This window comes from Meleagris gallopavo, chromosome Z (genome assembly GCF_905368555.1).
Source record: "Meleagris gallopavo chromosome Z, MGAL_WU_HG_1.1, whole genome shotgun sequence".
Lineage (NCBI taxonomy): Eukaryota > Metazoa > Chordata > Aves > Galliformes > Phasianidae > Meleagris > Meleagris gallopavo.
Window position 1 is genome coordinate 16422634 of NC_139435.1, and position 255172 is coordinate 16677805.

At 37.4% G+C, this 255172-nt stretch overlaps 1 protein-coding gene across 4 annotated transcripts; it reads right to left on the reverse strand.

Annotated features, from left to right (window-relative positions):
* Positions 1 to 8146: 8146 nt before the first annotated feature.
* ARL15 (ARF like GTPase 15) lies at positions 8147 to 232030 on the reverse strand. 4 transcript variants are annotated; one of them, XR_014880321.1, is made up of 8 exons: positions 231669 to 232029; positions 218132 to 218222; positions 217452 to 217508; positions 149221 to 149365; positions 147112 to 147171; positions 140358 to 140566; positions 45819 to 45893; positions 11988 to 12113 (listed from the first exon to the last, which is right to left on the reverse strand). XR_014880321.1 is itself a non-coding variant. In XM_085212800.1 (7 exons), the coding sequence occupies exons 3-7, from the start codon at positions 217503 to 217505 to the stop codon at positions 11961 to 11963; spliced, it is 621 nt and encodes a 206-aa protein (XP_085068926.1). In that variant the 5' UTR covers positions 217506 to 217508; positions 218132 to 218222; positions 231669 to 232021; the 3' UTR covers positions 8147 to 11960. The 4 variants fall into 4 exon arrangements, 3 of the variants coding, with proteins under 3 accessions (XP_085068926.1, XP_085068927.1, XP_085068929.1); XM_085212800.1 differs by lacking the exon at positions 45819 to 45893 and having other exon boundaries at positions 8147 to 12113; positions 231669 to 232021; XM_085212803.1 differs by lacking the exons at positions 11988 to 12113; positions 45819 to 45893 and adding an exon at positions 17776 to 17853 and having other exon boundaries at positions 231669 to 232030.
* Between the last annotated feature and the right edge of the window lie 23142 nt (positions 232031 to 255172).

The following is a 255172-nucleotide window of genomic DNA, read 5'->3' on the forward strand; positions in this document are numbered from 1 at the left end:
ACAGCAGAAAATACTTTCTGAACAAGTTCATACAGTTGCAGTCCAAAAATTAGCATCTTTGCTATTTATAGGAGTGATCTATAAAAAAAATCCTCATGTGAGTAAAATTAGCAATGAATATAGTAAGTAAAACATTTTGAATTATTGATTAAAAAAGAGAAAAACATTTCTGCATGCTCAATAGATTCTATATTATATAATGGAAAATACATTCACCAACATTACTGAATTTCCAAAGTCTGACCTACTTTCTCAATTATTAGGTCACTGACCCACAGAGTGGTCAGAAGTAAAGGTTTGTTTGTTTGTTTTAAAAACTCAGCAAAAATATGACATTTGAGAAATTTGATTACTTGGATTGTTACTGAGATCAGTTGGTGAACCCTCCAGATCTTAATATCTCTAGTTTAGTAAGAATGAGAACTGAATGGATCTTTGTAAATCATTGAGCCCACCAGGAATTCTAGAGCACGATGTTTTACCAGCCAAGTGGTTTCTCTTTATTGCTTGGAAGAGGAAAGTTAGCTTTCCTCCCTCACTATCCTTTCTGTTGTTTTCTTAAATTTGAATAGCACAGAGCAAATGAGAACTTAATTTATTTGTTTGTTTGTTTTTCTGCAGCTACAATGGAATATACCTTAGTAAAAAGCCAGTTTCCACTTATTAAAAATCCTGTATTTGAATGAACAACCAGTAATTTTTGTACTAGCTGTTCAACTTCAGCTATGGAAATAAATTAGCACTTGTGTTTCTGTCCTGAATCACAACTGAAAGGCAAAATAGTACTGATTAAGGAGCAGATACTCAGCAACACTCAATACTCTTAGGTCACATTCAACCAGCTACTCTTATACTTCGAAGACAGATCTGATAGTGAAACAGAGATAACTTTTTGAAATATGTAAGGAGATGAACTGACAACATATGCATGTAGAATATCTGCTACACTTGTTACTGTTAAAGACTTTTTAAAAAGTAGTATGTACCTTCAATCAGGCCTCTGCAAGTTAAATTTTAATGCAATATACTTTTACAGGTTTTGATATTCTAGAGTTGTAAAAATTAAACAAGGAAAGCAACTTGTTTCTTGCACTAAGACAGCTTAAAAGTTGACCAAAAATACACCATTCTAGACAATTCTTCCACTAAAAAAAAAAAAAAAAAAAAAGAAGCTGTGATTTTTCACATCTACAGGAATTCAAAACATCTCATTCAGCATCAAATGACACTGCTTTATTTAAAGCACAGTAGCATCCTTTGTCATTCAAACAGCAAGGTACAGAGCAGTGCTGGTGTGAGCAACTTAGTGATCCAGAGGTTTATTTGAAAGCTTTCTAAATACATTATTCCACTAGTGATATTGGAAAGTTAATTTACAGATCTGTTAGTCACCAGCAGGCTTGCTGGACTGAACCTAGTCAAAATCTAAAAAGGAGTTCCATTTTCAACATTTAAATTAGATCATAAACCTTTCCAAATCTGATAGTTTGAAGTAGCAAAATTTTCAGTTTCACTATTACCCCACTATTTCTTTTGTAACTGAGCAGCTGTGGAATATTCAAAGTGCATACAAACTTCTCCATCTATGGGTGGAAGGTGTCCAGCCAAAAGGTTATATTCTATGCCATCCCTGCATACTAGTAAAGACATATGCCTTGTAGCCATCAGCAAATACCATTCTGCTCTATTTCAGCATTTCACAAAAGTAAATGCACTTCAAAAGCCTCACATCTATACTCAAAGCAACAGCAACTCAGTATCGTAACTGTGGAGAGGCTTGGAGAGTGTAGAAAGCAAGGACTGGAGAAAGGAGTAATATTTAAGAACTACTATTCACAACCATATTTTCCTTCCTTATGAACACCTGCTTCTGAAGTCAAATGACTTCTTGCTTTAGGGTGCAGCAACAGAAAGGCCACAGGTGACGATAAGCATGGCATGACTCTGAGCCCGCCAACTTGCTGCCATGGCCATGCTCTCATACTGCATTTGCTCCACTGATTTTAATGACAGCATACTTTGTACAGCAGTCATTTGAGGCATAAAACTCAGTCCCAGGAAAAAATCAGACTATTTCTGTTTTTGTTTAGCATTTGGGTAAGCTAGAAGCACCCTCTTCCTCCCCCTGGACAGCAAGAGCAGGTTAACATAAGGTTACACAGCAGGAAATCTGGATACTGCAAATGGCTTCCCATGCCTGAAAGACAGTTAATTTCCATTTAAAACAGTTCTGAAACCTATCACCTGCATCACTTCTGAACTACAAACATCCGCAGAGTGAATCTGATGCCCTTCCTGACAAAATTCCCAGGAGGTGATGTCTGGTGAAGGCTGGCACTGCAGGCTGCGGTCAGGCTTCATGACACAAAAGGGAGCGCTGCTTGCTCAAAAACAGCCAGTATCACTGGGATGACCACGTACTCCCCAAAACACAGAGGGAGTTATGTTCTAGTTACACCATTACATGGCCCCACTTCTCTGGCAGAGGCAGCACTGAGAACAGGCCTCGCCCATGGGGCAGGCGGAACCACGTGTCCCAATGTGCTCCAGTTGAGGAGGAGGCTTTGATCAGTGCTGGCTGACAGCGCTCCAAAATGCCTCTCTGTCAAATGAATCTGCCAGACAATTGGAGACATTCCTCAAAGGGTCATCAGCAAAGGGCCAGAGAGGAGGGTGTCTGCAAATGCTGCTCCTCTGTAACATCTCGCCGCCTTGCCTGTCTGCTGAGCAGACCTGCTGTGAGTTCCCCACACATCAAGGTTCAATTTGTATGCAAATCCTCCCTCATTTGTTCTTGCTCCCTTCAGAAAGGACAAATTTAGTATAATAACTGTAATTGCTCTAATAACATGAAAAAAAACGACACCTTTATGGGACCAACAATCAAAGACTGAAATTGTAACGCAGCCTGACAGGTGTGGAGGCATGCCACCGTTACTGCTTTTCCCAGTTCAGTATTTTTTTTGTCGTCTTGAAAAGTGCTTGTCTTAAGGACCTGGCATGGCTGGCTTGTGGCTCATGAACCCAACGTAGATCTAACAAGCGATGTGTGCTCCTGCAGCAGTGCTGCACTGCTGCTGGTCTTTTGAGCCCCCTGTGGAGAAAGAAGTGGTCAGTCCAGCCTAGTGAGATGGAACTGCTGCCAGCAGCTCCTCAAACCATCCTCTCCCTTCATCGCTGTTATTTCTGTGCTGAATACCTAATAGTCAAGAGACCATAGGCTCAGACTTCCAATCCCTGAGACGGAGATGTTACACCACAGTGGTGACCAGCGTCTTTAATTATACTAGGCTAACATTTTGCGCATCTCTTGATGAACTGATTTATTTGTGATGGTCATCTCTACAGAAAAATGAAATGAATGACCAAGTCGGTTTTTTTTTGTTACAACTACGTTTTTTCTACCAGCTGTAGCCATTTTTTTTCTTGTTTAATTCCAAGATTAGTAAATGAGAATCCATTTTCAGTGTCAGCCAGATGGATCAGGACATATCTGCTCATGTTAGTTATACTCCAATCCAATAAGTCTTTCAATCACATGTTTTACATGTTTTAATCACAAAACCAAACATCACAGCTGGCCCTGCTCCTCTTTTAAGATAAACCGACCGTTCAGAGATCAGCAATTGCATGATGCACAGTTCTTCACTGGGCTAACGTAGACAGATTCAAACTAAATTTATAAATACATGAATAAAGATGGTGAGAAATGGGTCTTCATGCACTTCCAGATAGAGAGAGGCCACAATACTGTGGCTCATCTGGAGATAACTGATCCTTTAGAGTTCCCTATGCTTAATCAACCACTCTGAAGGCATGCTTGCATCATGCAGGTGGGAATTGTGTAAACAGGCGTGAGCACAAAGGGTGTGTTTTTTAACCATTTTATACAGGAAGGTATTCAAGGATCAAACCAGTAACTGGAAATATTGATTAGCACCAGTATTAACCACCTCCATTGGGCCTTAATCAGGCCAGACATGAAGTGGCTCCCACATATGATCTGTCTGAGAATGTGCAAATCACCAGTATCCATGTACTATAAAATGCCAAGCTGGAAAGAGAAAAGAGTTTTTCTTCTGTTTGTTTTGACTCAAACCTGAAGGCAAGACTGCAGAATCTCTCAGAAGTAATCAGAGCAGCAAGATTCACCATTCTGAAGCAATTTTATGGAAGATTTTTCAACACTCAGAAAAGAAAATGCTAATATGGGATATCTTCTGTACAAAAATGGTTTGCATTTTCTTACATGTCTAAATCACCAATGTATCAACATATAAAAACATCACACGGCATTTGACATTGATACTAAAATTCTTTGGGGATCAAAAGCACGTGCTAGAACTAGGCAAGATATCTATATAGCCCATTGCAGTAGATTCATATATTACTGGCACCTCTCTGTGGAGAAAGGACTGAAACAAAATCTCAGGTCCACTCATCAGAACAAGGAAAGAAATAAAAGATAAGGTTCTGTCTCAGGTCTCAGGGCCTGGGCTACCAGGAATGCTCCTGGTTCTGCTAAAGACTTTGATGTTTGAATGTTATCCTTATTCTATAGGAATAAAAAGTGGGAAACAAAAACCACAACATTTTTTATTCTGAAAGTGAACACTAAAATCATCTTGCCATGTAAATGAAATGAAAACTGCAGGGAACAAAATCTCAGCAACATACTGCTATCTTTGGGTAAACATTTGTTTGCAGTATCTCTTTAAAATAATACTGTCAACTTCAGTGATTGACGATTACACCCCATTTATCACTGACAACCAGAATTATTTTTTCAGCTGTGGATCATGTTAATTGTGGAAGCTAATAGAGAGGAATGTGAAGTAAATGGTCTCAATACCTTTACTATATGTGATTACTTTACCAGATTTGCAGTACTGTATTTACTGTAACCAAAAGGTCATGATCTAAATTTTAAAGGTAAACAATGAACTTTTCTCCATCAGTCACAGTCCTGCAAATCATGCATAAAAATATTTTTAGAAGAGGCAACTAGCATCTTCTGTTCATCTGTTTTGCTTGTTTTTAATCATAGTTTCATAAACTTAAAGGAATTCTTTCAGCTTTAACTAACATACAGGTACACCAAGGAGGACCTAAACTATCTTGACAGCAAGAAAGCAATTTAGTAAAGCTAGACTAAAGCTTTTATAATTTGCATTTTTGACAATGAGTGCACATTTCTCTTCTGTGGAGAAATAAATACTGAGGCAGTGATGAGACTGCATCGTTCCCTTCACTGTTAAACAGAAAATTTCCCAGATACTGCAATTTAATGATTGTTAATTCTAAATACTACAATCCAATTCACATCTTGAATCTGAACATCTTACAACGACACCACAAGCGATTGCTACAATAAAATAATTCTGACATAGTTCTGCTAATAGATGTCTATGTTACAAGCATTAAAAACTCAGGATTTTAATACTGGCAGCAACAACAGTCATTGAATGTAATATTGAATGCAATCCTAGCGCATAGGTTAAAAAAGATTGACTCTATTTCTAATCATAATCTTCTCTAAGACTATGCCATCCCACATGGTAGCCCACAAAGTTTTCTATGAAATGTTGAGAATCTTTTGTTTAAAAAAAAAAAACAAGATGTATTATCAGTGGAAAATGAGTATGCAAAGTGGAAATGAGATGGGGTGCCACTGCAAAGGAAATGCTGCTGTTTTAACATGTGCTAGCAGAATGTATACAACAAGGATTTTTAAAGCGCCAGCCTTAACACACAGGAATTGTTGCTTTAAAGGGACTGCAGCAAAGTTCACAAGCCCAAAATGTAACCTGCTGTAAAATTAAGCTTTTTGCAAAATGCTCTTTTGATCCTGAAAAAATGACCAAGCTTCCAAATCCAAGACTGTCACATTGTTAAAATAGCAAATACTTTGCTGTGCTTTGTCATTAAATTTGGTTCAGTTTTGCAATGTGTACAGGTATGTAATGATTTTACTCTCTCTTCCACACTATCTTTGGAACTATGCAAGATATTCACAACATCCAGTATTGGATCTTTTGTTTGGGATTTAAATGATTGAGCATTTCAGCTAGCAGTAATTTACATCAGAGCAATAATATGAGACTTCTATACTCCAACGGCAAATGTCTCCTTAGAAAGAGGGCATTTCTTTATACATGTAAGTTGCCAAACCACAAAATAATTAATTTTTATCTTGTTTTACTTAATACATGCAAAATACTTCCCAGGGCACACTGAACTGCAATAAATCATAGCTACATGGCATAGTAATCAAAACGAACAACAGCATTTCACAACTTAAAGGTGGCAGATAAAATAGATCTCTGCTGTATTTTGTTTTTCTTAGTTTTAGCTTACAATCTAAAAGTGAGAGCTAAGGAAATTAACTATGACTTGCTTTCTTCATATTGCACAGAAGCATAATAGAAAGCTATAGTGCATGCTTGTATACATGCCTGTGCTAGCATAGGGGCATATAAACAGAATTTTCATACAAGAAGAAATGTTGCTGTATTTAGAAATCAACTGTATAAAAGCTTTTCTTTACAAATATTCTCCCAACCAAAAATCAAGAAACTGCTAGGCAGTAAGTCCTCCATTCCCACAATAGTGGAATGGTTGAGCATGGATTATTCATCATCTCCACCCTCCACACTTTCCACTCCGAATTCATTTTTTGTGATTATCCCAAATCAGTACAGGACATTTTGCTGTGCACGGTTGTTGGGATTACTGTAAACAAGACAAACAGATTAACATTTGCCCCTTGTGTTCTTTCCAGCTAACTGCCACAGAAAATTGGAGCTGTACAGACTACAATTAACCTCAATATTCACATTGGAACATATACCCTTTTGTAGACAGTTTCAGTTATTCAATGATGAAGGCATATTTAAGCCATCATAAACAGAAGCGTTCAGCATATTTGATGCATAAACACAGAAGTGAGTCTGTCCTGAATATATTCCATTAAAACCAACCAAAATAACATGTACTACATTTTCCTATGAAATTTGGTGAATGAACAAGCAGTATAGACAACATATCTTGAGTTTCTATAAATATAGCTGTGATAAAAGCTGAAATATATTAAAAGCAGCTAGCATTAAGCATAAATGTCTCATTACTTGTTCAATTAGACTTGATCTTCAGTTCAACCCACACAATAACATTAGTCAGTTCACCCATGAGGGCTGAGCAGGCTAATGATCTTTCCTTGTATCTTCATCTAACAGAAATCAGCAATCCTACTTCCTTACAGGGTGATTTCAGAGCTCCTTTTCAGCTGCAGATACTGAAAAAGGAATGGTTTCTCCTTTCAGATAGGATATCTCTCTCATCCTTGTGTTAACCTAGGCCCTGGATGACTAACCCTACAGCTGACGCAAACAGATGTTTTTATTTGTTTGAACTATTAGGTCAAAGGGCTAATGAGCTAATGAAAATTCTTTAAAGAGCTATCAAATGAGGGATGATCAGCAGATTTTCAGTTCCTATTTATGTGACATATAAGAATGAAGAAAATATTCTGAGTTTACAAATCCTTTGCTTCCATCTCAGTTGATGCAGATTTAAAAATAATGAAATTCTGAAAAAGCATAATTCAGGAGATGAATCAGAAACCTACCGACCAGCTCCTGGTGCTGTAATTCCATCAGCTGTGAGTGTCTTTCTGCTCAAATGTTTTATAGCATAGCACCAAGAAGCTTTTCTTTTTCCCATAGTATTTTAATTTGTTCAAATTCTGGAGCATTTTCTGTGTAAGTATTATGTCATGTCAATATGTGTATTATACCATGTCGAAGATTTCTAGTCATGTAAACAAGTCCCTCAGTTTAATATTATAGAATAAATGCATAAAAATTACACCAGCTTCTGTTCCAGCAAGTCTGCAATATCTCTCAGGTATATTTCTCAAGTAGCAACATTTTACTTTGGAAATAAGTCAGCTAACTTTTGGAAATTTTAGTTTTTCACATATATCTAAGTGTGTAGATTTGTATAATTTTGCAGTGATGATGCTCCAATCATTTTTTATTTATTTTTTAATCTAAGAGTAAATAAACTGTTTTCATGTTTCCCTACTGAAGTAAATACGCCAGGTCCCTAGACTTGGTTACTACTCAAAAAATCCAAACTTAGCAGCTCAATTCTACACAGTGTTTATTTTCTTTTTGTCTTTTTGATAGTGGAAATCATGTATAAATCACAAACAGTACAAGTTCCTCATGTCTAGTAGTTGTCCACCTGAATGGATCAACTTTTGCGTAGAGACACTGTATTTTTAGTATAAAGTCAAGATAATATGGCAGTTAACTAATACTCTCAACTACAGTAAAGATACAAACTTTTGTAATATAAATTAATTGCCATTACAAAAAGGCAACTGTATTAACTAATACGGTACAAAAATCTGCAACTTCTATAAATATAATGAAATGCAAGAAATTAAATGAAATAATACATCACAGATTTTTGTATAGCGCATTTTGAAGAGGCAAGCTAAGATACATGTGGAATATTGTACAGCAAGAAATAATGTCAAAATGCACTGAGATTTAACTTTTTTCCATACAAATGCTAGAAGTACAAGTACAGGACACAACATGGAAGCAGTAAAATTATCAGCTCAAAGTGAGTAGACAAAAAAAGTTGCACTGACAAGTTGTAAAGCATTAAGCAGCAGACAGAAGCTTGTCAAAACCAGCTGTTGTTGGATACTGATTGATAATGTTTTCATTCTGACGGCTGAGACACTGCAGACAACTACGGCTCTGAGAAGAAGCCTGATGTGGGCACATACACATACACGCACTCACACATACACACAAAGTAATTTAACAGATGTCTAAAGAACATTAAAGCACAGTATCTTTTTTAAAAAGACAGTGTTCTCTCCTTAATGAACTTGCATGGAAAGTAGAGCCCAAGTTTATTTCATCTAAATGATGAGCATGTGTGAAAAGATTAAAAAAAAAACCACACACACACAAACCAAACAAAACCAAGAAAATGCCATTGAGACTAGTCATCCAAATAAAATCTGCATTGTGCTCACAGTGCTTACATATTCTGCCATAGCCAAAGTATTCAAAACACTTTAGACAACGAAGTGTGATGTGTACTGCTATAAGTATTTTTAATACTTTCACAAAAAGATGAAGTTGTTCACAGACAGTAAAAGGGTACATATCCATTAAGTCCATCCACAACACAAAGCCACAGAACTACATTCAAAGTAAAGTTAAGCGTTGGTCTTAGCCTTAAGCATTTATGAGGTATTGTTTCAACCTGCGGTGAGGAATGATCACTATATTAGTAAGAAAAAGCATATTTAAAGTTATTTTGAAAAATAAATCACTGCTACTGTGCAGTTGGTATCCCCATAAAGAAAAAGTATTTACCATCAAAAGGTCCAGTCTAGCTGCACACTGGCACGTGCCAAAGCTGTATTCTCATTGACTAGTTAGGTGGGCCTTTTGGATGTTAGTCATGTAGCACCTTCCAACAGTGCATAGTTGGGAAATCATGACTAAAATACAAAACTCAGGAACTATGAAGTCATAGAATCCTAGAGTCATAGAATTATTTGAGTTGGAAGGAACCCTTAAAGGTTATCTAGTCCAACTCCCCTGCAATGAACAGGGAATCTACCACTAGTTCAGGTTGCTCAATTTCACCGGACCAGAAACACTAATAGTACAAATAAGTGTAGTTCCAATACTGTGATACAGTTGGGATTCCTTCAATTTTTTGTACTTTTGGTCCATAATTTCAAAATGGGAAGGAAAGAGGAAAAAATTGGAAAGAATTAATTTTTTGTCTCCTAACTAATGTTCCATGGCAAAGCAGTAAAAGCTCTGAATCCACCTCTTTGCCTTCCTTTTTGTCAAATTGCCTTCCTTCTCTGGGAGACAAGCCTCTTTCTCCTCCCCACCATTTTCTACTTGTCATTTTCCCTAATCAGGGAAGAAAATCTTGGGATGCTGTAATCTCTAAACTCATGTAAGCTAAGGCTGCACATCAGATCTATCTCCTCTGCAAATTGAAGTAAAGGAGACTCCTTAACCCACAGGATAGAAACTGATGAGCAACCAAGTTGCTTCTACAGCCGAAGAGGCTTGAACTATCATAGAGAGCTTGTCTGTGTGCTTTAAAATGAGTAATTCCAGTTTTTGGATATTTCCAAGAGTAGAAGCAATGGGGTGATTGGCCTGGCAGTAAAAAGAAAAAAAAAAACGAAGCAAGAAGAGATGCCCTTCATGCTTATGAGCAAAACTTTCTGCCTTTCTGTCACAAAGTCAAACAATGAGCTTAACAGGTTTTCCAGCTTTGTTCTGATAGTAGGAACTGAGTTAAAACAGTAACTATCAGGCCATGCATTTGGGCAAGAAATAGTTCTGAGGGAGCAATACAAGAAATCCAAGGATATGGAAAAGTAACCAAAAACCTATAAAAACATTTTGTTTAACAAGGAGCATAATTGCAAGAAATAGAGAAATGGCTTTTCCTTTAAAAGCTAATGCTTACTATTTTCTTATTCTCAAATAAACTAATAAGAAACTATAATAAACTTTAAACTTAAAAAATAAATGCTTGGAGTGGAAAGATATGTTGCCTAAAGCCTTGCAACAGGAGTTACAAGTTTCAAAACATAAGCAGGATCCATGAGGAACCACTGACACGTCACTACAGCTTGTGTACAAAGACATCCATGCACAAGGCACAACATTCAAGGTGTGCACCCGCCTGGTGATCAATCTGCACATACCCTGTTGTGATTGACTTCATGGTGAACCATGGCATATTTCTTTAAAGAATAAAATCAGTCAATAAGGTTTTAAAAGTAAAGTCATTAAAAAAAACCTGAAAATCTACAATGGGGAAAATTTGGAAAGAGGAAGTATGCACTGTGTTACTGGGACTAAATGGGATTTTTCCAAACATATTACAAATGTTGTTTCCAATGAATACTTTTTTGTCTTCTAAGTAACATGTAGCCCAGAGGAAGTTTGAAAGAACAAGTTATAATCCCTTGAAAGGAGAAGCTTATGATACAAACACTGGAAGGCCCTTCATTATGGTACCTTGGCACCATTAAAGTAACAATAGCATACTATAAATGAGTGATAAAGAAGGCAATCTTTACTTAAAATCAGTCACACTTATATCTAGTAATAAAGCCTCCACAGATGAATTAACAGAAATTTGCTTTGCTTCTCTGATAAAAAACTGCTAGTTTAGAGAACTGCTAGTTTAGCCAACTTCTGTATATTTTCTAAAAACATTGTTTCTTCTTACCACCTTTTTATGCCACCTATTCTTCAGCAATACTGTTACCTGCACACATCTGTGTACAAATTTCCCTTTAAGGGAACTTCCAGCAAAATAATGGTTCTGCCTTTGACAAGGTTATGCAGTGGCTTAAGGAGAGGAATCATGTAATACATCCACTGTGTTTTCATTTAGTAAAATTTCAGACGAATCTGTGCACTGACATAAAACAACTTAACTTTCAAGGTATCAGCAATGTTAAGGTTCTCAGTGGCTGTGCTTTCCATACTGTGGGGTCAGTAAACAAGCTAACAGACAGATTAGTCTCACAAATCTTTAAGACATGAGTTATTTTTGAAAAACAAGGTAGCAAGTAGAATGCCACCTTTACAGACTATGTTATTCTTGTGCGTGCAGAATTTCCTACCAAGGATGATGGCAAGAAAGCAACATGCAGTGTGTGCAGAACTAGTGGTAAACAAACAGGAACTCCCTATTTCAGTAGTGTAGACGACTTTACTGGAAATAGTCATGTACCTGATTCACAGAGTATTTATTTTAACAAAAGGACATTCTGCACTGTGTATGAACATCACATCACAGTCTTGATACCACACCATAAGTAATCTGTGAGCAGAATGAACAGGTACAGTGATGCCTGGAGAATCACTCTTCCCTCTTGTGTTTCACATTCTTGAAGGTTCGAAGTCTCTCTCCTCCAGCAAGTTTATTAGAAGGGAGAAGCTGTCTTTTACTGCCTCCATATCATCCAAGGAGCAGGGTTTAAGAATCCAGCGCTTTCCACGTGCAAGTGGCTCAAGTTCGAAGTATTTTTTGATCTATTAAGGAAAAACAAAAGAGATCGATGTATTAGTACTACAACCACCACACACACTCTTTCACATCTTAAAAAAATAAGAAAAAAAAACAACACACAAATTGACAAAAACAATACAGAAAAGATCAGGAGCCTCATTTTTAGCATCTTATCCACAGCTGTTCTTATAATATAGGTTATATGTTGTGACCTGAAAGTGTTTTCTTTAGGGGTGAGTGACCTGTTTGCAAGCTACCATTCTACCCATACGTTTAACAGCATGGGAGGTCTGGGGAAGAATTATATCTACTTAAGGCAAAGAGCAAAGCACACAAAGCAAGTTTTCAAAAGCATAGCCTAAATAGCAAATGTAATAAAGAAATTCTAGGTTGCATTTGAACTTTAATGTTAGAGCTGCATGTTTCATAGCAAAATTCTTCCAAAATCAGTTAGTTTTTAAAATTCAGCACAGAATATTAGCACACCAATGTGATTAGAACAATAAAAAATATGTGGGACATGATGGTTTTCATTCAAAATCTTGCATGTTCCATCAGCTTTTAGCTGCTCTCTAACAATATGTAATAATGCCTATAAAGAAGGCTTTTAATTAAACTAGTAAAAAATAAAACAAGTTTTATTTCTGCAGCAAATATGCAACAAGGAGGCAAGCATTATAATGCAGTATAGAATTGCAAGTTTTGGAATGATTATATGCCTTGACAAAATACACTACAGGTGATATAAATGCCTATTAGAAAAAGAGTTTACAGGCCATTTTGGTCAGTAGATTACCTTAAGCTGTTTTCATCAGATTTTCAGCCTTTGATAGTATTTGATCCAAAAGCCTACTCATGGCTGACTAAAACAACACAAAAATAGACTAGCACAAAATAGACATTCAGTTTTTAAACCCAAAATTATACCAATATGTGCTATTGTCAGCACGCTAACAGAAATATTTAGTTCTCGCTTAAATTGCATATTCTTGTTCTGTATAATTCTTGCCAAATATCCTTAATTTTCTTCTACTGCAGACCAAGCCACAAGCATGCACATGAGCAGGAACAGGAACAGTTGCTCATAGTGTGGTAGGCAGTAGACTCCCTAGATAGTCAACTGGAGCCACACAGCATGAAGGCTCCGTGTGCAGTGGAGAAAAAACGAACTGCAGCATATCTATACAGTTCTGTCTAGTGTCTACACAACATGTCTATTTATTGAATAATGGATTATAATAGAAGAAACTATGGTTGCATCAACTCACACAAATCAGAATTCAACCGTGGCAATGTGGAAGAAGGTTTGTCATTTTTTAGTAAAGATTTCGGAGTAGAGCTTCTATTAACAAATATTAGAAAAAGTGATTTGGTTTTGAGAACTGAACTTCTGCTTCCCCTAATGAAGATATAGATGGAAACTTTTCAAATGTATTTCTAACAAAGCATAAAACTATCAGTAGTAGTCTGAAAAAAAATGTAGAAAATGAAGAGCAGTACCTGGCACTCACTGCACATCAAACAAATCAGAAAAAAATGGAGTCTGCAACAACTGTTATTTTAATATCAACTTTTTAGCATTGCTGACACAGTATCATATTAATAACTAATATCATGACATGATTGTACGTGATGAGAATATAAACAATAATCTCTACCAGTAATACATGATAATATTTCTTGCAGCTGAAGTGACACCAAATTGAATTTACTCCCATTAATATTTTAAATAGTGGCACTGATCACAGAATTCAACAAGCCAGGAAAGAAAGTTCTCTTGCCTCTCTCAGTAACAGCCTCCCTGACTGCAAAACAAGAGGAGGAAGTAAAAGGGGCACAGGAACATAACAAAGTAAGGTGTCAGCACAGCTAGTTGATGGAGCAGCCTGTTGGTGTTAAGCTGACAAATATGGTTGAGTAACTTGAGATGTTTCGGACCCAAAACCCCAAGGATGTCTACCACACCCCCTCTACTGGAAAACAATTGCTATCAGCTCCTTGAGCTCGATGAACTCTGTCTGCAATGTTATTTACATATGCTTTTTAACTTAGGCTGTGCCATACGAGGAAATGATTAGGAAAAGGTTATTATGTTTAATGAGATTACTTGGATTTAAAAGCATTAAATATGTAGGAACACATACAAAAGGAAATGATGGCAGTAAGTAGGCTTGCCCTGAGTCTTGTGCATTTGTGAGCAAATTCAACATTGCTCCCCAAGGCAGTCTTTAGCCAAGAAAAACACAAGGACTTCAAGTCATATTTCAGTGCCTGCAGACTTCAAGATCTAATTTCTATTTCAGTACTCAAACAGTATCAATTGATTTAATAAGACAAATTTTCCAGAAACATTTTTATTTGGATGCCCAAAGATGACTAAGATATATTTTTTAATATTTCTTGGTGTGTAATCAAGGTGTAACAAAATCATCAATGTGCTGTCATCGTTTTACACAGCTAAGGAACAGTTCACAGTCTCTGCATTAGTAAGTCTGAATGAATACTGAAATTAAAATACTCATTAAGTGGAGGTTTGAAAACAGCATAAAAACACAACTCCTTGCAATCAGAAAAATATCAACCATTTTCTTCACATCTACAGAGAAAAATCTAATGCAAAATCAGAAAAAATAACAAGTAATAACTAACTAAACCAGAATTAGCACAGAAGTGATCTTCTACAAGCTAAGAGACACTTTGTAGTATGTTACTCTATTTCATCACTTGCAGGCTTCTACTATTTTGAAAGTCCCAGAAATAAGTTTGCAGGCACAAATATTTTCACCTGCAATGTACTACAATTTCTCCCATCAATCAGTTCTAATAACAAGTTGTTTTCAGACTTGAGTCCTTTGTTACATATAAGAGATAAAACAACACAAAAATAGACTGGCATAATCAGATGCCTGCTGCTGTTTATGCAGTTGAGTTCTGAGAGCACTAGCATGCTCTCAGCATTCCATCCACTTTCTTTTCACTGCTCTGTAGCTGCTTTTGGCCTGGCCATCATATATACTTGTCCTCTGCCAGATTTCCTATGAGGAGGTACATTAATCATTAAAGTATCTAAAGGAAGTTGAAATCCTCTGACTACATACCTTGGTAGCCCCTTCCTAACAAGGTAAGCACCAGTAAACTATTTTACAGCTCCTAGAAGTGCACAAGTATGAAGGAGGGCAGCTATTAAGAGGAGCTCTTTTGTCTTGCTCTCTTGCATAACTGATGAAAAGAGTTCTGCCTACTCATGGATGCTGAAGCAAAATATTAAGACTCAAAAATGCTTCAGATGTCTGACACATCAGACATACATTTACATACTCACTTTGCATTTGTGTTTACTGAGACTGCTGAATTTTTAAGACATAACCTTAGAAGAAAATATAATCAATTAAATCCACATCATTTCAAGACTTCTTTACTACTATTTAACAGGATTTCACTGTATGTCTTGACTCCATATGAGGGCCTTGTTTTATAGAGAAGCTAACATTGCATTTATGCCACATTCTGAAGTAAAAAAAAATCTAACAATACACTTTTGCAATTATTCCTACTCCTCCCACACCCCACTTTCTGAAGTCCTGTTCTGTTGGCACAGTACATTAAGCATATGGTTATCAAATGTTGCTTAACCTATATGCTGCAAAAGTCAAGACATAATAAAAGAATTGATGCCCAGAACCTCAGCTGGGGTAAATTAGCACAGCAGCATGGAACTGATGTTACCAAGTTGATCTACGTAAACTGATTTACCAGTCCTGGCTGAAAGCTTTTATATATGGTACTACTGAACCTCATCTAGCTGGTTTGCAGCACAAGAGATTCAGGAAAACTTACATACTGTAAGAACACGTGAATATAGAGTCATTTCTGTCTTTCAAGATGAAAAAAAGCTGCTTCAATACATTGTTTTTCATCTGAATTAAAAAATTTAATATCAAAGTTCGTCAACACAAAAAGACTTCAATACACTCTAATTTGCTGAAAAGAAGTTCAAGATGCCAGCAATTGTTTACTTTACCAGGCTGTATTTGGATAATTTAAGAATAAAATATTTTTCATCCACTATGCTACAAATTGTAGTAACAATCACACATTAAATCTAATCAAAAGCTGCACAGTCATGTCAGTTTCCTTACTAGTCTGATTTTTTTCTAAGTCTTTGACAGGATTAGGCAAGTATTTCTGCTTTGTTGAAGGTATAAATTAAACTAAAATTACCTAACCTGCTGAATCCATATATTAACTACAAGGAATGTTTCATTCATTTATCCCAAATCCCCACAGATAAGAAATGCAACAATAATGGGAGATGGGACCTTCCCATATTGACACTGCAAATGTTTCACTGGCCAGCGATGCTCAGATTACATTCACAAACATCACAAAAATCTGCTTTTTGGGGCAACTGTTTAGAAAACCCACAAGAGAGAGGTAATTTTGAGCACTGAGCCCATGAACAACAGAAGAGCTGCTTGTAACAGTGACCAAAGCAGGCTCAAATTCAGTATCTTTGGAGAAGAGAAAAAGCCATAAAAGTCCATCACATAGCATTAAGTTTTAAAAAGGGAAACTACATAAAATGAATAACTTAAAGAAAATCAACTGTGCAGCTAAAAAGGTAAAATGTTTGCAGGTGGCACAGAAAAAAAACATCCATAATTAGAGGCTCAGAGTATATTTATAATGCTACAGAAGACTTTGAAAGAAACAAAAAAAGCTTTCAACAGTTGCAATAAGGAAAAGGATAGTATTAGAGGTAAAAGAAGTTATGTCTAAAGAAGGAAAATAGAAAACAAAAGAAAGGAAATTCTTGCAAATTAAATAGAAACCACAAATGTTGACCTACTAACCATAGAGTGCAACCCATGGCTTAAATCACCACTGATGCTAAAAAGTGTATTGAAATCTACTCTAGTTTATGTTACTGTGCTGGACTGCAAGCTGCAGTCTCTTCTGCTGCTACACATGCTTTTCTACTGATCATGTTCTCAATATGCAGTGATTTATAAGAGTGAGTGGAAGGATATTTAGCCACTTTATCTTAAATCAACTAGTTCAATCCACTGCTGAACAAGTGAACAGTTGCATGCCTTTCCCTAAAAATCTGCTGGTTACTTCTTTATCACTTCTTTATCTGACACCTCACTTGGTGAAAAAAAAGCCTCCTGTCTGACCAGAACAGCTGGTCAAGCCTGCACAACTGTTAGAAGTTTCATACGTTTATTCTTCTTATTGAGACATTCCATATCCTCCTATAATGATACTTCATGCGTGACTATTTGTATGCTTCTTCAGAAAAGTGATCTCATCCATGTCTAAAGGGATCCTTGTAATGCACCCGTGTCTCATACTCCTCCTAAAACACCCATACCTCATCTTTATTGACTCCACATGGTACTTCTTACCCAGCAGGGACAAGAAGAAAAGTTCCTCAGCTGATGGGAAGAGATGGGGATGCTGCTGGGGACAGCAGGACCAGGAACAGCCCTGGTCAGCAACTCATGCATGGAACTATTTCCAGAAAGGCCAATTTGAGGTTAAAAACACTACCAACCATCAAAACGTTCTTAAAACCCTAGTTCCTTGAAGTTACATATTTTATTGCCAGCTGAGCTGTGCCACTGAACACGAGGTCTCTAAGTGCAACATCAAACATTTGCAATAAATCAATTAAATGCATACCATGATGACCAGAACCATGCCACTGAACCTCTTTTACTGATAGATTGATTGATTGATTGATGTCTGCTGAAGTATGACCTGCTGAAGCAAAAGCAAAACACAAGTCTAGTTTCTCCAGCATGTCTCTGGCAGCAGGATAAGCAGATTATCCAGACAAGATTTCAACAGAAGCACAAGACTTTTTGTTCAGCTCCTCACAGGTAATGGTAGATGCTTTAGAAATCAGCATTTCTGAATTGTACAGCTTTCCAAACTTTTTAATTCTGATTCTTGCAAAAGATTATCTGAAACACTTCCAACTGTGCTTTGTACTTAGTTTTATAATATACGTGGTGGATATTTTGTCTCATGAGTCTTTACAAAGAGGAATAGTTTCTTACACAGATATTTCACAAAATAATTTACACTGTGGCTTGTGGAACAGGTGCCCTTTTTCATTCTTGTAATACTGAGTGGCCACAAGACATCACCCTTTTTAGATTATAAGTAACAGCTTAAAGAAATGTGTTTCAGAGAAGATTCCTAACTGTTCTGAATGAAGAAATAGGCTCTCTGGCAAGTCAGCACAGACATGCTGTTCCAAACAGAGAGCAAGCAGTCCTGGCAAATATAAGTGTGAGACAGAGGAAAGGAGAGCAAGTTAGAGAGCTGGAAGAAACATACAGTGGGGTGCTTACTGTAAAATACAAAATATTGTGTAATTTATCAGGATGGAGAGAGTGGAGGACTTTAAACATGTAAGTGTTTGGGTTTTTTTGTACAGGTACATATAGTTATGTTAGGATAGATCTATGACTATAAGACAGATAATGACAGAAAACTGCTGGATGTTCAACGGCACTACCGAGGCTTGCATAAGGCACTGTATTTAGATGAAAGCAAAGATAGGCTTTGAGTGGCTGCTAGCACCTATCTGCTCTTTTTCATGCAATTCTTTACCATGCAAAAGGATACACCTGTACTTTGTCTTCCATGTTTTATTCACCCAACATATTCTTTTTATCTAATAATGTATTTTTCATATACCTGGAAAACATACAGACAACATGAGGATGGTAGTAGTAGTACACCTATGCAGAGAAAACCAGACTTCCAGATGAAGATTCATACAAACAGTACGGGGCTGGACAACAAATATCCAATCCCAAAGCGAGCAACACAGAAGCCATTCCTAAGTGATGAGTGAAACCACAAGAACAGAGGAAGTGGTTTTAAAAAAAAAAAAAAAAAAAGTGCAAAGAAAGCACAGAAGAATAAGAATTAAGTGCCCACACCTTTAAGTCTTAAATTTAGTACAAAGAAATAAAGTGAAGCAGAAATCAAAAATCAGATTCTCATATATAATATTAAACTGCAATTTTTCTGTATTGGACTGCACATTTTTACCTCATCACTAATCCTGCAGGTCACTGCTCCTACTCATTCCTCAGCTATCTGTTCTTATCCAAACTAATTTGGGTTGCAGCAGATAGTGGCAGATGCATGCTTGTACAATGCCTTGCTTTAGTGGAGATGCAGCATCAGTTCTTTTTACCAAGAAATCTCACTTAGAGTGTTAGAATACAAAATCTTTAAGAATAAAGCTGAAAATTATCATTGATTAAAGTGCAGGACATCTAAATATCACATTTTCCCTGCATATTACAAAGAGACAGAAATGTTCATTTTCTGTAAGTTAGAACAAATTTGTATACAAGTATATTCTTAGCATATCCAAACATATTCTTAAGATATTCTAGAATAACTGATTGAATTTAGATCATTTTCAACTTAGAATAATTTGTTTAAATTTTAATCAGTGCCCAAATCAGTTCAAAAAATAGGGCATATACAAAAATAATTTTATAATAAACCTATTAAAACCTTTTACTACGTATTACCATTTCTTTACCCTCTAACTTTACAGCTTTTTAAATTACATTTTGGTTAAATTACTTAAAAAACACAAATAGCTAGTGAAGATTCCACACATAGGACCTTTTGAGCAGATATCCATGAGTCTTTCACAGTTTTATCTCTTTTATTGTTTGTTTTAAAGACTGTAAATATTCACTGTTTACTTCAGACTATAATATTAAGAACACAGTATTCTGATTTCAGCTGCAAAATATGTTATCTTTAAATACAGATTGTGGCTTTGCTACTAACAAACCCTGAGCCACAGTACACCTGGTTTTAGCAAAAATGAAAACAAAAATATCTTTTATCTGTGGTGCTGAATGTCAAAATAACCTTTAGAATAATCAAAAGTCCAAGTATTAATTCTTATAAAGACATTCCTTCTGCAAATAGCATGTTTTCTGTTCAGATAACAGTTAAACAGTATTTTCTGCAGAAGTGCATATGTGATGATTCATTTGTGTGTGCCTGAACATGTACATACATCTCGTACTTGAATAAATAACATCTGTATTCTGTGCCCACGTTTGCAAAGCTTCACAACACTGTATGGACACGTATTCTTGTGTCAATAGTGAGGGGCAGTTTCCAAGGGCTTTGTGGTTGGTTCCTCACATTTACACTGCTGAGAGCATTCCAAGCCAACAGGCAGTGAGAACACAAAGAAAAGCCATTTATTCAGCAGTAGCTGTGGTTCTACAGTATGGGCTAACGCACCTAAGATTAGTGGTCGTGCCTATCACACTCATTCTGTGGGTACAGAGCAGAGTGAATAAAAGTGGATGGTTTCACCCTCCCTTCAGGTCCTCTGCGGGGAGATTTTGTTATGCAGTCTGTATGGCAACCACCTGGCTGCAATTAACTATTTCTAATCCAAATCAGAAACAGCAAAATAAATAAATTTTGGAAGCAAGCCACCGCTCTAAGCGAGGTATTCCAGCTACTCCAGATTTATCTCCATTTCTTGATAAAAAATAACTTTCCACCTAGAAATGTGGCAGAACACCTTCAAGCCCTAAACAGGACATTGCCTAAGTGAAGCCTTTCACAGCTTTCAGATTCTCTCATAAAGTACATGGATACAAAATGTCAGGGATATATATAGAGAACAGACGTGTGCAAAACAATTCACCACCACCTCTAAAGTGTTAGTAAATGCACAAAGAATCATAAAGAGGGCAAAAAGGGAGTTCATTGCACTGAGAGAAGATGTTTTTTAACCAGATAATGGAGGTTTTTCCAGTGCTGGGGGGCAACAGCAAACAACTGCAGAGATGACTACTGGAAAAGCTGGGGGTGACTGGAAGGATTTTGAGAAGATGGTGAACACAGTGAGATGCTGTAGAACTTTACGGGTTTCCAGCTTCCTTCTGGCTTTCAAAATTTCAGGTAACAGGTTAGAATCAATCTTTTTGGAGCCTTAGTCCTTCCACTGCCGTAGATTGTAGTAGATAGCTCTGTTTGAGAAGTCTTACAGTAAAAAGGTTCCATGGGAAGGGACAAACAAAAGATTAATATAAATAAATATTCCTCACCAACTGCATCAAGATATCACTTGCCCTACCTTATCCTGAGCCACACTTTGAGAAAAAAGATGAAATAGTAGGCTGTAGACTGAGAGTTTCACAAACATAAAAGAAAGTTACACTGAAACCACACTGCTCTCCAACAAATGTGCAAATTTTAGGACAGACGAACAGCATCCATAAAACTTACGGTCCCTCTGAACAAGGTCTACTGATAATAATACTGATGATGCTCAAATAAGAATCTATTGTGATGAAGTGAATTACATATAGACATAGATATAAAACAAACTTTTAAGGAGACAAAGAGATTAAAAAAGATTAACACAAGTTGATTAAAATATCTTCACACATGAGATTTTTCTAAGAACTTTTTCTTTCATTCCCCTGACAAAATAACTTACCTATTCAAAATTGTGATCTAATTAATGTACAATCATTTCTTTAGACTTTGGGTTGTTGATGCTCCCTATGCAAAAATCTCAAACCTGCACATTTACAATTGCTATTTGAATTTTCTTTACACTAGAAATCACCATGTGATAAGTTTGCTGACCACTTGTGGCAATGTAAAAGCTTGTAGTGTATTCTTGAAATTGGCACTATTTATCCAGTATTACTTAATAAAGAACAATTAAATAATACAGCTAAAAAAAAACGTAACTAAGCACTTCATACAAACCAAGAAAGGTTCTGTACATTGAAGTTAATGAGTTTAAATCCCAAATTCACATATATGAAACAACCAATTATCCTGTCTGAAACACAGGCTTGTAAAACTCTCAGTTACTTGTAAAACGGTCTGCTACACACGAGTAAGATGTTGTTTAAATGACTTGTTTGACTAGACGCATTCACCATGAAATTGATTCTTTTAAAGCATTATTTTTTAAACTTCATAGAAGTTAACTGCATAAACTGAAAAAAAATCTGGCATTATAAAGCATTGTTTTCAGTATTCAGTATTGGGTTAGTACTTTATGAGGTTGAGGGTTTCTTGAATGAGAAACTAATGAAGAATAAATAGTCATTTGTAGGGAGGTAATTGAAAGGTTTAATATGATTGAACTATTCTGCCATTTCTGTTCTAAAATATATGGTATAGGACCTAGCGTTATTCCACCACAGCCTGTGCAGTTCCAAAGTAGCACAACAGGTAGAACACCTTTCAGCTACAAGCACCAAAAATAATTTTTCTGAGACTAGCACTATATTGTGGCTTTACACCTGACACTTCAAGCTAATTACATATTTTTTTAATGTCATTTAGGCAGTGGGTGGCATGAAAAGGGGGTAACTTGCAACAGACGACTGAATATTCCTCCATCTCCAGCTCAGGAAGTCAGTTGCTCAACTTTACTGGGATCTAGATTTCAAAGAAAAATAAGTATCTATTGCAGTGAACTCTTGGAATTGAATATATAGAAAATCACTGCTAAAAATACATTCTTTGGTAGCACTTTAGATTTGAATGTTTAGCATGATCATATAAATACAGACAGACATAACTGAGCCATAATAACTGAACAGAATAGAATTTTTTAAGTAACACCTTATGTTTGCTCCCATCCTCCCAAAATTTTACTATTGACTTATAGTGAATTAATATACTAGTGATATGTTTCTAATAGTTCACAGATGCTTAAGTAACTTAAAACTAAAAAGCAAAGTCTATTTGGTACTAGTTGAAATTTAGTATCTTGCTAATGGAATATTTTCAATTGTTCTCTCAAAAAAAAGTGGCCTCATTACGAGATAAAGCAGTAAGAACAGCTTAAAAAAAAATCAGTGTAACAAATAAAGTGTTTTGTACATCAGCCCAGAAAAGCTGGAAAAGATACTATGCTGCCCATTGAAAAGCAGTTTTGGAGAAGAATCAAATCCTCAGACTTTGAATGAGCTGCACATTGTATAGCAGTTTACTCAACATCCACTGAAGGCTGCCACCAGCCATGCTGTTTTATAAGCCAAGTTGTAGACAGATTAATAGAAAGGACAGTGTCATCAACACGTCAGTCAGACCACAGGCAGTGTAGAAGGAATTGGAGAGGGAAAGTAAAGAGAGGTGTGAAGACACTGACTACATAACATGACTTAGATGACATACAAATGATGAAACATACTGCTTCTGAGGATGTCTGATCCATCACAGTAAAAAATATTTTTTCCTTTCAAAAATATTGAAAGGAAAAAAAATCAAGTCCAGCTTCAACATCAGTTTCATGCTTGCCAACTAGTAAGTATGAATCTGCAGGTGGACAGTATTCACAAAGTCACAGTGAAACAGTGACAATTTTCACACAAAACAAAAATGGTTCATTTGTTCCCTTGGTAGGAGTTAAAATGCATTAACAGCAGCTAGTAGAAAATATATAAATGAAGTCAACCGAGTTTAGATTAAAAACAAGTGTGGGACAAAAAACTGCAGCTGAATGCTGTCAAAAACTCTAGAGGCTGATGGGCTGATTGGATCTATAACTTTGGATCTGTTCTTGGAGGAGGTGAGACAGCAGTTCTGATTATTTTATATAAAACACATACAATAGCATAATAAATCTAGTAGGATTTATATAATCCGTTTATATTAAAGATAACATGTAAACTTCATAAATTTTACCAGAAGTATCAGTTAAAACATGAAGATCCTTTCACTCTAGCCTTGTCTATGTTTACAGATACCCTATATAAAGATAAAAAGCCAAAGTAATTATTTCCTAAGATATATTGCTCTGCTAGTATAGCCTGTACACTTACAACTCACATATTGAACAGTCCCATTTCTGTGAACACATTCAACCATTCACTTTGCACAAGGAATTTTCTAACCTAATGTGTAAACATAACCAGTTCAGTTAAGTTATTTGATTTTCCTTTTTCTCCAGATAATGTTTTGAAACATGACAGTTAGAGGAAGGTAACTGAGTAACCACCCCACTGGTGTTTGTACACAAATACTGTGGAGGACATTCAACTTGTTAATTTCTATTTTCCTTTCATTACTACAGAGATGGCAGTAAGATTAATTGCAACTATGTATTTTATGAATGCTTGATACTACAGCATAATAAAGATGTAGGATTGCACTTAATCCATACTGCATACATCTAACTACCCATGTTAGTCCTCAGACAAGAACATCTCAATTTCTATTATATATAAAGGAAAAGTGACATCATTATTGAAATGGCTGCACAAAAAAATGTCTATCTGAAGCAAGAGGAGAAATGTAGGGAAGCATCTTGCTAATATCATATCCAACAATATTTACTCTCATTAAGACTCAAAACCTTGATGTGTTATAGAGAAGTAAAAGCACTTGTTCAAGTAATTCTCTTTCACAAAAAGTTTATCTATCTATCACAAATCCCAACTGGTAGGATATGCATGCATCCACTCCAACAAAAACCCATTTTATAAATATCTGTGTTCTTATACTTTGATGTTTGCACATACTTGTGCACAGTAGCCTCAAATTCATTTGCAATCACACATTTGTGGAAATCGAATGGTAAGTACAAGTGAGAAATTGCATGGATAAGTGAGGAGAAGGAAAACAGGGTGAAACAGGAAATGATTATTCCCAGTCTGCTGAAAATAATAAAATTGGAATGTGCACAATTCAAAAAGCTTTCAGATTCCTTCATATAAGTATTCTTTGTGAATGAATAGTACTATTTAATTTAATCACTAATTGCCCATTCAAACATATCTTAAGTCTATTTTTCTTTTACTGGTAGAAACAGCTACTGTTCAGACCTTTCCACAGTGCACTGGGCTTGGCCGCATGCTACTAACCTCACAACAGGCACTCTTCCAAAACCAGAGAGGAGAGAAGAGACAACACTGCATCTCCCAGCCAACAGTGATTTATGGAATTGATTTTATTTTTTAAACACTACAGACTGCAAGACACTGAAATACCACAGTGCTATAGGTTGTGCTTGTATCTGATACAGATAAAGCTGGAATACTTTGAAATCTGGTTTCTACTTCAGACTGGAATATTTTGAACCAGGAAATTGTGGGGAGAAAAATTAGTACAGAAGAAGAAAAAAAAGAAAACACTTTCTGCACAATTGCTAGCATTAATATATTTTAAGAGCATGATCTAGGCCACTTTCCTGCAGAAGGAAGTTTGTGCAAAGAAGTGGAGGTCAAGCCTAGAGTGATACGGTTCACTGAATGACCAAATAGAGGTTTACATATTTCCTTTATGGCTGCTGGCACTGGTTTCGGCCTAGAAGCCTCTAATGAACAAAGAGAGCTCTGATCCCTTCTGGAACCATTCATATGTGATTAAGATCCAACAATACAGCACTTTGATCCACTGGGCTACAGAAGGATTGGATGTTTCCTGAAGGAGTCATTTCGGGTTAAAGTGGAGAAGAAGAAAAGACGATGGGAATTTTCCTGATCAGGTCAGTCTGAGACCGCGCTTTTCTCACATCTAATGCACATTGTACTCTTCTGAAGCTTTGGAAAGATGACAGGTGACTGAGGTAGGAAAAGAAGGGAGAACTGTGGAGACAATGTCTTAAATTTAAATATCAACAAATACAAATAATAAATTTGCTTTTCGAAGATGGCTTGAGATCTACTTTCAAGAGAAGTAAACTGAGTTAGTTGCTGCAAACTATACTTCAACAAGTGAGAATTATCATTGTAGGAAGTTGGATACCATCTTCCACAGGTATGTTTGAAAAGGTTGCAGCATCATAGTCACAAATATACACTCTTCCTTACTCTGATATAGCTGAAAACAGCCGGAGAGGTAGGGGCAGGTCTATTAAAAAATCTGAAAGAATGAACACCTGGTTCCTTGAAAGTAATCTTTCTATCTTGACACCAATGTACTTCACATAACCCAAGAGAATTAAAGACCTGTTTGAAGTTAGAAGAGCATGTACATGACACACCATTTGCAGGAGTATTTACTTTTTTCATCAGGCGTCAGTATTAAGCACAGGTGATGGATTCAGATCCACAGGAATAAACAGAGGCTGGAATGTCTAGACTACCAGGAAAGCATAACACAGGTGTGACAGCTCTCCCCAGCTATCGCATTCCAACATTTTCAGTATAAACTAAGTAACTTCCATCATCTGTTGATATAAAAGCAGAAGAGGGAAAACATATTTGGCTTTGTCTACTACAAATGTCTGCTCTTAACAATTTATTTTGGAAGCTAACTCTTCTTTTCATATTTGGGTTGGATGCTTCCAACTCCACCTGGGGATGGTTCAGCTCTCTGGCTATCCAGCAAAACTGTGTTCATTTCAGAAAGCATATTAAACCTCTGTTAATGTTTTAGCCAGGCTGGTCATATTTTAATGCTTTCTATATGACTGTCCTACCAGACAGCAGGTGATTTTCTTCTCAGAAGAAAACAGTATTGGTCATATAGACTTTAATATCTTGGACTCCTTGCCAGAGTGTTCATACTATGATTTCTCACATCCAAATGAAGAAAAAATTGCTATCTTTCCTCAGCTGATTCTAAATCAGCAACACTGAATCAGCCTGGCAGCCAATTACCAACAAAAGTCAGCATGAAAGCGCAGGGAATCTACATGGTGGCAACGCCAAAACTAAAATCCCATCAGCATTTGTCATAACAGGGAGCTTGGTACAATAAAGTACAATAAAGAGCACACACTGTACACTACTCAATTTTATAGAGGTCCAATTTCAAATGTATATTAAACAAATCTTGGACTATTGCATTTCTGTATGCAAACAAAGCAATTAAAACGTTCCTTAAAATTTCTTGAGGCAGGACCACAGTTACAACACATGAAACAAGCATTTTGCGTTAGTATGTTAATTTAGCATTGATAAGCAGGTTTCCACCAATTCTGAAAAAAACACAGTTTAAGAGAAAGATGAGACTTGCTTTGGAAAACTTAACTGCAGCTTTATGCTTAAACTGTTTCTCTGAGTACTGCTTCCAACTATGGTAACTATATGAGTTAAAATCAGTTTCAAAACAGCATAACTATTCCAGCTCTTGAATATCTTTCACACTGTAGATGATTTATAAGACAACAATATCAGAATCATCTACTAAATTTCAGTGTCAGCAGCACGATAGCGTGCCTTCTGAAATGTCATTGCTTTTTTATTTTTTGTTTTTCACCACAGTCATAACAGCTTTGTCATTCTGTATGATTAAACTGTGGTTTTGCTGAAAGTTGGAGCCTAGTCACACTTTATTACTTCCAACAATTACTTCATCAGCATAATCCACCATTTAGAAAAATAATTTTAAATTAATGGTTTTGAAAACAAAGCAAAAAGCACAAGAAATTCAGCACATACCTGTGCTTCACAAGCCACTTCCCAAAAATCTGTTTATTCCAACATGTACTACAGTTTTATTCAAATAAATAAAAAGATATTTTGTGTTGATTTATTTTAAAATATACTTATGCCAGAAATGTAAAGCATATTTCTTAGACTGAATTTTTGGCTATGTAAAATCACTGATATTTCTACAGCAGAAGTATTAACATAATCAAAAGATTATATGGAAGTGATATAAATACACTTTACCTAATTTGCAATTAAGTTACAAAAAGTTTTATTACCTCATCACACATCTATAGTATCATCATCAGTGGAAAGCTTCTCAGTAAAATCTTCCTCAGTAACTAATGTATTAATATTGCTACTGTGATTTCACCTGTTTAGCAAAATATAGTAAATCTCAAATTGATCATTTAATTTTCATTAACTGATCAAAAATTTATTACAACACTTCTGCTATTAAAAATCCATGTAACAGAGACAATTTAACAAATCCATTAGACCAGCACAAATACAATGTTTTTTGAAACTGTGGAATCATAGACAAGAAATTATTCCCTCTGGACTAACTAACAATGGGTTGTTCTCTAGGACTGATTTGCAAGTACACAGATGGGAAAGAGTCTGGACGGCAGCACTCTCCCATGACATTTATGATGTTGCAGTTCATTAAGTACTCTATGGTACTACTGCTAAGAGCACAACACGCTCTGGCAAAGCCAATCTCCTCAGTGGACTCTAGTGCTCAGCTGATCAGATAAAGCCCTGCTGTTATTGACCCTGTTTACAATTAACAACAAAGTCACAGATTTTAAAGGCAGGTCAGCAGTTGGGCCAGCTGCTAGCTACTTGCAACCTGCAAGAGGAACCTGGCACCTAAGTGACACCTGTGCTTTTGGCACTCATTCTACCTCCACGCACATGCTTGATAGAGTGCTAGGGTGTGGCTCTACATCAGCACATCTAGGAGGACTCCATTTTTTTCAGAACTGTCTGTACTGTAAAAACACTCTGCAATCAATCAATTTAAAATAAAGCCATTATATTCTCAGTTTTGGAGAGTCTGTTTTGTTCTGTCCCAGTGACCAAGAAAACAATCTTTCATTATTAGCTTTCAAAGAAAAAGATGAACTTAAGATTTTGTGGCCGCATATCATGATGCTGTATTGCATCTGTACAGTTACACCTGGTTTCTTGATCAGGTTTTCCCAGAAAGCCTTGCTGCTTCCCTCCTGACTTACGTTCAAAGTCAGTGGTGAAGGATCACCCTCTTTGCTTTCACCAGCCAGGTGGAGAAAAAGGGGCAAATTTTCTCTGTATTTGTTGGCCAGGAGATGTCAGCTCCATTTGCTATTAAAACTTTACTGCACCATTAAAATCATCCACAAAGGTAAATATTACAGGGTTGAGCCATCACAATGCATGGTGACTGGACATCCAGTTGTAGGTACGCTTTGAAAAGAAGACAGGTTCATGCACAGGAAATGTAAGGGAAAAGAACTAAAGGGACTACATTGTGTTTGTTTGTTTTTCATTTTTCTCTCTTCACAATACTCAGCTTAAAATAGAGGCCAAAGATGGCAGGAACAGGAGAAATAAATGGTGAAGAATGGTGGAAATAGGCAGTAATATATATATATATATATATATTATATATAATGTATATGTCCATTAGGAACATACTAAGACAGAGGGAAAGACACAGAACTCAAAGCAGAAAACATCTGGATCATGATTAGTTTTCTTTACTGTTATTTGCAAAAGACTGATAACAGGTGGTGTTACAAATGAACTGCATCTTCCTTTAAAACTATTCTTGCACCTCCACTCCTTTCTGGTGGTTTCAGGAGCCACTTGAAAGGCCTCATTCCATAATATCTATGTTTTGAGACACAATCCAGATGTGCAAAAAATTTTTTTCTGCAGATTGTACTGAAGTGTTAATACAATGCCATACTACTCTATGTCTTTCAGACCCACCTTAATCTGAAAAAGCTTCAAAGTGAACACAGATATTATTCATTCTAGTCAAGAATATTGCTACCAATTGCATGTCACTATATTATTCATTCTAGTTCAACAATACCACTACCAATTACAAATCAACATCATGACAACCCCTGAGAACATGGTTAACAAAGCCATATGGTAACATTTACCATTGTCATACCCTTTTATAAGATCTACTAGTCAGCTAACAACGTGTCTAGAATCATACACCATAGTCTAAAAGAAGATAAAATATTCAAAGTATGGCTTCAGTAAGATTAAATTTCAGACCCAGGAATTTTTTACTTTTTTATTTTTTTTTTAAACACAACCACTGAGCATTATAAATTCAGCAAATCTGGTTTATTTACTTCCTGAAGTATTTAAGGGCATACTTTCATTTTATATTTCAGATTCACTTAAACCAGAATAAATCATTTCCAGAATGATACAAATTAAGGTTTAATTAAGACACAAGCAGAAATGTTGGATTTTATAAAGCTTTCACAAGAATCCCATTTGATATTAGAGAGCAACAAAGGAAATGTCATATATACATGTGAGCTAAAAAGTTCATGCCCAGTTTAACAGATGAAGGGCACAAAGTATACGTTAAAATCCTCCGATTGGCAAGCTGCTTCAAGAGTTTGATATAATTATTTGTGAGCAGACCCATTCAGGTGAGTAAATATTTCACTTTTGACTTCTAGGTAGTTTTTTCCAATTCTTCCCTCCCACCCCCATTCCAAGCTTCTTGGAATAATCTAGGTAATGGCTAGCCATAAGGAAAACAAAACTTCTTTTTTGGAACTAACACCAGCTCAGACTTGTTCTTTTCTAAGTCTATGCCTTGGAGAAGCTCAGGAAATGTGTTACTTCTACACAGAAACTATCTGCTCCATAAAGATCCTAAAATAGTTTCAGTTATGAATGGGCTCTGGCAGCACCTGGATCAGCCACGTTTTGTGATCCCAGAAAGGGAATGAGACAGCTGAGTTGCTAAAGAGCTGTGACTATTTTTTGGCTTTCCTTATACCCCTTTCTTTTTGAAAACATGGGAATTATTAGTGCTTATTCTCTAGTTATTCACTAAATTACATGTAAAGGAGTGAATAAATCCAGGCTCTCATTAACTTGCCAGAAGTTAAGACTTCCAAGGCAAGTAAGAATAGAAAAAGGTGCAGAGAGCTGGCTTGCTCCTAAGAGAAAGACAACCTGTCCTTCTTCAGATCAAATATTGGGATGCAGTAAATTACAGTAATATGGAATTATGAAAAATTTACATTTTCTGAGTCTCTTCTCCAGTATATACTGGAATATGTTAGCACTCTTTCTTATCGATGACTCTACTTTTTCATTTCTTTGTGATATGACTACAAAAGGTGCTAATTTTCTTTTTCAGATCAGTTTGAATGTTTAAATTTTGGGGGTTTAGAGTAGAGTAAGATGAAATTTTGTTGACAAATACATTCCTCATACTTCTGAGTAGGTTAATGTATAAAGAACCGCAACATGATGAACAAATTTTGTCCTATTACAGCACATTTACAGCTGTATTGGTAGTCAGAGTGCTATGTATTTGCCACATGCGTAGCTGTTCAAAGCATAACTGAGACTTCTCTTTGGCACAAAGCCATGAAGACAAGATACAAAACCTATTAACAGTGCATCATGACTGTGAATTAAAGAATCCTGTCGAACCATAAACCGTCTAGAAAGAAAATTAGAAAAATAATAAAATTTGATCAGAGAGTTAATATATTTTTATTAGTGCCTGGCAGCACACTAGTAATAGACCATTTAAATGTGCACAGCAATATAACAGACTTGTGTCAGATGCACAGTCGTGAAAAAGTCTGCAGACACTTGAGTATTTATAGCTAATAAAAAAAAAAAAAAAAGAACCTGACTAGACTTAGCATAGATTTTCTCTGTATTTCTCAAGTTGATATTCTCTGAAACCTGGAGATTATCAAAATGAATTAAAACATTACAGAATGCTTCCAGGGTATCAGTGATGATAATTAAAGAGCATGAGCTGCTAGGAAACTAGAATTCCACTTTTAAACCCCAAACTACCTATAAAGCTCAAAACAGAACCCCCTGATCCTCCTCAGACTCTGTATAAACAAGATAAAAATAGCTGTTCCTTGCACAGAAGATTTACCCTATCCAGGAGGTGAATGCAGTAAGCTTGTGCTATGACTCTGCCAGTGGCTGCAAAAAGTAATATTTCTAAGTATGTCTGGCCCATTAGTCAAGAACATTATAGCAAGTCTCGGGAATAAAATTACTGCCTTTTCTTATAATGTACTACAAAATGAGTGTAAAGAATTTTGTAAAGTGGCCTTTAAACTTCCTCAAGCACTTCAGTCCTGAGAAGTCAGATTTTTATGGATGTAGAAAGTCCTACATTAAAATACAGAAAAAAAAAAAAATCAAAGGTTTTAAGTAGTTCCAGGCTCCTTTTCTGTCATTCCAATTTATCTTCTGTGGTAATACAAAGCTAATACTAATTCATTTTAGATACTGATGCATTTGGGAGGAATGGGGACAAAGTGTTTATGAACTTGAAAATTCTCCGCATAAATACAAAAAACCATCAGAACATTACCTGACTATTGGAAACATTAATGGTACATTTTTGTTGTTCTCCTTCCCCACTAAAATGGTCTTACTATATAATAGTTAAGATATTTATATACACATATAGAATTTGAAGATAGAAAAGAAAAATACCAAAGAAAAAGGAGAAAGTACACATGGCCCATTTATACGTCTCCATTCCTACCCTTCTTCTCAGCTGAGCACATGTCCTGCACTTACCTTGCTCCGATCTTTCAAATCCACCCAACTGGACAAAACCATTTGCTTCAGCACCACAACCCACAAGAACAGGAATAGCATGGAGAACCACAGCATCACTGAGCCCACAGGCTGTTTTCTCATGACTGCTGAAAACATGTCTAAGAGCCAGGTCGTACTGCCTTCTGTCTCCCACAGAACAGATTGTAGTGACTCAGGATCTTGCTGGGTCAAAAGAATTCAGCCAGGCCAACCTGCCTCTTTCATACACGGAATGAATTCATTCCTCTTACGGTCACTCTGCAAATCCTATTTTCAAAGCATTTAAATATGCTCTGACGTGCTTTATGGCAGACAAAATCAAAACTTCAGGACATTCCATGGGATCAGACATGCATGATTTTTAAGGACCTCTTCAACCCAAGGCATTCTACAGTTCTATGAGATTATTCCAGGACAATTGGGAAAAGAGGATGATTTTTGTTAATGTGTTTGCTCCTAACAATGCTTCATTAATCTATACAAAAAAAACTAAATGTATCACAAACACATTTTCTTTGCTTAGAAAACCTGGAGTCCTAACACTTTGCTGCATTAAAAAAAAAAAAATCTAGATCAGAAAATTATGTGCACATTTATGTGAGTCAATTTCTTGAGGAGATTGTAAGAGTGATACAGAGAACAGAGATGGCTATTGCTGAAGACAGAATATCTTTAAGTAATAAAAGTGCGTAAAGTCCAAAGCAGAAAAACTTAAATGAAATTACACTGTATGCTTCCTTTTCGTTCTTCTTCCTGTGTAATAGAAACTATTCTGACACTTACAGGAAAAAAGATCTTGATATACTGAACTTTCCTTGTTTTTTTCTCATTCTCGCCCTAAATATACATACACAAAAAATTAGCAGAACAGTAAAAAAGCTCAAACAACTTCCCAGGCATTTTAAAAACCATTGAAAAAGGACTAGGTACCAGCTGAAGTTGATGGAGGGACATTGCTACTGCTGTTAAACATAGATGGAATTTAGACATGAAATCTTCACACAGAAAGACAGCTATTAGTACATAAGCAATATATTAAAGATAATATGTTGACTTAAAAAAACCCAAAAGATTAAGATATGAAGCACCACTAGCTGACCTGAACATACATATCAGGAAATAGTGTAAAGGTCTTCATCTCAGACAAGTGCAAAGCACTGTGGAGGTTGTATATCAGAGAACAAAGTTCTTGCTCCAGTGCAGAGATCTGTGTTCTACAAGGTACCCAGCCGTTGGACTTCTATAGTTTTCTGCTTTTAAAGGCAAAAATGACAATGTGCTAATGACAATAGAAGCTTAATATTGCATTTACCAACCAAATAAACAGCATGAGACACAGAATTACAAACTTTCAGGTTATAGGTTGCAAGTGGGAAGTTAATATTATTAGTCTTATTGCCGCAGCTGGAGACTCATTCTCTTCTACTGCTGGAGGATCAGGATGTGGAACCAATCCACCTCAGGACTACCGTGGAGTATAGTAAGAGGAATTGTGACATAACTGGAAGACTGAAACCAGACAGCTACTGTGCTGCTCAAGCAATTATTTCTGGATATTAGTCTTTTATGACCTTCTGCAGTCACATATCTCAAGCTCAGAGGAGGTTTTTTCCCATTTTAAGGGCCCTCATGTTTCAAAGCATAGACTCTGAAAAGGAGTACTGAGTCTCAGCATTTATCACAAACTGTTGTGATGACGAGGAGGAACTGAGGAAGAATTCATAGAGACTGTGTCCTCCCTGGCTCCTGTTGAGGGCAACAAGAAGATCAACTGCAGCCATTCAAGGTGGATTTACAAACTGCTCACGGAACGGCAGTACAGCTGAGGGCAAAGGCTTCCAGCTGAGGAAAAAGCTTTTAGATAGAAAGAAAGAAATGTCAACCTGAAGAAACTGGGATTTTCTGATGGGAATATCCTCACAGAAATGCTAACAATCTAGTATGCGAGACATCTTTTTTTTATTAAGAGTTCACTAGACTCATTTAAATTTTTTTGCATGAAAAAGAAATGGATAAACATACACAGAAAATACACAAAAAGAATACCACCTGTGAAATGAACAAAGCAACTATGTTAAAAAACCTAACTACAGACATGAAAGCCAAAATTTTCTACATATTTTAAGCTCCAGGCACTGATATGTTGAAGTTGTTAGCATTTCATGGAAATTTCCAGTTTCTAACAAAGTGCCTAGTGAGTTTTTGATGGATAATGTTTAACACAAAAAAGTTCTTCAAATGCCAGGCCCCATCTTGCTTCACTGTTCCCCAGCTACTCGCCTCCCATCTGCACCTCAGTCCAGTATTACTCGATTCCAGGTGCAGCACTGGCATTTTTCTTGGTTGAACTCATGATGTCAATGACTGCCCAATGCTCAGTGTCTCTAGATCTAGAAGCAAGGCTTCCCAACCCTGCAAACAATCAGCAGCACCTGCCAGTTTAATGATAGCAGCAAATTTGCTGAGGATTCACCCAGATCCAGGTCCTGCACCCAGATCATTGATTAAAATATTTCCCTAGAACTGAGCCCTGGGGAATACCACCAGTGACTGCCTGCCAGCCAGATGTAATGCCATTTATTACAGCACTCTGAGATGCACTGTTCAGCTAGTTCATCAGTCAGCAATGTGTGAACCTGTTTATCTCATTATTGAATAATCTGTCCAGAAGAATGCCACAAGGCATCAAAGGCCTTACTAAACTCCAGAAAGATTTAATCCACCACCTTCCCTTCATTCACCTTATTAGAGAAGTAAACAAAATTACTGTTAACTCGGAGTAACTATAAACATGCTGAAGAACGTAAAGAGGTGGGACCTTTGTGGGACCTTTTAGCATTTCTATAAAACTTTTGCTGAATCAAGGCTTACTAAGAAACACTACTATCACCCCACAAAAGAATCCTTGCTGAATCTTCCTCTCTTTCCTTATCCCAGAAGTATTTGCATGCCCTTCAGCCTTCCTAATGACCCATTTTTTGCCCTTGACATTTGGCACTAAGCTCCATGAAGAACATATTTCACAGAGACACTGCAGAAGAAGCTGCAGGAGGAGGTTGATTTCATGGAATGTCAAGGGCACAGTATGAAGTTCCACCAACTTGCAACATCAAAAGTAATCAGTGATGAATTTAGACCAGACTTTTCAAATGAGAAGGCTACAGTTTGATTCCTAACCCAGATCACAGAATCACAGAATCATAGGGGTTGGAAGGGACCTCCAGAGATCATCGAGTCCAACCCCCCTGCCAAAGCAGGTTCCCTACACCAGGTCGCACAGGTAGGCGTCCAGGCGAGACTTGAATATCTCCAGAGAAGGAGACTCCACAACCTCCCTGGGCAGCCTGTTCCAGTGCTCCGTCACCCTCACCGTGAAGAAGTTCTTACGCACAGTTGTGCGAAACTTCCTGTGCTGCAGCTTATGTCCATTTCCCTTCGTCCTGTCTCCACGTACCACTGAAAAGAGGCTGGCCTCACCGCTATGGCCGCCACACCTCAGATATTTATAAACCTGGATCAGGTCCCCTCTCAGTTGTCTTTTCTTAAGGCTAAACAGATCCAGTTCACTCAGCCTTTCTTCACAGGGGAGATGCTCCAGGCCCTTCACCATCTTTGTGGCCATAAGATGCTTGAGCAGTTTTCAGAGCTGACGAGAACTTGCAAAATTTAGTGTTTTGGGACTCAAAAATCATTGAAACGTAAAGCCATTTTGAAGAGCCTAAATATAAATTACTTAACTAAACTTCAGAATGGTCCAACAAATCCCTTGTTTTAATATTTTTATGATGAGAAAACTGAAATTAAAGATTATTTTATTCCAAGTAAATGACCAAGATATTCCAAAACTACGTAGTGACCTTTTATAGCAGTGTACTGCCCCAACACTGTACCTATCTGAAACCAAATTTCAGGTATCTAGAAAGCTATGTTCAAAAGTGTTCTGTTGTTCTTGGAAACAGGTGGTTTCCAGCATGGAACACAGAAAAAAACCCACTGATATTCCTTTATATACACAGTTTTGAATCATTTTTTCTCTCTCAATTGAGATTTTTGTGGGAATATGATTGTAAATCATTCAGGGAAAAAAACAAAAACAAACACACACACACACAAAACACCAACATCTCCATAGATGGTCAAATCACCCTACAGCTGAAATAAATCCACACAAAGCCTAAAAATAAAACAGGAATTATGCATCCAACTAACATGAGTGTTATCTATTACAAAGAGAAAAAGAATGCAGCTTAGAGTGAATGCAAATCATAGCTTAAAAGGGAGACCACACCATCCTGCACGATACAAACTGATAATGTATGAGCAACAGCTACAACTACAAAATATGAACATGTAGAGCCCCTCTAGATACAGTTCCACATAAAACTTCACTCTAACTGGTCACATTTGCTGTTGGTGCAAAAGATTAGCAGGGAAACAGAACATGACTGACAGAAGTTTGCTGGAAGCATAAGCCCCCTCTCCCACATACTACCCAGATCCTATCCAGCCTACTTCTTGAAGCCATGTACACAGGGCAGAACCTCAGTACAGTTTCCAAAAAGCAAATTAGCTATTTCTCAAAAAAGATCCAAAGCTGAAGAATGAATTCCTGTGGAACAGAAAGGCACTTCTTAATGTGGCAATACAATATTGACCAGCAAAAATAATCTGTCAAGAATCATCTGTTTCTGACATGGTATCAAGATGAATCTGTAATCAGATTATGCAGCAGAAGAATGATAGGCATATAAGTTGAGAAAAATTGCCTCTTAAAAACAATATTAATGGACTTAAAGTATGCATGTTCCCACATGATTTTATAAACATTTATCTACATATTCAAAGAATGAATTATTACTTTAGGTTAGAGAATGGGAGATTTTTTCTCCTTCATACAGGAATCCACATCTATCTAAATTAAAAAGCTTCTCACAGATCTAAGATGGAAAATGCTCTCCTTCCTACAATTTAAACTTTGTATTTTAAATAATACCAATTTACATACATCTATAGATAAGTAAAATACATCATATGCCATATAACAGAAGGCACCTGGAATATTTTTAAAATTTCTAACAAATTGCCAACTTAGGATAGTCCACATACATTTGCTTCACTTTCATCTGCCAAAAAATGTGATACAATGAGTATATGGTGCCTACTATTATTTCTTTATTCTTATTTGCAACAGGAATTATCAAACATTTTCTTAGGGAAAATGTTTAAAACGTAAGTTTTGGAGAGAAGCAACTTGTTCAGTGTTTTTCACCACATCTGTTTCCTCTTACATAAACAGTACACAGTATGTCACAAATGACTGAAGTTCAATGAAGAAAAATTAGACATCTGAAAACAAATACAGACGCATCAGACTGATCTAGTTAAACAAGACTGCATGTTGTAATGTTTCGTTGTTTTTTTTTTCCCTAGCTAAGTTTCTTAGACTCTGTGTTTTACTTGGTGAAATTATCTACCTGTTCATGATTACAGGTTACACAGAATCACTGAACTGCACAGGTTGGAAGGGACCTCAGGAGATCACTGAGTCCAACCCCTGCCAAAGGCTCCCTACAAAAGGTCACGCAGGTAGGCGTCCAGTCGGGTCTTGAATGTCTCCATGGAAACTCCACAACTCTCTGGGCAAGCTGTTCCAGTGCTCCATCACCCTTACGGTAAAGAAGTTCTTCTGTATGTTTGTGTGGAACTTCCTATGTTCAAGTTTTATGTCATTGCTCCTTGTCCTATTGCTACACACCAACAAGAAGAGCCTGGCCTCATCCATTTGCCTCCCATCTCCCTTTAAATATTTATTAATATTAATCAGTCCCCATCTCAGACTTCTTTTCCCAGGCTGAACAGACCCAGGTTACTCAGCCTTTCCTCATATGGGAGATACTCTAGGTCCTTTATCATCTTTGTCGCCCTCTACTGGACTCCTTCTAGTAAATCCCTGTCCTTTCTGAAGTGAAGAGCCCAGAACTGGACAGCATATTCTAAATGTGGCCTCATCAGGGCAAAGTAGAGGAGAATAATCAACTCCTTTGACCTACTGGCCACAGTCTTTTTAATGCAGAATATCACTGACCAGGATGCCATTTTAACTTGTGCATCATACGTACTGATTTTATGCAGTAGCTGAAAAGTAATGATAATCATCAAACAGGTAGTGAAGCCACTATTCAGACAAGTGCAGGTACCTCATTGTCACTCTGTGTACTCATGTTTCACTACTAGCAACTCCATGAGATATTTCTCATGTATCGACTGAACCTATACTAATCCAGTGAAGAATACAAATACAATTTTGAAGAAATTAAACACAGATTAATGAAGACTGACTAGGAATAATGTTACAAAATTAAACAAGTTGCTCTAAATTTTGGTCAATAAACAAGACATGAAATAGACCTCCTATTAAGAGTAGAATATATTATCCTGTTTTGCATATCAAAATACCCACATTGTACTACTGTTCATAAAATACGATGTTAATCATCTTCCAAAGCAATGTCTTCAGAACTATTTTGTAATTGTGTATAGTAATCAGAAGCCATCTTTGCCACAGTGCAAGTCCATAGTGAGACATCTCCAAAAATCTCTCACTTTCTCTAAACACAGGAAGCAACGCTGAAATATCTGAGAAGATCACAGGAAGAAGGATGCTCATGGCAACACAGGAGAAGTCTCAATCAGAGAACAGAGCACCCTAGAATACGGGCAACTCCAATGACAGAAATGCATGATGCATCATCTCCCATTAAAAAAAAAAAAAGTTGAATTTCTTATGTAGTACCTGACTATAAATATATAAATTTATATAAAAATATATATTAAAAGCAAACCTTATAAAATCAGGTTTATAAATCCAATCATTTATGAACCGCAAGATTACAGTAAATGACAGAAGTTTTCATTAACTAATTAATTTAGTCAAAAGTGCAATCAAACCAAGAACACTGACAAGCACACCTTGGGACTCTACTCCTGTCACACACAAAGGACAAACTGGTTCCATGAAACAAAGTGAGGAATCAGAACTTTGGTTTTCAACATTTTAAAGGGAAAAATAAGATATAACCTGAAAGAACAGAAGGACATTAAAGGTTTGTCTTCTTTTTAAGCAAGGAAACAAACCAACCACATGATACTAAGAAATAAAAATAAGAGTGAAGAACATTAGGGTAAGTATTGGTCTGAAGAAGCCAATTTCAGATTTCTACCAATACAAATTTTAAAAATTACAGCAGGACAGGCAGGCCAAAAGCATCAAGAGCTGTACATCCCTGAGCTTCATGGGAAGACTGATTTGAGATAAAATAATTGATACTGTGATGCGGCGCAGCTCAGGCTGTTAGGCATGAATATTTTTGCAAGGAAGAAACATTCCTCAGATACAGAACACCAGTAATCAGACTGTTACACGATGAGCACATCAGCTTCTAGGTTTCTATCATACACCATTCTGCCTTGTATTATTGTTACACTGCTCAAAAACAATAGTAGCATATGCTTTAACCTTGTACTCCAGACAGGGAGCTGTTAGATTTGACTTTCAGAGGATTACTAAGTGCAGGATAGTCAGAATAGTGTAAGCAGCCATAAATAATTCAAACATCACTCAGAGATACCAAAATATATCCACAGCCGAGCTATAAACTGAAGTGGAGGAACTCCACTACACAAAACACTCTTTGTAGAACGCAAACCTCAGATCTCCCAAACTTCCTGGTTGTTCTTCCCCTCATTTAAGGTGTAAGAAGAAAAATGAAAAAAAAAAAAGCAAAATGTTTTAAATTTACAGACTGTTACTTAGCAGTCAGCTCTGGGTTATTTATGGGGAGATTATTTTCATATGATGGATAACAGAAGTAAACTGAGTTTATGTAAAGCAGTATGTATGAAGTGACATTTACATTTTCACCAACAACAGACTTGGGAATCAATGAGATTAGAAACATTAAGGTATAAAAGAAGCCCATGTGATCTTAGTATCTCTGTAAGCAGCAGGTGTGGGCCAAAAGGATTGCTCTGCTGGAGGTATCATCGCCAGACCATAGCATGGATTTGCTTATGGCATTCTTTAGCTGTACGTCTCCCACATTTTGATTTCTTTCTAGTTTTGGCTGATGCACAGGCAGAAAAACTTAAGAAGACTGAAAATCCATGGCTGACAGAGATGTTCAGGGACAATAATGGTCTCAAAATAGTGTTAAGAGTCCAACTATCTTCCCTCATGTATTTTCCTGCTGTTCAACCTGTTCCTCTAATTCCCATATTGATTTTTCAGCACAGTTTCACATCATAGGTTTTGTGATTTACAACGTTTTTTTCCCTGCAGAACTTTTTTTTTTTTTTTCTTCCCAAAATGCGTCATGAAAAGATACCTATGCAATCCATAATTTTGATTTTTAAAAGTTCACCAGGGGATCATTAGAAATGACTACCTTGATTTTTCAGGAGCACCCCTGAGAGTACAGGATCAGTAAGCACTCTGTTTTAAAATACTGTTTATTAGCTTTGTCAAGCTAACTCTTGTTGTGCTATTGTGAATTGTTTTGGATGAATTCATTTTGCTTGGTTATCCAATTCCCAGCAAAGGGGAATGGATATTTTGTTTCCCTGGCTGTAGTGTAACAGACCATACTTATTTTGACCCATATTTCTGAAATATCATTTCTTAAATCATCAGAAGCCTGGAAAATTCAGTGCATTCTGAACAAACTTATTAAAACTTTTGAAAAAATACACCTTTGCTGAAACTGGTGTGGTATAATAAATAACTACCGAATGTTTAGTCTTCAGCTAAACAGAATAGCTTCTCATGTACTAGGAAGAGACAGTGGCATGTTTCAGCAATGCTCTTTCTAAAGCCTTTGTATCACCATGAAGCATTTGGCTAAGTATCAATGCAATGAGATCAGACTGAAGTTCATTGAGTTACAGAGTGATCTCATTTATCGTTGTTTTTGGAAGACAAGGTTAGGTAGGCTATATTTTCATACTAACATCTGCAGAGCATTCCAAAATCCTGGCATAGCCAATGACATGTAAGTTCCCAGTCTTGTGATTTATCCTCCTCCAGTACACATAAATTAGTGTGCGTAGATGGAATCCTGTCACTTCAACTAAAGTATATAATGTAAAATAATTTTAGCTGACAGATTTTTTTCTTCACCTGTTTTTTAAAAATTAATTTACAAGTCATTATGATTTTATTCAGCATTAAATCCGTAGACATTCTCCACTCATCTATTTGGCAGAAATTAAGACTGGAAAAAGCTCAGTAGGAACTACAGAGCATTCTCTTATTAAATCTGCGTTCAGCAAGCAGAGCTATACATGATATATACTGAATAAGAATTGAACGAGATCATCTTTGACCATAAAGCACTGGGGTTTTACTGAAGCTTACAGTTAGGTGCTCCTTCTATATAAGGGTAGATTCTGCCCTTCCTTCAGATTGGTCAGCACTATTCAAGTCGGTCTGTTCAAACAATTTGACTACAGCCCTTTCATGAGAAGCATTAGAAGTTTTCATGAGTGTACATCACTTGCAATGCTTTTAGCTCAATTATATTCTTCATGGGAAGAATATTCAAATTGGGACGAATAAATTTGGAACAAATACATCTGTCAAAAAACAAAATTTACCATGGTGTCCCGCGCAATCCGGGGAAATAAGAAACAGAATATTCTTCCACCATACTTCCCAGCAGAGCTGAACATCAAAATATCTTCCCCTGCAGTTTATACAAAGGCCAGACAGAGGCAAATGCTCAAAGTATGACATTAGCCATGCTGGAGCTATTAATGGAATAAATGCAGCAGTCAAAGACCCTCTCAACATAAAAGCATCACTCTCTCCCATCTCTGGAACTTTGCCCAAATCACAGTCATATTTTCATATTTGTCAGGTTCTTTTTCCCCTGAAATCAAAGGCCTTTTTTCATAAGAGTAAATAAAAATTAAGTGTTCTTTCTGTGCTTCAAAGTAAAATGCTTTCAGTAATGATGCACACAGAACAGTGTGCATCTTTCTAAGGAAGGATTTACTGCTTCAGTTTCAATTTAAAAGTTTGTGTTGCTTCAGAATTAAAAACACTAGGAAATGTAATTACAGAGAAATTAATTTCTTACTAGAGAATTGGGTGTTTTTTTCCATTATCTAGCTCTAGTTTGAAAAGCGACATATTTAGTACTTAATAATTACATATTAGTACATAATTAGTATTCAGAGAGAGCCTTTATAATGTAAACATACGTGAAGTGTTTACAAATCTCTAACAGTCTTGCCCAGAAACCCAGGAAGCCAACCGTATCCTGGGCTGCATCAAAAGCAGTGTGAGGGAGGTGATCCTGCTCTTCTACTCTGCACTCAGAGTAGTGTGTGCCTCACCTGCCTCACCTGGAGTACTGCATCCAGATGTGGAGTCGTCAGTACAGAAGAGATGCAGACGTGCTGGAATGTGTCCAGAGGAGGGTCACAAAAATGATCCAAGGGATGGAACACTTCTCCTATGAGGACAAGCTGAGAATGCTAGGGATGTTCAGCCTGGAGAAGAAAAGGCTGTGGGGAGATCTGAGAGCAGCCTTTCATTATCTAAAGGAGGACTGTAGGAAAGAAGGGGACAGACTCTTTAGCACAGTCTGTTGTGAAGGACAAGGGGAAATGGTTTCAAACTAAGTAAGGGAAGATTTAGTTGGGATGTAAAGAAGTTTTTTACCATATAGGTGGTGAGGCACTGGAACAGGTCGCCCTAAGAGACAGCGGAAGCCCCATTTCTGGAGACATTCAGTGTCAGGCTGGATTAGGCTCTGAGCAACCTGGTGGAGCTGTCCTTGTTCAATGCAGGGGAGTTGGACTAGATGAGCTTAGAAGGTTTGCTCTGACTCAAACAATTCTATGATTCTATGAAAATGAAGTTAAACACTAGGAATGCTAACTATACTTGGCATTAAAATCCACTCTGCAGGAAAAGTTACTGAACTAGAAAGGAAAGTTATGTCAATCAATGCTTTGACAAACTCAGTTGTTACATACAAACCACTGATTTTCTGCACAAATCTCAGTTTTTATTGAACTAGTACCAAACTTCAAGCAAGTTATCTCATCTAGTTTCGAAAACTGCAGAAGCTTCAACATGGGAACAAGTTACTATGGAGCAAAGAGTTACTATGCATCAGAGTATCATGCCGACAATTCATGCAGTTATCCTGGCCCATGACAAATTCAAGATAGTTTACATCCTCTGAGAACTAAGCTCATTCAAATTACTTTGTGTTTCCTGAAGGCTAAGTGGGCATGGACTACCAGCATGAATGAGCTAACATGTAGTAAGTTCCTATTCCATCGCAACTTGATATTTTCCCAAGCCCTAACTGTAGCATGGGAAATTATTTCTGTCATTAACACCCTCACCATCACTTGAAGATTCCTTTTCTATTCAAAATCTTCCATGTACATACTTACTGATGACAGTACAGTCACTTCTCAGTGTTTTATTCGACTAAGAAAGAGACAGCTTCTTATCTTACCTAATGTCAAGGGATTTTACTGTATCTCAAATTTACTCTAACACTTGACTCTAAAAAGCTGGATCAAGATCTCTTAGAAATGGGGACAAAAATCTCTAGAAAGTATATGGGCCTATGAAAACAATGCTTTCTTCAGCTCAGTTATGAATGGCAGTGACAAGCTTTGGTGTTCAAAGTAAACTCTGCTGTCATCATGCCCAAGTAAATCTGTTGTCCTAAGGCAAACATAAAGCATCAGAGAGAAGATAGAAATGCCAAAGTTACAAACCGTACCTCACTTTCCCTGTGCCATGTTTCATCTTACCAGGATTATCTATCAAGTGAAATTATAAGCTGCAGATATATTCTTCATTTTCTAACTAATCTCTCTGTTAAAGGAAAAAGAAATGTGTTGCTGGCATACAGTAGGCCTCCAAATTCATTTCAGATTCCTTTTCCACATACTGCTACAGTGAGCTATTTTCCGTCCTCCCACTCTCACCCAGAAGCTATGTCTGCTTGTCACTTAGCTGCTCAGGAGAGAGATAAGTAGTAACAAGTTGTTGATCTCAATATTGAATTTATTGCCAAGTTGAAGCAATAAGCAAAATTCTATTTGACTATGAGCATTTGGCAAATTAAACACCACCATTAACAATCCAGTACCCTTCAAATGTAACTTAACCACACCTTACAGCTCTTTTGCTTTATGCCGCAAGCCTTTACATAATGAATGTCTAATGAAGCTGCAATTTCTCTACACCGGCCTAGATATGCAGATCACTTGACATAATACAGTTGAACTGTTTCTTGTTTGCTAAATCTTCAATTCTTCTTTATTACTAGCAAATTTGTAGTACACTTGGTGACATACTATCACTGAGGCTGAGCAGTTTAGCTTTTCTTATGCACATATCTTTTTGTAGCCTAAAGTGAGTACTTTCCGTTGACACAGGGGCAAAATAATGTTCTGTAACTCAAAGACTTCCAGAACATACCCCAGTGTGTGATACAAGACTTGGGCAACACATACTACGGGTTTTGTAAGGATTTATCAACTGTTACACACCTCTTTCAGTCCCAGATCTTCTATGAGGGAAGTGCAATGTCAACTGTCCTTAAAAACTGGGACTATTTACAGATACAGGTCCTTATTTTTTGATAATTTCCTTCAAAGTCATAGATGTGTTTCAGCTCTAGCAGAGCAAAAGACTACATTTTTAAATGATTACTTTTTCATCCTTTCTGAAAGATATATCAGTTAATGGACATTAGTTTTGGTTTGAACTAAAGAATGATATTTACATGAGAGTTCAAATGCTTATTGTTAGGTGAGTTTCCAATACTAATTTTACATTTTAATAATAAGATTGAAGCTGCAGTTCAATTCATAGAGTTCTCAGCAGGTCACAAAATTGCAGTACAGACTGTTTTTACTGCTTCCTGGACTAAAGCTAAGCTCATTCATATTTGCAAAATAAATTTATAACAGAACATGAATATCTATTAATACTTTCAACATGTAGAAATTTTCACCAGATCTGATATGAAGGCAAACTTGGTATTGTTAATAGTGTACACTTCTCAGTTTGACTGCAGAAAAATCAAAGCTGAGGTCCAGTTCATCTCTGCTAGTTTTTCTCATTCCATTCATGAAGATAAAAATAGGGACAATGAGAAAATTGAAGTGCAACATTGATGGAACACTGCCAGTAGCTACTCTCCTTTAAGTTGAGATCTTTTGTTCAAGCTCTCCTGTTGCTCACTGCTAGAGCTAACTGCCTAGACAAGTTCCAAGCCTTGAGGTATTCTCCAGGCCAAAGACAATATTTTAAATACCACTGCAAAAACACCAACAGCTTTATTAACTTATGATTACACCTAGAATCTCAGGATATTTGTTGATTTATTTTTTTTTTCACACCTCAGTTTCCAGAGTCATGCAATATCAAGAAAAACTCACCTGCTGAATTAAATGAAAAGCGTTGTTGGAGATGTGGCCAGTTATATAGTCAGGCTACCTCATGTTCCTTACCAGCTGCGGTTATAAAAGGGATTAAAATTCAGATCAGTACAATGTATAATTCAAATATCTAACTACAAGCAGACAAAAGAGGTTCGCACTAAACAGTGCTCAGCACTCAGTCTCCTACAAAAATACAGATGGAAAAATGTTTTTTTGGCCATTGCTGCTAGTTGATCATTGCCAACATTTAGGAATCTAGCAAAATTCTTAGCTCATGAATACTTCACCAAATTTTCTGGTCGTTTTCCTTAAACTAGAACCACTATTTTCTTTCTTTTCTTTTGACTGAGCTTCTGCCAGACAACTTACTTTTGTGCATCAACCAGCCCTCAAAAATACAGTGACAGACTGCTCAGACCATCTCAAAAGAAAAAAGCTCATGTTGATAGGATTCTGACAGCAACAAGCCTGTAGCTCTCTATTCCTGATGGATTTCAAGTGCCAGGAGAGTTCCCCTAAGAGAAAAGAACTTCTTCAAACTCCCTGGGGGAGTGTTTTGCAGGAAAGGAACAGCTGAAATCAGATTTGTCCACTGAACCAAAAGTACTAAAAGGCTGTTCGAACACTGTAACAAACACATGAAGTACGGCACAGCCAAGTAACTTTACTTTATAAATCATATCGTTTTCATTTCCTGAATTCATAAGCACAGTGATGCAATAATGGAAACTTTTGTATGTTTATAAGTTAGATGACCCATAATCGTTCCCTACAGTAAGCACTAGTAATTTCTGACTATTAAAATAATTGTTATATTCTATTGCTATGATTTGCTTAGCACTTCAAGCCAGTTTTTTGGGGGAGTTTTTTAGTGTTTTTTTTTTTTTTTTTTTTTTCACAAACTGTATTACATTGGCAACAAAATTTCTTACCTTAGCCAACCGTATTGGATGTGATTAATTTCTAACATTCTTTTTGGAAGTCAAAATAAACAACTACTCATTTTTCTTTGTTTGTTATCTTGCCATCCTAAGCAGGCTGACCTTCACACAAATTCACGTTGGTTGTCCCTAATTAACTTTTTCTTTTAAAATGTTTGAATTACATCCAGTTAGATTCTTAAAATTCCCTTTTATCTAACATTAATCCCCAACTGTTATATTTCATTTAAATGACAATACCACATTATATTGTAAATTAAACTTACAATTAGAATAGACTGTTCAGACTTACAATAAAAGTCCTTGATGTGGAAATAAAAACTCCAGGAAAATTGAAGGTATCCTTTACAATCCTGTCTATACAAAGTATTGTATGATAGGATGAGATCTTAAGATGCTGCCACATCTGATCAAGAACACTAATATGTAACTTTCTAGAATATTTAAAGAGATTGCTTTGGGATATTATTTTGTGATCCCTTGCTTCTTCTTAAGTTACTCTAGTCTCGATATCCTTGTTCTGGTTAGATGTAGAACTTAATCCGTTCTCTCAACCTGTGCTGAGATGCCACACCTATGCAATTAGCAAAACTGCTGAAAAGATATCTTGCAGATTTTCTCAAAGAGAGTTCCTTGGAAGGAAAACAAACCTGTGCATTTCTAGAGTAGTACACAAACTAGCTGTGCAAGGTTGGATTCTATTCTGCACACTGCTAACCAATATTTACACATCCGCTTCACACCTTCAATGTAGTAGCTGCTTTCCAGACACTTGAGAAGGGCAGCCTGTATCTGTCAGATGACAGATCAAACAAGATGTGTCATTTAAGCAAAAAAAACACAGAATGGCTTGCTGGAAGTAACAACCATGTTACAAGGCTCGACGAATGAGACGCAATGAATTTCTGTCTATACAATCTGCTTCATCCATTTCTTTTCATAATTAACTGTAATCTTTGCATCCTATGTCTCATACTTAATTTGTTTAATTGGCTGACGTCTAGGATGGCCTCCAGCTGTCTAGACCATTGAACTAAGAATGCAATCCTGCATTAGCTCAAAGTATGCTGCCCAAATTTTTGCTCCTGGAGCTTTACATGAGCAGTTATTCACATTGCTTTCTAGATTGTCTTTGTAAGGTATTTCCTGTTCTACTTGTTTTAATTGCCTTTTATTCCATCCAAGAATTACCTGACTGCCATACTTACTATAAGCATACATCTGTTTTGCCAACAATTAAGGGTTTTTTTTATTGTTGGTTTTTTTCACATCTTTCACTTCACTTACAAGGCATATTTTATGTCTTTCCATAATGTTAATTATATCACCGTGACAATGAAATATGCACTTCTTCCTTCCTCTCTTCCTCCCCTGCATCATATTTTTTGTTTATTATGTGTGCATGACCCCATGATACAAGAGTAGAAAATATTTGCATGTTTCCTCTTTATTTTTCAATGCACAATCATAACTGGCAATTTTACAATGTGCATGTTTGTTTTCTAGAGTGATTTGTCTGTTGCCTGAACATAAATGGCCATTTAACCTTGATGGCTAAGAACTTAGTGGTTGTATAACACGCAGTATCATACATTTTTCCCTTCTCAGCCAAAACATACCTTCTTACCATAGGCCTTAAAAAACTTCACTTATTTTTCCATTTCCTAACACAGAAAACACACTGGTTGTATACTGGTGGCTTGAGGTGTACGATCCGACATTCTCACGGCTTCATTTCACAATTTACATCAACCAATAGTTACTTTGAAATGCCAGTCCCTTAACACTTAAAAAAGATTCTGTGATAAGATCTAAGGCAAATTAGTTGTCTCCATCTCTCTCCTACAGAAAAGAGACTTGATCTGTCTGACTCTCTCCTCCTAGTAATTTGGCAGAGGAGTCATACTTCCAATACATTAAACTTCCACGTTTTATGAAAATGAAAGTGTGCAGAGGACTGTAATCCCACTAATGGACGCACTCTCTAAAAGAATGCAGTCCAGATTCAGTCCTCATTAGAAACTGGAGAACCTACAGAGGGATGTAATAGTGGTCACACTTTAGCTAAGGAAAAGCCTCAGATAATCCTCAGATCAACTGTAAGACTCAAGCCCATTAGAATTCTGTACCTTCTGGAACACTTCCTTTGAGAATCTGTCTCATCTTCTCACTGTTCATGCAGCATCTGAGCACTGCTCATCTCATTTGTTTCTATCCTTTTCCCTAGCTATACTTTTGAACAGTTAGAAAGGTTAGTTTCTACAATTTGTGAATCTATGAAGCCAGATACTCTTCTGCAAGTCTCTCCTTTCATTACTAAGCAGTAAAACATCAATCAAGTTTATAATCAGTTTTCCTTCTGCTTGTTTTATCCTTTTGATGATATCTGCCAGATCTCTTTCTGTGCTTTTCCTCTCAGCTCCCCACAGGTTAGGACTTCTTTTTCATCTACATTTTCATTCTTCCCAATTACATTTACCAGATTTAAAATCTATCTTTACATGTCCCAGAGAGCCCATCATTTTTTTCTTCCAGATTATTCTTTCTATTTGATCCTTCCCACTCTTCCGTTATCTCCTCATATTGTCAACATCTCTTGGACAGCCTGTAAAGGGATTACTCACTTTCATGACATTGTTATTTCTACTTACTTAAAAGTACAAGCTTACCACATGTTAATTGCGCAATCCTCCCTCCTTCAGTTTTAGTCATCTCTTTCTTCTTTCTTGGGCCTCCGCATTGAGTTATTTCCTCTTTACATTACACATGTTCTACTTATTAACTTCTTCAGCTAAAAATTCAGACCCTACCAGCAAATAAAACTTAACAAGACACATCCCATGTCTGTTAAGAAAAAATGTTCAACTTCAGTCCAATACTGTATCCAAGATATAAATTATTCTAGTGAGGCAAACAGGGTGGAGAGAATATTTTTAAAAATATTCTGCAAAAATCCTGGCTCAATAATAAAGGCAAAGGTGTAAATCTGAGCACGTTTCTGAACAAGATCAACTGAAATGCATAAGAAAACTTAAATCATTTACACTTAATCAATAAATAGTAACATCTAAGCATGTATATGTAGGAAAAGGAGCTCTCAAGTTTTATTCTCAATTATCTTTATAATTATCCTAAAATTTCCAGAAGTTCACCTCTTTCTTTTACAGGGTCAGTCTTTGTGTACAGTCAGCTTAAAGAATAAATTAAACAAAAACACTTAGACTCACACATAATGAACAAACAAAACCAAAAGGCTTCCAATGAACATAAAGACAGGAGACAAAGTAGTAGCATGCAAAAATCTAATTTTCAATTCTATATGAAAGCATCACACAATCCAATTTTAGAAAAGTGCAAAGGTATCTTGTAAAGAATTTGATGAGAAGAAAGACTAGAAAAAGTTTGAGGTCTGACTACAGCAGTACAGATAAACTAGTCAACAAAATATGGACTACAAAACTCAATGTGAATTGTTAATATATTTTTGTGATAATTAGGAACATAGAAGCAGAGCTGCAAGTAGCAGGCAGACCCAACATTTATCTCAAACTATAATGAATAATCATTTAAATTGAAACATTGTTAGAAAAAACAGATATAACTATCATACTGGAAAACAAACCTATGTCCAATAGTTCAGTTCACTAAGTATATATGTAATTGCACATCCCCTTCTAAGAGTAGGAGCTTCCAAAAGGAGAGTGTGACTTTCAAATGCAAAGCTGTGAAGTGAAACTTTAACAGTACTCCTAACTCCTCTCTAAAAGTTAAGTCATGTAATACATGAAAAATATGAAATTTGCTGCCTGGTTCTAGACAGAGAAAAAAAAAAAAAAAGAAAAGAAAAAAAGCAGGATCAATTTATTTATTATAATCTCAATTTAGGAGATTACCTAAGTGATCAAGAAGTATAAAACCTAATATATCTTGTCTCCAATCCTATGACAGTAGTTTAGCAAGGATGAAGCAAGGAGCCCTGTTTGTTAAGAACTCAGATGGCAATGAGATGTCAAGTTTCCAAAGGAACTAGCTGGAAATAAAGCAAAAGAAGGAAGCTGCAAGTACAGAAGTATCAATGCATACTTAGATATTGAAAGAACTTGCCTGTCTTTAATATCAAATCAAAAGCAGTTTCAGGTCATAAAACATTGCAAGTCCTTGTAGATCTGAATATTAATACCACACTTCGAATTTCTTTTGAATTACAGGGCGACTCCCAGTGGCTGCTTTTCGAGATTCAAAACTTTATTTACTTTAGATTATTTTCATATATTTTTAAGGCATCTGAACTCATCTGATGAAAAATTGCCAAGTGTACTTGTAAGTTTATCACTTGGGCTCTCTACCATATGGAAATAAAGATAGAACCAAAATGGATAACTGCTTTTCTCCAGATGCTTTTGGCATTACTCCTAAATGATAACTAACTATTCCTGATTATGATGGTGAATATAATAGAAGCCAGAAGGAGCAAAAAATTATATCATCAAGCCTAGCAGTGATAGAAAACACAAATAGTTCAGAATAGAGCACATTTTTAGCAGCCACAGACTACAACATACTATGATTTTCATCATCTAATGGTATTTTCCAACTTAACAACTTGGAAATTACTTTAAACCTTTGTAGGTTTTTCTGTATAGTTTAGATACAATACAGTACACTTTCTCCTCAAGCCAATTTCTCCACAAAGCAACAGTGTAAACAAGAAAACAGTTTCCTAACATTTAACTGGAAGAAAATGGTCTGTAGTAATTATTATTAGCATTACTCTTGTTCTTCTCAAGAAAACTAATTGCTATCAGTTTTGGTTATTTCTGAAGAGCTGAAATAGCTGGAAAAACAGTATGATGCATTTGTAAGAAAAAAAGAACATAATCATCACTCTTCATCTTCACAGGGAACTGTTTTGGTAAGCGTCTTTCTGAGGCTCTAAAGTGGACATGAGAAGTAGAAAATGCCACTTCATTTACTAAGACTGTATCTTGCTTGAAAAATATCACATCACAATAACTCAAGGTGGTGAGTGTCGATTTTTCTCTACAGACAGATAAAGTCTATATGGACATAATGGGAAGCTGGCATTTAAATGTAAATCCTAAATTCTATGACATATGTTTTTATTTGAGTTTTTTCCCTTTCCTGATTCAAAGCACTGGCAACAGAAACTGTATCAACAGATTTCTGGCATAGCCATGACAGATCCCACATTACAATGAAAAAAAATCTCCCCAAAACCATGTGTGACATTTTCATTTTAAGACCAGTGAAAGTCCAGTATGTCAAAGACTTTCATGTCAGACTTTCTTCATTACTGAATAGAATACTTAAAAAAAACCTAGTTGATGTATTTAGTAAGACTGCAGACAAGAGACAAGATTCAGAGAGATCATCATGTCATCTGATTTGACAATCTGCACAACACATCTGCAAATGGTAGACCACATCCTCCTAGGATTCAGAAAACTGCTGCTGTAAGATATGTGCAACACTTCTGTTTCTTAGATGTACAATCAGATAATATTCAAAAGTGCTAAGCATGGGAAGGCTGGAAGGTAAGTGACAGGGAAGATGCAAGTGAAGTAATTTAACATACTTTTGCTAATGCTAGCATCTCATGCCAGCATATAGTACAAAACACATACACAGCCATATTTTAAGTTGCCATGGTGACAGGTACCAGATTAAGACATTTTCACCAGATTTAGTTTTTTGTTTAAAAAAAAAAAAAAATCATGTCCTCAATTCCCTGGTATATTCTCTACATCACATAAACTGAAAGCCAGGTCAGAAAACATATTTAAAGTTTGGTCTGCCTATATGAATAATTCATTTCTTTATACCAACGTTCTTTGCCTGATCCTTAACAATTGCTGTTCAGTTTCACAAACAGCTACTGTTTCAGAAGTGCAGAAAAGAAAGAAATGAGCATGTAGGGGTTTCTTTCAGTACACCAACATCACCCAGGAAACCTTCCCAGACATAAAACAGGACAAAAAATGTTCTCGTAAAAGTGTTTCACGTGTATATGGTTCCCCTCCATGAACCAAAGTGATGGCTCCTATCAATTGTTAACTATAAGAACATAACTAAAATAAAAAAAGTAAGGGTGCCACGATAACATCCTGTACTAGGCATACAACTGCTTCACTGCAGTGCTCCTCAGCGTCATGAAAGCAAGGCTTATCTGATCACACCAGCACTTGAGGTGCTGAGGTGTACATAAGGCACAACTTCTCAGATCACAACTTTAGAAGTTGTAAGATGCAGAGAGCAATGTTTGTCATGCCACCCCAACTTTCATACGTTCACTGCCAAGAGAAAAACTGTTATTTTATATACTTTTTACCTTTTTTTTACCATATCATAAAACAACTTTGAGCCATTTTTAACACCCTTTAGGCAAATTTGAGCCTTTTTCTGATCCCATCAAGAGTTGTGTCATCCAGGAGTGTGTTTCAACTGCACTAGACAACGTATCAGTGCCTAGAGAATATAACACTGTCCAAAAGTTTTCCTAGTGAAAAGATATCCAAAACAAATACTTCCAGTTCACCTATCTTTGCTTTATTTACTCATTTCAAATAACTCAAAACTACTGGTTTTCCTAGCTGAAAATAATAATGGTACTTATTTTTATGTAATATATATTATATTACAAAATAATTGGTACTTATGAATTATTATAACATCAAGTATTAAAGTAAGCACTTGTCAAAATATCATGTCCAGTAAGAAATTCTTCACTCCTTTGTCTTTTTTTTTTTTTTTTTTTAACTTAATCAAAGATAGTTCTGGACATCACTTTATGCTATTTCATGTACTTTAAAAGGGAAACATTGTGAGGTAAGGACAGTTAAAAGAGAGACAAGTTGCAATAGAAACAAAGGTATACTGGAAGGCAGACAATCACATTTACAAATAGCGTTGATAATTAGATTTTAAGAGCACTGACTACATAGCTCGATACCTTCCATTTATTTGCATGTTTCAGTGCTACTTTACATCTAGTATATAATGGTAATAAACTTAAGTAGGCACACAGACAGGTTAAATGGATTCACAAATGAATATCCATGCAATGGCAAGATCAATTTAGGAGTGTAAGAAGTGATCAAACACACCCGTATTTCCAGCATGCCTAAGGAAGTGTCTGTCATGATAAATGATAAAAAAAAAAAAAACAAAAAAACAAAAAACCTGAAAAAATTAATTCAGAAAAATGTAATTAGTAATTAAAAAATCTTCCAAACAACATTAAATGCTGAGACTGAAGACTTAGACTGAAGACTTACACTGACTATAAAGCAATTAAAAAACCCAGCCAATAACCATGCATGTAATTTAAGCAAGACCCCTACACATTGTACTTCAAAGTATTTTCTTGCTGTACGTGGTAATTCTACAAGTAGTTGAGAGGGTCCTTGTCCCTACACCATGCCATCTAGATCTAATTTATTCCATTTTCAACCATGGTCCAAAATTGAAATAATTAATTCTCTGTGCTATATCATGAAAAAATGAAGCTAAAACATTGGTCTGACTATTACCAACAAAGGAAGTGGGACTAATTCAATTCAAAAAGGTAGAAAAGCAGACATGAAATCTAAGGGTGGAATTTGAGAATCCAACTGAGGGTGGAATTTGAGAACTTTAGCATGATCTTTTCTTTCTGTCCATTTGTCAGAGAAATTGCTTAATATCAAAAGACCCACCGTAAACTGTCAGGTGACTGACTTTAATAGTACAAATGTCAAAATGCAAGCTAGGTTTCTGTTGATCCTGTAGATTTAACAGGAAAAGCAATCAAAGAAAAGCTACATATTTTATAATGAGGGTAAGCAGATGCAACACTGAGTACATACAAGGAATACATCTGTTGAGTAAGGTGACATTTTTACATAGTCACTTTTCAAAGTAGAATTACATTTTAAGGGCTTTTGCATATGTTACCTAGAGACCTCTGTGATGAAGTGCCAATATCAACTTCCCTTTCTCTTTAGTTGCCAGTTTCATTTGATTTCTTTCTTCAGATATGTGCCAACCAGTTTCAACTTGTTTAACAACATTTTTTTAAAATCAGCTGCCTTGCTGGAATGTTGAACTGATGCATGTGTGGGTGTGTTTTAATACATGCAAAAAATACATTAAAGCAATATAAAGGGCCTAGTTTAAGTCTATAAAAGCAAAGAAATTAAGCAGAAAGGTAAAATACTGATGCAGACACCTCTTTACATAACATAATACCTCAGAAATACAACTATCTACCTTCACAGAAAAGCAAAAAGCTGGAAAGATACTTCCAGGAGTGAAGCCCTTCTCTTATATCTGTTACTTCACAGACAATAGCTTAAGGCCCACTTCAGAATCATACCATATCCAGAACTGGAAGGGAACCATAAGGATCACAGAGTCCTACTCCTGTCTCTATGCAGAAGTTACTGTCAGGTTCACCCTAAGCTTATGGGACCTGCTCAAGCTGTAGCTCAAATACACTGCACTTCAAGGCACACTTACAACACATTTTCCTACTTGTAACCAACTGTGTCTTTACTTTAGCTCTGGTATTGTATAATCGGTCATTATCTTGATTACTGCTGCAGGATAAAGTTTGTCATAGCCAATGGAAACAGATGGCTCCTGAAATTGCAGACAAAGCTTTCAGTGCTATTTCTCAATTCATTGAAGACACACAGGTTATATGCTCAAACTGTAAAATTAATAGAATATCACAATCCATATTATTCTTTAATGGAAGAAATTTGTCTAATGTAACTAATCCTCAAATATCATTATATGCAATGAAATAATGTAATGCAATGTATTTGATGATTGCTATTCTGTGTAGTGAAGTTCTCTCCAATTACATCATTTAGTAATATGTTAATAACATGATGTAATTGAGCAAAAAAGTAAGAGCAGGATGTCAGATTTGGACATGCTAGGAAAGGAAGCAAAGCAGCATCGTGATATGGGGAAGCTTTATGATCTCACATTTCCTAACAAAGTCAGCTTCAGAAACAAAAGCTTGCTTGTTTTAAGGCTAGGTCTCTAAGTTGCCATGACAAGCAATTAGACATCCCTTAGGAACTATCAGTTGTGTTACCTGACCTTGTATTATAACGTATCCCTAAAAAAAAAAAAAAAAGAAAGAAAATGGGATGGGAATAGCGTGCATCCTTACATAAATGTGTGCAGGCACTGTTCTGCAAGTGCAGATCCTCTAACCTAACACGGGCATTCACACCAATTTTAAAATCCTGTACTTAGTTCAGCTTCTAAAATTCTAGGAATTCCTGAACTGCGGAGCTCTCAGCTCAACTACTGTTTTATAGCTATTTTGTAGCTCCCACAGCAATAAACCATGGCGTTTGACATAACATTAAACAACAAATTCTACAATGCTGCTACTCAAACTCTACTGGTTTCCAAGCAGCTAGTTACCAAGCAGACCTTTCTTGGTTATTTCCACTTCTTTTTGATAACTTATCAGGAAAGAATGAGAGAGGAATTAATAGGGCTTTCGGGAAAAATCTTCTAAGGTCTCACAGCTATAACACAGCCACTATAGGATAACTGGATAATCAACTTCACTTCCTGGAAAAAGACAGCTATTTGTCTAGTTCTATCATTTGTTTGGGTGTGACTTTTAATCCACCAGCACAATAACGAACTGTTTTGAAAACAGAAGTGCAACTACGCTGAGGATTTAACTCCTCCTGGAAGAGATAATTATTCAGAAGAAATCTCTGCTCTTCAAGGTCTGTTTGTGCCACAGCTGTCAATATTTTCGCTCTGAAATACAGTGAGATGTTTTTGACTTCCTCTGACAACTTTGATTTCTACATTTTTTTCCAATGTTTTACACAGCAACTGTTGGAAAGAATCAGTGCAAATTCTTTTGTTGCTTGAAGTGATTTGCCCCAGTTTCCACAGAAAAAGTAAGCAAAAAAACTACCCACAGCACCTGCCTGGTCTTGACTTTTGGACAATCACTACTGACTACACCTGGCTAATCTATGTAATGACTTTTTGAGAGAAGAGAGGGAGCGTTCTGCTCATTTAAATCATTTTTCCATAATGTGAAAGGAATTAATTTTTTAAACTAAACTCTTTCAGTAAGTAAAGGGTAAGTTGCAGCACGCATGGTTTAACAGTCTTCCAACTCAGTAATTCTTCTTACCCCTGGTTGCCTTGCTAAGAAAGAGAATTGAGAGCAAGTAAATGATGTTTCAGCTTGTCTAAACCTAATTGAAGACACATGGACAAAAGAAAATGGTAGTCTGTGGAGTGTTGGGTTGTTATTGGGTTTTGGGTTTTTTTTGTTTGCTTTGTTTTGTTTTTTACTTTTCTCTTCTTGGCATTGTTTGCCTTTTCCTGTCAGTCACTCAGCAGTGTATCCAGAAAGTAGTAACTTGAGATTTTACTCATGCAGTGTTTCAGCAGAAGTTTCTGCCACACAAAGTCAACAGGAAGGTCTCATGGGACGCAGACTAATCAGTGATTGGCCTAGACTAGCCAGCCGTGTTTACATACCTTCCTTTCTGTAAGAAATAGGAAGTTCTCTCAAGCAGTTCTTAGTGATCGTAGACACTGACCTAGCAAGCTAGAAAAGATAACATGCCAACAACTGAAGTGGTAAAAAGCTGGCCATGTTGGTCTGTTATGAGTAGTAAAGCATTCTTGACTGCTAATCGTAAACATCTGAACAATCAAAAGCTTACAGTACAGCTTAACAATAAGGAATTCCTGTGATATTACACATCCATTCAAATTCCATCTATTTTCAGTTGCTGCTTAATGATCTGGGGTTCATTTTTTGCAGGCCAGTTTATATATTTTTGGCAAACTGCAGTATTTGGTGAATGTGGATACACATTGCACTTCTCTAGTGTAGTAGGGTGACTGTGGTAATACAGCAGTGGGGTTATTTGGTTCTTGTAAAGCTCGCCGGCCCACCATGTACCAGCATTCTCCAAAAGAGGATTTTTAGGCGTCCGTTACCCCCTGAAAAGATACGAGATCACCAAGTTCAGATTTTTAAACTGATAATAGCTAAGTCTTGCACTGAACTTTTGTATGTTATTTGAAAAATTTCCTGCCATTCTGGCCACCTGAATCTCAACTACTTGAGCACAATGCTTTCTGAATGATTCCGTGTATGTGGACACACACATACATATCCGACCTAAAAGCATTCAAACTAAGCATTTTGGCATCACAGTTAAAGCCTGATTGCAATCAGTTAGAAAGCCTCACAGAGAAATCTACTCTAATAAAGAGAGCATGCAAAAATGCTTTTAGCTCTGGTGAATACATTCCCACAGGTACTAAAAAACACTGCAATTTCATGCAAAGATCATCCTTTATGGTAGCATATTGCAATTTTATACGACTTCTTCACCATCCTAATTTAAAATTATTTCTCTGATAATTATGTTCCTTTGACCAGTCACTCATCAGTAATTGAGTGTTAAGAACAACTGAAGTCATGCTTGACTCTTTGCTGCTGAAATACAACGTCACATGTAATTTGCTATTTGTGTCTCATGGAAGCAATATCTAATCATGATTCAAATAAATACATTTATTTATTACTAGTTTACTAACAGTATTGTAGAAGATACAGTTATGACAAAATAAGAGACCTCAGATGCAAGAAAGAAAAATCACATTTGATAAAACGTAGAAGAATTTTTAGATGCATTCAATTTCCGATTATGTCAGAACTGGGTCCCTTCCAACCCGGGCCATTCTGTGATTCTGTTATTCTGTAAAGATGTTTGCATAAGCAACTTTTGGTGTGTTTTGTTGTTGTTGTTGTTGTTGTTGTTTTGTGTGTTGTTTTTCTTTTTTGTCTTAATGCAATTAATTATAATTAATTAATTGACACTGAAATGGTCAACTAATTTTTTCTTAACTACAGATTACTTCTAATATTTACATTTTTTGTATACAATAGTGTGAATTACTTTGATAGTTTATGCTTCATAATACAATGCATAAAAGTATAGTTATTTTATATGGCAGAATGCAAAAAGGGGAATAAAAACCTCATGTAATTCTGCCATGCAGATCATTTACTCTTTCTATATGTATTTCTGCCTTCGAAATGAACAAAATTTAAAATTAAAGTTAAATAAACAAAGCTGGATGACTAAAGACCCGATTTTACAACTATTTTTGTAGATATAAAAAATAAGTTTAGGTATGAGCAAATTGCTTCTTATTAATGAATACAAGATAGTTCCCCATCTGCCTCCATGGACTCTTGTAAACTGTTGTTGTAATTCTTGAAAATAAATATTTACAGTTTCAGCAGAAGTATTAGGCATAAATTTATTTCTATTGGTCGGGTCTCTAAAGCAGTGTACTTATTTTTTAAAATTCTAGATCATTCCTATGCAAACTATTTTTATTTATTTATTTATTTATTTAGAATCATAGAATTACTCAGGTTGGACAGGACCTCAAGGATCATCAAGTCTAACTGCAGCCTAACCATAGTACCCTAACTCTAACAACCCTCTGCTAAATCAGATCTTTGAGCACCACATCCAAACTGCTCTTGAACACATCCAGGGATGGTGACTCAACCACCTCCCTGGAGAGCCTATTCCAATGTTTAACCATCCTTTTTGTAAGTAAGTGTTTCCTAACGTCCAACCTAAACTTACCTTGGTGTAACTTGAGGCCATTTCCCCTCGTCTTGTCACCTGTCACCAGTGAGAAGAGACCAGCCCCACTCTCACTATAAGCACCTTTCAGGTAGTGAAAGAGAGTAATAAGGTCTCCCCTCAGCCACCTCTTTCCCAGACTAAACAGACCCAATTCCCTCAGCCTCTCCTCATAGGGCTGATTTTCCAAGCCCTTCACAAGCCTTGTTGCCCTTCTCTGGACCTGCTCCAGTACCTCCGTGTCCTTTCTGTACTGAGGTGCCCAAAACTGAACACAGTACTCAAGGTGAGGCCTCACCAATGCCAAGTACAGGGGCAGGATGACTTCCCTGGTCCTGCTCACCACACCATTCCTGATAAAAGCCAGGATGCTATTGGACTTCTTGGTCACCAGGGCACTCTGCTGGCTCATGTTCAGCCGATTGTCCATCAGAACACCAAGGTCCCTTTCCATCAGGCAACTTTCCAACCACACCTCCCCAAGCCTGTACGGTTGCCTGGGGTTGTTGTGACCAAAATGCAGGACCTGACACTTGGCCCTATTGAAACTCATGCCGTTAACCTTGGCCCATTGATCCAGCCTGTCCAGGTCCCTCTACAGTGCCCTTCTTCCCTCAGGCAGATCAACACTCCCTCTCAACTTGGTGTCATCTGCAAACTTACTGAGGGTGCACTCAATCCCTTCATCAAGATCATCAAAGAAGATGTTAAACAGAAGCGGCCCCAATACTGAGCCTTGTGGGACACCGCTTGTGACCGGCGGCCAACTAGATCCAACTCCATTGACCACAACTCTTTGGGCCCGGCCATCCAGCCAGTGCTTCACCCAGCAGAGTGTACCCCCATTCAGACCATGGGCAGCCATCTTCTCCACGAGAATGTTATGGGGGACAGTGTCAAAGGCATTACTGAAGTCCAGGTAGACCACATTGACAGCTTGACCCTCATCCACTAAGCAGGTCACCTTGTCATAGAATGCAATCAGGTTTGTCAGACAGGATCTACCATTCGTAAACCTGTGCTGACTGGGCCTGATCCCCTGGTTGACCTTCAACTGATCCATGGTGGCTCCTGAGATTATCCGTTCCATAACCTTCCCAGGCACCGAGGTCAGACTGATAGGCCTGTAGCTACCAGGATTATCTTTCCATCCCTTTTTGAAGATGGGCGTCACATATGCTAGTTTCCAATCCACCGGGACATCTCCGGTTAGCCAGGACTGCCGAAAAATGATGGACAGTGGCTTGGCAATCACAGCTGCCAACTCCCTCAGCACTCTAGGGTGCAATCCATCTAGTCCCACGGACTTGTAAGCATCCAGCTTTCGCAGCAGGTCCAAAACTATCTCGTCATGGATCATGAAGGGCTTATTCTGTTCCCCATCCCTATCTACTATTATAGACTTTATAAGACTATTATAGTCTTACTATTACAGACTGAGGCAAAGAAGGCATTAAGTACCTCTGCCTTATCCCTATCCTTGGTGACCAGGTTGCCCTCGGCATCCAACAAGGGATGGAGATTCTCCCTAGCCTTCCTTTTGCTATTGATGTGTTTATAAAAGCATTTACTGTTTTCCTTTACTTTAGTGGCCAAGCTCACTAAGGTAACTTCTAACTGCGCTTTGGCTTTTCTAATTTTCTCCCTCACAGCTTCACTACATACCTGTACCAGGGTCACACACAAAAAAAAAGAGCAGCAGGATGGGTTTGCTAAAAAAGGAAATATTTGGAAGGGGTGAAGGAAAGCACCTCCAAAAAGAATGGGAGTGAACAACAGATGGGAGATAAAGAAGGAAACAATCCATAATACCTCTCTGCATAAATAAAATAAAACATACTTTTCCATGCAGGAGCTTGTAGCACTCTTCCTACTAGACAAAACATTGGCACTGCAGCTGTGGCAGAAATATTAACAGAACTAAACAAAACAGAACAAGTCTGAGATCAAGGTCCTCAGCACAGACTTGACAAAGTCTCAACTGTAGGAGGGCCAGCATTTAAAATAAATAGCATACCTGCCTCTGAACAACATCATCTCCAAATCACTTCCTCAAAATCATAGTTAGATGGGAACATTTTAATAGAAAGCATTTACCCTCCTCCTTAAGACAGAAACTGGTAACTCAAAAAGTTGAGGAAATGTTAGCATCAAGAAATTCCAAATGGAATAAACAGAAACAAAACCAGGAGTACCTGATAAGCCCTTTGCACTACTTCACCTGTAAGTAGTACAAAAGGAATGTTACTTCTCATAGATAATTCTAATTTCCATGTTATGCCACTTCAAAAAAAAGGGGGATTGAACTACTAATTGATAATGTGCAGAATGGAAGTTTCACAACATTACCAGATGTGGTTCAAAAGTCCCATTGTATTAACAGATAACAGCAGTGCGTAACATTTAAAAACAATGCATGTTTTAATTAATTAATTAAATCTATCTATCTATCTATCTATCTATATATATATCTTTTTTTTCTTTCAGAAACAGACAACTAATTTTAGGGAAGACTAGAAAACCAACTCCAAACAATCGTTTGTTTTTATTTTAGGTAGTGGATTAAAATAGTGTCCACATAATGACATGAGTGATTTTAAGGAAAGTCCAGTGGCTGCACAAAAAAAAAACAAAACAGAAGACAAAATATAGGTTATAAAAGCACAAAGGGGAGAAGCAGTGCCCTCAGGCCAGAGGCAGCATGCTGGGCTCCCCTTCTACAAACCTGCTGTACACAGCCTTTCTGGGCAGGCAAAGGTACATGGAAAACATTACCCTTATGTAGATGGAAGAATAGAATGTCTGGGGTAAAATCGTTACAAAAAGGAGACAAAAACAGTAAGTAGCAATTATGTAGAATAACCAGAGAGCGGCAGAGCTCCCTTAGCTTCCACAGAATCAATGTGGGTGGTATACTGGATACAAAAGGGGAAGGTAAAGGTGATTGAAAGGAGAAATGTAAGTCTCCTCTGCTAGTTTTCAGTTAAAACTCTGAGGCAGATACGGATGAATAATAGGACTTACGAGGATGTAAATATCAACAGTTACTGCATCATAATGAACAAAACACAGGATCATGCTCAAGATATCAACGTCTTAAAACTGGTAACTGAAAATCTAAAATATCTTTTTAAAATTGAAAGACCAAAGAACAGGTGATACAGTCATGAATTTCAGGCAAGCATCCACACTTTCGAGCAGCATCATACGGGAAAACTGGGTATGTTAATAATACAAATTCTATATATAAGGAGCCAGATCTCTTGGCTTGCACACCTGCATGAGAATTCTATCAGTCATCTTACAACTCAACATCTTAATAATCCAGCCTGGACCGAGACAAAGTCATACAAGAAGTGGTTTTGAAAACAATAACTTTTCCCAACTTGGAAAAGAAATAAATTAAATCCATATGCTTTGGAAGAAACAAGTGGGTTCATAAGCAGCCGAGAACTTGGTTTTCTGTAAAATGTACCCTACATTGATTTGTTGGTATCTAGCATGGAGTAAGCTTCCTCATAAGCCAGTCAAGGCATTATCAGGGTCCTTGCTAAATTTAGAGAACTTGTAGTAGGTGTCACATTTTTCAGGAGAGCAATCAGAAATGTGGAAAGTGGGCAATATTTAGAAGCTATTGCGAGTAGGAAATACCAGTAGGCATATGTGTAAAAAAGCATGGCAACATGAGCTTTGTTTTCTTAGGAAACTATTTTTAAAAATGAAGAATATTTATTTTAAAACATAATGATAATAATAAAGGAATAATGATTCCTTCCATACTTTTTAAATCAAGAGTTCCCCACCATGTTTCTGCAACAAAATTTGAAGAAAAAGCAAAGCAACAAATCTTTCTGTGATTTTCTAGACCCTGAAGAATTTCATTTGGGGAACAGAGAAATCATTAAAATTCATAACTGTTTTAGTGCCCTAGAACCACAATCCCTTAAAATATCTAAATCTCAACTTCCTCTCTGCACAAACTATAAAGGATTACACAGGGAAAAACAAAGTTTTAAACAATTTTTTTTTTTTTTTTTGCCTTCTACTCATCAACTGATTAAAATAAGCTTCGATACACAATCTGATAACTCCATTAAGAAGCTTCCTGTAATTATATCTTCAGTCACGTGGGCTCATCTTTCGGTTCAAAAAGACAGCAAAATTATAACAATCATTGAATATATTTTTATGATAATCATTATGTCTTATTTAGCATACAACTGTAGAAATACAAAAAAGCTCAATATACTAAATCAAGTTCTAGAACTATTTCAGTCTTCTTTCCATTATTTGGAAATTTAATAAAATTTACTTCAAGAATTTAGATTGTAGTAGTCTCTGACACAAAATTTCCATTCCCAATTGGTTTGGAAGAAAAAAAAAAAAAAAAAAAAGCTAGTTTTGCTTTCAAAGTGTAGCATTTCAGTTAGTACATGAATAATTTTATTTCATTTTTAATATTGTCTTACTACAGGGAACACTAGAGCAATCTTTGCAATACAAATTAAAATAGCAATCTTTTAAGTAGTTGCACGATTCAAACTTGCAGGTTTACATAAATTGTATCATTTTTAACAAAAGTTTTGTTTTGTCTAATTTTTAAACTGACAGGTGTTCCAACTGTTTGGGTGAAGGGCAGCAGGGATACCTGCTGCATGAGCAGTGAGCAGTGGAGAATCAGCTCAGTACTGTGGCAGAACTCAAGGAGGAAGTGGAGAGATTAAGGAGTATTAGAGTGTGAGCAGGAGATAGATCTGTGGAGTAACTCTCTACTGAACACGTGAGAAAGGCACTAGGGTGATATCCCCCAAATGGTGGTGAATCCCCTGCTGAGTCATTGATGGACAGAAGGAGGGGACCTAAGAGATGGAAGGAATGAAAACAGGTCTCAGCTTGGTGTTGCAGGCAGACGCTCTCCAGTCTCTGTCTACCTTGCTTCCCCAGGGTGAGACAGCAGTTGACTCCACTCCTCAAAACCACCTCTGCCAAGAAGGAAACAAGGGTGATTGCAGCAGGTGATTCTCTTCTGAAAGGAAAGGAAGGCCAAGTATGTCAGCTGGACCATACCTGTAGAGAAGTGTGTTGCCTCCCTAAGGCCCAAGTCAGGAATATTACTAAAAAATTTCCTGGTCTGGTTCAATCCCCTGATTATTACCCATTACTGCTAGTTAAGACTGACAGCAACGAAGCTGGTGAGGAAAACTTGAGAGCTATCAAAAGGGACTTTGGGGCACTGGGGCAGTTACTTGATGGAGCAGCAGCGCAGATAGAATTTTTCTCTATAATTTCAGTAGCAGCAAGGGATATTGAGAGGATCAAGAAAATCCATCTCTTAAATATGTGGAGGCTGGTGCAATCACAGGAATTTTGCTGGGTTTTTTTTGACTATGGAGTGGTTTACTCAGCACCTGACCTGATAGCTGCTGATGGGTCTCACCTGTCTCAAAGGGGGAAATGGATCCTAGCCCAGCAGCTGTCAGAGCTCACTGGAAGGGCTTGAAACTCAGTATGATTTGGGAAGGAGATAAAACCAGCTCATCCCAGTAGAGATGAGCCTGGGGAATTGATGATGTGGGTGTGAGGCAGACGGTTCAGGAGAAGTACATCTATACCAATGCGTGCAGTATAGGCAACAAACAGGAGGAAGTGGAAGCCATCACGTAGCAAGCAAGCTATGACTTAGTTGCCATTACTAAAACATGGTGGAATCACTCCCACAGCTGGAGAGCTGCAATGGAGGGCTCTAAGCTCTTCCGAAGGAAAAGCATGGCTCTCTATGTTAGAGAGTGTTTTGATGTTGTTGAGGTTGGGGCTGGGAATGATAAGGTTAAGCCTCTATGGGTAAGGATCAAGAAGGCAGACATTGTGGTGGGGAACTGTTATATACCACGTAACCAGGATGAAGAGGCAGACAGGGTGTTCTGTGAGCAGCTGGCAGAAGTTGCACAATCAGCAACCCTTGTTCTCAAGGGGTCTTCAGCTTCCCTGATACATGCTGGACATATAACACAACACAGAAGCAGCAGTCTAGGAGATTACTAGAGTGCACAGAAGATAACTTCCTTACACAGCTGGAAAGAGAGTCTACCAGCAGAAATGCCCCGCTAGACTTGCTGTTCACAAACAGAGAAAGACAGGTGGGACATGTGGAGGTTGGGACCTCTCTTGGGAAGAATGCCATGTAGTAGCAGAATTCTCAATTCTTGATGTAGTTGGAGGGGGCGGGGGTAGACAAAACCGCTGCTTTGGCCTTCCAGAGGGCAGACTTTGAACTACTTAGGACTACTTAGGTAGGGAGGGGCCCTTTTGATTCAGTCCCGAAGTATAAAGTGGTCCAGCAAGATGGATGCTTCTCTAGAAGGACATCTCAAAGGCACAGGAGATGGCTATCCCCCAGTGTTGCAAAATGAGCCAAAGGGAAGGAAGACCAGTATCGATGAACAGTGAACTTTTTCTGAGGCTTCAGGAGAAAAAGACCTTACTGCAGTAACAGGAAACTTGAAACATAAGGTACTACTCAGTAGTCACAATCTCAAGCTTATGAGGGGGAGGGGAAAAAAAAAAAAACACAAAAAGAAAAAGGAGAGAAATATACTAATTCCTGGACAGCATCACCATCCTCCTAATAGGAAAAAGGGTGTCACTAATTCATGTGAACTAGAGCAACACAAATAATTTTGTTAGAGATTAGACTGCGTAGCCTCAGTTTTAATTTTTCTTGTGACAAGTGCAGTTAGATATATCCTTTTCTTTCAGAACATGTCTTACAAACATAATTTGAAAAACTAATTCACACAGAGCAAAAATGTGAGAATTTGCATTTCTTATAAGATGTCACAAGATATGTGCCATCTGAAATGTTTAGTATCTTAATGCTTACCTAGTATTATTGTTCTTTTGCACAAGACACAAGATTCAACTAAACATTAAGTAAAATTTATGAGCCAATTCTCTAAAGCAAGCAGTTTGCAACTTCAGACACTAAGCTTAGAAATGTATACTCAAAAAAAAAAGGCCTTAGTAAAAGTCAAAGATTCAGATAAATTCTGCACTTTTGGCGTAAGAATTAGCAGTATTCAAATGCATTCAAAAGGACTTCAGTCACTCACGTTCAAGTAAGCTCAATTTATAGTATTAAACACATGTATTCTGGTATCTCTAGTAACTATGTTTACATAACAAGCATGCTCTGTCTGTCACAGAATATTATAAAACTACTATTACTTATTCAAGGATTTGAATTCCCTAGGAAATTATATGGGGCCAAACAGTATTATACAGTTTTTCATAAGCGTTTATGGCAGAACTTCAACTACTTTCCTGTTAATGAAATGTCCAGAGTTTTTTCTTTCCATGTTTATCTTAAAAAGCTTGATTTTCAGAAATTAGAATCATGCGACGATAATGATTTCTGCGCACTGACAGAAGCTAAATGCAGTCTTTATAATAAGAAAAATTAATATTAACTTCTGTCAAACTAAATCAGCTAGATTAACAAAACTAGAAAGTTTCTGCGATCACAGTTGCAAACACTAGAGCGTTTATCAAATAGCCAGTCACAGTCGAAAGAGCCAAAGAATACCTATTCTGTAAAGCATCTAACACAGTATTTTTTTCCACATTGAAGTCTGATCAAATAGCAAGCACTCACTTTCTTACTAACAGGTCAATACTACAACCTCCTAGCTTAACCAAAACATCTCCTGACTGCAGGGCTTGGGGCCCTGAGGATTTTTATATTTCTTTGACACACCACCAAGGTGAGGCTACGTTTAAAGAATACCATAAGTAACAGTGAAGGCTTAACTCCCACATGAATAGCACTAAAATTTTATTGGGCCTCTGAAATTCACAGTATAGTCACTGGCATAATTTAGGGGGTCTAGATTGACAAGGAGGTTAAAATTTTTATTGCATGGAAAACCCACTGTATATTACATTTTAGAAACGCACACCCAGTATATCAGATCCACACTTCATTCTACCAACACTCACACACTGTCATGAGGATTTTTGCACGTGACATTTTAGAAGAGGGGAAGTATTAACATATACATGTGAAATGCACTCAGGCCTTCTGACTGTGCTCATCTCAGCCTCACCAGCAGTGCAAAAAGCTCTCCCCAGAACAGCTTTTCTTCCAGAAACTGACCTTTTGTGTGTGTCCCTCTCATTGTCCACAAGGTCCAATGTACAACACATTTAAGATGAGGTGCATGAGCTATCTTGCAGAAGCTGGACAGTACATAGAGCCTTCCAGATGATTCTTAAACTTACAGATTTTGCTGAGTCACCTACGGGTGATGAAGAAGCAACTCCGATTACATTGCAGATGAGTGAGGTGATGGAAACAATGCACCAACTGCCAGATTTTTTCTACAGAATATTTTGTTCTTTTCTTTTTTTTTTTTTTAAAGCAGAGAGCACACAGGTGCCAACTTACTACACATCACTGGAAGACAGGAGCCCAGGACAGGAAGCCAATGGACTTGAAAGAGTGACAAGCAGCAATGGAGCACAGCGGAGCAGGGCCACAGGCTGAGCTGGCCTGCATCCTTCCAGCTGGCATGGCTGGGTGGCTGCAGGATGGCAGGTGGCTCCACAGGATGATGGGACTCCTTTGCCCTGCTGTCATTGCCGCCTGTCAGCTCCTTCCCCTCCATGCAGGAGGTTTCCTCTCCCCACAGTCCGTTGGCATAACTGCTCATGGAATTGTTTGCTTACTGAGTGCAGTTAGAATGATCTGGGCTACCTCCAACATCGGTAGGATACTTTTATTAATTATTATTTTTATTATTTTTAAGCCCACAGACTGAATCAGGACTGGGGTTGATCACACAGCTTAGCATGGTGGTGACATGCAGCAGGGAGCTGGGGTGCTCCTCTGGTGTTTGGGAGCTGGCAGCCAGAGATGGGAAAGAGGAGGAGGGAAGGGGGAAGCTGAAGCCCCCTGGCATGTACCCCCAGAACCACTACGGTATTTTACTCTGGGCCAGGCACTTGGATTCTCAACAGGCCTGCCTGTGGAGCAGCACGGCATCCCGCCAGCTCCCAAACGCCAGAGGAGCTTGCAGCTGACTGTGTCAAAGAGCCTTCATGGCACGCCTCCCCACCTCCAGCAGCAAGCACAAAGCCACGCAATCCACACCTCCGCTGAACCTGGATAACTCAAGTGACAAACACTTCCCTGATCACTGGCTATATTTTGTAGAGCACTTTATTTTAAAGGCATGATCTAATATATTCTGAGATGGGGACGTCGTGTTACTATGGTTATAACCTCCTCTGCTTTGTTCCCCTTGCAAGCAACAAATGAAAAATAGAGGAGATCATACTGCTTGTGGATATTAACGGGTCCAATGCTAGATTCTCTTAACATAACACTCTTTCCCCATAGTCAGCACAGGTTTATTAAAGGTTAGAAGAAAATAAATGGTTCTGTGTAGAAAGCCTAGAGATAAGCTTATTTTTACTAATTGAGATGGAAAACTTTTGAGGCTCAATTCCCACCTTAGGCTGCTTACTAGGTAACTTGCCAATCTTTAAAGCTGCTACAACTCGATTTATACTACCTTGCCAGACAAAATACACAAGGAATTAACTGGAATGATTGCAAATGCATTCCTTTAAAAAATAATAAAAACTAAAAATGTAACCTACCCAGTTGCCAGGACTATATTTAAAATAAGAACATCAACCAAGATCTTTATATGGCCCCCACAGTTGTTGTGCATCTATCTGAAACCAATCAAAACAACTAGAAGTCTATTTAGGAATATGGTTGGAAGATACATTAATCCATAAATAATATAGAAAACTCTCTAGGGAGAATTTTAAAAAGGTTTTGTCGATATGGGTAAGAAATTTTGTGCTAGTGAGTAGAAATAGTTGAAAACAATGCAATCTTCTTTGGATAATAGATCATTTTATTGTCCAGTGTAAGTATTTTAAAGAAAACTAAAGAGACTCAAATTATTGGCTCAGTTTAGAAATTATAACACTGGACAAATCAAAGTCAAAAAATAAAAGCCCAAAACAATACTGGGAGATGAGAGGTCTGGTCAGGTTTTAGATGGACTATCCAAACAGCTGGAAAAGATGTTGATTCTCTGAGGGAACTTTGTAATGTATTTGACTCATGTTTTTGTGGAGCTGAGGATTATCCTGAGGGGTTTGAAAGAAGGAACATATGCCAAGAAGTTAAGAACATTATCTGGAATATGATAGTACTTTACTAGTTTTCCAAGACTGCCAACAATAGAATCTTAGGTTAAAAAAAAAAAGAAAAAAAGAAAAAGAAGAAGAAGAAGAAAAAGTAAACAATAATTAATGGGGTGGTCAAAAAGAGAGCTTATCTGTTGATGAAGGGGATTCTCTTGCTTTGTTTTTATGAAATACAAGTAAGACCTGTGCTTTCAGAAACCATGTTTTCATTTCAAAAAATGTTTTCTAAATCAGATCAAATTTAAAGATTATCCATTCCTTCCTAATTTTCAGAATTGAATCACTTACGTCCATTAAGATGATTGAAGAGAAATAAAATTCATCATTAATACAGCTCGGGCTGACTTGTTTTTTTCAAGCCACATATGCGCTACACGTTAAAGTGTAGTCTGCCACTTGCAACATGTGTAATACTGTCTTCACAAGTAAATCTGTTTTATAATGATTATGACTTTACAAACTATTTATTTTTAGAGATTTGCAATATGCTCTCTCTCACTATTTTCAAGTGCTTCAGGAAACCAGTAATTACGGAGATACTTCATTTCTTTCTGCAATTTCATGTTGTTATCTTAGACGCCAGCTTTACGTAATTCTAGATATGGCTAGAATGGCTCACTAAATCACTTTTCCATATTGATGTTATCATCTTCTTTGAAAACAGGTGATTGAAATTCATGAGGTGTCAAACTAGGACACGTCTTATGTGTCTGGAACATTATGAATAAAGGTAAACATGAAAACTACTCCAAGCTACTGCTTCTTGTTGCAGAGATAATGTTTAGGGTTTTTATTTCTATTTGAGTGGCTTAATATTTAATGTTTGGATAGAGGGGAACATACCAGGTGCTCCTGTCAGGAACACTTGATTGACAGAGCCAGTGACAGACAGGGTGAAATCCACCAGGGGTACAGATGGCCCTGGTTTGGGACAGCGTGCCTCAGCACTGTCCCCAGACACAGGGCCTGGTGTCACACAGAACCTCTGCCCAAACTGCACTGATATCACAGCCCTGCACGCCAACACAGCTGACAGGGAAATTAAGCCACTGACCGAACAACCACTTTCAGTCTGATGGGAGCTATAGCAAACAAGGGAGGCTGTGATGCTGTGATGGCAAGCTCCATCAAGATCAGATGCGCTAGGAGTAATTAACTGTGCTAGAATGTGGGCAAAATGGTGGACATACTGGCCATTTGTCCTTGGGGCCAAAGCAACAGTGCTAACACACCGGTCATACCAATTCTGAGAAAATTTAGGCAAGATGAGTACACTGGACAAGGCTGTCAGAGCCCAGTTCTATTCCCAGGAAAATTTAAAAGTGTTCTTGCTGTTAATTTTGTTTGGAGCAGGACACAACTCTGCAGAAGAGCAATCAAGTTCAAATTGTTTGCAAGCTTAACAGTTTTAAGGCTGAATGATGAACACATCCAAATCTTCAGGGAAAAATTCTGCTTGCTTTTTTAGTCCAAATATGACAATTAGAGTTTAAGCGGCACAGTCGAGCAGATCCAAACACCAGTTAAAAATTCAGTCCAGAATTCAGAACATAGCAGCCAAAAGAGAAGTATCTGGGGACATCCAGATCAGTCCAAAGAATTTATAACACAAAAACAGCATCTACTTAATAACCATAATAAATGTACAAAAGCATGTTAATATAAAGGCCAAAAAACTCACTGTATTTACCAAGATACAGAAATATGACCAAATTCTGCAGCACACCAGTTAAATGGGAGAAAGCATGAAACTGAGTTTTTACTACACCTCGAGAAACTACCAGTTGAACAGCAGTATTTTAATTCTGAGCAGAAATTCAGTATCAAAGGAACGTGTAGCTAGAATACTTCAAGTAGAGTGGAAGACTCAGATTTATTTGAAAGTCATTATTGTTCCTTTTTTCCCAGCACCAAAACAAAGGCACTCTGATCCACAACCAAAATCTTTGTAATTAAAACAGAAACATTTTTCCTATGTTCTCAATTTAAACCATACCCCTGTTCTGGATCTACTACAGAAAAGACAGCAGTTGTTCTAAGAAGAACTCAAATACTTATGCACAAGTATTTCTCCATGTCAGATCTAAGATGGGTCTGCTTTAAGGCAATCAGACGTGACAGGTAGCACATTTGTGGGAGATCAGTGAGTCCCTTGGTTACTTGGCAAGATGCAGGTCTAAAGGCAGTTGTGACATCAACCAGCCGAGAAGTGCAGGAGTCCCCTGGGACTAGCTGTCATGTCTCATCGTCGTTATGAAAGAAGAATGGTAAACAAGGAAGCCAGTCTGCAATTATGGATTTATGGATGTTTGTTAATGAGCATCTAAGACATAGTCGGACAGCTCCTTTTGGAGTAGTTTTCAAATTTCACAGGCTATTTCAGAGTAGTTCATCAAAGCTGATTAAAAATGCCACCACCATTGGATAACATGAGAAGAAACACATTAATGTGTAAATACAAGATGTACACAAACACATGCTGAAAACCTAGGGAACAACACAAATCCCCTGTAAATTTCAGACATCAGCTCTTTCCAGTGGACAAACAATAATTCAGAGATAACAAAAAAAAAAAAAAAAAAAAAAGAAGGGAGAAAGGGATTTAATTCATAAAGGCACTAAAAAGAATGACCCAAGAGGACTCTAAGGACCAAATTTAATATATTTCTGGTTTAAGCCACACAGACTAAAATGAGGTATCAGAAATCATACATTGTGATTTATGCTAAAGGAATCCTTTAGAAAAATCCCCAGACGATCACATAAAAAAAGATAATGAGGATAAGATGATACAATTTAAATGCAGATCACCCAGACAGACACCCTCTCGGTCATTTAGTAAGTCCAGACAGATGGTTCTTGCAGCACTTCCCTTACCCTGGCTATGCTTAAAATCAGGGTAATCACTTGGACGAAGCATAACCTAAAGGCAAAACCTAGGAATGTGTGTGTGTTTTTTTTTAAATCTTTTTTTCTTAATGTTAATTTAAGGAATATAAAAATAGAATGCAACTGGAGCAGGAAGATACTAAGAGAAAGAAATAGTGATGATTTATAACGAGTGCCGGTACCAGATAGGGGAGTAGGGGTTGGGATGGCAGTGGATAAGCAGTTCATTAAAGTGTCTTGGGCTACAGGTCATATACAATATAACACAATATCTTTTTTATGGGAGAGATTTAGTTGCATGTCTGTTTAATCCTCTGCTGCATGCCTGGGTATACATGCTATCTTTAAAAGATACAGGACAGCCTTGTTTCATATATGGTATTCAAAAACTAGCCTGCAGTTGGGATTTTATAACTGACGAGCATATATTCCCCTAAATAAAAGTTTTTCTTTTTTTCATGAATTTTTGATAAACAAAAGCAAATAAAGAAAGTAATACAGAAAAGCAGGTCACAAGAATACTGCTTATTGCAGTAAGCTAATATCTAACTACATAAACATAAACTTTGCCTGAAACTGCATTTCATGTCAGCTATGGGGGTGAAAAAAAACCCAAACAAACAAAACATTACTAATTGTACGTTTGAAGTGCAGTTGAAGTTTGCCTCCTTAATTAATCCAGGAGCTGCTTACTGCATGACTCAACACTATTTGCAAGCAGCGTGTCAGTGAGCATGCATACTCAAAGACTTTCTGGTCATAGGCCCCATTTCTTTTCCTCTGTTCAGTATTCCACTTTGAAAAGTTGTAGGAGGGAAGGAGAATATGACATTGCAGCTGCAATGTATTTCCAATTATTGGTGAATCCCCTCCCATCCCCTCAATGTTTTCTCTGCAGACTCTCAGCCTAGAAGGCTCCCCAGCAGTGCAAACACATCCACAAGCTGGGCAGTGCTACTTGGAGGGCTCTTTTCCTGGCTCAAGCATTCAATGCAACTCTGACAGAGCCAAAGAAGCGATGAGTAAAAACACAGACTGAGCTTCAGCACTGCAGATCTCCGCTATATTGTACACGTTTAGGTCACCAGAGCCACCATCACTCCAGCTCAGCACATTGCAAAGTCATCCAGTGAGGAGACTATGCTGCCTATAAGGTTCAAAGATATGGGGCACAGTTTTGTTCCACACTTATTCTCATTTACATATTTCTAAGAAAAAGCATGAAAACCACCCTATCCAAATATAAACATTCAATGCAGTACTTATGAACTCATGACCCAAACAGGAGACAGTCTCAAAAATTCTTTTAAGTTGAATAATTAGAGAAAACACACAGTGCACAAGCAAGAAAAGAAGTATTTATAAGTATTTCAGTTGTATAGGTAGAGTATATTAACAGAGTATTTTATACCACTATCATTAAAACGTACGAAAGAATTCAAACGTACTGAAAATTCTAATACTCTTTTTAGAATTAAAAAATAAATTATTACAAATAATTCAAAACAGGATGCTGCATTTGTAAAAGTGATTTGATTTTCCACAAAGCAAAACATCACAGCAAGATTAAGCAGTATGCAGTGCAAGATACACTGCATCCAAGTTGCATTTGAAGGAAGTAATATTATAATACTGGAAAGTGGCATATCCCAACACTTTGTTGGCATATGATGTAGGAACAAGTATTTTCCTTTCCCAAATGTCAGATACAAATGAGATCCCTGGGTAAAGAGGTATCCCCTTGTTTAACAGCTGTAGCAGTATACGAAGTTACTGCTCCGCAGATGTTTCTATTGTCATTCCCACTCTCCTCCCTCCCACACACACTTCAGCAAGATAAATTTGTTAATAGTGAAAACTCCAGTACATTTAAGCTCAAAGAAGAGGTTAGTTTAAAACATCCCACTAACACAACGTACTTTGCTCTAGAAACTACTGAGGAAAGCTCACACTGCTGGTTAGGCCACTTCCTTCTAGGGCTGTGATAGATGTTTTTCAGGGCAACTTCTGAAACAGCTTGTGTCTGTTCCATAGAAAATCTGATTTGGCTCCCTTATCCTTCTGGTTGTTGCAATTATATAGACAGCTGTAGGCAGTAAGAAAGACAGCTCATTTTTGCTACAACTAACCCACTATCTTCTTGATAACAGCAAACAGAGCTATGAGCTGCTACTGTCAGAAATTCAGTCTTTTACAGGGAAATTAACAGCACCACTCCCAAAGAAAGTTCTAATCAGCACCTATATCAAGAATCCTCAGAGTCTGTGATTTTAGAAAAATGCAGTTGATTGTTAGTAGATTAAGTCTAGCAAGTAAATAGAAAACTCTTATCATAATGCATCAGTATTTCTCCACTTTCTCCCATATTTGATATAAAACTGCGTTTTCTTGAACTGCTGGTATTCACTTTTATCAACAGCTTCCAGAGATACCTGCCAAGAATCATTCAGATGGTGTGGTGGTTTGGCTTTGTTTTTAATAGTCATCGTAAATCAGGCCCTACAATAGTAAATGCACGCATAGTAGACACAGTTAAATTCTATCAGCTCGAGGAATAATAGAGTTTCCAGTACTGGCACTTCTCCCTTCAGAAGAGACAAAATTATTGCAGAATAGCAGGAACTGTGCACTGTCTGATCTTCTTATTTAAATCAAAGCCTCTATTCCTGACTTCACGAATGATGAACAACTTGCCAAATGCATATGACTAAGGACTCAAGACAAACCTTATAGGGAAAAACTGCCTCTACAGTTTTTGATCACTTCAACTTAATCAAGCCATAGAGAATGTTCTTGTCAGAGATCAGCGTGGTCTTTGCAGACACCGAGTATCATAAGAAACAAAAGAAGAGTTACAGAATGGAAACTGTCTAGACAGTCAGCAGAAACTTGAGCATTAGCAGGAGGCATCAGCATGCCTCTGAGCCATGACAAGAGAGGATTTTGCCCTTTCCCTAGAGAGACTCCTCTGTTGAGCAGAGTTCCCACCTATGAACAAAACGCATAATCACTCCACAAACTCCTAAGCTCTCCTGTCAGGTCTTACCTACTGTGTGAGCTCGGGCTCTTTGAGCCACTGAATAACTATTTCAAAGGCACAGTCGCAGCATTTAACTACTCATAGGCTGGCTGCTGTTAGAGCAGCAGGAGTACAAGGGAGGGAATAGTATCCCAATAAGTCAAGCATCAGACTTCTTCCACTCTATTTGTCATTTTTGTTTTATAACAAAACCTGCAAGATAATAGCTGAGTACCTGCATGGAAAATAAATCGAGAAGAATACTGGTCTTTAAAATCTTTGAGTAAATAAGTATGATTTTATTCTGTTATTATTTTCGTTTATCTTACCTTTTATAAAAGGTCCGTTTGGTTCCCGTAACTATAATTCTTTCTCTTTTGCAAAAAATGATTCTGCAAAATGCTTACAATTTTGGAAAAGTAAAGTAGTGTTAGAGGCTTGGGAAAAACCATCATAGACTCTATACACCAACTGCATCTCAGAAACATTTTCATACTGGCTCTTCATCAGCTGTGAACTACAGGAGCCCTACATTGCATTGGCTGTTTTCTGCTGGTACTTAAGGTTAAACATTCGTGCACAGAATGACTAACCTGACAGACAGCTGAGTCTATAAGAATTGGTTTGGGATACATTGCCCTGGTTACAGGAACTTCATTCAATATAGTTGTGTTTATGTACATTAGCATAATATTTAAATGTATTCAAGCTGGTTTTCTTTTAATCTGAAAAACTCAGCAGCTCATTACCACTGGCAGCTGAAATGATCCTAGACTCAGTGGCAGCATGCCTAACTTTAAAATCATTGAGGTTCATTGCAGTAAGCGAGTCTCTAAATCTCCACAGTGTCCAGTGGGGACAATCAGAATTGTGCTGATGGAGAGGCAACTACAACAAGCATACAAACGAGTCACCACACCTAAACAAACACTGCGGCTGAAGTCAATTTCAAACTTCCTACATTTTGCAAACTACTAGGATTTAATTTCTTTTTTCTATTTTTTTTTTGGGGGGGGGGGAGAAGGGAGGGAAGGAGGGGAAATGAAAGGGGGAAAGCAAAATGAGATTCGATTTTTTCATCTACTTTTCTTAAATCATTTGGTTTTCCAGTATTTATTCTGTATGCTCTGCCAAACAATATTATAATTTACAGAAGTTTTTGCTGATGTAAAAAAAAAAACCTGGAAGCCCTCTCCAATGCCAAGCGACAGCAGTTTACAGAGTTTAACTGGTGAGTAATGCACTGATGCAATACCGCAATGCAAATTTTTTTCAAAATATTTAGGACTTAGAGATTACTGGCGGAAATGGTTATGTTTCCTAACAAATCAAGTGCTTCAAGAACAGACCACCCAAAAGTATTACCATAAAAAGATGTCAGTTACTTAATTACATGACAGTGCAACGCATTTCTACTTCTCTCCTTTTCCTTTCTTTCTTTCTTTTTTTTTTCCTCCAACAAAATATATTCTCTCTAGAGGGCAAAAGGTTTACAGCAGGAGGTGAGCAGAATTAACTCTGCTAGTAACCAACTTCCTCATGTTCCAATTATTTTGGAATAGTTTAACTTGAACCAAGATAATGTACATATAACACAAGGGAATGAAAACACTGCCTCTTTTCTGCATCTGAAATGGCTTTGCTGAGACCACCTACAGTGACTTAAATTGTATGTACTCCCAGCTAAATTTAAAAATACTTGTATTCTTTCAACTGCCATTTTATATTATTTCAACTTTTCCATGCAGCTTGGTAAGAATTACCAACCTGTGGTAAAAATGAGATATTTCTTCTGATATTCTGAAGATGTTACAACGTACTAGCTCAGATTCAAAACTAGTCCTGCTTTGAGAAAATAAACAGCATGGCATTAATCACATTGGACAATGTAAGCTAGAAATAAATTCCATAAAAATTAAACTGCTTCATCATGTTCTATCCTTTATTTACACCAGTCAACTTGTTCTCAGGCATTTCAGGCATACAGATCAGTCTCCTACCTTTTTGTGCAATGAACTAAAGATCTTGTTGAGACTTTACAAAGCCTTTACAAATGACTAATTCAGACTAAACGTTTCTCCCATATTTTAATTCTTTCTAAAAATGCATAAGAATAACTCACTAAATTGCGCACAGCAGTAATGTATCCTGAATGTTTAGCAAGGTAACATTCCTTAAACACCAGGATATCCCAGTGAATATTAAACAGACACAGACCTTATTTTTCTATTCAAGAGCAAAGTGCTGAAACAAATACTTTGTACTTCCCTACCTACAAGCCAGTATTGTGTGTTCATTGCCATTTCACAGAATAGTAGTGTCTACTAAAGGGACTATCAGCATCTGATGAGAAAGCAATATGTCCTGGCAATGCATTAGAAAAGGGTAACAAAAGGACAAACTATTTAAACTTAAAATTCTTCAAAGAATTTTGCAGCAGATAACTTCAGTGGGTGCCATAAAATGTGCTATATCTGTAAAAACATGAACATTCTGAAGGGGAACACGGAATAAAACTGTATCAGAGGTGCTCTGGCAGAGAAAGCAGGGAAAGAATAGGGATTTTGTAGAGGAATTCAGCCCTGGTCCTCCTTCTTTTCTTTGTGATTACCTTACATTTCCTTCTGGTGCTGTGACAAGATTTTTTTTTTTTTTTCTTTTTCTTTGCTATAGGCCTACCATTTATTTTCACATATTCAACAGATGACTATGCACATTTCATGGGTGGCTGTCCCATTGGTGTACTTTTTATGTGATCCTGAATTTGAGGGGATCCTATACCTCATCTGAAACTAATCTACTGTGTAAAGAAACTTCTATTTATCTCCTTTCTGCACTAAAACTGTTTAAACCAGATGTGTCAAAGTTATTCTGCAAAAAGGGGCTGAATTCCATTTTTAATTATGCCCAATGGAACAGGTCATAAACCTTGTGCTATCACTGACTGTTTTTGATCTCTCTTGAAGAGAAGCTGCTTTTGGCCCAATGACTAACTACAGAAAAAGCAGACTTACAAAATGAGTAAGAAAAGAAAAGAAAAGCTTTACTCTCCTGCTTTGTAAACACAGATAAAATAAACAGGTGAAAAAAAATGGTATTAGATGTCAATGTAACACTGACTGGCAAACAGCTGGGTAGTACAGTGGCACAGAAAAAATTCTGCAGTCTGGGAACAGCACTAACTAAAATTTTCACTTCTCAGGAGTCATCCAATTTGCCAGTCTCTGCAACAGTAAGTGGAAGCAGTTTCCAGCCTTCCTGTGTGACAATGCTATGTGGATGCACTGTAAAAAGGGACCACAGCGGCACCACAGAACAAACAACTCAAGAGAGAAGGGCACATCAAAGGGTGCTTTAAACAGAACCACTGAAAATTCAGCAAAAATAAGATAAATTAAAATCAAGCTGTCTTGTTAAATCCAGTGCGTAACTGAAACTTTCTTTGTCAAGCTTTTCAAATCATGAATCACTTAAATTGTTGGAGATTTTTTCATGCCTTGCTATACTACATATCTCCCAGTTGATTAGTGCTGCCTCATACCTTATTTTCTGTTGACAGTCTTCCGTAAAATGTACTTATTACTAAATTATTGGCTGATTAAAAAAAAAAAACAAACAACAAATATCCATCTCAGTGACTTCACTAACAGTGAATATCACCATTCCTGTTATCAGTGCTGTAACACCACGTGAACATATGAAAAAAAGACAGTCAATAACACTGAATAAATTGCACAAATTTAATGAATCTAAGACACAGATTTTAGTAAGCCAATGACAGCCCATTCTGATCTGGAAGTCTTCTTGTAATAGATGTAATAATACCATTCTAGTGATAATGAAGATGTAAAATTTACATATTCATATATCATTAGCTCTAACAACATGCATACTTGGAATGCTAGTCTCTAAAGGTAGAAACTTAAAGAACTAAAGCTAAGAGGAATAAAGATCATTGTCCAAATACTATGAATAGAAAGGCATGTATTTTGAAGTATCTTTGCAAGAACTAGTTTGTATTACAGAACAGACTGAGCCCAAGATCACAGTGTGAATCATTTTTTGACATATTACTTGAGAGAACAGTATCATTAACGCTAGCAGTAGTGATGATCTGCAAAACCATGGAAGTCAACATATTCCTTTTGCTACTTACCACAACAAAGTATTTGACTTGGCATTGTATAATTTAAACATCTTGTATTTTGAAAGCTTTTGATAGAACTTTCAGGGAAAAAGCTGGCAATCTACATCCTTATTAGGCGCCTAAACAAAAACACTTTGCTTTTCGCCAAATTCAGGCACAGGCATGCCACCCCACTTCCTCTCTAGCTTCAATATTTTATCCACGGACTATTCTCTGAGATACTCTGCTAACAGCAGAAAAATATATGTCACAACACCAAAACAGAAAAGAATAGGTAAAAATGATCATATTATGGGATAAGGTGAATTGTCATGCCAGAGAGAGAGAGCACAAAAAATCTTAGGAACAGCTGCTCAGCTGAAGGAATAGAGAAAGCACAGAGCACTGTGGAACATTAACCTAAGACTTCCTGCAAGTACTGCTGCCTGATATACACCCACATCACAGAATCCTTCACCAGGCTGAGGAGTGTCTTCAGCCTGGATGTGACAGCTTCAGCTAGGCTCCCCTCAGGCAGCATAAACTTCTTCTACACTAAAGTGAGGCACGATTCTCAGTTTAAGTGATCCATAGATTGAAAAGGTTGAGGCAGAAGTTACAATTACATACTTGCTTTTCATCAAGTTTGAAAACTCTGGACTGATTGAGCTCCAGCCTTTAGCCTCTAATTCACTGGAGGAATCACAGATCCCACAGAGATTGTAATGACATGCGGAGAACTCCAGTGAGGACAAACAGGACCTTTGGAGTTTTCAAAGCCGAAGTTCCTTGCCTGAAGTTACTCTAACACTACCAAACAGGCAGGCCAGCTACCACCACCACCACCCGGAAGGCCACCTGTGGCTTTCTGCAAGTTGTGAAAACATCTAAAGACAGAGCCCCCACCACACCTCCCTTTCATCCTCCTAGTACTTTCTTCCTGATGTCCAATCTGAACCACCCAGCCCACAGCCTCTGGCCACTACTCCTTACATTTCATCATCTGGCCCTAACAAGAAGAGTTTAACGGCACTTCAAGCAAACCATTATGTTGACTGCATTCTATCCTTTTCCTCACCAGACCAGAGAAGTGCAGCTCCCTCCCTTACTTCTCTTGATTAAACAAGTGACTACAGGCCTTTGGCTCACTACTGGATTGCTCCTTCTTTCTCTACATTTCTGCTGACCTGGGGATCACTAGGTTGGGCCACAGAATCCACAAAACAAAATGAAGGGCACACCAACTTGAATGTGGCTCTGCAGATCTGCTGCTAACACCCAGAACCAAATTTGGACAACCAGATCATGGTGCTAATCATTCATGTGCAATCTGTGCAATGAAAATGTAACCAGAAAGAGAGAGATCCAGATGGTAGTGGCTAGAACTGAAATGTAATTAGTTCAGTCAATACAGTAGTGTATTTTTAGATCTTCCACTAGTCAAAACAAGAGATGTTTCTCAAGCAAATTTAACATTGCTTAAAAAAAAAAATTAAAAAAAAATTGCAAAAACTGTATGCATGTTAATTCTATAGAGACATTTTTTTGACAACTTAGGCAAAAGCTGGAAAGCATATTTTAATTCATACAATGACTAAAAGTAAAAGCAGTGCCAGAAAATATGATTTGGAACAATTCTTGGAATACAGAGGTTCATCTGTTTTGCAAAAGAAAGAATCAGAAGCACACAAGTATAAGCAGTTATTTTAAACTTGCCTATTAAGCAAGGACACCAATAGCTAACAGATGCAGTTATTTGCAAATGATTTCAGCAAAACACACATATTACATGTGACAAGATATTTTTACCCCTTAAGCCCTGACTGAAACCTGTGTCCTGGTAGAGACACAAACTTGCCTGTAAAACTCAGCATTTGTCTGAGGAGTATAACACTGTACATTTAATTAGTTTTGTGGTAATAGTACCTTTCATGTGATTTTGCAGCAAACTGGGAATATATATACAAAAATAATCTAGATTGTTATTTCCCAGAACTATTTCAACCACTCAAGAGAAGACTCGCATTTGTTGGAATTTTTCAGCCTGGAGTAAGAAACAACATTAAGATTCAGAGGACCTCTTTTCTAAGAAGAGACCTAGTTGTTCCTAAACACATCTTGGAATACTAAGGAAACCTAAACCCTTCTAAAGTGGCTTAAGCACCCTGGCTTTGATTATCATTGACACACAACACCCATTACATTGTTTGGGTCTGTTCCGATAAGTGCTACACAAACATATTAGGAGTGAAAACACAAGAGGAAAACACCTCCTCTGAAAAGAAAAGAGAGGAAATAGACACCAGCCAAGTAACAAATGGCTACTTTATGTCTCCATACCCGGGGCTGGCGAATTTCAGGAATCAACAGACAAGGAGCAGGGGATAAACTTCCAAGGGAAGACAGCTGAAGTGAAGATCTCTCAACAAGAGGCTATGGTAAGGCAAAGGAAATGTATGTAAAGGCATTGAGCCTCATTTGTGAGAGCAAGCAAGCAGACTGAAAACACAGGTGAGTGTTTCCTAATTAGCAATCAAGATGTACAAGTCTTAATTTCTAAATACACATCTTCATCTTTCAAGTTAATAAAAACCTTTTTTGTTGTTGGTTGTGGGTTTCTTTTAGTTTAGGTGTGGTTTTTTTTGTTGTTTTGTTTTGCTTTTTGTTTGTTTGTTTTATTTTACTGTATTTAGGATGCCATAGGAAAAACATCATGAGATAGAACAATCAAACAAAAAACACTCACAGCCCTAAAAATTCAGACAAGGTAGTAAGGACCTGGGCTCTACTTTTTGAGAAATGGCTATGGTACACTACTTTATGTCTGGTTAGACTTTCTGTTGTTCTGCATTTTAATGACTAGAGCACTTCATCAGATCAACAAAGAGTCCCACTGGCTCAGCAAAGTACAGTGGTAATACTACTTTAAAGTGTCCAGTACACTGCGAGAGTTGTTTGTCAACATCAAAAGATATGGGAAACTGACCCGTAAAGTCACTCATTCAAAACACATTTGACAGTTTTCATGGGGTCATGCTAAAGATGACGGATTTTAAAAAAATTATTTTTTACAGCATTTTTTAGCAATCACACTCTTTTATATGTCAGCTGCACATATGATTGTTTTCTAGATAATAGCAATTATGGTTGAGCTTTTGTTGTTTTTCATCTTTTCCTCTCTATTTTCACCTAAACAGTTTTATTAAACATTCCTAACTTCTTCCACCTTCCACCCACATTGAGCAATCTAAGATTTTAAATCAGGGTAGAGTTATCGAGTTGAACACAGCTTATTCTCCACTCCCCTAATCCTGCAGAATCTCCTCCGCCTCACATCTGCAGGACTGGAGAGCTGCCAGTGGCAGGTCTGCTCTTCACAGCACCATTCCTTCAATGCCTGTAGGGATTTCACTGCAGAAGATAATTCTGACCATATCTTACTAAAAGTTGATGCCATTGGTGATAGCTTGAGAGCCTGTTCAAATTTAATTTTGAGGGTCTTTCTTTATTTCTGGAATAGCTGGTATTCTAAGAAATAAAGAAGGAAAATCTGATGCACTCCACTGCGATCAGCAACAATTTTCACAGCCACGGTACAGACCCAAGACAGAAGTAGCACAGGAATAAAAACAGTTTTCCCTCCTGCAAATTGTCCTTTGAAGTCCTGGCTTTAACACACCAGGCAGCCAACAGAACTGAACACTGCTTGTACCGAACAACTTCTGGGCATATACATGAGACAGTTTTTAGGACTAACTATCATGTACTCCCCACAGCTTCCAAACTAAGTTTAAAATAATATTTGCATCAACTGAAACTATAGGGATAAACAGAGCTAAATTTATACTGGAATGGTTGGAATATTGTACCTGAACTTGCTCAGAAAGTATACACCTTCCTTTAACACTAAATTAACTCTGGGTGTGACTTATTTGTATTTCAGCAGAACCTACAAACTATTTATTTTTGCTAGTACATAAATGTAACAACAACAAATGTTCTCCACACTCATTAAGTTTAATTTTAGGAGCCAGAGGCTCCTAAAAACCTAGGTGAGACAACAGCCAGCTCTCATCTTCCTCCTACCACAAATGGAAAGGTGGAAACTCCTAACACGGGAAGGACCCTGATCTCGTTACTCCTGCTCCTCTGCATCTCTTTTCTCCTTCTTCTAGTCCATGCCAACCACTTTGAATTCAATTACATTCACTCTGGAGCATTAATGCCCCCCTCCTTGTTGCTGCAAGAAATCTTCAGCATCAGGAAGCTTCCTCCACTATAGCTACTGTCTGAGGGCTGTTTCAGATTACCAATTTTTTGTTTGTTTGTTTTTGCTCTCTGGCAGAACTATATAAAGAAGAAAGCCTATATTTTTAAGCTTAAATTCACTTGTAAATACTGTTCATGATTACTCATTTCTTCCACAGATTTATCATAGTGCAGGCTTTAGCTGCTGCTCCATTTCTACCAGATGCTGCAAGTCAGCAGGGAATAGTCTGATTAATAACTTTTTTCATATGAATAAGAGAATTTTTTTTTTAAATAATCAGTTCCTATCTTTGCATTTCATTTTTTTTTTTTTAATTAAATTTTGAGTTCTTTTCTCAATTTGAACATTCATGGTTCTACAGGTATTAAAACAAGATTTTTGACTGAACTAATTGCTAAATAGGTGGGCTTCTACATATATATATATGCAGATTCTTATGTCTGTGCATGTATATGCATACATGCACACACATATCCATGCATACATATATATAATCACATGCACAAAAGGTCAAATCCCTGAGACTAAATTATTTTTTCAAGAAGAGTCTCTTTATAATTTTAATCACGATAGAATTTACAAACCCCAGTAGAGACAGGGGCCCCACTGTATGATAAGTTGTACAGACAACTGTTAAAAACTCAGCTCCATTGCAAGAGAGTTTATGAATCTCTGCTTCACCTATGATGCACACAAGCACAGAGTGACTATACACTTCTTCAGAACTAGTCCTGATAACACCTCTGATACCAAACAGACCATCAAGCAATAGCTATACATTTGAATCTGACTATCTATGTATTTATTTAAAAGACTAGATAGCACTTTACCTTAAAAAAATTTAGAGGAGCACTGTATTAAAACATGAACATGAAATGGAGTTTGACACATCATAAAACCAAGCCCTACTGAAAAATCAAGATGCTGAATAGGAGGAGTCAGAATACAGTGCTTTTGTAATGGCAAACTTTTTTCCATGTGGGAAGAAGCAAATGTTTTAGTCTAGCTTTAAACCAAAGAAATAAAACTGGCCTCTCATATTATTCAGTGCACTGCCAAATAAAGTAACTCAATAGGTCTTTTCTGTTTCACTCATTCCACAATATTTCTCAGTGCTGCTCAGTCACAATGGCAGTGGTTTGTCTGACAAACACTCGTCCGTTATTTTCTTTTACTGCACTGCCCCATGGGCAGCTGTTGACTTGTACCCACTGCCTATACAAAACAGCCCAGCCCCAGAGCTTACAATGCTCCTGCAGAAACACAAACACCAGATGGATGCAGATAATGCTGGACAAGGAGATAAAGCTGGTCAGAGTATTCTAGCACACTGGCAGATGACTATACATATATATATATGTACATATAAACATCTATACATACGTATGTGACAAGTTTCTTTTAAGTCTAGAGGCATACACTGAGGACAAAAATGTTCGTTATTAGGTGAGTATTAGGGAAGCAATGGAATTTAGCATCACAAACTGAATTAGGTAAATACTGCATTTCACAAAGTCCTGCTAGTGCTCTTATTTAAATACTTTATCAGAAACTGATGGTTTCAGGAATAAATATCTCTCTCTCTAGAATGCAATTTGATTCTGCCAGCAACTCCAAGTAATCATTCCTCTTTTTTTCCAAAGGGTAAGAAAAATTGCAAAAGCAATGCATCAACAGAGCTTATGAACTAGATGGGTGCCTTGCTTTTCTAAATACAGCAATGGCAGTGATATGAATACAAAAGTAATTTTAGAAAAAATTACTAGTAATTAGGAAAAAATTACACTACTATTCTTTTGTGAATGTAGTTCATGCTTGAAGCTATTGACAAGTTCCCTTTGACCTGATTTCAGAATTGTTCTGATGAACAGCTGAGCAGGTAACCTCTAAGTACAAATTCTTACAGGGAATTAGGAGTAGTATCTCAGATAGATATGAAACCACTGTTCTCAAAGCCACCTGAGCTTCTTTTAACATTTCCCGACCAGAAGGGGTACATCCCATTAAGCTACTGACAAAGGGCTACGGTCCAAAATTAAGTTCATGACATCAAGAATATTACAACAGTGTCTACCACCAAAGAACATAAATATTTAAGTGATTCAGTGAGAGGATTGAGACCACTGGGATTGGAAATGTCTGCCACTTTGCTTTTCCATCTGTCTAGTTCCCCCTCCTTTCTCTTTGCGACTCATCTCACTCCTCCTCTTCCACCATCTCTCCACAACTCCAGCAGATCAAAGAGCCCACCACCCATTGTAAATCAAGCCAGAGCTGGAAGGCCTGAGCACACAGCTGCCGCACCACACCAGAAAGCTGACACTGCTGCGGTTGCAGCAGCAGCAGAGGTTAATCATTTCTAAAGGGTAGAAGTCACACATTCATTGGCTTCACAATTATAAGAATGAAGTCCATGGTTTAGTAGCCAATAAGAACAAGGTTAAAACATATCACAGTGTTCGATTTTCTTCTTTTTTTTTTCTTTTTTTTTTTTTTCTGCGTAACTCAGAAGCCTTTTTGATTGTTCTAGGAAATTACTATTTTTTTTTAAACTCATTAATGGCTTTTTTTCCAAATGCTTAAATTTATATTCAGCATGGCTCAGTCTAATTTCTATTAACATGTCTGCAAGTGTAACAATATCCTTATCCTTTTCAAGCTGTCTGAATGTGCGTTTTTTTTAAAGCGTTTTCTTTAAAAGTTTAGCTGGCTGTTTTATAATTTGTCACCTTTTGTCTTCTTTCAGCAGTACGTCATTAAGTCTTTAATTTGGCGTTTCCTGTTGTCTGCAGTGAGATATATGCTGTTTTAAATCCAAAGGATTGCAGACATAGATGGTGGGTAAAATCTGTGAACCATAAGTAAATTCTTATAAGGAACATACAAAAAAGATTGTTCTTCAGTCAGACTTAAGCCATTACTTTCTTCAAAAGAAGAAAAGACACAAGTTAAGAAAAAGGCACCGCCAAAGACCTTCTGCCCAAATGTGCATCTCCATGAAGTTTCCTGCTGAGTGCATATGAATGCACTGCGATCTGGGAAAAGGATCCAAATAGGATTTCAAACATCCAAAAATTTTAACTCAAACATTTAGGTATTTCACCATGCTGCTATTCATTCATTCACTGATTTTTTTTGTCTTAGTTTAAAGAGATGCTAAACAAAAGGAGAAGAGCTCTACATGTATTTACATTCCAAAACTAAGCTCCCCTTACCACCCCCCTAGTCTGTCATCCCTTCATAGCTAAACAAACCGTAAAGTCTAGCCCTATGTTCTTGAAGCAAAGTAACAAACACACTAAGAGAAGAGTTTGGTCTTTCAAGAAGAAAAGGAGGAGAAGCAGTTTTAATCTATTATAGCTGCCCATGTTGTTTTGACTATGAACGACGTTACATTCAGATAATATGCACAGACTAAACTGGGATCAATTTCTTTATTATTTTGGCTCTACTAAGCTTTGTTCTTTGACAATTTCCTTGTCGTTAACAGCCATTTGTATCCTACTGCTAAGACTGTTATACACAAGTGATACATTTCACAGAATTATTTTGCAAACAAAGACGAAGGATAAATATTTTACCACGTAAAAGAACAAGAGGAACTGTACAGCAGAGGGGTTTTCATGGGACAAAAGCCTGACAGACCACGCAGCCCTGTTGTCTTGCACTCAGCCCTTTGCAGAGCCTGCTGCTATGGGCAGAAAGATCCTGTAGCTGCTAACACCAAAATCGTTCAGTTTTCAACCAGTGGCCCAGGTTGGACGCTGCAGATGCTGTTAGTGTGAAGTGCTTTTGCACCAAACGTTTCGGAATTTGCCAGCATAAGGATAACAGCCAGTAGTTATTCAGGTTTCAAAGCTTCTTCCCTTAATGTGTCCCATCTGTACGTTAAAGGGCATCTCCATCATTACTGAGACTCTGACACCAAGATTTTTCACATAGATCATGACACAGGGGCTTGGGTATCTTCGCCAAGCAACTTTGTATGTAAATAAAATTGAAAAGGCATATCATTCCACTGGGAAGCTCCAAACTACTTTCTGTTTGTGCTGAGCACTTAATCAAGAGTTCTCTTCTGCTGAATAGGTAGAAACAAATTTGAAGGACAGTACAGGAATGTGCTACTGGAATAGGAAGTAAGTTTCTTTGTGTTCAGAAGAACATACTTAACTGCCTTTTAGAAAAGGACTCATTAAAAAAAATGCTATCATGTTTATGAATAATATTTTGAACTTTAATACAATACATACAGTTGACAGGTTTTGAACATGGGATTTTTACCACAAAGCAAATTAATCTTATTGAGAAAATGCAGAAGTGGTAATTTTAGGAGCATATGAATAAAAATGATTTACCACAATCCTATTTTATAGTTTATTCATTCTGATCCAATCTCAGAGCCATATTGATAAACTAAGTTTGTGGAAGTGAGATTCTGAACCTCTAACCACATCATTTCCTGCTTTGAAACAGTGAGTCTGTTCTGATTGCAAAGAAAACAAAAGAAAAACCTAAAAGTTAGAAAATTTCCTTTTTTATTTGGGTGGAAAATGTTTCTTGTATGGAGGAAGGATAATAGGAGAAACCTTCAGAATAGGAGAGAGGAACATAAGAACAATCCAGCTAACAAGGCCTCTTTGATAAAAGCAGTGATAAAAACATTATTTTTTATGCACTTAAAAAATTATTATTTTTAATAACAGAAGAATCTGTTGAGACTGCAAGTACAATGATGATAAACTGAGTTGTACCCAGCCCATAATTTCAGCTCTTGTGAGATGCTGTTGTTCAACCATCTTTCTTCTTTACCATTCATAGAATCACAGAATCACCAAGGTTGGAAAAGATCTACAAGATCACAGAATCACAGAATTGTAGGGGCTGGGAGAGACCTACAGAAATCATTGAGTCCAACCCCCTGCAAAGCAGGCTTCCTACAGCCAGCTGCACAGGTAGGCATCCACATGAGTCTTGAATATCTCCAGAGAAGGAGATTCCACAGCCCCCCTGGGCAGCCTGTTCCAGTGCTTTGTCACCCTTGCTGTGAAGAAGTTCTTTCACACATTTGTGCGGAAATTCCTGTGCCTCAGTTTGTGGCCATTTCCCCTTGTCCTATCACCATGCACTGCTGAAAAAAGTTTGGCCTCATCCCTTTGCCTCCTGCACCCTAGGTATTTGTAGACATTGATCAGATCCCATCTGAGTCTTCTTTTCTCAAGACTGAACAGACCCAGGTCACTCAGCATTTCACCCAGTCCAACTGTCTGCCAATCACCAGTAGTTCTCACTAAACCATGTCCCTCACCACATCGTCTATACATTCCTTGAACACCTGCAAGCATGAGGCTACTCCTCATGAACGTATGGTACATATTTTGCTTTGTTACTTTGATTCAGCCTGAAAAAGTTCAGTAACTGACTTTTGACCTGTCTTGCATTGGTAAAGGTTTTGGCTTCCTCCTGTGCCAAGGATACAGCGGCTCCATGAACATATGAAAAATAGTTCAGGTTGAAAGAAGTCCAGTGTATTCTGCTGTTAGATATTAGGTAGAAAATTAGAATCGGTGTTCATATGGCATACTTAACAACTCACAACCAACATTAAGTTACATTCTTTTTATCTCAGAGAGTTTTCGTTTGTCTTTTAATTACTTCATCAACGCTGCTGAAAGACTCTTGGAAGCTGTATGCTGTCACAAATGGAAAAGGAAAATTCTTATAAGTAATAAAATGTCAAGTTTGGCCTAACTGTACCAAATAAGCACAAAATGGAAATGTTCAAAACTCCTCCAAAGACTTGTCTAGGTGGGGAAGTGATTGTGAAAATATCATAGGTATTCCATTCTAAGTCCCCTGCAGACAATCCTTCTCAAAGCCTTTCTGTGATCTAGCTTAATCCACTTTCAAAGCTCTTAACATCTTTTCAGAGAACTACTGTAGAAGAGTAGTTTGAGAGCTATTTTGGGTTATTCTTCCATACAGACAAACCTTAAGTGATACCTTTACTGGTGTAGTTCCCAAAGTTACATCATCTACTATAATGTTCCATCTTTTAAGAACAACACTGTGGTAGATCCAAGTATTTTGCATTCCAAAGTTCTACATTCTTAATTTATAAAATATCTGGTATACACAAGCATGTTTCTTTTAAGCATTTTTACAGGAAATGTGAAATCTGAACATTCCTTTGTTCTGTTCTGAAGGTTTCCCTTATGTAAATTTTGTACCCAAATTAAAAAAGAAATTTCCCAGCTTTTAGAGTATTTTGTTTTAAACAACAACCAGACAAAACTCACTGCTTTCAATATAGGAAATGTTGTGCTTAGAATTTCAGAGTCACTTGCATAAACGTAGGCCTTAACTTGAAACTGTTCCTTTTCCTCATCTCTATCACAGGAAATACTGATTCTTCGGGGTAGTTCTAATCCAAAACTTATTGCTGTTCATCTGTTCTATCTATGATGACACAAAATGCACAATGGTATAGACATATCCATCAGAAGAAAGGTATCCAGCAATCCTGAGAACAGCTAATTCTAGACTCATAAGGAACTAAAAAACTCACCACAAAGTGCAATTATGTACTTTATCAAATGAAGAGCTGGAGAACTGGTAAGCATAAGAAATTCTGCCAGGCAGCCAACTCCAGCCAAAGCAACAGAGGATATCACTAAATAACTTCATTTGTCACAGTACTCTGTATCTTATCTGCCATTATCAACATTACACAAAAATGAGCTTATTTCACTTTTCATAAAATGTTTCACTTTCACATAAGTTTGAAACTTATTAATATGGAATTGCATTGTTTACTTCTGTTTCAGATATACCATGAAATATTTTAAAAAAGGAACACAATCTATGTTTCCCTTTCTTTCTAAACAACTTCAAGAGAGGTCGGCACACAGTTGTTATTTTGGCACATGCTAAGTTTGAGCACACAAAAAGCAGGTCTGCTAGAAATGAACTATTCACTCCCAAAGGATGGTAAGGCCAAAATACAGAAACTATTTATTAGAAAAAGATTCCTAACACAACAAATAATGGGGCATTACAGAAAACAAAAGAAGTGTTCTGAACATTATTGCAAAGCTCTTCATGATCTGGTTAAAGACAATGCTCAAAACACAGTACATGGGAATTTTTGAGAAAACAAACAAACAAAATATAAAATAAAATAAAAATCCACAGAGATTCATATTCAACGACAAAGTGATTATTTTCCTGGCCTGCACCAGTCTACATGATTTCCATCTGCTATTTATTCATTCTCTTTACCTTCATCCTCTCACCTACATTTCTCAAGAAACAGATATATTTCATGCCTAGCTGTGTTACACTCTAGCTTCAGTCTCTTGCTTCCCGCATTTTTTGCTGTATTCTTAAAAGGCTTCTGATTTTTAATAATGGCTGTTCTGCAAGACACAGCCTGATTGCTAAAATGGAAAGACAACCAGAAGCAGTCCTAACTCCCGAGCTTGATTATTGAAGCTTTGTCTTCTAAAGTAGGCATGCCAAGCATCCAGCTTGTTGGCCACATCTCTCCCACTGAATTACTTCATCTGCACTGTAGGATTTCTACGAATTTGTAGGCGTAAGAAAAAAGAAAGCACAAGGCAAAAACGCATACGTAAACTGGCATATGATACATGAATGAATACAATATGTTGAAATCAGAAATGACATTGCCAGGTTCACTTTTTCTCTAGCCCAACAGACCTTTCCAAGAGCCCTTCACTGCATCTGGGTTCAGGCCAGCTTTAACATTGTACTTTTGTCATCCATATTTTAATAAAAACTACTGAATGTGGATCAAATCAGCTGCCAGAATCTACCTTCTCATCATCTGAAACAAATTTAAAGCTCTCTGAAATAAAGTCTGCAAGAACAAGCAGTTAATCCCTCCACAAATTAACCTGACGACTCTGTAGCAGTTATCGTCTTCTGAAATTTTACTGCGGTTGTAAAGCAAGCACTCAAAACCAAAGGAAATGACAGCTGCTTATGCAATCTGTGTTTTGCTCTCTTAATTGCCAATAAGATAGTAAAATAATTACATGCATCATACGCTATTTTCTGTAAAGATGTGTCCTTGAAGCTAGACAACTGGACAGCCTCTGAGAATGAATTCTCCATCTATACACATGGACTAGACCAAATTAAGAAAGCATGATCATGTAATTTGCCTGACACTGTGTGGCTAACCAGTGGAGATCTTTTCTGTCATTCAGTTAGAAAGTCTAATGCTCTCAATGTTAATTTAATCGTTCTACACTGAAATGCACAATTATCAAAAGACATATAACTTTAGTAGGAAGAATGCATGGTGCTCTGCAAAAAACATCCTTTGGGTTTTACTCCCAGTTTAAGGTCTAGGTTTCAAAAGGTGTTCAGGTACCTTCTGAGGAGGAAGGGCAGAATTTACAGCAAGGAGAGCAGAACAGCCTCAGGTAGGTCAGAATTCCTTCCTCAGTAACAAGTGATTATGCAAGCACAGATTATTAACATCAGTCAGCAAACATGACACTTGATCTCATGCTTTTCTGATTACCTGCCCCAGGACACCTTTGTCTGGGCCAAAGGGTAGTTAGAGAGAGGAAAGCAGCTGCAGCCGTAGCCACCACTATTTTATCTGCATTCTGTCTGGAGTTTAAATTTTGTGTGTCATACTGACGCAAGGCACTAAGATGGTTCAAGTGTTGTGCTAATAATGCTTAGTGTTTTTGGCAGCAAGCCAGGTACACACTGTACAAAGAAAAAGCTAGACAGACCATGACAATTTTCAAGTGCTTATAGCTTGTTGAAATCTCAAAAAATTTTCAAGGGGCCAGAAAAAGGCTCCCTCCTACTTTCTACCTTTCTTTTGGTGGAAAGGAAGTAAATAGAAGGAACTGTAAGTAAGCAAGGTCTTTTCAAAGCAGAAAGCATTACTATTTACAGAACTACCAGAAGTACTGCAAATCTACCTCTCCCCTGAAAAATTCAGAAGACATCTCCATGATAAAACAACAGCAAACCCCAACTTGTAATAAGTCAGTTATCTCAGAGATCTTCATCTAGTTAAATCCTAATTCTAGGGTTCTGATGATACATTTGTAAAAATGCCAAAAGTAGTTCAAACATAAAGGACTTTGAATACAAATGTGCTTTAGTGGTAATAAATCTATCTATTAAGATAACAACTTTGAACAACTAATTGTATAGATCTGTTCATAACTATGGAATATCATGTAGACATAAACAAGGCTTACTTTAATCTTCAGCAGACTATCATTATCTGACTTTATACAATAGAGTTATTAATTATATTAACTTTCATTACTTGCCACTTTCTACTTCAGATGCTGAAAAAAAATCCATTTAGCTTCAGAAGCAATCAGCTTGATGAAAGGCAATTCATAATTGCATGACAGACTAGAACTATTGGCCAAGCCAGCAGAAAACTAAGACTTTAAAAAAAAAAAAAATGCTTTCTCTCTATAAGCCTTGATTTGACCTAGTTAGAACCTTAAACAGATCTGGAATCCTTCCGTAAACTTTTAAAGGTCTTGCCCACAGGAATACATTTGCACAACTGATATCATCATTCCAGAGTTGTGTCTAGTCCAAGCTATAAAAAAATTGACAAACATTGAGAGTAAGTATTCCCAGAAAAGATACTTGTTTAGAAACTTCCAACCCAGGTAGCTGGATGCCCAGTGAGTGAGCTTAAGCAGATTCAGAACTAAATTCTCTACAAAAACAAAACAAAACAAAACAAAACAAACAAACAAAAAAAACTGTTACAAAGATAAAAGTTTTCTATATTGGGCAAAAAGGGGTTTTGAGAAAGGAAGAGTCAAGAGTTCAAACTTTGGATGGATGTCCAACAGAGTCCAATAGATTGATCTACTTGTAAGCTTTTCAAATTTAAAGCAGACTCTCTATAGTGTAAAGCAAAAAAAAAGCAGCACATAAGATTAGTAACAAACACTACAGAATTTGTGTCAAGCATTTTGTTTCAGACAAGATGAAAATTTCCTCTTATGTTTCTAAATTGGCATGAGATTAAGCACAGACAATATTCTTAACAACTGTCATACATTACTGTTCTTCAAGTGGGCTCTGTTACGAATGGCAGCAGGTATGTTAAGTCTTTCATTTTTCCATCTAAGACTACTGTGAGTGAGGCTCCCTAAATAAACAATTAAAAAAACCATGAAACCAAAATAGAATGAAGGCCAGCATTAAGCATTTTCCCATCTTTTTCTTATTCAATTTACTGTATAGAGACAGATGACGAAACAAAGCAGGGACTCTTTCTGAGACTAAATAATTTATATGGAAGAGCTTCTAGCATCAAAGTTTTCTTGGAGATGAACGGACCGTAACATGCCCAGTGAATAAAACTCCTAAATCTCCCCCCACCCAGAATGACCCTTACTAGTGTTTCCATAGCTAATCTATATCCCCACATCCTGTGTTGTACATCAAGTCATTCTATTCACTTAAAATTTGACAAGTTTATTTTTGAAAATACTTACAAAATATATCGTGACCTGAAAATGTGACTGTAACACAATAGATCTGTCTTCATTCTCTGAATTATTCACAGGCAATATCTTGTTCATCTCCATACAATTTTTATTCTTACCAAAACAAATAATACAAGACTGTGACAGGGGGATAGGGCAGCACGCAGTAGCTGTAACCTATCTTGTCCTAACCAGTCCAAAGAAATTCTACATGGGGAGATTCCTCTGGATATTACTTTGACTTCCTTAATGAAATTCAGGTGTAATCCCTAAGGCTCTATAGGAAAGAGTACCTTTAGCTCAACTACTAAATATGGTATTTGCCAAAAAGGGATTATGTTTAGTTGCATCTACTGTGAATATCAACAAGTATAGAGCCACTACTTAAAATACATTCCAAAAATACACTCAACTTAAAATTCACAAAGAAACAAAATATAAACAATTTGTAAAATATATTGGGAAATTTTCTTGAAGATTAGAAAGATTTCCGTTTCATTAGTTTGAATTTTATTAAGGTCAATTACAGCATGAATTCCTGCACTTGCCCTCTTCCAGCCCTGATGTAACAGAAGTTTTCTAAGATGACTTATATCAAACAAGTATAAACCTATGATCAACACACTGATTCAGAAAAAGATTCAAACTAAATAGCAAAATGGTTTTTTGGACCAGAGGAAATACTTATGGGAAACAAAAGGTCTGATTCTTCTTCCAGACTGCCACAGAACAGTCCATGATATGATTCAGAGAGGTTTTCCATCAGCACACAATGGGGCCCAACCAACCCTTGGCTCAAACTCCTCTCTCCCTCTTCCTTTCCCTGAACAGACAACTTTATCCAGGAATATCATTTTGGTAAGGTTATATATTTCTTCAGTTCTTTCCATGAAGTCTAGATTAGGTGCAAAGCAGAGAGTCATGCCCTGTATTTCTTCTGAGAAACATTTCCCAGCAGCTTCAGCCTTCAATTTATTTATTTTTTAATCCTTTCATCCTGTCAATCTATCCTTTCCCACCTGAGACAGTAATGTAATCAGTACTCAGAGCATTCCAGTAGTCCATAGGGTCTGAGATCGCTATTTGTTGCCAGATAGATCATGTGCATAAGTAAGAAAAATATAAATACTGACTAATGGAAAATGGAGGAATAGCTCTAAATGTAAAGCTATAAATGGACATTATCCTTAGCAGCAGTCTTTTTCCTTCTTTTGTTTCATGAACATATTGTATCTGTGATGCACATTTCAGAAAAACATCCCCAAAACCTGCAGATGCTTTACTTCCAAACATAGAAATCCTAAAAATATTAAGATACTCACTTCAAAAATGAAATAGCCATTTTTTTAGGGAGAAAATTACAAAGCAACTTATAAAAAGTGCAACTAAGACGTCTACAGAATCAGCTAAGGCTGATGTTTTTTCACAGGATCTCAAACTCAAGAAAAAATATACGTCATTTCTAAATATCAACAGTCTAGAACTTTTCCACGTTCTCTTAATCAACCTGTGGTTTTCTTATACAAAACCTGTAAAACCTAATGCAACTGTCCAAGTGCAACTAACCAGTAATACAATTGCCTGAGATTAAGAAGTTGCTGTAGTTCCACTATGTTCTTCTATCCATCTCCAGATTCTAAAAGTTTTAAAATAGGGAAAAAAGAAAACACAGAAGAGTCAGTGCTGACAGTCTTTGATTACCTTAGCTCCGGTTATACATCCTTTATTTTACTAAAAAAATGAACTCTCTTAATGAAAATGAAATTGTCTTAACTCTTTTCATCACCTTAGTATGTTTATTATTCTTTTGTAATTACTTCAGATTAAACACACTTACCTGATTCTAAGACACATGACTGTGAGAGGGTGATGATGAGGAAGGCAGTCTTAAACAGAGCAAAAAAAGCCTCAGATGAAGAGCAGAACAAATACTTCAGTGTATACTGGTCTCAATGAGAAAAGCCTTTCATGTAGAAGGAAGCTGCAAGTTATGTGCTGCAGCTACATTTACAGTTCTATTAAAAGTCCTTTTTTTGTATATTTGCTGTTACACAGACTACCGATGCAGGAAATCTTAATGAAACAGTAATTGATGTATTTTAACAGCTCTCTACAGGGCATGACTCTACAATGTACTCTACAAACTCTATCTTCCTATAGACCTTACTGACTTTAAGATACACAATGCTCTGCACTAATAATGGTTTTTCTGTACAATGGATCAAATAATCCATTCAGAATTGTATTTGATAAAGAAAGGGTAATAATAAAATTCCGGTTCTTTCACCTAGCTAACAGTATAAAGTACTCTCAGGCATTTGTGACATACAGTAGTATGTATTACCTACAGAGTTCTCTCTTGCATGTGTATATGAATAAGCAAATTGATACAAACAGTATTTTTCCCAGCCTCTGTGCTAATTTTATAGCTTAACTGTTGACGTCTAGGAGAAGAAAGTTCATATAAATCAAAAAGCAAGAACCTGCTCACTGTTGGCCCAAACTGTAGAAGGAAATGCAAGGCCAAGCAAAAAGCTAAGAACACTGTTTGCTTCAAAACTGTAACTACAGAGAAAGGTACCTATAATGACTGACGAAGTAACCAGCTGAAGAAAATAAACCCATCCATGCCCTCCTCCAGGATTAGATCCAGAAACGGTTAACCTAATTCATGAACATGCTTGAAGATCAATTCTTCAGGGTAATGTAACACATAAAATATACATACATTATTCTAATAGCCAAATCCTTTTAGAACTTAAGAATTGGTAATAAATCAAATGCCAAATGGCTGTTAGAACACACTACTTTTCATTTTCAAGTACGCACAGAGGAAGCTTTCATCACCCAATTCCTGTATCAAATATTTTGCCTCTATTCTCGTTCTGACAACTATAGTGTGTTCCATCTTGCTGTGAAAACAATCTGCAAACACTGCAGCAAAGGACAAGGGGAGTACTTCCAAATTGGAAGGAACAGACACCAACCAACCAAGCAGTCCAAGCAGTACTGACAGAAAAAGTAACTGCACAATAAAGTAATATATTAAATCTAAAATCAACTGTTTCTCACCGGATGAGCTCCAAACTTCTAAAAGCAACCTGCAAAGGAAATAAAGATTGCACATGGACTCTTCATATTTACTCCTTTGTATTTACTCCTTTACTATTTATATACAAGATTGGGAAGGCTCTATAGGCTGTTTGCCTGTTCATTTTAATTACTTTAATTAATTTTACTTTAATAAAAAGTAAAATTACTTTAATTAATATTAAAGTTTTTTGTTGTTGTTGTTTTTGTTGAAGAAACCTTGTCACATTTGCCAGAATCTAGTTTAGATTTCCACAAGATGCTCTAGGCCTACCAAAAGCAAACAAGTATTCAGAATGAATTCCTACAGCATGTTACAGTTTATTAAAACTGAAGAAATCAGCGGGAGCAAGAGACTGTTGAAAAAGGCAGGAAAGCCCAAAAATGGGAGGGAAAGATGAAGCCATTCAGCTGACTGGAGACAGGTCACTCAGACAGGGTATAGAAGGGACACAGCGTTCTCCTGCTGTGCAGACTGTCACATCTTGTACATTCAGTACATCATGGGCTGCATCTGGGAACATTTTTCTAACCATAAAACCAGGTGAAATATGCTCGATAATGAAATAAAGACAGGAAAACCTGGAACAAGCTACTTTGTGGGGATAATTATGGAAGGGGGGATTTCCACACCATCCTAAAAAAGCAAGTCAATAGGATCTTTGCATATGAATAACACACAATGAAACTCAAAGAATTGACACTTACAAGGACAGATTTCCTGAAGCAGATCTCCTGGGAACAGGCCAAGACTTTCCATACAGCTATGACCAAGATGCAGTGTTCTCCTTGTCAAGGTAACCTGTGGGATCACCTCCCGCCACTGCCTATTTCCACAAATGGGCAGAAGCTTGTACTGCAATCACAATCTTCAGCATAAATCAGAAAAACTGTTTTAACTAAGCTCAAGTTAAAATAAAAGCTCACACTAATCACAGGTAAGGAAGGATGTGCATTAAGTGACTGCGTCACACTCGTGCACAGGCTGCATGTGCCTCTTATCAATCCTTTTGCTCCTACCTGGGTAATGATGACCACCTGATTCAATAGTCTTACGTTCATGCAAGCATCCTGCAGCCAAAATCCTATTCCCAGATCAAAGGTGTAAAATCTAAGATCTTCCACCTCCACTTTTTCAAGAACTTTGCCCCTTCTATCAATTTCCATTTATCTGGCAGTAATAGCCAGTGGCAGTAAAGATGTTAGCTGCATTTTGTGAACAAAGCAGAGGGGGGTAAAAAGGATCAGCATGTTCTTCCAGTAGTTTTTCCTTGAAGGATCACTGAAAACGATAGATAAGATTGCTTGTTTCCTCTCCAAACTCCTAACACAAACCCAAAACACCACTGATGGCTATTTCTGTGGAAGAGCTAAAAAAAAAACTTAAATACCATCATAGTTATATTTCTTTGAAAGCTTACTGTTTATCCACATACTTCTAAAGTCTTTGTTCCCATCCTGCAATGTGCAGAGCAGGGCAAAGTAACAACAGTGTGCCCTGGCCATCTCTTACTCTTTTGGTTCTGCATGCGTATAGAGAAAAAGAAACAAATCTCAATAAAACAAAGTGATACTAAACTAGTGCTGAGAAACAGCAAAATAATCAGCAGTGACAGATCTTTCAGTACTGTCAAGGAACATGTATTTTAACACATGAACAACATACATGCTGAGAACACACATCTTGATACACAACAAAAGCTTTCCTTCCAATCGATATGGACCGTATATATTCTTATTTGAGTTTACAGAGTTTCTTGAGATACCATGAATGTGTCAAAAATCAGTTATTCTCCCTTAGTGCAATCATTACAGGTCACAGGTACACGAGTAGATATACTCCCTACCTTGGATCTTCAGCTCTGTATGTTCCACAAAGTTTCAATTAACAACAGCTTTATTCAGGGAGAAGTGACGTTTAATCTGAAACCCTTCATTCTCTGAAGGATTCAGTCCCAAGCATGGACTGTTCTAGTTCAATGTGTTCTGAAATTTATTTAAAACACCATGTTTATATTCAAAGCTTATACTTTTACCCACTAATAGTTTTGTTAAAGTGTGCAAGACTTTCCATTTTACACTGAGCATTTTCAAAATGCAGTTTTGAGTTTTTCTAATGTACAAAATATCTCTTAACAACTGAAACTGAGAATTGAGACTTCTCCTCAATGCTGTGAAAGAACTAGTTCCACTCATTATATATGTTGTTCTGTTTCTGTATGCTGAAACAGACTGATCACTAAATTCCCAAAACAACAGCTGAATGCATTTTAAAACGACTCCACCCTAATAATTATGCCAAGTGAAAAATAAAGTTCTCTGTAAAATGGAGACTGATGGAGAAGCTTGAGAATCTGCGTAGCAGACTTTACACAAACTGAGAAATTTCCTCATGTTTTTTCATAGTATAATCACCTAATGATACTGAGCGTGTACAGTGACATGAATCCCAGGATCCTGAAGGAAATGGCTGATGGAATTGCCAAGCCATTCTCGATCATATTTGACAAGTCACAGTTGTCAGGTCCCCAGTGACTGGAAAGAGGGAAATATCACTTCATTAGTAAGAAAGGGAGGAAGGAAGACCCAGGTACTACAGGCCAGTGAGCCTCACCTTTGTGCCTGGAAAGATCATTGACCAGATTCTTCCAAAAGCTATGTTAAGGCACATGCAACACAAGGACATGATCTGAGATTGCCAGCATGGCTTCACCAAGGGCACAATCATGCCTAATCAATATGGTGGCCTCCTATGATGAAGAGATGGTATCAGTAGACAAAGGAAGAATAACTGATGTCATCTCCCTGGACTTCGAAAGGTCTCTGACATGCTCCAACACTATATCCTTATCTCTAAGCTGGAGAGATATGGATTTGAAGCATGGATAAAGAATTCATCTGTGGATAAAGAGCTGGTTGGATGTTCACAGTCAGAGAATTATTGTCAACAACTTTATGTTCAGGTGGAGGCTGGTGATGATTGGTGTCTCTCAGGTGTCCGTCTTGGGACTGGTGCTCTTCAACATCTTTATCGACAATCTGGATGGTGGATTGAATGTACCCTAAGAGAATCTGCAGATGACACCAAGCTGAATGGTGCATCTGTTATGAGAGTTGTGTGCCATTCAAAGGGACCAAGGCAAGCTTAAAAATTGAATTAAATCACATTCAACAAGGCCAAGTACAAGGTGCATCACCTGGGTTAGGACAATCCCAGGTATGTTTACAGACTGGGAGAAGAACTTAGGAGCTCTAGTGGACAAAAAGCTGTATGTGAGCCAGAAGTGTGCATTCTCATTTAAGTAATAGCCTGAACAATAAAGATGTTTGAATATGTCAGTAATCGAGTTATTATCTTAGCAAGTCTGCTGATACCCTAGCACAATTTCTCAATAGCTTGAAACAGGGCAGCTCCTAAAACAATCTAATGTACATCTGTTACAGGATATCCGCATTTCCGAAAAAACAAGGGGATTAAAATAGGTATTCATACAACTTTTATTCATACTTTTGTTTGGAAGGACACTGAGCTAATCCAATATACTCTAAAAATATTGGTGTAACTTAAATACACCATAAACAATATATATTTATTTATTTTAGCTTACACAAAAGCTGTCTACTATCTTCTCCTTACTTTCTCTGTTTTAACAGAACTGACTGCACCTCAGTGACACGTTAATACACATAAGGAACACAATTTGGTATAAAAGTATTTGTTAATCATTGCTTAAAGCTAAAGCTCAGTCTTTAGCTCAGCTGAGCTTTTTCATCCTCAGAGTTGATAGCTCAAACTTGTGGGAGAAATGCTGACTTCATTTAAATGACAGAATAATGATGGCAAATAAAGGAGAAAAACCATTAGCCTTAATCTATCATCAGTATCCTGAAAAGCATAATACATTTCATAATTATGAAGAATAGTGCTTGACAATGCTAATAGCTAGACTGATGTAATCTGTTACATTGCACGTTGATGACCTTAACTGTGATTTTAAAAAATGGTGTGTGTATATATATATATGTATATATGTATATATACATACATATAGACCACGCACAATTCATGGATATGCACAAATGCACACACTTTTTCCAAACATGTCATTGAATATTTGAGAGTTCAATTCTGTAGAAGAAACACAAGATTTCATTAAAAATTTTTGGTTAAATAGAAATAATAACTGAACAGAAATTAGTTACTTTAAGTGTTTGGAAGCAATTATTCACAGTCACTGGAGAGAAACCATTATTCAGTACAATGTTTACTTCTTTATTAAGTTGTGATCAAGCTGTGGATAAAAAATTCTCCCGCTTTCCCAGCACAAGATACAAAAGAAACAAAAAAAAAAATATGGTCCAAATTTGACAGAACAAGGAAGCCATTTCCTCATTTTCCTCTTTCCATTGACTTGAGGACAAAATCTATTCTTTTTATGGTTCAAAAACTGTAAGCATACAAGAGATGAACAGCGTCACATGAGTTTCTTGCAAAATATCTTTTGAACCACAGTAAAAGAATTTAACATCCTTTTAAAATCATCAGAATGATACAACACATCTGTTGTTCATAAAGCAAACAGTGAAGTCTTTACCTCATCTTAAATTAGTGTAAGATTTAAAGAACAAATATGGAAGTCCATTTTTTATATATTTTAAAAGCATGATTTCTGGGAACAAGATTCACTGACTTTGGCTAATATTTTCTCATTATATGGGATATCTGGCTATCATACTTAAGACACATTATGACAGAAGGTGGTAGAAAAAGGAAGTGGCAAGAAAATGAGGAATGTAAGCCAGTCAGATGGTTAAGTGAACAAGAAGCTTTAGGATAAGGCTAATTCAACAGCCCAAGTTATAGCATTAAATATCAACTATTGGTAACAGCTGATGAGGTTGAAATGAAAACAGAACTCTTAACAATTTCCTGCAACTAACTTTTCCCAGTGACTACAGAGGAAATTTAAGCCTCTGCATATAGCATAGTTCCAACTGCATTTTTCTCCCTAATTATTTTTTGGAATGGAATTTATTATATATACCACATATACGCTGGAGAAGAGATGAGAGGCCGCCTCGGTGCTCCCTGCAGCTCCCCGAGTGCTGCGGTGTGCGGAGGAGGAGGTGCCGGGCTGTGCTGTGGGAGCCGAGGGCACGGAGCTGCCTGGGGAGGGAACAGCCGTGCCTGAGGTGCCAGAGCCTGGTGTGGGCTGCACGGAGAGGTGGCTGTGTCAGTGCACAAGAGGTGCTGGGCTGTACTTCAGTAATAGGCTGTAATCTCTATTGAGTCCCAGTGGGCAGGCAGGCTATGGGACCTGAGAATTTTTTTAAATCTCTTCTAACTGAACTAATCTATTCTAAGACGATCACCAAGTACATCCCAAAACTAATGTACAGGGATTAATTTGTTAATTCAGAGAAAAAGCCTTTAAGCATGTTCTGTTGTACTCAGCTATTTCATAGAGTAAAGTTGATCTTCCCGTCATACTTTTGAAAGACTACAAAACATACTCTACTATTTCCTTCATCATGAAGAAATAGTTTTGTGTGATGTTACATTTATAAATGAAAAGCTTTTGGCTGGCACGATGAGAGATATATGCATTTAGCTGTTTTTGTTCAAGCAAGATTTTTTGCAGATTTTTCTTTTTTCTAGTTTTAACACCATTAAAAAGAAAAAAAAAAAAAATTGATCAGCCCAGTTCCTTAAGGTATGTGATAAGAAAGTTTGGTGATAAAAAGTTTGGTGTAAAAAGCAAGCACTATAGGATGAAGGAATAAACTATGTTTATCTAACACAGATGAAGAGCAGCAGAGGTGTTTCACCACCAGCTGTTAACAATGATTCCAAACAACTTAGGTCACGTCTCCATGTGAAAAGAAAATTTCAGAAGTTTGTCATTGTATCTCCTCTCTCTCTTTCCCCAGTCAGCTTCTTGGCTTTCCTCTCCAGTTGCAGGAAAGAGTTTTCAGTCCCACTTCAAAATAACTGAGATTCATTTTGTGCTACCTTCCTAATGCATGACAACTTCTTACAATAAAACTCTAGTGCTTTTCCTGTTGTAATTTTAAAGGTTGGAATTCTTGGACTTTATAACAGGTTTTGTGATTTCTTCAGTATAATTTCAGAGAAGAATCCCTCAGAACAGTTACAATATCCATATACAAGTTTCTTCACTTTGTTTAATGCCATCAAAACTAATTTAAATCACTATACATATCAGAGCAATTCATTCTCCTTGCTAAATATTAGAATCATAGAATTCTTAGAGTCGGAAAGGACCTTTAAACATCATCTAGTCCAAGTCTCTCGTGATGAACAGGGATATCCTTCAACTAGATCAGGTAAACCGGGGCTAATACCTGATGTTCTTCAAATATATACAGGCAACTGTTTCATAACTAGTCTACATGCAAATAAATTGTATATATTGAGCCCTGTTACTCATTCCTCACAAATCATTCCCAATATCCTCTCCAAAGCAGGGTCAGCTTGATGCAGGAACACACAGTTATTACTTCGGCACTGAGATGGTTGAAAGAGTCTGGGCACATGCCATGTAAGGTGATCTTGAGTACTGTTGCTTACAGTTATACTTCATTCTTAGGTAGGTCATAGATGTTCAAGTTCCCAAGTGAGATTTACTGGCAGCTAGTTCTAGGACCTTCTGAAGGCTTCAGTTTCATATGCCTAGTGCCAACAAATTCCAGGTGATTCAGAACACCTGGGAGATATTCCCAGAAGTTATTGATTCATTCATTCATTACATTCAGCACTATTTAAAACAATCTAATAACTCACATACCTCCAACTTTAAAAATCTGACTCTTTTGGAGAAATGATGATGTATATATTTTCATGGGCTACTACAAACACCTTTCTATACTAGATACTTCCAAGAATTTTCTTCAAAACTAGCAACAACTATATTTGTATAGCAAGTCATATCTGTTATAATTATTGTATGGGTTGATAGTTGGATACAATGGGTTGATGGATAGACTTGATGCTTAAATGTTTTTTCCAACCTTAATGATTCTATGATTTTATGATTTTTAACAGCTGAAGTGCACGTCAAGACCCACGACTGGTTATTATGACATTACGTCAACATATCTTCGGGTTTTGGAAGCATTTTGTGCTTGGGAGATAAAACTTACTAAGAATGAATAGATACAAAGAAGTGAGCAGAAAGGACTACACACAGCCCTTAAGTATCCATTCTATTCCTCACTTCTATAACCTCCAAAAACTGGTCATTTTCTTCCCTTAAAGGTTTATACTTCTTCCTCTCCTCTCCTGGATAGCTTTCAACTATGTGACAATGAAGAAATCAAACACCAAAATAGCAGCAGCTACATATCCTCTTCATGACAGTGTAATTTCTTCTGCCTTAAGGCAGTGTCTAGCACTGAAATCATAGCTATTTACTTATAACTGGTGCTATATTACACCAAAGACTTAACTCTTACTTATATAAAATGTGCACAAAGACCAATTTACTCACAGTGGTCCTATTTAGAGTTTAGAGTCCAAGCCAGCATTTCCTTCTACAGCCAAGTCAGCGACAATATTTGGACAGAACCCTAGCTACAGAGAATACAGAGAAACTCAAGCTCTAGTGCTACTTCCATTCCTATAAATAAGAAACAAAAAAGCAAATGTCCGTGCACACCCTTTCTTTTTGCTTTAGAAGCTGCTTAGAATTTTCGTAAGTTTAAGTTTTAAAAGGAATAATCTTAGAGAGTTTTAAAAATTGTTGTTATACCTAAGGTCAAAGGTATCTGAAACAGACTTTTTCATAACAATTAAAATGTAAACATCTGTATGAAGGAGTCTGAGAAACTGTTATTGATATGCTCATTTGAGTTTGGATACATGAATTCTGAAAACCATATGAAACCAAGAGGGTTTCAGCTGAAACAAGAAAGAAAAACACAACAACATACATTTTGACTTAAAAAAGAGAAAGAAAATAAAATGAAGAAAACAGTAGAGTCACATAGGGTAGAAATGCAAACCTGTATATGCATTTCTCCATACACTAACAGTTTCATCTGTTTAGAGGATAGTTGTTCATTGACACCAAGTGTGATTGAGTTTAAATCATAATTTCTTTGGTTCATGATTCATTTGCAACCATTTTTTCAGATGTGTCCGTAGAAGCAAATTAAATGTGTCCATAAGTATTCTGGAGAACTGAAGCCAACTGGTACAAAATGACACATGTCTCGGTCGGTAAACTTCCCTAGTCTGCAAAACAGAGTGGCCTCACAGAAACTGCCTTTGGGGAATGATCTCTGGAACACTGACTACCGAACAGTGTCCAGGAATTAGCTCACTGGTTTTGGCATCAAGTTAATCTGGACATTTTTCTGTAAAGCTTTTAGCTTGGACATAGCTAAGGAAATGCAAAATGTTTTCAGGTCGGTCTGCATCCACACAGAAAGAAACTGCAACCCATCAAACCATCTTCAGCTGGTACAAGGAAAATAATGCAATGTGATGTTAATTCAAACCAGGCAAAATTGGAGAGCAAAGCAGAGGAAGCTATTATTATATTAAGTTATTGCCATGAAAAGGCAGGTAAGCGATAGCATATTAAAAACTGTTCCTATGTCTGAGGAAAGGAAAAGAACAAACTACACATGCAGCCATCATAAGCCATAGCCAAAAGAGACAACTGCCATTAAAGTCTGGATAAAAACCATTAATTTTCTATCCATTTAGTGAAGAGAGGCACAGAAATGACTCTAACATTGTATTCATAACCTATGTGGTTATCTGACTTAGCATGGTTATTCTCTTACCCCACATAAGATGACATGGTTATCCAACTTGAGGATAGTTGTGCTAACAGCCTTATTTACTTACCCTGGCAAACTGATGGAACAAGCCAGAGACAAATGATGCCAGAGTCTGCAGTCAGGAACACCAGTGCAAGCTCCTACATCAGATGAAGCCACTGCCTCAGTGACTGGTGCATCTCATCTCCTTGTGCATGCAGCAAGAGGAAATACTTAAAATCATGGCTCCATCCATAAGGTATGCATTTCAAAAAATCCTGGTTTTGTTGGGCACGCCGTAGAACGCTGTTTCAGCCATATGCTATAACATTCCTTAAGGTTGTACTTTTCTTACGTATAATCCAGTTTGTGACACACAGAATACACACTGGAATTTCCCAGCCTCTGGAACTTACGAGATTGCCCACTGTACTAGGAAACCCTACTGCTCTATTTGGAAAATCTGTTTTGCTATAGGTCATATTGTATCTTAAACACGCAGACTCAGTTAGTTTACATAAACTCAGGTTAAGCATATTTTGTATGTCTATAAGGTAAATTTCTCTAGAATTTTTAACATATAGATATCTCTTACAGTGGTCTTCTTTCCCTGTGGTAACTGCTATAAATTAAAAGTACCGTGGAAAAATTATTCCAAATGTCAATACTTACAATTATTCTATCTTGCCAGCCACCTTAATGAGCATTGTCTGTCAGTACTAATTAAGATAAAATTACATTTCTATATATATCACAGTAAAATTGTTTACTGTTACAGTTATTTGGAAAATAAAACACTTATCTTCCATAACTGTAAGATGAATAAACAACTTCTCTGTATTAAAGTTATCTTGAAGGAAGCACTGATTTTGTGGCACATTTCCCAGATTAACTATATTTGCAATTCATGTTTTATTACACCTGAAAATTAGGACCAATTCCATAGTGTAGTCAGGAGTTGCATCCTCTAACCCAGCTCCTATCAATGAGTGTTAACAACTTAGGTTCAGAAGCCACTTCTACGGAGCAAAGCAATTTAATAATTTATATCACGACATTATTCTAAACAGATTTCAGAAAAACGTACTCAAAACATGCTTTTGAAAATCCATTTAAATTGTTCTTACTCCCTCACTCTTCTGGAATAACTTTCTCCTTTGACATCTGCAGTAAATATAGGATCCTCAAGGAAAAAAAGAAGGAATTCCAAAAGTATCTCTTGTGGCCATCTCTAATTTAACAGTCAGTCTATTTCAGTGAAAGAATGCAACAAGCCAGATCAGACATCCACTATCAAAAAATGTTTCATTTCAGCACTGAAAGCCTAATCTTCTTCCAACTTGCACACAGCAATTAAGCCCAATATAAAGAAGACACAGATAGATTAAAAACAAATTCCAGTTCAAACCAGAAAGCAAAAAAAACAGAAAGTTTACAGAAAATATTGCCTATTGTCTTTCTTCTTTGTATTATAATGATTAGTCTTTCTCAGCCTTATTATTTATATTTCTGGGAAATATCTAAACCCTTCACATTCATCAAATCATATAAACATTTTCCGTTACAGTATGTTTGAGATTGAGAGTGTTTTAATTTTCATTTTAATCTTTCCAGTCCTTTAACTCTGACACCTGAAAAACAGCTTATGGAATTTTTTTTTTTCTCTTTTAAACATTTTGTTAGCCATTTATCAAACTACTACTGTGCACTTTTATAGAATGAGGAAATTACGTATAATGAAAAAGAATAAAAACTTGCAGAGGTCTTAGCTTACAATGCATTATTACCTACATCTAGAAGGTCAGACTGATAAAATGCAAATATGATTTATCTACTGTTTCACTTTGTTAGAGACTCATCTAAATACCTGTATCTATATATATCTTTATGTCTAGTTATGCTAGAGACTCATCTCAAGTCTTTGGGGAAAGGAAGTGCTTTTTCAGTAACAAACGACTAAATTCTTTGTTAAAAATACTTTTTTTAAATGTAAAGATGCTCTTATTAGATTTTAACTTTTCTGTATGTTGGAAAAGCTGATTTCTGTTGTTATATCGTGTCTTAAGCATAAAATACGAGTGCTCTTTTTCAGGTTTTCTACTAGTTATGTTGTGCATTGAAGTACAGGAATAGGGAAACAGAGTTGATGATACAATTCACACAAATTGCAGAGTACCACAACAATAAAAGATCCTATAATAAGACAACATTATCAGTGAATATTCCTCTTGCTGGGTCAAAGGATTCAATGATTAACATCAAGGCCCTGACACTGAGCAAAGCCTCAGCTTTCATCTGTTTCAGACTATCTCTTCAAAGCTTCATTATAAGATTTACTTGCACTAATTAACAGAGATCAGAGTCAATTAGCTATTTGCAGGCTGCCCATCACATCACAAGCCACTTCTGTTTGCAGTGATATGCATGACAGCAAACTAGATAGATCAATATAACACAACACAATTTTTTTCCCCTTATATGCACCTCTAGATTTTGGTCATGTCTGTCCAAATATTGTCAAAGCTTTTAAAGCCAGTAAATGCCAAGTAACTTTGAAGCTCTTCAAAAGCAGGTTTTTTTTTTTTATTTATTTTAATTTTCCAATCCATAGTGACAATTCCCTAAAACCACTATTACAAAAAATTTTAAAAAATGTATCAGTATTCTTTTAACTAAAAATCAAGCTTTCTGTACAGATACTTTTTTACTTCTTCTTCAGAAGGCAATCAAGAAAAGTAAATAATAAAATAATTGGTGTATTCAGATGACAATTGCCTTGCAAACTCTCTAAGGAGGGGCAGCAATAGCAGGTATGGTACCAAACTACTTTTTGACCAGAGAAGAGTTTCACTTTGCAAGCATCTGCAGTTTGAGCACTGAAGCAGTGTCCATTCATCTGCCAGTTCTGTACTTCAGAGAACGCCTTTTTCTTTGAATAGAGCATAATCTTCTGTTCTCTATTACAAGCTCAGCAACAAGTAATAGAAAAGGTTTCTATGTAGTATATATAAAGCTTATGATGTTAATGAATAGACTCACTCCATCTTTCAGTTGAGTCAAGACAGGTCTAAATTAATGTGATCTTAATTCTGCTCTATGAGAATGTGGACAGAAATAACAATCCTAAATTTCTTATTACAACGTGTTTTGTGCTAATACATCACCATGACTACAGAATCACAGAATCACAGAATTGCTCAGGTTGGAAAAGACCTCAAAGATACAAGTATACACAAATTTTTTTCCTGAAGGCAGACACGAGCTGCCTGTGCCTGGACCTCAACAGCCAGATCTGAGCCATGTCTTCAGACCAAGAGATGAGCACCTGCAGCGCTGTGTGGAGTGCCAGGACATCCCAATCTCAGTGCTGCCATGACACCATGATGAACTTCTCTGCCCAGCCTGGCTGCACCTGCCTTAAATCTCTGGAAAAATATAACTGGTTAGGTTGCCATAGGAGAATCTGAAGTTTTGTTTTGTTTTGTTTTACCTAATTTTGAAATTATGCTAAACCACATTCTGTATTTTATATGACATCCTGACTTCTCCTATAAATGAGATCTGCTGAAATTTCCAAATACCAAAAAAACTACGATGTCACTATATTAGTCCTTCAACCAATGAGACTGTGTTCACAGAACTATTACACAGCATCACATGAGTATGCTATTAGCCCAAAAGGCATTTGAGAAGCAATATGTTCATACACAAACAATTCAATTTTTGCCTTACTGACTCTGTTCCAGGGCTGGATGACAAAGCTTTTCTCACTAATCCAGAACTGACTGTAGTGTAGATTACGTCTACACCTCTGTCCCTCCTTTTCCCATGAGGAGATTTCTTTACATCAGTGAAGACTTCTGGAACACATGTTACATGATTAATCAAGAAAAAAAAAATAGGAATAAGAAAAAGACATGACGGAAGAAATAGCCCCCGAATTAGTGTTTTACTCTAAGTTGGTACAAATCCATTCAAGAGCACTGTTTATTTTTCATCAGTCTCTCGAGAAGGCTTTCAAAAGTAATTTGGGCTTTAAGAAACTCATGACCCACCGGATTTTCAATAGAATTTAAACTCCAAGCAATTACACTGCTTTTAAAGATCGAAGCTCAGCTGCAATGTCATAAATTCATCTCTGCACATTTTTTTAGAAATAAGAGTACTTAAAAATTTTGAGTGAAAGGCAATTGCAAGGACAGGGACATGGCAAAAGCTGTCCTGGGAAACAAGATTAGAGATATACTAATTGAGACAAATAGAGAAGCTAAGAGAAACTGACAGAAAAAAGATCAAGGCTAAGAAGACATAGTATTTTAGAAAAAGAGAAATATTTCAGTTTTTTACAAAAGCCTAGATCCATAAAAGCAAAGCTATCCCCACTTCATCTCTAAATCTGGTCAGTTCCCCTTCTTCAGAAAATGAATTCTCAAAGCTCAGCCTGCCACAGAAGATTACAGTTTAGAGGCTACCTCCTGTATATCTGTATCTACATAGCACACTTCAAAAATGATGTCTCCTATTTCTTAGAATCATAGAATCATATAATAGTTGGGTTGGGCGGGACTTTCAACATCATTTAGTTCCAACTCCCTGCTATAGGCAGGGACACTTCCCACTAGACCAGGTTGCTCAAAGCCCCATCCAGCTTGACCTTGAATACCTCCAGGGAGGGGGCACTCACAACCTCTCTGGGCAACCTGTTCCAGTGTCTCATCTCCCTCACAGTAAAGAATTTCTGCCTCATATCTAGTCAAAATCTACCCTCTTCAGTTTAAAGCCATTTCCCTCAGCCTTTTGCTACGTGCTCTTATAAAAAGTTCCTCCCCAGCTTTTCTGTAGGCCCCCTTCACATACTGGAAGTCTTCTATAAGATCTTCTTGGAGCCTTCTGCAGGCTGCAGAGCCCCAACTCTCTCTCAGCCTGTCCTCAGAGGAGAGGTGCTCCAGCCCTCTAACCATCTTTGTGGCCCTCCTCTGCACCTTCTCCAACAGTTCAATGTCCTTCTTGTGTTGGGGGCCCCAGAAGTGGATGCAGTACTCCAAGTGGGATCTCACAAGAGAAGACTAGAGGGGCAGAATCACCTCTCTCAACCTGCTGGTCGCACTTCTCTTGATGTAGTCCTGGATATGGTTAGCTTTCTGCCAGTGTGCATTGCCAGTTCATGTTGAGCCTTTCATCAAGCAGCACCCCCTAATCCTCTCTCTCAGAGATGCTCTCAAGCCATTCTCCATCCAACCTGTATCTGTGGTTGAGATTACCCTCACCTAGGTGCAGAACCCTTGCACTTGGCTTCCCTGAACTTCACAAGATTGGCTGGGCCCACCTCTCAAGCCTGCCTGTCCAAGTCCCTCTGGATGGTATCTTTCCCTCTAGCATGTCAGCTGCACCTCTCAACTTGTCATCATCTGCAAATTTGCTGAGGGTGCACTCAATCCCATGTCACCTACAAAGATGCCAAATAGTATCTGTCCCAGCACCGATCCCTGAGGAACATCACTCTTCACCAGTCTCCACTTGGACAATGAGCTGTTGTTTGCAACTCTCTGACTGCCACCATTCAGCCAACTCTTAACCAGCCACTGGTCCAGGATGCTGTGTGGGACAGCGTCAAACACTTTGCACAAGTGCAGACAGATCATGTCAGTTGCTCTTCTTTTATCCACTAACTCCATCATAAAAGGCTACCAAGTTTGTCAGGCATGACTTGTCCTTGGTGAAGCCATGTTGGTTACTACCAATCACCTCATCTTTATTTTCCATGTGCCTTAGTAGAGCCTTCAGAAGGATCTGCTCCATGATCTTCCCAGGCAAAGAGGTGAGACTGGTCTGTAGTTCCCTGGATCTTCTTTTTTTTCTCTTATTGAAAATGGGGGTTATGAATCCCCTTTTCCAATCAATGGCCATGACCTTTCAAATATGATGAATAGCGCCTTGGCAACTTCATCCTCCAGTTCCCTCCTAACCAGTAGATAGCTCTCGTTAGGTTCCATGGACTTGTGCATCTTCAGGTTCTTTAGATGATCTCAAACCTGATCTTCAGTGACAGTGAGCAGATCTTCCTTCTCCCAATTCTTACCTTTGCTTTCTGCAACTTGGGCTGTGCAGCTAGAACCTCTGCTGGTGAAGTTTCCATGTATTTCCATGGAAACTACAACAGATACAAAGAGCACAACAACACCACTTGATGGAGCAAATACTCAGCTACAAAACAATATTTTTCAACATAGTTACCTTCTTTAACTCTGCATTTTCACCAGCAGTGAACAAGAGCCTGTATGCCATGCCCACAAAAATCTGCACCTTCAGAGGGTGATCCAATGCTGCCATCACCACTGCTGAAACGCACACCCACCATCTCACGGTAATCACACCCATTGGTCTGGGCTCCATGAACAGTCATCTTGCGTGCTGTCTCTTTCCTCATGCCTAAGTAAGTGCTGAGAGTGCCAGAAACCAGCACAACATATGGATACCTTTGTGCAGGCTGGGCTCCCCAGCCATGGGAAGCACATCACTGATTGGTAGAGTGGACTTCAAAATGCTTCTATTTCCAAGGCTTTGAAACTTTCCTGGTAGCAAACAGCTGCAATTTTTTTTTGTCGTGCGCTTGCTATTTTAGTTAAGACAAATGCAAAGATATTTAAGTATATTTTATCCTGTTTAATGGAAGTAACCAAGGTGCCACTTATCAATTACAAAACTAGACCAATTCTCAGTAGTTTAGTAACTTTCCGTAGTATTTGCTTCACAGACCACTTTTACTTTTCATGATTATACAGCTGAAGCATTACAACCATATGCTTTTTACAATCCTGAAGATTGCACTTGGTTTGTGAAGTTTTTCTAAATAAATCTGAAAAATTTGGGTAACACTCTCTAACACAGTTTTTATCTAGCACCTTATAGGCATGCTCTCTGCACCTCAGAAACAACTGAGGCAGTCTAGTGCCTGCCTTGACAAACTAGGTCCCTATAAATCAGTCATAGCGCACTGTAACAGGAGTGCTGAGGACTGTTCCTCATACAAGGAGACTGTCAGAAGAAAAGAGTCAAGCTAATTAGTCAAATTTTTACTTGGCATAGTGGTACTACACTGGTGCCCATGATGACATTGCTTAACAGATAACTTGTGAACAACAATGAGATCTGATTAAAAGGATGAAGGAGATAAGAAAAATGAGCCCAGAGAAAGAATCATAGGATCAGAAACACCACCAGAAAATCCTATCTACCTTCCATCACATATACCACTCAATCAAAACCTAAAGATGGCTTAATATTAAACAATTATTATTGGGATGAAAATGGATATTTTCCCATCAACAGTTGAGTTTCCAGTGGCTTTTAAAAAACTTAGAAAACAATACAAATAACTCATTACCCATCCCACCCCCCAGGAAAAAAAAAAAAAATCACTAAGCTTTTTCTTGATAGCATAAGGTGATACCATTTGGCTGAATGTATCTGAAAATATTAAGGAAATTAGGATAGTTAAGTCCACTGTAAGCAGTACAAATTGCAAATAAAGTGAAAAAAAAATACAAGATTGATTATCCAAGATAAGTGAGGTCTGGGATTTCTCTGATGACTTCTGAGCTATCCCCTCCTTAGTGACCTCTCCCTCACTCTGAATGGAAAGAAGATGAAAAGCAAGATGAATCACAGAACAAGACTGAAGTGATTCTGCCCCTAACATTTTTGGCTCAACTACACAACCCTGCACTGCAACCTATTAAATGTTTAGCTTATATTCAAGAAAGAGGCATGAACACAAGATTTCTTCCTAGTGTTATTTTCTGCCCGTCCAATGAAAGCGTTTCTGTGTGTCAGTCACTTCCTGCCATGTCTCAAATAAGATGCCTTCAGAAAAGCAGACCTTTTTTAGCACTGCAATGGAGGCTGTTACTGACAAAGGTGGTCAAAGTCCCCATATTTAACCACAGATTTCCTTGTGTAATGTAAAAGTTCCCCAAGACCAGCATAAAGATCAGACCTGAAGAGCAGTATGAATATGTACCTTGAAGTGAAACAATTCATTCTTTATAAGAGCACAATTTTTTTCAGTGCATAAAAATCCATACTGGCCATAAGTAAGTTCAGTTCTCCATTAAAATCTCCCTCTCCTTTACCCCTATGTACACGATGGCAGATTTTTCATAAAGTGTTATCTACCTATATTTTCATCCTTCAGCCACTTTTCACTTCTCTAGAAGGATGTTATTATCCAAGCACCTCTGTTCTTTTCTCTATAATCTAATCAGCAATATTTTATGGGCTGTATATTGATGCAGAAATACTGCATATGTCTGCCGTTACATACACTACGTAGAGAAAAGAAGAAAAGGATCCTGCTTATGTTCTTTATATTTAATTGTGTTTTATGTTTCTCATGACGAAGAACAGAACCAGTGAAGTCAATACACATTGTAAAGGCCTGTTTAAAAACTACTCACCTCACGATCTGCAATAACAGATTATCTGATTAAAGGCTCCTCTAACATAAGTACATAAATTTATCATGCCTACAGGCATAAATGAGAGCGCATCTGCAAACTTATAATAATGTTTATCTATCGTTCTCTTTTGCAGCTCAATAACATACACTAAAGAAGCATTTTAATAAATTCATCTGCTTTTTGTACTTCAGGGGAGGGGGAGAGAAAAGGAGAAAATGCAGACATCTCCAGTTTTCATGTAAGCCAACAATTTAAAAGGGGTCTATTACAGTACACTTGGCTCCTTACGGAACTACTCAAGAACCTGTCATATGGCATGCCAAGTTCTTTTAAACTCTCTGAACAGGTTTATTATTACTACTCTACAAAGTCTGCAACAAGTCTTGGCAAACCTACTACTCAACATGAGGAACACTAGACCAGATGTGTTTAGAATCCAAAAGAGCAAAGTTGCCATTTTCCATTTACAAGTCACCTTTAATCTTTTCAGCTAACCTTTAAAATCGTAGTTAGTCCAGGGTCCTGTCTACTTTAGCAAGATAGATAGATGGAAATGTAATGAGAGAGTTCAGTTGTCAGAATAGCTCTTCTTTGGCCAAACCACTTTTCTATTACGTTAATTAGTCTTTTAGTAAATGTAACAGGAGACAAACTGGAATAACTAAATGCTTCTGAGTAAAAAAAGGACAGTGCACAGATAAAATATATTTCAGTAAATAATTCACTGCAGCATCATCAGTAGGATGTACGTAAACATGCACGCAAACATCCAGGTTAATTTTGAATAATCTTTCCTTTCCCATCCCCCTTCCCATCTGTCTACAAGAAAACATCTGGAATGACAAAACTACAAAGTTAGAATTGGCCAAGATGTCATTGATACTGATGAAATGATCACTTAGAAAGTTTCTAATTTTCAAAAGGTCATATGACACAACATTGTAGTAATATTTATTAAACTCTGTACTTTTTAAAAGTTTCCGGCTTTCAGAACTGAGGTAAAAACAGCTTAGGAAAGAAAACCAAAAACCAAGATTCTGGAGCATGATACTGTGGCAAACAATGACAGCCCTAACAAAATCAGGCTGCAAGTAATCAGAATATAAAAGGTTTCTCATAAAAAACCACGTTATGTTAATGGCTTGTGGAGTCTTAAAGTTTCTCAGAGGTTTATAAAACCAGCTAACACTTGAGCAATGAAAAATACTACAGCATTTCACAAAGTATAAGCAACAATATATTTTAAGATGTACATAATATTTTACTAAAAAGAAAAAATGTGTTTTCTCATCTGAAATTCTTATGAACAAATTTGTTCTCTAAGCAACTCTACAGATCCAATAAAAAAAAAGTACCTCCTTTCTAAATTATTGAAAACCTATTGAGGTAGGGTACTCTGCTTAGTGAAGATTAATTAAAGAATGAATAAAACCCTGAAATACATTGTCTGAAGGAATACCACAAGTTATTATGACATTTGGTGGAATTTTTGTGTGTTTTGTTTTGAGTTTTTTGTTGTTGTTTTTTAAAGGGGGAAAAATCACACCCATCATTTTATTATTAACTAAGGAAAGGCAAAATACTTTATCATTGAAGAAAAAATGTGCTCAAAATTCTGCGATCATCGCAAGAACTCTCAAATCTCAAAGTTTTCAATAATATGTATTTACACTATTTAAGCAAATTTACATTACAAGGAATAATTTTGGAAGTAATTTTGGGTCCCTGAGGTGGGCAGCACATTATCCATGGAGAAAATTTCTGTCTGGCTATGGAACACGTGGAATAGATTCCATGTTTGTTCTCACATGCAAGACAATTGCATAGACGCTTGAAGGAGATCTTCAAAATACATGCTTCCTCATATTTTTCATGTTACTATTTTGCATTAGAAAAATAATAATTAAGTAACTTAAAAAAAAGAAGAAGAAGAAGAAAAAGAGAGAGACAACAATTATATATTTTAGGAAAAAGCTTGTAATAATAATTTCCCAGAAACGGTTAAGATAACACAGAATCACAGAACTCAAATTTTGGGTTGTTTTTTTGTTTGTTTTGGTTTGGTTTTGTTTTTTTCTTTTAACAGATAAAGATCCAAGAATAGCAGAAGCAGCGTAGTTTGACACAGAAGTTCAAGCAGCACGGATCAGTGTTCATCCATGATTGATGAGCATTTTTAACCTAAGACCCTAGTAACTTTAGATACTTCACCAATACAACTCACTTTCCTGAAAAAACCTTCCAAACTTCCTACTTACTGACAGCGTTTGTGCAAGTGTACTCTGAGAGCGCATCCACACAATCTCAGCAATGATGGATTCTAATAGGATGGCAGCATGGGATGTTTGCTACGTAACTGTGTCTCCCACGGTAACCTAATTTCAGCGAGTTATGTAGGTGTTCTATGTTTTCCCTTGTAGAAACAAAAATTAGTTGCTCAAATCTAAATGACCTGATGGAAGTAAGCATCATACAGTTGGTACTCTCAACAGCTTATGTACACTTATTCTCAGCTAAACGACAAGGATCAGCAGTTGGAGAGGTCATGACTGAGACCTCCCAGGATGATGAAGAAGAGCTGCTAATCATGCCACACGTTATGCAACTGCTGGGGGGAGTTCAAAAACGAATGCAGATTTCTACAAAGGCCTATGTACAACAGATAGATATCTATATAACTGTAGGGATAAATACTTACCTGTATGCACAGGAACATCAGACAGAGCCAGACACCCTTTTCCTCAGGGGAAATTCAGAGCCATGAGACATTATATGAGTTTTGGTCTACATGACCACCCCACTCCCTTCTATATACCTCAGAGATCAATGAAAGTCAGATTATCCATGTTAGTATTCTGATAACATTATATCAATGGGGTGAAAGGATAAGCATATAGGAAACAAAAGCAATATTTGCATGCATCTGTGCTTTCTTTGAAAACAAAATTCGGCAATAACAAATTCCTTGGACAGAAGACTGTTTTACACAGGAATTTTTCCATTCAGGTCATGCAATAATACCAATCAATAATTAGCTTTCTGAGGGCAGCCGAAGAACAAACATCCAGTGCGTAACATATTGAACAATTGCTCCTGAGATGTGATGAAATATATCAAATGACACAGACGTCCTCCTATAACTCTCTGTGAACTTAGAGCCAGGACATGTTTGGTTACTGCTTGTCAAGTGAAGTTCACTTTCTCCTTTCAACAAGCAGCTCATACACAAAATATCCTTATTAATTAATGTTATTATTCCATAGCAACTTCCTTTACATTGTCACAACAAAGATCTGTCCATTGTAATGAGGTTACATAAAATAAGCATCCTCCTTAGTTATATAACACCACCTAAAACGGTCTTTACATAAGCTTTTCTTACCAATGTTTTTTTCCCAAATATTTGTGTTCAACAATTAAAAATCTGAAACTGAAACGATTAAAAATACTGAAATACGGTATTCCTGCTGTTTAACTTCGTGAAGAACTTATTAGCATTATTTTAAAAAAGAAGTTGATAAAGAACATTTAACTGTTTAACAATACTCAACAGACAGTTGATTATAGAAGGACATGTCAGTGCACATATGGCAGGCGGATAAATTATGCACATCTGGATTACTTTTGGCAAGAAACACAGCTAAGTGTCTAAAGCCAAGTTTAGCAATCTGTCACTATCAATATGTGCATTTATTTAAAAGACGTCAAGGATTCAAAGTCATATTTTCTATTTCTTCATAAATGTTCCAATGCTTCATGAGACGGCAAAGCAGGTGACAAAACACATTGCTTAAATTGCCAAAGGCTGTATAAACAGGGATAATTTTGAACTCACCATGCATATAAGAACAGCCAAATTTTCAAGTCAACTCTATTCTTCATTAGTTTATAGTAAAACCTAGTATACCAACCAGGCCAGCCCAGAAACATAACTGAAAATTGCTTAAATAATGTGGCAAGTTCCAATAATTTTTTTTTTAATGTAATTATTAGAAAAGATGCAGTTATAAGCTAGTTTGTAGCTGTAACTATTTATTTTTAGCAATAGTTTAATGAGAAATGCCACCTCCTAAGTTTTTTGTCTAAGTAAATAGACAGACTGATGTCTGATGCATCTTATCCGATCTTGCAGAACAAGCATAAAACTGAAAATTGATTTTTCTGAATTTAAATCTAGTAAATAGACAAACTCAATAGATACAGATTAATATGCCACTGGCATCAACTTTTTTTACACAAAATCAAATTAGGTGATTAAAAAGTCAGGGCTATTTTTCTCAAAACGACTGCAAGTATAACCAAAAGGCCTTTGTAAATCTACAGGTATTAAAAAGAAGTAAATTAAAAATTAGATTTTGTGACAAAGAGCCGATTTGCTCATGTATTATTAAAATCATTCTACTTATACTGAAAATGGAGGGTACTAGGGAAAGTAGGAGGACAACATTAACATTGTCTATGATTTAATAAAATGTACACAAAAATAATCTGTTGGAATTTCAAGACTGCCCATTGCTTAAGAGAAGGTGAAAACCCCTTTGGCTGATGTGGCTAGATTTTTGCTATAGGAAATTCCATTTAGGCTTAGCTGAATGATCATACTAAAGTCATTCACACTCGTCTTGTGATTTATATTTCCAAGGAGAACAAAACATCATTCTCTCATTCTGTTGCATTTATACTGGCTAGATGAACAGAGATGCCACATCATGCCTATGTAAGTAAATTCTTTACTTCATTAAAAAAAAAGTCTTTTGTTGTGTCTCTGTAATGCAACAAAAATTAAATCCTTTGTCTGTCCTTATATTTGTATGTAAATTAATGAACTATAGAAAGGTTTTGATTTATCGTTGTAATAGGTCCTTAAATATATTAATAAGAAATGTAAGTTACTTGAAATGGATTATCGTACTTATATGTCAAGTACTTAAACCAAGTTACTTTAATATTTGTTATACTGAAATTAATCAATTTGGGAATACATTTCTGAACTTAGTCCCCTTGGAATGCATTCTACAAAAGCAATCACCACTTAGATTTTATTTCACACACACATAATTTTTTAAAAAATCACCATTTTAAAATAAGGAATCAATTCATTATCTTATTGAACACTGCAACTAAGAATAAGCTTGAACACAGCAAGTCAAACACAAGAAAGAAAAACTGGAAGCAAGCAAGGAGATAGCATAATCATTTCCCTATCTCGATAGGCAATCTCTTCTCTTTTAGAGGAAAAAAGTATTGCCCTGCAGCAATCAGGAAAACAGAAGATGTACAGGACCAAACACACCAGACTAAAGGAATTCTTGGGAGCCTTCTTTACATGTTCACTTAAGCTGCCTTTTTTGTTTGTTCCTACTGTTTTCCTGCTGGCTCACGTCTTAGTGGATCACTGTGTACATTCCTCTCAATTAATAATTTACTTCTATCATCTCCAGAACTCCTGTGATTTTCACTCTTCTTCACAAGTCCTCAAAGTATACACACAAAATTTTGTACAACTGTTTTCCACTAAAGAACGAAGTACTTGACAAATTCTCCTGAAAGACATGCACACAAAGATATCCTAAGCAGATTATTAATTAATCTATAAAATATATCTCTTAAAAATCAAAAGCGGAACAGGTTGCTTACCAGCACAAAATTCTTAAACAGCACTGGAAAGGCTAAATAGCAAACTTAATAGTGTTACAGGTCAGGTATAATAAAAATCAATAACACAGCATACTCCTATTGGATGCTTGACATTAACTATGTTTCAGAGCTAAGATGAATAGACTGGGAACTTAAAAACTGCATCAGTACTATATTTCAAGTTAAAATCTTTTCAGTAGATTCCAAATAGCCTACACTGTATAAGCAGTTACTTTTTTATTACGTAAAATACATTCAGACTCAATTCCCTTCACACTGATGTCTAGACACATTTCAGTGTCTTGAACATTAAACTCTCCACCAGCAGAGGGGGACCTCCATTGAGATTTCTTTCTTCCAACCCACTCAAAAGAATTCTAAATCCATTAGTTAACTTCAATGCATTATTCTTAAAAGCCTTGTAAATAGGACTAATACTTCTATTTTTCATGGAGATTTAAGATGGAAAACTGAAATTGGTTGATTGTCCATTTTGTTTTGATCACACCAACATCACATGAAGAGAAGCAATTCTAAAGCAACTCCTAAAATTCCAAGATATACCACAACAATTGTACGCTAAGGGAACTGTATATACACAGATTTTTCTTCACCATTATTTTAAATGGCCACCTACTAGCTTATATCACTCATTCCACCATCACAGTCTTTGGAATTTTATTTTACTACCGCAGAAATCAGCATTTTTCCTCCAGGTAGAATCATTAGATATAAATTGAAAACTATAATCCTAGAATATTTACAGGACTTTTCTACATGGACAGAAGTGAAGTGCAAAGCCAACAAAGCCAACTGTAGACTTGAAACTGTAGACTGAAAGTCCACAGCAAAGACAGGAAATTGAACCATATTTTTTAACATATAAATAATTGTAATGACTTCTTCCACTGTAAATGCCGTTTATTTTTAATCTTAACATCTGAAGATCCACCTTGGATTATATATTGTCAAATGAAGCAAGTGACAATATATTTTTAAGATGAAAAAGAATCATATTGTGGTATATTAATTGACAAAAACTTCTTTCTGCAGATAGCACTTGAAAAATTAAGACAGCGTGTTTACATAATTTTGCAGGACGGTAATGATGTTGGAAATTTTATGCACAGAAGAATGTTTTAAATACAAAGGCTTCTTCATTTACTTTATAAGATGTCAGCCACAATAGCCGCTCTACATCACTATAATGAAATACTAGGAGCAGAAACATGAATCTAATTTAACTAATGAAAAATACCTTAAACAGGTTAAGAGGTTCTTCCTTTTTTTTTTTCTTTTTTAACAGAGCTACATTTAGAAGTATTCTTAAAACATATCCCAAGTAAAGCTTACTATTTTAAGAGATGAGCATTTTAACTGCTAAAATGCTTTTCTCAATGCAAGCCGAGTGCCACAAAAACAAACAAACAAACAAAAAATTTAATCAAACCCCTTTCTAACTTTGCAAAAATATAATCAGTGCTTAACTGTGCCACTACATTGTGCTCAGACAAAACTTTGATCATAAATTCCTTTTCAGAGACCAAAATGAATGACAATGGGAAAGCAGGTTTCTATGGTAGGGCAGCTCTGTTAAAGCTTTCAATAACCATGTCAGCTCCCAGGGGCTTTAATTTGCTTCTGTGGTGGCCTTTGTTTTTATTTTTAAAGAATTCAGTAACTACATGACACAAATATACCTTTTTTTTTTTTTTTTTCTTTTTTTTAGTGTTCTTTGGTGAAATTTTAATTGCTCTCAAATAGACATTTGTGAGGGGCACTGATCACTGGAAGGGATTTGCAAGCACCACAGGCAGGTGAGGCTCTGGATATCTGACAAATACGGAATAGTGACAATTTAAATTCTTACGGGTAGGCAAGCAAGCAAGCACAACTTATTTGCTGCTTTTTAACATTCTACTTCCCAACGCAGGGCTGGATGTCATCAGAAGGCATGCTTTGTCTCCAAAAGCTCCTGTTGCTGCAGGACAAGTTTCAAAGAGATAAAAAAGGGAATTTTCTCTAGTTTGCGTTTTTCCTCTTCTCTTTTTCTCCCTTGTTGTTTGCCTGTTAAATTTAAGATGAAATTCTTGGGTCTGCAAAGACAAGCAGCAGATTATTACTGCACAACAAAAACAAACCTTGTCTTTTCTAACAATAGCCTTCCAGCCTCAGAGTGCAAGGAACATGTGGCTTGGCCGTTTGAAGACAAAATTTTAGATACTGCGCGTAAATAGTAACACTTGCCTAGTCCCTAAAATGTTGTACCATTGCACAGTAAATGCTTGCAGGATCCAAAACCTGCTTGCAGCACAGAGTTTAAAGTAGTACAGGACTGTTGGACAGTTTCTGGTATGGATCCATGAGTACCATGAAAAATTATGAGAAACAAAAATTATTTCAGAAATTACTCCCAGTACCTCAAAGCTCCTGAACTGAAACAATATGAAATCCATAACTCTTCCCCTGTGGGTATAGCACGTGTTCTACTAAAAACGCAGACACACAGTAAACCAATTTAAAAATCAGAGAGGATTAACATAACAAACATAGTACTTTTTTTTGAAAGACAACTACTTCTAATAGCCAAGTAGTAGTAGTTTGCTCAATGCAGATAGACTTCAATTTTCCTGTTATCACCAGAAATGAAGACTTTCAGAGCATTTTAAAGTCAGAAAATGATAAGAATTATAATGACGACCAACTACTCACTTCCATCCCAGCAACAAAACCTGCAAAGAACACATTTCTCTGCTTCCAATCACTGCACAGAGCAGCTATCTAAGCAAAGTCTGTGGATGCAACAGAATGCAGTTTGATAGAGGTTGTGAGACTGATGGTCCAACTGATAACTGTCACTGTCGAAAAGAAAGTGCAGTTGTCCAGAGCGCAGTCAGCTGAAAAAAGCTAAATTTGTGGAATCCTGTGGTGTTTTGCAGGATTTCTGGCAGAGTTTTCCTGCATTTCAATAGAACTACATTGGTTTCTTGCTGAGTCTTTTGTGGAGCTCAAGCTGCAAATTCCTTTAATAGGTACAGGATTGACACACTTTTCTGCTAGTAGTACGTTATACCGAGCTTCACAAAACTCCCATAAATGTGACTCCTGAACCATCATCAATCTAAATTAAGGATGAAGTAACTGATGAAGCAACAATTAAGGTAAGTAAAAAAAAGAAAAAAAAAATATTGGGAGTCAGATTTAAGTTTTCATCTCTGGAAAAATGAGGAATTTTATCAAATTTTGCAAACAATTCCACTATGCAAATTAGCTGAGAACAATTTGAATATTAAGCTTAAGTTCTATAAGCACTTAACATTCTGAATATTTATTAACACATATTCTGAATATTACCAAACAGCAGCTATACTCTGATATATTCTGAGTTATAGGAACTTTTTTACATAGAAAAAAAAAAGATTTTCCATTATGATAATTTCAACCAAGCAAAAGAAATCAAAACAACTGAAATTCACTAAGCTGCAAAGAACTCCAAGCCTGTAAAATAGAGAAAATTACAGTCTTCAACAGGAATACCAAGAAAATAACCAGTTCAGCGTGGACTTTAGAATATATGTAAAAAAATGTTATGGTAGGAATAGTATTTCTGCCCTATTCAACACAATAAGTGGATAAAGAAGACAGTTTTCAAACTAAAACATGATAAATTTTAAGTAAACAAAGTAATATATTACCTCGACATCCCAGTACAAACATTTTGTGGACCTAAATTATTATGTTACAGAATACTCGTATCTCATCACTGAGTTAAAAGGAAAAAGTAATCACACAAAGAGAATGTTAAGTCACCATCAATCTAAAAACTACAAAAATCTCAGAAAGACAGCTGTTCCGGATCAGACACCCATAGTAATAGGACAACAAAACTTGCTCTACTTATTTAAATGGATAAAGGATGCAGAGTAATTTTTAATATATTTACTTTTATATTATTTATATTATTTTATTATTTATATATTTTATATCATTATATTATTATTTATATATATTTATTATTTTAATAGAATCTTATTTACTGTATATTATCTTTGCACGAGGTAACTTTGGTATGCAATTTAGAACGGAATAGGAGAAAATCCAAACTGAAATCAAGCAAATTAAAGTCTTTTTCAAAGGGTCAGCAAAGGTTTTGAATGACATACAGCTCAAGTATCATAGCAAAACCACTTCTTTAATATAACTTGCAGCTATTGCTTTGAAACAAGTGACAAATTGAGAGCTCATGCCAGTACTCTTGACAGTGTATTTCAAATATAAATAGCAAAGTACAAGTTAATTGATCTTTAGATCTTAATTCAAAAATCAAAATTGTTTTTCAGTCACACTAAACTTATTATGTCCATGTACAGCTTTGGAACATTTTTCTAGCACTTACATAGTTTAGCCATCTGATTATAATAGCAGTCAGTCACTGAATGACAATCTTGAGTGGAGAAAGTCAACTTCTCCTTCACTAATCACAATATTCAAACAATACATTATGTGTTCTCAAGCATTTTTCATAACTGACGGCAGGCTCTCAAATACTTAAAATTACACTTTTCACAACAGAGAAGCTGAAATAATGGTGAAAAGGATTATTACACAACTGCTACATTCATTTATTCTTAAATGATTTGCAAAAACTTCTCCAGTCAGTGAAAACAATACCGTGAGTGTAGCAGTAACATAAGTACACCGCAGGATTCTTAGTGATCACAGTTTGTAAGATTGATACCACGCTTCCTCAATTTTAGTATGGTCAAGGTCTATGCGCATAAAAGCACTGAAATGTTGACTGAATCAGTCAACATTCTCTAGTAAAAGAGAAAAATTGAAATACTTAGTAAGAATACTGGTGATAGCATCAGTACAGGTTGGGGTTGACCTGCTGGAAAGAACCTGGAGTGCTGGTAGAGAAGATAACCATGAACCATAGGTAATCGGTACTGTTCTGCATGAGGAAAAGGTTTGCCAGCAGCTTGAAGGAGGTAATCTTCTTTTTCAACTCAGGCCTGGTGAGGCCTCACCTCAAAAACTGTGTCCAGTTCTGGGCTCCCCAGTACAAGAGAAACCTGGACTACCTGAGAGAATCCAGTGGAAGCCTACAAAGATGATGAGGGGGGTGGAACACATCTCCTTTGAGGAAGTGCTGAGAGAGCTGGATCATTTTAGCCTTGAAAAGAGAAGACTGAGAAGGGATCTCATCAATGTATTCAAATATGTTAAGGACAGTGGATGGGATCAGGTTCTTTCCAGTGTTGCACAGTGACAGAATAAGAGGCAACAGGCTCAAACTGAAACATAGGAAGTTCCATCTCAACATGTCAGAACTTCTTTATTTTGAGGGAGATAGAGCATGGGAGAAAACTGTCCTGGGAGATCATGGAATCTCCTCCTTGGAAAAGCTACCTTAACATGGTCCTGGGCAACCTGCTCCTTGTGTCCCTGCTTGAGCAAAAGTTGGACCAAATAGACTCAGAAGTCCCTTCCAACATCAGCTATTCCATGGGGGAGAGAACAGCTGTTTTGCTGGTCTGTCAAGCTCTTAATTCCTCTTTTAAATTCAAACTGTCATGAGCATCACCAGTAACTGGACGGACATCACATCTGGGTTTGCAGATGACATTCTGCCTATGTTTAAAATTTCTGTAAAATTAATATGAGAAAGTTTTCTTATTTTAAAAGTGACAAGCTGATAAATCCAGTAAAAGACTAGTTTGTTCAAATTATTTTTTTAACTGAAACAGTGATGTGTAAGCAGCAGGAGCAAGACTCATGGAAAGATCCAGACAGTCTCTACCCACCTGCCTAAAAGCTGTGCAGAGTGCCCAATGCACAGATGCAAAGCCAGAAGTCTCCTCTATGCAAGTTTATAATTGCAGAATCATTCAAATTCCGTTCTTTGTGTTTCAGGAGAAAAAAAACGAGAGGAAAGAACATAAATGAAATTATGAGATTGAACTTTCTTAAGAAAGATAATTTTGTACTCAAAAATAATAATTTTGTACTTTGACTTTTGGGCTCTCCTCAGCCATGGTTCTTCCTAGCACAGTCCAGTTCTTCCTCTTTCATTATGTGTTTTTTTCCCTCCAAGCCCTCTCTGCCTGTCTTGTCTTCCAAAACAGTGTTTAAGGGTACTCCCCCTCGCATCAGGCGTCCTTTCCAACAGAGCGCCTCACTGCCAAGCATATTAGACTTTTAAGCAATCTTATGGCTGGGTTCTACCAAAAATGGACATGTCACTGACCTACCCTTTGAACACAGATCACTTATGTAGCATCTACTTCCTGCACAGGGGTCAAAGACTTAACAATCTCTTGTTTTCTAGCCCCCATAAGCTTCAGATACCAGCAGGCATCTTCCCGAGACAACAATGCCAATTAAAAAGCAAGTATGTAGCGACACAAAAACTTAATTCAGTTTTCCTAATTTCAAAAAACACAGTGCATTACTCCATAAACATTCCTTTTATCCTACAAGCAAGTGAAAGGTGACTAGCAAAGGCACAAGACTTTTTAAATTCCTGGAGAGTTTGGAAGGAATGTGCTTGTCAAAAACTGCTGGCAAGCACAATTCCTACAACAGCAGGCAATGGGATATCCAAGCGTGCATTTTTTGCTTCTTTTCCCAGACACAGTACTACCACCCTCACCTTCTTTATTTATGCAGGAGAAGGGTGGCATTACTGAATTCATTCTCTTAGTTAAGATCTTTTCCTATTGCACAGAAAGAATGATTTGCAAAAAGAGAATTAGACAAACACATCTGGGGAGCATTTTAAGCTCATTTTACAGTTACAGAAATCTCAGAGTCCACTAGCATTGGAAGACATTTATTTTTTATGTAAATATTAGCTGCTGCATTCCCACTTTTGATCAGTTTTAGAGTGTAATTCTCAAAAAAATTTCCTAGAGGCATGAAAAATGACTGAAGAGAAATGCAAGAAGACATATCTTCCTTTTAGCAAAAATTAAAAACATCTTTTTAGCAAAAGAGCCCCAGTATTTTTATAATTTGTTTCTATTATTTTGCTAAACATTTGTGGTTGCATCCTTTACATGATGCAGATTAAATCATAATATTTATGCCAAAAAGGTATTTTACTGCACATCATTTGCAGGAGCTAATGGTTATCCTGCAGGAAATTATAATGTTTTGTTGCAGGTTATATACTACAGATAAACAGCAAAAACTTCTATGTTGCAGGTTAGTACCTGTATCAAAAGAAATTGGAAGAAAAAATTTCAAAAAAAAATTGGCCATGATGTCTCTTACCTGTGAAGTGTCTTTCTGCACAGAACAACAACACCACTGTCACAAACTATTTCAAAAATATTTTTGCAAATTACTTTAAAAGTTTATGGAAAAAAAATAGTTGACATGGGAGCAATTTTTATTTTTTATTTTTTTAAAGAATTTCCAGAAACCAAGCCTCAAAACCTACTCATGTTCACAAGGAGAACAAGAATAAATGAGAATTATTAATGCTCTTCATATGAGGTAATACGTGTTCTTTCACTGCCTGTGATTGGCAGTATCTTGGATAGAATTTTACTTACAAGCTAATTTGAAATGATGTTCCCATATCTCGATTCCTAAATAAAATTTTCAAAAATCAGTCCAGTAAAATGATATTAGCTACTTCTCAGTGACCAAACACTTTGTAGTAAGCAAGTTGGTTGGCAAAGATGACTTAATTCAGACACACAGAGTAAGTGAATAATTAAATCGAACAGAAGAGCTAGTAAGGAGTGTACAGAATGGCATAGACAATGTTATTTAGAGAACGGAAAAAGTAAGCGGGAAGATAATAGTTGTAAATCTTCAGTGTGTTTTGATTCAGTATTCTCATTTATTAAAGGTTTCCCCATCATTTTATGCCCTAATAAGTTTCCATGACTAACATGACCTAAAGCCACAGAAAAAGCTAGTCAAGTGCACCTTCCTAGACTATATCTCTACCAAGATGCAGCAACTGGTTAAAATAAGCAATTAAGTGGAAATATATTTTAGTAAAATTCTTTCATTCCTGTTTATAAAAATCTCTACAGTAAAAACACTGTTTCAAAACAAAATATTTCTAATTCAAAATTCTAATCTTAAGCAATTTTACAATGCAGTAAAAACTGGACTAATTCACTGAGAAAGTTATTGAGAAATGCAGCATCATTGACAAAAAAAAGTATTTCATTTCCCTCATTCAAGTTCAGTTTACAAAGGATGAAGAAGTACAACATGTTCACTGATAACAAAAAAGGAGCAAAGTAAATTAAAAATAATCTGTCACCACATATTAATTCAGTGCAAGTAAAAAAAGATAATGTTCAGTGTGATGAGCCCAACACCCTGTTGTTTTCTGTTCCTTTTAACCAAGTAAAGACACTCCCCTATTGTCAACAAAATCATCTTTATGATGAAGGAAAGCACAGCTCCTGAAGTGAGATGATAATTCTCTGCATGTTAGTCAGTTCTTCTTAAACACCGAATTTCATATATTTACTCGTTGTAATAAGATCGGATCAAACAAGAACAGTCCCCGCAGCAGAGTCTAAAAGTTAACACAGTTGTACGCCAATTGTGGAAAACTGATTTTTGACGGCCAGCAGGAGTAAGAATCAATTAGTGAAACTTCTGGTAGCAGATGGAAAAAAAGTACCTTACCACTAAGACCACCCATTTGTTTTATTATCTGCTGCTCCGATGCACAATGATAATATAGCTAAAAGGCTGCATTTTGATTTTTACTAAGGCTGGCCAGATTAGAAAAAGAAATGACAAGAGTTTGCTATGAGTTAAAGGGTATCAATAGAGCAGTGTAAAAGGATATTCCGCATGGTAGCTGTACCCTGCAAACCATGGAGATCCAGGCCTTTGCCAATTAAGCAAATGAAACAAAAGAGCTAATACAAATTCAGACATACAAAGTAAGTTCCAACTTTCTCTTTTTAAAGTGGCAAAGTAATCACGAAAAATTTGAAAATATTAAAAATATTGAAAATATATTCGAAATATAAAAATAGCCAAAGAAAATGAAGCATATCAGTCTGTCTTAAGGACAGGCTGTCCGTAAGTGCCTTAAGTGCCAACTCAAATGTCAGGAAATCCACAACATTTACTACAAGGAGAAATGATGCTTCAGAATATAGTAAAGACAATGGAATGTATTGGTCTCTGTATTATTAAATGCTAATTTAAGATAAATCTGTATTAATTTAATGACTAAAGGCATAAAGATTAGTATTTAATGTTTGCTCCAAGAGAAATAATAAATTGTATAAAAAAAGAATTCTTATACACTGCAGAGGACCAGAAATCTAGATTTCTGAGCAGCTGGCACTAGAATAGTTTTCTTTTAAATATCCATTTGTATATATGTGTGCATATATATATGGGTATACACGTACTTAAATATACACACATAAAAATGAATTCAAATAAAAACTGTGTATCATACAAACACAGTGCATAGTCTCCACTGATCTTAAAATAAGCAGCACGGGCACATAATTAAGGGGTCCCCAGGGCTCATAAAGAAAGTGCAACGACCTTGTTAGTGTTTGGCCTTTCTTTCGCACCCAGTCTCATTGTAAAACAGTCAACCATGAAAGTACTTTAAAAAGCTGGTTTTCTTTTTATATTTACAGCACGATTTCATAATGTACCTTTCGTGTTTTAGAGGAGCTGGTACTCCTCTATATCTTCCCGGCAAATTCAACAAGAAGCAAAAACTTTCTAATTTACAACTTTGAGAAATCTGAATGCTTTTGAATACTGGGATTTTCAACTTTGCAATTTAATGACAACCCTGCCTTTGGCCTTTCCTGACCTGTTGTGAAGTAAATCAGGCACACTAATGTGGGCTAACAAGTCTTTTTCACACTGTTCGATCACCCTGCATCTTTTTTCTCCGCAGACACCGCCTCTCTCCCACTCTCTGTCTAGCCATCCTCCCTCAAAGCAAACAAAATGGTCACTGTAACCCTGCATTACTGCTCATTAGATCACAGGTTAGTCAAGTGGAACTGCCCGAGGTTCCCAAAGGAGAGCTATACTTCAAAAATCTGTCCATGTCAAATGAAGAAAAAACCGCTGAGCGTGGGGTCACCCAGATCAATGATCAAAAGAGACTGAGAATAGTGGAGGGAAAAAAAGAAGAGAAAAAAAAAACAAACCTTTTTTGTTAAAAAAAAAAAAACAACAGAAAACAGCCTTCTGTATAATAAATCAGAATACAAAGATGCTAAGCTTTCCCCCCCTCTTAACAACATTCCATTTTTGCTTTAAAATGGAATACCTTGTTTTTCAAGATTTCCTAAAGATAAGATTACTTCTGAGTGTTAGGATGGCAATTTCAATAAAAGCCAAAATTACCTTAACAAGATTAGCAAAAGAAATAATTGTCAAAAATCATAGGGATTTTCTCTCCGTTACATAAAAATTTAATTATTCAAAAATTGCAACTAAAAATGATTTTCACTGCAGTTTTTGAATTTCAGTTATGATTTAAATTTAAACTGATTACGCACTCTGCATGAGAAATGATATAGGCAGTACATCAAACAGAAAAAGAAGTCAACCAGTTACGTAGCTTGAACTCCTCTATTTCAACAGAGGTGCAGGCACGTGTTATACTTGACAAGTGTGCAGCACCGTTTCTGTAGACTCTGCTCCTTCTTTGAAAAGATACTGGAATTACCAAAAGGTAACTAGGAAAAACACAGGAAAATATGAAACCAAAAAGCTTTTCTTCTAACAAAATAATTTCACCAAAAGTAACGAATTTTGATTCATGGAACAGATGAAATTACTTAAAGAGGTCTGCCTTCAAAAGTTCTGTGCACACACAAGTTTTTGGAAGTAACAGTGAGTAACACTGAGGCCTTCACAAGAAAAGCTCAGTGACTAAATCAATGATTTTTAAAGTTTCCTAGATGCCTTACAGCACACATTAATACCTGAACAAGAACTCCAACCTGCACTTTTGAAAAGATCTACAAATTCGTACACTGAGGTTTCAGTTTGAAGACAATTTTTGATCCTTGCCACTTCGTATTTAAGCAGAATTTGAACAAAGACAACAGAGAACACTAGAGAAGCAAAGACATTAAGAAGTTAATGCACTGCCATGGACCATTCCATGCACTGCTAGCACTCTATTCTACTACAAAGCAGGGGGAAAAAAAAAGAATGTCCTTTTTAAATCAAAATACACTAGCAAGTTTTCAAGCAAAAATAATTCCATCAAGTATATTTTTTAATGTTTTCTAATTTATTTGGATGACCTCTCAGTAATAATTTTTGTACTAATTCAAAATTTTGAGCTGTTAAAATTCCAAAACAACAAGTTACTGTTTCATGTCAAACTGCTGTTATAGAATTTCTAAACATACAAACAATTTTAAGAAAACAGTTACACTTACGAAGTTCCAGGGTACTTCTATTGCTGAACCACTGAAAAAGGGAATAGTAGAAGAGTTTCCTCTTTTTGAGAGAAATACCATTATGCACTAGATAGATTCTGAAGAAATAATGAACGCTGTTCTAAACATACATCCCTGCAGAAGAAAGCCTTGAATGAAAAGCAAAAACTCCACTGTCAGCCTCCTTGACCGCTGGGACACTTCACCACTTCCAAACGAGCTGAACTCCCTCCCGTTACTCATTTCTGCCTCATTCCTAGATTGCTCTCTACTCTTCTGTGTTACCACCCCAAAAATTTGGGGGAGTAGCAGGGAGGGCAGTGTACAAGTTTTGTCACTGATCCATTTCTGTTCTCCCTGGATTATTCCTTTTTCAAAAACCATAACACTCAAGCTTACAACCAGACAACAATCTTTGATTTCAGCTTCCGTGACACCCAGTTTCTCTCACAGCCCATTCCTGTTAGTGAATTCTTTATTCAGTGAAACAGGCTGCCTGGAAAAGCTATGGATGCTCCATGCCTGGAGTCATTCAAGGCCAGATTGAATGGAATCTTGGGCAACCTGGTCTAGTGAATATGGCACAGGTTTAGAATTAGATGCTTTTCCAAGACAAGTCATTCACTGACTCCATGATCTTCAGAAATGCTGAGTGTTAAGAGGCAGCTAAAGAATCCCATACGCAAACCGAACTCGGATCACCTCTTGCATGAAGCAAGTTTAAGAAATATTTCATATATATTATCTCAACTAGCGTTTTTTAACTGTTGGCACTTCTAAATAATCTTAAACTATATTGCCTCGCACTGCAGATACTTTTTTTCAAGCATGTACTAAATTCCAATTTTAACTATCTATGTGAACATAAATGGATAGATTTTCTCCATTCAGATATTCCTTCGCCTCCTTTCTGAAATGACCATAAACAATGCTTTTCATGATTTTCCATGAAGTACAAGTACCTAATTCCTATGGAATGCAGTGAGAAAATTCATGCTCACTCAAATACAATGATAATTATGTGATCATAACATCATTTTATTTATTACTTTCTATTATAATGAGTACCAAATACAAATAATACAGAAAAGTTTATGCAAAATGATCAGACAGACTCTTACACTAGTGAATAGAATCATCATTTCAGCACTAAAAAGGCATTGTTACTTTTGCATTTTTTAAAAAAATCATCTTTTCAGAAGCAGCAGCTCACATTCTAGTGCTCAAAAAATTCATTCTACTAAAATTACAAGGATGTCTGAAAGAAAAATACATTCTAAACCACTTACACTATCACAGATTCTTTGTAAACTTGGCCCAATACATTACTAAATACTTTCCCAACTTTTTCATCTGATCAGGATACATTTTTTATTTTATTTTTTTAAATAAAAATTATAGAGTTCTATTTGGAAAGCATTTGTATAGCCACTAGTTTATTACATTTGAAATTGTCATTTATTCTGAAGCAAATGCATCTTCTTTTGTTCATGCAAAATGTCTCAAGTAATAATTAAATTTCTGAGCAATCAGGAAATCCTCTGAAGAGTAGTTTCATAGACTTAAAGGCCCAGAAGGCTCATGTGGTCAGATTTGTATTCATGGGGCCTCAGGATTTCATTCAGTAATTCTTGACTAAAGCTCAGCAACTTTTGACCAAACAAGAAATGTTCCAGAAGCCAGTTCTCTGTTCCCACAGTTTTTAATGCATACCACATAAGCATTCATAAATATACAAATATTTATGAAAAATATTTATTAAAAAATGAACACAGATTTTTATATCTGAAAGCACTTGAACGTTTCTATAATCACTACTTTTCTTACTGTACAGACTATGCCATGCTCTAGTTTCATTCAATTTTTAGTTTTACAAGTAAAATTCTTTCCTTTTGAATGATATTTTATTTTGTCCTGGCAAGAAAGATTTAAAAGAAAGCATTTTTCTAGGTCCACTGTGAAAATAAACGCTTTTGTCCTACATTTTTCTCAGCCACAGTAGAACTACTTACACACTTCAAACCCTTCACTACTAAGGAACAGGGAAAAATTATTTCCTAGAATTTCCTCGGTAACCTTCTACCACTGAGGTTCATTCACTCTAGCAAAGTAAGCTAGAAGTAGAAGTAAAGAAGTCAGACAAGACAGACTGTAGTGGGAAAGGTCAAACTCTCACTGAGTTTATATGTGCTGAGTTACAGTTAAAATTACACATTATTTTTCTGCAACAGTACCACTTCCAGGAATGCTCCCATTCATTCTCACCTTCTTCCTGCTCCTTATGTGTGCTTCTACACTCATCCAACTGCCTTGTGATCTGATTCTGTCCAGAAAGAGGAACCAGAAGGAAGGAGGAGAACAGTAAGTTTTATGCCCTAACTAGTTCATCATGTGGCCACAATTCCTTACAATTCCTTACTTTCTTCTTTCCTCTCATGCCAGCAACTCAAAGGTAACAAACACAGCATATTCCAAATTTGAAATGTCTAATTTAAATTTGTTAAAAAGCTCACTTTTGTATTTTGCAGCAGTAAATATTTACTATCCAATTTGCTATTAGTATTATTATTCTAACAATGCAACACTGAAGGACCTTTTAAATATATACATTGGATGCAGACTTGTCACACTATGAAATTGTTTTGCTATTCACATCCAACTAGGACTCTACTTACAGATTATTTCACCTTCTACTGATTATTTTCTTTTTAATTGCATTATATTTTATTTATATTACTCTATTTTAGGATTTTTTTATATCTAAATCCTCTAGCAGCTCTGAAGAAATTCTTCAATCAGAAAGGGATTTCCTAAGAGATATGTATATAAGAATCATTTCAGCATTCTTCTAAACTAGTATTTCTTAAACATCAGTTTAATAACATCCTTCTCTCCTGCAAATGTGTTCACAACTGAAGCCTGACAAATAACTCCACAGATTTCACAAAGGCCACAGTTGTGAAGGAAGCAGCCAATACTCAAAATAGCAGAGTCCAGTTCCAAAACAATCTTTAAATATCAGGGGATACACCTTGGACGAGAAGTAGTATTTGCTGTGAAGGGATTGCAAATATTAAGGTCATTTAGGTCACTATGATCTCAAAACAGGGTAGGGATCCATATTTTGGCTATTTGCTGCAGTAATTTGAAGATAAATTACTTCACAAATTGTTTCTTGACGAACCAAAAATCTGCCCCCAATTTAACTTTGCTGTAGATGTCCCTGTCATAAAGTACACAGATTTGCAACAGCTGGTGTTTAAGAATTCATCTAGGTGAACTATTTCACAGGGTTTAAGCAGGGCAAGAATAGGGCTGACTGCAGCCAGTACTTCCATTTTCATTCTTGGCTTAAGGCTAAGTTTTTGCATTACCTGCTGCTGGAGGGCACAGAGATACTGCATGCTCTCTGAAGCTTAACCTCTTAACATTGTACTGCTCAATGCTGTTTTCAGATTGTTAGTAATGACACCTATAATAATATCATCAGTAAGTTGAAAGGTTTTCCAAACAGAATCTCTTTTTGCTTAAGTAGCAGAAAATAGAAGACATAAACTATGGCAAAATAGCATGAAGAATGATTTCTGTCTTACAAAATAAAAAGAAACAACTAAATCTTTGGATTAAGCTTATTATGGAGCTAGCTTAGATCATAAAGCATCAAGACCAGAAAGAGCAGTTTTGACAGATCTCCCTCATGAGAAAGAACCCCCATCAACCCTGTCAAACCTGGATGTTCTCTTTCAACAATTATTTCGCTTTAAGACACTTAAGAGAAGAAGAAGATATTTATTTACATAATAATTTCCAAATAAGAGAAAGGAAAATGGCAGTATAATAGATTCTGGTCCTTACTTCACTAAGATGGTTCTTTCAGCAAGTCACCCCCCAATTTTCTCTTAGCAGAAAATGACACTGGACAGCATCCACAACTCAAAACACAAACACCTAAATTACTCCAAAACAGATGAGAACACGACAATCCATATAATTGAGAAATTTTGCTTTGAAAATACTGTTTGTAAGTCAAAGACATTTTTAATCATGCTCTGATGAAGAAAAAGAGAAAAATGAGAAAGGCTTTTCTCTGGAGTATGACAAACTAAATTACAACTTTAAAATAAGACCTCATTTGCAAGAGATAAAAAGCACTTGCAATTGGCTCACTACATAATATCTTTATGCATTTTTTTTCCTGAAAATGATTATTTAGAAAGATAACAATCTTAAAATAGATTGAGAAGAGTTTTGGTTCATGACTGAGATTCTCTACATTTAAAGTCCTACATTTAAAAGTCCTAGCATTACTAAAAAAGGGGATTTAGAAAAGACCTTGAGTGATTTCCCCTGGAACTAGTTTCAACAACTTTTAAGTATGGAAGAAACTTATCTATTGCCTGCACATTTGGATAACTAAAAGAAAACTCAACAAAAGTTACACTCTATGCGTGTCTTTACATATGCAGTCATGAAAACAGCCTTAAATATAAAAAATCACAAGTTCCCCAAAACCAGCACCCCAACATGTAATGTAGCCGCTTCACCACTAAACTGGCAATGCTTCATGGTTTAGTACTTTCAACCTTCACCAGCTAGACATGGCTTCTACAAGTCCTCAGAAGATTCACATGACTGTTTGCCTCTTAAGTACAGTGGCTATAGACAGCTTTCAGTTCATCCTACTTGTCACTTCTAAATATTGTTCTGACTTTGGAAGTGACTTGTAGTTTGCGTACTAGTTCATAGGAATATACTGGCATGCCCAGCTCCTAGCGTTATAAACAAAGTAGCACAGATTCCAAAATTTAAAAAAAAAAAAAAAAAAAAAGTTTATTATCAGAGCAGTACTATTATTCACTTGCAATGCAATTTACAATGCTCTTTTCACCATAAACTTGCTAGACACCCTCACACTATCTTTTCCTCTGGTGAGAAACTTATTTCTTTGTATTTCCTAATTCAGAAGGGTTCCAAAACAACATTAAGAAGTGATTTCCAAGTGACTAATTCTTTATTATTGCAATTTTAATGAGGCTATTTTACAACATATCTGTTGACTCAAATACAGTTGCCTGACTTTTGTGTTCCAATTGACATGCACAGTCCTTACTTCAACAACACTCACTTGAAATCACTTAGCAGCTGTATCAAAACAACTTATAAATATCTTTGATTTGAAAAAGTGGAATAAATGTGGAATAAATACCACAAAATTTGACATAACATAATTTAAAGGCTCCATATTTAAAGTAACTTCTTCATTCATAGTTTGCAGAACGAAATGCCAAATGCTTTTTTGTTTTTTGGTTTATATTCCCTCTAGTGGAAGATACCTCTGTGGCAGCAGGGCTGGAAGCAGATGATCTTTAAACTGATACTATGATTTTGATTGAAAACAAAACAAAACAAACAAGCAAACAACAACAACAACAACAAAAAACTAAACTAAAAGTAGCTAACCAGGAACTGAATACAGACGAACAGGATTACATTTACTGATTAGTATTTCAGCTTAGCTTCTCCTGTAACTTTTTCTGATATGGAGAATATAACATGGAGTATATTCTCCAATGATGTCTGCAAAATCAATTAGATTCAGCTATATTTCATGATTAAACAAGCTGACTGGATATTTTTTCCAAATAATTACTGTAGTTCTGAACTGAGCTATTCATGATACTTTTTAATTCTTATGGCATACACCTTCTGAAGTACTTATGGAATGCATGGAGTGAAACACATGAAACACAAAATTTAGCTGAAAAGCTAAAGCAACTGCACTTCTCAACAATAAATATAACTAACATCTGTTGCAGAAACTACTTGGCACTTGCTCAGTTTTGTGAGGGATTTTTTGTTACAGATAAATATTTTTCTACAATTCCTATTACACACCACTCAACTCAGACATTTTCTTTAATAATGCTCCAAGGGATCCTTTCGTATCCATTAAAGAAAGGTAAATTGTTGTCTAAAAGAATACGTGCTTCTTTTAAATTTCAATTGCGATTCATTTATTTTATGACACAAAAAATATCAAGACAATATCTAAATTTAATAGAGTCAGTTCTGCAAAAAAAGACTAAGAAAATTCTCAATGCTCAAGAGATTATCTTTGTTAAATCTTTAAAAATGCTCTTTTGGAAACAAGAAATAGTCATACAATTATACAGTATTTTATTTCACTCATGCCACATCTCACTAATGAGAACAAAAGCACAGCAAAAAGCACACCTTTAAGAAAGCTAGAAATTTCTAATTCAACATCTGCAAAATTGAGTAAGGCTCCTACTTTGTATTCAAGCAAGCATATGACATCATATTTCAGGGACAAAATACCAGGAATAATTGTGTGACGGTCTCCCTCAGTTCATCAAAATACTCTTTTTTTCCCCCCTTATTATTCTTAAGTAAAGAATTTCAAAGACATACACTGACATCTTGATACAATATTTTTTTTCTGAAGCTATGCATTAGTTGTGCACATTTAATAGAATTACTGTATTCAGCATTTCATAATGACTCCAAGTAGTAATCGAGATTTGTTTGCTATGAATATACACCGTACACACAATAGAAATATATTTAAATGCTACAGAAAGAATATAAAAATCTATTCCTCTACTGAGATGTCATGCAATTGGTAATGACAGAGAGAGATGAGGAGGGAATGAGGGTAAATGAGGATAAACAAAAAGAAAGGTTTATTCTAAGTACATGAAGGTTTTATTATATGCTGAAAAGTCTATTCACCTAACCTCAAATGCAAAATGAAAAGTTACGTCTATAAATTGCAAACTAACTAGCACATGTCACTTGGCAGAAAAGACCGTGGTTCCTCTCCTGTATTCACTACTCACATGAATCCAGAGAATAAACACTTCTCAAATAAAATCAATAATCATACAAGAAATGCTTGCAAATACTTTAAAAAGAACATGTCAATTCATGGAAATTATAATTTGCATTGCACTGTTAAAAAATAAAATCATAACAGTTTGGGTAGATTTGGATAAATTAAATTAAACATGATGTAAATGAAGGCGTGTCTCAGAGTAGTGTCATTGGACAAGAAAGGATTAATAAAAAATGCTTTACTTTTACCTTGAACATTAAACTAGAATAAAATAATAAATTTGTGTATTAAGATCATTATTATATTCCCTCAAAATATTTATTATCGTTTCCTAAATCTATTCTTGGCTGAACGAGACCTAGAATTCGAAGTTTCAGTCATTTGAGCTTAACTTCATTTGAATAACTTCATGTACTAAATCCAAATCCTTTTTCTTTTTTAAACACAGATTCTTGGATTAAAGGATCAACAATTTAATACAAATTTCTACAGTTTAACTCGCATAATTTTCACTTATTTTCTTCCTCTCGTATTAGAAATCTCACTATATCTCAATCCCATTTACATTTCTCCCTTTTAGCACAAACTTTCTATTCTCTTTTGGCAAAAGAGACATAATGGCAATAATGCAGGAGAGAAAACACATACAATAGCAGTTACCCTATATAAGGTTAAGTTTTGCAAGTAATTTAATCAGCATTCTTTATAAAAGTAATGCCTTGGACAAAGAAGCACATCTGTGACAGCAGAATTTAGAATAACAATCAGCAACAAAGTAAGGTGCTGAAAGAGTCTTGATTTTGCTGTGTGAAAAACATGACTCAAAGAACAAACAAGATTTCACATACAATCTATAATGTGAAGAGTCCTTTAAATGGCATTTACAAACAGAATGACAAAACTGAATTTTAATTTCTTCTTATAACTTCAGAAATAGAGTCTCTTATGATGAATAAATAACTTTCTGCATTTCCTCAAAGACAAATGACTTCACTGGAAAGTATCAATGAAGATTTTTTTCAGAAACTTAAGGGCAAATGGTATACTGAATAGAAAAAATATATGATTTACCAAATGGTGGATACAGGACAAAGATATTACTTTTAAGAAGAAGAAAATAAGAACAGATTAAGAACTTCAGAAAAAGAATTGCAACTGTGCTCTCACACCAGTATATAAAAGTTAAGGAAAAAAGCTTTTACGTAAAAGGCTCCTCACAATAGCAAACAACTTATTGGCTTAAGCAATTTCAAAGAATGGAGTAATGGGATAGACTAAAACAAATAGCAAATAAAACAAAAAACAACAAGCAGAACAAAGAACAAAACACCCATAAAACACTGTCCCAGCATCTTTTGATAAGAGTAGTTAAAAGCATCTTTTTACCCTCAAGCAAATAATGGAGAAAATGCATGAGAATTCTGTTTGTATCCAAGTATTTCTTGTTGATAATGCACTGGAATAAATTCTTAGGGGTAGGGACTGTTCTTGGTCTGTGTACTTACAATGAAGGATGACTGAAGCCAGTCCTTAACTAGGATGTCAGGGTAATAAATAACAATGGATCAGCAGTGTGCAGACAGTAAATACAAACAGGCAAGGTAATGTCACAATAACGTACCTCTTGTACAGAGCGAGCTGCTGGTTTGTCTTGATGATTGGCCAGTATTAAAAATGGCAAAGTACATAACTGTGGGTGCTGGAGAGCTGAATGTAGTTCATTCCTAGCAGTTTCTAGATCGTCTTCAGAGGAGGCACTGTCTAATACAAATATTACTCCTTGGGATCCTTGGTAGTAACGACTCCAGTATTTCCTGATATTGTCAGCACCTTTCAAAACAACAGTAACTAATTAGAGCAAATATAATTGAACATCTTTAAGACTTGTAATAGAAAATAACCCTTCTATCTGTAATAACCAAAGCAATCAACTAATTATTTTTCTCATAAATATACATCATTGCAAAAACAACAAGGAAAAAAGCACCCATAAATCTGGCACACACACACAAACTAACATCATTTAAATAAGGAAGGAAAGTGACTCAAAGACCTTAAAGTTTCTGCTCTGTAAATAAGCACTGGTAGAACTACTACACTTATCCCATCTAATCTAGGCTAATCTTGTACTTTCTCACTGAAGTGTCCCAATACTAACACATGAACAAGATGGCCTTTGCCCATTCTTTCTACCTTAGCCCCATAGCTGTAAACTGTAATTTCCTTCATGTCAGTTGTTCAATATTAAGTATGACAAAAGTCTTTTATTTCACACCTCCAAACAAATACCTTGTAATCAAGGCAAAAAGGTTTCAGGAAAGCCTATTAAAATTACAATTACATGTAAAATGATAAGAATGGTAATACACTAGTGAGTTGAGTAGCGAGTGATAAGATAAGGTGGTAATTTTCAAAAGTATTCATTTCAACTATTTTGCTCTGTCAACCACACAGCAGATTCTGGAAAAGCCAGGCCCACAATACACATGGTGAATGACTGCAGGCTTATGGGTGACAGTAAGTCTTAGGGCACAGTTCAGCAGCACTCAGTCAACTCAACAGAAGCCAAGCAATAAGGTTATATCTAGAAAGCTTTTGTGTACCCTGGAGAACAGCATATGTTGTAATGTTAAAGTAGGAAAAAAAGATATTTGACAGCTGTCAAACTATCTAAATTAAATTTGGACACAGGCTCTTTGAATGTCTGAATCTGGCACTAGACTCACGGGGTCTAGCATTAAAAAGTGAACAGCAGGAGCAATACTCTAGAAGAAAACTTGACATTTTTGCAAGACAGTGATTTGTAGAGATGTGCTGAAGGTATCCTTTACATACACGACAAATCTTACGTAGGGATAGGGAAAACTGAATTTCAGTGTAGACACAGATACCAACCGCTGATAAGAAAACTTTCTTTTCCAGTGAAACAAAACAGCTATCACAGATGTTCTGACCAACATGTAGTCACAAAATGACAAGGTAATGTAAAATAATTACTATAACACTGCTATGATACTTAAAATATTCATTTAATTTATGCACTGTACAACTGAAAAGAGCTAGTAAAAGGTGAAGACTAGTATTTAAAAAAGAATTCACACTATGTCTTTTAAGTATCCAACACGAACTATTCAAATCTCACTGCACAGAGTTACACCCTTCGTGACACTGGAACCTCAAGCATCCAGTGTCTCTATTTTGTACTCAGCACAAGTTAGGTGGCTAATAAACATTGTGAATGCACACTTTTTCCTAGAGGGGAACATTCTGTGCTTCATTCATAGTGTATGAAGCTATCTTTATTTCCCTCATTTTCAGTACTTTCAGGAGAACAGAACACAGCATTACAAAACAATTTCACTGAAAGGAACTCAAAGACATCAGATTTGTTAGCTGTCAAACTTCCAGCAAGTCTCCATCAATAGAACAACAAATGTCACAGAGACCTTACTTCAAGGTAGACAAGCCTGTGCATGAAAGCTTCTACTAAATTGAAGTTCCTGGAAACCATCTCTCATCTGTTTCTCTGCCTCTCAGATTTTCCCAAAGAGGTTTCTATGAAAGTCAAGTTTTCAGTTTTTCCCTCTTAGCAACCACAGGTGCCGTCTCAAACTTTGAATCTCCGGCTATCGAGATATTTAGAAACAGTAAGACAACATACAGGTTTCAAGCAGTTGTAAGTTTTAAAAACATATTTATACTTGTCTGTGAAAAGTCAGTTTGATCCACTTAGGCATGTATATTATGTATATTATACTGCCATCTTAAAATAAAACATGTGATTTAAAATAAAAATCTCTGGCTCCAGTCATGAGATTTTAGAGATTATTTGAAAAGGACAGTAAGAAAATACATGCCATACAGTATGTGCTACTATTTATTCAATTCTAGAACTGAAGTTTTAATAGTTTGTAGAAGGCAGTGCCACAGTGGACTGGATTTTATGTCTGATAGCTGTTCTGAAACTCACTCTTTTTTCTTCTTTCTCTAGAATCACAAACACACCAAGTCCTCTAGGAGAGAGAATCATTGAGTGGTTTCCTCTCTTCCTATTATTCCATCTCTATCCTCCCTCCACCTCTGTTGGAAATGCCATAGCAGCTCAGATTGCAGAAACAGCAAAGCAGCTTGCCAGGCTGAATACCACTACCAGCTCCAAGCGTGGCTTACATGCACCCTCATCTTAGCTGAGTCACGTTCAGCTACAGCACTCATAATCTCCAACGGAAAGCTCTTTATGCATCTATCTCCACAGCACTTAACATCAACAGGCATATAAAGAATGCAGTAAGTCTACCACAGCTGTGTTATTTCTGTCTGTCCAGCTCTTCTGCTGACTAGCTTACAAAAGTTTGAATCAGCTTTAGCTTTGAAAGGATCAAAGCTATTTCTGGCTTGAATCAAAAAATCAAAACTTCTTTTGGAAATGAGAGTTGTTTATAAAGTGTAGGTATGGTTCATGATGATAAATTATAATGCTATACTTCCCCCCATCGGTTCAGCCTGAAGAAAGTAGAGTTTCATGTCCATTAGGAGAAAGAGCCTTTTTAGCACACCAAGAAGTTTTGACTTTTCACAAAAATTCTATTCAACAAAAACTAACCCCCACCCTGCATAAATTGAAATCAGGAAATTTTGATTTTTTGCTTATATATAAGCTATATATAACAGGATAAGCAGTGCTTGCATAGCTCTTACTTGCTTCAAGTAAGACAGGAGATAGATTGTGTATTCACACTGCAAAGAGCTAATTGTAAAAAAAGAACATTTCCTCTGAACAGTGAAAAGATTACTACTGCTCAGTGCTTGTCTGAATTTCCTAAGGAGTCAACAAGATCAGCAAAGAAGTGTAATGATCCCTCTCATATATGAAAGAAGGAAACTATTTGATTGATTCTGGGCTTAGGCACTATTTGAACTGAAGGCCATGTATGATTGATAGCAAACAGATCCATCTTTAATGCTTTCAGAATATGAACACCTCTATGAGACTCATAGCTTGGACAGCTCATCAGGGTCACGTAAAAATGTCACTTGCTAAGATGTTCTGTAAACTGTTAGAGGCAGATACGTCACATGCAGTTGGCTGAACATGCACTCCATCACCAGATTTTGTAAAGGTGTCAACTGCCTTTTACTCAAATAGAGCAAAGAAATTTTACTATTTTGTTCTAATATGTCCCAGTGAGTATGACTGAGGCTGGCATTTATTTGCTGTATCAGTTTTCTGATGACTAAACAGATGAAATTTTAGCTCCCCTGGTAGGCTATGTTGTTACAAGAGTGTTCAGTCCTACTCTCTTTCTTCACAGGACAAGGTGGGATTGTGGTTTGCCCATACCTATTTAAATATTAAATTCTATTTAATGGGTCAACGTCATTTTCCCCATCCTATTTCATTTTTTCTCAAGGCAGATAGGTCCTGACAGCCATCTTCTCCAGGAGCTTGTACTTCCCATTCAACTTGGTTTGCACAACAGCATGACTTCCCCTTCCTACTTTCTCTTCTTTCGCTTGTTACTTCCAAATTAGGACAAAATACACATGCTTTGTTTAACCAGTCTTGTTTAAAATTACTGGTTCTTGAGTTCTCACCTAAACAATTAATTCAACTGGTTTAACAGTGTGAATTTATTACTATGGTCATGAAGCTTAAGGAGGAACAGCAGTAGGGAGGACAGTTCTCTTATGCTGGTCTTGCTCAATTTCGTGGAAATCCAAGCATCCTTGATATTAAGCATTCTGTTTTTGCTGAGCAGCTAACACTTAAATGGAATTTAAAAGATGATTACACAACACGTTGATTTTCTATGCTTATGAAAAAGGCCTTTGAGTAGATTACAAAAACTTAACACAAACACATGGCAATATATTTTAGTACATAAAACAGAGAAAGTTACTAAATCCTCGAACATGTTGTTAGTATTTATAAACTTGGGGAGAAGAAAAAAGAGCTATTCACATCCAAAATCACTCATTTAAATTTGACCGGGTTCAGCAGTTGACATCTCAGAGTAGTTTCTAAGCTTGCGTTTACAGGATAGCAAGCTAAATTATAAAATAGACTTATTCCAAAAAAACAACTGTAAATTATTAGGTGGCTTCCAGAATGGGGCTGTAATCTTGACTTTGGCCTAAGTATACATGTCATCCAGATGCCATGACATTGCATTCTGTTTTGACAACATTTCAACAGTGAATGACTGTATAAACATACTGAATAAATGATGGTACTTGGTCTCTAGATTGGAAAAACAATTCTTAGAGTCAAAGAAAAAGCTCTGTATTGCCTATACACCTTTACTATCTGTCTTGAGAATAAACTCCAGCATTCCATATCCCAAACTTCTTCCAGAGTTAAAAGCAAACAGAAGCTTCCAAACAATGTTTGTATCTGCCTTGTTTTTGTAGTCTTTCCTTACTCTTGTTTGTGCTCTTCACACACAATGTCACCTACAGTTACCAATAGAGTAACCATAACAGGAAATTATCAAATCTGTAATTTCTTTCTATACCATTATTCAGCTAAGTTGTGTAATGCAAAGAGATGTTTCAAGTTACCCTGGAAAGAGTACAATCTGAACGAATGTGGTTTAGGGCACGCCACATCTGGGGCACAGTAATCCAAACAATAGACATTTTATGGACAAAGTTTTTGGAAGAAAGAAGTTCTTTCTTAATTTCACAGAGAGAGAGCAAAAAGGGATTATACTAAAATAGAGACTTAGAGAATGGGAAGTTCGGCTCAATCAGTAAATAAAGCAAGAGCTCCTTTTCAAGTCGTATACTTGATTTGAAAGCTACATTCTTATATAGAATAGACATTTTATGAATTTTTTTTTACATGTGTGAAATTTGATAAAATTTCTGATTTCTAGTAGGAAGGCAGTCTGGCTTAAAAATAAGAACAGTAAAAACAAAAGCAGAAATAGCACTGGTTTTGTTTTATTTTTCTTTATTATTCTAATTTCATGTACCTCAAAACGTAATATATATTTATTATATATGTGTATATATACACACACACATCATATACATATATATGGGCTGGTGGGCAAATATATATTTATCTACAAAAGAGCACAACAAACTTTGTTCCATGTCCCTAATCCTAAAGCCCAATGAAGAGATAATTAGAAGAGGAAAAAAAAAAAAAAAAAATAGACAACTGTTTTCTGTACATTTGGCATTAAACTTTACAACCCCTACAGAAATGAAGAAACAAAAAGAAACAAAACCTGGCCAATTCCAGCAGGCAAGCAGGACACTAAAAACTATTAACATCTTCAGCCTCAAAGAAGGATACTGTTCTAGCCAAATTAAAAGAATACTACACAGTCAGCATCTGTTTCACATAGGCTGCTTGGCTGCCTTGAAGAACCTTAAATAGTATGACTTTTGCTGTTAGTTCTTTAAATACTGGCTGTTACTACTTTGCTGTATGAAGTCATCTGAACCTTTCAGTTTTCAGTTACATAAACCTAAAAGACAATTCTAAAATAGAATATATAAAAACAAAACTATATAGAATTTCACTTTTGAATAACATGTAACAATGGATGATGATTGTTAAAAAGAAGCATCTCCATCCTCCTCCAAATGCCTGGACAAGACCTTCAAAAGAACTCAGATATCAACTTCTTAACAACTGAATGCAAAAAGCAGGAGTAAGAACAAAAACAGAGGCTTCTCTTCCATAACACTTTCTGCTCAGTCCTGCTCATTGTTATCTGCTGTGGTGGAAAATAGTAAATTCCAGTCCCAATAACCTATACTTTTTAAATGTTATACAAATAGCAGTTTGATATTATGAGAAATGCTCATACTCAATATTCCAGGCTCAGACAGAATTTGCTATGAATCATGATTTATTTCATGTTTTTGCAATAACAGGCAACCTTGAGAAAAGGCATGCCAGATCAGAGAGACGCAGCAGTTTGTATTTTCCACTTCCCAGCGCAAATTTCCTTTCATTTCCTCATTGGCTGAGTACTCCAGGGTTAACAGCCTATCCAATGTTTCTAATTCCCTTAGTAGATTTCCCACCCCTGTTTACTGATAGAATAACCTCTCCCTGTCCTCCTTTCATTCTTGTTTATGGTATGCTGGAATAACCTCTCGCACTTAACCTTCCATTCTGGCTAACATTCAAACTGAAGATCCAGTTGCCACTAGTACATCTCCTGATGCTACTCAAAATTGCAGGTCTCCTATTCTGCAAGCAGGAATTTATCTTGCATCAGAGCTCCATGGAACCTCTTTGGACCTCTTTGGAGTCATAACATCTTACCATTATGCAAAAACATTTCTTTACACATAATATGATGAGTTTTGGACATTGTAATTTTTTATAATCAAGTGAATAAATGCTATACCTCCAAGTTCTTTTACATTCAAGATGGCATTCTGGAATGGCACTGCTTTTATGCTAAAACCTAAAAAAAAAAAAGTAAAAGAGACTAATAAGTTATTTGTTGCAAAAATACATATATATATGCTTTCTTCTAACTGAAAGTTATACCTGAGAGAAAGGGAACATACAAGGCTTACAGCAATCCAAGCATACTGCTTGTAATTTAAGCAAGAGTCTAATGTTACATACATATTGACAAACATACAGATATGTAAGTAAATATAATAATAATCTATGTAGGAAAAAATAAATCTGTTCTTTCAGCATAGTATGTACAGACAGAAGTTGAGTTCATTTTCATCTGGCACAAACAATTTCAACATAATTACATACATGCAAACTAAGTAAACATGTTTAGAAAGTGCGTCAATCCAATTATTAGTTACCATTTAACAGAAACAAGGAACTTGTTTTCCCCAATCAGACAACTAAGATATTCCAGAATTTAAGTACTAGTGTAAGAAAATTTGAACAAAATAATTTTGAAATAGCTTGTTGTCTCAAAATAAATCCTAAACTCTTTCTCAAAAAGTAAAAACTGGAATGGACCTGAATGGCATTGATAAGAAAAGCAAAAACACAGGCCGTGGTTTGAAAATCATGTGGAGAAGCAGTCTCAACACTGCATTCACTGATTCTCAGTATTTTCTTATATAGCAAAAGTATGGTATGTACAGATAGAACCTTGAAGTTCAATAGTTTGGACGCTACCTAGTTTTCTACAGTCTATTTTCATTGCTCACATTGTCTAAATATACAATAGCAATTTGTTGCAGATATGTAGAAGTATTAAAGAAATTTAATTTTCAAGTGAATCATATTTTCATTATTTCCTTTGACAGATCTATTAACACTGTTAACACTGGTGTTACTATTTCTTTCGTGGTCAAAAGTGTTAAAATTTCAATTTCAAGTGAACTCTTAAGATGAAGTTGAGGGGAAAAAATGACTAAATTGATCAGCAACTTCCTTCTAAGCATTTGAATTGAACACTGACCACAGTGGACTGTAAGATCTTCTTAGCATTACTAACACCATCACCAATGGGATGACTATGCATCACAGAAAAAACTGCATTTTCTCTTGTCTACTTTAGTTCACTTTTCATTTTATTGATTAACCTTATGTTCCTGTAAGTTAAGCAAAGACACACTGAAAAACAGGGCAGATGAGGGACAATCATATAGAATTCAAGTCCATGAAGCACAGCTACAGTATAAAGCCATATAAACTATACACACCAGTTACTCACAACCTATTCCCTCAGCAGCTCAACCTTAAACTGCTGCAGCCACATAGCCAGTTTTTTTCCATCTCTTATGACTCAGTCTGTCATCTTTTTGAACTCTGCAGCCAGGTATTCTTTTCTCTTACTCTGAAATTCTGTCGGGTTTTTTTGTTTGTTTTGTCTGGGCTTTTTTGCTCAAAACAAGCGTCAGTCCTTCTGGTACATCTACATACGTATGCATAGTCAATATTTTTTTTTAGTTAAGATACCTTTTAGCTGTTGTTGTACCTGTTTCTTTTTACCTTTACAATATCTTTTTTTTTTTTTTTTAAATAATCTGTTTGTGCTTTATAAATAAGTCTTTCTAACGATCTAAAAGAACAGAATCAGAAATAATTTCCATTACGTTAGTCTTTTGGTTGCTAGTATATACCAAAGAGTACAAGAAGTTAAATATGATGTAATTGTCAGTGCTTCATTATCCCATTCCAATTTGTGTCATGACCTCCTCTTCTCTGATTGTATAACAAGACTGCTTAAAAGCCAAGAATAAAGAGAAGAAAGAAACCTTTTAAAATGCCTGCCTACAGTAAATTGCTATTGCCCATTTCATAATTTTTTTATTGTTTTATTACATCACAACGTCAGTTCTGACTTTTGACATATTCCAAATTTTATGTTTTCATGAATATCCCCCAGTACACAGCCAAACATTGAACAAGTTGTGTAAGCTTCAAAGCAATCTATTAAAGCAAGACAACTCTGCTGAGGTTCTCTACTGCCATTGCTATTTGTTTCAAAACAACACCCTAAGCACATCATGGAATGATGACAGCATCCTACCTGTGGTAGACACTATATTCTCCGGGCTTTCACTGCAGAGCTGTGACAGAAGACTTGTTTTGCCGGAACCACTGAGGCCTATGCAAACCAAATCATATTCAGGTCGTGGTGGTGGTGGTCCTTTGCAGCAAAGTGCTCTAAAACACTGCCAGGAAAAAAAAAAAAAAAAACACAAAGAAGTTTCTTTTTTGCAAATATTTCTTTAACAAGATTTTTTAAATCATGTTTAAAATTGAAAGGTGCTGGACAGAAAAGAAGTATTATTCAAACTTTCTATTTTGCCAATGTCAGTACTTAACAGAGATCAGCTCATTTGAAATCTAGAGAAGTTTTACAACAAAACAAATATACCTGTTAATTATTCAAATAAAACTCATGGAGGTGGAGTGAGGAAAGTGACTTAATTTCTTGAAGAGAGTCAATAGAGCTTGTAGAGTGAGGTAGGCACATGCCCTACACAACTCTGCAGTTCAGTATTCATGAGTTTCCTTCTGAAAGCAAAACTGGCAGAAAACTCTAGTTCTAAAGGTAATACCTGGTGTAAACAGCAGCTACTGAACAGCTTCTGGACAGCTTTTCCGTGTTGACAGAGGAAAGAATCAGGGAGCTCTGCTCAGCTGATTTCCTTCTTAGCCTTGCTTTGACAGATGCATAGAAGGAGGACAGCATTTTTCCTACTTTACAATTTCAGATATTAAAGAGTACAACTTGAAAGAAATGTATTTTGTTGGACATAGCTATAGCTGTAAAAATGTAGGTTTCTCACTATTCCTTAGAAAAGTATGAATTAATCACAACAAAGAATACAAATCACTAACACAACGCCTACCCTATAGCTCTGTCCATGTCTCTTAATTAGCACTGCAAGAATAGGCTGGACAATCCAACAGGTCCTTCAAGTCCTTAGCAAGGCTAATTAGACCCTTTAGATGTTACATGGAAAATTACACAAAAACACAAAATCATACAATTCTGGGAAAGCTAGCAATTTTGGATCTACGGTCCAAGATAGAATCCCTCTACCCATCTATATGTATATATATACATTCTCTTTCCCCAGTATCTGCTGCCTTCATATAAGATTACTCTTGCTATGCTAAGTACTAGAAAACGTGACTGTGCATTCACTTCTCTCTCCTGCATATTCTGTCTTTATATAGTCTTAGCTTTTGAACCTCCAGCAACAGAAATTTGAGTCTCCTTGTTCTATCCTGGGGGTGCAGATCATTATGAGACTTAAGTAGTTTTTTCCATCTTAAACACTAGCCAATCAGAGCATCGAATAAAGAAACCCAGTCTTCGGGAAAATATTCTAGTACTTGCCTTCATGCATGCCAGTCCTCTTGCATTCATGACTACTCCAGGAAGCAAGAAACTGAACAGATGTTAATAAAACAATGAGGTAAACTGCTGGTTCTAAGTGGACAATGAATGAGAAGATGATTATAGAAAGATAGTTCACTATGACTACAGAACTTTTATTGGATTTCCTCTACATAGTGTTAAATTACTATACCTGTGTTGTAACCATATGGGTACTACCAGTATGACTTAAGCTTTTTTTGAGAGGATTCTTGATGTGCAACTCCCAGTTACTTTAAACACATCTGAGATTGAGCTCACGTGCTGATACACAAAACTAAGCAGGAGATAATCTCTATGTGAAGATAGAATACCTTGCAATAATACTGTCTTGATAAATGTTTCTTCTAGTCTAGGCCTGCACAGAGATGAGAGTCCCACAAAACAGGTATTATACACAATTAAAAAATGCCACATCCCAAAGTCTTGTCGCTCTACATCATTACCATGCTAAAATAATTTTCTTTTGTTTAAAAAAAAAAAGTATAAATTCAAGAAAAGTTAAATTCTTTCAACAATATATAAAAAAGTGAAAGACACATTTTAGGAGAAAACACATTTATTGTAGTAATTAAGTTGAACAAAGGCAACAGTTTAAAAATAAAAACTTTGCCTCTTAAAATTTGACTCTGCCAGATGTTTTTCAAGGATAGCCCTTATATGTGTTTTAGATAAACATGTCTTCCAGCTTTACTCACTGACGTCAATCCATGCTTACCCTATGAACTCTAGAAAATCATAGCAAATACTATACTCTGGTACTTGTGAAAATCACCGAGTTTATTGCACAGCATAAGTTCCTTCAAACTGTGTTTCCACTTAAGGTATCAGGCTGAAGGCCACATAAAATTCTTTGAAAGTCTCCAGAGCTCTTGAGTCTGTGTCAGGCCCTTTGTACCCAGTCTTTAAAGGGTATTCAATCTGTCCCCATAAAGACGGCATGTTTGCAAGAACTTCCTGATATCACATTAAAAACAAACGAATAAGTTAGTTGATGAAAATCCATGCTTCTCATTGTCTAGATACTGTGACAGTTCTTGTGTAACTAGACACAACTCTTACAGCCCTGAAAACATTAATTATCTGCAGTTCTGCCAAAGCTAATTATTGCCATCTGTAGGCTACATACAGAAGCTGTGTGTGTGAAAAGGGCTCCACAGACTGCTTGTGTGAACTTCAGTCTGTCTGAAGTTGATTTCCTAAAATCTAAGTTAGCCTATAAAATCTTTAGCTGCTGTTGATTGAACATATGATCAAAAATCTAGGTGATCTTGAGTGTGCCAGGCAGCACATGCAGACCCACCACCCACTCACTCATCCTTTATCTGTAAGCATAGACAGATATGGAAGGTCCTGAGAAGAGAGTCAGCACACACAGAACTCCAAAGACAGTAACATAGTTTGCTTCAGACCACTCTCATATTTTGATATGAACATCTTCTTTTCATGTCTCCTCTCTCTTTGTCCTTATGTAAGGATGATTTCCTTCTGCAAATATCTTTATTTTCCTGGTATAAAGAAGAACATTAAATAGTTTATCTTCAAAAAGCTGTTGAAATTTAAGCTGCTGTGTATACTACTTTACACTGGCTGGCATGAGAAATACTACAATTCTCTTAATACCAGCACATTTCAGGAGACATTTTTAATAATATATTTAAATTTTATAAACTTGGTTCAGTTTTCCTCCTCACAAACTCAATGAACAATCTACCATCAAAAACATCACTAATCAGACAGAATGATAATTGCCTTCCTGCTCTCTCAACAACTTAAAAGTTACAAAATCCCAGACAAACAAGGGTTATTTAAGCACCCAGAAAGCACTCAGAGACTAAGCTGACTCACTACTTTGGAAGCTACATCTAGAATCACAGAATCATTAAAGCTGGAAAAGACTAGTCCTACTGTCAAGCCATCCCCACCATGCCCACTAACCATATTCCTCAATGCCACATCTAAACATTTCTTGAACATCTCCAGGCACAGTGACTCCACCACCTCCCTGAGCAGCCTGTTCTAGTACCTCACCACTCTGAGCAGTTTTTTCTAATATCCAAGTTGAACCTCGCCTGGCAAAACTTAAGGCCATTACCTCTCATTAGTGTTACTTGGGAGAAGAGGCTAACTCCCACCTTGCTACATCCCCTTCCAGGCAGTCAAAAGAGAGTGATAAGGCCTGTCTTGAGCCTCCTCCAAACTAAACAATCCAAGATCTCCCCTAGAGAATACGCAGTGAATTCAGAGTTAATAATATAAAGAAATAAGTCTGCATTCATTATTCTACTTTTGATTATGAACATAATCCTGAGATTTTTTACAAAGCATGAATGAGCACTGAACCATTTTTAAGATGTCATGATGTATTATATTGAAATCTGAAATGTAAAAAGTAACATGCCTATAAGGTGTAAAAAAGCCAAACCTGAAACCCAGAAAGAGAAGTACATCAAAAATATTTAGCATGCCATTGTACTCCCTTCTCCATTCAGAAAAGCCAAACGGCTAAGAAAAATGTGTATTAATATTCTAACTGGTCTTCAGAAACTGAGATGGACTCAAGTCTGATTTGTTCAACAAATATAGCCACTGGATAAGAAGCGGGTTAAAAGAGGCAGAAGTTTTTTTTTCTTTAAAAAACAAACGAACAAACAAAATCCTAAAATTACAATATCTTGAGAAAATTTATGCTTTTAGCCAGTATTGGAAAAAATCACTTATTTACCCAAGAAACTGGGAACAATTACACGCTGCAGTTGGTAGGAAAATGTTCAGCTCCACTGTACTTCTGTTTTACTTGTGCACGTACATGATATCCACATGCATGTTTAATGCAGGAGGTAAGAGAGGTAGCCAGTCCTGCTCTTACTTACGGATTTCTATTCCAATCAGATTATTCCAGTTTTAAGATAAGCCTATAAGCTGACAACCCTAGACAGTGGGTTTCTTCCAGAAAAATCACTAAACGTTGCACCTGTAGCAGGGGTGGCCAAACCCAGAGCTCACACACTAAAGCTTTGGGCACAGAACATCGCTGAATTACTGCTTCCTCCATTGTGTCTCTCTTCACCTATCACTGTACTTCTTTCACTCTCCTTTCTGAGGTGAAATACTCCATTATTTCTGCTTTGCTAAGGACTCATCTCCTGTCTGTTTCTTTTGTTGCCATAATTTAATAAGGATAAACAAATGCAAGGGATTTCATGCTTAGTTGATTAAACACACACACTCATGCAAAAATAACCTGTTTTATGGCAACAGCAACTCTAACAAATCAAGCAGTCAGAGCTCTTGAAATCCAGAATTAAAGCTAAACAGTTCAACCATAACTCTGCTCTGCTCCCCTTCTCCTTTTGACTATAGTTGTGAATATAGCCTCCGTTCATGTTTCACTTTTCAATTATGATACCATTAAATAGATTTCAGTTACACAGCACACCTTTCTATCCAGAAATTACCTGGAGCTGCTGACAAAATACCAAGGAGATTATTTAAAAGAAAGAAAAGTTTAAAGTTTATACATGGCAGGCTCGTAATTCTAATGCTGTACATGATCACACAATCACAAAGGAATCTCAGACCTTGAAGAGATAATGTGAAAGGTGAGGTTTGATGGCTGAGAAGAAGAGAATTAAAATACTATAGATAGAAAACAATTGGAGACAGCAATGGACTAATCCATTGCAAATGATTAAACAGTCTAGGCACCTGAATGAAGGCATGCACAACTAGGAAAAAAGGAAAAAGGATATATGGTAAACAACATTTTAACTGTATGAATACTTAGATTTTAAAATAATACAGTAGGATCTATGCATTTGATTACATGAGTTATAGCTGTACATACTTTTCAGTTGCCATAACAGACGTACAGGTGGTGCTAACCACTACAGAAAACTGAGGGGAAGAGGAAAAAAAATACCAGTTTTAAGACATGTAACCAACAATCTCTTCCATCCTGAAAAGATCTTCACTTGGGACAGAAATACTAAAATCTTGATCAGATACTTTCTTTGAAAGACCACAACCTGATTAAACAAAGGCCACTATCCTCAGATTCCTCTGTCAGAACACAGAGTAAAGATCCAACCTCCAGTAGAGACCTCAGCTCAAAGCTTACTAAGAAAGTAATCCTCTTTGTTTAGCCTAGCTAATCTTCATAAACTCCATAATCTTCATAAGTGTGGTGAGACCATTTGTTGAACTGCAACACACATCTCCTCTTCAGTGTCTACACACATCAACTGTATACCAGCTTGTGTCACAAAAATATAGACAGATACATAGTAATAAAGACAGGCTAACGTAAAACAGGAAAAATTCTCAAAAAAGTAAGGCAATTGTATGAAAGAAACACAGTTCTGGTAATGACCTATGTTACAGAAATGTTAGAGGACCTAAAATATCAACTTTTTCTTCAAAGAAGAAAATTTACTAGCAGACCAGTAAGAAAAGAAAATAAGTTGGGTTAATTGTTTGAAATTATTCAATGTTATCAAACCCTTCTTGGTATTTCAGAAGAGTTACCTCTGAATTCTCAAAAGGAATGGCCAGATATCAAATAATTTTCAAAATTTATATTAAATCACCTACTACAGTAGACTTAAGACACAGGCTTACCTACCAAAACCACACAAGTGACACAGTTCTATTTGTTCTCTGATACATTTTACAACGTTGCTATGAATAGAGGACATTGTAGGAAACATGGTCAAAAAGAAGGCTGACTTTGACAAGCCAGATGTGACACTGCTATTCACACTACATAATTTCAAAAACTTAATGGTCATGGTAAAGTGCTTCTTTACGTTAAGATAATAAAATCACAGTTGGTTGAATTCTCTCCAAAATGTAAAACCACTTTTGGATTTGCAGAAAACATAAGTCTTCACTATCTTAAGGATAAAATAGTTTTCAGATATTTCTTGCCTCATGCAAGACGATGAAGAACAGTATATTTGTATAGCATTTGGGTAGAAGGTAGGAGATCCTTCACCTTTACATTTCAATGAAAGGGACAGCTCTGGGTTGATGGCTTCATACAGAAGTTTTGGGTATCAGGAACAAGGAAAATTCTATAAATGCAGTCAGGTCTGTGCACTACAAAAATGTAATATCCCTAGAAAAAACTGTAAGGCAATGGAAGTCCTTCTTGAAACTATATGTTGAAAAAAGGCACTAAACCTCTTGTCTGAAATGCAAAATATACCTCTTGGACATTAATCTCTTAGGCACTTCCCTATAAATAATAGAAGAGCAAAACCAACATATATAAAAATTCAACAATTATTTTCTACCCACAATTCAGGTGAAAACAATTAAAGCCCTATTACTCCATCTGGACTGTCACAAATCCATGAGGTCAGGTGGGATCCACCCAAGTGTGCTGAGGAAGCTGGTAGAGGTGACTGCCAAGTCACTTTCCATAATCTATCAGTGTGCCTGGTCAACCAGAGAGCTCCTGTCCCAGAAGATTGGAGGCTTGCCAGCGTGACTCCCATCTACAAGAAGGGTCACAAGGAATATCTGGGGAACTACAGACCTGTCAGCCTGACCTCACAGCCAGGGAAAGTTATGGAACAGATCATTATGAGTGAGATCACACAGCTCGTGCACGACAACTGGGGGATCAAGCCCAGTCAGCATGGGTTCACGAAAAGCAGGTCTTGCTTGATCAACTTCATCTTCTATGGCAAGGTGACCCACCTGGTGGATGAGGGAAAGGCTGTTGATGTAGTCTATCCAGACTTCAGCAAAGCCTTTGACACTGTCTCCCACAGTATTTTCATGGGGAATCTGGCAGCCCATGCCTGGACAGGAGCACTCTTTGCAAGGAAATGCTTGGAGGGCCGAGCCCAGAGAGAGATTGTGAGTGGAGTTAAATCCAGCTAGTGACCGGCCACAAGTGGTGTTCCCCATGAGTCAGTACTGGGGTCTGTCCTGTTTAACATCTTTAATTATGACCTGGAGGAGGGAACTGAGTGCACCTTCAGTAAGTTTGCAGACAACAGCAAGCTGGCAGGAAGCATCAATCTGCCTGAGGGTGGGAAGGCCCTACAAGGGCCTTCTATCCTACAGGCTGGATAGCTGGGCTGAGCCCAGTGGGATGAAGTTTAACAAGACAAAGTGCTGGGCCCTGCACTTTGGCCACAACAACACCAGGCAAAGCTACAGGCTTGGGACAGAGTGACTTGAAGACACTGTAAGGGAAACTGACTTTTGAGTGTTGTTCATCACTCAGCTGAAATGAGCCAGCGGTGTTTCCCTGAAGCCAAGAGGGCCAAATGCATTCTGGTTGCTGTAAGAAATAGTGTAGCAAGCAGGCAGGGAGGTGATCATTTCCCTGTACTCAGCTCTGTGAGTCCTGTGATCAGTTTTGGGCCCCTCACTACCAGAAAGATAGGGAGACCCTGGAGTGTGTCCAGGAAAGGGTAATGGAGCAGGTGAGAGGACTGGAGCACAGGTCTTAAAAAGAGTGGCTGAGGGACCTCAAATTGCTCCATCTAGAGAACAGGTCTCAGGAGAGACTTTACTGCTCTCTACAGCTACTTGAAAGGAGACTGTGGCATGGTGGGGTCAGTCTCTTCTAATGTGTAACCAGTGATTGGACTGGAGGGAATGACCTTATTAGACACACAGGAAAGGTTCAAGTTGGATATTAAAAAGAATTTCTTCTCTGAAAGAGTGGTGAAGCATTGAAACAGGTTGGTCAAGGTAGTGGTGGAGTCACCATCCCTGGAGGTGTTTAAAGAAAGGGTAACTACAGTACTAAGGATCAAGGGTTAGTGGGCATTATAGGTGGCAGGTGAACAGTTGGACTAGATGATCTTAGAGGACTTCTCCAAACTTAACGATTCTATGATTCTAAAAGGTAAACAACTTGCTTTCAGTAAGCCTTTTGAAAAAAGGGGGCTCGATTACTTGAAAAGATAAAATATGATATATATGTGTGTGTAAAAAAGGAGCCTCAAGAAACTCCCAGTGTATTTTTATGGAAAAAGAAGAAATATTTCATGTTTACTTGAGGCAATGTTTCCTCTGAGATTTAGCCCCAGGATATGTCTTGTTCTGACTTATGAAATATTTTAAAAGTAACATTTGTCATCAAATGTGAAAGTGAAGAAGAGAAATTTCTAAGGACAAGAGACCTCACTATTTATTATGAAGTCCAGTCTTACTGAACAAGTATGTATCTGAGGTAGAATAGCAAGTTAAAGGAGATTGTATATACCAGTCAAAGACAAAAAAACTACAAAACACGAGATAGTGGAAAAGGACTCAAGTATACCATTGATAAGGAAAAGTAGAATTATTTTAGAAACTACCAGACAGCAAAATTAAACAAAATCAGAGTAGTGTTACAGGATATTAAAAAGGAAAGTATAGTTTCAACTGTCATTTTTAAACCTGCTTATGTAGGTAATAATTTTTTGTTCATATAGTAAAAGAAACACTATATAACTCTATCTCTCTGAAAGCAAGGACACAAGTTTATGTATTACCCAACCAAAAAGTCATCAAATCAATGAACGTTTGGTTGCTCTATTATTAGCAGCATACAAATAAAGACCAATGAAAAAAAAGTTACTAAATTAGAAATGGTCTATGCAGTTAACATTGAAATGTAAGGATGAAGAGTGTCATTAGTAATCTTACACAGTTTAATAGGAATTTATGAGAGGGTTTAGATAAAAGGAAGAGGAGTGGACAATGAAGACAACTTGATTTTGCAGGCGATGCAAGTCTTCTGGCCAAAGAATTCTGCTGCCTTGAACACTTTAGACCAGACTGCCTCCCAACTTCAGAAAATACGGTAAAAATGACACTGATGTTGGCAGAGGCACAAATGGGAGATCTAAGGGGTATGCTCTACTACCAGTCCAGTGGCATACTTGGAGCTGAAGTACCATATGCAGATTATGGGCATCTCTTATTCTTTAGGCTATCAATGAGCAAATTCATTCTTACATGCCTTTCTCATTTTAATATCACCATATACAACTATACCAGTACACTATATTTATAAAAGTAAGAGCCTCTAAGAGAATACGCATTCTGACCAGAAGTCCTAGGGAATAGGAAATATGTAGCAATGTATACAGGAATCTCTCTTCCTCCTTTATATAGCATGAATTTTACTTGGCTAGCACAGCACATTACTACCATGGGAGGAAACAGGAGTCCAACCTACAGAAAAAAGATTAATCCAAAATATACAATTGGAGGAAGGCATACAAATCTTAAGTACCATTAAAAATTCTTCAAATTTTAATCAATGACAGCCAGTTTGAACATAAAACAGTTTCTTTTTCTACTAAACTCTTAAAAAGTTAGGCTTGAGAAACTTCAGCCATTTAACACCTCCCACTTCTTGTCTCTCCAGCTGTACATTTGTTGTTTTTTTTTCTACCTAAGTACCTGTATTTTCCACTAAGTTTCTCAGCTGTCACCAATCTGTTTTCAGATGAAGATTCCTCGATTGATTATTTTGTTCTTCTAGTACTGTAAAATCAAAATGGTTCAATTTGTCACCACTGATCACACAAGGACCAATGACTATAGACTTCAAATTATATAGAGAGAGAGTTATAGATTTAAATTAAAACAGGTACTCTGTTTCTAATCCTCATATACTTGAAGAACAGAATTTGAAGTTGACAGGAAAGAGAATGGACTATATGGAGACAAGACAAATATAAGCTGCGTTCTTCATAGGATTGCACTGATAAAAAAAATGCTACCAAAAACAGAACAAAAGTCATAGCACTCCATTCAAACAAGAATTTGTTTAATAAATATTAACTGAAACCTCCTCATCAATTTAAATCAGGCTTTAAAAAAAAAAAAAAGAGGAATAAGTAAAGAGTATTTTGTAGGCAAATTCTGTACACAATGTTTAAGCAGCCTTTGAAAGTGTTTTAACTCTTAGGGGCAGGAAGAAAATGGGAGTTAACAAGGGTTTTTTGTTGTTTTCTTTGCTTGGGTTAAAAACCAAGCAAACAAACAAACAACAAAAAAAAAAACACACTATCAAGGCCTCACTCTTGAAATAGCCTTACTTACATCTATGCCTACTCACCTACTCACAGGTACATCAGCAAGCAGTCTTTGTGGTGCAGACAACTCAAACCAACAAGTTTCTGCTGGTATCACAACAGCCACTTCTTATCAGTTAAAAGGTGTGAGATGCTTGAAATCACAGGAAGGTATCACTATACAAGATTTTTATATATATAAAATAACTATTTTTTGTTAAAGATCTGCTTTTACTCTCAGAGCTGCAGAAAATCTTATGAGGAGATTCAAAATACTTTATCATTGGTTGGATGCAGCCTATGAACAGTTGCAAAAAACACTTTCAAAGGACAGAAACATCATCAACTTGAAACTGTCCTGTGCCACAATTGTCCCAATGCTTCTGCTTTCACTGACAGTGCGTTTTGAGTGTCTGTTGGAAAACTATTACACAATTCTTCAATAAAAATTCTCTTAAGATAAAAAGACAACAGGTTGCTGCTTACGAATATATCTAATGTTGATGAAATATGATCATAAATCCAAGCAAAAATAAACCCAACATGCAATTCTGATAACCGAGCACAGCTCAGGAGTGCTTAGTCCCTTGCCTGCTTCAGTGCACAGCTGTAAGAGATTTCAAAGTTTTTCTGAGTAGGTTGCATATACTTCAGCAAAAAAACTGACTTACTGCTGCTTATTGGAACAAAACTTTCACCACGTAATCTATATCAGCATAAATCTTGCCAAACTGAGAAACTCCTCCTCACACTGGCTTGAGAGAAAATTTCAGAGTACAGAGGAGAATTGCCATAATGATGAGATTCTATCAGTGAAACATAAGCAGTCTGGAGTTGGTGGCATAATTCAAAGAGAGACAGTGAATAAAAGCAGGCTTAAGAAATAAAAGATGGCTGGCTTTGAGACTTAGATATATGATCAGTTGTAAAAACAAAAGATTGGCTTTAACTCAACCTTTTTGTTTGAAGTATTTTTTTTCATATTCACTTCCATAATTAAAGGCCAACAGAATAATACAGATTTTTAGTTAAAGACAAAAATCAAACTGGAAGTTTGGATTTTTGTATTACGAAGGTAAAATATGCAGCAACCTTTATAGCGAGTTGTCAGCAACTGCCAGTTATCTACATATCGTCAGATCAGTATTTTTGAAATGTAAGGAATGTATAAAGTGAATAAGAAGAGCTGCACACAGTTCTCATACCATAGAGATTTTTCATTTAAGAGGAAACATTTATAACTCCAAATTATTTCTCCAAAGCAATCAGTAATAATGAAGAGAGATGATAAGGCACAGCACATCTCATTTTGTACAAGGAGTGCAGAACAGTTTGATTACATTATTTGGAAGTAAAATTCAGAAGTGTAGGATGTAAAACTGCAGTAAGATTTGTCAAAGAAAGATCACAATAACTGATAGAAAGTATCGGAAGTGTTTTACCTTCCTAAGCAATAATAACACGTTCCTCTTTATTTGAGGAAATATGTAAGTAATTATGTTTCTTCATCTTTGTAACAAATCTAAGCTTACATTATAAAGTTTCTTGTTCCAAAAACATACATATATTGTACTCTGTCAGTGGGTCAGTGATTAATCAGGAAGAGACAACAATCATAAAAGGAGGGGAAGAAAGACATTTGAGAGAAACTAATTCAGGACTCGTCATTAAACTTTGTTTCCAAGTGGGCTGCACTAGAACCTCATCTCACACCTAGGTGGAATCATCATGCACCCAGGTAAATCCTCTCTTGGTGGGGTTGTACAGCAGGAACATCAAGGTGTTGCTACTATGAACCAAACCAGTACCTCTGCAGAGCCAGCATGAACTTCACTGATACCTCACTATTAAATATACTGCTCAGATCTTAAACTTTTATATCAACAGCTTCCAAGAGCACTCTAAACGCAGCAAAACTTCAGTGGAGAAGAACAGAATTCTAGTGAGCATGTGCTCATGGAAGTTCGTAAGTCTACATACATTTTCCTAAAAACCAGAGAACAGCTTTTGATTAGAGTGATGCAAAATGTACATTAGAAAATGAATGTACCATTGCCGGAATTCTGTAGCAGAATAACTTGCAATCATTTGGCTTAAAACTCAAAACAAAACAAAACACTGCAATTTGTTCACTTTATAAGCCAGCAAATTTTGTAAGCCTAATTTTAAATCTAACTGACCTCATAAAGCTGAGGATAATTTAATCTTGAAGAGTAAAATTTAGCCGAAAAACTAAAAGAAAAACCAAAACCAAAAAACTAAATATGAGCAGGATGGAGAAAAACAAAGTTGTTATTAATGCATTAATTCTACTGAAATACCACTAAAGTCCAGTGTGATCCAAACCACAGCACACTATGTGCAAAGCAGAAAAGACTAAGTTCAATACACTAAAAAAAGTAATCATAATAGTTATACAGGTTTCTTGTTGTTATTTTTTTGGTTCAGATTTGGAATTTTCTTTTGGGCTGGACTCAACCTTCTCTGTCCCTCAACACAGAAATACGCTGTTAAAAATCAAAACAAAACAAACAAAATTCAGTGCCTGTTCTCAAAGGCAAAAAAATGATACAAGAACATGATTGCAAGGTCCACTTAGCACAGAAACTAGTCATTTAAAATAGTTGATGGTAAGAGGACACAATAAAGGTTTGAAGACTTATATTTAACTCTTGTCCAGAAGCAGGAATCAAAATGAACTATTAAGCTGCATTTGGAATGTTTAAGATTTTTCAACAAGAGACATGCAGTATTAAATGGTAAAAGCAGTTGAGTCCTATACCAGTAAAAATCCTAGGAAAAATAATCCTATACAAATAAAATGAACATAAAGCTCTAACAGAATGTAAATTGATTCAGAAATGTGCACAGAAAAAAAAAAAAAAAAAGCATATTTACAGCAATAAGTAAAGCACTGAACATGAAACCAGGTAAATATTTTTTCACCAAGCATCCATATGACCTCCATTGTAAAAACATTAAAACCTACTTGAATTTCCAGGCAAATTTAAGTATTTTAATGACAGATGTGTCAAGAGTTGTCTTTCTGCTGTCTTCTGCTTTTCTCTTCTGCTTAGCCTAACATTCCAGCCTAATATTAACATATTTTCTACTCCAATCAACCATACCATTCGGTGGTATTTCCTAGAAAAATTTTTCATGTGTGTCAGATAAATACAGAATAAAGTCCTTCCAGGACAGCTTGATATACCATAGATTCCAGTTGAAATAATACTGAGGCAAGAAAATAAGAATTTCCTTAGTAAACCCACCGGCAGAGAAATTGGGGTAATAGCATAGGTATTTCAGTACAACTCAAATGTATCAACTATGTGACTTGAAATTCACCACAATTTTAAAGCTATATTAATCCAGAAGGAGTTATGCTTTGTGGAAGATGTTCTTGTAAGAATAATATACTAAAAAGGTCTACACAAAAATCAGTATGGTATTGCACTACTACATGGCCATTTAGAAAAGAGAGAGCTCATATATGTAATTATAGAAGAGTAAAGTTCTTTTCAAAATTTCCTTGTTAAAAATCATTTTGTGGTAACCAAACAAGGAAAAAATTTTAAAAAAGACAAAAAAATACAATGTAAGTGCCACACAGAATTCCATTCAGGGTAAATAACTGCATCTTTCTTGGAGGAACTACTGTGTTTCCATCAATAGTTAAACACTCAATTAAATAAAAAAGACTCAAAATTAAATCATAACAGAACTGTGTGAATTTTTAGAGCAACCCATTTATCAGTGTGTTACCCACATTTTCTGGAATTAGATCTGCAAGTTTTCCCATTTTTACACATGTTCAAAGAATTTAACAGTATTTGACTGTCATAAGTGAGTTAACATTTTTGGCAAGCTATCCTCTGTAATAGCTTTGAATTTCCCTTAAGTGCTTACTGTGGATGACTTACTTTAACAGGAATTAACACTACCTTGTGGCTCTGACACAGTCTGAACTCTTTACTCTTTTGCATTGCTAGCACGCCATGTGAAGGACGATGCTACAAACACGGCATTTGCTTGAGGTAAATTAAGATGCATTACATGTTGCAAATATTGCACATTCTTTTGATCTTTATTTGAAACTGATAATCCTCTAAAGTAGAATAAGATTATCTCCATATGCTTGGACTATACACTTTGTATCTCTGGTCAGAAGAGCAAGTGCTTGGGAAAATTTATATATATATATATATATATATATATATATTTGCCCTAACCACAGGCAACAAGCTCTCCAATACTTAGAATTCAGCAAATCCTAACAACACCTGAGGTCTAATAACAGTACCACTCTGTGTTCTGAATTTCTGCAGTATTCCTTTTTATTAGACTAAGAAGCACGATGAGCAGAAGACTGAATGGATTATAATGCTTTCTGTGCTACTTGTTTGTAGACCTCCATAGATAGAGAAGTATATAGAGAAATTCAATTGATCTTCCTATAAAGTATCTCAACAACTAGTGCTATTTCCGTGGCTTATTAGCCACCTGTCTTCATCATTGATATCTTAGGATAGCGAAAACAAAACACAGAGTGCACAGATTTATTTCTAAAGAATTTCATGCCATAGTTCTTGCTGTTATAAATTGATTGTGGAGACAAATTTTGGTAAAGAAAGCACAGGTCCTTTACCTTTTTGACTTTTCCACTGCTCATACATAGAAAAATAAAAGGAACACCTTAACTAGCAATGCAGAATCCTCCCCTTCCAACCCAATCAAGAGATGAGAGAATTTTCTGGTTAGTACAGGCAGCAATCTCAGTCCACACTTTTCACATCATGTTTTCCCCTCAAAACCTACTAACATAATTATCCTGCAGTTCTGGGCTACTTTACATTGTTTATCACCTAGCAGAAGTTTTGGACACAAACTTTTGTAGTAATTGGCTTAGGCATTCTCCACATCACAAATCTTATTCTTATAACTTCTTGCCTCCTCAATATGTAGAACTAGTGACCAGGGGAAGGGCATAAAGTTTTACTCTGAAAACTGAGCACATTTTAGAGATCTTCGACATCATGAGGATGAAGTCTTCTGCAGTGTATCAGGCTTTCCACACATTATCTAGAGATTAAACTTCTCTCTTTTCCAGTTGACTCAGTATTTGCATATTTTTTCATTGTAATTTTATAATTAATTACAATTAATTTTTTTCATATGTAATTTTAAATTCTGCAAGAAAAGATCTAAAATACTGCACCAAGCTACTGTTATTTTTCTGTACATATGCATAGCCTAATAACATAGGAGATTGTGCTTAATTCACCTCAGTGAATGCTTTCATATGAATATCCCAAGAAAAATGCATCAGTACTGAAAGGCTGCTATTTCTCTGTTATGCTTATCCTACAGTCATATGATGCCATTTTAAACTGTACTGCATGGTAAGCGTCAGGTTTTCATCTCTCAGTACCAACATGTTACATACAATTGGGGCCCTTCAAAATCAACAGTAGGTATCAAGAATGGGAGACCTAAGCCTACAGTGTAGCCTCTTTCATTCTTCTTGGGGGTGGGAGTTGCTTTGTTTTTCTCAGGACCTGGGTTTTTTTTATTTTTTGCAATTGCCAATTTTAGACACCGGTAGACTGAAGCTGCTATATCAGACTATGAAAGGACAGACACACCCTGAAAAGTGGAGCAGAAGGACAGGCTTTTTTGTTGGTTTGGAGTTTTTTAGTTCTTTTTTTATTATTTATTTATTTTATTGGGAACTATTTGTAGTACTCCTGTATGCTTACATAGTAACAGTAGCTAAAAACCCTTGCCATCTTTGGCCTTTCTAGAAACTGCACCCCTGCTTCAGGAATGTGGATTCAAGCATAGTTACCCATGTATTCATCAACTCGGGGCCAATATCACCAAGCGCTACACCCCAGAGATGAGACATTTCAATTGAATCAACAGGCAAAGCACTGCTAAACAGCGCGTGGAGATTGCTCATCCACACCAGGCTGGCTTCTGGTCTATTACCAGATTCTTTCCAAGATCTGCTTCTTGATTTCATGCTAATGAATGGGAGTGGATCTATTTCTCCATGAATTTCTGTGATTATGGCAGTTGAGAGATCATTGGTATGGGCCAAGTCAGGGGAGTGAGTCTCATTTTCACAGCAGCTGACTTCAGCAACAAAATTCTTGTGGTATTCTCTCAACCACAGAACAATTACTAGTTCAGCAAAATTTCATTTGTGATAGCACTATGATTACAGGAATGGTTTCGATGCAAAGAGAAGAATGGAAAGCACCATCTCAGAACGCTATGCTCAACCTCACTATGTTCTCCTGTCACATTACTGCATGTTTTAAGCACGTGTGCCTGCAGCATTTTTATGTGAATGAAAAATGGTATTCAAAAAGTTTTCTAGAAAGCTTACGAAATACAAAACAAATACTTCCTCACACAGAAGGTGGGGGGAGAAAGGCACAAAAGTAAAGTGACAGATTAATTTCACCCAGTTCTGTTGTTTGCAAGCTGGAAAGTAATTAATACAACATGAGCTTAGAAAAAAAAAATAATTTTAAACACAAACCAAAGCAGTGACCATTCCAGAAAGCACATCATGGCATTTCACCATGCCATGTCCCTCCCTTCCCCATTCCAGCTGGTCCTAGTTTTCTGCTCTACTAGAAAAGCTTCTCACTTCAGTAAACAGCACTGCTTGCTACTCAAGTCCTGTACTAGAACTTATTTTGCAGTCTTGATGTTAGATTTATAATACTTCCTATTCATATGCAGCTCTACACATCAAGAATGCTATTGTGCCACTGCAGAAAAACAATTACCTGGCGTAGGATTTAGAAAACAAACATTGCTATGCAGTACAGCAAAGCTCCAGCATATCTGGACCAGGCACAGGAAGAGAATGTAAAGTCTCTTTTCAAAATTGATGTTTTACTTTTTAAAAATAAAACAAGTAATGTAGGTTGCACAGCCACTGCACAACTGAAATGGCAAGCTGTACAGACATAAGAGCTCTTTCAGATAATGCACAAAAAGAAAGCAAATGAATTAAGAAGTGGATTCTTGCTGCTCTGTGCAGTACATGCACTCATGATGAAAATCAGCCTGAATTAACTCAGTGAATTTTCAAACATAGGTTAGTGCTTATTTACCTAAACTACTTCTAAATCTATTTTAATTAAGCTGTCGCTTATGCACAGACTGGTGTTCAGCATGTACTTATTACCAAAGAAACATAAGGAAACAAAACAGGAATCTATGAAGAGATTGAAAATACCACATATCCAGTTGATAGCAATTAGAGAAAAATCTACCTCAAGAGCAGAAGGAATTAAGACATCTCTTTTACACAACCAATTGTTTTAACATGAATTTGAAGGTGTTCTGATATGTGAAGATTACAGAATACTAGGACGTTGCTGTCTTCTGATTCTATAAGCTTTTTAGTGCCTTTTTTGATGTCCTGGTGTTTCCTATTTAAAATGTAAAATTAAGATTAGTCAGTCTCATAACTCAGAGTCCTAAATACAGCAGTATATTAAAACAAAATATTCAATTTCCCTTTGTTACTTACAAAAGCTCTATGATTCCCTACTTTCAGAACAGGCATTTGCTAATGCAAATGCATCAGGCCTCACACTTTTGCCTTATGTTTCAGATGACAATATTGCCAAAAGTACATATTTCTGTTTGTTCAAATGTATTTTGTACTTATACTACATGTGGCATATTGGATGTGCCAACTCTCCAAAATCATATTGCAGCCTGAGCTGCACCTTCTGCTAAAAGAAATCTCACTTATAAAATCTAACAAGACCACAGCAGTACAAACAGAATAATCTTCCAGACAATCTAAAGCAATTGAGATATCTGGATAAATGTACTGGGAACTTTCAGAAGAGATACTCACAGCTGTAAACAGAGTAAGGAGAAGAAACAATGAACAAACTGATACTCAAAATATAAGAAAATGGATATAAGAAAATATGTTTTCTTCATGGGAACAATCCAGCATTGGAAATTGCTGCCCCGAGGCTTTGCAGTCCTTATCTTTAGAGGTTTCTTCCCCTTGGTTTTCAAAACCAGAGCCAAAGTGCATGAAGCCTGGAGCAACCTGGTCAGACCTCAAGCTGACCCCCTCCTTCAACCATGAGGATGGACCACAGACCTTCCAAGATCCTTTTCAACCTGACAGTCCTTTGACTGCCATACAAAGTTTGCAGAGCCCTCCTCTGATCTTTCATCTATTCAAGTCTTAGGTGACATCATTTTCCAGCAAATACAGCCTACAAGTTTTTAGTGCCCTAACAAAGCTATTGTCACTGGAGGGAAACGGGGAAAAAAAAGCCTGAACAGCTTATTGATTTGAACAGACTCCCACAGTCTACTGGCTCCAGTGTAGGCATGTTTATTCATTGACGCCAGCTTTGCCCAGGTGCTCAGACCTAAGCACCCACACTACTTAGTCACAGGGTGAGTAGCCACTGCCCAAGTTACTGTTCCTTTACCAGTGGAAGCATTTCTAGAGATGTATCACAACAGAGTGGGGTTTTTTTGCTTTGTTTTTACAGTATGGGGGAAAGAAAAACCTCTCCCACGTTAACTGGAAAGGAATCGTCAAGCATCTGTCTGGGCTTCTGGGGGAACTGTGGGACAGCTCTGAAGGATTGCCAGATTTATTCTGTATCCTCAGTTGCAGGGTGGGCAGCTTGCCAGCTCGAGTTAAAACAATACCTGAGGTCTAGTTTATATTCCCAGCTGGGCCAGCTAGCTAGGATTTAAAACACTCGTAAATTTGGGTGTGAGGGCTGTGTATGCTGACAAGGGAATTAGGCCATGGTTCTAGACGACTTTTCTTTCAATCCAACATCTGCTCAGGCAGCTCCAGTGCCCCCCTCACCTCATTCTCCTCTGGGTATGAGCAGTCATGGGCAGTATGGGGCTGAGGCTGCAGCACCAGCCTGCAGAGCAGCTGCCACACCAGTGCCCAGCGGTGGTACATCCCTGCTCCGTGCTTCCATAGAAACACAGCAGGCAAGGACCTGTGAGTGCCTTTATGCTGGCAGGAATAGGCTGGTCTCTTTTTTTTTTTTCTTTTTTATAAAAGAGCCCTCTCTCGGCTGCCTGCCTGCTGTTCCCACTTATCCCACTCTTCTACTTCCATTCCTCCCACACCCAACTTACTCTCTTTGCATTGGGAAGAAAGGAAGATAACACCATTTTCTTTCTCAGTTTGTCACCTGTCATCAGAATCTCCCTCAAAAAGAAAAGAAAATGACAGTGGCTGCTCCAAGCACAGTGCCCAACAAAACGTCGTATCTTGTACTTCCTGCCCATTTCCCATGGCAGGCAATGCTCGTGGCATTCTCTGTCCCCAGGAACACCATGGGAGGAAGTACTCAGCAGTGCCTCATCTTGCACCAAGTCTCTGGCCACTATGATGGCAGGACCCAGCATGTGGGTCAGCAGCTCTTCAGCATTGTTCACCCACTTCAGCTGTGCGCTCACTGGCAGAACTTCTGTGATGTAGCACCAGGGGGTACTTCTGTTGCTTTGTAGCAAACCAACCTACAGCACTTACACGTGCTCTTCTCCAAGACCCAGCCAACTCTCTCTGTAGTCCCTCTGTTACCTGCCCTAAGTTTTGGCTGCCCTAAGAATCGGCTTCAAGGAAATAAATAGATAATACAATATGCACCTTTTAATGCTTCTCCGATTCATTTCTAATGAGCAACAAAGTTGTATTCAAATCAATAAGCCACATGCACTCAAATGAGAATAGTTTTAAATAAACAATCTATTGTCCTTCTATAGAAGTAACTATTTTTAGAAATTTAAACTGGTCATAGAACATCTTTTAGTTGATTGATAGAAGACAGCATGAAGAAAGAAAGATTTCATCCCAGGTTTTTACCATACCAAAATAAAACAAGAAGCATGGCTTAAAGGAAAGTCCAAGTTCTTCAGAGAAAAATATCTCATTTAAAGACTCCAAGGGCAGGTAAGGTTTTCTAATGCTGTGTGAGCAAGGAATTAAAAAGTAAGAAAATGTAACTTAGAGTCTTGAAAGAAATACCATCTGTATTTACTGTACGTAGGAACACATTTCACAAAGTCTAGTTAAACCCGGAAGAGCACTACAGTGAATTTAAAATGCTTACTCAACTGTTTAAAGTGCTGTATTAGTATTGCTAACTTAAACTTTATACAGAAAATTTACCAGTTAATAAAAATGCATCAATGCAACATGTGCTTATTTTGATAAGATTGGAGTGCATGAAAAATCAAAACAAGTCTCTCTTATTCTGCGTGAAGACAGAAAACAACGCTGCATCCTCCACTGAGGTAAGAAAAGGTACAGCATGGAGACAGTCTGATGAACTATTGTTCCCAGAAGTCTATTGTTCCTGAAGTCATAAATAATATTCCTAAGGAAAATTAAAAAAAAGTTCTCTTCACACTCCTCCAAATGCAGTAAATGAGTTCTTATTCGGCTGTTAAAGATTTGCTTCTTAGATCTGTGCTCCTTTCACTGAAGTACTTGCACAGAGAAAAGTTGTGAAGCAGACAAAGATGTTCAGCACAGACGTATTGCAGAAATCTATCCAGTAAAAAAAGATTACACTATCACATCTCTGATCAAGTATTTGTGAAGAACAAACTAGCAGACTATTCCAACATTCAGGGGAACACTGCTGCAGTGTAACAGGGAGGTTCTGAGCTCCCCAGAAAGACTGCACAGGGAGCACACATGTTTTTCAAGGATTGGGAGCTGCCTTCTGGAGAACCAGCTCCAACTTCCTGAAGCTGACTCTTGTCAATTAATACATCAGACATGTTTACTTTCTTCCAATGTCACAAAGTTCCTTCAAGCAAGGGAAACAGCAAGAGCAGAGAATTAAGCTGTCTACAGAATGGCTTTGTAATTGATCAAATTCTTCTTCTTACTCACAATCAGTAATAATTATTCTCATTTCTAGCAAATATGGGACAGATTTTCTGAAGCACGTAACACAGAAATACTTGCAAATCAATTTGGATGTTCTGTAAAATTGCTTCTTCATTAAGTGCAGCATTCCTAAAATACACAGTTCACTATAACATCTCTATCTTTTCATCAGCCCCCTACTCCCTTTGCTATTTTTGAAATATCCTTACAACACGTAAACATTTCCAAAACATGCTCTGACATGTTCAAGCCCGCAAATCACTGCAGTTCAGCTATCCGAAATTTCCACAATCTCATTTCCACAATCGAATGTATACTACCTTGTTCAGCTACGTTTACAGTTTTTTTCTCAGAGCTCCTGCTTAGCCTTCCCACTGCAGTATAAATTGCTGATGCTCTAAAAAAAAAACAAAATAATAATAATATAAAAAATCCACTGCGTTTGGCTTATTTTAAACATGCCCTTTTCAAAATCCTCTCTCCTCTGGTCAGCTACTAGCAGTTCTTGCATTGCATAGTAGCTATGACCCCTACATTTGAGGTGGCACGATCAAAGGAGCCCTGGCCAGACTTAGAAAAACATTTCCACTGAGAATGGACATACTGCCTGTCAAAAGGTTATTCCCACTGTGTACAGGGAGCAGCTCATATTACTGCAGTGTAACATGAAAGTGCAAAATCTAGCAGTAGTAATCCACATACATGTTTTTCTTTCCAAAAAGGGCATATGGGGTACACTGACAGGAACAGAACATCCGTATCATCATTAGAAGGGAGGGGATGGACAGGAGAAGGAAAGCTTCCTTAATCATTCCAGTTGCAGGAACTGGACTCTTAAAAATACTTTAAAAATTCTATCTCTTACTGTAGAAATTACCTCTGTCCACCATTTTTTCCCCCCCCTCTTTTAGTTAATTTATATATGCAAATTGCATCTACATGTAGATAATCACACACATACACATGATCAGACTTTACACTCTGTGGAAGATAAAATAACTTCGGAGGCGTAAATCTTAATGTCAATGACAGGAAGGCTTTGGTGAACCATTACCATAAATCTGACAAACGCTAATTTGATGGGTGGCTGTATCTGTCTGCTGCAAGACCAGTCTAGACAGTCTATTGAGAAATCCTAAAACACAACTGTTTGTTCCCTGTAACACCATCTGGATATGGCAATAAGAGCCGACCCAGTGCCATTCACACATGGATCAAAGCACATGCTAATGCCATCATGAAGTCATACACATAAAAAATTCAATCTGAGAACTCTATGCAATTTTCCTAAGTCCTCAGTGAAGAAACCTCAGACTTAGCGCAACTCAAGCTAAGTGCATGAAGAGGGGGAGAGGGTGGAAAAAAAGAAGAGAATATTTAATGAGCTTGGCCTTCCTAAGGAATGTTAGGCCACCCATTGTATTGGAAAAGGCTCATGTCACACTTCAGTCATGGCACCCATCAGGGTGCCCCTTTACAAAAATTGATCCGGAGGTTTTTGTAATTACCTGTTTCAAACAGAAAGAGTGCCCAAAAATACAAGAAGGTTTCCAAGGTGTAGATCTCACATTTTATTATTTAAGATAGACCTGGCAAAATTTTTAATATTGCAGACAATATTGAAAAACCCCTTTCTCATTAAACTGCACTGTGGCACTAGATCAAAGCACCAAGGGCCCCCTATTGAACTTTTCTAAATATTACAAACGTAAGAGCAAGTCTGGCTATGCAGAAATGAAATATAAAGCCAAATTTTCTTCTGTCTACATAAATACACAAAAAAAAATCCACGGCTTACCATGATATATCTTACAGTACAACAAGCATTATGTAGCTATACTGCAAACTACTGATTGACAAAACTCCATCCACTCAAAAAAAAAAAAAAAAAAAAAAAAAGAGAAAGAGAAAGGAGTTATTGATGTCTTTTCCTGTGTGGCTCACTCAAGCAATTTCTGGGGTGCTTCCAAAGTACTGCCAGTCAAGAGATCTTGTAATTTTTATTTGTGTAATGCATTGTTTAGCAATATCAGTAACACACAGAAGACATCTGACTTCATAATTATGACCATAGATTTCTTTTATTCCCTTGAAAATAACTATTAATACTAAGCTTCCTGTGACTATATCATACCCAGCATTTTGACCTGTATGTGCTATCACTCATTCAGTTTGAGGGGATTTTTTATGATTCAATTTGTAAGACTTGATTATTTGCTAAGACTTGATTTGTAAGACTATGATTCAGTTTGTAAGACCTTCTGTAGCAAGCAGTCTTTAGGATTTCTAGAAAAACTACAGGATGATGTTAGTTTTGCTTTCTGTCTTGATCATCTTCATTATCAGGCAAGCTTTGACAATATTTGATACAAACTATCATTTTTTTTCAACCCTATCAAAGCAATCTAAATATTCATATGCATTTCAAAAAGAAAACATTAAGGAAAGACCACAATTTTAGCCTCTCTAAAATACATTCTAAGTTCAAAAATGACAACTGGCAAAATGTATTTCTGTCAACATAAGCAGTAAAATTCATGTTAAATAACTATTAAAACTGCATTTTAAATGTTTATAGTCTAGTGCTGGCAATTCCCATACTCACAAAAAGAAACAGAACAAGCACGCACATCGGCAAGAAGAACTTGCCATAAAGTACTGCATCTCCAATATGCTGTTCCATTAATTGAATCTAGGAAAACAAACTCACGTGGTTTTTTTTCCAGACTCTGCAAAAATCCAATGAGTCTGAATGTGCATACAAAAACTAATAAATAAATAAGTAAAAACCAATGAAACTAAATTTCTAAACAAATAATTTAATGAAATTCTCGGTGTAAATGAAAAAATGCATGCCTTTAAGAGTACAGTTACGTTACAATGGTTCTGCTCAGGTGCATCACAAACAATTGTGAAAAAGTACACACTACATTCCTCTCATTTTCTGATTCAGTACTTCTATGGGAATGTACACTTGTTTTAAAATTTAAAGACCGACATACTTTACATAGTTATTAATAAAAACTTCAGGACAGAAAGAATTTAAGATTGCCACAGGGACTGCATACTCTGAGGAAGTGATTTCTGTTGATGTGCCATCAGAATGCCCAATTCTAAATACTTATTTTAAAATGATACAGATTAAATACTTTGGGAGGGGGGAGGAGAGTGGAGGAGAAGGGAGAACTTATTTTTGTAATCAAATGGCATTAAGACAAGAAAAGTGATCAATCGATCTTTCCCTTCAAAGTGTGCTTGTGGCTGAACAGTAAAAGACCTCCGCAAAGATTTCCGGTACTAGAAAACCCAAGAGGGACTGGCTCTGATTTAAGACCTAAAAGATGATAAACTATGAGTCATCAAGTTTTCAGATGGTAGATGTTTCAATATGGGGAAACGTGAAATTTACAGGAATGCAGTGCACATCACTAACCATCAGCCTTTTTTGCAGAGAGCAAACTCCCCTAGAGGGACACAAAAAAAAAAAAAGTTAGGAGCACACATACTGCAGTGACTTCTGATTATGTTTGAAATGGCATTAGATGGTATTATACTAGCATGATGTTCTTGCATCTTTGAATCTCATAGGGAACAGATAACCAAAGAACACAAACGCTTTTAGCACCTATTTGTAAATACCGTTAACATCCCATTTCCCGCTCTCCTCCAAATTTCGACACCGGTAACAGTCTTGACAGAACTGACCCAGTTCTATTTAACCTAGCTGTTAAATGTACCAGACACGTAGTGAAAGGCACGTTATACTTTCCGACGGCCCACGTTGAGGCAGCGCAACGGGACAGCACTGCCATCTACCGCCCAGTGGCAGGAAGAAGCCCTTCACAGCCGGACCTAGCCCGGAGTCCGCCCCGACGGGGAAGCCCGACGCTCCCAACCGGAGACTCGGCAGGACCGAAGGCTGAAACCCTGCAAGATATTCTCAATAGTGACACCCGCATCAGTACACTCTTCGGGGAATTCCATCATTCTACAAAAAGAAAAAGGCATAAAAGGGAAGGTGTTTTGTTGGTGGCTGGCTTTTTTTGTTCGTTTGTTTCTTGGGGGTTCTTTAGGGTGGGTTTTTGTTTCCGTTTGTTTGTTTGTTTGTTTGTTAATTCGGTGCCTACGAAGCAGACCAGCAGCTGTAACTTCTCCCACCGGCGCCTCTTCCAGCGGCACGCCGCAGTCGGGTCACCAGACAGCTGCACAGTGCCCTCTTCTGCCTGCCCACCAACATCACCGCACCGTCTGAACGCCAAGCCCCTGCCATGCACGCTTCAGTCCTTTGCAGCATTTCCAATTTTTCCATCCTCCTCAGAGTATAGGCAGTGTGGCACGTCAACAATAAAATCTGTTTGCATCCTGAGAAACTATCGGTTTCCATACACGGATAAACATTACATAGCTATTCTAATTACATAGACAGTGCTGTAAGCACAACAATCATTAATGCTTCCAGTTTTAGTGCAGCTAACTTGTTTCTACCAAGTGCTATAGACTCAAATCATGTCTGCATTTAAAATAAAGTTGGCAGATAAGCCATGCACGAGCTAATAAAAAGATAGTTCATTTTGTTGCTTAAAAGAGCTGACAGTAATTTACTGATAAACCTGATTCATTTCAAACACAGTATTATGAAGAATTCACTGGAAATACGCAGATGTGCTTTAAGATTTGTTTGTTCTGCTGACTTTCTCATGGAAATAAAAAAGAAGAAAGTTTTAAAGGCTGTATCTGAAAATTTCACTCAAAAAGTGTTCTGCCAATGAATTCAAACCCTCTAGAAATCATTGATGCAGTTTTAAGAAAAGAGAGATGAGTAGTTAATAGATCATAAATGCTGAGGCTACTGAAAACGTAATATGTAAACACGCTAAAGACAAAACAAGCAACACCATTATGAAAAACGAAGGAGTTATCACTTTTCTTTTTTACAGGGTACAAACAACCATGTAATTAGTTCAGTCATAAGGTAAGTGCCATGTAATTACAGAACAAAGTTATTTACATCTCACACATTACATGGCAATAAAGGCAGGTTACCTGTTACCATACGTAGCAATTTGCAGTTGATGGTGACAGCTGGCAGATGTTGAAGGCAATTTAATAAGGTCAGAATAACAGTGTGAAATCTGTAATTACAATATTGTCAAGCTACCAACTCAGCAAGGTTTTTCTGTTCCTTGGTTTTGTCTTTTTTTAAAAAACATTCTATCAAAATGTGAATGACCTTTCAGAAGGCATACATGCAGTTTGCACCTACAAATGTGCAGAGATGTTACAGATACGTTGGTCTTGAAACATCTTAAACTATCTGATATTGAAACATAGCTAAGATATCAACAATTAATTACGCGTTGTCTCAGAAAGCCAAAGATCACCTCAAGATTTTGCTCTCTAAGCCTTTTTCTATTTTTGACTGTGTAGCTTCTTCTGCATATTTCTCTTTCGGTGATATTTTAAGACATTAAAAAGCTCTTCCCCAAAGACCTCTGCTGTCACTCTACTCCTCTTACCTGTTAAAATTGCTTTCATGGGTTATGCAATGCAAATCTATAGATCTCTATTTTCTATACCTGTTAGATGAAATTAAATACAGATAATTGGAAAGGCAAGAAGACCAAATTGCTATACAGATCCAATTCAGAAAGTGCTGATCACATGAATCAGTCTCTCTCATCTGGGAACAGATTTAAAAGATACTAGACTATCAAATTCAGACTGCACAATCCATAAGGAAAACAAATTTAAACTTCATGTGCCAAGTGTGGTATACAAAAATTACTGATTTATTCTTAAAAGACGCATTCACTTTTCAACTAGTAATCACCAGTGAACAAGAGCCAAGGCAAACACTGTAAAGAGGCACATTTTAGAAAACCAAAATTGGAAAACTGAAATCTTGACGATATTTCTCTTGGGCAGTTTCCCTTTTCTGTATATTTGAACAAAGATGACCTGCTATGCCCCTACCCCTAGGTCACCTAAGAATCAGAAGTAATCAGAAATCGAGTTGTTTATGTGTCCTTTTCAAGCAGGAAAAGGAAGCAGACAAGGATTCTTTAAAAACAAGAATCTTCTCATTCTTCATGGACAGGTAAAGTCAGTGCTTGAGCTCTTCTATGCTTAGCTTCAGTGGAAACACATCACCAATATGCAGCCACTCTAGTAAAGAAACAGTTGTCATCAGGATGCTCATATTAAAGATGAGCTAGATTATTTCATTTTTCTTTGGCAAAAGATATTAATTCATCCATGGCAGCCTGAAATCCTCATCACCAGAATTACCAGTTGACTCCACAACAGGAGACAATGTTATATTAGGACAATAAACAAATAAACAAACAATCAAAAGAAACATGAGATACGAGTGGCTTTAACTGCTACACAGAATTTGTATAAATATCCTGAGAGAGAGGAGGAGAAAAAGATTTGCAGTATTAGATGGAAACTGTACGATTGCTGTCAGTAACAAAGAGAAGCAGGAGGAGTTTAATACACACATCTGTCTGAGAAAAAGCAAAGAACATTCATATTGTGATGATGAAATAGTTTCCATTCCACCAGTAACTCAAGAAGATGTTAAACAGCTGCTACTAATTGGACACTTTTACATCAGCAAAGCTGGGTAACTTGTATCCAAGTGTGTTGAAAGAGATGGCATAGTACTGCCTGGATTTGTAATGCTTATCATTGTGATGGTTTGGAAAAACGAAACTGGAAAAGTTCAAAAGCAAAGAAAGAAAACAAATGCTATGACAACATTTACAAAAGGAAAACTGGATGTCTCAAATAATTATAGGTCTGTCAGCCTGAAGTAGATTTTATGAAGCAAGAATATTTTTTACGTACTAGAATAACTGATGATGATTTGATTATGAAGATTTTAAATTAAGCTATGCAATGAGTCAATCAACAGGTCTACAGAAAAAAGTCTTCTTTCAATCTGTGCTTTAAAACTAAGATTTTATGTGATAGTCTCAGCCTTCTGCATGATACACTGTTTGTAGTGAAAGATATTTTGCTTAATCCATTGGAATGTAAAAGTACATTTATACAATCTTAGAAGTGATTTAGTGATATTCGATTTGATTTATGGGCTCCAGGACGTACATGTGAACAAGCAGATCTTCACTTCACTTCACTTCACTTCACTTCACTTCACTTCACTTCACTTCACTTCACTTCAGAGTGATACCTTTGCAGTATGATCCCATGGGACCTGTCCATGCTGTTTGCCATTTAACACTACCTGCCCCAAAGAAGACTACGATTGATGACTAGATGTGCGTAGGACTTCCCGGAAAGTAAGCAACAGAAAGCAAATCACAGGATATATTCAGACAAGAGGTTTCATTTAATAAACAGGCAATTGGTAGGAATTGTAAGAAACCCATGGGTATGGACACTTGCTCCTAGGAAAAAAAAGAGAGAGAGAAGTTGGTATTTTCAACCCTGGGGAAAACCCTGGAGGCACAGTTTGTGCATTTTCATGAAGCATCTGTGAGGATCAGTCACAGCCTCAAAGGATTGACGTCTGCTTTGGAGATTAGAAAACTACCAGGCTGGAGGAGAAAGGTTTTATGAAGTCTGTAGTTGACACAAGAACAATTCTCATTACACTACTGTTGTCTGTCCTGATGTCCCCAAAGAATACATAGAAAAATAGAATCAAAGAGGTCAGGACAGGGAAGAGTCATTAGATTAAGTGAAAGACCAGGAAAAAAAAATATCCAGTAACGCCAGGGTTTGAGAAAGTTGTAATATTTATCTTAGAAGAGAAAAAAAAGCTTTCCTTAAAGCAGGCAGAAGGGGATCAAACATGTCATATGCAATCATGAAATGGGATGCAGTCAGACACTAGAACACCTCACTCAAATTGTAATGGAGTCTCTACTACTGGAAATAGTCAAATCATAAATGAACGGTTTAATCCTCTCCTCTAAAGCAGTTTAGAAGGCAACTATGGAGTTTATTATGAATAAAGAAAGACAACGTAATCGAAACAATACGTTCTGGATTTACATCTACTCACTTCTACTGGACAACCAACAAATGTGGCTTTACTAAAACAAACAGAAGGCAGAGGATGTCTCTGAGGTGTGTATTTCCTGTGTTAGGTTCCACAAGTGCCATTGTGTGCTGTTCAACATCTCACAGGGCTGGCAGAAGTCTGTATTATGCTGAAGTATCCCAGACATGTGGGATCAGCTTACATTTAGAGAAGTAACTCTAACAGAGACAGCATAGAGTCCACAAAGTTACAGCTGCTATAAGCTGAATTTGGCTCTTTCTGCTTTAGACCATTCAGACACAGTGAGCAATGCAGAATAGACAAAATTTCCCATTTACAACACAGTAGAACAATCTTGTCAATGCCAAGAGAAATACCCCTTTCAGGACAGCAATGCATGTCAGGCACAAGGAAATGAAAACCTTTCCACAGAGGTGATTTCCAAAAACAGCACAAAGCAGCAGAGAAAGCCTCCTGCTTACCCTGTGACAGGGACTGCAAAGTATGCAGCAGCAATCACTACTGCAAGAGGAAGAAGCAAAGAAACAAGGTAGAATGGGAATAAGAGTACTTGTCATTTTCACTTTCTTTCCCTGTACAAACTATTAAGACAGCAGCAAGAGTTGTTAAGGAAAGGAAGCAGATCCATAGGTGTTCAAATGAGATGCTTGTTATTCCCACCACTGCTTAGAAGACACAGTGCGTGCCTTTATTAGTGCAGCTGAACACAGGTGAGGAAACATTTTGCTCTTGGGCTCCATGTGGAACACATGGAATAAGCCTGAAGAAAACATCTGCTTACCAAAAGATGGACTCCAGTGTACCTCATCTGGCTTTCCAGTGCAAAAAGCTTTTTATAAACATGAAATTCTTGTTCCATGTTTGCAGCATCTCACCAATTCCACAGAAAAAGCATACACATTTCTGTGGAAGAAATTCAGCTTTGCTTGCAGGCATCACTCCAAAGAACTGCTGTTCGCCTCTCTTACGTCAAGTAATAAAAAGTCCTGCAGGCTAAGATACACTGGCTCATCACATTTATTCAATCCCTATGATTTTAGCAGATTCAGCCAACTTATACTGGAGTTCAATGGTTATGGGAGAATCCAGAAAGGCACTGAACTCCAGCAATTATATTTTAGCCAGTGAAGCAAGTAGAACCAACTACAAACACACAGAGAGCAGACAGTTTGTCTTCAGCAGTAATAGCTTTTAACCTAGTCCATTTTCAGAAGAGAAGCATGAAACTAAAAGTTTTTGGCTTAGATCCAAAAATAGATTATTTATGCATGCAAACAGGACTAAAGGGTCTGCACTAACTCCAGAATTCAAATGAAATGCTATTTGAAGGTGACCAGCATCAGTTTAGTAAGCTTTTATTCAAACCAAGACAGTACAGAAAATTTACCTTATTGCACATTTAAGCATGAAAGGAGGAGTCACCAAACTGTCACTCAGAAATAAGACAAGACCAGTTCCTGCTGAAAATACATTTCCTTTTCCCAGCTGGGAACTTACAACAGGGAAACCTCACAATTGAGAAAACATTTCAGAGAAGAGTGCATATACACACCCATATTGGAACAGATTACCAATTGTTAGACTAGTGAAGGCAAGCATATTTCTCTAAAGCAATCCATTTTCCTCTTGGGAGATAAATCTTATGCAAACAATACTTGCTAACAACAAAAACATAAGATGTCAAAAGCTTTCTGGTTTGTTATGGCATTTAATATCAAGTTTGTACCAAGCACAGTGTGGGAACAGAAAAATACTGAAAAATGCGCAAAATCATTTGTAATGTTATTTGGGTCAAATTCAGAATAGCTTTGTTAGAAAAGCCTGGAATGATTCTGAACTACAGGAGGCCTTTAGGAGTCTTAGGGATGTTCTCATGAGCCAAACAGGCATAAAAAGAAGAAAATCATGTATAAGAGATTAAAGTGAGGTTGCAATGAGCCAACGTGGATAAGAAATACAACACAAGAAAACACACTGGCAGGAAACTCTCAGCAAGCCAGAACACAAATGTTTTCAGTGCTCTATGGAATAAAATGAGAAGTGAGGTAAACAGGCAATACAGTAATCTAAAAAAACACTCTCTGAAAATTCACATTAAAAATTTGCATATAAACATGTGTAAGCCACACTTCTTCCACATTTGAATTTCAACATTACCTAAAACATCAAGTTCGGATGAAGTTATTGTGCGTCAGATAGTAGTCTGCAGATAGAACATGCTTGTTTCTACCTTACATCATTTTCTTTCATTCCTGCAGGATTATTCAGCACACATTAATCCCACAGGATGTTCTTTAGTTCCCAGATATAGCAACAATTCCAGTCTGGAATACTGCATTTGTCACATAGTAATCTGAAAAGACCGAGACTAATTCATGATCCAGAAAAATTCAAAGAGTAATGCCCAGAGGGATGATAAAAGACATCTGAAAACATATACTGGGCATATATTCCTTACCAAATTTATATCTTGATGACTGATTATAAAGGACTTCTAGACACAACATCCCAATTCAAGACAAAGCTCCTCCTTTAAAGTGTGAAACCAAAGTGAATGAAAGAAAATCCTATGAGAATTTCTCAGCAGGTGGTGCAAAGCTGGCACTGGAATGCTGCCTTAGTTAACATCTTGACTTGGATCACATGCTTCTAGGCTACTATCAACAATGAATCAATCTCACACAAACATGGAAATAGCCTTTATGTACACATTTTTTTTAAATATCAGGAGTACAAGACCATTCATGAAGCCTTCTGAAGACTGACCTACTTTCATACAAAGGTAAAAGTACAGTAGTAAGATGACTTAACAAGTCAGGGAGAGAATGACCACTATACACACACAGTTTATACCTGATGCCTAGGCAAGGGGAAAGGGAACCACAGAACTCGAAACAAGGCTCTCCTTTCAGCAGCCAACTGGTTCTTTCAGCTCAGCTGTCTCATGAGGCCTCATTCAAACTCTCCTTTTACAGGTTTGAACATTCATCTAGAAAAATATTGTAGAAGTCAGTGACAGCATGAAACAAGTGTTTTAGTAAATCAGCAAGGTCTCCAAGCTCTATGCAGATGTGCCTAGATGTTCTTCTATAATTTTCATTCCTTCAAGTATGAAAACAGTATGAACAAGTATGAAAAAAGTATGAACAAAGAGTTAAACAAAGAGTTAAGTACTCTTGGTTTTCATGTGTGGATGGAGTTTTTTTGTTATTTTTTCACATAAAACCTATTCTTTCTCATTTGGATCCACTGCCAGACAGTAGTGCTGCTGAAACTGTTTGCTTGCATCCTCAGGTTTTCTGTAGAATCTGTATGTTGACAAATATATCTGGAATCCTTCTTCTTTGTAGTCCTTGGCACTCATCAGCACCAACTCTTCATAAGCTGTTCAACACAAGACTTAAGGTGAGACAATTCAGAATTGGGCTGTCCCCCAAGGACAAAACTGTCTAACCAGAAGGGATTTACACTGGTTCTCTTTCCAAACCGGACAAATTTATCTTCCTGGCAAGTCTTCTTCCACAGTGCCTAATAGCTTAGTCAAGATAATGGCAGAAAGGCAAAGATTGAACATGTCATAGCCAACTTTTGCTCACCTTCAAAATCCTTCACCAATTTCAAATAATTATCTGTGTGAAAACAACCCTGTCTTGAGGAGGCACAGTGACAACTTTACTCCCTCTTTTCTGTAAATGCTCTATAATCAGAAGATAAAAGATGGATGAGGTTCAAGGTTCATTCTCCAAATAAACTTGCACAATGAACCAGAGATGAATCAGTTGTGAAAACAGTAAGAAGAACTAGATAATTTGCTGATTTATAAGGTAATTTCTTAAAAAAAAAAAAAAAAAAAAAAGGTTCCCTACGCACACACACACAGAACATAAAAGTAGGACAGCAAAAACCCACTGCAGTAAGATACTTTAGAATGGAGAAATTTGACAAGAATCAAACAGATTCTAGATATTTACAGAGCTGCAATGCTAGAAAGGAACTGATTATAAGGAAAAGAAAATGTTTAAAATCAATTTCTACCATTATATATTACACAAAATCCTCATCAACAGGCAGATTATTCCACATGTGATCACTACAGGAGTTGGTTTTCAGTTTGTTTTTTACTCAGTGTTGGAGGCAATGTTCCCAGCTGGACCACAAGTTCAAAGTATGACAGTTACTATGTTCTTATCATCTACACAAGAGCTACAAGAAGTAACAGTTGTACTTTGCATTATCTGCATGACATCAGCAATTTGCTCCTATAAAAATGAAATTAAGAAAAAAACAAACAATAAAAACAGGACAAACCGTACAGAGCTTAGCAGCTGTATAGATTTGCAAGGCAACAGAAAATGAATTACTGTGGGAGGAACAGCAGACACTCCCTAGCACTCTCCTTCCTCCTTTTTCTCTCCACTTTTGCCTGTAGGGAAGACTGCTGTAAGGTACTGCAAGCAACAGCACAGTAGAGGGATGGCTCTCACAAAGCTTGCCACATGACAAATGACTAAAATTTTGTAAAGCAGATGTAGAAAGACTCTCCTATTCCTAGTTCCTTTATCTCTCTGCCATACTAGCTATGAATGGTAAATTTCTCATTACAACAACATCTCTCAGATACTTGGCCAAGGCACCCATACACTTAGAACCTGTTCAAACACTACCAAATTCCCACGAGGTGCTGCACTAAATCATTTCAAGCATCCCAGCTGAACTGTTCCAAATTAGCTCCTGCTTTCTGCAATTCTGATTACCAGTCAGCTGCCCTCAGCTTCTGTGCTCTTCTCTGCATATGGCTGTTGGCCATCACTGCTACCTGTAACCTAAAAACAGTTTTGCTTCTGGACTTCATTCCTTGTGCATTCCAGTTTCCTCTACATCAAACCATATAATCTTTCACAGATTGATCTGGTTGCTCACAAGCCACTTTATCATCAGTTTACCCTTTACCATGCTGAAGGCAATACAATTTGAAGGAAAATATGAAAAACAAACAAATAAATAAATGGGCAGTACTCTCCTTCCCTCCAGCTTCAAAAATCCTAAGTTCAGCTTCCTAAACCTGCACCCTCCTCTGATCTCCTCCCCCTCAGACTCCCACCGTCACAAGCTCCTCAATGAAAGGCATCTAAAACCTGGACACCTCAAGCAGGAATGAGAGCTCCCACTGTTAAGACAAAGCCTGCAAGCAGTGATATCCTAACAACGCTTCATATGCCAGAACACAAATCACTGCCCAGCCACAGCAGCAGAGCTGTAGCTGAGCTCTAGACACAATCACATTTTACACGTGTATAACAGAGGTGTTACGGTAAATGAATAACGTGGTGAATATGACAGCGAACTGCATTTACGAACCAAAGAGGCTCTCCGTCCTCATCCTAAGATTTTAAACAGCGCGCTAACGGCACCAGTAACTGGCGGGAAGCGCTCACCAGCCGCAGCTCGCCCGAAGCGACGCCTCGTACCGGCGCTCCGCTGCCAGCAGCGGGCTATGGCGCCTCCTCGTGGCGCTCAGCTGAACGGCTCCGCGCGCAGCTCTGGCAGCACAGACACAGCCGGGAGGCCGAGCCTGCCGGAATCTGTACCGCCGGAACGACAAATATTTCGTACAGACTTTCCCACTAGAAAGCATTGGACTGTGGGATTTCAGGCTCAAACGAAAAAGTCTTCGATTTTTGCAGACTTAAAAACTTCATGAGAACAAATGAATCTCAGTGCTCTGCTAATGATGAGCAACTGGCATTGTAGGAGACAGAGCCAGTCTTTACAAAGCATGTGTAGGAGACTTGCTTGCTGAATACTGCCTATACTTCTGTGATTGCCTGTGTACAATTTGTTAACTTACAAAATAAAAGTTTGCTACATAAGTTCTGAAGTAATTTTTAACGCTGTTGTTTCCTCATACAACTGCAATCAAAAATCACATCCATAACAGGCACTCCCAAAACCAATTAATGAAGATCATTTAACCTAGCGGGATGTCCTGGTGATTCAAGACAAGCATACACTTTGCACTCCACTAAGACAAAAACAACACAGACAATTTTCATTAATCTGGCTTCTGCAATTCTAAAAATTACTGACCAAATACTTTGGCCTTATCTGTCAGTGTTGGACAACAAATTTAGCATAAGTAACAAATTTCTTCCCAGAAAGTACAAGCCTAGATAAAACAATAACTATCTTTGCTTTCACTTGCTTAAACTCAGTGATAAGGTACCCCAAGTATCTGTACCTGCTACACACCATAGTCTTATTTACTGTTCTAGAATTTCAGGAACGTTATTTAATTTGAAGATTGTAACAAGATATAAGAAGTGGTAAGAAAATAAACCTGAAATGCTGGCATTTTAGAAGTCCCTCAAAGTCTGCATCTCTTGTGAGCTCTAGATTCTCCTGCTGCCTTGAAAGTTTAAGAAACTTAATCCTTTCCCATTCCAAATAACGCCTGTGCTCACTACTGTACCAAAACAACGACCTACAAACCATATACGGGGAGAAATCCCAGCAGCATGTGAGAACAAAGACAAGGGTTACATGAGGAAGCTCAACCACAGGAGCCACCAGGACCAGGAGGGCTGCACACAACAGTGGGGCTGGCTGATTTGACTGAGCTGAGTGAAGAGACGGTAGGGGGACCCAACAAGTGGAAAAATCTAAATGTCATGTTGACTTCACAAAAGAAGCCAGCAGGACTGTCCACAGAACTACAAGCTGACTGAGTCCAATTCTGCTCCCGGGGAAAATCACAGAGCAAGACCTCTATAACAGGAATAACATTACAGTCCAGATAAGCAGCCAACACAAATAAAATCCAGTTGCATGACTGGGCTCAGAAGCAGCAGTTAATAGGCTGTAGTCTATCTGTTACCCTAGTGACCATGTGGAATGCCACAGAGATCCCACCAATGGCCCGGCCTGCTAATATCAATGACGTAGAAGGAGCCTCTCATGAAGTCTGCAGGTGAGACCAAACTGGGTGGACCCACCAGTATGCTCAAGTGCAGCAGGACCAGGGAAAGCTGGACGAATGGGCAACGTGCAGTTCAGCCTTGGCAAGCACCAAGTTCTGACCCTAGGAATACAGAGCCCTAGTAGTTGTTCAGTCTGGGCACTGCGGGCCCAGTAGAAGAAGGGACCTTGTGGACAGTGAGCTGTGCAGGAGCCACCTTGGGGGCTGGCAGCAGCATCTGTCACTGCAGGAGCAGGGGCACAACCAGGAGACGGATGTACATGATAGTCCTCCTGGACTCAGCACTTCCCAGATCACATCTAGATACCGTGTTTTCTGGTTTGGGCTCCTTAGTCCAGGGGAGACTTTGTTAAGCTAGAAAGAACCTAGCGGAGGCTGAGGTCAGGGGCTCGAGCATGTATCCTGAAAGGGAAGGCTGAAGGATGGGGCTGATTCTGCCTCAAGAAAAGTAGAGTTTGGGGGAACTAACCTCAGAGCAGCCTTCTCTTACCAATGGGCAGGTCCTAAAGCAACACTCTCCACAGCAGCATATGGTGGCTGGATGAGAGGCAAGAGGTCTTGCCTCTTGAAACAAGATACATTCAGAAAGCAGATAAAGGAGAATATTTTGCCCCACAGGGACAGTGTAGCAGTACTGCAGGATGACCAGAGAATTGTCTCTACTATGGAAGATTTTCAGGGTATACTGCATAAAGCCCTGATCTGCACATTCTGACCTCCATGCTAACTCAGCTTTTAGCGTGATTTAGCATGAAGTCAGAATACAAACCCACAGGATTTCCTCTAACTGTCCACTGACTGAATCTACAGCTCTGTACAGCTTCAAGACAAAACAGAAAATCTGGGGGGCTCCTCCCGAATGTTTCATTTACAGAAGTCTTATTTCTGCCACTTCTGTATGGCAAGAATTCTACAACAAATCCAAATTCTAAGTTGAAAATATTTCTGCAAAGCCAGCGTCATGGAAACAAAACACAGGAAAGATTGAATGCTTTATTAATTTGGATCCAGAAGCTTGCATGCTGCCATTTTCAATTCTTGGAAACTGCAGAACAAGGGCCTTTTTAAGTACCATCATGCAGCCTGTTACCTATTTTCACCAGAACATGAAGAGAATTGCATGACTCTTCAGGAAGGTAAAATAATTAGATCAAGTCCCATCTTCCAGAGCTCAGCTCTGTTCCACTTGAACGCAGAGTAAAACACAAATAAAACAATATCAGTACTGAGCACAAAATATATATATATATTTTATCTAAACCTAAATTCCTTCTCTTAAATATATGGGAAAAAAAAATCAATTCCAATGTCATCATCAAAAAAAAATCAATGTCATCAATAGATGACAGAACCTTTAACACAGGTGGAGTATAAATGAAAAGATCTGTATTCATCTGTATCAGAGAAAACAGGAAGCAGATGTGTTGCTGGCATGTGAAGTGATAACAGAGCCTCTGCATTAGAAAATGAAATTGCCAAAGCAGCAAGTGGTAAATCACAGCTCTTAATTAACAAGCCTGTGAGAGTTTCCTCAAAGCACCCTACTCATTAGCAGAACAATGATGTTTGCTTTTAAAGAGGTCTGCAGCGTGTAGTCCTTGTGCAACACAATATTGAACTGAAGAGATGGAGGGCTTGATTCCTGTGTAAGAAAACTGATTAAAACTTGGTAGCATATGAAGTACTTTAGATAAGAAGTGGCATAAGAAAGAACCATTAATCCTTCAATCTCCTTGAAAAGCTTGAAAGTGTAGTCAGCTAACAAGCCTTCCAGCAACCTGCATGGAGATTCGAGAAATGGTTTGTAGGATTCTGAGATAGCTGTAAATTAAAGGAGTCTTGTATTTTAAAGAACAAGTGAAAGGGACTGCATAAACATCAACCTGTAAGTGTTGAAAACTCCAGCCACTTATTGGACTCTATATATTCAAACCACAATAGAAACTATCAAAGATTTCAAATGTGAGTCTTGAGTTTCATCCAAGCCAAGCTACAGTACTTGACTGATATCCATTAAAGCCTGGGCAAAAATTAATGCTACAGGAGAATGAGAATAGGAGGAAATAAGAAATAAGATTTAGTGTTTAACCTTCCAGTCCTGTACTTAGATGTAATCTACGTGAATCTACACGAACTTAAAATTCTGATCAGCTAAACCAATGACTATACAGAAAAAAAAAGAAAAAAAAAACAGCGCAGCAACAAATCCACATATTAAGACCTAACAAAAAGGCTGTCTTTCCTTCATTGCTGCACAAAGTCAACACTTCTCTTTTTTTCCTGTTATACTGCCAGTTTTTTGGACTACACTGAAAGATCCTTAAAAGCCATCTTCGGCAAAAACTTCTCTTTTGCCAAGTGAAGAAATTATTACCCAAGAAAACAAGTGAAAAAAAGATTAGAAGTATCTGAAGACACATATGAGATCATTCTTACAAATTAGTCTACTCACATCTGCTCTCTAGAACTTAATCATCATTTTTTCTCTTCCCTTAATCTCCTCTATTTTTTTTGCTTTTCTATTTCCTTTGCTACTGCAAAGTTTTCAAGTATTCAAAATATATCAGTGAACTTCCCCACTATATGTGGTACAACAGCTTTACATAACATGATATTGGAACAGTGTAAGTGTTAATACATTTTATGATGTTAATAGAAGTCTTAAAAAATCTTTAAAATCTCTTCAGATGCCCGCTGAGGAAATGCCAATAAGTGAAGATGCATAAGGAAATGTTACTGGATTACAGAAATTTCCCCACTTCCTTCCTCCTATCCATTCTCTTTCTCTAGTATTTCTCTAGTATCTGTCTTTTTTTTTTTTTAATTTTCTGACAATTATATACATTAAGTTCTGCCTTAATTTAATTGCTTGCATCACTTCAGGATGTCAGGACACAGTGATCAAACTCAGTTCTACTCCAGATTAAAAATAAAAAATAAAAAATCTATGTACGTACCACGCCTCTTATTTCCTAAGCCCAGTTTTTCCACTTCACTAGTACAGTGGGAAAAAGAATTTGCCATGCTATTTCCTGTTTTATACATATTATTTTATTTTCCATTTTCCAGAAGTGTCAACATAGTTTAATTTTTTTGAATGAGAAGATGAGTATTTATAATTCATAATGCATAGTTCACATTTGTGCACTAATCCTGAGCAAATCAAAAGAACACAGTCAGTGTACAACATTTAAAAACACTTTGCTTTCACACTGCTGCATTTCAACTATTTGACTGCTTAGATCAACGCATGTATTTCCAGCCTTTGTTGAACTCTCCACACAACATACAATACTGGATGGTGTCAGAAGACCTTTCGGTGTCAGAAACATTAACTTTACATTTGAAGTGACAAAAATCTCTGGTAATGATATAAACTTGTTCTTCTCGTTGAAGACAACAGTAGTGCAATGATCTTTGATTAATGTGGGCAAATTATAGCTTATTCATCTGTCACACAAAGCTGTAGATTCTGCAACATCATTTGTGGCAGAAGGCCCCAACTGCAGTACTGCATCCAGGCCTGGAGCCCCCAGTACAGAAAGGACGTGGAGCTCTTGGAGCAGGTCCAGAGGAAGGCCACTAAGATGATCAGAGGACTGGAGCATCTCTACTATGAGGAAAGGTTGAGGGAACTGGGCTTGTTTAGCTTGGAGAAGAGAAGCTCTGGGGAAACCTCATTGTGGCCTTACAGCACTGAAGGGAGCATATAAACAGGAGGGAGAATGACTGTTCACGAGGGTGGATAGTGACAGGACAAGGGGGAATGGTTTTAAACTGAGACAGGGGAGATTTAGGTTAGATATTAGGAGGAAGTTTTCCACACAGAGGGTGGTGACACACTGGAACAGGTTGCCCAAGGAGGTTGTGGATGCCCCATCCCTGGAGGCATTCAAGGCCAGGCTGGATGTGGCTGGGGGGTTGAAATTAGATGATCGTTGTGGTCCTTTTCTTTTCAACCCAGGCCATTCTATTATTCTATGATTTTCTCATCACTAAAAGAAGAATGCTGGGTTCATAAATCCAGTTCTGACACTGCAGCTGCCACAGAGTGGCTCTGTTGTAACACACATTTAAAAGAGATGCTATTTTTGATACTTAACATGTTACTCTGGATTGTAGTTTTTCTCTCAACTATGCATTGCTACACCGAACATTACAGATCCACCGAGTGAAAGAATGGCATTTGATGCTCTAAATTCTGAGGGGGAAAAAAAAAAAGATTCTGTTAAAACAAAAAAAAGTTACTACAAAATTTAGACTTCAGATAATTCACATTGTAACATAAGAAATTTTATGACCTCAGACATGACAAAACAAAATTCAACATTTGTGAAATGTTCAGACATAATAATAATCATGAGTGCCACAAAAAGACCTGTAGAAGAACCGATGAATTTTCAGAAAACTTTCTGTAAAGTTCCTCAAATACTTAAAAAAAGAAAACAACACAACTAAGCGACCACAGAATCACAGAATTGTAGGGGTTAGGAGAGACCTCCAGACATCATCGAGTCCAACTCCCCTGCCAAAGCAGGCTCTGTTCAGCAGGCCGCACAGCACCTTCACATATTGGTGTTGAACTTCCTATCCTCCAGTTTATGGCCATTTCTCATTGTCCTGCCTCCAAAGACCACTGAAAAGAGGTTGGCCATGTGCCTTTGACCCCCACAATTAAGATATTTATAAACATTAATAAGATCACCTCTCAATCTTTTTTTCTCAAGGCTGAGATCATGACATACAATGAAAAAGCCTTGTATGGAAGTGGGAAACTGAAGGTAAGAGTAAATAAATGGTTAATTCCTACAGGAATTAGGAAACCACTTCCAAAATTTCTCAGGGATCTGTAAAGGATCTGTTGTGAAAAAGATGAGCAGTGAGGTAGCTCAGTATTAGCTGTTAACGCCTTGTTACTGAAGACAGTACAGGCTAAAGATACATAGAAGGACATTGTGAAACTGAGTGGGCAGCAAAAAGGCAAATGACAACCAAAAAAATAACACATCACTGGTAATTCACCTGAAGAACCACCAGTTCACTGCCAATTTCTGCTGTGGATTCTGCATGAATTACAAAGCAACTACATACATTCAGATCCTTAACACCCACTAATGTCAGTGAGTATATAAACCACACATAATTCTGAAATTGCCTGCACTAAAGGGGTTAGAAACTTGTCAAAGGTCAGGTAACATTAGCTTTTCTAACATGCTTTTCCTATCCTCACTCCTCCATATACATTTGTTAATGCTTATTGTAAAGTAAGTTGCTCATTAATATATATATTTGGTCTCACTCAATATGACCAATTTTTTGTTCTGTTTTCAGAAAAGTGTTCAAAAACAAAGTCCTAACATCTAGCAATTGTGGAGAAAAACACAGTAAACAGAAGTTAATTAAATTACCACCACCCATCCTGTGTAATGAATGACTCATGGGTCCCATGGGGAAAAGGAAGAGAGAAAACAAAGCAATATAAGTGATTGAAAACTACACCAAAACACACATAAAATGCAGAAGATAAATCAGGCAGGATTAAAGCTTGAGCATTTCCCAATCTATCTCATCTTTGACTTTGTCACCATCAGTTATAGCATCTGCGTACAAGCCTTATGTCTAAAAATTCACTTAGATACATTTCCACTGAGCTTGAGGAGTCCTATTTATGAGTTTTTTTATGAAGAGTGCCATTCATATATCAGTGTCAATGGAACAGAACACACAAAGAATCTCACTTGCTTCCTTGGAAAGAGACAACTGTCTGAGATGTTACTTTATGCTAAATTGGCTGATCTTGTGTTAAGTAGATTAAGGTGCACTCAAACTACATTCTAGCAGCTAAACCAGGCCACTCTATATCCCTCCATCCACTCCAGGCAGATCAAAAGTGCATATGACCTTATCTATAGATACTGCTGAACAAGAAGAAATCAAATGTAACCATACTGACTTTCATGTATTCTGTCATCAGTCTCTGCCAGTCACAGAGATACTGAAAAATTTTCTGTTATCTGCACTGGATTGTATGCAGAGAGTGATGGCTAACTAGGTTAAAGCAGGCCAAGGTTACAAACAGAGATGTCTGTCAAATGGCAAGTGAGTTCTGTATCTTTTTCATCTTCTAGGACAGAATCTTCAGGATTGAGTAGAAAATGCTATATGGGACTGAGTAAGTATACGTAGATTGCAGCTTCACAGAAGTCAATTGCTTTTAAGAATAGGCATTTAGGAATTCTGTTTTAGCAGTAAGAGTAAAAAAACTTCCATAGAAGTTTTTAGTGTTTGATGGTGGCTGCAAAGTGATGAATTATACATGTGCAAGAATATGAAATTCTGTTTGTGGATCATATCTTTAAAACCTGAGTTGTAATGCCTTCTTCAGAGAAGCTTACTATAAGAATCCATACAAACATTTAATCCTTTAAATTCTGCTTAGTTCTCAAGTCAACAATTATCTTGCAGAATTATATCTCGTAATTTAATTAACTATGATGAGAAAGCACACAACATTCTTTAAAGGGCAAGTAATATCTGAAGTATTACATCTCTTTGGCTTTAAAGAACATTGTGCAGGAGCATCTGGCTTACCATTTCTACATAAATTATTATTTTTCCTCTTTCCTGCCACTCATCTAAGAGAAGAGACCCAAATTTTGCAGTGATTGCTGGAACCAGGTATTCAGAGAGATTTGGAAGTTGTCAGTTGTTGTTTTTTTTTTTTTCTTTGTTTTGGCTGGTTTGTTTTTAAGGAGAGATCTGGAAGTATTTTGTTCCCATAGCATTTTTAGAGGAGATAGAAAAAGACCGTTGATATCATGGCATCATAGAATCATTTGGGTTGGAAAGGACCTTCAAAATCATCTAGTTCTGACCCCTTGCTATAGGAGGGACACCTCTCTCTAGACCAGGTTGCTCAAAGCCCCATCCAGCCTGGCCTTGAATGCATCCAGTGAGGGGGCACTCACAACCTCTCTGGGCAACCTGTCCCAGTCTCACCACCCTCACAGTACAGAGTTTCTTCCTCATATCCAGTCTAAATCTACCCTCTTCCAGTTTGAAACCATTTCTCCTTGTCCTGTCGCACTACATGCCCTTATAAAAAGTCCCTCCTCAGCTTTCCCACAGAGTCCCACAGTCCGCTTCAGGTACTGGAAGGCCGCTATAAGGTCTCCTTAAAGCCTTCTCTTCTCCAGGCTGAAAAGCCCCAGCTCTCTCAGCCTGTCAATGTTTTAAATAAAGGAAGAGCACTGATTTATCTAACCACATCACTACTGCATTTTGCCTCCCTTCCCCCTTTTCGTAAAGAAAAGAAAGGGCTACTGAACTTTACCCAGTGACGGACTGTTTTCATGAATAGTCACAGCTTTATAATTTTTCAGTTTGCAAGTCAAGCTAAGATTCCTGAAATATTTTGAGTTACACACATAGGTAGACATGTTCACATGGCTCTTATCTGCACCTGCAAGCATTGCATTCAGCACGCGTTCATGCTACAGATGTCTGTAAATTAAAATTTAAAGTATTTAATTTTTGAGTAGGTGCAGATTTCTCCTTTAGAACAACTAAATTGATTAAAAACTGATTTAAATATAAAAGCATGCTCTCACATACTCTACTTAGAGCTCAATTCAATGTCATTGGTAAGAATCATAGAATGGCCTGGATTGAAAAGAAAAGGACCACAACGATCATCTAGTTTCAACCCCCTGCTATGTGCAGGGTCACCAACCAACAGAGCAGGCTGCCCAGAGCCACATCCAGCCTGGCCTTGAATGCCTCCAGGGATGGGGCATCCACAACCTCCTTGGGCAACCTGTTCCAGTGTGTCACCACCCTCTGTGTGGAAAACTTCCTCCTAATATCTAACCTAAATCTCCCCTGTCTCAGTTTAAAATCATTCCCCCTTGTCCTGTCACTATCCACCCTCGTGAACAGTCATTCTCCCCTCCTGTTTATATGCTCCCTTCAGTGCTGTAAGGCCACAATGAGGTTTCCCCAGAGCCTTCTCTTCTCCAAGCTAAACAAGCCCAGTTCCCTCAACCTTTCCTCATAGTAGAGATGCTCCAGCCCTCTGATCATCTTAGTGGCCTTCCTCTGGACCTGCTCCAAGAGCTCTACATCCTTCCTGTACTGGGGGCTCCAGGCCTGGATGCAGTACTGCAGATGGCACCTCACAAGAGCTGAGTAGATGGGGACAATCACCTCCCTGTCCCTGCTGGCCACCCCTTTTTTAATGCAGCCCAGAACACAGTTGGCCTTCCAGGCTGCAAGCGCACACTGCTGGCTCATGACTCCAGCTTCTTGTCCACCAGAACCCCTAAGTCCTTCTCCACAGGGTTGCTCACAAGGGGTTCTTCTCCCAGTTTGTATAAATACCTGGGCCTACTTCTTGTAATAAACTACAGCTTTCTGATACTATATTGCTATCACTGCTTGTGCCACTGCGTTTTAAGCTTCTGCATACCCACTTGTTTAATATCTAATTAGAGATTAAATAGCATTTAAATATGAATTTTTATGTCCAGGGTCAGCCAGTCAACAAGCAAAAATATAGTGCAAGGTTTAAAACACACACAGTTCACACACTTACTGAAGTACTTACTTTATTCAGGGAATAATTAACTATATTGTTAGCTGACAATTGCTCAACCATTTCAAGAAAAGGTGAATATCTAAACCAATATCCAGAAATTGCAGCTGTTCCTCACTCTCCAAACAATCTGCTACTGGCAGTTGAAGATAAGTTAACCAGCCACTTGTAAATTTTCACTAGACAGAGGTGGGAGCAGAGAGAACTATTTGAAGACACAGCCATAAAGAAAGTTAATATTTTTATTATTTGTTTTCTTAAATTCTCCACAAAATTCTGAAAAAGGCTTACAAAAATGAGTAAAAAGAAACTATCAATACTTAACAGTCATACACCCACTTGAAAACTAGGGGCAGAGAAAGACCAAGAATATCCTGGTATCCAGCTCACCTTCCTGAAAGAGGGCAAGCAATCATCAGCATTTCTTACATAGGAAATTAGCACTTGCAAATCACTCTGAAGCCCTTGCACAACTTCTGTTAGCAATTTTACATGAAACCACACATACTTCAGTGATAATCTCTTTTGAGGTTTAATAAAGAAAGATCACTTCGCAACCTCTGTGTGTCACACAGTCATCATTAACATCCTCAGCTTAAAGAAGTGTGCAGTCTTCATGAAAAAGCTCTACAGGATATGCTTGAGATCAGTTCACACAGCACAGACAGTTGCAGCAAGACATCTGAGGCAGACAGTGATTTAACAATACATGGTATGAAACAGTCAAATTAGCAATGAACAGGCATTAGCCAAAATAATGATGGGAGCTCAAGCAGAAAAACAGATCAAGTTCAGCTGAGTAATTTTCCAAACAGAGTACAATTATGCCATAGTTGCAGATGTAAATGTTCATGAGAATATTCAGAGTATTAACCCACAGGGCATCAACTGCCTCCAGATAATGCCATAAAACAGACCTTGAGGCTTCAGTTATACTAACATTCTTCAGCCATCAGTAGATGAGATCAAATGTCACAAAATGAGAATGAGCAGTATCCAGGCCTGAGCTCTATATTCTAGGATCCAAGCAGGTGAAATATGCAACCAGTGAGCAAACAATTTCCCAAAATAATGGAAGAAGTAACAAATATCTGACAGATTGGCCTCAGGAAAAAAAAAATCATCTCAATCTCAAACCTACTGATCAAGATTATTCCAACCATGTGACCCAGAGACTAGGCAAGCATCCAAGCACACAGAGGCCACTGTCTGCCATTCTCAATGTTCCTTCTCCCAGAGCTTCAGAAAACACAATCATAAAACTAGCCAGCTGCTCACAAGAAGTATGTTCCCTGCAGATGATCAGACAAGCTGCCAACAAACTCAGAAGTAATTTATTTATTTTTATAAATATAAAATTACCACTAATGGAAAATCTCCCTGAGGAATTAAGGTATCGATTTCCAAGAGCCACTGCCCTTCAAAAAAGTTTTCACTCACTACAGACTGAAGAAAACCTAAAATATTACACATCTGAAAGCCTATAAATAAACACTCACTGAAACTTCAGAAGTACAAGAGGTATTCACAACAGTTTAAGTACATGGTAAAAAGCCTGTCCACAGATCCAAGATTAGGCACTGTGTTGACACTTTCCATTTCCAGCTGGGAACACAGGACTAGATTAGGATCACTGTGAGTCACTAATTTCCACCTTTTACAACAGCATGTAGCTACATAAAGATCTGTGATGGACAGTTGTGAATATTCACTGCAGTATGTTCTCCCATCTCTTGAAAAATACTGTGAGCAGCAAATCATCTCCCAGTTCATCACAGATTAAAGGTAGCCAGGATTAAAATTCTAAAGCCTGAAAATTAAAAGAAGAAATTGACAATATTTTTAACTTGCCAATACAAGAACGAGTCTTTAATGAACAGTTCATTTCACAGAACAGTCAGGAAACATCAGAGAATATCAGAGAACTTTGAGCAATCATTAGCTTACAGAATACACAGCCTTACAATTCTGAGCTTGGATGAGCAACTGGCTTCAAAGAACCATTAAAAAATAAAAATGATTAGACTCATAACAGAAAAAACTGTCATAGAAAAGGCAAAGGAGTGGTACATATTGCATGCATACCTCCTTTGGAGCAACAAAACTCTGAGGGAAAATGGTCGTAAACAGTAACACTGAAGTTTGTACACAGATAAAGCTGTTTAGCTTGAATATCACAGAAGACCTTCCATTCAGGCACAGTTCAAGCAATTGAAGACTGAAATACATAATGTCATCAAACTAGGAGTCTGAGTAAGCAAAAGCCAATTTTGTATTAAAAAAATAATAATTAAAAAAAAAAAGGGTGAAATATATAAATCTATCACATCAAGCAAAGCAAACAGAAGACAAAGCACAAAACCCTTACCAGCACTGACAGAAAGGGTCTGCCTCCACTCGCTGATTCCAATACTCACATGAAAGTGGTAGGCGTTAAAAACTAGTTCTGACTTGATACAGAAATCAATTCTGCTGAGACACCATGGTCCATAGAACAAAGAACTAGATGGGAAATTAGCATACCTATATGGTTAGCCAAGCATGCATTGCTGTAAGAACAAAGTCAAATTTAACTGGGAAAGGCAAACGAGTGGTAAAAAAAATAAAAATAAAAAAATAAAAAAATAAAAAAATCAGAGAAAAGCTAGTTATCTTTACAGAATTAGAGAATAGACAATTATGGAAGAATATAAAAGAACAAAAATAAACAGTCTGTTGTGTGATTACTCCACTCAAAATGACTCAGAACTCAATACAAACTATTCTGCTGACAAAAGGGATTTACAGAGGCTCACACTTGAAACTGAATAAATAAAATAGTTGGATGGGACAATTACTTGCCAAAGAAATTTCTGCACCAATGTAGATTAAGCCATATCTTAAATAGAAAGGCTATTAGAAAAAAAGGAGTCCAGGTTCACTCCCAGCATCTGAAGACAATCCAGTGATTCAGAGTTAGCCAGCCTGAACATAAGGTAATAATAACAGCATCAACATTCACAAGGAATTCTTTCCTGCCCTCATACAAAGGTATTTCCCAAATCCCCCTTGACAGCCAATCTGGGGTTGTACTAATTCCTTCAGAAGTTTACACTGACCATGTAAATAAAGAGTCAAGCATATAATGAAGAATTAGCAGACGTTTCACATTCTGTAACTGCCCTTAAATCTCTGTCAACTGCTGCTTCAGAAAGTACTTCCTTGTCACTATGATGATTATGCAGGCCAGCAAGAGAAAATGGCTGTATGGGACAGATCACTGAAAACACAAGGAGATAGATTTAAATAAAGTAAAAATAAATACCTTTCAAGTCACAAAGAAGTATTTGTCAAAACAAATGTGCACATCATTTTGGTGGCACTGTGGTATATGGTGTATATAGTATATTGTGTTCAATATTATAATTGAGAGTGCTCAAAAAAGAGACCCTATATTTCTATATTACTACTGTACTACTTCAGCACATTACCACCTTCTTGCTCAACCATTCTGAATATTTCTGTTAGTCAAGAAAAATATTATTTTTTTATTAAGAACTATGCATTTCAAAAATCCTAGATCATTCAGAAATCCAGACACGTGGGATGTTTTAATTTTTTTTTTGTCAAAAAAGGTAAGAATGCCCTAATAGTGCCTCAGGAAAACTACATAATGCAAGGACTAAAATCTAATTTTATGCAACAGAGAAAGTACTTCAGTGTGATTAATAATTTGAAACACTGTTGATGACAGAGAAATTAACACACCTTGGAACATGAGATTTTAATTAATTTTCCATTTATATTATGAATCCAACTTCAGTATTATCTGGAATCTAATGAACTAAAAAACTATTTCTAAAAGGAAACTACGCTTCTGAACATACAAGAAGCTGTGTGTGAGAAAACTCCAGCAAAATAAGTTTTGTATTGAATTATTATTTATATCTGCATCCTGTTTAGCCATTTCAGAAAAAAAAGGTTTCGTTCATGCTTTGTAGACCCCTTTGTGTAAAGCTTTAAAAAGTTTCTGCTGAAAGAGGGAGGGCCCCAGTACTTATATCCTCCAATTCACACTGTGCAACAACTCAGAACTTTCAACCTGGATATCCACAACAAAAATAAAGCCATCATATCGTTTCCTCATGAAGTGGTTGGTTTTAAGCTTTAAACAAAGAAATATAAAAAGGGATGTTGAACTATAGAAAAAAAAATAGTCATGTTATTGTTTAGACATAACTCCAACAAAATATTTTGACTAAGCCAAAAACAAGCTTTGCCAGAGAAGGCTGTGTTCATGAAGAAACAGCTTTGCAAAAGTGATATTTTAGGCTTTCAACATGATCCTAAGACTCACAATCTCTGGAAAAAGAAGGGACACAAATACAGCTAAGCATCCTTTTCTGGCTCTGCTGGCACAGCAGCACTGTGTTGCAATATAATTCACCTTTGTTTCTTCTTTGGGCATTTATACCACAAAAAGTGCCAGGTTTACGCAAGATGTTACAGCTTATATTCACATACTCCTAATCTTCAAGGTAGTTATGCAAGAAAAATAAATCTTCTCACACTGTTTTACAAGAATATCCCAAAATACACGTGCTGAATGTCACAAAACTAGATGCTAGGTCTTGCAGCACTTGAATCAAACTACTAAATACAATTGTTATGCAGTGAAACCACATGCTTCCCTTTACCAGACCCTTCTCAGGGCAAGCACATTTGGTTGCTGTCAAAAATACAATAGACTTGGTCCCTGCAAAGCGGGAGGTGAACACATTTCATACAACATTCTGAGAGCCCTGCATAAGAAGCCAAAATGAGTCCCAAGAAATTTTATTGCACAGAAGGTAGGTACTGCAGAAACTCACCATATACAGCACCTGTATTCAACTGCTAGCATATAATCTTTTTAGACTGATACTTCATTGCTTTTAATTTCATCAATCAGTATTGCTGGCTGAGCAAGTACAAGATCAAACAGTATAATCCTCTTATATTTCACCACAATACATATGAACAACTCACATACTGTATTAGAATGTTTCTTTAAATTACCTCATTGTCACAGTGACTGTAAAATATATTTTATTTCATTAAACTACCATTCTGAAATCTGCTTACAGCTTCCAGGCTTTTTGAAAAAGCATTTCAATGACAATGAGGTTCAAAAAAATTTTTTTTTCCTCATACTTAGAAAATTATTTCTCCCTAACATTACAACCATATAAATTAATTTGTTCAAATCACATAATTCTCTCAAATAAAGGAGGTTGATTCTTGCACGCTTTGTTTTCATTCTAAATTAAATATAAAAGGCAGTTGAATATGTAATACTACAATCAATCCCTATTTCAATTATATCATACAAAAAGCATTCCTTCACCCCCTCTCCAAAAAACTTATTTACAAAACCTGCTCAAAATGGAGATTTGTTATTTGGAAATTAGCTTTTGTTCATGTCATTGTGATTTTTCTGAGTTGTTTAAGAAGCTCTCTTCCAAGAGAAGTTGAGGGGTGGCAGTCAAAAAGTCTTCAATAGACAAGCTCACAAAAAGATCAACTAAAATACTTAGTATGCAAAGTTATCTGCTTCATAATTATTAACACACCCATCTTATTAGCTTGTCCAACACTTTTTGACCACCATTCCTCAACTCCATCGAAGTCCAAAACTGCTTTATCGAAAGCTGGAGCTAAGCGTAATTCAGAATTCTGAGAATGCTCAAATTCACCTTGTCCTCTGAACTATGCAGCCACTTGTTCTTTAAGGAAAAAAAAAATCTTTAAGAAAAAAAAAATTGGACTCTGGGAAATGTTTACATATTCACCGTTTTCTTCTGGTTTTCTGATAGCATTGTCTGTTTCTGACAACATATTTTATGGTTTCAAAAGGCATCTGCAAGATTTAAAAATATACAATTCATTAAATGAAAGTAGACTGACGTTACAGACTTCTGATACCAATTATTGCCTAGATTAACATAAGCAAATTAATACTTTGGCAACTGGAATGTAGATTTCTGAAAGCTATAAGAAACTACTTAAGCAAGATAAGCTTCAAAGCAAACAACTGAGAAGAGAAACCTTCTAGTCTACAGATGACTCTAAACAAAAACTTGCAAATAACAATAAGTTGAAAAGCAGCCACCCTCACTGGTATGAAATCTGTACTTTGTTTACTCCTTTGAATATAACAAAGCTAATAACTGTTTAATTCACTTGATATGAAGCAGCAAACATTGAACAAACTAATTATTTAGTTGATGACAGCCTAATCACCAGAACTTTCTTCACTGCAACTGTATTAGTGCTTATGCATAGAAAGTGAATTAACCTCACCCTTCTAAATAAAGAGACAAAGTATATTCTCACTGAAAGCTCTGCAGCTCTTGCCTTTTCCTTCTTGGGATCTCAACCAAACAGGAAGTAGTTCTATTAGACTATGAGTCCAACCAGATAGGTTGTTCTGAATCAAAAGACAAGAGTTCAGAAATAAAATGAGCTCTCTCTGCAAAAGATTTTAGCAATAGCTGTGCTGCAGTTACCTGGTCTAGGTTTCACAGCAATTCAAGCAATTCAAATGAAAGCATTTACGATGTGCTTGCATTCAAAGCATACTAATCTTCAGTGTAAAAATCCTGACACTAAAAAATTGTGCCTTCCCAATTGCTACAGAAGAGTTGTTGAGTCAAAACCAGTCTCTTAGGAAAAGAGAACATTTCATCTGTTTCATGGTTTCACCAGCTGCTTCCAGAACGTACAGATATATTTATGTTGTTTCTATTGTCTAATAACATTGCTTAAGCTTATCTTTGAAGTGTCTTTCCAGATATCTTTGAGTGCATACCTAGTAAATCATCCTCAGCAAATAATTCAGTATGTTCAGCATGAAAATAATAAGCTCCTTCTGAATTCTGTTTTAGTGAAGCAAATAAAGGAAAAGAAGAAAGGGAAACTACATTGCTGCATCTCTCAGTTATGAATTACCACAAAGCAGTTCCTCATCATTTGTAACTCTGGGATTCTGTACAGAATGACCCAGCTGTTAACTTACAGAAAGGAGAAAAAGTATGTGATAGTTTTCAAACACAAGTTTTCAACTTTTCTCTTGTTTGCTGTAGGTTAAACAAAAACAAAAACAATTATTTATTTATTTATTTATTTATTTTATAGGAAGAACTTAAACTGTAGCAATAGAGATTAACAGAAGATTTAGGCTACATCTTAGAAAAACAGCATGTAAACAGGGTTAGTCTGGGGAAGAGATAAAAGGAGAAGATAGTGGAATTTGGTAAGGGTTTTTTTAGAGAACCATTTGGTAAAGGGTGGTTTGGCCATATAGCTCATGCTTCTTCTGAGCTGGGGTGAATTACGTCACTCTCCTTTCAGCCCTATTTGCAGTGACTCCGTCACGTGTACATGAAAAAGACAATCCTTTGTGCAAGTAGGCAAATTGTTTCTGAGGTTTCTTGTATCTTTGTAATCCGGGTCATGAAATCCTACATCAGCAAGATGTTAATACATAAATCAATCTGTCAAGGAAGAAACTTTGTCAATAAAGTCATATTAAAATAAATAAAGTTATTTTAAAAAGCATTTTTTAAGCGCTGACAAACTCTAAGCAGTCCCTGAAAAGCCCTCTATAGATAAGTATCCCAGGTAATCCTTGCAAAGTTCCACCATACTTCACCACCTAACCATGCTCCTTTAATAAATAATCTGTTTTCAGTTCAAAACAGAGCTATAATCATCAAAATGTAACAATGAAATAACTTATGGAAGACAGGGTCCAGTGCCCACACAGCTGCAATAAGGTCCGCACTGGTTCAACATACTGAACATGTAATAGTAAATGTATGTATGTATATATAGAACTATTGTACTAAACCTGTATATATAAATAAAAGTTATAGCACAGCATTTGCTTTGCACTGTTTTATTCTTTTTCCTTAACAAGAACAGAAGATCCTCCTAGCAATAGATGTTAGAATAAGCAGGCAGTATACACACTGAAATGTAATACAACTGTATTTTTTTTTATAAAAAATATTCAATATAAAATAAAAATATATCAAAAATGTAGAGAATGGGAGACTGAAAATACAGAATCCGGTAATTTCAACTGTATACTAAGAGAGAAAATGAAAGCAAAGATTTGACATACTCGCTACACCTAAAGAACATATGAAAAGAAAGCATAAAGGAAGCCAGCAAATGCACAGAGCTATGCCAGCATTAATCCAAATAGTATTCTTTGTACATTACTCAGAAAAGAGCAAACCACTAACATCTCCCTTCTCTGAGGACAAGCTTCCTATGCTACTGTACATAATTCTAAAAGTGAAAATCCATAACTTACATAAAACAAACCAATGCTTTCCTCAATCCCATGCCAAAATTCAAAAATTAAACATCACAACTTTAAAAAAATTATTTTATAATTTCAACAGTAAAAATAGCTGAAGACTAACAAAATGTCATAATTCAAACGCACAGATATCAATGAGTTGAGAGCAAGTAGCAAGCCACAGTGCGAGGCATCGCAACTCTAAGTTTGCGGACAACACCAAGTTAGGGAGAAGTGTCAATCTTCCTGAGAACTGGAAGCCCTACAGAAGGATCCAAACAGGCTGGTTCGCTGAGCCGAGGCCAATGGAATGAAGTGTTAAGTCCTGGACTTTGGCCACAACAATCCCATGCAACGCTACAGGCATGGGGTAAAGTGGCGGGAAAGCTGCACAGAGGAAAAAGATCAGGTAGTCTTCACTGATACTTTGTTGAACACGAGCCAGCAGTATGCCCAGGTAAGCAAGACAGCCAACAGCTTCTTGGTTTGCATATGAAATAGTACTGCAAGCAGGAGCAGGGAGGTGATCATCTCTGTATTCAACTCTGGTGAGGTCACACCTCGAGTACTGTGTTCAGTTTTGGGCCCCTCACTACAAGAAAGATAATGAGGCCCTAGAGAGCATTCAGAGAAGGTTTTGGAGCACAGGTCTTATGAAGAATGGCTGAGGGAACTTAAACTACTCCATCTGGCGAAGAGGAGGCTCAGGGAAGACCTTACTGCTCTCTGTAACTACCCAAAAGGAGGCCGTGACAAGGTGGAGGTCAGCCTCTTCTCGACTTGTAATAGAATGAGAGGAGATGGAGTCAAGTTGCATTGGGAAGGCTCAGGTTGGATATTAAGACTAATTTCTTCTTTAAAAGAGTGTGGAGGCATTGGAAGAGGCTGCCCGCTGAAGTGATGGCATCAGTGTCCCTGGAACTGTTTAAGGAAAGGGTAGACGTAGTATGATGGAACATTGTTTAGTGGGCAATATTGGCTGGACTGTTGGACTAGACATTTTTAGAGGTCCTTTCCAACCTTAATGATTCTATGATTCTATGATTCAAAACTATCAGATTATCTTCTAAGACCTGTTTAGAACTTGCTAGGAAAGGTAGAGTTATTTATATTTTGCATGTTATACTTCAGTTTACTCTAATAAAAAAGTAGCTTCCATCTCATCCACAGTTTTGAAAATTGAGCCACTAGCTATAAAACTCAGGAATAAAGCAGACAGAATGACAAAAGCATACAGAGGCAATTCCAAATACACTCAGATTTCATACTCAACTAAAAACTTTATTCATATTGTCCACCTGAAACTGATTTACCATTCACTAGAGAGTAGAAGCATATACAAGATTAACTCACGTTACATTACAGCCTCAGGAGAACACAAATCTAAAACCTCAATTTCTTTTCTTGTGGTTTTCTTGATCACTATCCTATAGTCTGAGTTTCATATTTCCACTGGCTAGCATAGCTTATTCTCAAGTAACTATTTTACTTTTTTATTATTATTTGGGTATATTTTTACTTTCTTCTTGAGGTGTTGGATTAGAACACTCTTCATCAATCTTCATGGTCAGCAAGTGCTGACTTCAGAAATTTAGAATTCTCATGTTACTGCTTTTTAAAAGCCTCTGCTTTTTAATCTAATATGCAGAGATGTGCATTTAGTCCCTCTCAGAATTACTTCTTGCTCAAAGTTGAGAGACATTACAGTGAAAAGCACTTTAAGAACCTCTGAAACAAAGTCACCTCCAACATATTACAACAGTGCTGATACAACCTGCACCTGTGACCATCTCTCAGTCTCAAAAGATTTGTTCTTTTCTATAACCAACAAATTCAAGAAGAGAAAATAAGCAGGTTAAAAAAATACTACGCTGATTTAACAGCAATTCTGATACAATGGCAAGACAAAAGCATCTGAATCACGTACCTTGAGATCAACAATAAAAAGTTTTTGCCAACTTTTACTATACATTATTCCACTCCCTTCTATTCCAAAATCTTCTGTTTCAATTAATTCACAACAAACACCACTTCATTTTTCCATATGTAGACAAGAAGTACACATGGCACAGAACTTGCATGGCTCCCACACACACTGCTGTGTTTGATGTTTCATCCATCTTCATGGGATCTGCTTGTCATAGGAGAGACAACATTGTGAATCAAATTACCAATGTCTTTTAAACTTCTAGGACAACCATGCTACATGCTACTGTCACGGGGATTATTACTAGCCCAGACAAATGCACCAGAGTATCTTCCAGATAATCCAGAGTGACAACAAAATTAAATAAGCAGTTTATCAAGAGAACACTAACACAACAAAAGCCTGGCTGAAAAAGAACAATGGAAAATGTATGCAGTTTTGAAATTTGACTTCTGACTTTAATAGAACAAGTTTTAGGCTTCTTAAGCAGCAGTAATTGTGTTAGGGTTGGATAAAAAAATAGAAAATAGAGAATTATATATAAAATAGTCTGCCAGCAATCCAGCTGAATTTTGGGAAAGCTGACTTTGGATGCATGCTTTAAATAACTACATTGATGAATTATCACGAACTACCAATGACAGTAATATATTATCAGCTTTCTAATACTTTTAAATTGCAAGGCTAGCATACTTGACATAAATTAACAGCAGGACAAAACAGTGAGCTTAACAGAGAGCAGTAAATAACCTTCTGCAAGTTTAAATGTATACTGGTTGATGTATTCATAGAATCATACAATGGTTTGATTTGAAAGAGACATGTAAGATCATCTAGTTCCAACCCTCCTGCTATAGGCAACGACACCTCCAACCAGACCAGGTTGTTCAGTGCCCCATCCAGCTTGGCTCTGAATACATCCACAGCCTCTCTGGGAAACCTTTCCAGTGTCTCACAGTAAAGAATTTCTTCGTAACATCTAGTCTACATCTATCCTCTTTCACTTTAAAGCAATTCACTTGTCCTGTCACTGCATGACCTTATAAAAAATCCCTCCCCAGCTTTCCGAAAGGTCTCCTTCAGGGACTAAAAAGCCACTATAAGGTCTCCTCAGAGCCTGCTCTTCTCCAGGAAGAAGAGCTCCAACTCTTTCAGCCTGTCCTCACAGGGGAAGTGCTCCATCCTGCTAATAATCTTTGTGGCCCTCCTCTGGACCTGCTCCAACAGCTCCATGTCCTTCTTGTGTTGGGGATCCCAGAACTGAATGCAGTACTCCGGATGAGGTCTCATGAGAGCAGAGTAGAAGGGCAAAATCACCTCCCTCAACCTGGTTATGTTTCTCCTGATGCAACCCAGGATGAGGTTGGCCTTCTGGGCTGCAAGCACACATTGCTGGCTCATACTCAACTTTCATTAACTGACACTCCCAAATCCTTCTCCTCAGAGCTGCTCTCAAACTATCCTCCACCCAGGCTGTATCTGTGCTTGGGATTGCCCCTGTTCCAGGAGCAGGACCTCACACTTGGCTTTGTTGAACTTCAAGAGGTTGGCATGGGCCCATCTCTCAAGACTGTCCATGTCCCTCTGGATGATATCCCTTCCCTCTAGCAAGTCAGCTGCACCACTCAGCTTGTCACTACAATGTGAACTGTAGTTAAAAAAAGCAGTAATTAATGGAATATAAGGGAGGGATTCTAGCATACCTTAGAATGTTTCATCTGCACACAGACACACCTTTCTAACACCACACCCATCCCAACAAACAAGTGGAGAAGTTAAAATACTCTGTGCTAAATCTGCAGGAAGTGAACAATGCAACATTAAGAAACAAGTACAAGGTACAAGGAAAATGAATCATAGAGAAGGCATTATTTTGGTCACGATGTAAGTGACAAGAAGGGCCAGGATGAAGCAGAACAACAGATATGAAAAAACTCTAACAGTTAAAGGATAATTTAACAGGATGAGAGCATAGAAAACAGATAGAATAATGAATATATGAATTGAAATTGAAATTAAAAACAGTCATAAATAACAGTAATTTGTATGACTGCAATTCCATATCTAGTTGGACCAAAGAAAAATTTGGCATGCAGAAACAAGGTGGGCACACTGCTTCAACTGAAAGTATTAAACACAGCTAAGAAACTGAACTATTAAATTTAGGAAGCCTTGGAATAAACAGTGCTGCAGAAAGACCCACAAGAATTTTATCCACGCACACTAGCTAGTTGCAACAACAGCAGAAGAAGAATTTTGAAGTCTTAGTTACAATACACTGAAAGTAACCTCTACTTTCCAAGATGCAAGTGCATGACATTTCAGACATCATTTCTCACATCTCAGTGACTCTTAAATGTCTGTGCTTCAGAACACATTTTAATATAATAATGCACTTAGTTATTCGAAAGTTACCTTTTCAAATTTGTCAATTTATACACATTAATAATTAATAATGGCACTGCAATTCTATGAATTTACAGTACCTTTTAAACACTACGGTTATTTCTACTCTTGAACAATAGAAAGAAAGTGGTACTTATTAAAGTTCTTCATATCACAGAACTTAAACAGACTAAAAATTTTTGTATAATATAGTAAAAATGATCCAAAAGCAAATATTGCAATAAAACACTGACCTAAAATCATAGAACCAAAGATTCACAGAAAAACAGAACAATGTAGGTTGGAAAAGACTTTCAAGATCATCAAATCCAATCAGCAACCTGACATACAAAGTCCCATCAATGAACCACATCCTTCAGTGCCATATTTGGATATACCAACACAATCATTTGGAAACAACCACTAAAGTGGTACATACAAAGGAACAGCTGCACTGTTTCAGCCTGTTAACTAAGTAAGCATTCAAATTTCAGATCATATCAGCATAGTAAAGTTTTAAGAAAGTAAAACTTAAACTAGGAAGTCATTTGAAATTGACTATTAAGAAAGACAAAAGAATACTTTAAAACACTAGTAACTTGAAAATACCCTGTAATCTGAAATATTACTGTTTAAAAGTTGATTCACAGATCATTCATTTAACTACCTAGAGGTTTCATCTCACATCTGTCTCTAACAGCAGAATTAATAGCCAAGGAGATGTCCAGGAAGAAAACTTTTTTCCCATAACCCTCTCTTTTCAAACTTCCACAACAAAACTATCATTTCATAAATCAATTTCTCCTCAGAAATCAATCACATGATCTTGAGAATGCTTACTTAATCTTTATATCTTATGAATAGATGATCTATATCACTTAAGTGACTCTTCCATCTCAATCTTTTATTTTGTCCCCAACAATAGCAATTGTCACAAAACTCCCAATTAATACTTGCCTCTGTCCATATAAACACTAAACATTTAGGTGCCTTCTGTGACAGATCAAATTGCAGAAGTATAAGACATACTTTTTGCTATTCCATCCTCTTAACGATTCTCCGTTCTTCTCATTTCTGGAACAGTAGTCTGCTTTCTTCCTTTCTTTTTCTAAGCAACAAAGCTTCACATTATCACATTTTGCCTTTTTCAACTGCTTAGGGTTTCTTTTTCCTCTGGACTCGAGGATAAATTCCCATTTCTTCCCTGTTCCACAATGAACCAAGCTCTGATTTAAAATTACTGTCCACAGACTATTTTAAATAAGCAAATAAATATTTTTAAATAGGCAATTTAATTCTAAAGTTTAGAAACTCTACACAGAGTTTTAGACATAACAACTAGTAACAATCAACCTTTCTATCTTCTAGGCTTATTAATTTCCCATCAAAGACACAGAACAGACAAACTTCCTTCACACTTCCTACTTAAAAAACAAAGTGTGATGAGAGTCCAGGCTGGACAGAGCTCTGTTGTGGATTTGTGCATTTTGCTTACAGAATTTCCTACTGACAAAGAAATAAGCTCTACATGCAAAAGCTGGGGCTTATTAGAACAGTTAGCCTTTTAAAACTAGTGAACAAAAAACTCAAAGTCATCTAGCATCTAAGGAGGACCTATAAGAAAGGGGACAGACTCTTTAGCAGGGTCTGTTGTGAGAGGACAGGGGAAATAGTTTTCAAATTAAATCAGAGGAAACTAGTTGGACATATGGACAATTTTTTTAAAAAGGACAGTGAAGCACTGGAACAGGTTGACCAGAGAGGTTGGAATGCTCTGATCCTAGACGCATTCAAAGTCAGGCTAGACAGGACTCTGAGAACCTAATCTAGGTGTAGTTGTCCCTGTTCACTGCAGGGGAGTTGGACTAGATGACATCCAAGGTCCCTTGCAACTCAAACAATTCCATTAAAGGTTTATAAAAAAAAAAATCACTCATCCTTGTTTATCTCCATGCTCAGTATGAGGCCAGTCAATTCCACAGCTTTTTGGACTGTAACAAACCTTTCACGAGGTCTTCTAGTCTCTAACACGTTTTCCATTCTGCCAACAAGAAGGCCTGTCTATGGCTGCTGCGGATGCATCAGGCACCAACTCCCTTCTCCCCAAGAAACTTTCTCTCTTAAATCATTACCTTAACGAAAGTGCAACTTGAAAAGGAACATTTTAGACCAATAAGGAATCTCAAAGCATGCTGAAGATGCTAGCCTATAATTATATAGAAGCTGTAGCAGCATGAAATTCATGCTAACTATAATAGCTGAGCAAATTTCTCTACTCTACAACAAGGCGTAACATACATATATCAAAGACAGATATACTAATGGAGAGAATTAGAGGTCTTTTATTCCCACAAAACTAACTCACATGAAATTTTGTGGCATTCGATGCATTTCTTTGCATTTATTCTACCTATTTCCTGCTTGTATGACTTCTTCCCTTATAACATATCTGTTCTTGAACAAATGCAGGATGTCTTTAGAAAACAAGTTAACTATTTACAGTAGTAATTGTAACACTGTTATATCAATAATGCCTTCAAGATACAGTGCAAGCATGTTTATGAGAGCCTACAGCTTCCTCACATGGAATAGAGGGGCAGACATGGATCTCCTCTGTCTGGTGACATCAACAGGACCAGGAGGAATGGAATGGAGCTGTGTCAGGAGGGGTCAAGTCAGGTATTAGGAAAAGGTTCTTCACCAGAGGGTGTTTGGGCCCTGCATTCCCAGGGCAGTGGTCATCGCACCAAGATGCTGGAGTTCACAAAGTGTCTGGACAGCACTCTCAGACATAAGTTTTTCAATCTTGAATGGTTCTGTGTGGAGCCAGGTGTTCGACTCAGTGATCCTTGTGGGTCCCTTCCTGCTTAGGACATTCTATGACTTTACGTCTAAGAAAAAAGACAAGATTTTAAGCTCACGGTAACAAAATAAGGCTAAGATCTGATGGACAGACAGATTGATCACGAAAGCTTTCTGCTCCAAAAAGCATCCTGCTCCAAAAGCTGGATACTCACAAGACCATGGGGCCGGATTGCACCCTAGAGTGCTGAGGGAGTTGGTGGATGTGGTTGCCCTAAGTCACTCTCCATCATTCTTTGGCAGTCCTGGCTAACCAAGGATGTCCCACCAGACTGGAGACTGGCAAATGTGATGCCCATCTTCAGAAAGAGCTGGAAAAGTGATCCTTGTAGCTACAGACCTGTCGGTCTCACTTCGGTGCCCGGGAAGGTTATGGAATGGATAATCTCGGGAGCCATCGTGGACCAGCTAAAGGTCAACCAGGGGATCAGGGCCAGTCAGTATGGGTTTACAAATGGTAGATCCTGTTTGACAAACCTGATTGCATTCTATGACAAGGTGGATGAGGGTAAGGCTGTCATGTGGTCTACCTGGACTTCAGTAAGGCCTTCAACACAGTCCCCCACAGCATTCTCGTGGAGAAACTGGCTGCCCATGGCTTGGATGGGTGTACGCTCCGCTGGGTGAAACACTGGCTGGATGGCCGGGCCCAAAGAGCTGTGGTCAAAGGAGTTAAATCCAGTTGGCAGCCGGTCACAAGCGGTGTCCTCCAGGGCTTGGTACTGGGGCTGCTTCTATTGAACATCTTTATTAATGATCTTGATGAGGGGATTGAGTGCATCCTCAGTAAGTTTGCAGATGACACCAAGTTGAGAGGGAGTGTTGATCTGCCTGAGGGGAGAAGGGCACTGCAGAGGGACCTGGACAGACTGGATCGATGGGCCAAGATTAACTGTATGTATTTCAATAGGGCCAAGTGTTGGGTCCTGCACTTTGGTCACAACAACCCCAGGCAGCCCTGCAGGCTTGGGGAAGAGTGGCTGGAAAGCTGCCTGATGGAAAGGGACTTTGGTGTACTGATGGGCAGTCGGCTGAATACAAGCCAGAAATGTGGCCAAGAAGGCCAGTGGCATCCTGGCTTGTGAGCAGGACTGGGGAAGTCATCCTGCCCCTGCACTCGGGACTGGTGAGGCCTCACTTTAAGTACTGTGTTCAGTTTTGGGCACCTCAGTACAGAAAGGACATGGAGGTGCTGGAGCAGGTCCAAAGAAGGGCAGCAAGGCTTGTGAAGGGCTTGGAGAACATGCCCTACAAGGAGAGACTGAAGGAACTGGGGCTGTTTAGTCTGGGGAAGAGGAGTCTGAGGGGAGAACCTTATTGTTCTCTTCCAGTACCTGAAAAGTGCTTACAGCAAGAGCAAGGCTGGTCTCTTCTCATTGGTGAGAGGTGACAGGATGAGGGGAAATGGCCTCAAGTTGCACCAGGGTAAGTTTAGGTTGGATATCAGGAAAAACTTCTTTACAGAAAGGGTTGTTAAGCACTGGAATAGGCTTCCCAGGGAAGGTTGAGTCACCATTACTGGATGTGTTAAAAATCCATTTGGATGTGGTGCTCCGGGACATGATTTAGCAGAGGGTTGTTAGAGTTAGGGTAGTATGGTTAGGTTGTGGTTGGACTCAATGATCTTTAAGGTCTCTTCCAACCTGAGCAATTCTATGATTCTAAGATCATCCCTCTCAGTGTAACAGGTCATTTTGTGAAAATAATAATCACCCTGGAATTGTAATTCCTAATACACTTGGTTGTCCAGTAAAAGCAAATTGCAGACAAATCATAAACAATCTACATTCACTATGGTAAAAGCAACACCACTTTCAGGCAGATAATTATGTGAGTAACAGAATAATAGATATAATCTAAACAGTTGTATATGTACTATAAATAGTACTTCCACTTGCAAATCACTTGTTAGATTCTTACTTACTAAGCTGTACAAAGCAGACGATATGATTGTGTGTACAACTGAGCAACTTCTAGCATATTCAGAAGGCAATCTCCTGCCTCAATTCTGAATTGATCAGCCAGACTCCCTGCAAATTAATTTACTTTGTTGTAAACATCCTGGCTACACACTGTCCTAACTTTTGGGCTATCAAACATGAAAAGAAGGTTTCACCTTCACTGAAATGTCTTTTCTAGTCTTCATGTGCCCTTAATAATCCAAATGCTTGATTTGTATACTTCTCACTGAGGGAACCCCAACATGCTTCAACACTATCTTTCCAAGCCCATAATCATAGGCCAGCTCGAATTTCAAGCATGTGATGTGCTAATAAAAGTTTGTTGGAATTTTGACAAATTCTGTGTTTTGATATGCACTTTCAATATCCAAAATCCATTATTCATTTCAAATCATAATTTTAATTAACAATACTACTCTTCAAACTACACCAAAAAGAGATGCTCAGCAGATGCTTAGCAGTCATCAGGAAAAGTCCATGCTCACACAATAACCCCTATAGAGCCACTTGAGCCTACAGAAATAGTTTATGTTCCATGAAGACCTACTACTAACGGCAAAACATGACATTTTGCCAGTACGTTACTCAACTGTTTTTTTTGGAAAGAGAGTAATGCTGAAGATCAGGAATCATGACTTCCAAAAAGACGACACAAAATATTGTTTATGTACACGATTACTAACCACACACATTTTTTCATAAATTTCAATTTTCATAAATACAAACTGGAAGGCAACTTGACTCAACAGAGTGAGACTCTTGTAATAACGATCTGGGTTATTTTCTTAGTTCTCCTTCAAGTTAATTGTCTGTGGAACAAGAATGGTATTTTCTAAAGAAAGGAGACTTTGAACAGGAAGGGGTCATAAAAAAGCAGACTGGTCAGATGCAACAATCTCTAGATCAGAATAAAGCTCTATTCCAGTATGCAAGTTTGCCAGACATTTCATTCTGACAAAAATTAACAGGCTAATTTGGCAAACCATGCATTTCCCAATAAAATAAAACTAAATACTACTTTTCAGTAGTTGTCAAAAGGGTTGTCAACACAAAGTGTATCAGTTAGTAGCTCAGGGAAGCAATGTTTTCACACCTGCATTGGTTGGACCAAACCATGAACTCTCTGATCAGAACATATCATGAGCTCTGGTCACAAGGAGCGGCTGCTCAGCAATTCGAAAACAGTTCACTTTGACCAGTGAACTTTGTACAGGGAAAGGAGAGAGAATTGTGTTCTCATCCTCACTCCTGGCCTAGAGTGGATGATCTCCCACTAAACCTGCCTTGGCTTTCTCCATTTGATTAAAAAAAAAGTTACAACACTTCCTCCATTTCAGGAAAGCAATCTACTAGCTCTATATTTAAAAAAAAAAAACAAAAAACAAAAAAAAAAACCATATTAATATTTATACACACAGAATAACTCATGCCCCAGAGCATTCTCCCTTTTAACTACTTAGGTTAGTGTAAATGAAAACAAGTAAACCAAAAAACAATACACAAACACATATTGCAGCAGCATGGCTACACATTTGCAACAATTAGACTCTCATCAAACGCAGGGCTATTTCATCAAACACAAGTACTGATAATAGATATTCTGCTGCTGGTACATTACTTTTATTTAAAGCTGGAAGCCGAAACATTGATACCTTTCCAGCAGTCCACCCATACAAATCAATAGTAACTGTGAATGGAACTGTCTGCATTTCCCAAAGGGTAGAACATAAAAGGATTTTTTCCTGCTGCCTTTTTGTGCCTTTGTTTTGCTGCTCATGTCAAGGACATGACATGGGAAAGGGAGGAGTAGACAGGATATGCTATACGAGCTCTGTTATTACTTTAACTTTGCATTTTCCAACGGGAAACCTCGTCAGGGAGGGGAAGAGTCGCACAGGAAGCCTTCCATACTGTAAGTCACAGGCTGGCTCATAAACCTTTCCGAACACACTCCCATGATAACCTTCTCTTCCATGACTGTCTTCAGTTACTACCACAGCTGGCTTCTCTTAAGAGCCTTCCCTCCACCACTTCATGAACAAATGTTAATTCTGTCTTCTTTTAACACCAGAAAAATTCCTTGGAATAACAGTTGTTTCCAGTCAAACCATTTTCAAGACATGAATTTATCACTGTCGTTATAAACAGTGACAAATGTAAATTAATCCAAAGTAAACTGGAGAACTAAGAGTACAACATTTGCATCACTTACTATGCTTACCATATATAAACTACAGTAAGCTTTATATTTACTACAGCTTTATAAAACATCTTTTATTCCCTCATCTGATTGCACAAATTCAATCCAAAAGGCTACTAATACCAAAGTACCCGTGACGCATCATTTTAATGAAGAAGATGCCAACACTGATGCAATGCTGCTGGAGTACATCAGTTTTGCCATACTTGGCATGTGAGGAGAAAGCTCTAAGGAGGGCTTTTCGTTATCTGAATTATGTTTTAAATGAGTTTTCCCTAATTGTTTATCTACTGATGCCATGTTCTAAATCAAGGAAAATGACTACTTTCTAATTTTTCAAGAATGGAAAGTCTTATTTTCTATTTTTTCTTCCTAAGGCATCCCAGATCAGACTTCCTAAGTTTTTCTGCATGGTTCTCACCACTTCAGAGGCTTCCTTCCTTGCTGTTATCCATGACAACATGCAACAGGAAAATCAGTAGTCTTTTTGCTTATTCCTGGGGACATTGAAGGACAGAGGGTGTATTTTAGGATAAAAAGTCTAGTGCATAATACCAGAGGGCTTTCCAGATACAATGTGTAAGCATACAACCATGTTTCCACAATGTATATGGAATCCTAAATAGTTACAAAAGTAGCCAACATACCACCATAAAAACTACTTTACAAGAAATACAGCAAACTTCAGATTATTTTTCCTCTGAAGTTCATGTAGGTTGGACTCTTCATAGTCATTTCACTACTGTTTTCATTTGGTTAAAAAGAATGCATCAGACAAAGAAAAGCAATTAATGATAACAGCATAAATGTAAGAGCTTCTAGCAAAGCTTTACAGACAAGCTTACAATCTCCACAACCATGGAAAGTCAGAAACTAACACATCTACCTGTTCCTAACCATCATACACTAGTGAAGCAGAACAAAAAGAAAGTCTGAAAAGGCTGGTACTTCTGCCAAGGACTAGATGTGTCAGGCTCACAGGAAATAGAGCTCTATTTTGCTTGGTTGGCTGTTGGTTGTTTTCTAACCCCAAATTTTCCATTTCAGTTCCTTAAAATGCTTTGATTTTAGGATACCTTTCATCATCAGTTCCTTATAAATATCTATGCAGTTTTCACATTAACCATCGCTGTGTTTCTCCTTCTCCCAAGGACTGAATCTACATCTCGTCTGGTTCAGTCTGCCCTAAATGGGTACCATATCTTTCCGGAATTTTGCAAGGACCTGTGTTCTCCCTAGCTCAAGGGAACAAAGCATTAGCCTCTTAGTCACAGCAACTGAAAGCGACACTTCTGATATAGATATCTATATAAACCCTTCCTCCTTCTCGTAATCTGTACAGGCCTGAAAAACAGGAAGCCTTGTTAATGCAGTAGTACAGCTGAAGTAATGAGTGCTCAAGAGAGTTACTGATAAACACCCTGATAACAGACTAACAATTGAGATGTCTGTAGTCCAAAGGACTACAAGTCTTTACAAGATACTTGTACAAGGACTTGTACAAGTGCTGTACAAGGACATGCAGAACAGGAAGTGCCCAAATAATACAGTACAAACTGAACACATGGCATGGTACTTGACAGACTGCCTGGTTTTTTGTCCAAAAAAAAAAAAATCTTTTTTTAATCTGTTAAATCTTCAAAACAACATGCAGTAGAAAGTACACAATACAAGATATAAGGATTGATAGACCGAAAATATGATGTTTTGTTTTACTTCTTGACTATCAGTGCCAAGCACTGTATTTGCAACCTGACAGATTGCTCGCATACCTGCACAACAAATCCAGGGACTGAGTTACATGACTGCGCAAGAAGACAACAAAATGCGGAGAGAGGAACGATCACACTTCATTTCCGCATAATGTTCACATCAGCAGTTCTCCCCATTCGCATGGAAATCAAAGCCACTCAGACACTCTCCTCAGTCGGATCAACTGAAGGCCATTTTTCTAACAGCAGGTACTTTTTTATAAGCAAGTACTCTACACAACAAGCACTTTCCCACAGCAGCTCTTTTAGCTTTCACATACGCTTAACACATAGGGTGTGTCTTCACTCTATACTTGGTCCACAGCAGTGCATCTCTGTATGCTCTAAAGCGTACTCATCAGCCTCCTCACTAGCGATTCTAACGGTCAAGGAAATCCATCCCTTTCAGTGCTCTCATCAATTATTTGAATCTTGTAACTTAAAATGTTCAGTGAAATTAAGGGTTATGCCTGACTAAAGGGCACAACAAAATGTCAATTATCCAACCACCACTATAACTGCAGTTACCGTCACTTCACAGTGAACTGCAGTAGGAACACCAAATTTATCTATTTTAAACCTAAACAAAGAAATTATTACCAGAGGGACTATTCTGCTTTACATATTGCTTGTACTCAATTCTGCAATACACACAATTATGTTTGGACATCCTCTCAAATGAATTTGGACAGCTTAATACAGCCTTTTAAAAACTGGCAGATGATCTGCATACTTCGCAGCCATTAAAATCTCATGCTGTAGCCTGTTCTGACACTTCAAGATAAGCATTCTCTTATCATGTAAGAATTTGGAGAAAGATGATCTTGCAAAGGATCTTAAATACCACAGTTAAACAATTATTTTAATGCAAGTATCAGTTTCTTCCAGGAGTATTTTGTATGTACTTTCCAAATCTGTTATGTTCTCTTACTTACATCAGAGTCTATTAGATGCTGAAAATGGAACACAAGCAAGTGTCACAGAAAGGTGCAGAAGGGACACCCTGGGAGACACTAAACCCCACCTGGTACTGAACTCTGGGAATAAAAACAAATTTTAAGCTTTGCAGTTCAATTCCCAAGTAAGTGTCATGAGTGTATGGCTTTTGAACAGCATCACAGCTGTTCAAAATTCACACACTCTTGGCCTTTACCACCTAGTAAAATAGGAAATGGCATGTTTCAGGTTTCTTCCTAAGTAGTATTAACAGTAGGACCAGCACAATCACGCCAAAAGCTCTAAGATTCAAACCATGATTTAGGCAAGTGTCGTATATATAACATGTAAATGGAGCTTACTCAATTAATTTTTATCTATTTTCATCATTAATAAAAGAAGCAATTAGGAGGAAGGTGAAATTCAAAGGAAACCAGCGTATTTGGGACATTCACATTTGAAATAGCATGAAATAACATTTTTCTTTGGAATGACTTAATTAAGATTTGGGAAATTTAACAACAGTGCTTGGATAACATTATGGCACTCAAGACTAAGCTTACAACAGCATATACATTTAGCTAACACTTTAATACACCACATTGCTCAAACATAATGGATATTTCAAAGCAAAGTATCCAACCCTTCGGCCATTAAGTTAGGCCTGAATTCTCAGTAACTCATGTGTAAGAATTCCAATTTTTCTTACTTCAAGAGGTTAGTAGGATTTCTCTTTACTTTTTAATTGAAGTGGAAAATACTTTTTTTCTGTCCTTGTATTCAAAAAGCTCCAACTGGATAAACCACGCTGCATTCTGCTTATGGAAACTAATAAATCAAACTTCTTTTACTAACTGCATTAATTAATCCCAAGCCCCCCAAAAACTATGTAACTTCACATAGTGGAGTTAACACTAACAAAAGTTACTTAGTTAGAACATTGCCTTACCGTGTAAATGCCAATTCTACAAACAGCAAATGAGAGCTGGATACATTCAGACATAGTCTAAAGAAATTAAAATAAAGATGTTACAATAATTCGAGTAACTAAAAATTAAGTTCTCTCTCTTATCTCTCCCCTCTACCCTAAAAGAAATATCTGATGGTATATTTCTGTGTTTCTCTTCTAAGGCTAGACTAAACAAGCTGTGAAAGAAGCCATAAAAATTCGGATTATTCAAACACATACTACTTTTCACAAAGCAGCAGATGCCAACAGCACTGTATTTACTAACTCAGTATTTCATTATAAGCCTTCAATCATCCAATGTTACACAAATGCCCAAACACAGCATTAACACTCTGCATGCAAGCTTTCTGTCCCACTTATCTTTATCTACTCTGGCTTAAAAACCACTTGCATTACATATTTTAACAGAGCAATGCATTTTCTGCATTTCTAGCGGTATGCAAGAAATTCCACATTATAATACTATTTCTCTTCCTATATCATAATTAAAGTCCTCTTCTTCCAAAATAATGCAAATATCTTCAAGTTTCTTTATTTCTGAAATCATGCTACTTTCGTTTGCTGAGATTTTCATGTTTAAAATAGAAATCTGTACTGTTTCAAATAAATATTTAATATAATCTGTCACAGCTGTCAATAATCGTATCAAAAGTTTTTACCCTCAACTTGCTCAACTTCCAATCTGCTGTGATGCCACAATTCTATGTCTTCTGCAGTCACCCAGAGATGCTGAGGATGGACTATGAATTTCTGATGAAACAGATGAAAAAGACCTCCTTTAAATAGGATTAAAAAGCCAGAAAATATATGCAACTTCCCCCCACACAAAAAGCAAAACTTGTTGAAGGTTTGCCATTTTGATGTGCAATCAAGAACAATAAATCAGGGTTACAATGATTTATTCTAAACACTATAAGGAATTCCTTTAAATAAGGTTTTGAGAAATCTTTTCTTATAGAGTGTAAAAATTAAAGAAACCCAATAGAACACTTTTACTCTGTTTTTACCAATTTCACACAGCATCTGCATGTACTTCAACATGTAGAAGGCAAGTGCTGGATGCTATAGACTTCAAACATTTTCAGTGAGGAAAACAAAATTTCCTTCTATTCCCCAAAAAAACTGTGAATGAATTAGCCATTTCACATTTTCTTAATCATAAATCTATTTAGCATCTCTTATGAACAGAGTAAAAAAAAATTACATGGCATTTTTCGTTGCTATAACTACTACATTTAAATTTTAATTAAGTAATATTTCACTGAACTGTCTGAAAGTCAAAACATTCTGCATGAAAACCTCAAATCAAATCTCAAGATCAAGATTGCTTTTCTTTTCTGTGTTTCAAGCTCTAATGTTATTACTGATGAAAGAACGCTGCTTCCAAATATCATTTAAATTGACAGAATGTTTTGGGTTTTTTTCAGCTTCATCTGTTCTACCACTCCCACTCTGAGTTTCCCACTAGAGGGGAGGAAAAAAAAATACCCAGCAGAAAAATAGTAGAACTGTGTTTGAGAAATCCTGTTATACACTGTGTACTGTGTAGGGGAATGAACAGTATCCATACTACTCCTCACAGCATCAGCCTACCTCACTCCACAGAATCCAGCCTGTGATTCATTGCAGAATCACACAACTGTTTGGATCAGAAGGGACCTTACAGATCAACAAGTTCCAGGCCCTGCAGAGCTGCCATCCACCAGCTCAGGCTGCCCAGGGCCCCATCCAACCCAACCTTGAACACCACTGGGGATGAGACATGCAGAGCTTTTCTGGGCAGCCTGTGCCAGGGCCTCACTGCCCTCTGAGAAAAGGATTTTCTCCTGATGTCTAATTTCAATCTCCCTTCTTTTAAGTTTGAAGACTCTCCCCTTTGTCCTATCACTGCTAGACTGTGTAAGAAGTCAGCCTCCCTCTTGTATATCAGGAAGGCCAGAATGAGGCCTTCCTGGAGCCTTTTCTTCAAACTAAATAAGCCCAGCTCCTTCAGCCTTTCTTTGAAGAGGTGCTCCAGCCCTACACACCGCCCTACATCCCCAACATCTCTACATCTGTCTTGTACTTGAGGCCCCAGGCCTGGAAGCAGTATGCAGATGGAGCCTCATGAGGGCAGAGCACAGACCGACAATCCCCTCCCTTTCCCTACTGATCACCCCCCTCTGCTGATGCAGCCCGAGATAGCATTGGCGAACTGCTTCAAGTGCACACTGCTGGCTCACGTACAGCATTTTGACCGTCAGAATCTCAAAAGTCCTTCACAGCACAGCTGCTCTCAAGAAGTTTTTCTCCTCAACCGTACACTGTCTGGAACAGCCCTAACTCAAGAGCATTACCCTGTATTTGTCGCATTAGCTTCTTGTGGAACGACTCATCAAGCTTGTATAGTTTCCTAATTTTAACCTGAGTTAGTAGCATTTTAAGCCACTATGTAAACAAAGGATGATGCATACATTGATTTCTACATTCAGTGTCATGACAGACTCTATCTTGATGGAAGACTCATCATTACATGAGAGCTACTCCAAAAGTAATGCCTCCTATTTTATGATGTCAGCCCACAACATCAGAGGCGGATGGTGGTGGTAAGGCAGTAGAGTCTGAACCTTCCCACCACTATTCCATTGCATTTTATTGCTATGGAATAGATGGCAGCAGAGGAGCAGTCTGACAAAATAGTGTCACACATGGAAGTGTATATGGAGCAAAGACACACATCACCAAACTCCCTAATGCAGAAAAAATGGCAGCCACTGACATTCACTGATGCTTGATGAATGTTCATGGAGACCAAACAGTCAATGTGAGCACATGGAAGCCGTGAGTGGTGCATTTCAGCAGTGACAACAGTGAGCCACCTCTGCTGGTGCAGATTTTTATGAGCATGGCACACAAGTTCTTAGTCACAACCATTAGTTATGCAGTGATGAACATGTTGAAAAATATTGTTTTGTAGATAAGAATTCTCTCTACCAAATAGTGCTATTGCACTATTGTATCTGTTGTAGTTTCCATGAAAATAAATAGGAGGCATTTCTTTTGGAGAGATTTATGTGTATAAAGCAGATGAATCCTTCTGGTTGCAAAGGAAGTAAATGTGCAGCAGCACATTTCCTCCACTACTGTCATGTACTGTACCACTGAACTTTTTCTCTATTAATTATTAAAGGAATCCCTTCCCCAAGTCTCCAACATAATTGTAGTCTTTCAACACTTTGGTTTTGCAGTTCATTTTGCATTATACAATTGGGAAACAAAACTGTTGGATAACTTTCATTTCATTTACTTACAGTTTATTGTTGCTTTCTGAAAGGATTTTACATGGTAAGCATGAAAATAAAAGAAAAAAATTAAAAACATAACTAAAATATTAAAAAGAAAGATACCTTATTTGATACAACGCTACAAAGAGTCAGAACAGATGTCATTTAACATATCTAAAGTGAGAAAACAAGTCTTCATGTTGAGTATGTCAAGTGTAACAAACATACTTTTCTCAATATCAACCCTTCTGCTTAGGCAAAGGGTCATTTCACAAACATGAAATTATTTCTCCAGCTGACACATAAACCTATGGATAAGACAACAGATACATATTTTCTCAAAACAGTGCTACTTCAGTCATACATTGTAGAAGTGTGACTGTTCATAATGACTTTGAAACACATCCACCTTGCAGTTGTACAGCCTTTAATTCACAAGCGTTCCAACCATTTTTTCCCCTCACTCAGTTATCATTATAAGCATCAATACAAAATAATTTCCATATTTGTTGCTTCAAAACAACACAGCTCTGACACAGACACACTGTATTCTGCACCTGCACAAATTCATGGATTTAATATCTGAACCTTCATCAAAAATAAATGAAGATCCTATCCATGTTAACAAAAGAGCAAACTTGAAGAATTAGAGCATGTTCTGCAACTGATCACCTGAGGCCATAATCACCAGGTTAAAAGCAGTCATGGCACTGTCTTGGTGAGACAAGCAGGGGACCCTAATTTGCTTTTTGGAAAGGAAACAAGCACCAGACAGCTAAAATCGCAGGAGCTGCCATCCTCATTCTACCAACTAACAGAAAGACTAACATTGACATCAGCTTCATTTGCCACAATCCTTAATAAGTTACAGTACTTAGTTCCAAAATCACAAAACCAGAAATCAATGTGAGAAAAGGACAGTGGTTTTATTTATGTTTGTGACATGTTTGTTTAGTTTAATAAAAATTGAGACGTTTAATAAAGATATACAAATATATGATCAACCCTAGCAATAATGCAGAACTAATGGACCTCCCAGGAAAAGGCTCCTCCTCCTCCAATTTTGCAGTGCGTAAGAAATACAAAAACTAACAACACAACTGCAAATATACAGGTTGTAAGGTACCTATCTGCAAGCAGCTTTACATAAATAAATTGTCAGAGCTTACATATTTTAAAGAATGTGTAGATAAAAAAAGGGCATGCAGCTATGCTGCAGTACAGGTGGTAGGAATTCTGACTACAACTGCTGTTTGTTAAGCTTGTCTGCTGAACTCCCAGCAGAAACCTGAAAGCTTATCTTTCTGCACAAGATGACACAGGCCTTCAGCACATTTCATTAATCATATTTGTAGATTAAAATTCCAAACTTTTTAATACAGTTCGTACGGATAAAGAATACACAATTTTTTTTTTCCATTATCTCCTATAATGATGCATTATTAGATTTTTAGAATACCAATCTTTTTCTATACAATCATTAGATAAATTTATCTGAGCCTAGAGCCTAGAAGAAATCTGATGCTGATGGAAAACCAGTGATATGTGAATAGGGCAGGTGCCAAGAACTCTCCTGTCATCATAAAATGTAATCAAATGGATGCACCAGAGAACAATGCTCTCCCCTCTTTTAGGCAATATTCTCAGAAGAACAGTTTTCCACTACTGCTTCCAGGACTGCAATGGTTGAGATAGTGAAAGACGCAGATTAGCCAACACGCAATTAATAGCTGTAAGAACAGCACAGATATTTCTCAAGAATCCTGGATCTTCTTCCCAGTCTTGCTGAAACCTGACATTATCTAAGTTTCTAAGTAGGAATAAAGCACTGAGAGAAGAGATCACTCACTAGCATGGATCATCACTTTGCACTCCATACAGGCAGTTTCAGGTTCACTCATGCTAACCTTGCAGGCCTTACATATCAGTCATAAATTGGTTAGGATACAAACGTTGCAAGCCCAACAGCCTCTGGTCCCATACGGAGGCAGCACCTCCCAGCAGGAGGAATCCCTTAGCTACAGGTCTCTGGAACAGATGCACTGTCTTCATAACACCCACTGAACATAAGTCTCACCTCCTGTGCAGTCAGTACAATTCTGCTTACCTTGGGGAGCACTGGTGGACAACATTCAGAATATATCCATTTTCTTAGATCGACTTCCTATTCTGGAACTAGGTCTGGCTCTTCCCTCAGTGAGGAGGCATGGAGATGTTTAGCACACAGCGTAAGCACCAAGAACCATCTTTCAGTGATACATCCTTCTCAGGTTTGAGCACTAATAACTTCAGGATCAACCATCACAGATGAATCTCATGTTTAATATTCCCCAATAGATCTGTCTTCCAACAAACTGTACGAAATCCACTCATTTAGGTCTACCGCAACCATACAAATGAAGTTCAGAATTCAACCATACTTTGTAGGAAAAACAATTATAACTGTCATCAAATTATTGTATGAAGAGAAACAATTTACTGCCTACTGACCCTCTCTTTATGATTTAAGTAACATCTCTAATAGTGGTGCCCCATAGCATTCAACTGTCTCTTCTTCTGTCTGGAGGGCTATAACTACTTCAGACCTCTTTCAACAGAAGTATTTGTTTTTCTTTGATTACCCTGCCATCCTTCTCTTTATCTTCTTCAGTTTTACAAAATTCTGAAATGGAGCAACAAGAAACATAGTAATTCAGACAAAAGTAAACTTTGCACTTAAACAATGTCAAAATTAAGTTTTCTTTCCTGTCCTTTCCTAAGACTTGGTAACTTATTGACAGCTGTCGGACTTGGAATGACATTTTAAAAAACATCCTCTTTCCTCTACCTGAACACTGTTGTTACTTTAGAGCCTACACATACATCTGTATTCTCAGACTTATTCAACTGTAAATATACATACCTTTGCACTTATCAGCACCAAATTCCATCTGCCAATATACACAGGTAGAAGTAATGTCTGGTATTTAATTCCATGGAAATTATAACAGGTAAGAAGAGCACAATAACACTCCTTGAGAGAGCAAATTCTCAGCTACAAAACACTGTTTTTCAACACAGTCACCACTGTTAGCTATGCTTTTTTGACTGTGATGAACAGAGGTCTGCATGCCATGCTCGTAAAAAATCTGCATGGCCAGTCAGAATTGTCTTTCATGTCACTGTCGCCACTGCTGAAACGCACCACCTATCACCTCCCTGTGCTCACATCCACTGCTCGGAGTCCACAAACGTTCAGCAAGCACCAGCAAATGTCAGTGGGTGCCATTTTTTCCACATGGAGGACTTCGGTGACACACCTTTGCTCTGTACGCACTTCCATGTCAGACACCATTTTGCCAGTGCCCATCTGCTGCCATCTGTCACATGGCAACAACACGTAATGGGATGTTGGCAGGACGGTTCAACCTCTATTGCTGTACCACCAACTTCCGCCTCTGATGCTGTGGGCCAACACTATAAAATAGGAGGCATTGCTTTTGGTGCAGCCCTCATCAATAGAAAAAGGAGTAGAGTGACTTTTTTTCCCTGTTTTAATATGAACTCCTAAAATTTGTCTATGCAATGGACCATCCAAAGCACATGCAACTAATACAACCAAACATAAACATGAAATTCCCTCTCCTTTCTCTTCTCCCTCACTACCAGGATAGCACTATCAATCTTCATTTATGAGACTCATTACTGAGAGGGTGCTGAAAGATTACTTCATTCTTAATTGCTTCAAAGTCTTGCATCTGTGTTACATACGAAATCAAATAATGGAAGACTAGACATTGCTAGTAAGAATGTGGAAAACAGATGCTTCTTCGATCAAAAATCTCTAAGTTGCAGCCAGGAGGAAAAAAGAAAAAAAAATGAAAAAAGAAAATAAAACAGAAACCAAGAAAGATTCGCAAACTTGGCTCCCCCACATTAAAAATTCCTGGTGACTTCTGGATGCCACCTTTCTTCTTCAAATTCTCCCATGCCAAAAGTAAATGAGGTCCTATGAATAAGTAGTTCTTCCACTGCTCCACTAGAAGCATAAAAAACAAAGTACTGCACAAAGACTCATGTTCCTCCCGCTGTTTGTCCTCATATGCAAAGCCACAGGGCGAGACTGCATCTAAACATGAGTACTTGTCAGCTAGACTTCCTGGTTCGTGCCTCTTTCTCAGCTAGCAGGAAGATACTTACATCCTCATCCTGGCTATCAATATAGTCACTTTACCAGATGGCCAGACAGTCAAAAGAAAATTTCTGTATCCTGAGGAGCTTCAGTGTGAGATGAACCAATTGATTATTCAATTATAATATTGAATACCCTATTTATGTCCCCAGAGATAGTAAGATGGTTTGCACTTCAGAAAGTTTTGATGCACACTAAGTGGAAAAAAGGCTAAACCAACAACCTAAAATAGTGACTCAAAAACAAAACAAGCACAAGTACCAAATGTATTCGCTCCTTATGTCTTTTGAGTTATAATGATAGTCATGCTTTTAAGTCTGAAACTAAAAATATTTCCTTTGCTAATGGAAGGCTGATATCCTCATGTAATCACAAAACTTCAGAACTCAGGCTTTCAAAGCAGCAGCATCATAAGCTGGCAGTATTTAAAAACAAGAGCTGATGATACTGACGGCAAGCCAAAACTGCTAATCAGCATGGAATATGAGGAAGAATATTCTGTCCTTACTAAACACAGACCTTCTCACTTCATAAAAGCTTGTATTTATGACCTTTTGTTAAAATAATCACCATGCTACCTCTAACTAGGAGCTCTAACTTAAGAACTTAGGAGCAGCATTCTGCAGAGTAACATTGGGTCCAACCCATATTGAGCCTTTGGAACAACTTACAAGGAAAGGGTTGGGCTATTCATAACAAACAGACAAGCACATTTTCAGCAAATGGAACATATTTTTTGAGGTAATATCATCTACCACTCTAATTCAATCCTCATCACGGAACAGGCAAGATGGTAAAGAAATTTGATTTTATATGTTCTAATTCACCTGCTTCTTCAGTGTGTGCTATCTAAACAGAATGAAATTTCTAGAGCTGCAATACTTCTGTTATTTCAGTTTTACAATTGGGATAATAATCACATTAATGCATTCTTCTCTGTTCTCAAGGTAGCTGTGTCAAATTTCAGCCTTCACAACAGCAACTCTTAAAACAAAAGTTTATGTGGAGAATTCAGTAATGCTTCCTATAGCAGGCATAATACAACACTTCTATCATTATCTGCAAAGAAACTGTGCATCTCTTCTGCTCATTCATCTGTCTTCAGCCATGTGATTTCTGCTCAGCTATGTCACTGATATTTTTATTGCCTGTATTTATGTGGCTGATAACATTTTCAATTCAGCAAAAGCTGTTATCAATACCAAGGAGAAATATTTATTCTTTTACAGCACTTCTTTCAGGTCTTCAGCTAGATCAGGTTCTTGAACTCCCAAACTTACCTAAATCAGAAGCATGCTCATTCAGAGGAAGCTTTCTTCTGGCATGAATTCTACTCACCACTCCCAGTTAATTTAGATTTGAATGCTATGCCTCATAGAGCTGAAATACTAACAGAAACCTAGCCAAAACAACTGTTTTGGGTTATGAGCTCCAAAACTTGTTTGGGGCTTCTATCTACACAGCTTTGTTGATGCAGAAAATAATTAGAAGGAGCAATCATCCCACTTCCAGACTCAGTGGCCCCAGCTACGTATACAACAGCAAGCAGTACTGCCTAGCAAGGGCTTGCACTGAAGACGACGCATTCACACTACACACATCCGGCATTTTACTTCAGACTAGTTCTGACCTGGTCCTGCAGACTGAAAACAAGTTGAGCTCATCTTCCAACCTGGTTTCATCTGAAAAAAACTCAAGTTCATGTGATCATACTGCAATGCAAACCCACATAAAGCAGGGATGAGTGAAGTCAAAAGTTTGAGTCTGATCCTAACACCAAGACAGCTGTGTGCACCCTGTACTTTCATATGATGTATATATGATCTTTCATATATAAGTCGACTTCTATTCTGCATTAAGCTGTACCTTAATTCTGAAAGAATTACCAGGCAGACCCCTCATATTTGTGCCTAACCAGGATTCCAAACTGTAGTAGGGATGATACCCTAAGATCTAAGCCACTGTGTTCTATACAGAGGGTAAAAATTTCAGTAATTATATATCTGATGAATGAGACAACAGACAACCCAATAATACTGATAACATTGTGACAGAAGACAAAAAAATTACTATGATGAGAGGGGGGGTTTAGCATGTGTTAAGGTTCCAGAGACTTTTGTTGCTCATGCAGTAGGCGACAGGTGCAACAGCTGCATGTGCTATGAACGAATGAGCACTCAGCATGAACATCTTCCCCTCCTTCCTTAGTCAAGAAAAGGAACAGCAGCTACACAGCTGATGAATTCTCAGTGAAAAAGCATTCTAATCTTCAAGCAGATGCTTACACAATGCCATCTGTAGAATATAAAAGAATGTTTTTCAAGGCTTGTAAGTATCAAACAACTCAACAGGCAACAGCAGCAGTAAGAGCAGATCTGAAATACATCAGAAACACAGGGTGGATCATGACCACCTGATCTCACCACTTTGCAAATCAAGTCTGTTCAAGGTCCAATTAAGTAAAAGGGAAGGTCTCAAGGTGGACTTTCAAGTATAGAATCATAGAATGGTCTGGGTTGAAAAGGACCTCAAAGATTATCTAGTTTCAACCCCCTGCTATGTGCAGGGTCACCAACCACCAGAGCAGGCTGCCCAGAGCCACAGCCAGCCTGGCCTTGAATGCCTGCAGGGATGGGGCATCCACAACCTCCTTGGACAACCTGTTCCAGTGTGTCACCACCCTCTGTGTGAAAAACTTCCTCCTAATATCTAACCTAAATCTCCCATCTCAGTTTAAAACCGTTCCCCCTTGTCCTATCACTAACCACCCCCATAAACAAGGAAAGTAAAGTTGCTCAGAAACAATTTTTTATTTTTGTTTTTTGAAATCTGCTATTGTTCATCAAAGCACCAGACTGGTATATGTTGCTGACTACTCAAAAACAAACAGGCCTCCATGAACTCTAACTATCCAGACCTTCAGTTAAGAACATGCAGAAACAAGAAATTCTGAAATAGCTTCAAGGTCTACTCATGTAAAATTTGAAAATTAAGTTCGATTTAGTCAGAACCCATCAGTGCATGCAAAGCAGAGATAAAACTTCAGTACAGCTAGCAAGTGTACAAAGAATCAAAAAAAGGTGTTTTTCAAAAAACCATATTAAAAAAAAAGTCTCCAAGAAAGCAACAAGATCATGCTAAGACAATTGTGCAGCCTTCTCAAAACTCATGCCTGAACTTCAATGATGAAAAAAGCCACTGAAGTTGTTACAACTGTTCACAGAAGTGTTATCTTCAGTTTCAGACAGCAATATACTACACAGTATAGGATTCAATTTAAAGAAAAGTTTTCATATTAAAAGTGCTGAGGGTAAAAAAACATCCAGCAGGTTATCAAGTTTACGAGAGCTACACCAAAAGCAATGCCTTCTATTTTATAGTGTTGGCCCACAACATCAGAGGCAGATGTTGGTGGTACATCAACAGAGGTTGAACCGTCCTGCCAACATCCCATTACGTGTTGTTGCCGTGTGACAGATGGCAGCAGATGGGCACTGGCAAAATGGTGTCTGACATGGAAGTGCGTACAGAGCAAAGGTGTGTCACCGAAGTCCTCCATGTGGAAAAAATGGCACCCACTGACATTTGCTGGTGCTTGCTGAACGTTTGTGGACACCAAGCAGTGGATGTGAGCACAGGGAGGTGATAGGTGGTGCGTTTCAGCAGTGGCTACAGTGACATGAAAGACAATTCTGACTGGCCATGCAGATTTTTTACGAGCATGGCATGCAGACCTCTGTTCATCACAGTCAAAGAAGCATAGCTAACAGTGGTGACTGTGTTGAAGAACAGTGTTCTGTAGCTGAGAATTTGCTCTCTCAAGGAGTGTTATTGTGCTCTTCTTATCTGTTACAATTTCCATGGAAATAAATACTAGGCATTACTTTCAGAGCAACTTACACATCTTACAAACTCTCAGGGCAAGATAAAAAACTTTCCCCCACCTCAGTTCACACTGATTCAAATTGCTACATCATCCTCTAAAGCAGCTCTTAAAGGCTCATCACAGATCAGGCTGATACATGCAATTGTTTAGTGTAAGATCATTATCTAATGCAGAGGATGCCACTAAAGAAATGTACTGTGAAAGTCTGCTGATCAGCTTAAGATCTGCACTACACATGAAAACTGAAGCACTGTCACTATTTCCCCACAGGTTCTCTAAGCAAACACGGTAAGACTGGTTACAAGCCATACTTTTTACAAGATGTATCATGACATAATGTCATAAATTAAGCATAGTCTACAGAACATAGGCCAGCCAACACAAGACTGTGTATGCATTGTAATTCTTCCGGACACAGAGCAGCAAGAATGAAGTAGAAGATGGTTGCAGACACACTCCAGGATTATGCAGTCACAAAACCATTGCTGCCATGTACTGATGCAGCTGCATTCGCATAGGATGTTTTAAAGGAGTTCACCTTTAAATGAATGAAGATGATTTTTCTTCTGGGGGTTGAACTTGGCTCATCTATGCTTATTAGAATCAGAACACAAAAACAATACCACTCCTAACACTGTGATTAGACTGATAAAAAAATAAAACAAGCACCTCTATCAGCTGCTATACACTGCTTTGTTACAATGCAAAGCCAAACCAGGCAAGCAGAAGATGTTCACCTAATACCAGTACTTTATCCATTCAGTGCTTCTCAGAATCAGTTCCTTAAAGAAGAACAAATCCTCCATTAGAGCAGGCCTCATCCTGAGATACCAGGAGCATCCTTCATCAGTAAGGAAAGTGACAGCTGTTGGCAAACTCCATGCTGAAGGGCGCAACTCCAAAGCCCATCCTGCAGCCATTCTGACCTCAGCTCTCCCAGCCTTCTTCTGCTGAGCTCCCTGTCCAGCCAACCAAAACTGTATTCCTGCAGAAAGAGCAGCACTCTGCTCTGCTGGGTGCTCCTCAGCACAAGCAGAGAGAGCCCCTACGGCTCCAACATGTGCATCCAATGGAACGAACCAGCAAGAGACGTTCTGTATAGCAGCTGAAGCCTACACAGGTCAAAGACATCAACATAAATACATAAAACTCGGTAACACAAAACTTTAACGCACACTTTTACTTTCATGAAAGTAACCAGGATATATAGGTTCCACACCTAAAGGTTAATGTTCTTGCTGCAACTGCAGGTCTTGCATGAAAAGTGGGCCCACCAGAGCAACAGATACTCCATGGGAACCCTATGGTCCCCCAGGGTTGCAAAGAACTGTGTTTCTCACTCACTCCACCAACACTTTCTGTCAGAGCAGACTCTCCTAAGTGCCCCCACCCTCTGCACAGCACAAAGACTTTCTATTTACTACCATTAACAGAGAAAGGAAGGAGGACCAATCTCCTACAGTTGGTGAAAATGAGAACTGGAAGCAAAAGACCTCTGCATAACTGCATGAGAAAATACTGCTAAACAGGTTGTCTTCATTCCAAGTAGTACACAGTGACAGGAATTAAAGCCTTCCAGATTTCTTTTCTGCTCTGGTTTACAACTGTGTGGATGGCAGTTGCAGCAAGCATGCCAAAGATCCAAGGGATCCTCCTGCACCATGAGAAGTGATGTTAACTCTGGCCACAGCTGGTGGCAAGTGATGAACAGAGGCACCTGAACTGCAAGGTACTAGCAGCCTGCTTGAGCTATCATTCCCAATGCCTTACTTCCTTTTATAAAAACAGCTGATTTGTAGCAACTCCTACAGCAAAGCCCCTATGTCTCACATGGCACTATATCAGGCCTGGGGTAAGTCTTACCTCACAGACGTTCCCTAAAACAACAGAAACATAAAGCAAGGACTGCATGAAGGCTCAGGCCACAGCTATGCTGTACTTTCTTATTTTTTTTACTAAGAGGTAGCACTAAAGAAGCCCACAAAACAGCAAGGAAAAAAAAAAAAGGAAGAGGTCAAACAGGATAAAAAGAGTAAGGTGAAAAAAATGTAGAGATACTCAGCCCCTGCTTCTCTCCAGTGAACAGAATGTGCTCCCCATGACCAAGTCTTGTTAAAGATAAGATTCTCAGGTGGCTGGGCATCCACTCAGCAGGTGGCAGCTACAAAGATTAAAATGAGCACTGCAAACAGTATGCTATGGCCAGTTCCATCTGGACATAAGTTATTAAGGAAAAATCCAAGGAACGGGTCCAGGCCCACAAGGAGCTGCAAGGCTGCACATGGTGCACAGCAGTTTATTATCAGTGTTTCATTAACCAGGTTCTTAAAGAGCAGCCTGCCTGCCAGGCAGGGCTTACCTTCGGTTCTGCTATACATGCTCAGGAAGGAAAGCACGTTGAAGCTGCCGGTGCAAGCAGAATATCCCTGAGCAATTCTAAGCTACCCGGGCTTATTTCTCGACCTCATCATCAGGGAACGGAAAGCACACGGCCCTGCCGGCGCGGGGCAGCCCTGGGCACGCACCCCGCCCGCCGCCCGCCGCTCCCCGCACCCGGCGCGCGGCGCCCCGCTCCCCGCAGGTGCACCGCTGGCGGGAGGCCACCGCCCCTCGCCGCGACCCCGCCGGCGGCGCGCCCGATAGGATCTCGGCGGCCGGTAAGGCCAATCTTCATTAAGGAGCCATAAACGCCGCTGTGCCCGCGGTGACAATTTAGCCCATTCAAGCGTGCCCCGCGCCCGTGCATTTAGGAGCGCAGCCGCAGCCAGGGTCACGGCGTTAGCGATCTAATAGCGGCCAAATGAGCGGGTGGCCGCACGCCCCGGTGGACGCGCCCACCCCGCGGGCAGGCCGCGCTCCGCGGGCGGGGGACCTACCAGGTAATCCATGTACCGCCGAGGAGCTCCGCGGGGCCGCCCGCCCGCTGACAGCGCGCCCCGGCGCCGGGGAACGGCGCTTCCTGCCCTCCGGGAAGGAGGGGACGGGTGTGGGGGAGCTCGGCCAAAGCCGCCAGGTACGGAGCCGGGGGGGGCTCGGCCGCCGGCGCCCCGAGAGCGAGGGGTGAGGCTGCGGGGGCGCCGGCGCTGCACGGCGGCGCTGTCACAGCCGCTGCTCCTGCGCGCGCGGAGGGCTTGGTGGGAGGGAAGAAAACGGGAGGGAGGGAGGGAGGGCGCACGGCGGCGGCGCAACCAACCCCAGCCCCGCGCCCGTAGCGCCCCGCCGCTCGGCAGCAGCGGCCGGAGCCCCTGCCCCGCCCCGCGCGACGTCGCGATCAGCTGATCGCACACGTGGGGGCGCCGCAGGAAGCTCTTAAAGGCGTAGGCGTGCGGGGCGGAGGCTTGGCGCTGCCGGGAGGGCGGAGGGGGCCGGGATTGTGGCGGGACTGTGCCGTGCCAGGGTTGTGCTGCGCTGTTGCCGCCGTTAGGGTTGCGGGAGGCTTTTGCGGGGCGGCCTGCTTGCTGCAGGTGGAGGTGGCAGCGGTCTGTATCTTCTTGCTCCCCGGCTGAGTGTTGTCTGCTCGAAACTCCTGCGGCGCAGGAAGCCGTGCGGGCCCGGACGCCTCATGCTGCTCTGACTTTACTTTCTCTGACCAGAGGCGTAGGAGCGGGGCCAAACGCAGCAGAGGTGGCAGAGAAGGCAGCGCCCTCCGGGCTCGGCACGGTGCGACAGCCCCGTTGCTCCGCTCAGCGCGGGAGGAGCTTTAATCGCTTCGAAATGGCAATCCCAAGCGTCTGTACATCTTGTAGGTAAACATCCGAGCCCCGGATGTCAAACACAACCGCGCTCCAGAGAGCGCAAGGCCACGTGGGGAAGGAGCGCCTGCTGTACTCGCAGCCTTCGGCTGATGCTTGGAAGTGAGCTCTGAGTTCAGTGAACGGCCGCCGGGTCCTGCTTGTTCCACAGAGAATGGCGGAGCAGATGCTGGCCTCCAGCCTGGCCCTCTAGCATTCCTGTGTCAGGGCAGCGGGCATCGCACCGCAGAGCTGTCAGCTCGTGACGTGGGGCACGGCTGCATCTTGTGGTCGACTGAGACTTCGGAGCATACGACCATAGTGATGTTAACAGCATAGCCAAGACCAACGGTCTGGATAAGGCACAGAGCAGCTTGGGGGCTGTTAGCGATCTTTGAAAAGAGCTGTGTGTAAGGCTGAAGGCTTAGTACTTCGTAGCACTAGTGAAAGGAAGATACCTCATCTTAGGGATGCCTGGAAACAGGACTGCTGGCACCTGCAAGCTTTAGCATTGAAGACTTGTCTCTTGTTTTCTTTGTGCTTCTAGTGTTAGGCAGCAGTGGAGCGGGCACACTGAGAATCAGGTGTCTTTCTTCAGCACTGCCGCTTCTGATGCTGTAGTCTGCTCCCACTGGCAGGGGGGTGGTGCGGCATGAAGGACCTTTCAACCTCTCTAAGCTAATGTGGTACTGAGTAAAGAGTAATCAAGCTTGCAAATAATTACTTATTCCCAATGAGAACAAACAGGAGTTTTGTTATTAACTTCCAGAAACAACCTTTCTAGAGGGGGGAAAACAACTCAACTGCATTCAACAGAATCTGCCAGTATACATGTTTTTGATAAAAAATAATCTATGCAGGTAAGAAATTGACCATAAAGCATTATTTTCCCTACCACTTGTGGCAGCAACTTTAATATCCTATAATGGAATCTGAACATCTGACCTGTAGGCTTTTCCACAAGTCGCTAGTGCCAGCAGTAACATTTGTTTCCCCAGAGAAACAGAAAGTGACTTCTTAATATGACTGTGTGATGGGAAATTGAAAGACTGTTGGATGAAATGATTTAGAAAATAAAAAGTATAATAAAATGCACTGCAGAAGCAGATAGGAAGGAAAGGAGAATGGATGAGTAAGTGAGGATTCAAGAGCAATCAGGAATGCATGTTTATAAGGATATTAGTGTGTAGATGGCCTAGTAATGGGTGGGGAAGGAGGGCAGCGATTTCTGCTTTGACTTCTTGTGATGTTGCAACATCACAAGAAAGGTTCAGTCACAATGTCCAGCTAGTGTCAATATATTGATAAGGTGTTTCACCCTGTCCTGCACAAAAGACAGGAAGGCCTTGTTAATAAGTAATTCACTTTCTAATCGTGTTTGATGTGGAAAAAATAATAATAAAAAAATAAAAATAAAATTGCTTTCTTTGCTTCTCATCAGTTTACTTTGGAAATTGATGTCAGATAAGTATTGCAGCCTAAACTAAATGTAAACAAGTGCACATGAAATTCTTTGCATTTCATTAAGCTATCTGCTAATGTTAGCATTTTAATAGCTGGAGAGTGGAAGAAGGGATACAGCTCTTGCCCTTGCTGCTATTCACTGCTCTGACTGTTTTCCTTATAGTCATGGCCACTGCTGGCAACTTTCTGCTGATCACAAGATGCCCTTTTGACAGTGGGAACTACAGGCTGAACAGAGGTAGCTGGAGGATGCCTCTTGATAGCATTTCAAAATCAAACTGTATCTATCTTTTGTCATTGCATTTTTTGTTTGTTTTGTTTTTGTTTTGTGTCAAATAATTTTTTTGTGTGTTTTCTCTTTAACTTGTAAAACCCTTTCTTCCTTAGTAATATGTCACTTCTGAGCAGAACTGTCACTTTTGGACCCAACTATATATGACTAGAGGAGAATCTAAAGGAGAACACTAGGAACAAGTAGAGACTTTCTGAAGTGCTTCTTATGCCAGTAGAGGGATGTGCAATGACTGGGAGTTCTTTCTTTCTTCTAGAGCTGTTTGAGAGGAAAATAGAAGCTATATTAAGTCAGTTGCCACAGAGAATGTGGTAGTGGGTAAAGAAAGTAGTTGACTTATGTTGCAACATGTGGAATTTAGGTCTGACACTGGAAAACACTTCAACAGTAGGGGTTTGGACACTGAGGGACATATCTACTAGAAATCGTAGAATTCTTGTGAGTGAGGCTTACATAAATATTTGAGTGTTTTAGTAAGCACTGATTTTGATCTGGTGAGAGTGAACTGCAAGGCCTTTTTATCATTTTGATATCTCAAATTTGACTATGAAGGTGCAATACATTTATATACAAAGAAAAATACTTATTTCCTAATGACTATTTTATATGTGCAGTTTTCCTTCAAGCTTACAAGCAACTGTGCATGAGCTGAACAGAACATCAGCTTATAAAATCAGAAGCACTATCATGTATACACGCAAATTCTAGAGATCTGATCAAGAGAAGCCAAGCCTGAGCTTATATGTTAGTCATTCTCTTTAGTATAAACAAACGAGTGCTATGGCCATTGTGCAGGTTTATAGCATGTTCATTTTATGACTTAAAGAAAAGAATAACATTAAACAATGGAACGTAAGTGGAATTCTAGCTTTTTTTAGCCTATGCAGAAATCATTGTTGCTGAGGTATTTCTAGTGAGTCTCATAGGACATCTTTCATCTTGGAAGAAGTTGAGTTTTGTAACAGAGTCATAGAATCATAGAATGGTTTGGGTTGGAAAGAACCTTTAAGATCACCTACTTCCAACTCCCTGCTATAGGCAGGGACCTCCTACTGGACCAGGCTGCTCAAAGCCTCATCCAGCCTGGCACTGAACAACTTCAGGGAGAGGTGTTATATAATAAACTCAGTGTTAGCTATCTTCATAATGAGGCCTGTCAGAAAGAAATAACATGGCAAGGTAGAAGTTACCTTGATTTACCATGATTTATGTTGTTGTTGTTGTTGTTGTTGTTTTGGATTTTTGTTGTTGGCTTGTTTTGGTTTGTTTTCATGGTGCAAAAGATCATGTGGCAGATAGTAAGAAAGAACTGGTTCCCAAAAAAAAAAAAAAAGTAATCTTCTTCACAGGAGTGCAAATGTATTTGGTTGAAACATGTTGCAAACTGTATTCCCAGAAAGGCTGCACCAAAAAAAAAATAAATAAATAAAAATAAAAAATCAAGGATTGTAATCAGGGTTTGTCCCTGAGAAGTGCTGAGCACAACATTTTATCTACTATTTGTCAGTGCAATTCAGTGAGTTTGAACTTTTTAACCTATGATTGCCACGTGCCAAAATCAAGGAGTTACAGCACTAGCAATTGGCAAACTCTGAACACAGAAATGTCATAAAAGTGATTAGATCACTAATATGAGGGCTGCTCCAAAAGTAATGCCTCCTATTTTATGGTGTTGGCCCACAACATCAGAGGCAGATGATGGTGATATGACAGCAAGGGCTTAACCTTCCCACCAGTACCCCAGTATATTTTGTTGCTGTGTGACACATGGCAGCACAGAGGCAGCCTGATAGAATGGTGTCTGACATGGAAGTGCTTATGAAGCAAAGGTGTGTCACTGAATTCCTCCATGCTGAAAAAAATTGTGTCCACTGACATTCATCAACACTTGTTGAACATTTGTGGAAAGCAGAGTTGTGAGCACAAATGGCAGTGGGCATTGTGTTTCAGCAGTGACAACAGCAGCTAAATAATGCCTGGCTTTCTGAGATGAACTCAGCATTTGGATTTTTTGCAACATCAGTATGGTACATTTTATGAGGATTACAGTTCTGATTAAGGTTTGCAATATATTTTTCCAGTACAAATATTATTTACAGAGCATATAAATATTTCTCTCTCATGTTGGAACTGTTTTGCTGTTTTACTAGATAAAGCAATTGAAATAATGCAGTGACACCATGATCTTTGCTCAGGTATTATCTGTGGCCTTTGCCTTTGATTTTGACAACATGAAGAGAACTCTTAGTTATCTTCAGGGCCAGAACTACCAATGTGTTCCAGATTAATCCCTAGCATCACTTGAGAAAAAGTACTGCAAGTCTCAGACTAGCACGTGGACTGGTTTGGAATCTAATTCTTAAGGTCTTCCATCTTCCCATTTCATCCTAGCAAATTCATATTTCTCAGACCTCCTCAACCCATAGTCTTGTGAAGGTGTAAAACACAATGCATCCTGATCTATGTGATACTTTTGTTGTGTCTGGAAGTTGACACTGACCATCCTGCAGGCCTACCTGCCTGAAAGAGAGCAGTTCTTTAGCTAAGGCTGTGCAAGGACTTGGAACATAGATCTGACTGTTGCTAGTATCAATCCTCTTCACTATAAAAGAGCAAGATTAATGGCATGTATGAATTGGTGAGAAGAAATATGAAGTATCAAAGCAATTGATTGAACAAGCAATTCAGAAGCAAAATGAATTGTGTTTTGCTTATGACCTTTATTTCAAAATTACATTTAACGTGTTGACCCACCTTGTATGTTTTAGCTTTGCATCTTCCTCAAGAATTACATCTTTGAGAAAAACCAATGTGCCTTAAACGAACTTACACAAGTTAATTTTTTATGCAGTAAAAATATAGCACTTCTTGAGGATATGCTCAGCCAAGTTTATGTCTATCGGTGGAAATGACCATTTCATCTCTCCTTGGAAATAATGAACATAGTATACGAAGTTGTGGATGTTTCTATATTTTAGCTTGCTCTTTGGTAAGTCTTAAGTGTAAGTAAGAGGTAATCTGTTGATACCTATGTATCTTTATGGAAGAAATGAAGACAGAGCAGTGTTTTACCCTAATCTACGTAACAGATGTTAGAAGAGAAATTATGACATAGTAATACTTATGTTAGAGCTTGAACTCCAGTTACCACTTCATACAAGAATAATTTTATTTTGTAATTCATGTTAACTAATTGAAGCTTTGCAGGCATGTTATAATTAAGTTATAGTTATAATTAAATCTGCAGTTTGCTATGTAGTATATCCTTAGGAGCTCTTGTGTTTCTTTAAAGCATATCCTGGAGTCCTACTGATTAAAATGTTTAAATGCTTTGTAGTATTACTATGATTAATTAAAGTATGCAATTGATACCTAAGCATGCCTATCAACATACAGCTGAAACAGGATTAAAAAGCAATATCAGAGCATAAGAATCTGGAAACAAATCTTAGCTGTAGATTTGAGGCCCACAAGAAGTAACAAGTCTTGAATTATATCAGTCCAAAAGGAGAATCCTGCACAGATCAGATTTATTTACAAAAAGGATTATAACTCACCTACTTTTAGCAGACAAGGAAAGTGTAAACGGTTATATCAACTGCATAACTTTTGAGAGAATTTCCATTTTGTATAAAAGTATAAGGAAAGTAGTATAAGGAAATATGGGCCAAAGTACTAATTTCTGAGGAGGGCGAAAAAGGAAAAACAACCATAAACCAACCAAAAAACATGTAGTCTGAAGAAATTAGATACTCTGAATTAAAATCAGCAAGATACTTAGAAAGTCTTGGAAATCATTTAGCTCCAAATAATTTGTCTCAGTTGCAACTATTCCTAAGGTATGGTTTCATAGGTATAATTCTGTGTATCTGAAGCTTGAAGAAGGGATATGCCAAATGAATCCACATGAATCAAGTTCATACTCCCCCACTAGTACAGTAGATGTAACTTTAAACTGAAATATTAAGAAAATAGCAGTATAATAGAAATATGTCACTTAGCAGGAAAGCAAATTTGTGTAACAGAGGGCATTTACTTTCAGCTTTACATATATCTCTGTACTGGGACTTTTATGTATACAGTTTGCTTTTTAAAATTATTTATCTGACTCCCTGGCTTCCAGCTCACATATACAAATATGGATGGTATCCATATTGTAGAAATAACATGAATTGAAGGTAATCAAAATGTATTTGAAGTTCCAAGCCTTCTAAGTTTGGGATCTTCCGCTTATATATTTTTGTAACTACCTCTACCTTCACACCAACTGCTCGTGCACAGTTAATGCCTTTGAAATATAACTGGAGGTATTCAGTACTAGTTATATTGTTTTCCCAATAAAGCAGATTGGTAGACTACTGTCTACTCTACAAATGCTTTATTTCAAATAAAGTGGTTTCAGCACTGGGCCCACTTATGTGAGAAAGTTAGGGTCGTTTTTGTTGAAACAAGCTTCCTTACTGTCTTTTCTAAGGTTATAATGTGTAATAAAGGTTGAATGCAGCAGACTGTTAAATGTACTGCTGTACAAAAGCTTATTCAGCAGATGCTTAAGTACCTAGTTCAGTTACAAGCAGACCTTAGTTCAAGTGTTTACAGAAACAGAATATCAAGTAGGTTTCATTTGATCTTCCTTTTGGAAATCAGTGGGTTAAATTAATCAGTGGGTTAAATTCCCACTGTATGTTTTGGATCACAGATTAAGAAATCATTCTGCTAGCATGAGTGTAAATGAAAAGAGATCTCTGGGGATGATCTCTGCAAGTATAAATGGGTGCTTGTTCTGAAACTATGTGCAGAAAGCTACTTATAAGCAATATTAGTATACTCAGAATAGTCTTTGTATATTTAAGCAATAATAAGAACATGTATTCCATAGCAAGACTGGACTGTCTCAGGAAAGGCAATAAGTCTCTGTTTGCAAAGGTCGAAGCACTTGCCTTGAAGACCTGAAAGGTGAGACAGGCCCCGTAAGTGAAAGTAAAAAGGCAAAAAGTTTTCACGGTGACTGAGAATAAGGAGGGTGAAGGGGAACAGTTGATAGTTTATAGAAGCAAGAATGTAGAGCTTGTCAGAAAATAGGGATGGCAGACACTGTGACTGGGATAGTGAGGGGAATGAAGGCCATAAAGATAAGGGTTTGAGAACAGCCCGAGAACATTTGGCAGGGAGGTGATTAGATGTCCACAGGGCAAGAAGAAACAGATTGGGAGGGATGCCCCCCCAAAAGCTCAGAAGTTTACAGTGAAAACGGTCAGAAGCCTTCACAAAGAAGACAACAAATCTTCATCCCACAACCCACTACACACGCACAACAGGGGAGGGTCTGCATGCTAACAAACTCTCGGGGGTGTAATGAATATGTATCCGAATTCTGGGAAAACTACTGATTATGTATTAGTTCAGCCTATTCAGCACGATTTCTCCAGAAGATGTGCAAGCTAGGCGGGGCTATCCCCCTTGCACCTTGTGTCTGCTTAGAACCTGAATAAACCGTACCTGCTTTGTAATCTTACTTGGGTTACAGAGTTTGATTCCACACGTCAGACCCAAATAATTTTTCTAACAAAAACAATAGCTTTATTCCTTGTACTTTCAATAGGAGCAAGACATTGACTACTTGACCTTTGTATTTGCTTCAGAGTTCTTCCCAGTAATTGAGCTGTATTCACTCATCTTTACAGTAGGCAGACTATCATTCTGAATATGAAATACAGTTCTTGAATTCCTGGCTGTCCAAAATTTATATACTCTTGAGTACTCTGACCCATGCTGCATCATGCCTGTGTACCCTTTAATAGTTACATACCTCATCCATGGCCAAGGGGAAAATGCAAAGCAAACAAATGAAGTAGCTTTGATATGTCGGTCCAGTCAAAATTAAATAACCAAAGTTATTTGGTTATTTAAGGCAGTTATTTACACATCACATAGCTAATCAGGAAATGTGTTTCACACTTTGAAAATAATTGTGTAGCCTCTGTATTTTTGGAATACGTATTTTACTTTTGATTTTTGGCTAAATTAACACAGCAAGACACCGTTACTCTGCATGCAGAAGGTTCCAGTGAGAGAAAACAAAACGCCGTCTGTTGGGAGACAGCCAGCTGACCATACATGACAATACTGTCATCACTCTGACTGCTCTCTGTACTGTGTCTTGTTCTTTGCTCAGAAGATCCTTCCAGTAGTATTGTTTCAGAATAACTGGAAGCCACAATCCAAGAGTGAGAGTGAACTTTAAAAGCACACACTGGGACCTTGGTATATTTTATACATAGGCATATGGCAACAGATCGGAGGAAAGCGTGATGCTATGTACTGGGGTTCTGTCTGTTTAAATGCCCTGACTTATTGAATTCCAGAGGAGGAATGAGATCAACATTTTTGTTTTCAGGCCAGAATAGGCACCTGGTCGGAGTCAGAAAGACGACTTTTCTGGAGTCTCAGAAGCTCAAAACTGATCAGTAACAAATAGAAAAATCAATCTCAGGTTCTGGGGTGGTGGAGAAAAGAAGTGGAAGGGCTCAGGAAGTATTTTTGAGGATTTTATTATTTAGAAGTGATTGAAAGCAGGAAAAGAGGAACTGGAAATGAGTTTGCAGGGCACTAAATAGGAAGGATGAATGGAAAAATCAAATCAGTCTGTGGAAAGAAGTGAGACTATAGAAAGAAGAAAGAGGAAGACCAGAGAAGTTCTTAGGCATCGTGTAATTTCACGACTAACCATCGTGCCTTCAGTTAACAGGACAAGGACAATTCCTCCTGCCTTCCTTGCTTCCTGTTGGCCTCTCTTTCCTACACAATCCACTCCTGTAAAGGACCTAGGTGCTTCTTCCTTGCAACTTTCTTCCTCTTCCTCTGAACCTTCCAGAGAGGTTTGGCCCTGCACGGTCTGGATGGTAAGGATCAGCTGGATGCCAGTTCTCACACAATAGCCCAACTCTTCACACTCTGCAATTGTTTTCACCTCCAGCAAATTCAGTTTCCCTAGATCTTACAAAACAGTTATCAAAGTCTCATGCTATTGTTTACTTTGGCTGCAAGTTAAAATTGCCAATGGCCACTGCTATTGGTGAAAAAAAAGCTGCTGATTTCACTGAGTAAAACTTGAATAGCTTCTTAGCAAACCTCATTTTCCTTGGGTATTCAAACAAGGTCAAAGAACCACTCATTACCATTTTCTTGTAGAGCTATTTGGTTGTTGGTGGTATTTGTACATTTAAGATGCCTGCTTCAGCTTTTAGACCATACAACAATGTATGCGTTGCTAGGTTATTCTTTATTGCTCCCTGCACATTAACATCTTTGAGAGATTTTCCTTCCCCTCTCAAACAAGGCATAATTTTAATCAGGATAAACCACATGTAAACCTTTTGGGAAAATTCAGTTGTAGCAAGAATTAAGGACATTATTGAATGAACCAGATGGGCAACATTATGCTATTTGAACAATTTCATTTGCATATGTAAGCTGTGCAAAATTAGGTGTAGAAAACAGCAAGAGGCAAAGCTGGCTATAACCTTGTAGCATATTAACTGTCATTCAGACTTTTTAAGTGTAATAAGTATATAATGAATTCTTCATATGAAAATTCTTTATAAGCTGAGGCATCTTGCCATTTAACAAAGAGACAACAATTTAATTGCCCCAGAGCATAGTTCACTGTCAGGAGAGCATTCAGTCTAGGAAGAACAGAGTGTGCTGTGCTATCACTGGCTTGTTCATATTGGAATATGTACCAATTTAATAAAGATGTTAATCAGCTATTATAGCAAATGTTGAATTTGACCTTTCTGTGGGCAAGGGCAGATGTATGTTAACTGTTTGCATACAAGATAATTACAATTAGCCACCATATTTTAAAAGGTATGGTGTGTTACTACATTAAAGGATAAGTTCATTTAATATCTTCTCACCAAAGAGATTCAAAGGAACACAGGGTTTCTCAAATAGCTGATTTTAAATATCAGCAGGGAATCGTTAAAAAGATATTCAGTTGGAATGCACAAGTGAGTTGTCTCAAATCAGGACATCTGCTAACATTCCTCACCACTGCCTCTCTCTCTGTTAACCTGCTTTGGGACTCACAATGGAGAAACTTGTAACTAGTTTTCTGTCAGGATAATGCTCTCTCCTGATAGATCTTTTGCAATGTGTTTGTATCATTAAATATTCATTAATAAATTGCAGACATTAAGAAACTAGACCAATTCCCTATACTTTATATTAAACCTAATTACAAACTAAGAATAGAGAGAATGTTCATCTCCTTTATGGTCTCCTTATTTTATATAATCCATAAACATCTAGCTACTATTCCACATTATTATTCAGAGAAAATTGCAGGCATGTAGTTAATAGAGAAACTAACAGTTTTTATGTCAGCTCTACTTACTGTAATGTGTGCATAGAACACATTTTGTTGTACACTCTTCAGATGGCAGTCACATTCTATCTTAGCCTGAAAGTTCCTTAAAAACCAGTTATCACTTAAGTTGTTGTACCTAATCACAACACCTGTGCTTCCATTCACTATTTTTTCTGTATTGAGTTGCCCTTAAATATAAATACCAGTATTTTTCTTAGAGATAACTGAAAGCATAGGTCTACATATTTCATTGACATCTGGGACATTGCCTGGTCTGATATGATGTCATGCAATCTCTTCTTTTGAAGAACTTGAAAATTTCTATCTAGGAGTAAATGGTATAGGAAAAGCCACCATTGCAAGCCAAAGGAAGCACTATGAGAGTTTTGATTTAAATTAGTGTGGAAATTTTGTATTACCACTCAGCTATTTTGACTCCTTTGCATGTAATCCAGAAAAAAACACCAGGGCAATCCAAAAAGTTACAAGAAGACAGGAAGTAACATGGTTTTTCATGCATGCTCCTTGGAGAGATTGCAATATAAAAAAAGTAGTAAGATTTTGATCATTTGATCCAAAGACATAAACAGACTCCCACTGACTTAATTAACCTTTGATTAAGTCCTGAACTACTGTAGCTTCTTACTGGCTAATGAGGTGGAGTTAGGGATTTTCCAGTACTTACAATCTGTTTTATGAGTAACTTGCTATGAGTAACCTATGTAAACCAAAAGAGAATCTATGCTTTGAAGTCTAATTTTTAAGAAACTTACTAATGAATGAATTTCAAACACCTTATCTTTTCAGATTTGACTTAAAAATAAATAAATAAATAAATAGAGTTCTTACAATCACCAAATATGTTTTGGGAGATAATCAGTGTTTCCAAGATGTCCCATAATTAGTGCAATGGAAACAACTAGAGCAGAACAGGAAAAACTTTGTATCTTCTGTGACCAAAAAAAAAAAAAATAGCCAACAAATAATAAACTTAAGACAAAGAAAAAATCTGAAATATAAGGAAAAAGGGACGCAAGATATAAGCAGTGAGTACTTACTAACAAAGATTTTGCTTGGTTGGGATTACTTATCTGAAATCCAGTTTGGGGGGATTTTTGACTGAAACAGCAAAGCTCCATTTTTATCATCTGAATGGTAATAACAACACTCATAGTTATATCTTGTTGCATTTCATAAAAATAGCCTTGTATTTTCTTCCAGTTTGTACACAGGAAGGCTCATGTCTGAACTTATTTTTTAAACCTTTGTTACTTAGCAGCTATCATATATTGTATGAGTTATAATATCTGTGAAACGAGCAGTGTATGTAATATGCAATAAAAGAGATTTCATTGCTCCTGACTGCTTATTGTACCTCAACCATGCAGGATAGCTGAGGGTTATGCCTAATATCTGATGTTCTGAGACAGCCTAAAAAAAATTAAGTTCATCAACAAATTTACTGTTGTGCTTGTGTGCTGGCAATTATCCACAAATATATTCAAAATTTTTTACATATATAGGTCCACTCAAGCTGAGGCGGTTGCAATTCTAAAGTAGCACTGGCCCATTTTCCCACTATTCCTAAGTGTTTTAAGGATGAGAATCTGAAGACAGCATATAGATTCAGCCACTGCTGCACATTTCTCTATTGTACATGTAATAAGAGCTACAAAGAAAAAGCAGGATAAGGGTGTGAATATTCTGAGTCCATCTGGGAGAGCTCTTGGTTAGGAATAAACTGTATTTCTCCTTTAATCATCTTTTTTTTTTTTTTTTTTTTTTTTTTTTTTTTTGAATGGTGAAAAAATCGTAATTAGCTGAACTGTAAAGGAATGAAGGGAATAATAATTTAAAAGTCAGTGAGAGTCAAATTCTCAGTCAAATTGAGTCTCAAATCAGGTAAATATTTTTTGAAACCCCATTGACACCTGGGTACTCTGTTGTTATTCCATAGATTTCAGCTATAGGAGCATGTTCAAACTGTGCTTCATAGGGTCCTTTGACTCTACCTAAAGTGTTTTTCTTTTTTTCCTTCGGGGGAGAGGGTAAGAAGCCAAAGTATAGGGTTCTACTCTTTAACTCATCTGAACAATATGTGGAAGGCATAGCTGCTCTATCTTATTTTTGTTTTACTTTAACATGAAGAATAGATTTAAATCATATCTGAATTTTTCAGTCTTAGATTAAGTAAGAAACTAAGGCTTTCTTTATAAGTAACATGAAATTTTATCACTTGCTTCTGTGTGCAGAGTGTAAGAAAAAAACATAGGCGTGTTAATTCATCGATATGTTACTGTTAATACCTGCTGAGAGAAGTGAGGGCAAGGATTAACTTTACTCTGAACATATGAAAAATTGTAAGGAATGGTACTAAAATAATTAGAGGCTGGAAGAATAATTCTAAGTAGATCCTACCAGCTCCAACCTATCATTCCTGATATCATCCCTGCTAAAGATCAGGAAGCTGTAGCAATGGGCAGAAAATACACTATGGATTCAGTCTCCAGACAGGGAACTGTCAAGAGTTTTCAGTATACCACAGCAGATGACTAAATTCTCATGGAGAAGGGATAGATGGGAACTACAGTGCTGTCAGTTCTAATTTCATTTCAGATAACATTACATTACTATCTGAATTACTTTCCAAATGTCTGTTTACACATCTCAGATCCTCATAGCTAATTATGAATCCTGCTGGAAAAAAAAAAACAGTTGTAGCTTTATAGCTATAGAAAAATAAATGGTCAAAACACAACATGCAATCACAGCTGAAATCAGACACTTTAAAAAATGACAGATTTAAGATTTATTGTGCAGCTATAAATCAGTCTGTATGTGCCCATCTGTTATGACTTGCTGTCTAATTATACAACTACAATATATTTTCCATTTGATTGCTATCTTAATCAGTATTCAATTTTCCTTTTTCTTTACTATTATTATTTCTGTGTGTGGCCTCATGTATTATCGACTCACCACTTGTCAAATTCTCTCTGAGTACAGAATTATTCATTGCTTTGGCATGTATTTTGATTCTATCTATATCTTCACAGTTATTATTAGTCCATTTTCACAACAATCACACAATTACAGAATCACAGAATCATAGGGGTTGGAAGGAACCTCTGGGGATCATCAAGTCCAACCCTCTGCTAGAGAAAATTCCCTACAGGATGTTGCAATCCTTTCAGATGAGAGAGTATTATCAGATACAGAAGCAAGAATGAGGCAGAAACAGATGAAAGTCAAAGGATCTATGGATTTGGGGAATCTAATCTAAGACAGGCAGGATTCTGCAATATTTAGTGTTGAGTAGCATCACATCCAGACTGCTTTCCCTATTACCTTCAAATACAGCTCTGAGTGCCCACCCTGCTGTAGGCCAGGCCTTGACTTTCCATGTCAGATCTGTTGCAGTTAAACAAAGCTTATGGATTCAGGCACTTCTTGCCTTTCTCGCCACATCTGGAGGTAATGATTGCAGGGGGATTGTATCTGATAGCACAAGGGATCAGTCTAGGCATTCTGTAAATGGGGGCAATTAACTCCATATTAGTTTGTGCAAAGGGCAGAGCTGACTTGTAGCAGACTCCTATGGCAGTCCGTTCAGAGGCAGAAAGCCTCCCCTAAATTAATTGACACACATGTGAGATGTGGACATAAAGGGTAATGGGTTCTGAAAGACAACTGGCAGCATTACATTTTGGAGACCTTTAATATCTTTTGCATGTGCAAATGAGACTGAATTTTGCATATAGGCACCTGATATGAACGAGTAATTGATATGTGGCAAGCATCTTTTTTAATCACATTACCAAGGTGTCTAAATGTTTATGTCACATATTGATGTAGATGACAATAAGACTAAAATAACTGAAATCAAAGCTGGACATTTTAGATCAGTAAATTAAAATGATTATCAGTGTATGCAAACTGACTTCAAAGGCTGAAAGCAAAGTGGACCCTGCTACTTTACTTCCCAGGGAGCAAATGAGAAGCATCCCTTTTTCACTTAGGTCATGTGCTTAATTCCAAAGCATTATACATAAAAAGCACAAAACACTGCCAAAACAAAACTTAACATTGCACCAGTGGAAAAAAAAAATGTCATAGGCTGTAAACCACTGGCATGTGACTTAATAGTCTCTCATTGTTCTTAATCCTGTTACTGTTTTCTTTGCTATTTGTTTCCAGAGCAAAAGTTCAGGAGTGATAGAAAAGGAATAGCAATGAGAGACGGTGGAGTCCATCCAGAATTGCCTGGTGGTTCTCTCTCCTGGCTTGTTGCTAGAGCAACGCTTATTCCTGCAACCCTCTCTTCTCTGATCCCCACTGCATGCTTCAGGGTTAGTGTAGTGTAGCAAGCAGATGAATCCGGTCACTCATTACTCAATAACCAGCTGCCTTTGGCAGCTATCAGCCAGTATGTTTTGCTGATTGAAAGCTTGTTTGTACACTAGTAATCATGCATCTTCTGTTTTAGAACATTTCTCTCTATTCATTACATCTTTCACTCCCATCTTCTGCCTCAAACTTCTTTACCATCCATCAGACATTCCTTGTGTAAATGAAAATATTTTGAACTGATAAAAAATGCCAACAACACTAATTCATTTGACCCTGTGTCAGAGTCCCCTCTGTGGCTGTGGTTCTGCTTATAGTTAACTCTTCTGAACAGCCTTCCTCTGGCTTCATTCATGCCTCACACAGAGAAGCCCCACTTCACTCTATAAATAACAGACTCCATCTTTTCAGCATTCTCTAAGCACCTTTGAGTGGCCACAAAAGAAAAAGCAACAACAACAACAACAACAACAACAATAAACACCTGCAGTGAATATGAATTAGCTAGCATACTTAGAAATGCCAAGTAAAGATCTAAATTATTTCTGAAAACTTCTCTCCAAGAACTTTAAAATTCAGTATTACAATTATGACTTATGAATTTAGCCTGCACAGACTTAATTAATCTAATCAGTATGGCAAAGATTAATACGGAAAAAAGAGCTTCTACTGTGAAAATAGAATAGTTCCTATAACATGGGAGTTAAATCTGACTTTATAAACATTAGAGTGCTCTCATGATCTCTCTACAAATATTTTATTTCTTGCACAACATATTATCTAAACATAAACCTTGGCACAATAAAGTTTAATTGAGAGTCTTCTGACCTTGAGTAGGACAACACACAAGGAGTGTATCTTACAGATCTTGAACTGCAATTCTGCTTTATAATATTATATAAATAGCTATATTGATAAATATTTGTTCAAAGGAAGGTATTGTAGTAATGGAAAGTGGACACACCTAACAATGAGGCGTCTGGTTGAATTTTATAGATGTTTATATGTACATAGATCACTGCCTACAGAGAGAGACAAAGACTGAGTGAGATCCTGCTGGTATTGTTACATGATATTATGATTTTTCTCAAAAGAAAACTAGTCTCCCATCACTTTTTTTTCCAACCTGTGAGGCATGGTTTTAAACTGATGGGATCTTTGCATATACATCAGAGTACAAAGGAGGACAGAAAACATGTTTTGAGATTTTTAAAATAAAAAAATATGTGATCAGAATTTTAAAGTAGGAGAAATAGCAGTTCTGATGTTTTCAGAAGTAAGACATTTCTGAAAGCGTAGACTACTCAGGACTATGAAATATTTTAGATGTCTGAGTCTTGTAAACTAAGACTCACAGTAACATGTGGTATTAACCAGGTACTGTCTTCTAAGCTGAGTCTGTACTATGAAAGAACACTCAATTTCAGAACTCAAATGGATGATAAATTTAAAATTATCATTGTAAATTCTGCACTGATGTACACATCATACAACTCCAATAAAGATAAAAGGATTGTGTGGTTCATATATCAAAATTTGGTGCTCATACATAACTGAAAATCTGCCTACAAAAAAGAATTTTTTATGTCTGAGACTTCATATCCTCTGCAACCTTCCAGATATCTCTAAAGTCAGAAAATTAAGAAAGTCTGACAATATTCTTCTACTTCCAATACTGAAAGAAGTAACAATCCTGACATGGAAGCCAAATTTGGGTTAGCTTTCTCCATGTGGATGGGGAAAGTAGTATTTATACAGCTGAATTTTCATTGGCTTTCTTTCTAAGACTGTAGAACTGAAGGAGCTGACTGTGACAAAAAATAGGTGGCACATAGAATTGATATTTGACTACCACTGAATTTCACGTCACCCACTGAGTCAGCATACGAAGACAGCAGAGCTGGGTCACCATCAATCTACTATCAGTCACTACAAAATTGTGGCTTTGGGGTAAACCTTCAGCTCTCACTTTTTACCCCCTCAGCCTCCAGCAACTGACTCCTTGTCAGTTACAGATTTTTGTAATTTAAGTTAATAGCCAAGATACCTTAACATAAAACAGTACATTTATGCCACTTCAGAAAGGAACTGTTCACCAACCACAGCGAGCTCTTCCTGTAAATCCCTCAACATCACAGCAATTGCTCTTTAAAGACTTTCTGGATGAGACACCTCTCCCCTGGAATGAGTAGTTTTCAGAGCAATGTGTCAACTATCAGACTTGTCAAATTCTGGACTTTGAGATTCCTGGCTTGGCCCTAGAGCAATCACCCATATTGCATATTGGTGATGCATGGTAGAGGTAACTTTCATGGTATTTGGAGAACTTTTCATGAAATTTGATGCTAAAAAAGAAACTCATGGGACTGATCTCAGTTGTGCCTATAAGGCACATTCAGAAAGGATGCAGGATGCAGCAACACAGAATGCCTTGAATCAGTGACTTCATTTACCATCCAGTGCCAAAATCAGAGGCATTATCTAAAACCACAAGCTGTCTTTGTATTAAGTGCTGTTCAGTTGGTATTTCATTGTTACCAAATACTCAGAAAATATTGCCTATAGCTCTAAAATGTTCTGCATACATAGGAATTTTCATTCCATATCACAATTAGTTTTGAATCCAGCAGTCACATCATAATAGAATATTTAAATTGTATCTGCACAATGATGTGTTCATTTGTACCTTTAGTCCCTTCCAACAATTCAATATACTGAAATTTTTAAATCTCAAAATTCAGTTAGCAAGTTGAGTTATCATCTTCCAAACAAATGTTCTGACAAACATACCTAGAGCTTCAGAACATCATATCTATTCAATTCACTACAGCTGCTTAACTTCAGCTTTTTTTTGTTGTTTGTTTGTTTGTTTTTGTTTTTGGGAAAAGCCATAAAAATTGAGATCAGTTTTTTTCTGCTATTTATAGGTTAGCATGTTTTGTGTGTAGTATATATAGCTTTTAGATTGACCAGTTCTTATCCCTAGAATTCCTAGACAGTACCTAATTGTAAGCAGTGGAAATGTTCCTACTCCTAGGACTTCATAGGTAAGACTTTCAGTACTTCTATTACTTGTAATAAAGTTGTCATCTTCAAAACATGAAAAGTTGAAGATCTGATCCTTGGGTTAGGGGCTTCACATTCTATTGAAGCCAGTGAGCACTTTCTGTGGAGTTTAAACAGAGACAAAATACATAAACCAGCCTTTCTGCTCTAGAGTTATGTAATGGTTGGCAATCCTGTCCGTGGCAGGCAGGTTGGAATTAGATGATCTTTAAGGTCCTTTCCGCCCCAAGCCATTCTATGGTTCTGTGATTCCTATTAAGTCTCAAGGCAAGACTTCTCTAAGAGAGAGGAGGAGGAAATCTGAAAATTAGCATTCTTCTTGGAACACTAGTTAATATTTAAGTGGTGATAATGTTTCTCCAGCAAGAGTGCATTAGATCCCTCCTTTTAGTGGCAAAACAGAGTTTTCAATCCTTAAAGTGCATTATTCTCTTTTAATTGTTCATTTCCTCTTTACTATTTTTCTATATAAAATAACTCAAGAATTTTTGACACAGAGTTGCATTTGCCCCTAAGATGCATAAAAATGTAAGCCAAATGCTTTTGCTTTCTTTTGCAGAAGAGTTCCATGAATTCATTTCAAAACAAATTTTATAGTAACTTAAAATTTAAAAATAATTATCACACAAGTTACATTTTTATTCTTTCACTGTTCCACATAGAATCTGTTCCAACAGAAGCAGCTGTTGTCCTTTTGTCCTTCATCCTTATCCTTCATCTGCCCCTCTTTCATCTCAATATATCAAAAAGTAGTTTTGTAATAGTGGATGTAATGTGTCAAAATGATAGTCCTTTCTATATGAATAATATTTCTTACATAGTTTCCTAAAAAATAAGCTCGATTCTTGGTTCCTGAACTTGATTCTTGGTGCAAGAACTGAAATAAGCTTTCCACTTCTTAAGAAGCCCCTAAAATCGGGAGATGAAGTTTATAGTTACAAGTGGCATTGGTGCCCTGAAGAGATTTTCCAAGACGTTGGGCAGACCCTGTCTTATCCAGGTTTTGAAGGACATGACTTACAGACCGTAGCCTCCTTTCAGTTAAGTTAACCATGTAACAACATAGCCCTTGTAACCTGCAAGCAGTTTTGTAACAGAGCATGAAGCCCTGCTGCAGAAGATTATGTTATGATTAACTGCCCAATGTAAATACTGGGTGATTACAATTAATGAAAAGAATTATTCAGTATTTATTGTAAATAGAACATTTGATATATGCTGATGACACAGTTGCTGCAGTTGTGATCAAGTTTTTGAAAACTTCAAAACTTAACTATATCCAGATCTAACAATCCAGTTAACAGGAACAACTGAGAAATATTAGACTAAAAGTGACAAAAAAAAAGAGACAGTATTTTTCTTACTCTACTGAAATAAATCAAATACCATGTAGAAAATTGGTCTTTACCATATGGTTTCCATGTGTGTCACTCCGAGTTCCTTTCTCACACACATTTTGTTTCACTGTGTACATTTTCAAAATCACCACAAAGCTTGAACTCCCATATTGGATATAAGAGAGCCAGCAATTCTAAAGGCTGGATAGTTCTACTTTTTCTTAGGTTTCTTATGCATTGCCAAGTTTAGTGACAACATCCTTTTTGAATAATGTATGATCACAAGGGGCATTCTTGATGACTTTGGGTAAAATTAATTGCATTACTCCGTCTAAATCCACTTGGATAATTATATCATTGCATTTGAAGTTAACACGTTAGCTTTTGCTAGAAGAGTTCTTTTTCACTTCATCCTGCAAGGCTTTCCTCTTTTTTTTCCTTTCAGCGATGACTAAATTTCAATGTAGTTGAAGTACATCTCTATGAGAAATCAAACATGCAAGAGAATTGCAACAAAGCACTCTACTACATTGAAGTTGTTGTCATGTCTCTGTTTCTTTAAAATGTGCACCAAAAAAATGCTGTTCTCATGACCTCAAGCACATTATGTTCTTCAGTTTACAATAAATCTCAAACAGGATTTTGCTTTCTCCATTTTCCATGAATGCAATATCAATCAAATATTTATTCCACCCTTCAAATTTTCAGTAAATAAGCTTATATTAGCTTGTAAATACCCTGTTGTAATTTTAAATCTTGTGGGCTTCCTTCTTCGTTTTGCCTTCCCATGCCAGTATTTCAGACTGGAGTCTTTTATTTGAGCAGCTGTTTTCCTGTTTCACCACAAGATGTCGGTGTGACACACTTACAACTAACGCTATTTTTCTCATGCATAGCTGCTGCAAATTGCCAGTGGATGTAATATTTTTCTTTTCTAAAAGTCCAGGAAAAAAAAAAAATATATATATATATATATGTAAATATACTGAAGCTATAAGCATGTGCTATCAGCAAAAGAAAGCATGCGTGACAAGTGTAAGACATCTGTAACTACTTGCCTCACTTCAAACCAGTTTTGCAGAGAGCAGTTCTGCAGTACTTCCCAAATCATTCTGTGGTTTCCTGTGTCATGTAAATCAGGCAAGATGTGCTCAGTGTGGTGAGTGACAATGGGCAAGTTGTTCAGATTCACCTCTGTGCTGTCTGTCACACCTAGGAAAGAAAACCAGAGAGGTGTGAGTTACTGAGCTGGCAATGAAGGACATCCATTCTCTCCTTTTTTCAATTGCTCACTCCCTGCAATATCCTGCTGATTTCTGTTTTTCCCCTCACTTTTGTGCACTTGCTGTTTCCAAGAGAAGTGTGCTGTGTCTTCTCTGCAATCCCATTTGAGGTCTGTTCCAGTGACAACTCTAGGCCCCCACAGACATGCACACTACTTGTGGGCCCACATCATGACTTGTCCCTGTCCCTCCCTGTCACTGCCCCAGTTTCTTGGCACCTGGGACTGCCTGAATGTCCACTCAGTCTGCCCTAGCTCCTTTCTGGTACTGCTTGGCCACTTTCATTCCTGTCAGGGAGGTGAGCAAGACGGGATGCTGCCCTGAGGTGGCTAACTTACTGAGCATGCAGTACCAGCCTTGCACACAAGAGAGCAGGGATGTACTCTTCAGGACGAGGATTTAAAATCAAAGGATCATAGAGAAGAGAATAACAGAACGGTTTAGGTATGAAGTTTGAACTCTCACCACTGTGGGAGGGTTGCCCCTCACCAGCTCAGGATGCCCATGGCCCACCCAGCCTGGCCATGAGTGCCTCCAGGGAAGGGCACCCACAGCTTCTCTGGGCAACTGTGTCAGTGCCTCACCACCCTCTGAACATCTGCCTAAGATAATCTACCCTCTTTCAGTTTAGAACCATTACAGTGGTGTCCTATCACCACTTGCCCTTGTTGAAAATCCCTCTCCAAAATCACCTCAGGAGTCAACTGATATGGATATAATTTGCAGGACTGATGTGTACGGTGCACATTATACATATTTGGCCTATACATCAGAAGTCCTTCAGTGTTGTACTACTGTGTGTGTATTCAAAATTGAAAGCCTGGAAACATATTCCAAGTTAATGGGATGTTTTTGTATTTTAGGAGAGAATGTCCTGATTGATGCACTCTCCTCATTAGCAGTGAAGACATGAGAAAGATGGAGCTAATTCCTAAGGCCCTCAGTGGAAAACAGAGAGAAAAAGAGACTGGAACATATGAGAAAAAAGGATGAGAGAGCACAAAGAAGTGAGGCTACATTACCAAAATCTTTCTCAGCCCCTTAGAGTAGAAAAGAATCCTATAAACATTTGTACAGCTTTGCATAAGACATCAATTTAGTCATATTCAAAGCATCTTTCATGCAAACTAGACCAGAAAGACAGTTCCAAATATGCCTAACATAGACATCTGAAAGCCTAAGACAATTGTTTCTGGAAACAGATGTAGCTGTCCCACAGTTAGCTGCACTGGAGTTGTTTCTCTTTGCAGCTGAAGCGTGAGTAAAGCTTAACTTTTCTCTGGAGAAAATGGGAAAAATAAAAATAATAATAAAAAAAATTAAACAGAGAATGCAGTATTCCTGCATAATGCATTTATTAATGAAACGTAAAGCCTAAGTAAAATAAGTCTATCATCAGAGAATTCAGTAGGGACAGCAATAATTTTCAGCAGTTTCTAAAAGTATTATATCACAACCAACCAGGCACACCACTGCATTTGAGGGTTAAATTTTCCTCATGAAGTGAATCACCAGCTTGCAAAACAGAAAACAGCTGCTGAACAGATAACGGGCAACATCCCAGGTTATTTTTATCCCTACATAGCAAATCATATATTCAGTATTGCATTTTTAAATGATTTCTGGAAGACAGTTTGACAAGACAAAAGCCAATAGTTGCATAAAGCAGCATGTCTTGCTTCCTTCTCACAATACTCAAATGAATGAGTGAACATTAAGAAAAGTTATCTTGAATGTTTGACCTACCATTGAAAATTTCCTTACATTGCAATGAAGCCTTCGTGAGTTGAAAATACAACTGCAACCTCAGAACCTTAATTACTGATACATCCAGTATTCCTGCTCTGTTATCAACTCAATAGAGAAGTTCACTTGTGATTACTATTGAAATGCAGCTGCCTAATTCTGCATAAGCGAATCCATGAGCAAACAAATATGGCATATAAACTGGCTTACCACTTTCATGATAATCAAAGATACAAGATTAAGTTAGAGAGCTCTGAAGAACAAAGCCAAACAAGAAGGAATGAAAGTATTCAAGCATCAGTGCAATTTAGGAAAATAATGAAGTTTCTAGCAAACAATAAATTTCGAAGGTTCAAGCTGGTAAACCTCAGAAAATTAAAGCTACTGAGACAACATGATAGTATTAAGGATTTGAAGTTTTCTTTATATTCTATCAAAGAAAAGTATCTGCCTTCTGGAAGCTCCGAAACATAAGCCTTCAAGATCCTGGCACTCTAGAGTCTGATTCCGTGGCATGCTGTAGAAGACTGCTGTGTTTGTAGGTTACTACAACTGCAGATTGTCCTTTGTCTCCCTAGGCAGGGATGGTTATGTTTCCCTCCTTCCTCCAATGAAGTTGTGCACAAAGCATGTATTTTACCTACGTACAACCTCTGCAATAACATCTAATGCACTTTAATTTATAGCTTGCCTAACCAAAAATTTATACTAACAGCGTAAATGCTGCTGTGAAGCTAATTAAA

Excerpts from the sequence above, each read along its gene's own strand:
- ARL15 (XM_085212800.1), bottom strand. The coding sequence starts at position 217,505 with ATGTCTGAATGTATCCAGCTCTCATTTGCTGTTTGTAGAATTGGCATT. Across the intron at positions 140,567-147,111 it reads GAATGTAAAAGAACTTGGAG|GTGCTGACAATATCAGGAAA; the intron begins GTATAGCATTTA and ends TTGTTTTGAAAG. Across the intron at positions 12,114-140,357 it reads CAGCTCGCTCTGTACAAGAG|ATCAAAAAATACTTCGAACT; the intron begins GTACGTTATTGT and ends TTTCCTTAATAG.